The following is a 278,686-nucleotide window of genomic DNA, read 5'->3' as shown; positions in this document are numbered from 1 at the left end:
GCATTAGTGTACAGTTAGGCTTTCTTGAAATATCTGTTTATGTGATTTTTGTCCTCACAGTTTCATAATTCCTGGGGCCATAGTGGGTTATTTTGTTACCCAGACAAGATAATAATTTTGTCCCACACTCCAACTGTCTGCCGTAGAAAAGACTATACTCAGAGGAAGACTGTATAGAGAATTCTATAGGCCAGAACTGGTCCCAACAGAAATAAAAATTAAAGGAAAATTCTGGGGGTTTTCCTTTTTACTGTGCAATAACAGACTGGAGATATAATTGCATCTCTAATATTTCCCTGCTGATGACTGTGGGAAAGTCACTTTATCACTTGGTACTGCAGTTTTGCCACACGTGTAATACAGAAATAATTAGACTAAACTTCTCTGTGATGTGAAGTCTACTTCCTACCGTGCAGGATGACAAAATCATTTAAAGACCGTTGGAAGATCATACTTGGGAACAAAGCTTTTTTATTTCAAGAAGTGCATTTTTTCTAGCTAGACTGAATTGGAGTGGGGCAGTTGTGTCAGTGACTGGTGTCCCAACCCATGCAGCTTTAGAGTACATGTACTGTTGGTGTAAAGGTAATAATCAAAATAAGTAAAAAGTCTTACCCTGTCATTGGAAAGATGAAAAAGCAAAATGTGTCCGTCTTGCAGAGATGTTCAGGAGGTGGGTGCTGAGTGCTGTGGTGTTTGAACTGAAAGCTTCAGACGCTTCCCCATAAAATTCAAATGAATCTTCTCCATTCTCTTAGACTAAGAGCCATGTTCAAGTAAGAAACTCAACCATGGATTAATCATATTTTATTTTACTCTCAAATATGCATTTATGTTATGGTCAGAGCATCCCGGAGGGAGATGCTTTGTCCAAAACTTTTTAGGAACATTTGGAAAAACTGGAAGTGTTGTTGGAGCCCACTAGATGTCAGTGTCACCACAGTTTACTGCAGCTCTTGCTCACTGGGCTAGTAGGGTCGAGAGCCGGAGGTGGATTGCCTTGGATCACGAAGACTGTGTGTGTAAGTTCTGTAATATTTTTACATAATGCCAGGAAACAGTTCCAGAAACAGTAGTGCAACCTGCTTATTCTGATTGTGTGGTGTAGTTCCTAAGAAAGAACTTGGATGCAGCGTCCATAGAAATACTTCAGGGAATGAGAAGACACTTGATAAGCAATCAAAAGGAAAAATGTTTGGAAAATAGACGTTCACTGACCTACAAGCTACTTAAGAGAACTAATATCATTAAATAGTCCTTTTATTTCTGACTCTTTTCTGCAAAGAGATCTGTTCTCTAAAACGTAGCTGCTATTCCTACTTTCATATTACCTGAAATTGAAACATTTGTTATTGCTTGATGAAATTGAATTTCAGATCTGAAAATACATCCAATAATAAGCCTTATTAAGAAACACCACTGTGTAGAAATACAGAAACTCACAAGAAAAAATTGGACCCTAGATAAAGAACAGAACTTGTGTATTAGGTTTTTAAGTTACCTCTTGTTACATAAAAGCTTTTCCTAGCTCCTATTTTATAGCTTTCATTAGCCTCCACTTAAGAACATTTTGTATGTTCTTATTTGCGTATATTCTTGTAAATCATATTCTGAAAGTACTTATACTCTCATTCTGGAAATATTGAGTGCATGAAAAAGAGTGTTGGTTTAAAAAGAGTATGGCCAGCAGGCCAAGGGAGGTGATCCTTCCCCTCTACTCTGCCCCCATGAGGCTTCACCTGGAGTACTGTGTCCACTTCTAGGCTCCCCAGTTCAAAAAAAAACAGGGATCACTTAGAAAGAGTCCAGTGGAGGGCAACAAAGATGATAAAGATCCTGGAGCATCTCCTGTACGAGCAAAGGCTGAGAGACATGGGGGTGTTCAGCCTGGAGAAGAAATGACTGAGAGGAGATCTGATCAATGTTTATAAATAGCTACAGTGTGGGAGGCAACTGGATGAGATCAGACAGTTTTCAGTGTTGCGTAGTGACAGGACAAGGAGCAATGCCCAAAAACTGGAACACAAGAAGTTCCACATAAATATGCAGAAGGACTTCTTTACAGTGGAGCTGACACAGCACTGGAACAGGCTGCCTCCTTCTTTGGAGGTATTCAATACCCCTCCAGACACCTACCATTGCAACCTGCTGTAGGGAACCTGCTTTACCAAGGGGTTGGACTCTGTGATCCCTTCCAACTCCTGCAATTCTGTGATATATTTAACTCTCCAACACACTCGGAAATATATGTTTGAATATACATATATTTAAATATATGTATATTTAAAATAAATAGCCTGTAGGTAAATATTTTTGTGCTTGGCTCATTAAGCCTACCTTGTAAAAGATATGTATGACGCCATATGACACTATCCGAAACACTTTCTGACTTCTTGCAATTTGCCTTACTTGACTACTGTGTGCAAAACAAAAGCAGGGAAAATATTTTCCTCTCTCTTCTTTATTTAACACACAATTAAAGCACACTATATTGGAAAGACTTCGCAAGAGAAGAGTGAAGTACTTATATTGCTTAGAAAAATGAAAGTACATGTTTAGGGCATGCTTTTGAAAATCTATGTTTATAAGACAATCAAAAAGTCAACTACATATCTGCTTAAAACAAGCGCACTTACATTAAATTACTTTCCTCTGCTTTGGAACTTACATACGGCAAAAATTACTCTATATTCCTTTCCTTCATTCTTTTTTTTTTTTTTTTTTTTTTAAAGTGTTTGACCAATATGGTTACATTCTGATTGCAGGATCCCTTCTTTTCTTTTGGTTTTGTAAAATGCATACAGTTGAACTTACAATAATGCAGACAAGTACTACACATCCTGCTACAAATGCCACTATTAGTGTAATGTTAACACCATCACTGGCATTGTCTTCATCTGTAGGCACAGATGCTTTTGGAGGAATGAACCATGTGGCCTTTGCTATATTAGATGTATCTGAAGTCAGGTTTTTATCATTAACAGCACGCATGGCGATGTAGATTATGGTACCATTTTCTATTGTCAGATTTTCTGGTTTGAATCTCAATGTTTCTGCGTTACCAGCCTCCTGAGGTTTGAGATCAAAGGCATCCACAGAAGTAGCATCATCAAATTCATCTCTTAGGCTCAGAAGATTTGCATCGCTTTTTATTATGTAGTGATCAGCTAGGGGGAAAAAAAAAAAAGAGTATGTGTAAAAACAAATTAATATGAATACAGATGTTTTAATATCCATGCTTAAGGTGACAGTATCAGATTTCTAGAACTGTTTTGGAAAGATTCCTGGTTTACAATGACTGCATTGCTTAGCATGGGTAGTGACAGGATTGCTGTTAACCCTCACTTTGAAGCATCAAGAGTCTGTTTCTCCCAGGTCTGGAAACTCAACTTTTAACTGGCCTTAAGAACATTGTTTCATCAATATTCTTACCTTTGCAAGGACTATATTTTGTTATTCAAAGAAAAACAGCAATTTAAAAATATATGTATGTAGCAGATGTATGTCCTGCATTTGGCCACTGTTCTCTCTTAGCATGAGCTTTTGATGCCAAAAACTAAGACAGACATAGAATGGTTCTCCTGTTTGTCTGCAATCAGAGAACCCATAGTTATGTTGCTATATATATATATATATATATATATATGCTCAACTAGTTTTGGGGGATTCTACTGTTTCTGTGTCAAAATTGTAGCTTTTCAAGACTTCCCCCTTCTTCTCTTTTCCTCTTACAAATCTCTCTTTCACTGTTATGTAATAGAGATGTATCTGACATGCCCAGCTCCAAACCAATACTGATTTGCCCTAACCAATACAGCGCTGCCTTAAACTACAGGGCAATGACTGATCATTTTTGCTATAAAACAGCTGCATAAAAGAAGCTGGGATTTAAAAAAAAAAAAAAAAAAGTGTGATTTTTTTTCTTGTGATGTTTCTTATTCCACAGTTTCAGATAAGTTTAAGATGTAAACTTGAAATAATGTACGTAACTACGTTTGAACACAGTCTCTGGTCTACACAAATGTTTGTGCATTAGTTTTCCTTTTCCCCATGTAGCAAAGATTTTGGTAAGAATGTTACTGTATTTCTGTGCATATAGTAATGCTTCAGATTGTGCACGCTGTACGCATCTCATTGATTTTATCTTTTTTCTTTCTTAACTTCTGCACAAACATGGATTGAGACCTTTTAGTAAAGTGTCTTGTGGTTTTATTTTAATTTGCCTTTTCAATAATAATACTCCTTGCTTTACTTCTTTTTCATTTTGTTTGCACGTTATTTTTTTATTGTGAAAAGAAAATAAGAACTAAAACATGTACCATGCAACAAGATAACTTTCTATATAGTTCCATTTTCTGGTGAAAAAGATGCAGCCCTCATATCTGACTGCTGGTCCTTAGGGCATGTCCATTAGGACAGGAGGATCAATCTGATTCCATAAAGTATCCTACTCACCTTTTCCATCGTATAAGACACCTCCTGGAGCTGTCCAAGTCAACACTATTGTTTCATTTTCTATGTAGGCATTGAGGTCTGTAATCTTACAGGGTGGATAATCTTGTGGAATGTTGTCCAGTTTAATAGAACTTGTTGAAATTCTGCTGAAACTTCCCAGATTGGCTTGGATTTCTTCATCAACCAATTCAGGTCTTGGTGCATTCATCTGAATTTTACCTGTTTGAAAATTTTTTCAACTTTCACCATGACAAAATTCTGAACTACATTTCTTTTTATTTTCACTGTATCTTTTTACCTCATCTCATAACCTTTATCTTCTTTATTCAAATTCAGTAGAAAGTTGGTGATTTAAAGACAGCAAATAAGGTGATCTCAGAATGCTGAGCATACTGATCAGGAATTTCAAACAGTGGAAAAATTCTGAAATGTGTAGAAACTGGAAATGATGCTATGATTTTAAACTGAGACAGGGGAGGTTTAGGTTAGATATTAGGAGGAAGTTCTTCCGCTCAGAAGGTGGTGACACACTGGAACAGGTTGCCCAAGGAGGATGTGGATGCCCCATCCCTGGATGTGGGCTGCACGTGGCTCTGGGCAGCACGATCTGATGGTTGGCGACCCTGCCTGTGGCAGGGGGGTTGAAACTAGATGATGACTATGGTCTTTTTCAACCCAGGAAATTCTATGGTTTGTAAAGCAGGTTGTGTATGTTGGCTGTCATTAATTGGTTCTTTCCATCTTTTTCTACCCATCACAGACTTTAGAAGATGTCATGTTTTATAGGCCATACTTGGTGAGATTTTTAGACAGTCTTTTATATTGATTCTTCTAAATCGTACTATGTACGTGTGAATATAAATTTTCAACAACTAAAGCATCTTCAGCATTAAAATGGAAAAGTACTAAAAAAAATAAACCAACAGAATACATAAGTGACATTTTCTACTAGCATTAAATTGTGTACTAACATTGCATGTTGAATACACTTATGCCAAAGGCCCATTGTAAAATCTCAGAAGAACTGTGGAATTTTTTTTTCTGAGCTGCTGACATACAGAATATGAGCAACATTTCTCCTTTCACAGAAGAAAGAGAAAATATTATTTTGGATTAATGATGATACTTTACATTATTCCTGTACATAGGAAACAATAGTTGAAGGGGATTTGTTTTGTTCTGTAATAAAAACATCTTAAACTATCATTTTTACTATCTATTTTAAGTATTATTAAGTATCGTTGTTGTGAATCTAAATGGTCCCACTTGCTATATTTTTTGCTCCCCACACACATGGAAATCACATAAATAACTGCCTATTAAACAAGTATCCTTACCATTTTCTATGTAGCCTGGTACATACAAGGCTCTATTTTGCCTACGGCCAAGTCTGACGGTTTGATTTCTCCCTTGGGCACTCACTTTTAGACTGTATCTTCCACTGCCACTTAAAGAAGTAACGTAACTTGAGTAGATTCCATCATTCTTGGTCATATCAGCACCTTCATATTAAATTATAGAGAATTAATGTCTAGAAGAAGATACCTGCTGGTAAATGAGGTTAGTTTTTACACAAATATAAAACCTGAATATTACAATGCAGAAAACCTGACAATGTTTTTTTAATGCAGACATCTTTAAAAGCAGGTACTGTCCCACAGTATTAACCTGTATTTTAAATGTATTTTGCTTAAAAGAACTACTTTGCATTGACACTTTTAACTAGGTAAACCTCTTGTTACTATCTCTAACCACTAGCTTAATACTCAGTGATCATCTACTAGGTATAACATCTTTAAATTGGAAAAAACCAAACAAACAAAAACAAACAACAGCATAATAACCTCTGGTCAGGATTTCATCAAGAAAAGTTTCTCCATGTGATCTTGCACAGTTGCTGCAACAAAAGGTCTGTCAGTGGCATCCAAGCTAACTACTCTAAATCTTAGCAGCAATTCAAAAAATAATCTCAGTAGTTCAGAATAGATATGGTGTTTAAGAAACACAAGATAGCCCATTGAAATATTATATTTCTAAGTATGGCAGAGTAAAAACGAGGTCAGAATGAGATGATACTACTGACTACTACTGAATTCATAAAGCTACAGGGCTGCACCGCTGATGATAATACTAATGGAAAAAAGGAATGGAAGAGATTAAGGGATGCTGAACTCCAGAATGTCTAGCTATTGCTCTAAGTATTTAATAATTATAATAGTGCCTTTATTTAAACATGCAGAAGAGATATTACTATTTTTTAGTGAGCCAATGTTAAGGCTGTAGTCCATCTTCATAGAATATGAGATGGACTAACAAAACAGCTAGCTTTCTTTCTACCTTCCCACTTGAGGTCAGGGAGTTGCATGAAACAGAAGTGGATATGAACAGTTTACTTTCTACTATTCCTAGTACTCCTGCTTTCACAACAGGAACACAGTAAAGATGTGACAGCTTTTCAGTGTAAGACCCATTTATTCGTTCAGCTCAGCAAACAAAAGCCTTGTAGCCTTGTAAGCCTTCTGTCTTAAAACAGTAGGTTTCTCTCTTTTACTTTTTTATTTTAGCACTGATTTAAGATGTCATCATAGTATGATACAACTCGATAAGTCTGATGGTAACACACAGATTTGGATTCCAAGATGCATAAATGCAAAGATTTTTGCTATGTATGTGGATCCTTACCTGTGCCACTATCATAAAGAGGAAGGCTTACTGCATTAGCACCATCCTTCTCTATGGTGGCTATCACTGTTGCACCAAGAACAGGTAAGAAGTTTTGGCTAATCTCTGCATAAACAATAACTGGATAAGGTGATACATTTGCCTTCTCCATGTAGGCTTTCAAGATCACAGGAGAAACATCAGAAGAGGCTGCTCGAGAGGTAACTGTTACTGATATATTTTGAGATACTGTAGCAACATTTTTAATGTAATAATGCCAATCTCCCACCTGAAAATAAAATACAAAAATATTTAGAACATTATGAAGGAAAAGAAAAGCAGTATGCTTCTTCACAGGAAATATTAATTCAGAAACAAACAAAAAGTCATTGTCTTTACCTCTGCAGTGCCACTTATACTAAGTCTAGCTGATTTTAAATTTGAACTGTCAACTGTGAAGTCTGAGCTTCCATATTCTTTTCCTTTGGGGTCCCTCACGAAGAAAAACGGCTGGCTTTTGCTCCATGAGAAGACAAAGAAAGTGTCATTTCCCACAGTTTTGTCAATGGTCACAGTATTATTTATCCATTCTGAAGCAGTAACTGCTTGGTCTCTGCTTTCAAGCTATGTGAGAGAGAAAATTTGTTATTGCTATTTAGTAAGTACGAGCAATTAAATCTGCAATTAGAAAATAGCCTGTCATTAACTTCATTTTCTTTTATATGGGTGGCGCAGAAGTGTCAATTCAAGGCAATAAATTTATTATAACTGTGGCTGATGACTAAAAATTGTGTTTGATACTATTTTTAATTTGAACCACTATTAGTTTAGGATCATTAGTGCCTAACTTCATTCAATTACTGATCAACTAAATACATAGGAGATAAAAGAAGTGCTGAAATCCAAACCTGAATAGATTGTTCAGAAATATCTCCACTTCCTGTTGTAATTCCACTGAATGCTTCCACTAGTTTACTGGGGACATCTACATCTACAGCATAAAGTTGTAAACCCCCTGAAAGACAAAAGATTCAGTAATACTGATTTATATCTAAAAATGCCAGTTTTCATGTGACTTCTGGTACGAAGTGTTCTAATGAGATAGGCAATTTGGTAACAAACCAGAAAATGCAATGCATCTTTCCCCCCCCCCTCCTACACCCCCCCACTGTGTTAATACTTGTATCACAGGAAATTCATGAAAATATCTGTTCTGGCTTGCGATCACCTCGTTTTTTATCTCTCAGCTTAAAAAATCACTTCTTGCAGCATAAAATGAGGTACAATATTTTGAGACTTTTCCTAGTGTTTTTGGTTCAGGAGCCATGTCTTATTCTCTCAGAGTCAGGGAGAGACTGACTGCTGAGCTCTGGGGACTGCAAGTGGCTACAAGTCTGAATATGCACAGCACGTGCACCTCTCATATTTATTCACTATACTTGTTTGTAGTCAGATTGCTTTCTAGGGCTACACAAGGAGTCTTCTGTCCTCCATGGCACGTTGTACGTACTGTAGCATGAAGCATACCCCCAGTGAATTGTTTTAAATGCTTGTTTTAAAACTGTGAATCTCCAGCTCAGCTGGCTCATGACAAGCGCAGTCATGGCACCTGCAGTTTCCTAGCCAGTGCATTCAGTTGCAAAAGCTGGAGAAAAGGTTTGTTGTGCATATAGTGTAAAAAATTCTTGTAAGTTCAAGAATACAGAGCATTCCAGTCATTGCGTGCTATGCCAGAAATAAAATTTGAGAAATTGCAGAACTCTATGTTTTATGTGCTACGTAAGAATATCACAATTACGTCTCCTCATTAACAGGACACTTTCGTGTTATTCTATTTCTCAAATCAAGACAGCTCTGAAAGCAGAGCTGTGTATCTACAGAGTTCTACTTGCTTGCATTAAAAAAGCCTGTATGAAAACCAGATTTCTTTAAAATTAAATGTTTTAGGTTTATTATAAATCAGATTTATTTATTTTTTCCAGGCCAGTGAATTGCTATGCTTTGATATTTTCATACTTGACTATGAATGCCAGCAAAAGAGTTCTCTTATTTACCTGTCATATTTGAAAATTCTTCTAGTTCTTTTGCTGCCGATGGACCCAGTGCAATGGTATGAATTATTGCCCCGCTTTCTCTCACTCTTTCAGTGCAAGTTGACATAGATGAATCCTCTCCATCTGTCAGTAACACGATTTCTGAGCCATATGTTGTACCGATTGCAGTGGTAATAATCTGTATTAAAGAAAAAGAATGTGAGATACAAACTGATTATCTTTTAAATACTGGTTTATTCCAGAGAGCAGTTAATGTAAACATTTAGAACTGTTATTTCAAATGTAAGACTTGTTAAGCAGTGTTTGAATTTTTGTTTAACAGTAAAGCTGTTTTAATATTTTTGCAATTGATGTTGCAATATATAATCACTTAGATGTAGGAAATGTTAAATTATAGAATCATAGAATGGCTTGGGTTGGAAGGGACTTTTAAGATCACCTAGTTCCAATTCTCCTGCTATAGGCAGGGACACCTCCCACTGGATCAGGTTGCTTAAAGCCCCATCCAGCCTGGCCTTAAATGTCTCCAGGAAAGAGGCATCCACAACCCTTTGGCAACCTGTCCCAGTGTCTCACCACCCTCACAGAAAAGGATTTCTTCCTAATATCTAGTCTGAATCTACTCTTTTCCCTTTAAAGCCATTTTCCCCTTTAGTTACTACAAACCCTTATAAATAGTTCCCCCTCAGTAGGCCCCTCCCCAGGTACTGGCAGGCCGCTGTAAGATGCTCCAGGAGCTTTCTCCAGGCTGAAGAGCCCCAGCTGTCTTGGCCCATTCCTGTAGGAGAGGTGCTCAAGCCCTCTGATCATCTTCATGGCTCTCCTCTGGAGGAGAACACTGTAATTTTACCTGCAGTCCTTTCTCAATGCCTGCGCAGATGTTGGTTCCTCCACTAGCAGTTGTAGGCAAACTCTGTACAAGTTTTTGGCGTGTTGCCATAGTGGTTATTTGTGTCAAAGGACTTTTTTCCTGAGCGCTAGATGAAAATGTGACAATTCCAACCCGGGAGCCAACTTCAATAATCTGGATTAAAAACACCTCTGCAGCAGTACGGAGATTTGTGATGCGGTTACTCTGTTTGTGAATAAAAAACATCTTTAGAATGCAATCTCTTCTGAAAAGCTTTGACTATGGACAAAATACAGGAAAATCTTGATGTTTACTGTTATTAAAAATTGAAAACGATCTGCATAGGGTAAGATAATTATGCTCATGTTCTGATACCATGAAAATGCAGCGTAGTGCAGCTTGCAAGAGAGGTGTCATCAGAAAAGATCCATCTTCTGATATTACAGCTTTATTCCTAATCAAGATTTTTGCCACTTTCGTGGCATGGTGGCAATGTAAATGGCAACTTTTATAATTCCTGAGGAGTAGCTTAGCTCAGAGACTAAACAGTTCGGAAATATAAATTAAGGTAACAGAATGAATATGTTAAATGCAAATATTTGAAGAGATTACTTTAAAAAAAAAAAAATCCAGCTACATTTGGAAACATCTCTCTCTGCAGCTTTAGCTATTCTTACAGCATATTTTTTGTAATGTTTCAGCATTACATTATTTAACAATTGCCGTAGTAAAATGTATTATGATAGACATCCGTATTAAAAAATTCATATGATGTATTATGATTGCAAATCTTTGCTGAAGGTCAGTCTCAAGCTCTGGGCTAGAATTGCATGTCTCAAAATAGATCTGTTGGTGGAGCACTTTAGGAGAATTCTAGTATTATGATATATGATATTTTTGCTATACCTATAGAACTGGAGCACATACTGCTTTATGCTTCTTCACCCATGTTTTCCTGTAAAACACAACTGACAAATATTTAATAATATCTCTCAATGTGATAGAGCCTTTTGAGTTACTTTCTTGTGATGAGCAATCTTATTTTTAGGCTTGAATTCCTGTGACAAATTAAACTCTGAAACTGTAATATTTTCAGAGAAAGAGTAATGGTCGTTGGCTCACTACTATGGAAGAGAAAGTTATGGATGAGGAAATGCAGTATGCCATCAAAAAGAATCTAATTTGTTGATATATTGCAACCTAAATATTTAATTTAAAATTTTAAAATGATTCATAATGAAAATACAATGTAAAATGCCACCTATTAGACATTTTCTTCTTGTAAGAAATATAAAGGCACTGTCATTCTAGGTATAGAATAGAGGTGGGAAACTTATTAAATGGAGATTTTACAAGAAAAAATGACCAAGTTCAGCCTACAACTCTCAGTTTTTTGAAATGATTTCTTATAGGAATTCTTAAAAAAAAAAAAAAACATTGATGAGAATGACAGTATTTTTTTTTTTTTCTAAAATAAAATAATTAATGACTGAATTGACTAAAAATAATTTAACTTCTGTAACTTTTTTTTTTTTTTTGCTTCTTACAATTTTTGCACAAACTTGCTTATGAAATGGTTATTCTTACCGATGACATGCTCCCAGAAACATCCAGTACTAATGAGACTGCTCTGTCTTGAGTCTGCAGTAGCTGGAAGGTGGTCTCAAAGGGGGGTGCAAGGCCATCAACAACAGATGAGTTGTGAAAGTCATCAGATTCCATGATTATTTCCCATGTGCTTTTGTAGTTGCACATCTTATTCTGCATATTTGGAGCCTCATAATTGTGAGTATCTTTATCACAGAATTCAACAACCTAAAATGTCAGATTGAAATTTGTAAGAGTTACTAACCCAGAAGTTTGAGTATAAGAAAGCTTTTCAGAAAATGTGAAGTTGGTGGTGGGAGACAGGACACAAAGACTTCTCCAGTGACCTTTCTGTGTGCCACGGTGCCTGGCCAAATAGGATCTTAACAGACAAGAAATAAGATAAGATTGTTCTGCAAAGAAGTGCAAAAAATAATTCCTTAATAGTTATCTTATGGCCAAGGCATTTGGCAAGAATGCTTCACTCATAAGCCCTTTTGTATGATCAATGAATATAAAGATGTTACAATTATGAAATAAACAAGAGAGTCAGGCAAAGCAGGTTATAATAACAAAAAGAAAAAAGATAGAACGCGTATCTGCATCATGAGCTCACTATAAAACTCCAGAGGAGGGATCTTCAGAAAAGATCCTTTCCCACTTGTAGTCAGCTCTTAAATGGTGGCTCCAGGCTCCACCCCTTCTGGCAGCACAGGTGAATTGCCTTCACCTGTGCTGCTGTGGCTGACTCACTGCTTGCCTCAGGTGATCAATCAGAGGTTCAGGTGATTCACCACCGATCTGATTTTCCAAAAGCGAAGCAAGAAGGGTGCTGAGATTTCAGTGAATCTCACCCTTATTGACATGAAACATCCATCAGATCAGTTCCAATAGCTGCTTTGTATAGCAGTTGTCCTTTGGAACTGAGCCTACTAGGAATGACAGAATCATCCATATTCACTGAAATAGACAGAAATTAATCAAAGACACATAACTGATCATTTATTGACTATTGTTGCTAAATTCTTACTCCAGAAAGATTTAATAATACTTACAGAAGGTAAGTATTGCATGTACATAATAGAATTTTTGCTGTCTTGATTCAGATCCGGTACAAATACACATCCATCTTCATATAGCTGACCGTCATATTGGCATTCTCTTGTTGTACACTGGTTTCCAATGCAGTTTTGGAATACAGGTTTACCCGTGACACCTGCTGAACACCTAGGGGAAGAGAAAGTGGGCAGGGCTGGTAATCTACACATAATCCATAAATGGTTATTTTTCAAAATTTTGCCAGCCTGAAGACAAATTGCTATTGGCACAGCATGGTTCTACACAACACACAAGTACACAGGTAGACAATCTCTATTCCTGGAAGGGTTCTTAAAGTAATCTAGAAGAGTTTATAATCATAAAATACTTGTGGGCTTCTGCTGATGAGTTGATAATTTTTTTGTGATATTTGTAGGCTATGCACAAAAGTTTTTCTGCTAATAGTTGCAGTGCAATAGACTGTGTCAACATTGGTAATGATTAATTCTTTATGTCCACGCAGTTAATGTCTTCCTTTGTAGAAACTGTTTAAAATCACAGAGGTTTGGTTAGGGAATTTCTGTATTGCCAACTGCTATTTAATAAAGTTATCTTATGTATATAATCAGTGCTGACTAAAGTCTGCAGTTGCACATGAAGCAAAAGATTATCCAGCCTGAGCTATAGAAAAGTGCTGTTACAAAACAGTACTGAAGGCAGCTATTGCTTTCTGGGTCACAGAGCAGGCAACAGACCATGCTGAATAAGCATCTTTTAGTGATACAAACAGATCACAGAGACTCTACAAAGCAGTAACTTAGCACACATTACAAGAAGACTAAAAACATTGTTTAAATCTTTGAAAGAGTGCAATGTAAAAGCAGAAAAATGAAATATGATACCTTGTTGCTTCAACACGTGCATTTTTAGAAACATAAAAAGGTGCGTTGCTATTATATTCATCAAACACGCCCCACCGAAGGTGAGCCCACTCATGGACAAAAACTCTACCTGTTGAAAAGCAGTAATATGCACACAATCAAACTAAAACAGTTTAAAACATACCTGGTTTTCTTTTTTTTTTTTTTTAATTTTATGGAGATAAAATAATTCTTATCTCAGGTATTAGTAGAAAATTGTGAAACAGTTAAGCAAGAGGGTTAATCATTTTTCCTCGAGGCAAAAGTTATATAATCATAGAATACAGATCAGAAGAGATTTTAAAGACTATCTGGTTCCACTCCCTGCCATATCAATGACACCATCCACTAGATCAGACAGCAGATGGCGCCATCCAGCCCGGTCTTCAACACTTCTAGGAATGGAGCATCCACAGCTTCTCTGCGCAGCCTATGCCAGTTCCTCACCACCCCTTGAGTAAAGGATTTCTCACTGTATTGAATCTAAGCCTACCCTCTTTCTGTTTAAAGCCATGTGCTATTACTACAGTCCCTGACGAAGAGTCCAACCCCATCTTTCCTGTAAGCCCCTTTAGGTATTGGAAGGAAGTAATGCTTTCTTCCTGGCATCTTCTCAGGCTGAACAACCCCAGCCTTGCTCCATCTGAGACGTGCTCCAGCCCTCTGATCATCTTTGTGGCCTCTTCTGGACTCACCCCAGGAGCTCCACATCTTTCTTGTCCTGGGGGTCTTAAGCCTGGATACAGTACTGCAAGTGGAGGCTCATAAGGGCAGAGTAGAAGGAGAGAATCACTTCCTCAGCTTGCTGGCTACATTTCCTTTGATGCAGCCCAGGATCAGTTGGCTTTCTGAACTGCAAGGGTACACCGCTGGCTCATATTCAGATTTTTGTCCACCAATGCCCCCAAGTCCTTCTTCTCAGGACTGTTCTCAATCCATTCATTGCCCAGTTTGTATGCTCAGATTGGAGGAGCAGAAATTTGCAATTGGTCTTGTTAAACTTCATGAGGTGCAAACTTCAGAAGGCCCACCTTTCAAGCCTGTCAAAGTCCTTTTGGATGGCATCTCTTGCCTCCAGTGTTGAGTCAACCACACCTCTCAGCTTGGTATCATCTGCAAACTTTCTGAGGTTGCACTCAATCCTACTGTCCATATCACTAAAGATGTTAAATGATACCAGACCCAATTAAAACTCTGAAGAACACCAGTCCTCACTGTTCTCCAACTGGAAAGGGAGCCATTGACTACAACACTTGGAATATGGCCAACAGATAAATTCATATTCATTCAGTGATCTGCCTGTCAAATCCACATCTCTTCCTTTTAAAAAATAAGAATGTCACATGGGACAATATCTAATGCTCTGTACAAGTCCAGGTAGATGATGTCAGTCATCTAATAGAAAGGCATCAATTCAGTAGGCAAGATCGAACTGGTTTTCATATCAGTCTTATAGAAATGCAGGCATTATTATAGAGACACTTTTTTTCCAAATATCAGATGAGGAAAATCATTTTTTGGTGAAGTCTCTGTCCCACACGGCAGCAAACCTCTATATTTTTGATACAATAATACAAAATCAGGTATAAAGTCACTGGACATTTTGCTCACTAAGTGCTCATAAAGGATGGCTACTGCTAATTAAATGCAGAAGATGAACCTTTTCTTAAGCTTTTTGAAGAATTTAACAACTTCTGGATCCACTGCTTGAATATTTAGCTTGAGATATCTTACAAGTATTTACTACTTCCAAAAAAGTGTCACTCTTCCAAGTTTTTTCAGTTTGGCAAAACTGAATTTAAAAAATATTGGCCATTTCATATTAATAATGAAGCAGGTAATTAAATTAAATTGTAGCATTACCTTTTTCTCCATAAACTTTAACCAAGCTGCTATCTAACAAGAAGTTGGGTGTGAAATGGATGTATCGTCCTTTCATTGCACATCCTCCATACTGTAAGGTATAGGGATCATCTCCGTACTTCAAATAAGGGTCCGCTATGATAACATCTGCCTGAAACAGTAAGACCAAAGGCATATGTAATGTCAGTGTAGAGAAGGTTTAGGTGATTCTTTTTCAATAAATGAAGTTATTTTCTTCCTGTCAACATTCCCACTAACTCTTCTTCTGAGTAAGAACTTCCAGGATTTGTCATAACTGTGTGGTTCATAATGTAGCCTTATCAGTCTTGATTTTTCTTGTGGTTTTAATCATAAGCAGTTCTCTAAATCATACCTTGTCATATGATTCTGTTTTTAATCTTGAATAGGTGCTGTTTTTCTCCCATGTTTTAGGAAGTATAATTTTTACAGACTTGAAGAAAAATCGATGTTTTGTAGCTTCAAACAAATAATTAGAAGCGTCTTTGATCATTGTCTGAGGAATGAAAGAAAGCACATTAATATCTACATTAATATTTAAAGTTTGACTGTTCATGCGATGAATACTTCAGCCTAATCAGAAAATAGCAGTAGTTAAAGCAGAACTGAGTACATAATAGAAAACTAAGGAAGGACTACAGTCTTTACTAAGAAAAAAAGGAATGAGAAACCACAAAACCTAAGCTGTAGTTCTTGGATTCTCTCAGCAGTTCTCTAATCCTCCTCTTAATCAGAGATTGTGATAAAATTTACACTCTAGCCTTCATGTGAGATAAAAATTACTAAATTCGAGAATTTTACCCTTAAATTAATACTGGCTTGACAGCATTTGCAAATATCCATGTTATATAAACACAAAATTAAGACAAAGGAGATTTCTTGTAGACATTCAGTTTGCCAGGACTGGGGGTAGTGGTCAGTGATAAACCCATGACAAGCTGAGCGCTAATAAGATACTTCAGCTGTCCCCACAGCAACCCTTGTCTGCTCTGCAGACAGAATAGGGTACTTAAATGGTTCAAAGGATCTGAAGGAAGAATATCAGAACAAGTTCTCATAATACTGACAGCACTGCTAATTTATCAGATGGTAGATATCTTACACCAACAGTACTTACTTGCACACTTCTATCTTAAAAAAACATTTGGTGGCCTGTCTGTGAAAATTGAATGATCCAAACTCCATTGCTAAATAAGGGGACAGTCAATGACTGAAAGTAGCGAGTGAGCTATGTGAGTTATCACATCTGCTTTTGCTTCATGTAAACCTGTACTCATTAGGTGAAAGAAGTCTGGAAATTTTATAAACTTTATGCCTAACCAAAGGCTGGCATCCTTCATACCTGATTTTAGGGATGGTGATAATCCTACTTCAGGGTATAGAAGGCATTATTCATATGCAAAATCTGAAGTGTTTGTCATAATATATATCCTATTCAGTAGGTTTTTTTTCCAAAATAATTTGATTTTGTTGAAACAATTTTGTTGCTTTGGAACCTAGCCAGCATATGATTCCTGGGAAATTGATCCACTGAAGTATCTATGTGGACTGCAATGGAAGTTAAAGCTAGAAATACCACCAGATCTAACATTTTTTCTTGTTCTTCCTTTACAATTTTAAATGGAGCATTAGGAATATTGCTAGCTAATAACACATTACAATATAACCAATGACTACTAAAAAAATTCATAGGACATTCTTTCAGACAATTTGGAAAGCTACTTTAATGAATTTCAGCCTGTCTTCAAACAGAAATATCTCTGTATACAGCTCTGTCTTAAGAAATAAGTGCCCTTTGTAAGCAAAATATGGCAAAGCAAATTAGAAATGACTAGTTTGGTAACTCTGGGCTTCATTCATTATTAATTCAAAACCTACTAAGATGAATGGGACTCGTGCTACTTTTGAAGTAGAAAAAGTCAAGGCATTCTGAACTACTGAGAATCAGTTAGTGGACATATGCATGTTCTTACCATTGTATTCAGAATGATGTTGGCATCTTCTGGCACTCTGGGATTAATTGCAACAACCAAATCCTCATAGCCGCTCTTGTTTAGCCACACCAGGGAGCCTTTTGCAGTATGCAGGAGCTGAAAAGACAGCAAAAATATCAAACTCCTAAGCACCCCCATTATTTGTCCCTGTACCCACATCTGTAGTTAGAAAGGAGTGGGTTATCATGCCTATTTATACAACTGTTTTTGGAGCCAAGAGAGGCGTAACAGTTTGTAAGAAGACTTTGATCTCCATTAAGTACAGTGAAAAATGATTGGTTAAGTTGGTTGCATTCTTCAGGAAGAAATGCTTGTATCTCACTGTCATCACAAAAATACAATTTACTTCCTTATGCCTCTGCATGTAATCGATGATCTTTTATTTATTTTACGTCAAATTCAGTCAGGATAATTTTCTGAGTCAGCAGAAATAATCAAACAAACAGCTTTTTTGGATTTCTTACGTAATTCTAGTAGTGTAATAATAATGTAACATGGAATTGGAATAGGAAAAGCAAGATTAGATCATCACAAGAGTAAAAGTGATGATAAACTGTAGTGAACAGTTGGTATGTAATATCCCACCTTTTAGATGTCTTGCATTCTTTGTCTTTAGATGAATAATACAGTAGTATCACAATGTGCTCTTTTCTGGAGTTGGAGCAGATTTCCAGCCATACCAGATAGCTCTGTGTGACCATTCTAACCCTCCTCACGGTTTCCCACTTCATATTCTAAGAAATTTATCCAGAAGTAGCCTTATATTTTATTCATTTTTTTGATAGAATATTCAGTGGCATTGTGCCTGTTGCTGATTTGCAATGATTTGATAAATGTCTGTGAGGTGATGATTCGCTACCAGCTACTTTTAGAGTCTTCAACTGGGTAGTTTCCATACGTAAAGGAAGTGCTCAGTTTATCCAATACACTGCTATATTTAAATCACACAGACATTTCATGCCATAAATATATCTTTAGTTAAATTCATAACTGTATAAAAATAAAGAACAATAGAATAAACATGGTCATGCTTGATAATATTTTCATCTTTTAATTCCTTACTGATTGATTCTTGTATCTGTCTTTCAATTATTTTGGTGGAATAGATGGTTAAATTTTTCAGTAATTTTGCAGGTCTTCTCTTCTCCCTTTCATAAAAGCATCATTTCTTTTCAGCTGTACTTACAGAACTTACAGAACCTTCAGGAGGTATGAGAGTGAACTGCTGCCCAAGTTTTTAAACAAATCTTTAAAAATAATTTGTGAAAGGTATTCAGGCACATAAATCTAAAAAAACCTATGCCTGAATATTTCTAGGTAGAAATATTGAATATTGGATAGAATAACTGGGTTGAATTTGCTAGAATAATTTGCTGGGTTTTTTCTTCTTAAGCCAGCTGTACTTATGCTGTATCTGGCACTTGCCTTATTCTTGCTTAACATTTCTTGCCATTTTTGACACATTTTCTGTTACAACAGTTTTTCCCTGATATTGTAGTTCATTAACTTTCTGCTTTTCCAATTTCTAACTCATATCAGTTGTTATTCACTTAATCAGTGTGTTGTCCTCTCTAATTTTTATTTTTACTTCCTCTCCAGACTAAGGAGGCATATCAACAAAACTGAGTTAGTTTTCTGTTTGTCTTTAGCAGTCACTGAAGTCTTAGGAAGTATTAATGAACAACTCCTTTTTAAGGGTCTTCTACATGCCACTGATTAGCAAAGTTTTCTGACTTAACTCTTAGGGCACTGAGATATTATCTATCACACAGGGAAGTCAGCACTGAATGCGCTGAGAGGTCAAAGTGGGTTAAGTGTATGTGTTTGGCTGTGCCATTCATACAGAGCTGGGAATTGTGCATGACTCAGACCTTGAGAGCTTTTATTTCTTGTGATCTTTGGGTTCAGTTTGACCCTTGGATTTACTGTATCAGGCTGTAACATTTCCTTGCGGAATGTTTTCAATCCAATTGTTTTCTTTATTACTGCTGCAATAGCAGAGGAATTTGCAGGTCTTTTACAGGACACCTGTTCTGTTCTACTACATGCAGCTCCAAAGGTCAACAATCTTATCCAGACTGGAACATGAGAGAGTGTGATGGCACTGCAAAGCCATTCCTATATTGAAGGTGTTTGTATCGTGAGGGGCATCCTGGGATCAGACTCCGCAGTTTTAGCCTCCTCATCCCTTTCTCATGCCTGAGATGGGGATTTTTCCATTTAACAGGTGTTTCAGTTGAAGTGGTGTGAGAAAGTTTAATCATTGTCTCTGGCAAACAATCGAACTGAGAGGAAGATGGGAACTTCCAACAGTCTTCAAAAGAAAAGGCCTGTGAAACAGATGTTGTTGGCTCTGTGGAAATCAGGATGTCCGATTTATTGCAGCAGCCATTAACTGTAAAACGGGTACCAGTAGATAAGGTTAAGTGCTTAAAAGCAACAGTGAAGCAGCAGAAAGCCTGAAAGCAAAAGTGCTGGCTAGATCTAGAAGGCTCAGCATGGCCCAATGTCCCATTTGACCACCAGCAGAGCACCTTCTACCAGGATCAGCCATGCAGGTCTTTGCGTAATCAGCTTAATCATGTAAAGCTTCAATTTCCTGCTTGTGATGTGTGATGTCCCTGTCTAGAGCTATGCTTAATCAAGCTAGAATGTTTTTCATACCTTCAGGAAGAATACACTTGGCTGAATAAATTACCTTCTCAGCTTTCACTATTGGCCTGTGATCAGTTGCCCATTTTATTTAGTCCAGCAGAAAGCATATGGTATTAATTTGATCTTTCCCAAGGGAAGATATTTGTCTATTTTCCACTGGAAAACTTATTTTTCATCAGCTCAAGTGAGATAGAAATTGTAGCACTTTTCTTTAATGTCATACTAATGTATGTAAGAATAGAAATACTAATACTAATTAATGTAAGAATAGAAAGAATAATGTCCAACTAGAGGACAGAAGGGAAAAGAGCCAGCTCTTGGGACAGAATCATCACACATTAATACAAAGTCAAAAGGTGAAACTGCTGTTTAGCTGACACTTCTCCCTTTTAAGGTGAGATAACACAACAATTGTTCTTTCTTTCTCAGTCTTCTTTTTATAGTCTTTACTTTTTATGAGTGCCTTTTACATGTTTACTTACCTGCTGTCTTTATTACAACTTTCTTTCATCAAAACCCTGAATGCACCTATTGACTCAAATGCCCTGGCCATCCCATAAACACCTTTATCTGCAGTCATCCTACAGCCTCTCCCTCCACAGCCTCCACAGCCCTTAACTGTGGAATGCCAAGATCAAGTCTGCTTTGTGCACCCACAAAACATAGGTTTGAGATACTGGAAAACAGTCAAAATGTTCTTCCTGCTCCCAGTATGTCTTCCCATCTCTTCCTAACTTTCTAACTCCTTATTAGCCCTTCCAACTGGCTTCATTTGGGTAATATTTTTTATTTGAACACCAGGTTACTTCAGATCACTTCCTAAGCTTAACAATCTAGTTGAGCTTGTTTAGTTCCTGAAGAAAACTGTTCCTGTTATTTAGTTATAAACATTACAAACTCTTTCCGTAAGTCCAAACCAAGTAATAACATGGGATGATAGACAAGGGAACACATAATTGGACTTGACCTAGTAAGTGTAGTCATGCACCTTTTTATAGTCTTCATAGCAGTAATCACTGCACTCCAGTAACAGTCCGTAAAGGAAGGCAGAACTCTTCAAACACTTCTTCACTTGATCACTTCTTCAAGTTTTGCCAGATGCCACAAAAACCAAAAAAAGCTGACATGACAACAGTCATGCATCATCACCACTGATAGATATCTGTTAAGATATCTTGATAAGACACAATGCACTTTGTTACTGTTCTGTAATTCTTAGGACTCCCTTGGTGCCTTGAACCTGTCACTCCCTCTGCAGCTCTGTTCTGCTGTCATGTACAAAAGAATAAAACCGATATTCAAAACTAAAAAGCATTTCAGTTTCAGATTTTTCTTTCATCATGGAGCAAGCAGTTAACATTTGTGGTAATTTCTCCATTGTTAAAACCATATTGCTGTATAGTAATTGAAATCAGCCATTTTCTGGCTACGTGAAGCCTAAGAAGTATTTATTTCTGTCATTTTGGTGTGCTTATCTCATGCTTTCTGTTCCTGCTTGGGTGTTGTATTCGGTGGTGGTGGTTTTGTTTGTCATCTATTTGTTCCTGTTTACTCATTGGATTTTGATCATTATAAAAATTGTGCTTGTTTTATTCTTGTCTTTTACCTTGATCCAAGGGAAAAGTATGTTTCTTCCTTTTTTTTCAGTGATGATCTTCTCTCCTTTCCTGGTTCAATCAGCAAGAAGGTAAAATGATCTCAAAGGGCAAAACATGAAATCTCAGATCAATCTGTAATATTTGACTCTCTTTCAAGGGCAAGGTTTCACAAAGGAATGTGAACCAATATAATGCAGGGCCATTTTCCGTATCTTGTGCTGGAAACACGGAATAGGTTTCAGCTGACTCAGAAAAGTGATCAGGTTTACCCAGGTCACTTGGTGGCAGCTGAAGGAAGGCGGTGGCCGTGCAGCGGGACGGCCTGCAGAGCCAGACCTGTCCTCCCCGTGCAGCACCATCTTCTATCAGACCAGAGCCCACAGAAACACTGCCCTGTGTCACCCTCACTGCTTCTCTTCCTATTTTTTTATTCTATCTTACCTACTGCCTATCCTACATTCATTGGATAACACAGCCGTTTTGCTCCTTCACCTCCTACATTAGGAAAGGAACTATTTAAATCTCCAAAAACCTGTCCCTGGATTTAGACTCAACTATAAAAGGATTGGGAATGGACAGGAATGCTGTTTAGCTGTGGTGACTTCCTGCTTATACCCTTTGATCTTCGATCGACCCTATGATCCTGTCTCTTTCACAGAGAGATCTGCCCTAAGTTCTTCACTTTGGATAGATTTAACAAGGATCGCTCCCGTGCCAAAATTCCCTTCCTCATCTTTCTCTTTCCATGGGCTTCTGTGCTTTTCTCTTTCCAATGTATATTATCACCAAAGAGCTAAAGTACCAAACAGCAACCTCACTTCTATTTCTCAGCAGGGTATGCTGAGTTATTTCCAACTGCGGCTGCTACAAAACTGGCTCCTCTCTGGGTGCAGCAGCAGCAGTTGTCATCCCACAGAGGTGCAATGAGAAGGTGGTGGCAATGACATGTAAATGTCAAATTTTAGCAATGCAATGCAAGCTCTTTAAGTCTGCACCTGCTCTGAAATGCTCTTTACACTGCACCTATATTGTACTCTTTGAGGAAAAGATCCTCCCTGCATCAGAGAACCTAGCTGACTTTGTTGTATGTATCCAATTCATTTCAAAGAAACAATGCAAATCTAACACAACATATTCTAGAGTTTCTTCAGTTCTTTACTCTCTGAAGTAGTGGAGTACAAAGTGACTCAGTCCATCCATAAGATATTGCCCTGTCTTATCTTTAGACATGGCTTTGAGTCATAACCATTATATTCGCAATCTCATTACGAGAAAAAACAGTAAGCCCCCACAACACATGCACATGTATGTGCACGTACACAAATATTCACATACACACATATGTGCACATACACCAACGTTCACATACATTTACATATACACTGATGTAGACAAAAATAAAAGAATAACTTTAATGTCTGTATAGGAGCAGAAGAAGTTCCTTGAAGGACACAGTAAATTCAAAGCAACCCAATGTGTTGCTAATAATCACTTTTCAGCCTTCTAAACCCTTCTAAACGAGGGGAGCAGTAACAACAGGGAAGAAAAGTTCTAATGAGATTTTTGATAGCAGAGATCCATCTTTAGGGTAGAAAGCCATTCTCTGTGTTTGCTTGTTTAAGGATGCAGGTGATTAGTAGCAGAAACATACTGGAACCATTGCAGACTGTACAGTTTTTCTCTAGACATGACATGTCAGAGAGCTGAAAGCAAAGTGCCCCAACTGGTCTCCTTCCTTCTGCTCTGTCTTTTAGTAAACATTCTTTTGTCTTTAGCTGGGTCAGGACAAAGATTATTTCTGTCTTGTTGCAGAATTTTCTCCTCCACCCTACGATCACAATTTCCTCCTCCCTGGGAATTCCCCATGTAGAAGCTGAATGGCATATGCACTTACAGAAACATAAACACAACTCACACTGCTTAGTTTTGCTTGTCATCTGTTTTTTTAAAAAGGAACAGTATCTTCAGTATCTCTCTCAATTTAAACATTTCCACCACACAGTAAGAATAGGCCATGACACTGCACAGCATTAAGACTGTACACAGATATTGCATATTTGCAGTACAAGCTATCAGCCTATACCTGATTTACTGTCATTCAATCTTCCATGATAAAATTCATAGACAATATGCAGGTGTTAAGTCATTATGTCTTCATAATATCTGGAATCTGATTAATTGTTTACTCTGTTTATTGTAGGATATTTACTTTTACAAGTCTAAGCAGTAAAATGTTTTAAAGTACCCAGAGCTCTGACAAGCTTACACTTTATGTTGAAGCAGCTTAGCTGTATTTTCTGAAAGATTCTTTTTCTTCTTTTTGTTTACTAAACAAAGGCTTGTACTTACTGTTAGACACACTGCTGTTAATAATACAAAGAATAGTAACAATATTGTTGAAACACCAAACTTCAAATTAGAAGGGGTATATGCCATTGGAGGAATAAACATTACTGCTTGTGCAATATTAGATAGCTCAGAGATAAGAAAAACTTCATCCACAGCACGTATTGCAACATAGATTACAGTTATGTTCCCTGTTGTAAAAGCTTCTGGTTTAAACACAAATATTTCTGTGCAGCCAGCACGCTGAGGTGATAGAGTGGTAGTATTCACAAATGTAGTGTTATAGAAGCTGTCTCTTAATTCCAGAGGAGTCTCACTTGTTCTGATTTCATAACTTGAGGCTGAAAATACAAATGTTAAGATACTGTCATCTGTTTGTTAGCTATCATTCCAACCTCATATCTGTTTCAAAATACTCTCCTTTCAAAATACTTCTAAGATACTGCTTACCTAATACCATCCTCACAAGCCAGTTAAGCACTGGAATAATTAACACAGCATTTCACAGAGCATGAATAGAGCTCTGGAGCCACAGTAGCTTTTAATGAAATTTCCATTGACGTAAGTGAGACAAAACTCCACTACAAATATTTCAACTTGGGCAGGAGGCAGGCTAGCAAGCCAACGAACGTACCTTGGCCTTCGTCAAAATCATCTCCTGGTGCAGTCCATGATAGAATGACTTTATCATCTTCCATTCTGGCATCAAGGTCAATAATTTTACATGGTGGAAAAACATCAATATAAGGTGCTATTGGAACTGCAGATACTGTGAAAGAGTCTCCCACAGCTGTTCTAGAAAAACCTCCTCTTCTGACCTGAATATTATTTTTAATAGCTGGGGGTCTTGATGGGTTCATCTTGAGTTTACCTACAAGATTAAAAAATGCTTATTAATTTTAACTGTTTGAGTATTATTGTGTTCCACAAACTACCTGAACTTCACCTATATTGTTTTAAATACAAAAATACCATCCACTTCAGTTAAGACCATTTCAAGGGCATTGTCTATTTCTTTGTAGTTTCGAGAGTGCTACTAAGAAAGGTAATGAAATTGATGTAAGTGTTGCTTTTTATAATATAAACAGGAGAGTTTAATCTCCTAATATTTTAACCATTCTTTATTTAAGATGACTGAATAGAGTCATCTACAGACTAAACCTATGGATAGTTTCTTCAGAGAGAAAAACCAAATCCAATTTATCTATATTACATAGATACTGTCCCTTTATAGTTGTTTGAAGTCTGCTTTCAGTATTTTTCTGGGGTATGTAGACTATTTTCGTTAAACACTTCACAGGTAAATCTCTCTTAGCTGAGCTGTCATCATAATGCCTGCTCTTAGTATCTTCAAAGGGATGGACATCTTCAGGTCCTGGAATGAAGCTTTTTTTTTTTTTCTCTGCACTACTTCATCTTACCATTTTCTACATAACCTGGTATATACATGGCATGACTCCATGGCATTGCAGTCTGTGGCACAGTAGTCCTGTTAGCTTGGACGTGAACTTTTAGGCTGTATCTTCCATTCCCAGAGAAAGAAAACAAGTACTTGGAATAGATGCCATCATTCTTAATAATGTCAGAACCTAGTAGAAGAGTGATATAAATTGACTTCAAATAATAATGGATGTGAGTTTTTGTGCTTTCTAGATTCATACATAGAAAGTAGAGTTTAAGAATAGGTAAACTCTTCTCTGATAGGCAATCTGTGCAGCTCTTCTACCTTTGGTTGCATGTTAAATTGATCTGAAGTTAAGATGCATTCCTTGTATTGAACGTTAGCTGAAGAAAAAGCTAACTTAGGAAAATCACCTTATTTCACCAGTTGCCACAGGTGCCTTCAAGCTGCGTTCTGGGAGAGTGCCCAGGAATTCAGGGGAGACAGAGGACCTGCACTTCTGAAGTTCTCAATGTGCATTCCCAGAAAGTATTCTCATTTAGGGTCTTACCCCCAAGGTGATGCAAACTAGAGAGTATTCATTACTATAATCTTCTGATTGTTTTCAGTTGTGAAATTTAATGCAGAAACAACAAATCTAAGTTGTTCCAAAAGTTTATAACTACCTACTCTGTTCAAAAATCCTTTCCAGCAACATGATGGTCTGTGCAGTTAAGACTGTGTTACCTTGCAGTAAGTTTAACTAACCATAATAATTTATGCAAAGCAAATGTGTGAGTTACTAAACATTACTAAATTCTAACACCTTTGGGAGTTTCACACCTTTTCTTGACGACTATTAAGAGGCAATAGAGCATAGGGCCTGCAACTTCTGCCTGGAAATGTTTAAACTTCACCTTACTAACAGCTTTCTAATTTACTGAGATTTAAAGACCACATCTTCCAATGTGTTGAACATCATCAGTTCAATCAGCAGGAATGACAACTGATAACTAATGAACTTATTGGAACGTGTCTGTGCATTTAATTCATGCATGTAAATCCTGTTCTGAACAAAAGCTTGTCTAGAGATAAATTCAACAAGAACACACACTTGTGTGTGTTACCATAGAACATTAGAAACTCTGCCTCAGAGCATTATATCCTGATGTATTCAGTGAAAACAGTACTTAGAGGAGTAATTTAATTTAATTTTATAGGTACTTCTGAATTTATAGTCCTAGAGTCTTGTTACCTGCTCCATTGTCCAGAAGTTCCAAGGAAACCATATCTCCATTCTCTGAACTGAAAATGGCAGTTACATTTGCCCCAAGAATAGGGGAAAAGCCTTGACTAATCTGTACATAGACAACCATGGCACTGGGATAGTAAGTTGCATCTTTACTCATATAGGTTTTCACAGACACAGTGGGTAGAGTAGAATTTGCTGCTCGAGAAGTTACTGTCATTGTCAGAACTTGAGGAGCCAGGTAAACATTTATCAGTGTGTATGCCCAGTCTCCTGTCTGAAAAAAAAACAACCAAATGTTTTCAAATGAAATAGCAATCTTTTGGATAATTTAATTTGTCCTTATTCAAATTCTGCCAGCCTATTTAGACTAAGTAGAACCCTACAAGTATCTGCATTTTGTCAGTGGAAGCACTCATGATTACAAATCAGAGTAAAGAAGTGCTTTCCAATTATCCTTCAGGCTGGATGTGGCTCTGGGCAGCCTGGTCTAGTGGTTGGTAACCCTGCACATAGCAGGGGAGTTGAAACTCGATCATTGTGGTCCTTTTCAACCCAGGCCATTCTATGATTCTATCCTCTGACTCTTGGCAGCCGTTCCATGTGAGAACACAAACATCAATTTGAATTTACTTCCTTAGCTTCTGTGGAGTATTCAGGAGATTAAGAATAAAATTCTATGGAAAAAACGTTTTCAGAGCTTTTACGATGGAGAGAAGTTTCTATGCACAATACAGCAAATTTAAATGGACTTACTATGTTCAATGTTATCTGTTTCTTAGAACAGAAACGAGAGAAAATTCATTTACTGGCTGCTGATTAGTATTCAGAAATGTTCAGTTAAATTGTAAATCAAGTGTAAATTGTAATAAAGACAATACAGACAAAACCTTCAGGTAGCTCTCTTGAACACAGCAGATACTTCTGCTTGGGACACAGCAGCAGTCACATGGTGTAGATTTCTATCTCAAGCCACAAAATGATTTTAATTAACCTAACATTAATGAAATGGAAGAAATGAAATGGAGTCAGGATGTTCCTCCCATTGCTAAAAGACAAAAAGAGAATGAGTTGTACCTCTGCAGTTCCTGGAATCTGGAGGCGAGCTATGTGGAATACTGAATCTAATTCAAAGTCCTTGATGGTGTAGCTTCTTCCGATCGGGTCAATCAGGATGATTTCTGGTGGTTCAGCAGCTTGCCATGTGGCTACAAAGAAGGTTTCTCGTCCCACAGTGCTATCAATAGTCACTGTCCTCCTGAGTTGTCTGTACCCTGCAACACTTTCAACAGCACTTTCAATCTATCAGAAAGAACAAAATTATTCTATCAGTTCTGGAAATCACATATTCTTACAAAGGACTTGGTCTACCATTTTAGCTATCAGATCTGATAGACTGATAGCAGATCTGACTGATATCAGATCTGATAGAAAAGTTATGAAGATGTACACTAATATTAGCCTCTGATAACTGGGGACTTTATTCTCCCCTTCAATTATATAATAGCACAATTTAGGCGCAGCTCCGTAGAATCATAGGAGTGACAGAAAAATTAGGCCTTCTACTAATGTTATATTTTTACTGGATGGAATTCCAGAAATGCAGAGGTATGTAGGATATTACCACTTTCCCAGCTGAAAATTATGATATTAAAGAGCAAGATCCTGAATAAGTCTGATTTATGGATTTGAAGTTCCATCTATATGCTCCTTCATGAGGAAAAGCAATAAAAAACATTCCTGATGCAGACAGGACTTCATCCTCATCATGTTCTTGGATGATCAAATTTCCAGATGACATTCTGTGCCCTGCTTGAAGTGGTAATTATCTCTGCAAACTGCAGAGAAAAAGCTGGATAATAGAAATCAAGGAAACTTTTACAGTTTTCCAGGTAACACAAAAGAAGTTAGAGTAAACACAACTGTATTTTCTCATCGCTTTGCTCAACCTGCAAGCAGATGATTATACATCAGGCTGGTGAAGTTGTCACAGGGAAAGAGGGAGCAGGACACCTAGATACATGTGATACATTTTGATCTTATCTAAAAAAACAATAAGAATAATCAACTGTACCTATAAAACAAACCTGAACAGATTGATGGAATGTGTCTCCACTTCTGGACGTAATTCCAGAGAAAACATCCAGTAAGTCACTGAAGTCCAGCCTTTCTGGGACAAAAAACTTAAATCCTCCTGAAACAGCATGATTTATTACAGACTTAGGTATTACATAAGACATAAGAGCTACTTCTGATTCACAGAATGTACCAAATGTTACCGCAGAACTGCAGTGATGCCAGGGAGGGAGGACAGCCATCTCACTTCCCTGTGGACAAACACCACCTTCTTCATCGGAGTTTTCTCAGCATCTTCGGATTGGAGTCATGGTTTATTCCTGTACTTACCTGTCTCTTTGGAGAAGTGTTCGATTTCCTTAGCAGCTGAGGACCCAACAGTAATGGTATGGATGACTGATCCACCATTAATCACTTCGGAAAAACACCTGCCTGTACTATTGTCCTGTCCACCTGTCACCAGTATAATTTCAGATCCATACAGATGTCCTTCTTTCTTCCTAATGACCTGGTGGTAGAAGAACAAACTTTAGCAGAAGCAATAAATATCACATAATCTACATTGTAATTAATTTTGACACTGTATTTCAAGACACTCTATCATAATGAGTACCCTCTAAGTTTTATATAGCAGTAAGGCATAGAAATAACAGGGATCAAAATGAGAATGTGACACATGGGTACTTGACAATGAGATGTGCAGTGAAAAACTCCAGTAATTTCCTTTCTCTCAGGTATATTTATGCAGATATTAATCCTCCCAGCAGAAGGCTGAGACCAAAGGCTTCAGCATGCAGGAGTCAATTAAAATCAGACATGAAAAAATATAACTGCTCCCAGATTTCCCAGACAAAATTCAGGGTGGTGGTGACCCACCCTGGTGGCGGGATGAGTACATTTCACATAATTCATTTGCTGAGCTGTTGTAGTACTCAGCAGGCTGAGGTAAACTGAGGCAGGGAAAAGTTGCCCTTAATATACAGTTCTTAAAGATGCAATAATAAAACCATGTTAATGAATTCATATTGCATATCAAGGCCAAAAAGGAATGGGATTTTAGACAAATCTAAGTTGAATTTAGCTATCAAAATCCCACTTAATCAAAGACAGCAGAAATGCTGTGTATGTCAGCTTCAGTTTTAGAAATAATTTACAAAGCAAAATGGAAAAATAGTAAAGATAAAACTTACATAACTCATAACATTTGTAACTACTAAAATTGTGAAGTTAATATATATTATGATGGTTTATAACACAGATATCATTAAACGTATTGCAACAATCACATAAATTCTTATAAAAAGAGTTTGGCTGTTGTATTTTTAATTATTACAAGGTGATAAATAGCAGGTTCACAGGAAAACTAGGAGAGTTCTTCTCAGAAACCATGCAGTAATCAGTAGAAGGCATTTGATGTAGCCTAGACACAAATATCCTCACTACTGAAAAAACAAACCATCTGCACAAGAGGTGCAAACAAAAATGGTGCTTCACCTCACATGCCAGCCTCAGGCCTGCGCAAACATTTGCCCTCTTCCCCCCTGGAGCTGTAGGGAGATATGAAGCAAGCTGTTTCCGTGCTTCGTCGCTGACTATCTGGTGCACGTGAGTTTTGATCTCTCCTTTGTCACTGAATGTGACAATACCAACATAAGTGTTTTCTTCCACAATTTGCAGTAAATACAGTTCTGCTGCTTGATGCAATCTAATGATCCAGTTACCCTATGCATAGAAGGAGTGAAAAGTGAAGAATTTCGTTAAGCATGTGAAATAACGATGAATGCTGCAAATTACAAGCTGATAGATAAAAATTGTTGGCAGAAAATATCACAGAGGGAAGGAACATAAAATACTCACTTCTGCAAGTTCCAATGTTAGTTTAGAATACAAAACCCTGCAATGCTATTCAGTTTGTTTCACTGAAGATCAGCCTTAAAGTTAGCCAATATTTAGCCCACCCACTGTTGAACACTGTTCCTCAGTGAAGAAAGCCTTCAGACCCATCTCTTCTGGAATTTTTTTGTTCCTCACAGCTTCCCCCGTACCCTTCTGGCTCATCGTCAATCTTTCTCACACTTCATGCTACCCAGCACACAAAGTCCTTTATTCCACTCAAAGCCTTGCCACTGATAGCCACCTGGCCAGTATTCTGCATTGCTGTCCTGGCCTCATTCATGGCTTCTCTGCCTCAAAGATTTAAGAAAATCCCAAACACTCTCACTGTCAAGTGGATTCCTTACATCTCTAATCGTGTTTCTCTGTCTCTGCATGGAGACTATTTCTAGATGAATAAAGTTCTGAAAACATAAGAAAAAAAAATACAATATACAATGAAATATTCTGATGAAGAATTTACCCCAGCTATAGTCTTGGAAACATCAAGAACTAAACAGATGACTCTGTCTCTCTTCTGAAGCAGTGAGAAAGAGGGAGGACTAATAAGGCTGCTGCTGGTCAATGGAAGATCATTTTCAAAATCTGTAGAGTTTTTAATTACTTCCCATGTGCTTCTGTAGTCACACATTCGATTCTGCAAATTGGGTGCTTCTCTGTTATGATTATGCTCATTACAGAATTCTGCCACCTAAAATGTTCAAAACAGGTAGATAGAAATCAGAAGTAAGCAATAACAGAGTAATAAATAAATTTAAGATGGAAAACCATAATGGGTGATTTTTGTATACACACATTTGAGACATCACCTCACAATTAACTTCGTACCGCATTCATAGTAATACATTACAGTTGATTTGCTTACATGAAAGTTGAACCAAATGTAGCATAGGAGGATATATCAGATTTTGTAACGGTATGTTTCATTGAAAGAAATTTGTTCTCACATGTTTGTACTCACAGATGATAAACTCTGCATATACATTATTGAAGATACTGCAGTCTGATTCCTCTCAGGAATAAATGCACATCCTTCCTTAAAAAGTCCTGTTAGCTTATTAATGACACAACTACCATCAGTGCAGGAGTTTTTTTCACAGACATAGATTCCAGTAAGATCAGAGGAACATCTAAGGATAAAAAAGAATACATTTCCCCTTAAAAACCTACCCAAATATAGTGCTGACATTAATGATGCTTGCAGTGTACTCTGCAGCCCACCTGCATAAAAGTTGACATTGCAAAAAGATATGAATATCCATTGCAAAGTGACAAAAAGAAGAATCATTAACTTTTTCCTTCTTCAACACTTCAGCCTCTTGACTAAGTAGAAATAATACAAAGTATACAACTGCAAAAGCAATCTTATTCATCCAGAAGTCACATCTTCCAAATACTTCCATACCCTGAAAAACTGCTGTAAATGACCTCCTGGTGTACCATAGGCTTGGTGAGTTCCAGGTTAAATGTGCTGTAATAAAATTTCTTTTCTCAAGGTCCATTTGGTTGTTTAGACAGTGAGGAAAAGCAGGTCATGAGTCAGGCACCACTGCAATGGTGAATGCAGAGGTGAAGATGTGCAGATTTAGCGAAGATGAAAAAACAGATTGAAGAAGAGAAACTCAGCAGAAAAACCCCAGATTTGCAGCATGCTCAGAGAAAGGAGAAATGCTTAAGCAGATCACGAGAGGGAAGATTTCTGAACAAGCACCATTTCCTCTCCAGCAGTAGAGTCCAGAAGTGATGAAGTCTCCAGTGTGAGACCAGAAAAATGTAACACTCATCACCTCTGCCAAGACATCAACCACAGAAAAGTGTAAAAGTGAATGCAAAGAAAATAGTAATTTACTCATAAAGAAAGAAGAATATTTAATGATGGATAAAATAAGGGCTAAAAGAAACTGGGATAGCTCAAGAGCTTACAGAAAAATACCAGGCAGCTTTCTAAAACACACCAGAAAGAGTTTGTAGAAGGGGCAAATGCTGAATTACCTTGTAACTTTAACCTGATTCTGTCCAGTGACATAGAATGGTCTGTCATTGTCATACTCATCAAAGACCCCCCAACGAAGGTGGGCCCACTCATGTACAAAGGTTCTGCCTGCAGAGAGGACAGAAGGGCAAACACAGAGTGACCAGAGTTGGCTGTTACATTACTGCCTGAACAGTTGATCGGTGATATTACACTGGGGACTTTAATCACACCATCATACCACAAGCGGTTTTAGTATCAAGCAATTCACTTCTGTGCCTAAGTTTGACTAACTTTAAATAACATCATTTGGAAATCTTAGCTTTCATGTTAACTAATTGGTTTATTTTATCATCAGCTTTCAATATTCCATCTTTTGTTTCACAGTAAAGGCAAACTGGAGAAGTAAACAATTTAGGGAATTTACCCCGTGAGCCATAGATGTCTGTCACATAATCGTTTGCTAAGAAGTTAGGTGTGAAATGGATGTATTTTCCCATTTTTCCACAAGCTTCATGTTGCAAGGTGTATGGATCATCGCCATGCTTCCAATAAGGAGCTGCCACTATGACATCTGCCTAAAATCATTTCAAAAGTGCAAAAAATTACAAATAGGAACTTGATTAAAGGAAGAAATGCTTTGTTGTTTATTTAAGCAGTCCAATGCAGTACCACCCAGCTCCAACTGAGCTCCTAACTTCTGCCGCAGCAAGATGAATAGAAGATTATGGATAGATTTCCCAGCAGCATAATGAAAACCTGAAGTGACATACTAGTGTACTAATTCCTTTATTAAAGCTCTTTACATATTAGATTCATTTCTTATAAAAAATAATTAGAATCTGTCACTACGGTAATAAAACGGAGAGCCATGAGAAAGGACAGCTTCTATTCTTGTAGATAGCCGCATTTTTCCTTTTTTTCCCATACTTCAAATCCAAGGAACTTTACTCTCATGTTAGGTTTCACTACATATTGAGAACGTTATTTGAAGAATTAGTCAGAAGCATCACTGTCAACATTTTTCTGCAGGTTTTTGGTTTTGTTGTTTTTTTTTCCCAGACTTAGAAAGAAAAATTCTTTCTGGGTGGGATTGCAGAGCTGGCTGCAAGTACTAATAGTTGGGATGAACTTCAGACAGGAGGAAGGTTTAATACAATAGGCTGAAACAGAATTCCAACTATAGAGAATATAAAGAAAAGCAGGCATTCAAAGGAGGGAGGAAGAAGAAGGTGTAAATTGGTATCTGCAAATCAGAGGGTTTGGTAGTAAGCATCTGTCCATACAAGACAGACTGGAAAACAAACACTGGGCATGTCCCTCTTATCTTTACTCTGCCTCTGAGAAACGTTACCGATGAAAGAAGGTGACAAGCAGGAACACAACTAAAACACATGTTAATATTATAATATTATATATTTATTATATATTATACGAGGGCTGCTTGGAAAGTAATGCCTCCTGTTTTATTATGTCAGCCCACAATGTCAGAGGTGGATGTTGGTGGGATGGCAGCAGAGGCTGAGTCCTCCCATCAGTACCTCATTTTGTTGCTGTGTGACAAATGACAGCAGAGGGGCAGTTCTGACAGAATATTGTCTGATATGGAAGTGTGGATGAAGGAAAGGTGTCTTATTGAATTCCTCCACGCAGAAAAAAATTGAATCCACTGACATACATTGACACTTGGTGAATGTTTATGGAGACCAAACAGTAAGTGTGAGCACACTGAAGTGGTGAGTGGTACATTTCAGCAGTGGCAACAGTGACAGTGATCACTTCTACTGGTGTAGATTTTTATGAGCATGGCATACAAACTTTTGTTCATCACTAGTGAAAATGTACAGCTAACGGTGGTGACAGTGTTGAAAAATTGTGTTTTGTAGCTGAGAATTTGTTCTGTCAAACAGCGTTGTTGTGCTTTTAGTAGCTGTTGTAGTTTCCACAGAAATACATAGGAGCCATTGCTTTTGAAGCAACCTACGTATATTTATTTTTTATATATATACATATATTATTTTATTGCATATGTAATATGTTATGTACTATATTACCTACTGAGAGAATATATTGGAATGTCTGCTGCAAATATCTCATACTTGTGAAGCTGGTCACTGAGTACCAGCAGTCATGCAAGTAGCTAAAATGCAGATTCATGTGTGTCCCACTTCCTGGATTGCAGCTACACAAAGTTTTGAATAAAAGGAGTCTATGCTTCTTTTTTTATTTCCGTATCAACAAGGTGACTTTCTGTTCTGGATTTCCTTGGCTTTCTTGCCAGTCCTCTCCTAATGAACCTGAAACTCCACCTAGACAAGTATTACTGCTGTCTTCAGCACAAATGTCAGCCACGGTGCAATTAGACAACTATGACCTAATTTACTAGATGATCTTTAAGACCTCTTCCAACCCAAGCCATTCTGTAATGTGTTTGAAAGATGATGGGTTAAGAATATAAAAGGTGAAAAAGGCAACCAGTCATCACCAGAACTCACAAGCAAACATTCCCAACTTGTCGTAAATGTGGAAATGAGTAGAGAAATGAAATAAGGATGATCAGATCAAAGATATTCAAATCAGGCTTCTAAAATGATTCAAAAGCCTGTAAAGCAATCAGTTTACGGACTCTGATGGTTCTAACATGGAGCTTCTTGCAGTCCAGCACTTTCTTGTTTCTCATTTAAAACCAACAGGCTGCTACAGCTACTGTTACTGTAGGCTGTAACTACTATTTTGTTAATGATGCTCATTATTTATGTACTTACTAGTGGTGGCTCACAGATCATTTTGTCTGATCTTGAGAGCATTCTCATGTGAATGGTGTTCATATCACTGTTTAAAAGTTATCGTACATTTGGGCATACAGATAAATGTTCAAAGTAACTTTTAGTTGCACCCCATTTCCTGCAGCTGGTGTTGAGTCTTACCTTTTCATAGGTCTCGTGTTTTGGTTTCTCATAACCTTTCTCTTTCCACGTCGGAGGTATCAGAATCTTTACGCTTCTGAAATAGACTCTGCCTTTTGTAGCATTGAACAGATAAGAGGAAGCCTCCGTGATCATCTCCTGGCAAACACGCAATGAAAAGGCGGGGTTAGCAGTGTGTTCATTCCGCTATCGATCTCGACTACGGCATCTGTTGCGCAGCTTAGCGGCGGCTTGAAGGACTCGTCGGGCCCGGTTCCCCCTCCGGGGCTGCCCCTTCCTGGGCCAGCCGCTTTACGCCTTACCTGGAGGCGTGCGATGAGCCGGCTGTCCTCCGGCACGCGGGGATGCACGGCGGCGAGCAGCCCATCGTAACCGCCGTCCCGCAGCACCGCCGCCCCCTCCCCTGCTGCCGCCAGCGCCAGGGCCAGCAGCGCAGCCCCCGCCGCCGCTCCGCCGCTCATGCCGCCCGCCTTCCCCGGCACAAGAGCTGCGGGCGTAGGAGGACGAGGCGGGCGTCTGCCGTACTCCCTCCTCCCCTGCCTGCCCTGCAACCCCCCCGGGCGGGTGTCGGTGCCCGGCGCCTTCCCGGCGTTCTGTCCGACGCGGGTCTGGCACTGAAATCGGAGAGCCAAAGCCCGCCAGCAGCCCACACTGAGAATCCGCGGGCTTTTAGGGCTTAAGCAGAAGTTTATTCTTTGCATGAACAGCTTGGGGATGGCATCCCTACTGTTACAGCCCTACAGTTACACCAGGAGAGTGGCTTGACGTTGGTGACGTAACATCCACCAAAGCTCCCACTCATTTTGATGGGCCACAATGCTTCTTCCAGACATCTCCCATTTGTCAGCAGGCACCATTTGTATCCAGCCCCACTGCCCAATCCGCACATGTATGGAGGGGTCTCTGCCTCTGCCTGATGTAAGGCAGAACTTCTAGGGCTGCAGGATTTCCAGGGCTACTTGTGGCCACATTGATAAAAGAGAGAATTTAGCTAGGAGCCCACCCTTCTGCTCCCCTCATGAGAAAGCTGTGGGCTGCCATGAGGCCACACCTCAACCTCCTCTCTTATGGGCTGAACAAACCAAGGCACTTCAGCCACTCCTCACACACCTTAGCCACATGCTCTTCCTTTGCCCTCATTTGGATTCTGACATCTTTATGTCCTTTTTGTGGCACACAGACCTGCACACAGTGCTGGAGGTGAGGCTGTATCGTGCAAGGCAGAAGGAGACAATCCCTCCCCTTGCTTGCTGGCAGTGCTGGGCGTGTGCACTCCAGGGTACGGTTGGCCCTTTTGGCTGCCAGCACACACTGTTGCTCAGATTCAACCTGATGTCAGCCAGAACCCCCAGATCCCTTTCTGCAGGGACTGCTCTCCAGCCTGATGCACTGCGCAGGGAGAATGTCAAAATTGAGAAGTGAATGCACGTATATTCATGGATTGATTAGTAAAGAGAAATGAAAGCTACTATTGCTTCCTTAGAAGGTCTAGAAAGTCTCGTGTAAACAGCTGAAATGTCTGACTGAACTGGAAGTGACTCACATGGAAATGAGCTGTGGCTCATTTACAGTAACAAAGAGGACTAGAAAATCTGGCCCAGGCAGGTCAGTGCATGCAGTAAAGGCAGTCCTGCGATGCTGCAGTGCTATATCCTGCATCTAAGGTGAGATGTTCCCAAACGAATCTCAGTCGAAGCCAAACAAGCTTAGCACTGAAACAGTGGTCTGCAAATGGAGAACACCCAGACCTGCCTCCATGTACAATGTTGTTCAGGGGAAAGCGCTGCCTTTTTACTGCCCTTATTCTATGCATTCAGGTACAGAAGCAGTGTCTGCTTTTTCTGTGAAGTCCTCCACACAGAGATCCTTAGGTGGGAGCTTACAGCATCAGAACTCTTTTGGCTCAGTGCTGATGACCCCAACCGCTGCTGAGGAAAGGGCTCCCCTGTCAGGTCAGGCTGAGAGCTGGAGCTGTTCAGCCTGGAGAAGATACGACTCCAGGGAGACCCGAGAGTGGCCATTATGTGTCTAAAGGGGGACTGTAAGAAAGAAGACTATCAGAGTCTGTTGTGACAAAACAAGGAGAAATGATTTCTAACTAAAAGAGGGGAGATTTAGACTGGACATAAGGAAGAAGCTTTTTGCAATAAGGGTGGCGATGCTCTGACACAGGTTGCCCAGATGTAGTGGGTGCTCCTTCCTGGAAACACTCAAGGTTAGGCTGGAGGAGGCTCTGAGCTCCTCATCAAGCTATGGGTGCTCCTGTTCATTGCAGGGGAGTTGGACTAGCTGACCTTTTAGGGAAAATTCCAACTCAAATAATCCTATGATTGTATAACTTTGGGGCAGACCTGCCTGAGGAGCTGGCATGCCGCAGAAGAAACCACTAGGTCTATTTTGTGGGAAGATATGTTATCAACTCTCCTGGGCATATACTACTGTGTAAGGCAGTAAGTGTCTGAGATTGGCTAAGAGAAAGGAAGATTAAGTCCTTCCTTTCCCAGAAAAGATAGCATTTCACATTATGGCACATAGAGGTGTGGGGAAGGAACAATTTTACAGACAGGGCAGTAGCAAATCAAAAGAGAAAAAAAAAAAAAAAAGAACACAACTGCTGATGGTTCAGTGGAAGGATTACACAGGAGAACTGTTCTGTTTCATATTTCGAAGAGTATTAATGAAGCCTTCAGTTAGAATCTGAGAGCACATGACTAAGCAAATTAATTGACGAGAAAGTTATTTTAGTACCACTTTTTATATGTTTATTGGTCTGTGAGCTGTAGCTTTAGACTTGGGAACTGTTACAGTCCTGTTTACTGATATGAGCACAGAACCTTGGGTTTCAGGACTTCTCCATGCATTTTGTAATGTATCTTTGCAAATAACAAGTTGGCCATGGGCAGGAGTGTAAAAATCAATCCAGGAGGAAGAATGAGGAACTGAAATCACATTTCTTTCTTAATGTAACCCCTTGACCTCCTAGATAAACCTTGTTTTTTGTTTTGTTTTGTTTTGTTTTGTTTTTTGTCTCTTCCTTGTCCTCTCTTCACATTGAATTCTTAGCAGGTAGCTGAATTTATCTTTAAAGCTTGCTAGCTCTTCCTCTGCAAAATGAAAAAATGTAGCAGCTGCCTTCAAGAGCACCAGCACAGCACTGCAAGCATATTATATGCAGTTATAAAGAGGCCAATTCCATGATAAACTGAGTCTTTTTGTAGTAAGTAGCTATTGCCAAAATTAAACAAAGAACAAAGAATGGCTTTGGATTCTCAAGTTTCTGACACAGAAATGAGAAGTTCCATTATACCTTTAAATCAGATAAAGTCATGAGCTGGGACAAACACTCAGCAGTTTCTGCAGTAGTTGAAGAAGTCACTCTCCAGCACCTCTTTTATTAAGTCTTTTGGTTATGTGGTAGTTGAATTGTTCGTTATATTTCCTTTAATTATTTCCCACTTGGGTCATTATACAACAAGGCCATCTTAAAACAGTTTTGTATTTCTCTCTTTGTTCACAAGGTACAGAGTGCAGTGCTGACTATCATGCTAATTAACCCTTACCATCGTTGTTTTGTTTTTTTTTTTTATTATTACATAAGCAATCAGCTTGTTTCTACATAAATGCAATCATGTATTGCTTTTAAAATAAATCTACCTTATAGCAACTTCTGAGAAGTTAAAATTCCAAAATCTGTTCCAGCAGAATATGAGACACCAAGAGCATAGCTAACAAATGCAAAGTTCATTGGCAAATTTTGCCAATGCAAAGTTCTGATGGAGATCATTGATTCACTGCTAAAACTCTTGTTCCTATAAAGAACAAAGCATCAGGCTTCTCCACATGCAAAGACAAAATCTTCCCAGCAATACAGGTATAAACATGCCATTAATCCATAATGAATCATGGAGTGATTTCATCTTTAGTAGTATTATAAGGGTTGGGATATAACCTTTGATTTTTTGTTTGTATATTAATTTTCTTTTCAGAAATCTGTGCCTCATCTTGTTCTGAAGAGCATTTGTGGAGGGAGGGAGGAATGAAGCAATCCATCCCCAGCCATGCTCCTCTTAACACAGCTGTGGATGTGTGCACTGAGTGCCACTCCTGCGTCGGAACACACTAGCTTGTTTTTCTGAATCTGTACCACTAGGTTGCCCAGCGCATGACAAAGAAACGCCATTTAACACTGACGAAGCCTGTGGTGACATGAGTGCCACGGGTATCTGACATCAGCTTGCAGGATTTGGGGTCCCCCGGTGTGCAGCAGTTCTGAGCAGAGCAACGCTCCTGCTGTAACCGGGGTTCCCCGAGGAGCACGGGGCTGTGTGCAGGGCTCTGAAAAGGCGTTTCCGTGGGAGACGACCGAAATGTCACACCTGTAGGAGGCAGTTACCTGCGTGCTCTTCTGGTGCTGCACCTCAGTTTACATCTCTTAATCTTGTACGAACGATACAGATTTACACAAGGAGCAGAAAGGCTAGGAGCATGATTTTCCCCTCAGTGCAACAAAAAAGATTCGGAGAAGTCCGTTTAAATAAATAACGACAACCTCAGAAAAACGTACTTTAATGGAAAGAAGCAGAAAGAAAGAAAGCAGGATCAGCGAGCGCGCTGATCTCCAGGGCTCCCCAGGCGCCGTGTCCGTGCGGTGACAGCCGCCTCCCGGGGGCGCGAGGCGCTGCACGCTCCAAGGTGCGCGAGGAGCAGCGGAGCAGCGGTTGCTGACGCCCGGTTGCCGCGGCAACGGCTGCAGCGATCCGCGGCGGCGGTGAGGGCCGCTCCTGCTGAGGGTCGGCGGGGTCGGCGGAACGGGAGCGGGAGAGAGAGCGGGCCGGGCGTGCGGGGGCCGTGTGGGGTGACGGTGCGGGGAGCGGGGCCCTGCAGCTGTGTGCGGCGTGCGGGAGTGGAACTGCAGCTGCGAGCTTCGCCTTTTCCTCCTGCTGCGTTCCGCTTGCTGCTGCTCGGGGTGATCGTTGTGCGCACTGTGAATTCATCGCCGCTTAAGCGGTTAGTGAGCAACAGCCTTACGAGGCATGAATACCTGCGCAAAAGTTCGCTTGCGTTGTGTTGTATCTCTGATGGGACTGCGTTCTTCTCGGTACACTGTGTTTTGCAGTGGGATCCAGCTGCGTCCTGGGGTAACCCCGCAGGTAGCGACGGGTGCTGAGCCGCACGGAGCGCCCTGCAGCGCTGGCAGAATGCCGTTACCGCCGCCGCCACCGCTGTGCCACCGCACCGCTCCCGCACGCGGCTCTGCTGCTCGGGAAATGTTTTTTCTTGCTGATGTTAACGAGGCAAGTTTATTCACTTCTGTTAAGCTTGAAAAATGGCACACCAGAACGATGTGAAAATCTTATTTCTTCTTTCCTGAACATATAGACGAACCAAGATGAATTAAATTTCACACTGAGCCTTCCAAGGTGTCATTTTCAATGAAAGCAATTAAATTCAACAGCCCAGCTTTGGTTGTAAGTAAGAAAAAGATACAGAGACTTGGATTGTGTTACTCAAACTGGGGCCTGCTACAAAATGTAAACATGTAGTAAAATGGGAAGTGTAAGTACACATTAAAATAAATAAAAACAACAGCAGTTAACTGCACTATTGGAGTGTAGCCTTACAGCAAGAGTTTGAGATAAAACACTCCACATCCAGATTTTGTAGGGGAATGTCCCAGAATTCTGGTACATATTTTCTCAAATACGTGACAAGAGGAATACATATGGAGGAATACAAACTTTCTGCCTGCTGAACCCATTTGGAGAGGATGCATCGCTTGGTGTGGAAGCAGGAGTAGTTGGTTATGGCCGGGTATGGCAGAGGCAAGGCACCTTCCTGGTGCTTGGCAAGGGAGCAGGGCAGTGGGCTGTTTACCAGCGCATACCTCCCGGAGCTGGACTTTGTGCCACGAGCAGCACATATCCCTGTGCAGCTCCAAGGTAAGCAGCTGATCCCAACCAGGAAAAGAGAAAAGCTGCTGCTGCCTCCAAATGGGATGAATTGCTGTGACACGTGGAATCTCCAAATTCACTGCAGGTATTCACCTTTGCCTCACAAATGAGACGTGAGCTGTCAGTCAGAGGGTTCGTTCAGTGGTATCACAGGGTTTTACACTTATTGGAAATCATAAACAAAAGTGAGCTTTCTTTGTTCCCAACACTTCTGAATTGCCTGAAGAGCTGACTTGTTTTACGCTGTTATGCCTTGAACTGGAAAGGTGCATACCCTAACAGTGAATGGTACTAAATGCTGCATAATCATGAATATGTTTCAGGGAAAAAGGTGTGTGGTACCTGTTACATCTCAAGAAGAGGAAAAACACTGTGCACTGATTCTGCCATATAAAAATGACTGTCACAGAACTACAAAATCTGTCCAAGATGGAATATATTTTACTGAGCTAGGCAAAGAATCTGACGATCCAGAACAACAAGTAAGAAAACAAGTAGAACAAAACATAGTACCAATGTGAACATAAACTTATTATGCAAATCTTTAACATTTAGTCTTATAATTTTCTTTATTAGAAATAGTTGAAATATATATATATTCTTTTATGTCCTATGCATGAAAACACGCCTGCAAAGTTGGAAGGAGTTCAGAGGGTCATATAAGTCAAAATAGGAGATAGATCACAATGAATTCATATTTAACAGCAGTTAAATATGAGCAGTAGTGTGATATGGAGACCTTGTGGAGTAAAGAACCAAGATAGCTTTTAAAATTAAATGTAATTTTTCATCTTTGACTTCCTCAGTTCTCTTCTGGAAGTCCTAACCTTTACTTCTTGCAGGCTGACAGACGGGTGTTTATTCTGAACATTCTTTAATTTCAGAGAAACTTCTCTTGATCTTTAGCTTTTCATAGAGCTGACAGTCTTATGGCATGAGGCTTTTTGTTGACAGCTACAGAGGGAGTAGCTTCATAGACTGTGGCAAAGATAATTATGTGAGAACCAGACAAAGGCAAGATTAATTCAGGTCCATTCATTTCTCAATTCTCTGAAGTCTTCTTAACAATTCCCTTTATGCTGATCAATTACCGTGGGGGCAGAAAATCACCGTTCCTGTTTGCAATGTACTTATTTCATGGTAGTGAACCCGTGCCATTGTAAACAAATTAAACTCTAACTGAAAATATTGTTTATAAGCTGGCGGCGACTGTGCAGGAGGAAACTTGGAAGAAGGTGTGGGGGCCACGTCCTGATAAACATGGGATCAAGATTACAGAACTGTCCCCTCTGCTTAAAGAAAGCTCACAAAAAAATCACATACCACAAAACTTGAATGGAAGTGTAGAGAGAAGATGCGCTTCAGACAAAGAGAAAAGGTAAAATTTAACTGTAAAGGAATGTTTTAATAAGCTACCTTTTAATTTATTTCTAAATAAGTATTTGAGAATACTGATGCAGAGAAGCCAAAGTGTAAGATCCATACCCCATTGACTTTACTATGCATCTTCTAAAAAAACAGTTGTAAACTTACGTGTTATTAACTATGCATGAGCCTTGTATATTTGCATACTTATTAGCAAAAGTCAAATTCTTTTTATTATTTCATATGTGGTCAGGGAGAAAGAAAGTGCCTCTCATGAAAATGGTGCTTCACAGGAGATTTTTGAAGTAATGGCAGTTAATTCAGCAAAGAATTTGTTGCCAGCTTTTAAAGACATACTTGGTAGAATGACAAATGTAAGTATATTGTAGTCAAAACTTTGTACACACACTAAATACTGAATTCTAAAATGGTTATTATTGTTTAAATTTATCATCTCTATCAATGCCTGTGGATGTTTTTTAAATTTAGAAAGTCTTAAATTTCGGATCTCTGCAAATGCTTGTCCCACTTCTAAATCCCATTTGCAGAGGATGCACAAAAAAGTTCTTGAAAGAGTAGAGGTGTGAGTTTTCCTATTTTAACCTTTGACAGACATATACATCAACCTTATTTAGATACGTTCCTTAAAGCCTGCTTGCCATTGTTTTTAGCAGAAAAAAAAGATTCACAAGTCACAAGTCAGTGCTGCCTGACTATAATCTGGGGGGAGGTTTTCATGTTTTTAAAATAATTTATCAATTCAAACTGTCATCCTAGAGTTTCATTTGAATTTTTCTCCAAGAACATTTACATGAAAGTTTTCCATATTTGTATTATATGCAGATGGGGAAAAGATGACTTCTTTGCAAGGAGTTCTGGGAAACCTTTTGATTCCGAAGTTTCCACTTTTTTTTGTCTTTTTTTTTTTTTTTTTTATTTATAATATTTATTTATTTATTATGCTAGCATGATGGCTTTAAGGTGAGATTTTGGGGTGCTTGTCAGAAACAAATATTAACGATACTTTATTTCTGTTAGACTGGAAGAGGAACCTCTGTGTTTTGCATACTGTTTAAAGATTACTACAGCACTATCTTTTCTTTTGATATTTCACTTTTAAATGTTGCAATCATTTATTTATTTTTACTATCTGTATTTGAAAACAGTATCTAAATATTAGTAATAAATTTTTGATGGAGCACTGCAGATCATGTATAATTTCTTGGTTACAATGTTTTAACAGGTTTGTAAACTTTCTACATCAGAAATGATAGTTATTGATACACAAGAGGATCTGCTGGTAAAAGAGTTAACAGCACTCAAAACCACCAAAAGACTCTTATGGCTTTTACTTCAAAGACGAGAACAGAAACACGTAAGATGATCCAAAGCAATCACTAGTTCCCTGTGCCAGGGATCATGTGTCTGTAAATTGCAGGACAGGTTCTGAGTACCTGGACAATGGAGGGAAAGAGGATAGCCCCACATGGAACTGCTTTAAAATAATGGGAATGCAGAGAGATTAAGGAGATGGATGCACCTGGAGAGCCAGGTGGGCTGTGACAGGGTGCAGGAGCTAGTTAAGCAGAGGTAGTTCCAGCTGGAAGAGACCTATTTATTTTGAAAGGATTAAAAGCAGCTGTTCTAATTCCTGATATGGAGTGTAATATGCTTGGGAGAGCAAGCACAGCAGCAGTGTGTGCTGGAATGCAGAGCTTAGAACATGACTGAAGGATTTGCTCTGCCCTTGTTCCATGGCTGATAATTTCACTGCTGGTGTGTGTGTGATCTGGGATGTCTTATGGTGCTGACTGTCATTCAGAGTTTAGATTATGTCTAATGGCATAAAATGCTGAGTTATCCTGTCTCCTTGGAGGTGTCAGATTCATTCTCTCAGCAGTGGCAGTAAAATGCTTTGGATGTACAAAGTGGAAGTCCTACTGTTTGTTTTGGTTTATTTATTTAAATGTAGACCACCTCCAAATTTTATATTTTAAAATGTCTTTGGCAATGTTATAACTATATATATTCTCTTAGATTTATGGTAACAGCATAGAATGATTTTTCTGTTCTTTTAGGCTGTTTTATGTTTCATTCTTCAAATTTTTATATCTAATTGAAGTTACTGAAAGCCTTTAACAGTTAATATTAGTCTGTAAAGTATTACAGTTTGTGCTAATGCTTTTACTGTTTTTGAATATGTGTTCAAATAACATTTAAGCACATAAGATTTTCAGACTACTTTTTGGTGGAAGAAATAAATTGGCATAGGGAATGACCCTAGTTTGTTTTCCTTCCCTGAGAAGTTTTATGCACTAAGTAAATTGAATCTTTAAAGTTTAAGCTAAATAGCCCACAAGAATGCAAGTTTTAATATTTATATGTACCAAATTGAAAATAAACTAAGTAGCATGCCAAATTTGAAGCAAAGTACTAAATCAATTGTAAACTGAAGTAATTTGTTAACATTTCCTGCTTTTGTCTTGTAGATAGACAGAGAAAACATTGATGCTTTGATACAGAAGTTAAGTGAAAATGAAACCCACAATACTGTAAGTAAACTGGAATATCTGCTACTTTTTTATTCTGTGTGATACCTTAAGAAGGACTATGCCATGGTATACTATTTCACATCAGAGTAGCATAGGAATACTCTGCTTACTGATACAATTGAACTGTTACTAGCACTTGATTATTGCGTATTTTAAAAGGATGCGTGCTGGACTTTGGCATCACCTCTGTTACAGAGTAGAATGCATCATACATTGTTTTGTGTGTAGAGTAGACTCTACTACTGCAGTTACTGTAAATGAAATAAATATTCCTATAAGAGAGTCCTAGATTTTTTTTTTCATCTAGAACTTGTAATTTGTTTCTATATTAATGGGCAGAAAATGATCATAGCTTCATTAAAATTAGAGAAGACCTCAAAGATTATCTAGCCCAACATCATCAGTTAACAAACAAACAAAAAAACCTAAGTAAGCAATCCCTTGTATTTCAAAGCCATTCTTTATTTCATCAAATGATATCTGGAATGGACTGAATTAATAAATAAAGCTAAAATAGCAGAGCAAAGAGCTGATATAAAGAGCTATGTGATTAAAAAATGTGTTGAGTTTTGTTCATAAATATTTATTAGGGCTATGTTTATGTTGTATTCATGCATTTTAAAATCTCTGAACGGCTGCTGTGTTCTGTTCATCATTTGTTTTCCTATCATTTTTGCTACTACCTGTTATATTTTTTTTAGAAAGCAGTTTTTTTTTCTTTTTTAGAGCAATGTAAGAAGTATTCAGAACAATTGGACATGCATGAAGTTGTGAAATATGCTTCAAATTAAGTCTTAGTGACATGACTCAAGCAAGAGACTGTTATGGTCTATACAGTTCAAGTAAACATTGATTCAGAGACTGTTATGGTCTATACAGTTCAAGTAAACATTGATTCAGAGACTGTTATGGTCTATACAGTTCAAGTAAACATTGATTCATCAGGCCATAGTTTCTGCCATTTTAGAAACGATGGCAGTATTTGTAACATATCATCACAAAATGGAATCTCAGTCATTTTTAACTGAAATATTTGTCAGTCTGTGCTATTAGGCATGAAAATGTTGTTGGTTGTTTTTTTTTTCCTTCCCTTCATGAAGAGTCTCAGGAGAAAGATAGTAGAAAGAGAAGAACTCATTAAAGAACTTTCATCTAGGATTCAGCTTAAAAAAGTGAGTGACCAGCTATTTTGGAATAAATGTTTTTTCCCAGTATACTATATTCTTATTTTCTAGTCTACTGTTTTGATGAAAGCATTTATTTCAAAGATCTAGGCATTAAAAGATGCCTGGAAGACATTTCTATACATAAAACATCTACACTGTATCCACACCTATTTTGGTTACAAGTTTTCCTCAATGCTGATGCCCCACAGTTCTGGGAAGGCCATAAATCCAGACTAAAGGCTTTGGACTTTGAATGCTCTTCTTACTGGTATCTGCAGTAAACACTTGCACTGATACATTAACATTAACTCCAGTCTGTACGAGTAAAATGATTTCCTTCTCTTTTTGTTATTATTTTATTTAAAGCAAGCCAGAAGAGTTAAGTTACAAAAAAATTTCATAGATCAGCTGGCTTTAGTTCTGGTGGGAAGTTGTCTTTCCCCTGCTGTTTATGTAGGCCTTTGAAGTTGAATGATTTAAACGTATCAGTAATTCTTAGATCAGTTGGTGATCTTTGGGGTCTAATGAAGGTTAGCTCACATCTAATTATTTAGTGCAGAGCTCATCAGTTTGGCTCAATTTTAGTGGACCTGTTATTTATGTACCTTTGTTTAGCCTGGATTTCTGTGTTAGTGCATCCAGGCCCACTTGATCTTACAGAATTAAATTAAATAATTTTGTGATTTTTTTTGTTAGCTTTCTACAGAAAAGTTGTATTGATAACACTGATAACATCACTACTAAGCTACTGCTTATGAGTATACTTGTAGACTCTGCTTTATCTTTTTCACCTTTTGAGGGAGTTAAAATCATAGTTGGAAATCTTGCAATAAAGTAGTAAGATAAAGTTTACATCATATAGCATTGTCTCCAGAGACCAGTAAGTCTGTGTTTATTTCTCTTTCTTAGGTACATGTACTGAAAAACTATCTGTCAAGACCGGTAAATGCAATTGAAGCTCATCTGCAGTATCAGATTCAAAGAAAAGAAGTGGAAAACAACCAATTAAAGCTGAAAACACAGGTCAACATATTTTTGTTTTAAATTTAAAGGCAAATTAGCAAAGCCCTTCTGTGGGTTTATTTCAAAATTAAGAGTTAAGTCTTTTTAGGTTTGATAGATTTGATCAAATGGAATAAAATATATTATTTCATATGTCACTTAAAAGAAAACTTTCTAAGAAAAATCTGAAAAAAAAATTTAAAATAGCATTTATGTTTTTCAATCTATCTTCGTTGTCTTAATTGCGGGTAATTTTCTTGTAATTATTTCAACTTATACATACTAGTAGTCCTGCTAATGAAATTTAAGCTGACATAGAAGTCTTTGTATTCACCTAATTTTACTATCTGAAAGCCTGATATCTGTCCTATTGAATGTATGGAAACTGCTTAAGGAAGAGAGAGACAAGTCCCAGAATGAGTTTTCCACTGCAAGTTGTTTGAGACAATTGTGACAGACACCTGTCTGTCTGTCTGAAACACCTGTTTCTTTTTATAAACTGTGGAGGAATCAATAATCCTCTTAGTATTGACTTATACACTTTGAAATCCTTTCTCCCCCCTCCCCCCACTTTTTTTTTTTTTTTTTAAAAAAAAAAAAAAGGTAAACTTGGGCATTTGCAGCAGATGCTGGTTGTAGAACCACATCAAGGACAAGGTCAGATGGCAGATAATGGAGTTGAAAGCGGTCTCAGATTTTAGTATTTGAATCCAGTAATGAATATAGGCATAAATGAGGAAACCTTGGCTGCAAAATAATGCTATTAATTTTCAGTTTTTTCTTAGTAGCACACATACCCCTACAAATTATGCGATTTTGAAGTTGCTGAGGAACCTGTTTCAGCTCAATTGCAAGAGAAAAAACCACTTATGTATGATTGTGTTCCTTGTTTTCCTATGAACAAAAATTGATTTCTTGTAGTAATTCTAACTAATGTGCTACATAGTACATTTTCACTAAGTAGTACCTGGAAAAAGTGATTGATGAATAACTGTATTTTCATTGAATCTTTGTATAAAATTGTTGTTTGTTTCGTTTACAATCAGTTGACAGCTAAAATCCTGTAGATGATTTTGTTACAACTTAGGAAAAAGATTGGTGTAGCTCATAAAATTAATTCACCTTTTAAATTCAGTCTTGGTCACTGAGTAATGCCCAAAGCACTCTTTATTATGCGATTCTGACCCCCTGTGGTTGTAACAGGAGATAACAGTTATTTACTGAAATCGGTAGTTAAGGAAAACTGTGCATAGACTCAAATTTTTCAGTTTCTCTATTCACTGAAGTTGTTTTTCCTGCAAGTCATGTGTTTTATGTCAAAACTATTTCCTGCATATATTTATATGCAGAGAGACAAAGAGCTGTTGGAATGCATCTAGAGAAGGGCTACAGTAATGATCCCAGGGATGGAACACCCCTCCTATGAGGGCAGGCTGAGAGAGCTGTGACTGTTCAGCCTGGAAAAGAGTAGGCACTGAGATGACCTGATAGTGGCCTTTCTTTATCTAGCGGGGAGCTACAGGAAAGAAGGGGGCAGACTCGTTAGCAGGGTGGTAGAATGAGGGGAAATGACTAAGCTCAAGGAGGGTAGCTTCAGGTTGGATATGAAGAAAAAGTCTTTTACAGTTAAGGTGGTGAGGCACTGGAACAGATTACTTAGTGTTATGGTTGGTGTCTCATTACTGGAGACTTCCAAGGCAAGGCTGGGTGAAGCCCTTGGCAACCTGATCTGGCTGTGATGTCCTTGTTCACTGCAGGGCAGTGGGACTAAATCCTAGTAAGCCAAGATCTAAGATTAAATCCTAGTAAACCACTTTTCACATGGCAAGCTGTGTAAATTTTTCATTGATTGTGGATAAGCTTTTGGAGTCATTAGCAGCACCTGTACTGGCAGATAGCATCTAATGCGTAATATGTGCATTTTATAGCAACTGGTAGATAAATCTGGCAGATTAACATGGTTACTAGGTAAATGGTGTGCTGTTTTGGTCTTTCATGTTAGATCCAGAATCAACTATTTGGAAAAAAAAAAAAAAAAAAAAAAACAAACCCACTTCTAATCATTCTTACAGTTAGGATATTTATCAGTGACTTAAGGAAAAAAATTATATTACTGGTGTATATGCACTTCTGTAGCTTGGCAAAAGAATAGCAAGTGAGATGAATGGAACTTGCACTTTTCTTTATGATAAGTTACTGACAACCACTAGCTTGTGCGTGGTTTTGGCAAGATACAGAACCTTTAAAAATAATTGTATCTGAAATTGTATCTGAAATTCTTGAAGAATCCAGTGTGGATTTTATCGTGTATGTATACAGCATATATATACAATATACACAAGGCATAAGAAACTCTTAGAAAAAGTTTGTTTGCTAGACAATTCTATTTCATTTTTAGAATGGTACCATTATATGCATGAGAAAAAGTTAAATCTTGCATGAAAAGGGTAAATTGTCATTTGATAACAGATTATAACACAATGCATATATTAAGAAAAATACCTTGGTCTTTCCTATCTTCTTGACTTAAAATACTCAAAACCTAACTTTCATGTTAAAATTTAATTTACAGTTTTACTTCAGTCTTTGCTGAAGTCTTTGCTGAAGTTTTTACTTCTACTTTGCTTCAGTCCTAGCCATGTGCTTGCTCACTATAGATTCAGAGCGTAGACTACATCAATTTACATCACTAGAAACATAAGGTGATATTCATCAAAATGAATAACTAGGTGCTGGTGTAAGCACTCTTATTTCCCATCTTAAGAATGGGTTTAGTGTCAGTGCTGTGTCATCTGCAGAAATTTTGCATTCATTTCAAAGAACGTGTGGTGTGGTTAGACGGATGTCTTTCCCCCTGCTTCTGCTGCTTTCTGTTTGTACGCCTCCTCAACCTCTTATCTCGCTCATCTTTGTAACAAATTTCCCTGCATGTAATTTCTCTTGCCTCATGTAGCACAAATGTTGACTAACTCCTTGTGCCAACCAGAAGATTTCAGATACAGAGATATTAATGGAAAAAGGTTAAAAATGCAATTACCATTCTTCATTATGATAACTCAGAGACAGAATTATAAGGTTGTTGTTTAAATATGCTGCAGACTCTAGAGAAGAAAATAGCAGGGTGGAAATTTCAAATTGAGGACTACAAGCATCAGATGGTGGCCTTGAGGGAAACAAGCGAGCAAAAGAAGGTTGATCTGAGAAGAGCAATCAGGTTCCAGAAAAAAAAAACTGACTGCTTTGAAGAAGCTGTGGAAAACTTAACCTCCAGAGTAAGAGAACGTGTGAGTGATTACACTGACCAGTGTTGTCCTGCTTTAAATTGATGAATTGGGAAACTTTTGCCTCTGTAAAATAGGAAAATAGGCAAGTTTGTTGTTGGATTGTTTGTGTCTTTTATTTTTTATTCCTCAGTTAAGGAAAAGCTTGCTGTAAGAGACATGCAAACCATTCTTGTATTCACAGTTTTTTGTTTTGTTAAAATTTAGTGAATGTCTTCAGGCAGTTGTACGCTTCATAGTAAATAAGTGGAGTCTGATCAGCTTCTTTTATGCATCTTCTGATTTTTCTTAGACCTTTGTGGAGCTACAGCTAAGCTCAAAAGAATGATATGTTGTCAGATAAGAATTGGGGTTGAAGTCTTGGTTCCCTTTGTTTATTAGCTTATGGTGTCCACTATGGACGCTTAGCTTTCTATTTCTAAGCTGCTCGCTTTGAGCTTTTGAAATATTCAAGCACCTGACTTCAAATTGTTGGGTGGCTTCTGCCTTGCCCTTTACCTGTGTGCAGTGTGTAATTTTTGGAAAAAATGGATCAGGACTGTGCTGAGACCTCTGACAACTTATTTAGATTTCCTAATAAGAGCATTATCACAATTTCTGTGCTTTGCCATTGTTTAGGATTTGCCTCTATTAAGGATATTTCTCCAGTCAGTATATCTGGATGCGATTAATAATTTGTTTTGATCTTTGTAAGAAGTTACATTTAGCAGCACAGAGGAGTAGCATTTGCTTATCTCCTGAACTGGTAGTGTTTTGCAGTTGTACTGTTATTTTCTTTCCATTAAGGACCTCATTTACTTTCAAGATAGTACGTTGGTAACTGCTAGAAACCTTGCATTTCTTACATAGCTGTGTATTTTTTAATTCTTGAAATGCTTTGACAGAATTTTATTTTGGTATTAGCTTATAAGGTTTATATGTAGAAGAGATATTTTGGAGGCAATTTTGTTTTAAGAAGTATTTCATCTTAAATAATGGTACATTCTGAAGTTGCTATATAATACCTGTGTTTAACTGTGTCTATACTTTAAAAGTAAGTTTGTATTTCACTTTAATTTTTTAAAGTGTGGGTAGTTTATTTGTTCTCTATTTGAGATAGTAAGACAAAATTTACATTGCTTTGTGCTATAGATCTCCAATAAATAGCTCTTGTTTAGAAGATTTTGTAGAATTAGATGGTGCTCCTTACGGCATCTTTATGATACGTGATTTGTAATTAATGTATTCTGTAGGAAGTGAAATTGTCTGAGATCCTGTCAGCTTCCGATCTCTGGAAAAAACAGCATGATAGAATGGTAGAAGAAAAGACAGCATTAGCAGTTCAGACAGAAGACCTAAAGAAGTAAGTTAAACTAGTGGAGATCTAATTCATTTTCTGCAGTCACAGAAATTTGGTATTTAGTAGCATGTTAGTATTGACAATGCAAGCAATTGTATGTACTCGTATTAAAATTCTGAGCAAAACTTAGCAGCTAGAAACCAGAACAAGTTTTAGAGTTATAGCTTCATTTCACAAGTTGTTTTGTTGTTTGTTTTTTAAATAACTCCTCTATAGGAGCGAGGAACTTGCTACTTCCCCTGCATAGTTTCTTTCAGCTGGAGCTTGCTAGAGATTATTGTGCTGTTTCACAGAATCATTCATTTAATTATTCAACAGCTTGAGTCTTAACCCTTGCATCTGTTGCAACGTAAAAATGTCTTATTTGGGCTTCCAGGCTGTACTGCAGACTAATGGCAGCAAAATCATTTTGGTCCCGCTAATATCTCACTCCTCCTAGGACAGAGTTCCTCGCAGATGCACATTTGAACAGTTTACTCTTGTCTGAAAAAGCAGGACAAAACTGCCCAATCTTACTCAAGCAGTGAAATGTAGATGAAGAATATGCCATGTTTTTCAGACAATGACAGTTATCTTATAACATATCCTTTAATATGGGCTCTAATTTTAAAAAGCAAAAGAAACCAGTAAGTGCTTTTAAGTAAGGCTTGGACTAACGCAGAATGCTTATTTTTATAAAGATCTTGATTCATACTCAAATACATAAATTAAATTGGCTTGACTACTTGATTTTTGTTTCAGAAAATCTGTTATTTCTAAAAATATTTTCAGCATATTTTAAAATTTCACAGGAGTACAGGTAAATGATGTGAGGCTGAAAATCTGTCTAGGCAGCTATGGTCTACTGTATATGCGTAGGCATCTAGGAAACAAGAGGAAAAAGAAAACATCTATGATACTTTCTTCAGGTGCTCTTATTACTCACTGCTGGTTTTTCTTACCATTTTTATTTGAACTGGAAATACAAGTCTGTATTGAAATGTACAGTTCTATCAAGACCTGTGGTACTAGACACCATGTGACTACCTGAAGAGTGAAATAATTCTCACTGCTTAACTTCATTAACATGAAAAAAAGGTGAGGAACAAATGACAAATTATTGTTTTTAATAATGGAAAGTACTATTCCTAAAGTAACATGAAATGCACTTATTAGGACATTGTCTGATAGACTTCTTTAAATTCAGTATTATTTCTTTTTGGTTTTTTTACAGTAGATACATGCATATTTGCCTTGGAAGTACACTTGTATGTTCTAGGTAATACACTTATTTATAACTGAGCTAGGTCTACTTTGTTGTTGGATCACATCTCTTTTGGAAAAAAATTATATTTCAACGGGTAGTGCTTTCTTCAGATGTTTAAATGTGTTCTCCCACGTATTTATTTATTTTTCTTGTATGAAATAAGAGCAATGAAGTACTTTGTCCTAAGGAACAATTTGATTTGCGTAGCAAGAATTGTGGGAACATTGTATGTTACATGGAATTTTTTGCTATCCAACAAGGCAGATCACAAGCCTTTCTGAAGACCTGGAAAGAAAGGAGGAATTCAGAAGAAAAACTAGTGAGGAAATTCTTGGAAAGCTAAATTCTGTTAACTCTGAAAATGAGAAGATTTATCTTGAAAATGAAAAATTAAAGGTGAGATTACTATAAATCACTCAGGAATGGCTTTGCATTTCTGATGCATTTACAGATTAACCCCTTTAATTTGCTTTTGTTGTTCTGTCTAGAGATCCCAAACTTGCAGAATAAATGTTGTCACCCATTTTTTTTAATAGTAAGTGGAATGAAATGTTAAAAATTCATCAGTGGAAATCTATGGCAAAGCCAGGAACAGGATTTTCTAGTCATTCTATTTAACCAGGATGTCACTTGTTTTACAGTCAGTAGATATAAAATTGCTTTCCTGGAAATTATTCTCTTTAATATAAAATAAATTTTCACAAACACAAGAATTGAATTTATTTTGATTACTGATACAATTTAAAAAAAAAATTTCCAGGTTTTGTATGTATTCATCTTCCAAAGTAAATGTTCTTACACGCTGATAAATGAGCTGTGGACTGTCATTTCTTATAAGACAAGTAATTGTTACTACTACTTTATTTCTTCAGGTCACTTGATATTAATATATTGTAGATTGAGTTGTTTTAATCATATCATAGAATCATAGAATGGCCTGGATTGAAAGGGACTTCAAAGATCACCTAGTTTCAACCCCCCTGCTATGTGCAGGGTTGCCAACCCATAGACCAGGCTGCCCAGAGCCACATCCAGCCTGGCCTTGAATGCCTCCAGAGATGGGGCATCCACAACCTCCTTGGGCAACCTGTTAATGCCTTTCATTGTTTTTTATTTTTCCTTCCCATGTTTTAATCAAGGCTTCCCTTGCTGCTTTGGAAGTCAGTAATATTTCTGTAGAAAATGACCTGCTATGTCTGCAAGAAAAGACCAAGCTACAGGAAAATGTTTTTGAACACTATAAAAATCAGGTGAATAGCATATTGAAATGTTCAAACATAAGTTTTAAATCTATAAAACGTTTTGAATAAATCATAAAGGTTTTATTTGTAATAAAACATATTTTTTTGTCATGATGATTATAATAGTTGTCTAACACTGAGAATGATAGAAGCAATGCTAGTAGTTTTATTTTTCTAGATTTAAAAAAAAAAAAAAAGTAAAAATATGTTGTGTCCTAGGTACAAGAATTACAAGCAGAAGTAGAAGTACTGAAATTCAGGTATAAAACAGTCTTCAGTGAAAACAAAAGTATAAGAGAAAGCAAATGCTTAGAAGGCTATGAGGTAAGCAGTAATATAGCATGTTCCCAAACAGTTCTGTAGGACGTTGATCCTACAGATGTTACTGCAATCCACTTAATAGAAGTAACAAGGTACTGGCTCTTTATTTTTCCACGTTAAATCTGATGTTAGTGCACTGAGTGTTTTACTAACTTTTGAGTGGGTGTTTTTAGGGTACTACACAACTGCAAATAGCTAGGAAGAAAACAATTCAAAGACAAATGACTAAGGGGTTGGGCTGCTATCTTAGAGTTCGTTCCGCCACTGTTTTAAAAAATATAGTTTTGCTGATGATTTTTGAACTACATCTCTTGGCAGAGCATCTATGAAAGTTGTGTAGGGAAAAAAGCCCACTGCAAGACTGTTCAGTGGTGTAAGTTCGATTTATGTAGCAGTCAAGAGCAAGAACCAATACAAGGACAAGTTTTAAGTTTTTTCAGCAGGTGGAGCTGAATACTGGAACATGGTTGTGCTTTCTTAGGCATCAGAAAACATCATAGAAAAGTAGCAGGAAAATGACTTTCCTTGGTTTTGCTGCTGATAACATTGCATATACTTTTAAGCAGGGCTGAAATGGTCAGGATTTCAATTGCCTGCTGTGGTTTTAGAGAACAGAATTAGTTCTCAAAAAAAGTACCTCGTATGTTCATTTTATTTTATACTCATTATTTTCCTTGATTCATCAATGGAGAAAAATATTTTCTGGTCCCACAAATAATATTTGTGCGGATTGCATGCAGCTTTAGGTGGCATCAATTGTTGTCTTTTCAAATACTGCAATACATGTTTAGCTAGAATTTTTTCCATAAGCTGCTGTTGGCATGTAATTTTCTACAGTTTATTATGGTAAAAATCAAAACTTGGGTGTTGCTAACACTTGTTTAATTTTGTGAATGTTCGTTATCAGTGTTACTGAGTCTCCAGCCACATGTCAAAAGAGAAAACTGTGCAATGAACCTGTCACTTTGGGTTTTCTGATGTAACAGATGACACTATGCAACTTACGTAGAATTTTAGATGTACTACTTTTGTGGAAATCTGTTAGGTATCATAACAGTTAGTTTATGGCTTTAGACTTACATTTTTCTACTGTGATGATACTGTGCAGGTGAGGGACAGAACAGAGCCTAAGTTGAAGGTGTTAGAACTTGTTTGTGGTTTACTGAAAGCAGCTGAAGGAAATCTGAGGATTTCAAGAAAATCTTGTGTACTGGGAAAGGATCAACAGAAATGCAAAACCCTCAGGGAGCCACAGGTTTGGGTGCTTTGTATGTCCAAGTTTTTAAAGACAAATGAGGAAATTATGTAGAAGAAATTTTCCAGAATATTTTTTCCTATTAGTGCTTATGATAGTTAGGTTGTTTCCTTTGTTTGCTTCATAAATCAGAAGCTGAGAAAGTATTGCCAAGTGCATTTATGTTCGTGCAGTATGGGAGAAGAAATTCTAGTTACTTATATTCTTTTCTATTTTGTATCCTTAATCTAATATATTCTGTGTTCTTTAGGATAGCCATGTGCTGATAAGACTTTCAGAATTCTTCTCTGGAAATAACATGCAAATCTAATTATTGTTTATATCTTGTGGATTAATTTAGTGCTATGTTTGTTTTGTTTTTTAATGACTAATTCATAAACCAGGCAATATCTGCTCAGAAAAATGGCTATGCATTTTATTTTTATGATTTTAATGAATACATTATAAAGATGAATAAAAAGAAATGAATTATCTGCTTTAAGAAAACATTTTCTATTTTTAGCAGCCTGTTAATGCTGCTGCTTTTATTTTCCTTAAGGCCTGAATCTAAAAGTTTCTTAGCATTCTTTAGCCGTGGCATCCATTTCTCTGGTTTGGGCTTTTTTTCCTCTTTTTGTTTTGTTTTATTGTGCTTTGGGTTGGAAGAGAATAATTTGCTAGCACAAATGACACAGGTGTTTGAATCAGTAGGGTGGGAAAAAAATTTAATCTTCCTGTGTGTGGAAGACATGCTGACTTCAGCTGAAACACAGTGAACCTCTGTGTCTCTACATGCTTCATTCTTTATTCTTTAAAATGTAGATCTTGATTTTCTTTTCCAATTTCCTGTCATTATCATCATTATAGCATCAAAATTTGCTTGTTTCTGTCATTATAAATACTCGTTTCAGAAGCTCATAATTCCATATTTGCCTAGTGAATTACTTAAGCAATAATTAGTTTTGAGGTGCACATACAAAATTGCCTGTCTTTTTGATTTTATTACCTATTTTTATGAATAAATTTAAAAAATCCTCCTGAGTATAGTGAAATAATTGGGGAATACAACAACTAGTCTAGCAAACAGCAGTTAAATTTTGGCACTAAATCTTGGTTATCTCCTTTAGATATTCTAATCATATGATTAGATTTTAGGGAAATTCCTTCTGAAGAAACTGGAACACGTGCAGAAGCCCTTTTCTGGGCTCATCTGGACCAGAACATCTTATTGTTATTCACAGCTTAATAATAACAGCTTATTGTCCCTCTGCTGAAAGTGTATTTTAGTATCAGTCTGTTAATAGAAAGTCTATAATTATAGAAGCAAACTCAGCCATGTTTGCTCAAGTTACTGAATGCAACTGCTTAATGTAGTCCAGTAAATGATGGAGATTGTCCTTAAATCATGGTGCCAGAATGGAAATGTGGCTGTTTACTGCTAATATCATGCTGATGGATGGTAGCAAGAGCAATAATCTCATTGGTATTGTTCCCAAGATATAAATGTAAACATGTAAAAGTTTGTCGGTCTGGATGCTGAGTAGGGGTAGGACAGTTTGGCTTCTTGTTGTTTTCAGTCGCTTCTTATGAACTCAGCTGCCTTTTTTGATAACACATAATACTGTCAGAAATTCTTTGTCAGTACAACCCTGTTTTTCCATAATAATTGTGTGTATATATATATACTGTATCATTTTTATGGCTCCTGTGATTGTAGTGGTGAGGAAACTTCTTGCTGTAGCCTAAAGCCTAAGTTCACAAGGACATAGACATGGCCAACTCTTCATACACAAGGTTACATGAGCAGCATATGTGGTTCATTAGGACTTCACTTTGTTACGCAGCATATCTTCAGTCTTAAGTGTTCACAGAAATTTCTAGTGTTTTATTTTTTTCAAAAACCTGAGTATAAGATGTGAATTCAAAACTAGATTGATTGGATTGTATTAGGCATACTTAATTTACTTTCTGATATCTTTCACATAAGTCCTTCAACAAGAATTGTTATCTGTATAGGAGGAAGATGGTGTAAATTCTGTGGGTAATCGTTCCCTGGAAGAAGAAAACAGTAACATTCAGAAGAAATATGAACATCTTAAAAGGTAATTCTTAAAAAAATAATAAAAAAAAAATTGGACTGACTGATTTGTGCTATTACATTGTACTGAATTTTAACACATTAAACCCTTTTGCACAAAGGATGCTAGAAAAGATGGAATTTCAAAATGAAGAACTTGCATATCTGATCAGAAAAGAAGATGAGAGCCTTCAGTGCAATAAATTGCAGCTTGAGGAGAAAATTGCGGAGTATAATAGTTTAAGCAAGCAACTGGAATCTGCTTGGAAGGAAGGAAGAAAAATGGTACTGATGGTTTAATACAGCTCTTAGCTTTGATTGCAATTTTCTACTTGAAAATGACATTAAAAGAATAAGTATGCTTGGGAAGAAAAATGGGACAAGATTATTTGCTTACAGGGAACGATGCTAGAAGTTGCTTGGAATTCTACTGAAATGAGAATTGCACCGTTCAGTATATTTGTAGAATTAAAAGCCTATTGAAATTAATGACGAAGTTCAGTGGACCAACATTTCTTCATCATTTGTGACAAATCAAAATGCTTTAACCAACATTGAGTTGCTTAGGTTAAATCCCACACAATGGAGTTTTCTTATTTTCTTTGCAATAGCTGGTCCACAAGAACTTAGTGCTGAAATCTTTCTAATCTTAGAGCAAGAATTTGCATGCATTTAATATTAAGCAAAGATTTATTATTAACACAAAGGATGCAGACACTTCTTCAAATGAAGAAGAAAATGAAGTAATTTAGATTTCAGTGCATTGTATTGTTTAATATTAAAATAGGTATGAGGCTGTAATTTCCATCTCAGATTAATCATGCATGGAAAAAGTGTTGTTATTTTTCTCAGTGCTATGTGAGTATAATTTGGTTTAAAAAAAAAAAAAAAGAGTTGGAATACCTGTATACATGTGTTGCAAAATGTGCTCCCTCTTGTAAATATATAATTTTTTCAAAATGAAAATTCATTCAGATTCAGGCAGAAGTTTCCAGGTTTATATAGTTTTTGTGTATGGGAAATAGCTGAAATGTTAAATGATGGAATGGGGAAATATCCCTATTAATGCTAAGGTACAAGAAAATAATTTGATTTAGGGTTTAAATATAAGTGAAGGTATTTCCCTCTCGTGAATTTAGGTGGCTGAAGAATTTGAACAAATGTCGAACTTAGAACAAGCCCTTCAGACAAAAATGCTCGTTCTTGAAAATGAAGTGAGAGAGAGGCAGGAGGAGAAAGAAGAACTTCTCTGTGCGCTTAAGCGTGTGAGTAAAGAATATTGTTTATGACTTAAACTGCCACATCATCATTTTCATACGGTTTCTTTCACTGAAAACCAAACTTTTAACACAATTGATTAATAATTAATACTATTAATACAAAAAGTGTGCTGAGGAACAGTAAATTATTTAAACTTGACAATGTATTTACAATATATTTTGTCTATTGACATTTTTAGCAGGTTTAACAAATGCCCAGTTTATCTTACTAAATAACTGGAATAACATTGAGCTTATATTTCTTATTCAGGCCAGTTTTCCAACAAAATAAAAATCATAAAGTAGGTATGAAACTAATTTCTCTCTCAGATAACTTGTTTTCATTAACCTTAACTGTATCTGAGAAAATGTTTCATAACAACATGATATTTTTTTTTTTTTCCCTTTCTGTCTGTCCATCTTTTTTTTTCCTGCCTTGATTAAAAACCCCTTACCATGCAGGAATATATGCAAAGCTTTCAGTTGTATACTGATGTTGTGGTGGTTGATAACAGAAAAGGAGTGTTTTGTTTTTTCAAAGAGACAAGATGCTAAATATCCAGGCTTTGATATGTAGATGCTTACCTTCTTAACTCGTGGTTCTGCTAAATGGGTAATACTTTCTGAAAGCCAAAAAACAAAGAAGGATGGAGGGGGGTTTGCTACATCCAATCTGTTCTTTCAACTAATCCAGGAAATCTCAACACATTTTCTACTAATAATGACTTTGAAGTTTTGATAGACACTTGTCCAACAATCAGTGACAATAAGCTACAAGCTTTTTACAATAAATAAGAGACAATACATGACATTATCATTCTTAGATCCTCAAAAACATGATTCTGTACTCTGACTTGAAGTGTTCAAAATTGAAATCACAGACCAAAATTAGTGCAAATTCTCTTAAGGGTTCAAATAATGCATCAGAAATACTGTTCTGCATTTGGTATGCTCTTATTTTTATCTCCACTGAGTTTAATTCAACTAATAATTGCATTTACACTATGATAAAAACATTAAAACAAAGTCAGGAATTGGCTAGTAATTTATACAGTTTCAAATATTTTTTTCACAGTAATTTCTTACTATGCTACTCTTAAATAAAAAATTAAGGAAATTTTCTTGTCTTTTGGCTCAGAAAGTCTCAACTGCTGAACAGGAGAATGAAACTTAATAATACTTAGCAAGTAAATAACCATAATATCCTTTTTTTTCTTAAGAAGTAAATTGAGTGTCATTCTATAATGAGGAGCATTAATATTGAACATACAAATAATCTGTTTCTTTGGGGAGGTTAGCCTCTATTATCCCAGGTCTTTTTTGGATTATAAATGTATTCAAGCATGTTCAGTTTGGTTTTGACTGGGCGTAAGCGAGGCTTCCTATACCTTGAGGTCCTTTTGAGTTTCTCAAGTTTGTAAAGCCTCTGAAAACTTTAATGGATAAATAAGGCCTCTAAAATGTAGGTACTAACTCTATTACACTGTTATTTGATTTGCACTTTATCTAAATTGTTGCCTTTCTTTTTATTCTTTAGGATGAAAAGCACCATGAGATACACCTGAAAGAGCTGGAAGACAGCCTACAAAGGTTAGAAAACGAGAACCAGAGCATCCAGAATTACGTGCAGTTTTTGAAAACCTCATACATAACAATTTTTGGCTGAATTCTGTAACTTCATTTATTTTAATAATAAAGAAACAGTACCAGATTTGGCTCTTACTCTTATGGAATTTTGTGGGATTGAGCACTGTAGCTTTAGTTCTATTCTGAGAAAACTTCTGCTATGGATCTAGACACACAGATTATTATTGTATATTCTACTGGCTGATGACATAGAGAATATTTATGTGGCATTACTGATGGAAATGATTGTAATATTCACAGAAGTGAATAAAGTGAAAAGGCAGACTGCACGATAGTAGTGAAAGGTGTGTAAGTGTAGGATATGCATGCAAAATTGGTCTGTATATGACCACATTTCAGGTCAAATGCTATAAATTTTTGTCTCTCTCCTTTCAGTCCATGGTAAATGCAGATACATGCTACCTGCCCAAGATGATGGCATCCATTATATTAAGACAAGGAATTTGGAAAGCATTAGGTTTTCTTCCTTTCTTCCCCCTGGTGCTTACTGCACTGCATGAAATGGTTGCAGCCAGTTATCTCATCCAGATTTTGTCTTACATCTCATTCTGAAGAGGAGCATATATATCTTACAATAATTAGGTAATATGCAATAATTAGGAAAGTATTTCAAATACAGATACAAATATAGCTCTGAATGTGTTGATAGTGTCAGAGTGGCACAGCATTGGAACAGGCTGCCCAGAGAAGTGGTGGAGTCATCGTATTCAGTTGATATGGGGCTAATATAAAGAAAAAAAACAGCAAAACACTATTCTGATTCATGAAGTCTCTGTTTATATAAATATAGAGAGAAATATACGCTTATAGAACTGTTAATGCTTCATTTCAGAAGCAGTACCTTTAGGTAAGTATATGTGATTTAGAATTCGTATTTTAGAACTATTTATTTTTGACTGGAAACATAATTTGGTGTACGCATGCTATGTTTGCTACGCATAGTATTTTGTTATTTATGTGTAGAATGTTGATGCTCTTTCTTCATTATTTTGCAAATGTTTGTTTATCCTAACAAATACTGCTATCTGATAGTAATTTTCTTGTATTCAAGTCTTTTTATAAAACTACAACTTATATGTGAGATCTGCTGATAGCAAATCTTCCTGTAAAGGTTTTGGTTTTTGCATTTTACTCTTCAATCATGCCAGTTTGTCTGGAAGGGGATCACTGCTTTTTTACAATTCTGGAGTGTATTTCATTATACCATGTCATAGCTCTATTGTTGAGCTATTTGGAATAGCCTAAAGAGAGAATAACACATCAGGTCAAAATACTCAGTGCGGTTCTAGTTCACTTAGAAAATTCAATTTATAATAAAAAATAATTAAAAACTGTATGGTATAGCTTGTCAGCACTTTGTGTACTGTTCTGTGTTTCCCCACACGAGGATTTCAGGGTTATCAAGAACAAGGTGCTTTGAGGTTGATTAAATTCACTTTCTAGCTAGTGAATTTCAATATTCAGTTGGAGCTTGGGAGCTTCACTTAGAATTAAGTGCAAGCACTATCCTGAAGCTAATAGACCTTTAAGAGCTGAGCTGAACTCACAGCTCCTGCAATTCTTTATTGGTGATAAAATGTAGGGTAACATATCAGTGCCTCAGTGCTGTTTTCGAGAAAGAAAGTATTTGGGGAAGAAGATTATTGTTTTACTGTATGCTTTAGATGTATTAATGTATGGGAACGCACAAATTAAAACAGAAGCATAGATCTTTGGGCTTCTTGGGGCCCTATTCTCTTAAATCCTGTATGTCCATTAGCTTATTACTAGAGGATTAAGGTTGATTTAAGAACTTTATCTTTTTCCCAACTACGGCACAAAAACTGCTGTAAGTTCTGTTATAAGGTGGGCACTTTGCAGTAAGACAAGAGAATCTCAGACTTTTCTCTGGATACTTGTATCCTTAAGGAATGTCTGTGTAGAAGATAACAATTATTGGATATCAGTGGCTCTACGTGGTGCATTTGATCTGAGTAGTGAATAGTGAATGAATTCTACACTTGGATTTTTGTTAACAAGAAAATTAAGTAGGAACTGTTAACATGCAGCTTCAAACATCATCTACTAGAACTGAGTCCATCATTTTGCTTTGGAAATGAGCAAGAGTAGAATTGTTCTGATAAAATCACTTCAGTGTCTTCTTACAGGAAAAGTGACCTGTGACCCAGCCTCCTTCACTGACAGACTGTTCAGTGGTGTAAGAACTGTGTACAGCCCTCACTGTGCTGGAGCCTTAGAGCTAGCCAGCACAAACAGAGATCAAAGCAGGGCATCCAAGGAGGGGATTGCGCGAGAGCACAAAGAAGACATAATGATTTCAGGCAGGTTTCTTTTTGTTTTTGGTGAAAATCTTCCTGCAGATTGTTTTAAGGCTGATATAGGCTGTGCACGTTCTATAAGACCAGAGAGGGGTGAAAGTATGATGTTGATGTCCACTGATGAGGAATTTAAGCAGTCAAAAATGTGACTTCACTGTAATCACACAGGTCACCCTGCTACACGCTTGGATTCAGTGTATTTTCTTCTGAACTTGCGGCTTCACTTAGTAGTAAGGCTTCCAAACACTTGAAGATAGGGCCTATTTTATATTACCATCCATATCTATCTACATATTTCACTCAGGATTCTTAATGTAAAGCCATTGACTTGCAATCTTTTGCAACTAAAAACAGTCCAAGCAAGTGGTTCCCATGCAGGTAATTCTGTTTGTACTAATAACAATAGTATTTTTTCTCTCCAGAAAGCAAATGATGTATAAACAGATCCTTTTTTGTTTAGATGTTTGACAGAATTGATCAAATATGTGATTAGTGTATCATTTTATGACTGATTAATTCATTGAAAAGGGATAGTAAAAAGGATGTTTTAAGTGTAAGACTGCCACTTATGGCAGAGTAGACATGGCATTTGTTGTGTACAGAGCCACACCTTCACAATTATTGAAAACATAAATATTTAATATGCCACTATTTCCTTTGAAAATTGAAACTAAGCCATAATGGTTAAGTTTGACATGCTTCTCAACCAATTCACTCTTTAAAAGATCTTTAACATCTAATTTCCAGAGCAGCTGTTATACATACAGAAACAACCTCCGGATCTCCCATCACCATTTTAGGCATGCTGAGCCCTTTTTCATTATCATGGTGACCACGTTCCTATTCTTAGTAAAGCTGCTTTGCAGAGAAGCAGCACGCTCTGCTGGGGCAGCAATCCACTTACTAATTTACAACTCCACCCACTAAATGCTACTTTGAATTATAAACTACCAAAGCGAGGCATATTTTTAACAGCCTCAATTTTTACGATCATGACTTATAAAAGTCAATGATGTTTTTGAAGTGCACAAATGCTAAGTTGTCATTCCAGGTTATTTGCAGAACATTGGCTGTTCTTTCACAGTAAGGTTTTCTTCCCTCTCTCCACTTGAGAAAGTCAGTGCACCAGTGTACTGCAAAATGCGTACCGATAATTTATTATTTTTTAGAGAATATAAATCCTAGGATATCTGAAGAAGGACCTCAGCCTAGAAGCTTTCAATTCTTGTGAAAATTCTTTGCCGGAGTACAGGCAAGCTTTCCTGACTCTGTCCTGAGCTTTATTTCCAATTTGTTTCTGAATTTCTAATCACAGAGTAGGGTATCTGTTTTCTGATTCATTAGCATGATGAGGCACTGGAACATGCTGCTCAGAGAAGCTGTGGATACCCCCATTCCTGGAGGCATTCAAGGCCAGGTTGGATGGGGCCATGGGAAGCCTGCATGTGGCAACTGGGTTGGAATTAAATGAACTTCAAGATCCTTTTCAACCCAAGCCATTCTATGATTCTACAAATCGCATAAAACATAGTAATGACATTAAAAGATGTTTATATATTGCAGTTTAGTGTTGGATTTTTTTATGCTTAAATTGTATTGTGTAGTAGCAGATAATTTGGGTGCAGTTTGCTAGAGAAAATTTCTCCAGCAGCTCCTGGCTTCCATTTTTTTATGAAATCCCAAAGCTTGACTACAGAAAAGCATTCTTGCTCTGGAAGGCAAGGATGGTGGCTCTATATAAGGTTTAGGAGGGTCAGAATTAGCGCTCTGTAGGTGGCAGCCTGACCACCAATATGTTGATAAGAACAATCTAAAAAGAGGAAACTGGCTTTGCAATTAATTGAAAGCTGAATGATCAGGTTTGTCTTGCAAGAATTTTTAATCCTAGTTTTTAAAAAATTGGGTTGTTTTTCAAATTTAAATAATGTTCCTACTTTAGTTGTTGTTCGGTTTTGCTAGGGTTTTGGTTTAGGAGGAACTTTACAAAGGTATTTCTGAATAGACAGAATCTTCTGGTTGCTGTACCAAGAAAAAAATTGAGTTCAAGTTCTAAAACTGGAGAGTTCACATAATTGTTCTGATGTCTGCTGAGGATGTTCCAAACCTTAATAATTTGACACATTTATATTCCAGCACTGACACATTCTATCAAATTTATGTGACTTGGAAATTGGTATTTAAATTCTTCTTTGCATACTTATATTTCATGAGAGTTTTCCTGACAAAACATTCAGAGATTATATTCTTGCTGATAACTTCTCTTTCTTTATGCTCATATAATAATGGAGAAGAAATGTGGTTGCCTCCTAATGACGTGCTTCAAGTTATTAGTCTTAAAGAGGGCGAAGGTTTATTTTTATTGTAACTATTACCAATTTGGGTTAATATCGCTTTATGATAGTGAACCTTGCAGAACCTTCATCCTGCTAATCAGCATAAGTTCCCAAAGTGTGAAGAGATAGATCTAAGTGCTGTACAAGTGAATGAAGTATTAAAAAGTTGGCACAAAATTGCCACATTTGATTCCAGATTTTAACGATTTAACATCTACTTTTGTCTGGGATTATGTAAATGAGATACTTCCAGCATAATTGTGAAGTCTCATACTTGTAGAGTTCTGTGAAAGAGCAGATGGATTAGAGAAATCCTCCCAAGGTGAATGTCCAAGTTTTATTTACATATTTCTTATTTTGTATGAATGTATAAATAGGTGATGGGTGGTTATAATATCTTACTGTATCAAGTTGCACTTATAATGAGGTTATTTCTTTTATGATAGATGAGGCTTCTGATGGCACATAAAATATTTGATCATACTTCCTGAATTATCTTACTGTAGTACGTATTTGATTATCCATTCAGAAACTTAAGTCCTTGAATCTAAGAATATGGAATTAATTATCCTTGCTTAACATTTATCACACTGGAACAGATAAATCATCCTTTGAACTAGATTGTTTCCATACCAAGACATTATTCAGGATTAACAGAGTTATCAAAATGTTATTAACTAAAAATCCATTGGCCACTAAAAAAGGCTTTCTGAGTCAGTACCTGTCCCACAGATTTCCTTAAAATAAATGAGCTGCTCAGTTCATTCTGCTTCCACAACAGCTTTTGATGGTCTGTTTGTTACATGAAGGCATTCCTTAGCACTGCAGAGAGCGTGGCTCCAGGTGAGGAGTGACAAAGGTGCATTGGAGAGTTACAGTCCCATATTTGTATGAAAAATGGGCAAATGTGCAACACTTTTCAGGTACACACACAAACATAAAAAATATTTGGGAGCAAAGTGAATGTCTGTGATTGTAACTGTTGTGCTCTAATTTCAAAACAATTTCAAAACACATTCCTTTTGTCTGGTATAGCCTATATTCATAGTTGAAATGGAACAATATTCTGATACAGAAATATCCTAGAATTGCTTGGTTTTGTTGCTTTTCTGTTACTTCCTTTTTCCTTTAAAAGTCTTCCTGGGGAAAGAAACTCACAAATTTGTGAATGTTACTTGGAAGTTTGGCTTGGCTTCAGCTAGGACAGAGGGATGCTTTTTTGTTTGTTTGTTTTCCATCATAGTACCTGGTATGATGGTATATTCTGGTTTTAGGGGAAATACAATGTTGGCAACACACCAGTGTGTTAGCTGTTGCTGAGTAGTGCTGTACAGAGCCAAGACATTTCAACTTTTCATACTATTCTGTGTACAGTTGTGGGGGGCTGAGAGGCACAAAGTGTTGGGATGGGCAGTACCAGGATAACTGACCTCAACTGGCCAAAGGGGTATTCCGTTACATTTGACACTCAGAAAAAAAACTAAAAACTGTGGAGCTGCTTGGGAACTGGATGGGCATTAGTTGGTGGGTGGTGAGTAATTCCTTTGTGCATCATTTGTTTTGTGATTTTATATTATCATTACTATTATTATTCTCCTTTCCCTTTTCTGTCTCAGTACGTGGGTTTTTTTTTTATCCCAACCCAGGTTTGTTTCCAATGTTGTTTCTCTCCCCCTCCCACTGGGAGGAGTGGAAGGAGCAAACAACCATGGTGCTGAGCTGCTGCCAGGTTAAACCACAACAAAGTTGGGCACTGCTCATTCTATACGTGCTTGGACATTCTATTTTTCTTAGTTGAGAAAGGAAAAAAGGCAAAAAATAAAAACAAGTTTTAATTCAGACAATGTTTCACATTAAATTGAGCAGTTTTTGCTCATCTGCTTAGCACTTATACTTTTTTTTTAATATGCCAATTCCATCAGTAGTGGCCATGGCTTTGTTAAAAATCCGTAGTTTTGCCAGTGATATCAACAAAGCCAGGACCATGTCATAACTTTCCCTACTCAGTTTACCTGAGTAGAGATGTCCATAGCTAGATTCTGAGGGCTGGATTTTCGATTTATTCAGAACAATAGAGAATTGTGGACTATTTCAACTATTTCAACCCAGTCATAAACAGCCTGTTACTTTTGTAGGCAGTGATTCTGTTCCAGACCCTTAACTTGCCCACTTGAATATATCTCTATTATGTGCTTAAAGAGTCTAGCCTGCATTTCTGTGTGTCAGGCCACTTAAATCTGTCAAGTGTGAGAAATGATTTTACCCAGTATATTTCACCCTTTGAATTTGGCAAATTCATTGACATCTTACACCACAAATCATGTTTCTCAAATATGTCCCTAATGATGTAAAATTCATAGAATAAGGCACCTGGTAACCATCTGACAGTGTCAAAGTATTTGATTTTAATTTTAGACCTCTTATTCCACTGTGTAAAACTTAGAATTGCCTTCTTATTTACTGTGTGTATGTGCTGGCAAATACAGAATTCATGTTTGATCTGCACACCTGTTTGTGGGTGACTATTGACTGTGACTGTATTTTTGGGATTAGAAACAACAGACTTAGTGTACATGTGAATGTCTCTCAGAAGAACATGTTGCTGACAGCTGCTTTATTCACTGGGAACTAAAACATAAAAAGAAGTTATATTTAGATTCCATTAACTAAATATTCCAGGGTTTTTCTGTTCCTAGTGTAGACTTAACTTCAGCCAAAACAAAAGATAAATTGCTCTTGACTCTTTGGAGCATCTGCTTAAGAAACATGTTGGATAGCCTTTCAGTTGCATTAATCTCATTAATGAAAACTCTTCTTTTTAGTGAGTACATTGATTATATATCATATAAAATAAAGGATGCAATGACTGAGCTTGGCAAAATTACATGTAAATTTGATGTACTCATTGTACAGTAACACCTCATGTAAAACACACAGGGAAGGCCAGTCTCATGGCTAAAGCCCTGGTAAAAATTACTTCTTTATTCTTCCTGAATACTCACTGTATACAAGACTTTGCTCGCATATCTCCATTGGCTTTGGAAAGATCACTTTCTCCAGTGACACTTACGGTGCTTCAAGAACTAGAAGGTTTATGGAATCACCTATGCAATGTTGTACATTGTTGCAGAATCAGTCTGGAGTTAGATGATTTCCTGTTCTTGTAAACTCCAGGTCAACTCACTACAGTAATGGATCCTTTCAGATGGACAATCTCCTTATCATCTTTACAGCAGAGCTTGTGAGCTGTTGCAGCTAACTATTTGGGCACTTAGCCTCCTGCACATATATGTGTAGCCAGTGGGTTTTTACTTAATCTTCGCATTATTATCTTTAAACAATATTCACATTGAAATTCTGTCCTGCGTTAAAGACTTGCTGTGTTCAATTCACGTGCCTCCAGACTTAATAGAAATATTAAGTTTGAAAAATGCCTCTAAGGTCATCTAGTTCAATCCTCCATCTACCACAGCTCTACTGGTCTTGAATTATTCAATATTTTGGTTTGAATTAGTCAATATTTTGGGAGACAGGTGTTGTGTGGGAATAATGTTTTACTGTTACTGATTTTATTGTCCATAAATAGAGATCTTGCTCGGTGACACTGCCCCAACCTTGGGAAAGTGCAGTAAGCACAGACACTACACTGGCTTTCAACTGAAGCAGAAGAGAGAGAGAACGGCCGGATCCATTCCACTGTGTACATTTTCCATGGTTCAAATAACAGAAATTGTAGGGAAAAACAAATTAAGATTGCCAAATCTATTGCTGGCCTGTGTAAGACTTGCAGCTCTCCTTAAAGTGAACCATTGGTCATGCAAAACTAGAAATTCAGAAGGAAAGTGCAGTAGAAAGGTTAGGAATGAAACTTGAAATCTGCCTCTTTGAGGGCTGTGGGGACCCTGCTATGCTGGGTGTGACTGGCAATGCACAGAAGCAGAATTTCAGGCATCTGTGAAGATGCAGTGCCAATAAGCTAGGGGCATGGAGACTGTCAGCATCTGCAGGGCTGGGTGGCAGCTGGGCAGAGGCTGTCAGCTCCAAATCTAGTCCAGGCTCCTGAAGTTGGTCTCAGCTGCTGGCTCCGGCACCAGAGGGTCTGAGTGGGAGGAGAAGCCTGTGCATGACAGTGTCATTCCAAAAAGTTATGGTAATGTACACAAAGCAGAGTTTGCTCTGTGGTGGGCTATAAAAATAGTGGCTCCTTTGAAAGATGTTTGTGTTCATGCATTTTAATACCATATTTTTAACATATTGGCATGTGCTATGCAATTTCACATATAGATTTTTTTTATATTCCAGTATTTTTATTTTAAATACAGTCAAACTCATCTTGCTAGTATCGCATGGGGAAAGCATTTTTGTCTGTTCTTCCTCTGATAGCTTTTGCTCTGGAGAATGATTTGAGACATCAGTTATGGTACAGAAGTCAAAGGAAGCAAGAGAGTCTTCTCAGCACTGGGTGACTGAGCACTATGCTTTGGCAAAATGAGCCTGAATCCAGCGTGCTGTCCCATGGATGCATTTCCCTTTGAAAGCTCCAGGAGTGTTCCTCAGAAACATAAGGGTTGAATCTGCTTTCCTTGTCTCTTTTTATTGGGTAACACCAAAAGAAAACATAAACGTGTTCAATCTGTGTCAAATGGGAACAATTAAATACTCTCAGTTTATTCATCAAAGAGAGAGATTTCAACAAGAAGGCCATCTTGGTGTTGCTTTTTCTTCTTTGTAGAGATAAAGTGAAATGGATCCAGAATCAGCAGGAAGAAAGAGGCTGGAGAGGAGCCTGAAGCACTAGGGCAGTTTTCTGCATCTGAGTTGCACTACAAGCAAGCAGATACCTGCAATTGTGACTGTTCAGCTTTTGGGAGAAGTTCTCAGAACACATGGCAGGAGTTAATTAGAGGAGAAAGATGAGTATTAGAGACTTAAAGCATGAATCAGACCTAGAGAAAGTCCAACCAGCTGAGCAGCATGTCCTGGGCCATGAACGCTGCTCACCTCTGGCTCCGTCCTGGAGCTCTGCAATGTGTGTCCGGCCCCGGCTCCTGTCTGATTTTCCAGAGGTATTTGGCTGGAAATGGATCCCCCAGTGCTTGCACAGTGCTTGCACAATGGGTGCAGGTCCTCAAGCTTAAATGGAACATTGCCTGCTCCTGGCAGCGGGAGGTGAGGCCAATGCTGATCCATTCAGGTGGGAGCTTCCCCGTGTTACAGCCTACAAGGATCCTCCTGCAGATTCCCACAGATTGAAAGTCAGTACTAAGACTTCTTAAAACTAGCAAAATGGAAATAGAGTCCCAGAAATATGTTTTCTTCAGAGCTATGCTGTTTCAGGTTGCATGTCCTGTAACAAGTGCTAGATTTCCAAAGGTGGTAATGCCAAGGTTACAACAAACCTGATACATGAGAGAAATAAGCATAAAGTGAACACCCAGGGGTAATTGCCCTTGTATATGTTCTTTTACTGCCAAACAAGGAAAAGGGACAATTCAAAGCACTTTCTCAATCTTTTTCCTGTTTTTGTCTTTTGGTTTGCACTTTGTGTTGACCTAAGCCCATCAATGTGTTTCGTTTTTGATTAGCTATCAAATATTGCTCTCAAGAACAAAAAGAGGAAAAAAATCTATTTCTTTTACAACAAAGCAAAGCCTTTCACTGTCTGGAGAAGTGAAAGCCCTGGACAATGTTCACCCACACATTTTCCCATTTTGATACAGAGGAAGCAGGCTCTGCATTAAAAAAATAACGTATGAAGAGCAATGGTAAGTTCAGTAGCAACGTAAGCAGGGAAATCAAACCAAACATTGTAAGAACAGCAATTACAAATATCAGTTCTTTATTTACTGAATGAAAAACCATTGCTGGGTACAGTGGCAGGAATGGGGAAGATTTGGTATTTTCATGCATGCAATACTGTTAGAGAAATGGACTGCAGCAGAGCCATCCCTGAAACTGTGAAGGTAGAAGAGGCAGTAATTTGGTGGTTCTAGGTGCACCGAGCAGCAGGACTTGGCTTTGAACAACAGCAATCATTAGGTGGGATGAACACAAACAAGGAGGGATGGATGCAAAATATCTTCAGAGCAATTAGGGGAAAAAGTGCTGGAGAAAAGCTTGTGCCAAAAGAGAAATGGCAACTTTATAGTCTTCAGGCAGAAGAGAGCACAACTGCTTCCCTCTGCCATGTCCCTCAGAGGACACAGCTGTCACCTGAACATGTGGAACTTCTCTGCTGTAATGGGACCGATTCTTCCAGTAGAGCAAGGATTTTCCCAAATGGTCAGGCCAACAGACCAGAAAAGTTACCAATAAATCTGCCCTGGGACCAGCTGCATCCCATTTTTCAAAGACAATGTGCAGAAAAAAATGTGAAGGGCAGCAGCAGTGTGCACGACCCCCACGTGTGTGTAATGAAATGTGGTGCGCACACGGCCGCTGCTCAGCAGAGGCGCTGGAAACTTGGAACGGCTGCCAAGGGATGAGGCTGAAGCTGCACAGAAACATCCAATCAACACATACTAAGCAGGCAGCCTGAAGGACTGCTTGAGATAGAAGCCAGAGTTCCCTTCAGAGCAGACAGGAGGACCGCACAAACATTTCTGCAGAGGTTGGCAATTTGTCCCCTTCTCTTCAGACAGTTTATGACAATTTGTGGTCATTAATTTACTACTACTGCAATGACCTCAGTGTGATTAATAACACAGGACTTGCATCTTTCTATTAAAAGACTCACCCCAGAACATCCTGGGCTCCCAACAGCTGGAAGCAGCCTGCTAAGGAAGTTTTTTTTCAGAATTGGATGCAAAAGGTCATCAGAAAACCAAATTAGTGTTCTGTACTGTATAGGCACTCAGTTCCCTCAGATGAGGTTGCAGCAAATCAGGCTCATCACGTGCAACTTCTCCCTGCTGCCAGAGACCAGTTAAAATATAGAAGGCACATGTTATTCAATGACTTGCCATAGAAAGAAAATGAAGGGCTGTGTAATGGGGGAAGGCTCAGAGTTACTGTTGTATGGAAAGTTCCTCATGCTCCACAACTAATAGAAAATGGTTTGCTTGGAAAACTGTAAATAAGAGAACATATGGCATAAATTACACCATGAGGGCTAAGCGAATCTTAAATTCTAAACATCCTCTTGGGTTAGACCTTCTTCTTAGCAGTCTTCTGCTGTCTCTAGCATAAGCTGATGCTTCAGTAAATATTATTATACTGGAAGAGTTTGTTTTGTTTGGAGGTTTGATGTCAGAGAAGCAATTCCATTGCAGCAAGAGGCTGCTCAGCAGTGGCACACCTGAACACCCTGCACATGGGGAGAAAACAGCAAGTCTGAGTCCTGGCCTGGGGGCTTCCAGCAACCATCAGCTGTGCAACAGGGGTGCTCGGCTCTGGCTCTGTTTGGAAGACAGAAGGACATTTGCACAAGATGGAGTTGCGGTTATGAGTTGAATACAGCTTCCTAGGGGCATGCATTGCATTAGAGGAACCTTTCTTAAATCTTTTAAGCTATTGCCAATTAACTTACACATCATTTTACACGATATATCTTGAATTCCCAGTGGAACTCAGTCAAATAAAGGAGCTCTGATCATGTTTCTGGAATACTTTTGATTTACTAAGTGCGTCCTACAGTGAGCAGAATCATTACCTGCACTGTGCTTTACATCTAAACACACTAGATTGTCAGTAAAATCATCACTAAAATTACAAAGCTCATGGAATTTCTTTCCTTAGTTTTTGCAGATCATTCAGACTTAGCAACGTCTGCCTAATAAACAGCAAAAACAGTTTCTGTTGATGCTCTTCCTGTTTTGAATAATTTAATCTTATCTTTAGATAATTATTTGTTTTATTAGCTATTTTATTGTGAATAACAATTATGTTCATAGCATTTTTGTGCTCCCATTACCGATGTGCACCTGAAACAGAGGAATACATTCTCCAGAGGTGAGGCCATCTCCATTAGCTCCTCCCCAGGGAAAAGTGACTGCTTGTTCCCTGTGCGTGCGCCTCAAGAGCAGCTCAGAGTGCCCAGGCAGCTTCTGATGCTACTTCTCTCTGCCTGATAGAGGTTTATCCATCCTTGTGCACATCTGGTCTGTATTTATGCACTGCAGAACATGGAAAAGTAAAAGCTAAACACATGGATTTAACCTATTTCACCTAAAGAGGTGAAAAGTGGGTGTTTAGATATTACTGGTCTGTAGCTGGCAGTTGCTTACATACTGTGTAAATCTCCAGGCATCACAGCGACCAAGTGTGGACCCACAGTGGTGGTGGGGCCAGCAAACAGATACCAGTAGGCTCTTAGTGCCTGAATGGCCCAGGAGAACATCTTGGGCACAGCTTCTCTGGTGCAGCACTGGTTCCAGGCTGTTCTGAACACGGTGCAGTGGTCTGGCACAGAAGGATCACCTTGGTATATTATGTTTTGGTTATGCACCACTTGTTGTATTGTAGGCTTGCACTCAGGTTAGTGAAGCAAACCCAGAGCTGGAGGGCAGGTGGCAGAAGCTTTTTGCCATCAGCCAGAGCAGGGTAGTGCCCATGGGGCCAGGCAGGGAGCAGAGAAGAGATGTTCACAGCCATGAAACATAGAATTATAGAATTGTTTGAGTTGGAAGAGACCTTTAAGTTCATCTAATCCAATTCCCCTGCACTGAGCAGGGATACCTACAGCTCATTCAGGTGCTCAGAGCCCCACTAAGCCTGACCTTGAGTTTTTTCAGGGATAGGGCATCCACCTCCTCTCTGGGCAACTTGTGCCTGTCCATCACCACCCTTATTGTAAAAACTTCGTCTTTATGTCTAGTCAATCCTCTACTGGGGTCTGCAGATGGCATCTGGGGGCACACCTTCCCTGTCTCTCCCACACACATCAACTTTTTGATTTCTGCAGGTCCCAGCTAACCATTAGCGCCATAACTCACATCGTACTGGGAGATGCTGTGGTGACAACCAGTATTATAAGCAATTCAGAACTGACTTTGAAGTGTACCATTTATGCTGTGAAGCAAACCAGACCTGCACCTGCTTACACCACTGTATTTATCCCTTTTTCTAAGTAGCTGTTTCATTAGCAATTGTTCATTCTACTTTAAAAGGTGTAAACAGACAGATGGCTTCACCACATAAATCATTTTCACATGAAGTTAGATGTGCTTTCTGCAGAAGTGAAATTTATGCCTTCTTTTGCTTACTCCTAATAACAGGAATGTGTATGCAAATGTCCTATCTCCCAATAGCTACAATAAATTACTCTGGGGCAGTTGAACCCCTTCCAGCTTGATACAGAAATTCAAAGGGAAGGCAAATATATCTTTTTTTTTCCCTGCAAAAGGTGAAGCAGGTGCTCTCAACAGCTTGAGTAAAGGTTTTAACCCCATGTTAACAGATTTGATGATACTGTGATTTTGATTCTATAACACCTCCTTGCACATAGATTGCTATTCAATAAGCAGGCATGTAAAATTTACATAAACATATAAATGACACAGGTACAAATAAGCCCCCAAATCTAGACTGGTTATTAAAGATGTTATTGCCCTCTATATCAGAAACAACCCCATCAGCAGCCCTTGGTAAAACTTCAGCTGAGATTTGTTGCCTCTGATTGTTATGGTCAGTCCCAGTCAATCCCTTTCCCTATATAAACCCCAGGCCTGAATGGGTCCTGTTGCTGCTGGGATGAGGTGGTTGAGGTGTTCTTCTAAAAAAGCTAGCTCTTGTCACCTGGGTGAATGTGGACCTTGTGCAGCTGTTTTGAGTGTCTTCTGGGAGAAGCAATGTTCAAGTAAGGCTGTTATATGTTGTGACTAGAGTACTGTGCCTACGGGGGTTGGTATGCTTGAACTAAATTGATTCTTTGTAGAATGATGGTGCTTTGCTTTTTTTTGGGGGGGGTCTTTCTTTCGGGGGATAGATGGATTGTACTTTTTCCTGTGTTATGTGATGATTTGTTGAACCAGTGCAAGTCCTGTAAAGGGAGTAGGCTCTGAGCTGTTGTTTGGTTCTTTTCTACTTCTTGCTTAATTCACTAAGTTTTATGTGGGTGTTTGGAGATTTGTTCTGGGCCAGCCATGATGTTAAAAGGGTGTTTTGCTATCTCAGTGCCTTGCTGCTGTATGTAACTCTTTCTGTTATCATATGTGTAAATATCAAGAAGTAGTAACGCGTGAGCCTGTAATTTCAGGGCTGTGCCATTTTGTTTCCTTCTTCTGTTTGTTTTTCATAATAGTGCTTCTCCTGTAGTCCTGATGTAAAATAAAGGAGTAAAACACATTGATTTGCTGCAAAACTTTAAAAAGCAGCTGAATATTATGATTCCTCCACCTATATGGTATCAGTGTCTGTAAAATGCACTGTTTGTTCAACTCTGTTAATTGCAGAATGCTTGTGAAAGGAACTCCAGATAGAAACTTCAAATTTTGCAGTTAGTGAGAAGAAAAAAAAAATGGCCCAATAGATAAAATATGCCATGAACAACATGCTTCTAAGTATTTCCTATTAGTTCTCTTGGCACATACTGAATGTCCGCCAGATGCAAGGGAAGACCTGCTGCCTGCTTTGGTGGTGTATGTGCAGCTGCACCCCCTGAGCTTTCACCGCTACTTCTAGTAGTGTCACACTGTGCGCACGACCTTCAGCTCTGAGTGATTTACCTCTGCTAATTTGGACTTCTGCCTGTTGAAATAGGCCCTCATTTGTCATATCCTGCATATCTTTGCCTCAACCTGCATGGCAGGAAGAATTAGCTTTGGTAATATAAAGCTCTCTGCAGGTATGTCTAGCTATCTCAGCTACCTTTACTTTCTTGTGTGCCATTGCTAGAGAATAGGCAACGTTTTGTGGCAGGATGATCAGATTTGACCTTCTGTATCTGTGGCAAGCAAGCTGAGACGCTGGCATTCAGGCACGCTACAACACCCTCAGCATTGCTCACTGAATAACACCAACTTTCACCCCTGCTCAGTGCTGGCAGCATTTGCATCCACAGTGATGGCAAGAAGGATATCTCCTGACAGAGAAGGGGAACTGGTCAGCAAAACTGATCTGCTGAATCTGAAGTAGCAATCTTTTTCCCCTCACCACAGGAAATTAGACAGTGGCGAATTTACCTCTTTTTTAGCCTTGAATTCATTGCTCAGCAAGAAACTATTGTAGCAAAGCACTCCTACTGTTTTGGCATAGCAGCTGCATTCTTCCTTGACCTGAGAGTATCATCTTGGATACAGTACAGGAGATATGATCTTTGGAGACAGAAGAGCACTAAGGGGAGGGGAACAATCTTAAGTGTTTTGCTGAGGAGAAAGGATGCTTTGTCCTGAAAAGCAACTTGAATCATAGCATGTTTACATCCAGATGGTCTGTTTGGCCAGCAGTGCAGGCTGGTGACTTGCTTCATGCAAAGCAGCTGAGGCCTGCTGTCATCTCTTCCCATGGTTGCTGGGTGGTGCAGCACTGCCCTGAGCCACCTGTTGTGGCAGAAGAGGAGGTGAATTCAGTGCTGGGTGCCAATGCCGTGTCCAGCCAGTGCATCTACTCCTGGAGTGGAAGCAGAAGTAGGATTCACAACAAGTGATTAATTTGCACAGAGGTCCTCTGTAAAACTGATTTTTAAGTAAAAGAAAATGATGGAAGCTCTCAGCTCTGCTTTCTACTGGCCCTGTCAGCCTATATTGTTTTCTGTGTAAAGGATTGTACGGTAACTGTTGAGTTACAGCCTGCACCACTGATTGAGCACCTGTGGAAAGGATCTGGTCAGTCCTGGGAGCACAGGTGAAGGCAATTCTCCAGTGTGATGGAAGGGGTAGAGCCTGGTTGTACCTTTCTTAGACCTCGTTTAAGGGCTGAACTGCCACTAGGGAAGTATCTCTGGTCAGAGATCCCTCTCTTGTGGAGTTTCTATTGTGAGCCTAGGTCTTTGGAGACTGGTGAGCCCTTCTTTTTCTTTTGTAATATCCTCCTATTGTGCTGGTCCCTTTGCTGTTACAAGGAATAAAATGGCAAGTATCTAGAACTTTCTCTTTCTCAGAGACTTTCTAGGTCTGTAGTTGACAGAAGTAGGGCTGGCACATGCTTTTTGCAGCTGCATGTGGGGACTGCCAGGTGATGGATTTGCATTAAAAAGAAGAGATGTGCTGGATGCCTTTGGGGCTCAGCAGGAAGATCAGCACTGAGTAAGGACCATGCTGAAGGTCACAGCCCTGCTGCACCCAAGAAACTGGTCACTGCTTAAAAATCCTTTGCTTGGAGAACTTCTGTGACAAAACACAAGGCAATTTGAATTAGATGTATCACAGCAAAAGTGTATATGACAGTAATCTCCTTTTTCTCCTCCAACCACTGCATGAACTCAAATAAGTCTTACAGTTGAATCTAGTCTCTGCTAGTAATCTCTCTGGTGTCTATAATAAAACTGTGGATGTGATGTTACAGGAGTACTCATTAGCTCTGATGGTCCTATGTCAAAGCAAGAGCCACTTCTTCATGTCTTTCAACACTTGCCAAGGGCACCTGGGTGAAGGCAGGCTTGTGAGAGGGAGAGAATGTGGGGATTCTATGCTGAGGCCCATTGCAAGTCTAAGACTGTGGCTTGATCTGTGGGCAGGCGTGCAGTGTTTCCTCCTTCTTCCTATAAATATTTTTTCTTGATTAATGGTCTGTATCTCCACTTTGATTTTAATGGCTTAACTTAGAGCAGTGCTATATATTTGTGTCTGTACAGCCAGCAAAATGTCCTTAATTATATGTGTCCCTATATGTCTGAGGAAAATTTCAGGTTTGAAAACGAAGAGAAGGTTCCTATATTTGTAGGGCTATGCCTGTTGGAGTTCAGCTGTTTGAGTCTGATGGCCTTGTTCTGATGTGTGGTCCATAGACCTGTCACCACCTTCCCTGTATGGGAGTGCTCAGATGTGATTCCTGCAGGGATGTTTGTAATAGTTAAGGATATCTTGGTTATCCTGATTTCATGAAGTGGGGACCCCACAGCCCCTCAAACACAAACCAGTAGAAAACTCCCTGCTGTGAAAAGCACTATCACTACAGTGTTCATTACAAGTTTTCAGTTGTATTTGAACGTTTGAGCAGTGCTTGACCATGCAAACTAGATCACATTAAGATGTGGCTTGGTCTTGACTATTGTCTGTCAAATGTCTTCTCTTTGTACTCTTCTCAAACATGCCATATTTTCTGACCTTTTTGTAGTACCTGCTCAGACACTTTCTCCCTTTTATTTTTTCCATAAATAATCTGCACAAAGGCTGCATGTTGTCATTTCCAGAGCCCATTCCAATCAGCTTCCCACAAGAAAGTCAGAGTTCACTCTCCTCTAGAGTAAAGAGGGAACTTGCCAAAACTACATGGATTTCTCTTTGTTTTTAGTGTATGAGCCACAGCCTTTTCCATTTTCCTGTCTAAAACTGCTCTGGAAAACTCATCAAGAAGATGCATTTGTTCATTTTAAAATGCTGTTGAATCAGGAAATGAAATGAAAAAGTAATTCGTGCTCTATGTTTTCTGGTGCTTTTTATTTAATGTTCTAGGAGATAGTTGTTTGCTTTGTCACCAACTCAGTTCTGTGGAAATCCCAAACAAGATATATTTAATGTGCTTCACAGATATCAACTGATTGTGTTGGATCATTTAATGCCTTTCTATTATGGACATGGTATCTGAGAATATGATGAAAAGTACCTGCTAGCTAAGCTGAAATGCCAGATATGAAGAAATCTTGTTCATGTACAAATTTACTGTAAAGAAGACACCACTTCCTTCAGTTTTTCTTTCTAATGTCATTTGTTGGCTGAAGTGTTTCTTAAGATGTGGACCAGACTCATTGTTATTAGGTGAGCTGAAAAAGATGAATAGATGACAATCATCAGGAACTCAGTAGCCCTGTTTCTATGTTTCTCCTTAATGCAAATCTAAAAAATACAGTAATGAAAATTGGTGCAGTTAAGGAGGGGGAAAAAAAAAATTGAAGACAGAATTGACTGAATGTGTGATGCTCAGCTGGATTGAGTAGCATGTGGTACTTCTAATGAAATATGTTCCTATGGTCTTAGTTGTGAACCCAGAGCTCAGGCCAGAAGCTGCTAGCAGGGAAGACCTGTCTCTGGAGCTTCACAAAAGGAAGCAGTGAAGCAGCCCTGTCTGCAAGGTCTTAAAAGCAAACTGCCATACTTCATTCTCCTTGAGAAAGCAAACAGTGTCAAGTTCAGAGTGAGAAACTCTTTTTCTTAATAAAGAGATTAATGCTTTTCTAAATAAACATGGCATTGCTAACATCCAAGTTGGGCATATATCATCTTCCAGATTTAAAGGTGTTAGAAACTGTTTGTGTGAAACTATGGAGTCTATAAACTAACCTTTCAGAGGTTTGGGGGCAAATTCGCTATTATAATTTTTCAATTGCATGACAGGTCTGCAAAAAAAAAAAAAATCTTAAAAGCTATCCTAGTGTAAGGTGATACCTCACAGTGAAGTTAATGCCTCTTTAGTGTCTTTTTTTCTGGTAAATACTAGATGTAGCTCTAAGAATTGCTGTGGATTAAACGAGGTTCTGATATGCAATGTTGTTTGGCTCCAGTAATTACTTCTGCTTTCTCCCCCTTACTGAAGGACACACAGCTGTCATTGAAAGTAGAAGACCAAGCAATATGCTGACTATTCTGGTTTCATGGTTTCATATAGCAGAAAGAGAGGGGGGAGAACGGATGGGTGTAGTGTGGAGTCTGAGCTCAGTGCATTAGAAATTAAATGCAAGAGTGAGGCTCCTTTTGATTCTTGGAACAGGAGGTAAAGTCCAGTTAAATGGGAATGCTAAGTGATTCCTTGTTAGTAGACTCTGTTTTTTTAAAATTGAGAATGAAGATCATCAGTGGGCAAAATATTGCTGGTTGCAATGTTGTTTTTTTTTGTCCAGATACATGAGCTCAAGTGTATGATGTAGATAATAGTGTGGTGCTCAATCCAAACAATCAAGCACTGAAGAAGCTATCATAACACGGCTGGTATTGTTTGGGACGATCAGCTCTTAAGTCTTACAGACTACAATACATTAAGAAAGGTAACATAATTCCAAGTGCCAACATCTATCAAGTTTTTGCACTTCCAATACTTAGAGCTACACAAACGCAAACTGGAAAGGAAGCAGTTGTGACAAGAAACTGTATTGCAGTGCTATGATAATAAAAAAATAAAGACACCTGCAAGGTTTCAAAGTTCCAGGCTGCTGCAGTACAATTGTCCGATGCTGTCACTGTGTAGAGCAGCTCTGGAGGAGATGAAGACACATTGAATGAGATTAAGCAAGACCATGTGTGTGTTTTGTGTTCTGTGGAAACCCACAGTGTTAGTTGACAGTGCTTCACTAATGTGTTTTGTCCAGAGCTGAGACTGTCGGCACAGCCAGCACCTACCTCTACTTACCCTATTCCTCTCCAGCTCTGGAAGGGTCACTGGGGGAAGTGCTCTGGCACACCCCTGCACAGTGTGTTTACCTGCTGCCAGGTCCCCTGGTCTGAGGTCAGGGAAAGCTGCAGACTTGTAGCCCTCTGTGCATACAGACCCTTAGAAAAACAAAAAAGTTTGAATGTAATTGTGTTGGGTATTTTGTGATTTCTTTTTCTACATTATATTTTCCTGAGAGATATGAGGTTGGAGAACTGGTTAATATTCTAGACTAGGAGAAGAAAATCAATGAATGTGTGTGTATATAATGAGTTCAGAGCTGCTGTTTTTCAGTTCACTGTAGTCCCATATCTTAGTGCATGTGCGTTTAACTGTCTTCCAAACTGAAAATTTAATCATTAAGGGTTCCCTTGCTACACATTATTTCTCTAAACAAGAGACAGAAGTATAATACGGTATTACCCAAGTCAGTGATTGCTTCTGATATGCTACTTAAAACATGCCAAGGACATTAGCTACCTCCCAGCCAAAAACTCTGTCAGAAATAAACATTGATCAGACAGAGTTCTGCATTAATTTTTAAAAAACATAACAGAAGGAGGCAAGGAGGTCCAGAGTTTTCCCCTGCTAGCCAACAGCTTCCACAGTGGGGAAGAAGTACATTTTCAGTGCTTACTCTTCTTTATCTAAATAAAAGTAATATTTGTAGTGGTGGATAAATTCTGAAGAATTCTATGATTCAAGACTCTTCTTTCAGTAAAGAGCTTGGATGTTGTACCTAAGATGGCAGAAATGCCTTCCTAGGGTTATGAGCTAAATTAATCTGTCTTGATTGGTGTTTTGGCTGTACTACGCACTAGGTCTGAATGCAGCCCATGGCTTTGTGCTCTTGCATTATGAAGTGGCATTTGCTGTGTGCTTATACAGTACGCAACATCTAAATTAACCCCGTGTTTTCAGTCATCTAACATACCTGTAGGTTCTCCACATTTTTATTATTTGGCTTACAGCTAATTACTCTGGATACATCCGACTATCAATGCTCTTTGTAAACATTCCCTCTTCCAAATACTCTGTATCATCTTCTTCATGGAAGACTGTCAAATGACTGAAACAGCTGAATAGGAGAGCTATAGAAAAGAATGGAAAATCACATCTTGTCAACAAGGAAGTGACTAGCTTTGTTAGCAAATATTTCTCTTATTATGCATTAGTTATTTACACATTTGAAGTGATGTGTTACCTGCTGCAATGCAGAATGAAGATCTGAGCTTTTTTTCCTGTCTGCCTGCCATACAAACTGGCTTCAGTACACAAGTTCCCATAGCACAGAAGTAGCTCTGGTGCCTTTAGGATTTTTCCCACTACCTGATGTTCTGCCAGCAGTCAGTTTCCAGTGCCAGGACTTCCTCAAAAGTATCATCAAAATACTAAATGAATCTTTTTTCTAACAGATGCATGCCTTCATCTGTGTTGATTGACAGCTGTGCCCTACACACAGTACTAGAGAAGGACATGCTTGCCTCACCATTATTAGGACATGCCACTTCCAGATAATACGAATGAAGATTGGGAGGATGTTTCCTATCACTAAGTTTGCTAAACCAAAGGCCTCTGAAATCCATTCCATTCTCTCAAGCATGGGAAATGGAGCTTGAGTGAAGGTCGTAGCTGGCTGTCAGAAGCACATATTAAGTACTTATCCTCCCCAACCAAGTTTCTGGAATCTGGACTTCTTGCATGAAACCCATGTCTGCATTTGACAGTTACTGAGATTTTCATAAAATTAACTGGACCTGATAGAAGAGATGCTGCCAAAAATGAAGGATCTGTTCATGTCACTGAAATATCTGGTTGGATTTGGAGAGAAGATTTCATTTCTTCTAAAATTTAGCCCTTTTCTTTTTGCCCTCAGGAATTTGCTCCAGAGGAGTGGTGTTCTAGGACTGGGAAATGCTCCAGAGGACCTGCCTAGACTTTCACAGGAAGTCTGCTTGTAAGCAACCTCATACTGCCTCAGTGAACTGGGAACCCCTTCTTCCCACCACCACCAAAAAAAAAAAAAGCAGACACTAATATATAGAAAGTATTAAGCTAAGGGAAATAATTTTCCAAATGTTACTTAAAGAATAATGCAAATCATCTGAAAAAAAAAAAAAAAAAAAGAGGATATTTGCTAACTTTTTAATGTGCATTTCAACTATAAAAATATCTTCTAAGATAAGAGTTGCAATTTGTTGTGAAGGAATAAAATATTTTTTTTTAAATGTATTAAGACAAATTTTGTTCTGATTCTCTAGCAGGCAAGTAAGAGTGCTGTTGTATTAGATATGTAACTTTGAAATCACTGCAAGTTAACTATTAAGGCAGAATACTTTGATTTGGGAAGGAGCAGTTAGTTTACATGTGTTGGAAAAGTGAAGTTAAACATCTGATAATCATAAATGTCCTTTTTATTTTTTTGTAACCACATTCTATTGCCATAAATACTTAGGGAAAAAAAACTGCTCCCCAAACCATAAAATATAACAAGAACAAGCTACAGAATATTTATGCATTTTTTTTCCTCTTATTGGCTTTAGGGAGGTCTACATTTTGGTCTGTGAATGTCTGTCTCAGCTGGATGGCTTCAGAAAGTTTTGTATTGCCCTGTCAGTTTCCAAAGGGAGATGAAAACCATATTGTCATGCCTATGTTTGAAAATGGAGACCAAGTTAAGGTTTGGCATCACCTGCTTCTGAAAAAACATCTGAAGTCTGTCTGTGAAGCAGATTGTGCAGTCTGTGTCTTGCCTTTCCCCTAAAATTCTGGTAGGTTGTGAGGCTTTGAAAACATAGCAGCTCCTAGTGAGACCTTGCAGCTTTCTGCAGAGCATTCCCTGGAAGATGCTGACTTGTCTTAAGGGGAACCTGAGCACCAGGAGAAGCTGGAGCCCCATGAACCCATGATCCTGCAAGGACTTCAGTGCACACCTTGCAATGCTGTAGACAAAAATTAGTGCTGGTGCTTTGACTTATGAGGTTTGGACTTTTCAACTATAAAGATGTTCATTAAAACCTTTGTGTATGTTTGGGTCAACAGTGTACAGTTACTTGCCTCATCTGTTGTTCAACTTTGATGATTTCTAAGCCAACGCTGCATAATTCAAGAATCATGAGGTTTTTATTGCTCTCCAGTAAGAATAATCCAGGCACATCTGGCCTAAGAAGTTTGTTTGATCCAAGTAGAAAGTCTCATTTTTCATATTTATCCATCCCTTCTCTCTACTCTTCTTGATGCTTTTATCAGGGCTTATCGTTTTGGTCAGTTCAACTCAGAAAAGTCTCCATTGTGATGTGGCTGAAGATGGACAAGTGGGGATGAGTTGCTCCAAAATTACTCTGTGCCTGCAAAGACCTACTCCTTTGCTTTCCTGTAACAGAAGTTCTTGCTCACATATCTGATCAACTGTAAACAACTGAAGAAAAGGGTTAAAACCTTCATCTTTAAAAATAATGTAATGAAAATACCCTATTAAAAATACCATGCTATATTGGTGGTACAGCTGTAAAGGATTTACAAAAATTAATTGTGCTACTATTATAAAAATATCAGCATTGAAGTTGGTGCCAGTGTATTTTGGTCTGGGATACCACATATTCAGCTGTCTGGTATTTTCAGAAAAAGCAATCTACTTACTCTCTTTCTATAGAGAAACTTTTTCCTGTCACTATATATGTCTCATTTAGAATGTTTAATTTGGAAATTGAGTGTCCATGATGCAAAAGTATTAAGTCCTACTTGAAAATAGTTTTGGCTTTCTTCTTTGATCCAGAGGTATCAAGAAAAATAAGTCACAGATTCTTCCTTCTCTGGGAGTTAAAGTGCACTGGAAAATTTTGATTATATCCAGGGAGAAATACAGTGGGAAATAATGCAATTTCTATCAATGATGTTAATATCTCCTGAGTCTAGAATCCTTTTTTAAAATGAAAATCACCAACAAATATTGTCAAGTTTGAATTGCTCCATTGTCCTTCCTGATTTAGGTATGCTATTTGGTTAGAGACTCGGGATACTTAAACACAGAAGGCGATGCACACAAAGTTGGAGGAAACTTTGAAACACTAGAGCAATGGGAGAAAATTTTGATAAGATTTTTAATGTGAGAAGAAATCTCCTTACTCCAAGGTGGAGATTTAATGTGGATTCAGCTACTGACCATCGGTAGCTTACCTGTTAGCTGGTAAGAAAGCAGAGAACAGGCTGCCCTGGAAGGTGGTGGAGTTGCCATCCCTGGAGGTTTTCAAGCTAAGGGTAGAAGTCACACGAGCGACATGGTCCACAGCAGTCACAGGTATGGACTGATGGTTGGACTGGATGATCTTATTGGTCTTTCCAACCTTAACAGTTCCATGATTCTGCTACCTCCCCCTGCTGTGGTCAGAAGCTAATTTTGTCAAAACTGAAAAAAACATTAAGTACTGAAGAAGGAATATCTGGAAATACATTTTTCTGTTTGCAGAATGCTGCTGTGAAGTCTTGCCTGAAAGGCTGGAAGCAAAAATGGACAAGTGAGACCTTCCTAGGGCTAACAAACTAAGGAATGAAGCATCTGCCCCAGTTGCTGAGAGAAGTGTGGGAATGGAATTGAAAAAAGACTGGCCTCGTGTGCAGATCTTTGTGGCTCAGGAGCAAAATACTTCTTAGATGATTGTGCTAGTTCTTCCAGATGTGGGAGTAGTTTTTAGCGCTGGTGAGGCTTTGCAAGCTGGCTGCTAGCATCCTATCAGTGTGGGCACTCTCCAAAATGAACTCTGTTTTTATTCTCTTACAGGCAGGTGTTTTAAGGGAATTTTGTCCCACTGAAAAGTGTCCTACAAGATTCTTGGTTTTGGCCCCTTCTTCCTATGCAGAGGGGTGACAGAGAGCACTATGAAGAAGGTCCCTAGGTGGCACAAAGGAATGTTGTTTTACATAGGATAATCAGACCTTTCCATGTTTTACAGAAATAGTCTTTTATCTCCCTTTATAGACAGAGTCAGAGCAGGTTTTGTACAGTGATGGTGGTCTGGAGCCCTTTGGAAAAGGCTTCTCCATCAGAAGGAGGCTTCTGGAGACCTACTAAAGATCCTGTGCTGCAGAGGACCATGCTGTGACAGAAGATTGCAGCCCCATGGTTAAACACAACTGCTGAGGTTTGTTTTTTTTTCTCTGTCCCCCTCTGAGCACACACCTATATAGGTTGTGATATGGTCCTGGGCATGCAGACTTCTAGTCATATTTATGAACTTCATCTACAAAGGGGATTTTCAGTTCAATGAGTATCCCAGAAAATACCTCATGTCAAATGCATCTTTCTGCCTGTAGGTGTGGGTGTCTCTGCTTCCTGCCCAGATTACAAAACGCTCCATCAACGATGGGATAAAGATTAACTAAAAATGAAAATAAATGGATTTTCTCTATCTCTGTTTTTTCTTTCACCAGCTTCTTTTGAGATGGAAATTTACTGTGCTTCCCTTGGCAGTTTGGCCTATTTGGTAACTGTAGTCTTCTCATCTGGTGGGCCATTCCCGTGGTTCCCATGTTGTACTCATTCTTCCTATCGTATTTTCCATTCACATATTACTTTCCTAGTAACTGCTTCTCTCTTCATTTAATATTTCCCTGTGTGTTTGGCCAGGTTCCTCTGCATTCCTGGTGTGGTGTATGCCATGCCATTAATGGAACAAGGTAGTACAACTTTACATGCTGGGTATGGGGGTGCTGCTTCAGAGCAGTGCACTTTGGTTGCACGTTTCAGATTTCTCCAGCTCTATTTTGTGGTGGATCTCTTCTGTAGTTGTGACTTATTGAAACGGATACTATCAGTTCTCATAAGCACTTGCAATCATCCTGACTTTGGTGAGGCACCTTTCCCAGCCAGAGTTGCTGGAGCCCTGTGGTCTGGAGAGCTTATTCTGCCTTGTGGTTCACTGAGGCTCTCTTCTGTTCCCTGCTCCTGTCTGGACACATTCCTTTGTTTGCTTTAACTAAGTATCCTACAGAATCTCACTGGTCTATATGGTCATTTGTGGCTTGGCAGTTTCATCACTCTGAACTGTGCTTTTTTTCCTTTTTTTTTCCCCCTAAAGTATTTTTCCCCCTGAAGTATTGGTCCTCTGAACTCAGAGCATCTCTTTTCCTCTCTCAACCCCTCAGAGGATTTTGTGTGTTGGTCTTGAAAGGTAGAATCCTTCACTGTGACTTCCTTCAAGTGTACATTTATATTACTTCTCCAGTTTACAAGTACAAAACTGAAAGGGATAGAACTCACCTAAAAATCGAGAGTCATACTTCAGTCACTTGAAAACGTTATTTCTTCCTAACTACTTCTTGAGGAAATAATGGGCCCAGCTAGAGATTGAAGGCAGACAATGGTCATTACAATTTCTTTCACATCCAGCAAAAACTGACGGTTTTAGTGTTGGAGGCCCTCTGATTTTAGCCAATTGTTCTTGAAGACATGCTGTAATCCTTTCCATTTCTTGTATTTCTTAATCACATCTGATAGCTTGGTAACTTTCTTTAACCAGAGCAATGTGTTAAACATTTTTTTGGCTGCCACAGAGAGAAATCTAAATAAATATTTTGCTGAACTAGGTTCCAACAGTTTTGGTACATAGCCTAACACCATATATTGTGGTGTGCAGGGAAAGCAGTTTGGCAAAGTGAACTCAATAGCAACAAGGATCTTCTGCCAGAATATCTTGATTCTGGGACTGGACCAGGAAACTCACATGGGTCCTATTCTGCTTGGGCTGAAGGTAAAGTTCCTACTGCCTGCAGTGGGATAAGGCTCAGACTCCAACACAGAGCATTTATGTTCCCATTTCACACATTTTCCTTCAAATTCTTACTTTTTTTTTTTTTTTTTTCCCTCTGTATCTTTAGGCTCTGGAGATATATATATATATATATATATATATATATATATATATATATATATATATATATATATAAAACATTTCTCTCTCCTGTACTCATTCTGGAAGGAGAATCTTTTCTGGGAATCACTTTCCTCACCTCTTACACCACCTTAGAACAGCTCCTGCTTTGTGTCTTGCAGCAAGGCTGGAACTCAGCAGCTTTCATCTGGAGCAACAGATGAGCAAGTTAGTTCATGAAGGGAGGAGAAAACTTCTGAAAAACGAAAAAATAAAAATAAGAGCTTGCAATCATGTCAGAAGGGCCAGAAGTGGTGTCTTGAAATAACTAATTTTGTATTTCACCTGTATCCGGATGTGCCTGGGGAGAGAAATCAGGGATAGGCTATAGTCAAGCATGAGAGAGCAAACATGGGCTCTGGGGACATTTACAATAAGAAATGAAACTTCAGCATCACTGTTGCAATGAGAGCTAGCACATTTGGAGCTTGAATGTGTCTTTCATTGTCTGTAAGTATACAGATGACTATATTTAGCTCTGGAAATGAACACAAGTAATCTGATACCTTTAAACATGTCAGGTTTAGCTGATCAGACAGTAAGAACCCTTGGATGAAGCAAGTGTAACATTAAGACTGATGCTGACTTTTGGTGTGAAGCTTAGAAGAAACCTGGCAAGACTAACACACAAGGTGATGGGCTACCAGGCAGGAACTGCTGGGTTATTTCCAGCAATGCTCACATTTGTGGTCTGACCTCAGACAAGCCATTCGATTTCCCTGTGCATATTGATTTGTTTTCTCTGTCTGCATTAACTGTTGCTCTTGGCAGCTTCAGAGGCTCTAAAGAGTGACCTTGGCATGAGATGTCCCCACCCCACCTCACCACATGCTCCCAGACAGCTCTTCAGTGTGCAGTGAAACAAGGGAGATTCAACTGGGGTCACTCTTGCTGCTGCATTCTCTCCATAACAGCCCTACTGCAGATGCTGGAGCATTAAGAAGCCACCTTATGTACCTACTGAGTATGTGATGTGTCATTTAAATAACTGATAGATGTCATGAAATGGCATCAACCTGTTCCAAAACCTATCTGTAATGTATACATTTTAGTCATTTTAATGCTAATAAGAAGTAAATAAAATGCTACACTAAAGTTGTTGGAAAGCATTCAGGTGTGGTCTAAAGCAGAAACACTGACAAAGACTTCATTGCAGTAGTGTCTAATACCTCCCTGAGCAGGTATGAGGTTCTCTTCAGTGAGCAAATATGTTTTTGTGTTCAGCTTGCATTAATTTTTATGCAAGGTATGAAGACAGGAAGACAAAATATCACCAGTTTTTTTCCTTCAGCTCTCAAAAAGTAAAAGGAAATCACACAACAGCCACTGAAACTACATAGATTCTGAATGATTCAGGATGTAGAAAATAAACTTGAGTGTGAAATGAAACAGTACAACATTTGAGTGGGTTCTCTAAGAGTCACTTTTCACATGTATTGTTATACTCAAAAACATTTGTAGTCTGAATTAGCCCTTGCTTTTGCATCTTTATGCCTATTTGCACTCACCTGGATGACACAATGGGGGCCCTTTCAGCTGAATGGAGCATCCTTAGTGACAACAGTATGAAATCCTTGTCTTGTGCAGCTTTCCTCTGCACTTTGGCAATTCTCCTGCTTCCTGAATGCTTAGACATTTCCTGCCATCCTCTCCATGACACCTATGACTTGAAGGCCTTTGCTGAGGTCTGATGAGAGATCTTTGTGAAATACCACCCAGCAAGAGCCAAATACCACACTCCTAACTGGCATAAAATTTCTGCTTATGTCAATGGAAGCTTTGCTAAGTGAGGCTGCCAGATTTGACCATGGGTTTGCAGCACAGCACACTCAGAATGTTCGACACTACTTCGTGTGATCTTCGTGCACTGGAACGTCTTACGGGAGAAAGTTATACCAGCCCGTTACTGGGACAGGGGAGGAGAACCGCTGATTGAGATTAAAAAAAAAAAAAAAAAAAGACCTCTGTCCCTTCAGGAAGAGACAGCAAAGTGTGTCATGCAGTGCTACCGAACTACATCTGCTCTTCAAATGTTTTCCAGAGGGAGTCTTGCTGGACACCATCACTTACACTCGAGACGCAAAACCCTCCAGCACGCTCAGCCCCGTTTCATCGCTCCGTGACCCGCGGTATTGCGCAGCCCGGAGCCGGGGCTCCCAGCCGCCCCGCGTACCACCTGTCCGCGCCTCTCCCGCTCCGCACCTGGGGCCGCAGCGCCGCTCCCCGCGCCCTCCCGCTTCTGCGGGGCAGCTCCGCTCCCGGAGCCGCGCGTGGCCGAGCCGGGATCTGGGCCGTCCCGCCCCGGGGCCGCGTTTGCTGATGTAATCGCAACAGAGAGCGCTGAAACCCAACACCGCGCGGTGCGGAGCAGCGCGGTTCCGCCGCCGGGGGCTCCGCGGGGCGCGCCCCCCGCACCGCCCCCGGCCTTCGCCGCACCGCCCCCGGCCCCGCCGCGCCCCCCCGCCGCACCGCCCCCGCGGGCCGTGCGCGGGCCGCCCTCGGGCTGTCGTGGAGCTCGGCGGAGAGCTCGGGGCCGGCGGCGGTTCATGGACAGTACCTGAGGCTCCGGCGGCGCTGCGTTTGGCTCCGGCTTTCCCTCGGACCTCCGCTGCCCGGGCAAATGCATACAAATGCATTTGGGAGCCGAGAGGACAAGGCGAGGACGCATCTCTCCCACGGCACCAACGTAAGCTGGGTTGGGGAGACACGAAGGCGTGCGGTACGGCCCCGCGGGGACGCCAGCCCAGGATGGGGTCCTCGTGTCTGAGCAGCCACTCTAACTGGGCAGGTCTCGCTGTGTGCCGGGGGGTTGGCTGCTGGGTGGCATTTCCCAGCACCGAGCCCGCCGGGGCTCTCCCTCCGCTCCACGCCGCGAGCCGTGTCGGGCGCCCCGCAGTTCTTCGGGTCCCGGTGCCAGGGGTCCCGTGCCGCAGCCGGAACGCAGTACCCGGTTTCTGAAAGCACGGCGGTCTGGGAGCTGGGGCTGCTCTCAGCGCAGTGAGCGCCGGGTGAGGTGAGGTGAGCTCCGCATTCGTGTGCGTTCTGCAGTAGGCTTAGCCTTCTCTGGTGTATCCTCGAAATGGCATAGCTCTTTTCATTGCAGTCCGCCTAAAAGAAGGTTAAGGAAGGTGATTACGGACTTCTGATGGTTATAGTGACATTACACAGGTTACCGTTGTGTGTCTTTGTAAAGTTCTTGCTGTATTTGGGCAGAAGCTAGAATGACATTTGCAGAGAGCTCCTGGTGGGAAGCTGAAGGATAGCGATGCAGCGAATTCTGTGCTGTCTGGGTCCTCTGAGCGGCAGTGAGTGGCTCCGTGTGCCTGCAGGAGGCTTCTTGTGAGCTGCGGGGTCTGAGATCCTGCGGGACTCCTCCAGGAGTTGTGTTGGTGCAAGTTCACAGAATGTTTTGCTGATGGAGAAATATAAAGTTAATTATGGAAAAGGATCACACATGCTATTTATCTGAGAGCAGTGTGTGTCACTGAGATAGAATTATATAATGTAATATAACTCTGAAGCTATATGGACAGTATTTATCTTGTTTACTTAATTCACCCGAGAGAAAGCAACCCGGTTGCTTGCCTGTGCTAAGAAACCAGACTATTTGCTCAGGGATCAGGTTTCCTCAGCATGTCTCAGACCAGTCTGTCCCTTGCAACCCAAACCACCCCTCTGAAGAAGTGCTGTTAGGTCAGACTGCCGCCTGCTTTGGTTCAGGGAGAAACTGAGTGCTCCCTGTTCAGACAAAAGATAGAGAAAAGAATGGGGATGTAATCGTAATCAGCCCTAAAATAGTTTTCTGTGGGCTTTTTTTTTTTTTTTTTTTTTTTTTTTTTTTTTTAATGCAAGCAAGTTTGACTGCTGTGAATGTGCAGTTTATCAACTTGTGCCATGTGCTGTCCCAAGGACAGCAGGGCCCACCTCTAAACCATGCTTTTGTGGGATTCCTCTTGGGCCACTGCTCTTCAGGAGGAACTAGCAATGCACTATTCCTCTCACTTTCTCTTGTGTCTCTTCCTTTCTTTATGCTGTGAGCCTGCTGCAAGGTTCTCGGGGTTTCTCCCTCATTTGGGTGTGCAGCTGTCAGCAGAGGCTGTGCAGGCTGCATGTCCCCTCAGCCATGCCAGCCACAGGCTTCTCTGAACCAGAGGCAGGGCTGGCCTGCTGCCTGGTCCCCTCATGGCAACATAGACATGTCTGTCCTCTTACATCTTGAACAATCAGATTCTTAACTGCTTTGGAGACTTAGGTGCAGGTCACGTTATCACCTTTCCCTCTTTACTGCTCTGAGTGCATTTCTCTTGAGTGTTTTGAGAGACCAGAGGGGCTAAGGTGAGAGTGAGCTCTGCCATTTGTCCTTTTTCCTTTATGTAGAGACTTGTTAGTAGCTCTGAGGAAGCCTGTGTGGGAGGTATTGTGATGTTAGAGCTGCCCAGCTGGAAGGAGTGCTGTGAAAAGCAGATACAATATCTTCAGTCTGGGAGGTGAAGAAAAACAAAGCAAGAAAACAAACAATAACAACAAGAACAACAGAAGAAAAGGGAGCAATTATGCTAATGCTTCTCAGTCAGGAGCTACTCCTGCCCTTGCTCTAGGACCTGACAAGTGAAGAAGCTGGGTATCCAGACGCTCCTGGATATTCAAGTTGCAGTGCATGGCTTTGCCTGTGCTGAGCCCTGTGAGGAGCTCATACAGAGATGGGGGAGAGCTCCACCTCACACTGAGCATCACCAGAGGCAAGTGATCATGCTGCCTTGAGCTATAGGCTGCCCCAAGCAGGCTAGGGAGAGATTAATGAAGGTTTTGGTTTACTACAGTGTAGTGTCTCTTCCTAAAGTTTAATCACTTGTATGAGATTTACAAGAGGGCTCTTGGTTGGAGTGGTAGGAGAAGGCTTGCTGCATTTGCTCAGATAATTTGGAAGCTCAGTGCTATGGAAACAAGCACTGTGAGGAAATGTGCCTTAGAAGACATTGTGCTTTAGAAGATGTGTACGTGATGCTCTTATGTCCTCTGTGATGGATACAAGCTGGGCTTTTGTGCTCAGAACATATCTAATGCAGCACAGCATGTGGGGAAGGTGCTGGTATTTCAACCATCATCACTGACGGATGCAGAGTTGTATGCAGCACTCAAGTTTAGCATCTTCTGTGTCTCTGGGGTCAGGTTTTCTGGCCTTCTCCACAGCCAGCCAGTGGTATTCCTTCCTTCTAAGCTGAGGTTGAGAAAGCTGCCAGTGAATAGAGAATGTTGTTACATGACACCGCTAAGTGCTGACCAAACACAAGCTTTATATGTTGCTGAATAGTCTTCAAATGGTGGAGTTTTGCCTTGTTGTTTGTCAAGACTTGCTTTGAAGCTTATCAGCTTCCAAAGATGTATGTCATCCTGAATGGGGAAAAATAACACACTACCATAAAAACTCAGTCACCTTCCACTCATAGGAAGAAGAAAGCAGTAGCAAGATGTTAAGAATTATCAGAAAGATAAGCTCAATTTTAAGTGGTAGAATAGCTCAACTACATTTGGTAGTTTCTACTTCCAAACAGTTATGTAGTTGTCATCAGCTTGTGCATGTATTTGAACCAGAAGAGAGAATACCACACTAGGGGAAGCTTAAGAGGTTGCTGGACTGTAGGACAGGACATTGCCAAAGACTTCTGGGACAGCTTCAGGCTCATTGTGTGATGTTAAAAGGGGAAAACTAGCCAACAATGTAGTCAGTCATTTCTGAATTTTTCTGTTATTGTGCCCCAGTTGGGCAAGTCTCCCCAAGCGTGTTGCTTGATGCGTTCTTGTAGTTGCAGCAGATATGGATCAAGCCATGTATGTGTTATACAGTGAGCAGCCTGGTGGCCTAGTGTCACTAACCATGTGAGCATAGTGTGCAAGAGCTGGCTGCTTTGTTTCTTTTCATGTTAATAATAGTGGTCTTGACCAAGAAGGGAGTGTTTGAATGAATACATCATCTCTAGAAGACAGAATTTTATTTTTTCCTTTTCCATCTTTGGCCACAAGAGCTATATGGTACAGCTTCACTTCAGGTTTGCACGTGGTGTCATTTACAAAAAGTTTCTGCTTGTTGTGGGAAAAGTTAGAAGGAAAAAAAACTTTTCCCGTGTATTAGGGGACCTCCAGCTCTATGGTTGTCTCTGATCCCTGTTTTTTCTCTTAGTTGCTTGCTCGTCTGTTCTTGACATTAGCTGGAAAGCACTGTGTAAGCCAGATATTTGTCTTTATGTCTCTTTATATCCAGTTACATCTGTGTAACTTACATCCCTGGGAGCATTTCAGAAATTCTTGCCTTTCTACAACATTTTCTGGGAGGTGACAGAGGCAAACGTCTGACACACAGCTTGTCCCTCTGTGATTTTGAGGAAGAGTCTGCTGTTGTGTTAAGGGATTGTCTTTGCTGTTTGAGCTATAGGGTTCTCTAGGTGTCCTGAATTTGGAGTTCAGTTATTTAAAATGTTTTGTTTTATTCTTAATTGAGAATCCATTTTGTGTCCATGAAAATAGGAAAAAAAAAAAAAAAAAAGTTTTTTCATTTTGGCTGATGCAGTGCAGTGTGTGGACTTCTTGCTACCATGACTACTTGCCCACCCTTAAGACTTTCTTTTACTGAGCTTCTAATTAGATTAAAAGATCACAGTGTACATTCACAAGAGAATACTCTGAACTTGAATTCTGGTGTCCAAAGCTGAAGAAAAAAAATGTAGTGTGAGCCCTTGGGCTGTGATTGCAAACACTTGGAAGAAATATTAAGATCTCCTCTTAATTCTTCTTTATATTGTATATATTTGTAAACCATAGCATAATGTAACGTCACTGAAGCATTACTAATATCTGCCTTTTGTATATGTTATCCTTTGTGCTGAAGGTAAAGGCCAAGAGGGTAAAGGAAGAAACTTGTCTGCCTTTACCATTTGTATCTTATGCTCCTGTACAAATTTGTGGGCCTTTCTTCCTGCACTTTCTTGATTATTTGGTTGTTCTGTGTTTTGTTTTTTTTTTTTCAGTTGGTGACGCTGGGATTCCCTTTAATATTCTATTAGAGTGTAAAGTTTCAAGTCACAATGTGATGGGATTTTACTTATTCTCTTCGAAGTAAAAATAAATAAATATCTGTAGCATGACAAACAAACAAACAAACAAACAAACATTAGTATACAGGAAGAAAAGTGGCGCAACATTTTCATTTAAGGTAAATGATGTGGTACGGCAACAAGGCTGAAGGTACACTGGCACAAAGGTATCTCATGGGCATTAACTTGTCGTTTGTTTTTTAGTTCCTTTGCAGTACCTTTTTTCCCTCCCGGAAGAAATCTACTACACAGCAGCTCTTGTACTTGAAGGCTGACGCGAGAAAATATAAAACAGATGCAGTTACTTTATTAATAAAAGCCATTGCAAAATACATGTACTATACATGAGGGCATACTTCTCTCTGTAAAACACCTTCTCAGCGTTGGTGGAAAGCTGTATGACGGAAGGCTTCGAAGCAGGACTTGCTGAAGTCAGTGGTATCCTGCCATTGACTTTGGGTGTTGAAAGAAGTTTCTAATTCTTTGGAGTCCTGAAACTGTGTTTTCTCACACGCTCTTTTCTTTCTTCCCTTTTTAGGAAGATCCTTCTTCTTTGTATCTCAATATGTACCGCCGCGGGTGCTGCGAAAGCACCCAAACGAGGTGAGAATACTTTCTTACAAAAGGATGTTATTTTGTTACCACATGGAAAGTGTAAATGGCTGTTGTTACTAGTTCAGTTCCTTATGGAGACTTAAATATCAGCTACAATACAACAAGAGCAAAAGTTTAAAGTAACAAGTGTGGAAAAGATGACCTTTCAAAAATTAGTCAGATTTTCAGTCCGTGAAATTACTTACATATTTAAGCAGACTCTTCATAAAAGAGAAGTCTTGTAAGGAGAAAAGGCTTTGATTGTGTCTTCAGTGCAAGTGGGTGTCATTGGGGGTGGCAAGCTATGACTGAGTTACCTTTGCACTTCTGAGGACAAACAAGCAAACCAGTGCATATAATAAAGGCTTAGACTAGGCTGGCATCATTAAAGAAAGAAAGTGAAATTGTGTATTCTTTTGGTTTTGTATTCAGATGCAGATGTTAGAAAGGAAATAAGGTTGTCTTGTGTTTTGTCTTTTTTAATCTGCCAGCTGTTACAGCTGAACCAGATGTTTATTATGAGACCATTGGGGGAATATTAGCATCCCAAAGTGGTGGAAGCTAACATGCCATTTACTCTTTAGTAGCAAGGAGAGTGGCAGTATCAGTTCTCTTCCATATTCCTTCATTGTGCAGATGAAGCAAGAAATAGCTTGTCCTTGGCTGATATGGTCAATGGTAATCTTCATGTAATGTTCAGCTGAATGCAAACAGCTGGGTTTCATGGTTAAGTCAGGATGCGTTCCTGACAATGTTTTGCTAGAGCCCCGTAGATACATCTCCAGTATCCCATTGCTTTTTTTCCTTCTTGTTATTCCTGTGCTTGGCAAAGTTGTTTTTTTGTTGTTGTTGTTGTTTTTTGTGATGGTGAGATTGAGTGCATTTTCTCTTCCTTCCATTAGCTGCTCACAGTTTGCCTGTTAAGATGTTTGCTCACTTTTCCCATTCAGCTAGATGGGGATGTGCTTTTGTGACGATGGGAGTTTCCCAGTTTGTCTAATTGCTGAGCCAAGTTTTGCATGGGGAGGGTGGGCTAAGGGAAGAAAAAGCTCACCTGACAAGGCAGCACCTGCAGATGTGTATGGTCTCCCCACTCTGGGCCTGCGGGATGGGGAGATGTTGAGTTAGGGAGGCAGTTCATACTTTCCTAATGGAGCAGGTGAAGAATGCCAGGCACAGGTCTGCTGTGATAGCTAGAGTTGTCTTCATCTCTCCACCCGTCTTTTTTCCCTTTGTAAAGAAGTAATTTATTTTGATTCTCATATTCTATAGCCTGTGGAACTACTTTTCCAATAGCACATTAGGACACAGCTGTGAAAGCCTCAGAGCCAGCTGGGTCACCAGTGTTGGGGTCCTCCAAATCTACAGGGCTTGCTTCCTTACTGGTGGAGATGGGGTGAGGTAGTGGGATGAAACTGGTCTCTTCAGGGTCTGGGAAGGTTTGGGAAGCCTAAGGGGATTTGCTATAGCAGGCAGTAGTTAGCATTAAGGAAGATAATTTTGAAAGAACTATCACCATAAAGCACATCTGGTACTGTTGGTTGTGGAGATAATCTGTGCAGTTGTTGTTACTGTATCATTTTTAAAGTGGTTGTTAGAGTTGTGGAGGGTTTAAGAAGAGAAGTTGGCACTGGCAGAAGAAATAAGCAGTCACTGTGGAGAGGTGTGGAACCACGTGTGTTTCTGTGTGTTGCTCACCTGTGCCCCTGAATCTCACCAGTTTCAGGAGATGGAAAACTGTGACTCCTGAAAAGCAACTGAATAAGTGCACATGCCAGGAATCTCTCTTAGGAAAGCTTGTAGTTGAATCATAAAACTCATAATTGTTAGAGAAGAAAGCATAAGTAAATGAAGCCATATTCTCAAAAATTAAAATAATAATAATAATAATAATCTCAAGAAAAACAAGTTCTTGGGGAAGGAAGGAAAGAAGTCAGAAAGGCTCAAGAATATCCTTCAGTTTATACAGTATGCACTGAGGTAGCACTCCATTCACAGTGCTTTAGGGTTTGTCTACAAACAGGGTGGATTGCTCATTTATAACTATGTTAACACTTAAGCTGGTATCAAAACTTTCTTGGTACTTTGCATTTCGAAAGGAGCATTCTGTCAAATACGAAGACTCTAGCAAGAGTAACCAATGTTCTTTCTTTCCTGAGCTGATCAGGCAGCTAGTGTGTGCTTTACTTGACAAGCTACGCTCAGTGCATTGCGGTAGGGTGCTATAAATTGTGTTCACTGAAATATATGTAAATACACAGCATTGGCTTTTAGGAATATTTCTTTCAGTTTGGCTTGAGGATACACAAAATGTTTGTTTCTGGCTAGCTTTGCTGTGCCAGTTGCCCAGCCCTGCTATCCAGGAAAGTATAGGTTGCAACCTTGTGTTGTAACTTACCCAACTGCAAATGCACCACCACCCAGGAAATGGGCAACCTGCTGAGTAATTATCATGAGGTCTGGTGAAGCTAACATATGAGCGATCTTTACTTTTCTGTACTCATATCAGTAAAGGGAAAACAAACCATGCATGTTTGCTGAAGTGCAGAGAGTGCCCCCAAATATTCTGCCCTCAGACAATGAGAGTGGGGGAGTATGGAAAATGAACAGCAGACACTGAACAGAAGAGTGACACAGAACACTACCATCACCTCACCGTTCTTTCTGGGGTTGTTTTCTTATATATATTACATATATTATATGTTATATATATGTTATATATTATATAATATTATATATATCATATATATCATATAATATACATTATATATTATATATATGTATATATTTGTTTGTCCAAATCTTAACTTTTATTAAGTTTTCCCTCTCTTCACAATCCAATTATGCTGTGAATTTTACAAGTAATCCTAGAAGATGAAAAGAGGGCAACTGAGACCAAAATACCCAAACAGCTACTCTTTGAAAGAATAGGAGCTGTTATAGTTTGGGGGACTAATGGATTGGGTGAACAGTAAGTGAAGACAGATGTTGCACAGACATGGATAAACAAAGAAAACTGGCTACTGATAGGTAAAGAAAGTTGTGGTTGTCATGCTGGGAGAAAGAGCTAAGAAGGTTGCCTGCTCCCAAAACCCTGTGTACTGCCAAGAGCTTCTGAAACCTTCTTCTTTTTTTTTAAAAAAAAAAAAAAAAAAAATTGGACCAGAAATAAAATGACTGGCCAAAAAAGTTTGGAACAGCCTTTTGGCTTGGTGGTGGGTTAATAGGCAGTAAGTCAGCAAGAAATAATTAGCTGGTACTTACTCTTTTGCTGTTATTTTTCACACAGCGTTTCTCCATGCTGAGTCTTCTCGAGACCTGTCATAGTTTGCAGGATGTAAAGAAAGTGTTTTGTATCTCTTCACGCTCAAGAGTGCTTTTCCTTTTTTAAAATAATTTTTTAAACAATGCAGTGTTTACAAATTAGAACTGCCAAAATCTGTCATTTGAGATTTAGGAAGAGTGCTCCTTAACATCACTTTAAAATTGGTTGTTCTGTGTCAGTATGGTAGACTTGTTTTGTTCTTCAGTTGCAATACTTTGAGCAAAGATCACTTGACACTGTTATTTTTAAGTGTATCTATTTAATAATAAATATTTACAAATATCTGCCTGATACTTGAGATTAAAATTGTGACAATGAAAGCACAAAGTTAAGCTGGAATGGCTTCCCTGGTGTAGTGTATCAGTTGGCTCAGCATGTGCACAGAAGTGCTGTAGCTGTCTCTGAAGCCATTGGTGCATTGCTTGCCCCATGAGATTTCTGTGTTGCCCAGAAGACTATGCATGCACAGCTTTCTCCTCCGTAAGTACACCCAGCCATGTAGGACCAGGGTCCTGGGAAAGTCCGGGTGTTCATTAGCAGAGCTGCAAAGTAGAATGCTTCTACTATAACCTGACCTCTCTTATCAGTTTGACAGATTAAAATACTCCTAGTAAGTTAATTGCTCTGAGGCAGAACATCTTGGGAAATTGGCGTACGTGTGACTTTCTGCAAAGACGTGCTTTCCCCGCAGTTCTGGCTGGGCTGGCTGCCAGGCCAATCTTGGCACTCCTGCAGATCTCTAACATGGCTAAAAACACTACAAGGTGTGTAATTAATTTTCAAGATGCACAGTGCATTCAGGTTGATGCTTTTGGTTCCAACTTATAAACTACTCTCAAGGAAGTCTCAGACTCTCTTCATAATTTACTACTGAAACTAAGCCAACATCTGTGTGTTCTTAAAATGTGCTGTGAATACATTCAGTAAACAGAGAAAAGGAAGACTGGGAAAGAAAACCTTTTTTCCACTAAAATAGTGAACATCCGTTTGTTGCTCCCGTCTCTTAAAATAGCAATGAATCTTTAGCCTCTCTTTGTTACTCCCATTTTTGTTATGTCATTTAGTAGCTTTATTTGCTTAAAAAGAACACTTAGTTGCGTGATTGAAAAAAAAAACTGTAAAAAAATAAAAATTAAAAAGTAATACCCTTGGCTAAATGCTGTAAGAAGTGCAGCCTGTTCTGTTAGGCTTATTACATCACTATTATGGTTAAATAATATTAAATAATGTTAGTCATTAATATTAAATAATATTAGTCATTTTTAATATAGGCAGTTTGCTACAGTTCAGATCCAGCCAGCTGTTACAGAAAAAAGTGCTTCTGTGCAATAGTGCCTATGAAAACTGTGTGATGTTCAGCTTTCCCTTGCACAAAAAAATTGAGAAGTTTAGGTTGGAAAGGATGTCGAGCTCGTCTGGTCCTACCTGGTGCTTAGATCAGGGCCAATGCTGATGTTAGTCTGGCCTGCTGGCTGCTGTCCAGTTCTGCTCTGAGAATCAGCGAGAAAGGATCTTGCACGATGCGCCTGAGCACTGCTTACTGTGTTAGTAAATAGCTTGTCCCTTCATGGGAACAAAACAACCCTTCCTCAAATGTTAATATTTTTCAGATAAAGAGGGAAAACATGCATTTTGTGGGTTGTTTGTTTTTTTTTTTTTTTTCTTCTTTCTTTAAAGGGTAGGTGGGCAGGAATTGCAAAATGGACACTGTATGTTCATTAACTCTAGTAAAAAGTTTAATGACAGCAAATGGGGACTTTTCAGTTCTATGAATGAATTAACCTCCAATGGGCATTACAAGTGCTTTTTTTTTTAACTATGAAATATTTTTTTCAGCTTTAATGAAATTTGTTGGATTTATGTGAAAGACTGATACATACGTTGTGCCTCACACTTGCTTACTTGGATCTGAATTTGAGCTCGTAAGTGAAATGAACAATGTACCTTCATTTCTTTTTACAGCAGTAGATGTTCTTCATCAGCTCGGCCTTGTGAGCGATGTCCAGCAGCCGTCAGTGACGCCAGTGCCCTCAGCAGTGCCACCCTTGCCCCAGGGAGTTCACCTGGTTGTGTCCGGAGTTGTGCTGACTGCTGACGCTCGTGTTGAGGCCTCCGTTGCTCAAGTTATACCAGCAAGTCTAGGGCATCACTTCACCATATTGGTTGGGTTGTACTCTTACACTGTAAATAATGCTTTTCTTTTCAGTATTAGGAACAAAACTAGACTGCAGTTTGGTGTCCAGTTACTACCGAGAAAGGTAGCAGTGCACACTGGAGGGAAGCAGCCTGCATACTTCGATTATAGTGTTCATAATGAACAGTGGCATTGGTTTGCCATTGAAATTAGAGATAAGACTGTCTCAATATTTGCTGAATGTGGACAGAAGTATTATAGCAGGGAAATGCTTTATGAAGTGGAGGCATTTGATTTGGATGGTTTATTTACCCTGGGAAGGATGAACTCTCACTCTGTCAGCTTTGAAGGAGTTATATGCCAGCTAGATATCATTCCCTCTGCAGAAGCCTCTGCAAACTATTGTAAATACATGAAACAGCAGTGTCGCCAGGCCGAAACGTATCGATCTCTGCTAGGAACACCATATGCATCAGGTGTGCTAGATGTTTCTTTGAAGAAAAAGATTGGTGAGAAAAAACAGTGGGAAGATGTATCTTACAGAAGGAAGGAAGCATCAAATGATCCTGTTACCAACATTGCTCAGATTCACTCCATACTGGAGTACCTTGAGTCAATAAATGTCTCAACATCAGAATTTGCAGAGTCTAAACCCCTGCTGTTAGAAGTGTGGCCGGAAACAGAACTCCAGGAGGAGGTCAGTCTGCTCCTTCACCAGCAGGACCCAAGCAAAGAAAGAGGCAGCACTGAAAAAAACAAGGCTTCATATCCAAATACTTCACATACTATCACAGAAGATGCAGACAGACAAAGTGAGCTTTCTCTGATCTTCCCTTTAAAACAGAATAAAATGAAAAACAAGGGAGTGAACAAAGAAAAACAGCATTTAGGTGAATCAACCAAAAAGCAGCAAATCTTCAACACAACTCTGTACAGTTTGACTGCTGACCTCTCCGTGGATAATCAGCTTGGTTTGGAGGAAGAAGGTCCATTTGATGCTAATAACACTTATCGCACAGAAAACACTTATTATATTGATGTTGATAACTACAACTATGAAGATCAAGGCAAAATGTTTGAAATAGGAAGTAGCAGAGGTTTAAAGGGGGAGACTGGACCTCCTGTAAGTTACCTTTATTACACTCTTTATTATAATGAAGCAACATATATTTAAAAGAGGCTTTGAAATAAATTTGGCAAAACTTGCTGGGCTGCAATTACCACTTCTTTCATTTGTACTGTGCAAAAGTTTGTCTCCCATAAGCGTGTCTCTGGCATATAATTTTGGCCTAAGTGGTGTGTATTTTTATTTACTAGCAGAATATGTAAGCATTCAATTCTGGTGAAGTGGTGGGCAACCCAAGCTTTTTTTAAGCTCTGAAATGCAGCCAGATGTTTGTAACTCCTAATTATGGAGGCTGCTCACTTAATAAAATTACAGGGTAATTTCATACTCTCTACAAATGTAGACACTGTTCCATGAAAAGAAAAACAAGGCTGTTTGGAAGAATGATAAGGTTTTCTCGCTTGAGTGATGCTATCAAAATTTGTAATTGTTGAAGCAGACCACTTGTAGAATCTAATCCTTTCAAACCATTCCTAACTCACAGTTGCAGGATCACACAAACCTGCATGCAAAGGAATGTTTAGAACTCATTTTTGTGGCATCACTTCATTTAGCAGGGTAAGAGATCTCGGAAATGACTGCAAATGCACAGCAGTGCTTTTAATAGCACTAATTTGTCCTTTCTTATTGTGTGTGTTTGAGGGTCATAAACATTTTCATACATAAAACTGGGGTCAATGCACATGAAACTACATGCAAGAAGTAACAGCAGTTCCTGTTTAGTCTTGGAGATATGATATTAATTCCTGTTTGAGTCTCTAGTTAAAACTTGTTAAACTATGGCATGGAAAAGGTTGTTCTACATGTTTTTCTCTTGTATTTGTGTGGTTATTACTGGAAAATAATTTGGTAGGAGGGGGCAAGCAGCTTCTAATATATGTTTGAATATGCATGTATAATTTCAGGACTGAAAAAATATTTTCTTCAGATAGTCAGACACTGAAAATTTGTGTAGAAGTTTAATTTTTACTCTAAACAGAATCTTGATGATAAGAGGTTGTTACTGAGTCTAAAAATGGGTTAAGTAATTCATATTTGTCAGGGGCTGCTCTTGTTTGGAGGGTTTTTTTTGTTTTGTTTTGTTTTGGGTTTTTTGTGAGTGTGAAGCCAGTCTTTTTTTCTTTTCTTAAAGAAAAGAATTTTCTTTATTCAAGCCCTTTATTTGTGGGGACATAAATGTACAGCTACGTATGTAGTTGTTATAAATGTGAGCTGAGGTTAATTTTCATTTCTGCAGCACATGATATTTAACAACTGCTTAACAGAAAGTTTTGATTCATAGCACATAACTTAAAAATTGTACATTTAAATTTACTGACTGTAACTGACTGAAATCACCATTTCTTATGTGGCATAGAAATAGCTGCTGATGTTGGAGATGTTGGTGTTGGTTTTTTTTGTTTTTATTTTTTGTTGTTGTTGTTGTTGTGTATTAAGCAGCTGCAAGCTAATGCTCTCGTTTTGCAAGATGCAGCCACTGTGCGTACAGTAATTCATACCACCTTATCTGGAGAGTTCAAAATATATATGAAAGATGTGTATGCTATCATTTTGTATGTTTGTCTTACGGATGGTATGCAGAAGCTTGTTTCCTCTGCAGGTCAGCTACAGCATATGATGCATTGCTGGGTTAGACTTTCAATAACATGCCCGAGGTCTTAGAAGTGATGTGTTGCAGAGCTAGGAGGCTGATCCAGACCTTTGTGGGCACAAGTTCAGCTGGAAGGACCAACAGCACCCACTGAGCATATGGGCAAGCTTAAGAATTGTGTTGCCACAGAGATTTTTGCTGAAGCAAGAAAAGGGTCTCTGTATGGCTCTTCCACAGAAGATTTCTGTAAAGAATTGTGTTTGGTGGAGGTTGTGTGGCATTGTGCCTGCCGCTATTATTGAACTCAGACTTATAGAGGTACTCCTTGTTTTTCTGTCTATTACATCCTTGGAGAGAAGACTGTGATAGTCCAGGTTTTATCTTCAAGGCTCTAACATTTTAATAAATAAGTATCCACAGAGTCTTATCAGTGAGGAGCCTAAAAAAGCAGCAGTGAGGGACTTGCAAAGTTCCCCTGCAGCAAAACGAAATCCTGATGAGGCATGAAGCCCCTTCTCTTTTTTTCTTCTCTCATTATGTTGTGGTTGGTTTGAACCTTCTTTCAAGATTTCAGCACAGAAATAATGTTTGTTCTATTGGAGTTGACAGGCAAGAACTAGCTTTTGTGGTTCTTAGACTCCTCAGCTACATTTTAGCTTTTAATCATCTACCAGAACTGATTCTTGCCTTGTATAATTGGGCCCCTTGAATTCCATGATCCCACAGCTGTGGAATTCACCCATTGCTACAAAGGAGGGCTCCAGAATTCAGGCCTTCATTTATGGATAGCATATCTAATTCTTCCACTTAATTCTTCCAAATCACTATGACTGAGTAAAATCCTAGCAATTGCAATGACCAGAATCCTCTATAGGAATACGAAGCAAGTTTAAAGTGGAACAATGTTGTCTCCTGACCACATTTCCCTCTGATTCACCTGAACCACTCCTTTTGTATTGCAGGGGGTGTTGGCACTATGAAAAGTTTTTAAAAATTAATCTATTTTTAACTCTTTTAGCTTTCCAACCGATACTCATTGTCACACAAGTCCTAAGGCTGTTTGCAGTAGCATGATATGTGATCCTGCTTGTCTAAATGGAGGTGTTAGTCTGGATTGAAGAACAGAGTTAGGTTACTTGCTGCCAAGTCAACCTGCTTAACTGCATGAGCTTTGATGACCCTGAGAAAAGAGCCAGGAGTTAGTTTTCTCTTTTGGAAAACTTTTTTGTGTTAAGAATACAGTCGTCCAGCAGTGAAAGAAGACAAAATGTATCTTTCTGTAGGCTGTCCGGTTGCTGACATCAGTCTAGAGATACTGTCAGGAGGAAATAGAAGTGCAGTGCCTGGATAAGGAAGAATTGGATGGGTTGCTTACAGCCAGGAGATGTGAGAGTGAGAACTCTGAATAAGAGCAGGAGCTTAAAGGGTAGTTAAGGGTACCATCATCTGAGATTTTTGCTCTTAGCCAATTTATCAGTTGAAGAAAATTGCTTGCTGTGTCTGTCCCTAGTCAAAAGGTATACACTGGGTAGTTAATCACCTTCACGTATCTTTACTCTGTGAGTAACCCTCACATTATTCTGCCCAGGCTGAGAAATCTCTATCTCACTATCTGATAATTTAGATGAAGTCTTAAGATTTTTCTTACTAGAAAAAGCAAACAAAACTCTATCAAATAACATTTGTTCTAAATATTTGAACGTTTGTTTTAATTCACCTGAAACAGTTTCCCTGTTTTTCTTCGTAACAGTCTTGAGAAGCTGTAATCCATCACCCAAAGCTACATATATTCCTCTGATGTTGATGACAGTGCTTTGACTGTTGTAGCTCTTGACAGAGAGAGCAAGACTTCAACAGGTCTCAGGAAAGTAGGCTAATCCTACAAGTGACTGCTTGTTATGGGGTATTTGGGAAGATAAGTGTGCTTCTTTTCTCACATCAAATAAAATGCAAATGAAGCAAGAGAAAAAGGTAGGTGGACATTCATGCTTGGTAGAATCCTGGCTGCTTTATAATCAGTATGGTTTAAAAAGAGAAACAAACTTGCTAATAAGTAGAATTTTGAGTAACAAAATATGAATTCCAGATGGTCCCAGACTGACAGCATTATATTTTGTGCAACATTACAAAAATCAGAATTAGAAATAGAGGAAGGAGGAGGGATTGGTAAGGTAGTCAGATGAGAGTGATACATATTATACATATGTTATAGCACATACATAGCATATTGGAGAAAGCATTAAGCATTACAAAACTGCGTTCGTTGTTAGGAGTCTCAAATACTGGAGACTGGTAATTTTTTCTACTGGTTTGACTTCTGAGGCAGCAGTTTGAAGAAAAGTCCTCAATTTTGGGTGCTGAGCCTTTTTCTTAAAAAAACAAACAAACAAACAAACAAAAAAAAAACAACAAAAAAAAAACACCCCAGAATAAAAACAACAACAACAAAAACAATTTGGCAGATAGAAAGGTTGCAGAAGAATGCATTAGCAGTGTCTGCTGTTGAAAATACAATTCTGAGCAGAAGTTAAAATAACACAACAGGTTTAATAATTTAAATGAAGACAAATATTGCAGTTCATGAAAGGAAGACTTACTAAAGGCAGTTCACAGATTTGCAGAAAGAATGGGAAGAAATAGGGGGAAATTTTACGTGTGACATAAAGGACAGGATCAGAATCTACCTGTGTGGAAATTTTCTTCTGCAGTGCTTCGTATCATGATTCTATGATTGTATTGTCTCTGGCATGGGGCAAATTTAAAATGCTTGTTGTTGCATAAAAAAAAAAAAAAAGCCCAACATCCAAAATTGAGAAGTGATTAACTACAGTTCTTCAGCTGTTATTCTCTAGAATGGTTGAAAATCTAGACACAAGGCAATTGGGACACCCTTTGTGTAGGATAGAGTAAGGTCACTGAAGTGTTTCCCACTGTTTATTTTCTAAGTTATTTTAGGTGACTTCTATAACCTCAATCAGTGATCTGGCTTACTAGTCCATGTGCGGAGGTGGAGAGCCAAACGGGCTTTCTGTAGAGAAAGTAATCTTTCTACAGAGGAAAATATTTAAAATGAAATCTTGAAGATGAAGGAGGGATCACAGGAAGAATCCAAGTCTTGAGAGACTGTTGGATTAACTTGATCTAACCATTAATTGTTGTTAAGAGACTTAAATTACAACAGCTGACTTGGTTTTAGAAATCCTTGGGAATGCATTATTCATCCCTGGCCACACAGTTCAAAATTTTTACTGCTTTTTCTTGGGTTCTCTGAGGACTTAATTGTGAGAATGGACGTAGTTTTCATACCTTGTAGAAGAAAGTTTCTCCTCCATTAGATTTGCTTCCTTTTTGAGGTTCTGATGGAGAGAGATAATGAATAACTCATGAATTAGGTAATCATGAAGTAATTTTTTTGCAAAAAGAGCAGATGTTCTTTTTTTTAAAAAAAAAAAGGGGGGGGTGAAGGGGACAAAACAAGAAAGGAGCCACGTAGGAAAGAATATTCTTGCTGCTGTCATTCAGTAATTTATCAGCAAATGTGAGGGATGCCAATTAATATACATTCATTTTCCCGCCATGAAGATGGTGGGCTTTGATTGCTAATTTTTGTTAAGGAAGTGTAGAAAGGATCTGAAAAAGAGTTAGAGAACATTTTCCCACAAAAGAACATGCACTGGTTAAAACTATTTTTATGGAAAATGTAACATCTCCCTTGGTAGCCCCATTATAATTTTCTACACCAAGTCCATCTCTTCACTTAGTATTCCAGCTGGGTGGAAGCTCAAGTTTTTGGATCTCTCCTGACAAGAACACTTGGCCAAGAGCTTTCCATGTCTGTCTGCTTGACTGACACAATGAGAGTCATTTTCTGCACCGTACTTGCATACCCATGGTTCTCCTTAAACAGCTATCATGTCCATGATACTAACTTTGGGGAAACAGCTTGTAAAATGTCTTCTAGGTTGTATAAGACATTGTTTTCACTCTGATTGCCAACTGAACTTTCTGGCAGATGGCACCCAGGGACAACTGCCAGTGCACAGCACTTCAGAGAATCCAGATGTCTGCTTTTTCTGCCCAAGCCCGGTTTCACTGTCTCTGTGTAAATACCAGCCCAGGAAAAAAAAAGAAAAAAAGAAAAAAAAAAAAAGGGCAAAAGAAGGCTATAATTTATTTTCAGGATAATCTGTGTTGCAGAGCCTTGCTCCTAAACCTGATGTTTCCTGATTCTATAGGTTTTGAAACTGGGAGGTTCCAGAATTCAGCTAGACTTATATGAACGAAGACTTCTATCTTGCAGTTTAAAATTCCCACTGTGTTCCTGGTTCGTTTAACTAGTAGAGCTGTAACTATTCAGGGACACCAGTGTGTTTTGTGACTGAGTAGGGTGGCATCTTCGTGAGTCCATAATACTGAAACTCTGTCTTTGACTGTGCAAGATTGTATCACTTCAATTTTGTCCAGTTATAATATTGGTCTTTGAAGATTACTATGACTGATTGGAGAGGAAAGGATTTTTTTTTGTTGTTTTTGTTTTTCCTCAGAATAACAGCTGTTTCTTTTCCAGAATTGTGTGAAGTAGTCTGTATTTTAGCCAAATAAAGGTAACTGGCTTGGCCACTGAAAATTTGCGATCAGCACTGTCTTCTCTGCCAATATGTCTTTTCTAAACAAAAAGAAATATCACTTCCCTAAAAAAAAATTGTTAAGGTTTTTTAAAAATATAGCTTTTGTCCTAATAAAGTCTTTTATTTGTTGCTAACAGAACCCCAAAAGGTGCTAGAGATTCTCTTTTCCTGTTTTGTTTTTTTTTCTACCCTTTTTACTCCCTTTCCCTCCCTCCTCTCCATCACTGTTGCCCTTCTGCTTTTCCCTTGTATGCCAGCCAGCTTTTAGTAATGTTCTTTGGTGATGAGAAGTATAATATTCAAAAGGCTCTGTCTATCCTCTCAGCTGGTGGTATGCAACACCTGCAGACACAAGAGTGTGATGATGTGGGGGAAAAAGAACAAGTTGAATCCTTCCTGCTATCATGAGTTGCCCTCCTTCTGTCTTGATGCCTGCTTTCCCTTGCAGTAGGAGTGTTTGTTTGCTGGGACTCAGACTGGCATGCAGCTGGGAGATGAATTCATTTTTAATTATAGCCCATGCCTCTTCAGCACTTAAATGTGGTAGATAGAATCTAATATAAATTGGTGAAAAACTTGTTCTGCGTCTCACTCATATTCATATTAGTTTACGATGAAGTAGATCCTGGGGTTTTGGAAGTGAGCACAGAGAAAAGGAAAGATTTCTATGATCAAAACCGCTGTCCAAATGGTGACACGTTATCTCATATTCTTAGAGTTGCTGTTAATCTGACCTATTTGCAAAAGATACATCTGGTTATAAACTATCTGTTTAGGAATGCATTCACAAAAATAGAAGAACCTGTGTTTTTGTTTCTTTTTAAGTGAATGATATGGTTTATTCGCAAGTGAAACAGAGAATGGGCACACTGCCAGTTATTCTTATCCTGAGCTCGCAACTGGTGAAACTGAACTATCATTTATGCATTCTTACTGTCTCCTCTATTCATGTCTGTTTTTTCTGTGCAGTGCTATCTCATTTGTCATAATAAGTTGTCTGACTTTCATAAAATGTTAGGCATGTCTCCATATTTATTAAAAATACTTTATTCTGCTCTTTGTTTTGAAATACACTGAACTGGTTTCTAATTCTTGAGATGAGCTGCTCTTCCATTGTAAATTTTTAAGTGTATTTGTGTTAATCTAGATTGTTAGCTCCAATTCCTCACACCAAAAATGATTTATAAACACCTGATATTGAGCAAAATTAAAATACATGTGCTTGTAGCTTAAGAGTCATTTTTCAAGCAGCAAAGGCTTCCACAAGCAGGAAACCATCAGGTAGAAGTATCAGTGTTATTCAAACTTGTGATGCTGTCCTTGTGTTGGTTTTTTAGCCTCAATTGTTTCGATTTTTCTATCACCAGGGTCCTCCAGGTCCTCCAGGTCTACCTGGCCCATCAGGAAAAAGAGGTCCTCGGGTGAGTAAAACAGCTATGTTCTTGTGTAGCTCCGCACAGGTCACTATAATTAAGCTGGAGTTGGCATTTGTTTTTTTCAACTTCATTTGTGTGCCTATTAATTATGAGAATGTATGATTTGGACATATGGCAAAGTAACTTTTTCTTCTGCTGTGAGCTTCCAGTGCAGTCAATTCTGTGTAGGGGCGCATACACACAGGGCACTGACATTCATGCCTATCTTTTATTGCTTGCAATATTAACTCTTTGGTATTTTCCATGCTGTCCCCATCTGCAACTAGGGTCAAGTTATTTGGTTTTGGAATGAGGAGTGAGTGATGCGTGTCACTGTGCAGACAAGCAGGCAATGGATACAAAGTCAGCCATTACAAGACAAAAATTTTTCCCAATAATCTATTTTAGACTCTTGTGTTACAGCAGCTTGACAAAAGATGTGATAGGTAATGTAAGGATTTGCTGGGCTGTGGTATTTGGGGGTGTAAGTGGTTGCGGCTGGAACGCACTCAGCTAGCCAAATGGCAAGCGGGAAGCAAGGGAGCAGATTATACAAAAATCCCAGCAGATGTGTGGGAGTAGTGTTGAGTCAGCCTTTGAGGCACATTTAAACAAGCTGTCACTCCACGTTGCATTCAACATTTTGTTCTTTGCTGGCTATCAAAACCTGGTGTGGCTGGCTAGGAAAGTGCAGCCCTCCAAGGGACAGGAACTGATCTGGTACTTCAGGGTGGCTGGTGAAGAGGGACTGGATGAAATACATTTAAAAGTATAAAATGAAAACAATTTTTTCAAATCCATGTCTTCTTCACTTAATTTTCTTGTTTTGTTTTGTTTCCATATTGTCCTGCTAAAGAAAAGCTGGTGGTTTGTACAGCGTAGATCTTTATATCGAAAACTACAAGCTATGTCAGAAAACATGTCTTATAGTGTTGTATAAGGTGCCTGGAGGGGTAAGGAAATGACGAAGGTGAATATTTATCAGCAATTATGACACAAACAGAGTTTAAAATGCATTCAAGAGCTGAGAAAGTATTTTAAGCAATTAATATATTTTTTAAATGCCAGAGATCTGCTCAATACTGCAAGTAGAGTTAATGCAGAGACAAAACACATGTAAAATCCTGGTGATGCGAAGTTCATTTCCTCATTTACCAATCTGATCTGTGACTTCTGTCTACCACTGTGTGAGCTGCCCTTTGTGGTCTGAAAGTGTGACTGGAGGTGTCACAGGGGAGCAGTGAAGTGCAGAGTGGCAGTGTCTGGGCCGCCTCCAAGCTCCAAGCCCAGTCCTGATAGAGGTAAATGTGGGTTGGACGCTTCCAGTGCCTGATTAATGATTATAGATTTCCATTAAAATCTCTCTTTCTGTGATAGAGCTAAGTCTGCATCTGACACATGGTTTTGAGTTTCATGTTTGTTTCTTGCCTTGTTCCAAGTTTCTCCAGAATAAACTTTCAGGAAATTCAGAATTAACCAGCAAGGAGGCCAAATTCCCTCAGAGCCTCCCATTTCACCAGGATGCCTTCGCAGCTCCGTGTTGCCACAGTGAAGGAAAGAGTAATGCTGAGTTTATCTTTTGTAAGAGCACTGAGTTTATGAGAGAGCTGAAACAGAATCTTTTCAGTTTGTGTGAAATTTTGGCCGTAGTGGATCCAGGAAGAGCTTTGCTGCTTACTTACCAGGGTTAGCTTTTCACCAGTTTGGTCCCTCAGTATTTGGAAGAAGAATAGCTGCTGACAGCCACTGCAGAAATATTTTCCCTAATGTACACTTTATCATGATTGAGGATTACTTAGCGTATTGCAAGAATGGACATTTATCCTGGGTAGTGTTTCAGCTATCAGGTAGACACAGTTCTGGTTAGCCATTCTATTCCTGGAATGGTTTCAGTTAAACTGTTCTGGCAACAAGTCCATTTTTTACACTGGCTATGAGAGAATCTGAAGGGTTTCTATCTGTAATGATTTGTTTTGAGAAGGTGGAATACTTTGCTTTACTTCAGTCAGTGAACACTATTCCAGTTTCTTATTTTGTAAATGATAGTTGAGTGCCTCCATGTGATTTCTCTGTGTTAATCCAGTGCCTCCAAATTGTGCAGCTGCAGAGCTACATGCTGAATAACTGCTAAGGTTTGGGAATGCTTCACTTTAGTCTGTTAGGAGGCTGTGCTCATTTCTTGAGAATCTCTTGAAAGTCTCAACCACTACTTCTACAAGCAACAGTAAAATGATTTGCTGAACAAATGAAAAGTTTAGTGAATTGCTGAATAATCCCCCTCTCTTTGTTTCTATAGGGTATTCCAGGACCACATGGTAATCCAGGTTTGCCAGGACTGCCGGGTCCAAAGGTGAGTTAATTTATCCATGCTTCCATGTAAATAAGTGAACTTCTTAGTGGCTTTTTGGAAGCTATAGAATCACTTCCTGTAATAGAAGCAATAGGTTGTCTTCAGTGTAGATGGAGACTGTTAACATAAGCAATTTTTAATTAAATATAATCAATCAAACAGAACTTAAAATCAAAACGAAATAGCAGTTTATCCAGGAATAAGGAAACTGTGCAGGATGGTGACTTGGAAACAAGTAGTCTGTGCTTCCCAAAGGACTTCATGTAAATCAGCCTAGCCTCTTAGGTAAACTGGAATTTAAGGGAGAATAAACATTTAATTGATGCAACCTTTTGCCTTGATTAAGAATAACAACAGAAAAAGGAAATTGAATCATTCTTTATTAATTCCTTTTTCTGTTGGTGCCCAGTCTTTCATATTCAAATACTCTGATATTTCAGACGTTCACTCTTGATATGATACTTCAATCTGCAGCAAAAAATACTAGACCTGGAAGCTCAGAAAACCCTTCAAATCTGTGTCACGTAATGCCCTTTAAACAGACTTGACAGATTTGTGTAATTGCAGAATGCCTTCGACTCATATTTAGTTTGAACAATTTGATAGATAAGTTAGGAAAAAACAGCAGCAACCTTGATTTGTTTTAGTGCAATTCCTTGTGGCAGAAATCTGACTTGTCATGGCAGGTGTTAAAAAGTGCTTGAGGACATAAAAAGAAATTTAATAAAGCTTTCAGTGTTAAACACTGTGTAAAACTGAGTAACTCTATCTGATATGTGCTCTTTAGTTAGTATCTGCTTTTATAGGAACAGTTGAACTCAGAGATTCACAGTTAATTGTTACATCATCTGTGCTGGCTCTATAATAATGCACATTATTAGGACAACTATTATAACCAGTGATTCCTAGGATTTGTTTAATAATGTATTTTCCCACTCCATTGGGTCATAACCCTTGTAGCCATATCCATGAATTTAAGAATAGAAACGTATGTGCATATGCATGTGTATTTATACATATATGTATGTGTATATTTGTGTGTACACACATATATAAATATAAACCTATGTATAATATATGTAAATATAAACCTATGTATAATATATGTAAATATAAACCTATGTATAATATATGTAAATATATACCTATGCATAATATACATAAATATATACCTATGTATAGATACACATGCACACATTTCAGTAGGTGGGTAACACTCTTCTTAATTTCTTAGGTTATAAATTATCCTTTCAGTACAAGTGCCTTCTGAAACTTTAAGTAGAAGCTACCTAGGTGCTCAGCATGGATTGACTATGAGCATCCATCTGACCTACACAGACTATATAAGCTAAAATTAAACACACTTTGGATCTCAAAACATGTAGATAAGTTGCAACAATATTCTGTCACTGACTTAATGCAGCTTTGAAATTCATGCATTTTTCCCTTTTGTGTTGAAGCATCCTTATGCACTGGTTTGAGGCATGGAACGATGTTAGTTCATATCCTTCTCAGTGTTTCAGTTGATTTTCTCAGAGTACCAGATTCCATCCCTGAACACGTGCAAACAGTTCCCACCAATAGCTGAGCAACCTCAGCATTTAATTCCTGGTAAATGATTGGTAGGGATGTTAAAGTAATTAAAAAGTATTCATAAAGCTTGGCTGCATTTCTGGCTCTCTGGAAAAAGGATTAGTTCAGGAAAATCTGTCTTGTAGATTTCGGCACCATTCTAACTACACTGTAATGTTACATATATTAAATAACAATGTGCTTTATTTTTATCTTTGCATCTTGGTCCGTGGCTAAGTGTTCATCAACAACTGGTGCATAAGAATGGGCAGGTTTTCAGTTTATTTTTTCATTATTATTTTAACTAGTCAAGAGCTGATCACAATTTTATTTCCACTCTTAGTTTAATGTGCCAGCTTTCCATTGGAAAATGGAAGCAGAAGACGAACTGGATTTGTTCAAGGAATGTAATAATTTGCCTTCCAAAATGCAAACAAATTGCTGAAAAATACTCAGATATCTCTTACCATGCTGAAGAACTGTGTTCTTTGTGGCCTGACACTCCAGTTTAACTCTACGTGTTCTGCTTAGAGGGAGTGCTTCAGAAGAACCCTTTCCAAGTGTTGGTTTAAGAATGTATTAATCTCGTAGATAGTCTCCTGGGGATGCCTATGAGAATAAAAGTGGTTGCTGAAAGCGGCTCGTTGGGAGAGCTAGAGATTTGGGATAGAGATAAAAACTTAGCAATCACTATAATGGATATATAGATAAATGTATAAATGATATAATTACATAGCTTTGTTGGGATGTGCCAGTCTGTGATAAGGAAAGCTAAGCTTTTGGTACAAGTGAACAGTAATAAACAGGCCTACTATGCAAAGGAATTGAAAATATAGTTGCATTGGAAATTGGGATAGCAGCATTCTCTGCTGATATTCATTTTGTGTTAGTTTGATATACGGAAATTTTATTGGTAAAGTACGAAACAGCATTTATATTCAGTTATAATTGTGAATATATGCACACTGACATATCTGTATCCCTAGACAATTTGTAAATGAAAACTTGTAATCGAACGTTGTGACATAGAATTTAGAAAACAGATCTCCTTTTAGTGTGATTTATTGCATTTTGCCATGATTCACTGCAGTTTTTTGTCTGGTAACTTTTTTGCTGATACAGATAGTATATATATATTTCCTTTTCTCTTGCTACAACAGTAAAAACATATGCTTCCACATATATAATTTAAAAAGTCTCTTCCCTGTTGATATTAATAAGCTTAATTTCTCTGCAATAGGGCCCTAAAGGGGACCCAGGGTTCTCCCCAGGACAGGCAAAACGTGGAGAAAAGGTAACACTTAATTATTGAAAAATGTTGAAGCCTTGTTATAACTCGTGTGACCATTAAACAAGGCAATGCTTTGTGTGCATTGCACTTCTGATGTGTTTTGACTCTTCTGAGAGACTGATCAGTGGAGATATAGGTGATGTAATGAACCACAGGTAAACAGGAAATACTACCCAAAGATGAAACATAATTATGTATTTTATTTTATTTGGGAGAATGACAAAGTACTGATTCCTGTTTTCTTTAGTATTGTGCATTAGTACAGACAGACAAAATCTGACAAATGCACTCATCGTTCTTTACAATGTTGCAGTTAGTCAGTTTTCATTGTAGTTAGTCAGACTCTTGATGCTAAGATTTGCCCTCACATTTGATACTTTTTCACCTAGATCCTTGTAAACTTCTGTAGCCAAGTAAGCAGTTGTTCACTGTCTGCAAAATAGTTTTATATATATATATATATATATATATATATATACATATATGAAATACATAGATACTTCATTTGATTCTTCATAGAAATTGTGGGCTTTTAGCTTGTGACTATTTTTATATAACAAATCTACTGATGCTTACATATGAAAATTTTAAATGAAAGTGATACTGCTAAACATTTACTGGCATTCTAATGTGTTTCCATTCTTAGAATCACTTGTATTTATGCAAAATTTTATTAGGAATATTTGTTGGTAGCTCAATTATGGAATGTTTATGCTGAGTAAAAAGAGTTAGAAGTCCAGAACTTGGTCTATCCACAATGAGTCAATCATTAGCTAATAACTTGTTTACTAACTGCTGTTGCATATGTAAAATATGCAATTAATTAATTAACATTTGTTTTTATCAAACCCTAACATTCTTAAATATGTATTTTCAGTGTTAAAGAACTACTGAGCAGAATTCAGAAATATTTCAATTGATGCACCAATAAGAAACTTAATGCTGCTTTTGCAGAAATTGCAACATTATTTTAAGCTAGTCAGCTTGTACTTCTGGCAGCTTAACCAGTGTCATGGGCTATACCTGTCCCCTTGAAACTCAAGACATATTCATTGGCAGGAACCCAAACTGCCATGATATAGTATTGAACAGTCTAAATCTCACCCACATATAAGTATGAGCTATGCCTAAATATATATAGCATGCATCTGTAATCAACAAATATCAGATTAGGCATTTTTTTAGTTCTCACTGTTTTGAGTTCTTAAATTAAGCCCTGTTACCAGTTGGCAGCACTTGAGGAAATATAACCTTCTCAAGTTTTTTTAATTTAAGAAAAAATAACCTGTGCCCAATTTAAAAATAATAATAATCATCATCTTTTTTGTACCAAATGTTGGAGAGAAGATATGGCTTGCTACATGTTGGTAGCCCAGTGCTGTGGTCCAATGCAACATTGATTCTAACTGTTGTTGTACAGGGTGATCCAGGCCCAATAGGCTTTTCAGGACCACCAGGGATGAAAGGCCAGAAGGTAAGTTCCTGTTTCCTATTTCACATAGCCCCTTCTGGCTCAATGCTACAGCCAGAAAGAAGAAAGAATAGAAAGTATATGAGCTTTGCTTACTACTGGTACTGTCAAATATATAAGGTCAGAAGTCCATCAGTGCAAAACTTTCTCTCAAATACTAAGCAAACAAATTGTGGCAGGCATGGCATGCACCTTCTGGTTGTATAGGTTTGCCTGCAAGTTACAGCCATTTTAAGATTGATTGTATTCAATTTTCAGTCTTTTGCTTATTCTTCCTACGTTGTGTACTTTGCAGTATACAAAAAACTCTGTGAGATCATGTGTTCTTTTGCTGGTAGTACCTCTGCATTGTTTTACTACTTTTCCAAATGCTTGCCTAAATTGCTAAATAGAAGCCTAGTGAAATAAGTTCCAATTTTGGGTGCTATTGTTTTTTTTTTTTGGTGTGAAAAAGTCAGATACAATATTCTGCATTAATAAAAGCGTAAAAATTACAGCAGTCCTATGCATACAGGAAGGCAGAAGGCAAACAGTTTTGGAAAAGAAAACGGAATGATGTCACTAGAGAAAATGAGACGATCTTAAAAAATAAAAAAATAAAAAAAAGAGGGAGTAAATGCAGTTTATGAGGAAGGAGAGAATATCTGGCATGTCTAGTAGGCTGCTCTAGTTAGGCTGTATTATAGACAAACTGGCAAAAATGAGCAACAAAGCTGGAGAAAAAGTGTTCTTATATACTGTACTTTAGTAAGACATTTCTGCTTTGCAAGTGTATGGAAAGTGAAATGGAAAACAGATAAAATAGTGGAATTTATAGTATGTAACATTAAAGGCAGTTGTAAAGTGTCCATCAAAAGGATGGAATAAATTGTTAGGAAGATGGGCTCTGCTATTCACAGTCTTACCTTGACATATAAAGGAGAAGTATTACTTAGAGGCTTGCTTGTTCATGAATTAAAGATGAAATGGTTTTGCAACAAAACTCGTGTTCAGTGTTATAAGACATCTTCATTTGACATTGTCTTGAGAATAAAAAATATATGTATATACCATCTACTAATTCATTTCTAGAATTGACAGAAACAATGAATGTGTGACCAGAAAAGGAAGCTGTCACTGAAGTAATGCCAGGAGGAGTGTGGAAACTTACTTGGCCAAACACATGTGGTCTCAGTTCTTGAACTGGGCAAACATGTAGCTGCAACAAGAATTTGCATCCCCCCTTCTGAGACCTAACCAATAAGTCTGGACATTGATAGATTTTGTTACTCACTTGAACTTGAGCAGCCTTGAGATTCCCTAAGTATTATGCTTTCTTCTTTCCTCAGGTTTATGGTTAGAAAACAAAGTAGTTTTTGTTTTAAAGCTCTTTATATAGGAAGCAGTCACTTGTTTTGGATTACAAGACTGATACTTAGGGGCAAGGAAATGAAAATCTCATGGCCATCACGCTCTCTTCCTGCCACAAGAATTCATTCCTTATCTGAGGGTAGAGACTCAGTGAAGAACTGGGATCACTTGATCACTGGAAACTTTACGCTCTGTTTGCATGTTGTAAACGTCAGACACTAATCAGAACCATGTTTAACTTCTGCCTGACCCGCATTGCAAGAGCACCAGGTTTTGGACAGCACTGAACCTGTAAACAATAAAAGTACTTCATGCTTAATATTTTAATGACAAATTCAGAATTAGTTGCATCACTTTTCAATATGTATAAATCGGTAAACGTGCTGTCATACTGGTAATTTTCTGTCAGTTCATTGTGATCTTGGAAATTATTTTCAAGGGAATGTAAGTAGAAATAGCTGTGAAGTCATCTAGATACAAGAATAAACTGCAGGATAAAAAACAAGTACTTCCGTTTTTGTTCTGTAGCTCGGTGTTAATGGTAATTGACGTAGTGTTGAGCAAATAACTTATTTCTGATATATTTTCTCTTCCACTTAAAAAAGGAATATAAGAAAATCTTAATGAGAATTAATAGTGTCAAAAATTGATTTTTTCAAAGATGGCTCATGTTGACATAAGCAGTTTCTTAAAAGTAATTGATAGCAAATGAGTCTACTATACTTTCAGACTTTCTTTTAATGATGTAATACAAGTTTGTGTTATTTTCATGAAAATTACTTTTTTCATACTGATTTTTGTTAGCGTCTTCCAGAAACAATGAAGTCCAGGGTTTGCTTTTTGTTCTGCAAACGCGGTATCCACTCCTAACTAAGTGCGGTAATGGTGGCCATGGAGCTGCTCTGGGTGTACGGCAATGCCTGCTGCCCTCCGCTGGACAGGACTGCCTCGGCTGTGCCTGTGGATTATGTTCTGTTTAACAAATTTTCTACTCAAAATTTTTCTGCTTCTGGACTTCGCCCAATGTTTTTTGGAGCTTATACAAAAATATGTTGTGGAAATTTGAGGCAATGTTGTATATTCTTTTCACTTCTTTGACCTGAGTAATTTTTGAGAAGCTGTATGCTTCCGGTTCTTTTCTGAATAAGTTCAGTAGATCATGTTAGAAGTGTTTCTTAAAAAGATTCATTTTAAAAAAAATAAAAAAAAAGTTTTTGAAGTGCTCAGTGCATTACAAAAATGTAGATAAACTGCTGCTTTGGATTATAACTAGAAATTGGTGTATTTCTTTCTGTGAAGCTGAGACTATAGTTTTTTGTTTGTTTTTGTTGTGAGATAGTAAAACAAAAGTATGTTAACAATCAGGACTTTGTGAACAGATAATTTTGATAGACCTTTTTCATTACACAGCATATGTCAGAGTACGTATCTTTGTGTCTGCATGTAAACATGACATTTCTCTTTTCTGTAACACAAGCTGCAAAACCAAGCTTTGCTCTGTTCAGGATAAGGATTTTGTTGCTGTGTTCTGAATTTGTTCTAGAATAAGCACAGAGAATTGCATGCTCATGAGTGTTTTGAGAGCTTGATTTTCAGGCATCTTCGAAGCAGAGAAATGGTGGCTGGAACTTCAGAGTTAGTTTGCAGAGAATTCTGTTTCCAAAGCACAAATCTTATCTTAAGCCATCTCTGACAGTGTAATCTTAAAATCAGCCCTTGAAAAACTTTCCTTATAGTAGTCTGGAGACTTTGCAAGGATGGAAATCCCCTCATTCTCTTCCCTCGAGAAGAAGGGCCTGCTTTACCTCTGCAGACAGGCAGGTAGTTGCCTCTGACAGCTGGGTAAATGGGGTGGAGATCTATCAGCGTAAGGATGTTCTCCTATGTGCAGACATCACTTACTCTGGGCCCTTAGCTTCATTTTCAAACACTTAAATGACTTTAAGTGAATTAAGACTGTGCTAACTCTGAATAAGAATGTGTACTCTTATTTTAAAGAGTTCACTGCAATTTTCCTCAGGCAGAAGATGCTTTGGCATAGACAGATGCACACAGGTCAGCCCTTCTTCATCCCATAGTTCCTTGTCTTCCTTCTTTTGAATTTCTCCATGCAGCAGTCTTTTCTGCTAAACCCACCCACTTTAAAACTGGATTGTGACAGACTTTTCTGTGAGTGACTGCATGTATAGCATCACTTCCCTTGTGAAATGGAAAAACTGAAATTATTGATTTTTGAGATATTTCTTCCAGCAACACCTATTTCATTTGGTCATTTAATCAGAAGAAGAGGACGAAATTCTGAAATTGGCAACGTTCATGAAATACATAATGGGGATTTAACAAAATTTATGGCCTTCTGAGACACAATTAGATGTGTGTTACTGACTTACACTGGCATCTTTAGTTCTGTTTATTAGTTTGATAAGAATTTCTGCTCTCAGATTACAAAATCAGAATATTTTGTAGCAATTTGTTAATCCACAATCAGATTAGCAGGTTTATCCAGGTTATCAATTACAGATTTAACATTTTTTTTTTTTTCAACAGCAGTGCTGAGCTGCTTTCTCAGATGTGAGATAACATCAAAATTACTTGAGTCAAGTTACAGGACAGGATTGAAACCACAATGCCTTATAACTTTGCAAAGCGGCAATATCCCATGTGTGATTAGCAAAATGAAAGGACACCTGCTTTGAGTTTAGAAAAAAGGAGGCCTTTGGGTTTCTTAAGGAATATCTTTCTTTTGGAACAAAATTACTTAAACAATCCTATAACAGAAAAATTGCCTAACTTGTAATTTTCTTCTATTACCTAAAATTATCACTGAGTGAAGTTATCCTGTTCTTTAATCTTGTATATAATGACTAATTCAATACAGCAGCACACTTTTGGTTCAACAGAAGCTTATCCAAAATGTGAGGATGCCTGGCTCTCTGAAATGAGTTGCAGAATTCCTTATTGTGGGTCTGTTGCATCACTTTAGAGCTGTACTGGCTAAGAACGTCATAGCCCAATGCAGCCAGATCTTCCGTGTCACCCAAGACACTCCTACTATTCAATCACCATCTTAAAAACCAGTTTTGTGATAGATTTTTATGCAGAATAAGGAGTATTCTGTGGGGTTTTTTGTTGTTGTTGTTTTGTTTTTTTTTAAGCTGCAGTTTTTGGGAACATGTTTATTTCCAGTACCTCTGAAAGAAATGTGCAGAACAAATACTTGGCCTATGCATGATCATGCACATACAGGTCAGCTTGCTTAGGTGAGTGTAAAGACCAAGAAGGTTTCTATTTCAGGTGTAGTGACGTGGATAGAATGTTCTAGGTGTATTTTTAATTTTTTATTTTCCTTTAAGAGCTAAATAATGGTTGAAATGATTAAAGTTTGACAGTTTCATGATTCCAGCACCACAAGAAAGATTTCTGGGATGAGAAGCAGGCTATTCTCTCCACTGGTAGGAATTCTGTAAGGGCTAGAATTTATTCTAAGTTATTTTTTTATAAAAGAAATACTGTGTCTTGCAAGGTGCTCCTTCCTTGAGGATGTCTGGGATGAAACACATTTGGATAACGTGTTTTTTTTCTTGATAATGGGAAACTGGAGTGGGAAGAAGAAGTCTGTTTGTTTTTTTTTTTTAACTATATTTATATAGTCTGTTTCTCTACCTGCAGGGTCATAAAGGTTTTATGGGACTTCAAGGGCCACGGGGTGAGCAGGTAAGTAAAGAAAACACAGTTGACCGTACTCTTTAGATGAGCATTTCATGATGGAAGAATGCATAATTCAATATGAATACTCAGTACAGGCAATCAGTGTAAATTGCCAACTGCTTAAGGGTTCAGATTGCATAATGATCAGTGTGGTGAAGAATGGCCTAGATGAAACAGAAAAGACCAACTTATTTATCTTCAACTACCATGCTAGCTTGGCAGAAATTGTGAAATTTTAGAGCTACTGTTTAGATTCTCCCAAGCAGTCTACTAATTTATTGCACTTTTAGTCTTCTAGTATGTTGCAAATGAAGTGTTTATTCAGTGCCTTTTCTCACCTCCATGTAGTTCAACCTTTTTGCAGCAAATAATTGCTGAATATGTAGTGTTATCAAGAGCAAGGCACCTAGCAGCAGAATAAGTGGAACCATGATTTCCCTTCTGGGCAACAATCAGAAGGAAATGACAACAATAACAGAAGACAGACACTGGAAAAGAGATTTAAAAAAAAACAAACAACCATAAGTATCATGCATAACAGTAATATGCTCTTTCCATAAATTTTTTCGCAGTGAGTGGTGATTTTTGTTACAGACCCAAAGACATTTTACTGTGATGGCTGTAGTAGATGGTTGCAGTGAGAGAAAAATTCACTGTTAACTGTAGGACAATAGTGTCTCAAACTTTAAGGAGTTAGTGGGGAAGTTTCCATGCTAGTTTCCATGGAGGGAAAAAGGTGCAACCTGCATTGAAAAATAATTCTGCTTGCTATTTGCGCAGTCAAGCATGAGTTCTTTTTGAAGTTCAGTTCAATTCAAGAATGTGAAAATTGGCAATGTGCAGCTGTGTGATACCTCAGTGTTTTCATACTACTGCTGTGAAGGTCTTCCTTTGTTATTGCTTAGAAAACTCTCTGACTTTTCCTTTAACAAAGCATTTCTGGGGGAAGCATGTAGATTTGCAAGTAGTTCTTAGTGCTGCCATTTTCAGACTTGGCTGGAGAAGATGTTAAGTTAGACAAGTAGTCATTTGTAGCACTTAACCATGCCTATAGTTTTTAGAAGCTTTTAAAGAAAAGGTAGATATTCCTCTGAATTTGTGAATTGTTGAGCTCCTTGAATAGCTGGCAGCAGAATTTTAAAAGGAGGCTGAAAATGCAAAAATTCCACCACATTTTGAGATTTTTCATACATGTTTTTGTAAGTTCCCTCTGAGCCAAAATAGAAGACAGTGGATACTAGCTCCACAGCAGAACATCTGTAAGAAGATTAATTGCTTCCAGTTGAAAACAGGTGGCAGAACACTGAAACAAAAAATACAGCAACCTGTTTTTAATAGAATCATAGAATCCTTGGAGTTGGAAGGGATCTATGAAGGCCATCTAGTCCAGCTCGCCTGCAATGAACAGGGACACCACAGCTAGACCAGGATACCAGGCCCTTACCCAGAATTGCCTTTCCTCCAGGGAAAGTCTCTGCATTTTTGAGTTCTGGTTCCTGTTGCTGTTGTTTCCCATAAATCAGCTGTGAAGAGCTCAGAGAGGGTGTCCTGAGCCATTGCTATAGTAACACTGGCATATGACAGTGGGTGGAAAGTTGAGACTAGGATATTGTCCAGATTACGGACTGGGCTTTCGTAAAAGCAAGCTAAGTGAGCAGACCTAGGTGGAGCTTCTCATGTCCTTGTGATGGAACCACAGTATGTGGTATCATTGCAGGAAAGCATCTTTTTCAAAAAACAGTAAGCTGTGCAGATGCTGAGTAGTAAAACAACAACAATTGACATTTGGGTTCAACTCGGAGGAAGAAGGTGGAAAGGTGACTTCATAAGGGCTTTCATTCTTCTTTAATGAAAGTTTTAACACATATTTGTTGATATATAGCTATGACCAGTGCAGTTACTTGCAACTGTAAGAACCTGTCTCCTACAGTCCTCCTCAATTACTTCCATAAGTTGCATATATATTTTTGTTATGAAAGTAAGTGGTATACTGTCTTTTTTTCCCACAAAGACTAGCACTACTCTTGTAATGCTTTTTTAGGGATGTATAACTGATGTTGATGGAGTTACTTACATATAATGAAATGTACAACTCTAAACCTGACATTAAGCTTGTTTTCTGTTTGTTTTTTTTGTTTGTTTGTTTGGTTTGGTTTTGGTTTTTTGTTCGTTTGCTTGTTTTTGTCTTTGTTTTATTTTGCTTTTTTTTTTTTTTTTTCCTTCTTCTCTGTTTAGGGAGTTCCAGGAATGGCTGGCAATGTTGGGGCAGTTGGTTACCCTGGCAGGCAGGTGCAGTAACTATGCTAATGTCTTGGTAGTTTGGTTCTTTTTATTTGTTCTTTTCAAAAGTACCACATCTAGCTCTTCTGAGACCACTAAGAATATTACATATTGGCTCACATCCTATGCTATAGTCATAATGCTATACCTTTCCAGTGCACACACATCACTATATCTAATGTCTTAATGTTGTAGCTCACAGAACCACAAGGGGTTCTGTGTTTTGACTTCACATTTTAAATTCAGGCGGAATAGGAGACTGCTTATTGCTGTATAGTTCCTCCTGATTTGCCCTAGTGTATTTACTTCATTGCTGAAACTATTTCTTCAGCCTTTTAGGGAAACAGAATATTTTACAAGATGGGAAAAAATATGTTAATTGACAAGAAGAACCAGCAAACCATAAAAGAGATTTTTATAAACACAGGCGCATACATAAATACTGAATTATTTTTTAATGTAAGGTAACGCATACCTCAGTCCAGTAATACAAATAAGACAAAGTAGGAAATATTCACTGTTTTCCCTATAAAAAGGTATGTGAGTCAAATTCAGTTACTAACTTTGTGTTTTTATGCTGTCTTAAAGAGTGAAATTGACAAATACTGGTTTATTGGGTTAGGTTTGTGATGACTGTGTATTTAAATATTCCATTACAATAGTTCACATAGTAATGGATGATAACATTTTTGTATTGAATTACATAAAATACTTAGAACATTTTGACTACATGCACTATTATGACATTAGCTTGAAAATAAATTGAATTGTGTCCAAATGTAAAAGCTTATGAAAACCCCTGTGAAATTTTGTCAACATAAAGCCAGATCAGTCTGGAAAAAGTTTATTCCAAGCAGAAATAATTGTAACATAAAGGAAACTTCAAGCACTAAGATTCAGCTATGAATTAATGAGACCTTTCTGAACATGGTCCCAGCACACCGGTTGATAATATCCTCATCAGTCCTGATCATTTTGACATAGTTGACAAATACATATATATATTTTTCAAACAAAGCATATCTGTTTACTTAAACAAATCACAACTCACGTATCTGTTTTTTTTTATTAGGGCTCAGCTGGACCAGAAGGTAACCCAGGCCCTAAAGGTGCAAGGGTAAGTAAGAATATCAAGCATTTTGGTATGTGTGTCTTTTTTCACACACAGTGTATGCAATAAAGGTTGAGGAGTTGTACTCATTCCTGACAGTTATATGCCCAATTCACAAGTGAGAAAAAAGTGAGTGTTTATTTCAAAATAATAATATTACATTGTTTGCTATGGTGAGTAATCTCCTGTTATTGCTCTTCCTCTCATTTGGAATGCATATGGGCAAGAAAAGTAAAGCAATAATGAATGTGGGGATGTGAGGGCTGAGAATGAGAAGTGGACATTTTCTGCCTGAAGCATTACTTCCATGATGGAAGCTACCAAAAAGGTGGATGTATCTGGCAATTACAATCTGCAATAGCTTCAGGAGTTGATGAAGGGAAATACTCTTGCCACATAAACACTGTATAAGACCTTGTGTTGTACAGGTTGCTGAGTAGTTTGCTGTGTTCTCATGCATCTATTAAAGCTTACTGTAGATTTGTTCTTACCTGTTTTTTTAAATGAGATTACTAAAAGCATTTACCTACAATAGCTTTTTAGATACTAATCTGGTTTGTTGGTTTGTTGGTTTTTTGTTGTTTTTTTTTTTTGTTTTTTTGTTGTTTTTTTTTTTTAATTTTGATGTCAGTTTTCATTACAGTGACGGAAAAAATGAGTTTGTCAGGATCAAGTGCCAACAGATATCGCACCCTCAGGGATTGTATCTCTTTGTTTCTTCACTTTATTTTTGCTCAAATTCTAATTGCCTTTTGTCTCATTCTCCTCTCGGCATTAAGGCATTAAGTGATTGCAGTTGCTTCCGGAAAAATTACTGATTGTCTGCTGACACAAGGCAAAAATGACCAGTGTTTAGCATTATAAGTAATTTGAGGGAAGAACACCTCAAGACTCAAGGTCTCAAGACTAAGCTCTTTATACAAACTCTACAGACAGCTTGCAACAAAAATGGCGTAGTTTGCTGAGATATATGAGTGTGCCATGGAGGTGGCACAAAAGAAAAGAAATTTTTAAATTACATTATACTCAGACAGCTAGAGAGATGGATGAAAACAAGGGGTTTTTGTTTTCTTAACTATTAACTGTTTCAATCTTGGTTTGAATCTTTTAATGCATTTTCACTTGTACTTTTTTTATAAATCACCATTCCAAAAGCATGTTTCTATCTCCACATAATTGTACAAGAGTATCTGCTTCTGACATCCTAAGAGAAAACTGGGAGAGAAATACGCTGTGACAGCCCTTTAAGGAGGACATTCTGCTTGTGACAAGATAAACTTTCTAGTATGCTTGCATATTGGAAAAGTCAGACAAAGTTGTTGAAAATAAGGAACATCTCTGCTGCATTTCAGAGAGAAATCTAATTTCATAGGCTTTTTCATGTTTTATGTATTATAATTAAGTCTCTACAAGCCTAAATTACTGGAACACTATGTCCATACTTCTTTGTTAAGTTATTCAGTACCTATATAATAGGGAATTATTCTTGCTGTTAGCTGGAGAGTAAATCCTGGTCATGTTGATGTCAGTTGAGTTTCAGTGGTAATTTCAAACAAGCCTGGGTTTAATCCATAGATCTTTAATCCAGTTTGCCAACACTGATGGATAAGCAGTTCTGGTGGAAAGCAATCCCGTAATCATTAATTGTTCTTATTTATTTAGGGTTTCATTGGACCTCCAGGGGTGGCAGGACAAAGAGGATCTGAAGGAGAAAGGGTAGGTATGATGGAACATCAAGGAAGCATTAATGTTTAGATGATCACATATGTCAAAATGGTGAAAAATGCACAAGGTCAAACTACTTGAGTTTGCCTAAAAGCAAAATGGAGGTTTAGGAAATCATATGAATAATTATTTATTATTATTTGAATTGTTCTTAGGACTGCTGAGGCCCATGATTATTTTTCATTGAAGAAATTGTCAGTTGCCTCACAATGCCCACAATAAAACTATGTTTTGGCTGATTGTTTTTTAATTGTGCCTCTTCTCAGGCTGTCTTTTCCAATCAAAAGTCAGCCTTAAATACTTGAATTTAAACTGACGAAGAAGAAGAAGAAGAAGAAGAAGAAACAAACAAGCAAACAAACAAAAACCTGGTTATGATGGATAATTTCTTTCTCAGGGCATTCCAGGCTTCCATGGAAAAAGAGGACCTAAAGGGAGACAGGTAAAGCTTCTAATACTTATTATGGTTTCTACTGCCAATGTAAATATACCTGTGATTCACTCCATAGCTTTACTCAGTTGAAAAATACTAATTTTTTTTTCCCACTGTTTCCAATTATTGCTTTGAGATGCTGCAAAATCCAAGCAGTAACTCTATTTGGAAATGAAGGATGCTTAACCTGATGAGGCTCATTGCTGGGTACTGATAGCAGCTCTCTCAGGGTTAAAAAAGGGCAGGAACACATAAAGGTATTTGATAAAATTGGTGTTAGCTTGACATACAGATATGATGTAGGTTTTGTGAGGTCTGATTTTTTTGTTGTTGTTGTTTTGAAGGGAAATCAACTGCTTCTAATCCATGATATTTTTGGACAATGGTAAATTAAAGCTGTCCTCTAGTTAACATATGTTTCTACAGCTGAGAGTAAACACCAATCTGCCAAATACACATTATCAAAGTTCACATATTTCCTGTGGTATATTTGCAATGCCAAGTCCTTTGTTTTCTGCTGCAACCTTATTATTTTGCTGTCCAGGAGTTTCCAATTTTAAATTGCTTATGGTCTTCTACTGGAAACTGTGATTCCATTCTCCAGTCCTGCACTCAGCTGTGCTCAGCTGTTCAGATGACCTCCATCTACCATGTTGAACAAGCATGCTCAGCAGGAGTGGTGTGATTACCACCATATGGCCCTAGGTGTATGTGATGAAAATTGCTGAAGATTCTGTTTATTATGTTTTGTTTTATATGTTATTTTATACCAGCCAAAAAACTCACTACCATTCAGCAGAGTTCCTTTTAGTGTAAAGAAAGGCATGCAGAGAGAAGTCCCATTAAGTTGATACTGTTCTTTCTGAAGTTGATATCAAACTGATAGAGTATAAAAACAAAGTAAGATTCTGTTTTTTAATTATTCAGTTAGCAGAACTGGGTGCTTCTGTCCTTATGACAACATTGAATTTGCTTCTTTGATTCAATTGCTGTTTTATGGTGTATATGACTGCTGAGTGAGAGCTGTCAGTGCTATCAATATGTCATGATTGACATGGACTGGGTAGCTGTACCACTGAGTCCCATGCTGCATTTAAGAAGAAAGTGAGCATGGATGGAAAGCACAGCTTGTGCTCAGTATGGAAAAGGAAGAGGAGGTGATGACAGGGCACTCCAAAAGCATTGTGAATTTCATTCTCAGCAACAAGCTTCACAGGGGCTTCTGATCTCCACTAAATAGTTTTTTCCATCTTTGAAAGCTGGTGATGTGTATGCTGTAGGAAGTAGTTGCATTTTTCATCTGCAGAAGCAGAGCTTCTATCAGTGCCAAACTGTTCTCTGGTGAGGACTTGAAATTATATAAACCAACTCAAAGTGGTTTGACAGAGTGACAGCACCCAATGCACCTCTGTGCAGTGTTCCTAACTATGTTCATCTGGTATTGATTCCTCTGTAATGTTCTCTTTTTCCTCAATCCTGAGGTTCATTCTACATCCTTCCTATAAACTACTTACTTGATCAAAGACTACTCATATCAGGACCAAGCCTTGCTTGCAGTACTTTGCTGGATTGGAAACTTAGAAAATCTGTCAGTTATTTCAGCTCCAGTGACAGCTGTGATGAGAGTTTTTTTTGCCACAGTATCCCTCAGTTAACTCATGCAGTGCTTTGGGATAGGGTGTTGTCATGAAAGGAAATTTGGCATGGAAATTGCATAGTGCCTTAAGTCAGGCTCCTCACCTTGTGTTGTAGAATGCAACTTATTTGGACAACGTTTCAATAATAATGCTGGTGAAGAAATATTCTCACTGGTAGTAAAGTACGATTACACGATGTATGATACATCCTGAGTATGATTATCACTTGTAGAAAGTGATATGAAGCATAAGAAAAGAAGAGGCTGTGATCTTTCACTGATTAAAAAAAAAACAAAAACTGTTATGAAAAAGCTTAAACAGTTGCATCTGTTCCCTTTTAGTTTATCACCTTGAGAGCCTGACAGCTGTCATGTTTGATATCTGACGAAGGATCCTACTTGTAAAATTCAAAATATTACCAGTTGGCAGGTTTAGTGACTGGTCATTCGAATTTGTAATATCTTTGGCATATTTGAAGTAGAACAACATATTCAGTAAGCAATGACAGTACAGGGAGAACTTATTTTTATATTGTGTATACAGTATGCTTTAAAGAAAATACTTCATAATGAAAGCATATGTATCACATTTCTTTTCATTACATGCTTGCAATATGAAGCTTGGCTGGGTCTCCTGTAGTTTTAATGCATTGTCTGTACTGTAAGTACGATACACAGTGCTTTTACGTACATAGTTCGACCACATTCAAGAATGTTTTTACGTAGTTTTCCACTGTATGGGATTAGTTACAGGCAACAGCCAATAAGACAGAACAGACTTTGTAAATTATAGCAATTTAAATGTCTAGTCCATTATTGCTGTAGAAAACCCGTCCCGTTTGTTTTATATTAACATGGATAGTCATCCTTCATATGCTTTATAGTACTGTTAGAAGGTAATACTTGATGTAATCAAATGCTACCAACATTTCCTGGTAGTAGCAGTAGTATATTTCCATGTTAGACTTTTCTGACTGTTTCCCTGTGTTGGATATTCTTTTCTTTTTCAGTAGCTAGTGTAGTTTTATGAGCATTCATTAGAAGAAGTGGTTGAGAATGGAATTATGATGACTGTAGGTAATCAGGCCCCTTCCTAACTTTTGTTATATTGTTGTGTTCCATCAGAAAGAAGTAAAATAGTCTGCAAAACCTGAGGAGGCAGCAAGTAGGATTAGAGCAAGATGGTGGTGTATTTCCATATCATTTTGCTTCTCAAGCAAGAAATGGAAATATTTTTTTAAACTTCAACAATTAATTATGCTACTCAGAATTCTTCTGCATTCTTATGTTTGATAACCCTTGTCTTAATAATTGAGTCTCTGGAATCAAAACTGATAGAATGAGATGCTAATATATCTGGTTTGACTTATAGTTTCAGTCTCTAGGTGCAGACTATGACAAGTGTACAAATTGGTTAAGGATAGTGCTGTGCTACAAGGGTGAAAAACCTGATTTCTAACAAAGGTATACCTCACCGAGTCTGCAGCCATTAATGTTGATGGAAGAATAAGGGAGGAAGGAAAGACAAATATTTTAATGAATGTGGTAGAGTACAGGAGAAAAAATAATCTTGAATTTGAAGTACTAAATAGGAAAAGAGATTTCAAACAACTGAAATAATCGTATTTAATGTTGCTCTCAAGACATTCAGTCATCTAATTTTTCTCTACATCTTTTAGTTGTATCTCTTTCAGTTATGATTTTAGAAGACAACAAAGTACCATTTGATTTGTGTAGCTGAAACTTTCAGCTTTTCCAGTTCCTTCTCCTCTCTCTGTAAACCCTCTTGCTGATATCTTGATTTTTAATACATATAAGAATTTTGTATTTAGACTTCCTTTGTCTAGGATACTAAAGAACAATTCTCTATTCTGTATTAGGGTTTTCCTGGTGACTTTGGAGACAGAGGTCCCCCAGGGCCAGATGGGAATCCTGTAAGTATCGTGTTATCATGGTAAAATGCATAATGCTCAGTATTAATTCCCCACCCAAACAGAAAGATTTATGCTTGAAAAGAAAGATACTGAAGTTTTCACAGAGAAATACTGGACTGTTAATTTTATGTGGAAGGTGCAAGATACTTTTGTAATAAGTAGTTCTTTTAAAAGAGAGAGAAAAGAACCTGATAGCTACTGAGAGCATGCACCTCCCAGAGAATCAAATGTCTTACTGACCTCATTGCATTACTAATGAATGTTTTCTGTCTTCCGAAATTCTTGCATTAAATAAGATTTTGTACTGCTAATTAAATGATTATTCTAGGGTCACCTTAGCAATTGGGTTTTTGCCTGTGTTTGCCTGTGTGCCAAAGCCGCAGCTTTCACGTGTTTCTGGATTTGATGGTTGATTTTGTTCTTTGAATTGCTACTGAATACAATTATGTCATTTTGGATACAAGTATGTCATTTACTGTGTTATAATCAGTATGATAACAGCTTTGTCCTTGGCAGTGTGTGCAGGCTTAAAGTGGTATTCAAACTGAAGCACAGTCAAGTTATTTTACTGGCCACTCTCAAAGGAGCTTGCTGTCACACTGCATTTGTAGGGGAACCCTGGCAGCAGACTCAAAACTCAAATTTCATTTGATATGAGAAATCAGTGAAAAAACTCTGGGCCAGACAAACAGCCAGCCAGTGCTGGGCAAAAGAGCAGCTGATTTAAATCAACTCTTATTGCTGGGTGCTGCTTTGGAAACTCCAATCAGTTTGTCTTTAAAGGCTGTTCTTATGTGGACCAGCCTTTGGGCTATGCTGATCAGTAAATGGGCAAGAGTTCTTGCTGATGGCCTGCCTTTTCCTATTAGAACTTATTTTAGAAATTTTGCTGCTGCAGTATTCCAGCGTTTTGGAACAGTGGAAAAAAAGTATTTTATGTTTCTGTTCACTGAGGCAAAATTCCCTTTATGAGAATGTCAGGCAATAGCAACACAGAGAGCACTCTGAGGGGCTCTGTGACCTGCAGCTTGCCAATGTTGTGAAGAGGTGAGTTATTCCCTCCCTCCTCATGCTCCTAAGTCGCCCTCTTTTCCTGACAGGGCAGGACATCTGTCTTTTCACAAGATCTGAGGAGGAGTAGTACTTCAACAGAAACAAACTCAGAAAAACTGGATCCAAGAGTAAACGTACCTATTTCCAAGAAGCCTGTTGGAACAAAAATATTTGCTGACAAGTTCCTTCTAATTTGTCAAGACAACTGATTTTGCTGCTATCTTAAACAGGCAGCAACACTTCTCCCACTTCTCCCCTCAGACTCTCCCTGCAGGGCTTGTTCAGTCAAGAGGACAGAGTTGCAGCTGCAGGGGCTGCCGTGCTGATGGACTTGGCTGCTCTATTTTCTGCAGTGTTGAGAATTTTGGCCTCAGTTGAGATAAACTTGAGCTCAACACATATGGTAGCAGAGCACTACTAAATTTCTTATTAAAGAAAACTCAAGTATATAGTTTATATCAAGAAATATTTTTGCCATCAAGAGAGTATTTTCCAAAGGTCTTTCAACACACTGAGCTGTTGTTCCATTTATGTTTTAAAGGAATCTATGCAAATTCTCCTGGTGTTTGCTTTTTTTCCACCCCAAAACTTTTTCTTCTTTCCAGTTGAAATAATCAGGGTAAAAAAATTGTATATTCCTTGGTAATGCAGGAATAATTTCATGATACAAATACCATGTGATCAATTTTGCAGTCAGACATTTTATACAATGAAAATGTGTCATTGGTAGGACCCCTCTATATAAATTCCAAATTACTTTCTTTTCAGATCACTAAGAGGGAATAAACATATATTAAAATCTAAAATTTGTTGCCACTGTAGGGAATTGTTGGTGGTGTTGGTCCTCCTGGATTTCCAGGACTGAGAGTGAGTACATGCTTATTATAATCTTGATGTGGCTTCATTAGAACTTTTGTCTTTTGTATTCGTAAAATAATACAAATAAATACAACAATCCATGTATTCTGACAGTTGTTTAAACAGATTGGATTAGATAGTGATGATTGAAATTGCAGTATAAAATTACTATAGTAGTGTTGGCTATGAAGCACTTCTATATTTGGTTCGATTTGTGTGTCCTTATTTCTAATCTGATGTGTATAGATATTTTGTTTGAAATAACCACATTTTTCAAGTTTCTATTCCTAAATGCAATATTACTTTTTGAAAGAGTACAATGCTTTCAGGCATCCTTTTTTAAGGATGTCCACAGCCTTCATTCATTCTCATATGTGGCTTCCAAACTTCATGCAAAATAACTTTTTGAATGCAGTTTCAGTTTAGGTTTCTGGTACATTTTTTAAAGAATGTTGTGCTGCCCACTGTGAATTTTCAAACTGCATTTATATAAATTCAGTTGCACAAGAGAAGATCTGCGACATGAACAGTTGCAGAGGAAGTGGGACTGACTGTGATACTCCTGTACCATGTAGAATTACTTCATTATTCAAGTACTTCCAGTGTTTACTGTTAAAGAACCTGGGTTTGATTTTCAGTGTTGGCTCAATCAAGGCCAGCTACCCTGCAGCGTTCACAGTTTGTAACACAAGAGCTAATAGCATGTTTATACACAAGTTAAGAAAGCCATGGTTGTGTCCAATGTAGATTATTGTTTTCCTTTGGTCAGCTTTATTTTATAACTTGAGAAACGTTCTTGATAAGTTTGCTAGTTTACACTGATGATCATCTAACTTCACCTTTGAAGTATGACAGCTCAGCTCAGCGACACAATTAAAACAAAAAAATATTGCTATTAAGAAGTCTCTTCCTACATGATTGGGATTGTTATGGTATTGCTATGGTGGAGGTGCACAAGCTTGGTGAAGGAACCACTGTGGCTTCCAGTCTTTATCATGCAGATGTGATTTGTTGCAATCTTGCCAGCTGACATACTTGGGCCAGTTGGCCCATTCATGAGATTATAAATTGCACTATTGAGATTTTGGTTTGAATTATAGTTTGCTTTTCTTTCTTACACAGCGTTCTTTGAAATTTTATCTGAAGGATTTTGATAATTACATAAATGTACTTGAGATTTTTTTTTTTGAAACCTATCACATACTGCTTCTGTAAATATGCTGTTACAGATTATTTTGTCTTAAATTTATCAGTTTATCCCTTTCTAAAATTCATGAGCATAAATGTATACAAGGTCAAGGCTCTACTTACCATATTGCTGAGTTGCAGTCATTTATACTGCAATTGAGTGTCAATACTTTTCTGCAAAATAAATTCTGGTCAATCACCAGCTGAAGTCTTAACCATTTATAAACTTCAAAAAAATAAAACCATAATGACAAAAAAAAAAAAAAAGTGATGGCATATTTAGGTTTTGACCAACGTGAGGTCAGTACACATTCTGCCATGTGAATGGTCTGCCAGCTCCCATTTATATGAACTCCCCTTTGCTCTGTTCTGCCAATGTAAAAGCATTGATTATGTGCCCTCCTGCTTTACGAAACTTGTACTCAGAGGACAAAAGGTAAAGAACAGGAACAGACATATTTTTCCTTATCACATGCAATTACTAAGCTAGTTCTTCTTGTTTGTAGTTTTTGAGTTTTTCAGTGTGACAATTTGGAAAAGCACTTTGCAGGGCATGTGCTCATGTTCACATCTTTTGTCTGAATTAGTTTGACACACCCCATCCCGTGAAGCGCTGGGAACTTCACATCATCTGATGCTGCTCCATTTGTCCGCAAGGAATTAAGGGTCTTTGATGGAGAAGAGAGCACCTTTGATTCTTACACCTGTGCTTGTAGCTGAGCTGTACATATCTGTGCTGAAAAACAGACAGTTTAAGAGGCAGAAATGATTTTGCAAATGAACTATTTTCAACATTTATTGCTTGAGATGAAAAATGTATGAATAAAAATATGTACAGACACGTATTTACGAGGTGCAAATACAGCTCAGTAAGATAGGGTTATCATGTATTCTTCTGACAGTTTAATAGATCTTATAGATATCTTGGAGTGTTTTTAAAGGTATTCTCTTCCATTGAGCCAAGGCATGTTAGAAATGCTGCTCAGCAGGAGTTAACTCTGTGTTTGCTTACTGATACGGTAAGATTTTGCAGCTGAGGAAAATAGTGCAGCAATATTTGTTACAGATTTCTAAACAGCTTTGGAAGTTTTCAAGGCATCAGAAAGTCTGACTGGGATTTTGAAATAAGATTAGAACACAGCTAAGCAGAATTTCAGTATTAATGGCATGATACCTGTGTGGATACTACAAGTGTACAGACATGATTGGGAAAATATGCTATTATGCACCATCTGTTGGAGATTCTGTACTACATCATATAACAGCTCTGATGCCCAGTGTCCCTGTCAGGAAGATGATTGGAAGAGCTTTACTTTGTTCCAGAGCTTCTTTACAGGGGACCTGTAAAGGGAACTGTAGCAGAATTTCACCAACACTCATGAGATTTGCATCACCACAGATGGTTTGTGTGGTGCAGTCCTGTTCTCATATTGTGCTTACTCTCCAAATGGATTTGTGCACCCTGGCCTCCGTTTTCTTATGTCCCTTGTTCAGCAGTATGCCAGTTCTTGGTCTCTCAAGATTTGCCCAGCCGTGAGTATTGGTATGATGACAATTTTGAGAGAATTTGCAAGCGCAGTTATCAGTGGTAGCCTTTCTTTTAAAATGACTTCTTTCCTTCTTAAAAAAAATCCTAATACTAGGAAGCATTGATTTTTCTATTTTTTTTTTTTTTCTTTCCGAGTATTCTGTCTTTTTTGAGAGGCTAAAAAAAAAACTTGTTTTTGTTTCATTTGTCACGTGGAAGTGGTGGACAAAGCATGCTGATGTGGCTGAAGCAATTTGTTTCCTGACTGCTAGCCAGTTTCAATGAAACTGAACGATGTGCGCTACCAAACAGCAAAGCTGCTGTAGGCAGAAGGCAGTTTCAAATACTTATTCAACTCTTTCCTTATCAGTGATCTAAACTCTGTATCACATCTTTACGTTCGGGTGAAGATATTTGTATTTGTATTGATATTTACTTCTACATTCCTGTCTTGCCACAAAGGTATAAGACTTTTTTTTTCCCTCTTTCTTTTTCAGAGGCAGAATATGCATAAAGTAGGCTTCCCTATCTGTAATACAGTTTTAGCTATTGCTGGATCAATTTTTGTGTTTCATTCACAATCTTTCATTAATATTACTTGCGAAGTTGTGTTGATCATTTAAGATTCTTAATTTTTAAAATTCTGGTTCATTTTTTTTTTTGTCATGAAACTGAATATTTAAATCTCAGAAAGGAAGTATGCAGAAAAGGCTAGAAGGTACATAAGAACAGAAGTTGCACGCTCATCAGATTTTATGTTAACATTGTTTATATGTTAGGAGAATCAAATCTCTGTTTTAACTTATAGAACTAACTGAGAGATGAAGAACCTCAGAAGTTGTCACAACTGAAAGCAGAATCATAACTTTAAGCCAAATTCAATGTTTATTCAGTATTGTTGCCATGTAACCCTAAAAGTGATAGCCACTTACTGAATGCATGGATGCAGTACAAGGAAGGCTTCCTAATCCTGCATCGCACAGTGCGCCACTGTCTGTTTTCTGACACGTATCCTACAGGAAAAGAGGGACCTTTGGTTGCTGGTATTTCTGCTGAAGTGGATGGGAACCATAGAGGGCTTATAATATGAATACTTTTCAACCAAACTTTTAGCCTGAAAAAGGTTCAGTTTTCTCTTTGTGATACAGAAAACAGTACTGTTATCATTCTCTAAGTTGCTCCACTTGGTCAAATGTTCAATATAGCCACTCTTTTTTTGCTGTCCCATAGGGAGACGTGGGGCCAGCAGGACTGAGTGGACCATCAGGAATTCCAGGGCCCATGGTATGGCACTGAACATTCCTGCAGCCAGGTCTCTATGCTGCCTTCCAAATGACAGGCATACACTGGATTTTTTTTTTTCTTCATTTTAATAGGGTCTTCCAGGAAATATGGGGCAGCCTGGAATGAAAGGTGATAAGGTGATTTAAATATTTCTATTATCTCAGAGATGTAGTTCTTTCAAACTTCTTTCATCATGTCTTGAGTAAAATAACTTGCTTCACAATTTTTTCTGGTTCTGCTTTTGGTTTATTATCTCTTTCAACTTTAATTTTTTAAGTAATTAACTAAAATTAACTTTAAGTACTTCAGCTCCAGACCTGATACTTTGACAAACTTTTGGACAAAGCGTTTACTATGGAACATAAAAGACTATCCTGTGCTATTGCCCATTTCATTGTCTTTCAAAGATCTCTGTTACTTTTCAGTGCTAAATGTTGAATTAATCTTTCTCCGTATGTAATTCTAAACCATAAATGTGTCTGCATACAATGTGTTGTTTAGGGTGAGCATGGCCTTGCAGGAGATCCAGGAGATCAGGGGTACCCGGGAGACAAGGTAACCCATGGTTGTGTTGGTTTTTTTTTTGTTTGTTTTTTACAGAATTGTGCATTATCAGCCTTTTTTTTTTGTTTCGTTGGTTTTTTTCTGAGTCTTAAAATGCTATGTCAGCTTCATAGAAAAAAATGCATAATAGTAGTTACTGGATGCCACTGAATTAACATTTATTTAAGAAACTCTAATTAAAACTTAATTAAGGAAAGCAGTGAAAAAGAAAAAGTAAAGGGCATGGGCAAAGTTTTGGCTTTTTTCTGTTATAAGAGATGCATCAAATTAGAAAATAACTTTGGTGTAACCTGAGACCTGCTAAGAGTTGCAAGGGGGGCTTTCCCTTGGACCTTGAGTTTCCTCTGCACCTCACCTGGGTCAGCTGTGGCTAGCAGCACATGTGGAGGGGCCTTCCTAGGCCATCCCCTGAGAACTCTTGTTAAGAGCTGAATGTTAGAAGTCATTTCTGATCCCACAGTTTTTTGTTGGTTTTTTTTTTGAACTGTTTTGGGTGGCGAAATGTAGCAATCTGTTGTTTTCAGTGTAGCACAACATGGGTTTTTTTTGCATTTAATGTCTCGCTTTTTTTTTTTTTTTTTTTTTTCAGGGTGCTCCTGGTTCACCGGGACCTCCAGGAATCAGGGGAAAACCTGGACCCCAAGTAAGTTTAAACATAAATTTTTGCTCTCAATGTATTACTACGTGTTACTGTATTGGATACTACTTTGTATTTTATGTTCTTGCTGCATACAATCTTCTAGAAGCTACCTACATCAAGAAGTACAAAGAAGAAGGTCTAAGCTGCTTTTGTGTGTCAGACAGTATTACAGAGTCCAGTAGATGTGTCTGATTTTAACATGAAAATGCTTATTATGTTAGTCATTCTGTCACTCATTTTGCTGGGAGAATACGTATCAGTAATGTTAGAAACAAATCCAATAACAGCTTTGGGAACTTCCAAGATGACTGTTTGGGCTAGGTGAATTTGGAGAGAGCATGGGAAATCTTAATAATGGCCAGTAGTTTCTCAAAGGGATGGGAGTAGTCATGAATTCAAGTATTTACTGATTGGCAACAGCTTTAAAAGCTCCTGTGTAGTGCTAGTGCTTCTGCTGGGATTGTAAATGTTGGGGCAGCAAAGGGTTACTTGGCTTTTTTCTCACTTGTTCTTAGCACTGTTAACAGCCTCCTTTCTGTGGAGAATTGAAAGTTATTAGCTAATATTTTTAAAGAATAAATCACACCAGTCTCAGTTTTTGTCATAGACTCTTAGACCTTATATACATACGTACATATACACATATATATAAGAATTTGTGTATTTATTTTATTAAATCAATATTTATTATTAAATTAAAGAATTATATAGATATATGTATATATATGAGAATTTGAAATATTAACCCTGATCCTGCAAAATACTTATGGAAGTTTGTTTAACTTTCTATGGGGAAACTGGCCTGTTTGCAGTTAAAAATGAATATGTGCATTAAGTGTTTTCCTGAGTAGTTGTGATCAGCATCTTCTGTTAAACAGAAAGACCTCACTCTTGCGATTAACATCATGTTGAAATGTATAGAATGCATTTACATTAAAGTTACTTCCATTAAAAACATCAAAAAAAAATTTCAAGTCAAGCTTGAGTAACACCCAGCTATGGACGCAGCAACAAATGTTTAAAAATGTTTGAGAGAAGATATACCTTAAAGTCACAAATACATTTGGGATGGGTCCAATTTTCCTGTAGAGCAAATTACAATGTTTATTATTTACAGTAATATTTGCAATGTTAATTTGTTAACATTAATTTAATGTTAATCACAAAACAGCCTTTAACATTCTTGGCCATAAATGACTGTTAAGCTATAGAGATACGTTCATAAGCCATTCTCTCTAACACTTATTTCCATCTTCTGAAAAATGTATGGTTCTTTTATTATGGAAACAGCTACATGTTTCAAGTTTTGCTTCATACAACTACATAGACCAGCCCAAAGCTCCCACTTTTATTTTTCTAAAACTAATTGGCATTTTTCTTGTGACTTCAACAAGAACTACTACTCTTAGATGCAAAGAGAGAAAGTTATAGATATTTCTATTTAGTTGAAAACTCATCTCACCACTCCCATGGCTTTTCCTAGATAAATGTTTTAAAAATCTTAATACCAACTTTCTGATGTTGGGTTTTTTGTTTTGTTTTATTTAGATTTTTGTTGTTGTTGTTGCTTGGTTTATTGTTTTTAAATAATCAAAAATTGTTTCCCCTTTCTTAAGGGAAAAATTGGAGAACCTGGATCCCAAGGACCAATGGGTCCCCCAGGTCCTGAGGTAAGAAATTACTTGATAAACTGTATGTTCTAAATTACTGAGATCTATGAAGCAAATGCATTTACCTCTAGGACTGTTGACTTAGTTGAATCAGAAAATACTTTTTACTCAATTGTTTCCAATGAATGTGATGTTCTCCATACAGAAACAAAAAATCTAGCTCTTATTCTTTTATACAAAATATTTATGCAATCCTTGATTAAAACAAGTAGCTCATTCATTGATATGATTAGGATTAGTACTTATCTGAATCAGTTTTAAGAGCTCACACCTTGAATGGGTCTCATGTGTTTTCTCAAACGCTTGAGTTCTACAGCTTCTTTACAAATGAGATTCTCCAAGCCTCACTGCTTATTTATCTCATACAAAAAAGCTTAAATTGGAAGGAATGCAAAGAACAAGCACCAGTGACGTAGTAAGAATTGCCAAGCACTTGAATTTGGCTCAGCAGTTGCCTGAGAACTGGGTATAATACTGCAGTATTACTGAATTATACAGATTCTGCTTCTGTCACAGAATTGTTCATTTGGGTGCTTTTGGGCATTTATACCAAGATATATAAGGAAAAATGCTATGAACTGTACAGGAGACAGCATTTTCTTTTGCTCAGGTGTGTGAAATTACTCCAGCCATTTTATGGTGAATTAAATGCTACATGTTAAGTAATTAAAATGCAACTCAATATTTTCCTCTGGATGCCCATCTGCAAAGTGGCTAAAGGTTTAAGACTACAAAGTGGTGTCTCTCCTTGCTTTGGTAGCACAATATTGATCTGTGTAAGTGAAAGTTCTGCCTGTCTCATGTGCAGACATAAAAACAGTCACCATTTCTGAAAAAGAAAAAACAGCAGGGAGTTAGGACAGCAGTATATCAGGATCTTGAAAAACTCAATTTCCAGAAGTTCTGTAAGTTGGTATTTTTCTTTTAGAACTCTAGGTAGTATCTTACTTTCTCTACTTGCCCTTATAAAAATAAGCCAGCTTTTGTTGCCAGCGGCACAATAAGAGTAATTAAGTACAGGTTTTCCTACAAGACAGTCCTGGTGTCATATTTCTAATCATGCTGCTGCTTCCAAAAAACAGGCAACTAACAGGTCAAACCCAACAGGCTTTGCTCCTTCTCCCAGGGACTTGACTTTTTATATGCTATATACAGTGAAGTGTGCAGTGGTCATTCCTGATGAAAATGAAATTAGTCAAATTTTTAACAGGCTTCTGTGTGTATTCAGAATACTTCATTTATTGGTAAATTTTGTTCTACAAATCACAATGAATTATCCTTCAAGAATGGTGATAGTTTCCTTCAGATGTGCTCTGAGTATTATAAATGGGTTTCATCTGGAGCAGAGAGGGATTAGTCATTGTCTTCAATAGATCTTTGTTCATTTGTGCATTATTTTCATCTGAAGTTGTTAACTTATTCTTTCAAGAAAATTCTCATATGGGATTCAGCTGCTTTGCTTCATGCAGAATGCAGTAGCTTGTGAAGGAAAAAAATACATCTGAGTGTTTTCTAAATGAATCACTGGTTACTTTGAGTTGTTCATTTCAAAAGAGAAAACAAGTTTATTTTTAGTGTATGTTTTATCTTATCACACGATGTTCTGAGTTGTACAGACAATGTCATGAAAGCAGTAGTAACAGTCTCCTGTTTCACAGAGTTATGCATTTGTCTTGGAGACTTTCCTTTTTCAGGCAGGCTTGTCTTGGGATAATTTCACCCTAGAAATGAAGGGGTGTACAAATAAATCTTGCAAGAAATGAATTTGAAAATTCTTCCTTTTGGTACATGGCCTAGGTCTAGATGTGGTGGGATGTGTATGCACATGCAGATAATAGCATGGACATTTGCTACAGTCTGCAGCATCACCTTCCCTAATGTCTCTGCCGATGCTTTAATGTTGGCAGATAGCAGAACTGCACTGAAGTTCTTGCCTAAGCTCTTCCCATTTTGCATTGTAGATTTCCAGAACACAGCAAGACACCATCCTTAGTATGTTGACTGGTGGCCAGTGCTGCTATGAATCACCAGCCACTTTCTTGGTCATAAAGCAGCCAACCAGGTCTGTGGAGGAGGTATTTGGGAGGGCCAGGATAGGGTCTTGCACACTCTATGAAATAGACTCCACTAGAAGCAGTAACTTTGTCTCTCAGAAGAAAATAATTTTCTAGTGTCTCAGTGAGCATGGCTGAACATATCTGTGCTGTTCAACTAGGCAAATACTCAAACCAACAGCATCACCATGCTGATGTCTTAGCAATAATGCCTTGTGAAGCTTTACTGTAATATCTACTGTAATACAGGATTGCTAGTTTTTTCTGTTCTTTGACAAATTGTAATTGTGTGTTTGTGATTTGTATGTTAGATTCCTTTCTTCATCCTTTCCAAAATCAGAATTGAAGGTTTGCTGGGGAAAAAAAGGTCTCTGCCCTTCAAAAATGCTGACATCAAGCTTTTTTAAGAAAAAAAAAAAAAAAAAGATTTATTGAATTGTCTTTCTGGATAGCATGTCTTTTCAGAAGAAAAAAAAGAAGCATTTACTTGAGAATGTAAAATTGCAGCTCTCACTTTCTCAGTTCAGAGAAATTGTGGTTTAAGCAGAAATCTATCTTTGGTAATTTGATAATAAGTATTACTAAAGCTCTGTTGAAGCTTCTTGTTGAAGATCAGTAGCAACACCCATCCAATCTGCTTCTGAAAATTTATTCTAAATATTCATTCAAATGAAACACAGCATGCTGTTGGATAAAATCTTTTCCAAGCAGGAACATTTGTCAGCTGAAAAGAGATTTTTGCTCTCTGTTGCTCTTGCACCACAGCTCACATCCCCAACCCACTGAGAGATGCTGGGGAGCTGGAGGGTGCGATGCTGACAAATGGCATGTGGAAACTGCTTGGAATGAGCGGGTTTCTGCAAATGCAAGAGAATTCCTAGTGGTAAGGGGGTGTGACTTCCAAATGTTTGATATTCTGTTTCTATTTAGCAGCAGAACAGGAAAACAAACAAAAGAAAAGCAACAGTCTTTGCAATTTCTTCATATCTGTGAGAAGTGACTTCACTACAGAAACACAAACCCTAAAATAGTAGCAGCCTTCACATTTGGCTTGTTTTTAATTAAGTATTTTGTAGATAAATGAGAACAAGACATATTAATTTCATTTATTTCCAGAATTTATTTTATATTTAAATTGTTCGGCACAAAACGGAACTTCCACGTTGAGATTAAACTACCTTTGCTTTTAGGCAGGTGATCACTGTAGTTATTTTTTGGCACTCTCTAGTATGATTAAGCTGAGTGAACTCTTAAGTGCTTTGCTGGCAAAAGGCCACCTCTGCAGCAAGATTTTGAGATAATTTGTAGCCTGCCAGCTGTCAGGTTTCTGGCTGATGGCAAGACCAGAATCTACTCTGTAACCTCCCTTAGATGCCGTAATATCAAGTGAGGTTTTGTTCTTAGTAACCTGTACAGAATGCCTATTACAGCTGGAAAATATACATTGATCTCTCAGCTCCTGTATAGCTATGTAGTGTTCTAAATCAGCAAACTTAAGTTACGGAAAGGTGTATTTCATGGTGTATTTCAGATAAGCATGACCTACCTCTTCAGTGTTTTTCAGTAGATATGGCTCCCCATTTTATTTACCTAAAAAAAAAAAAAAAAAAAAAAAAAAAAAAAAAAAAAAAAGAAACCACAACAAAAAACTTACCAAAAAAAAACAAAAAAAAAAAAAAAACAAAAAAACCACTTCTTACAAACTGCATAGAAATGTTGATTGATTCAAAGATGAAAATTAGTTATGTGAGTGCCTTTGTCACGTCAAAGTGCCACCTAGAGGCACGTAGCAATTGTTGCGCAGGTCTATCAGTTGCTTCATGGCAGAAAAGATATGACCAACACGATGCTTTGTGAAATGCTGTGTCTTAGGTTTGTTCCAGTTCCTCTGAATGCTCAGCTTGGTTCTTTTTTTCAGTGTTTAGTGTGTTTTCTTTATGACTCATTAATATTCAACAGCTAATAGTAAGGGGCTTGTTTTTTTAAGAAATTGCAATTGTATTCTAGTTTTATATGTTTGTGTTTGATTGAACGTATGAAGCACCTAAAATATTTTTATCCTGTCAACATCTTTTCTTAAAACTCTTACTCTATACTGCTAAGAACAAGTCATAAAAAGAAAACGGAAGAGATATCTGCAAATAGAAATATTGATGCACTAAATATTATTTATGATGATGTGGCAGCTCTACTGTTCTAGTTGAGGGTGAAGGGATATATTTAATAATTAATTAATTTTAATTAATTAATTAATAATTAATAATTAATAAAGTATGGCTAACTGTTATCCACTATAGAGACAATTTTTAGACCTTTTTCATAGTTAGCCTAAAAAGTGGCTCTTGAATCTTTAAAGATATCCTCTTATTTGATTAATTTCACTTACATATATAGGCTTTCTTTACCAACAGCTGAATCTGCACCAAGCAGTGTTTCACAAAAGCTTATTCCAAATAACACTGCATGCCAGGGACCTTCATTTACTGCCAGCCAGACCTGGATCAGCTCCTACTGATTTGGAGGCAAAAGGCTTTTTACCATATTCTTAATCTTGCAGTGATCTTGTTCTTAAAGTGAGGCCAAGGATTAAAGGACTCCAGCTTCTGTTTAAGCTTATTTTAAAAAGTTTTTTAAAGTTGAATTTGTGAATACAAGACCTGGTATTGGCTATTTTGTGAGTATTTTGTGTATCAAGACCAGTCCTACGGTTTAATAATAAACACTGTTCAGCGGTTAAAAAGTCCCATGTTAAGAGAATTGAAATCCATACTGACATCTGCTAAAATGAGTTTAATGAAAGCTGTCTGAAATCTGTCAGTTATCCAAGCCCTTAGAGGGTGCTTAATGAATTCTGACGTATTGGGAATGGTAAAACAAATTTAGTTCTTTTTTCTACAATTCAGATTTGTTAAATGAATGGGCAGAAACAAAATATGCATGTTGGAAACATTCCTAGGCTATAAATCATTGGTCTGTCTGATTTATTTAGGGTTTTCCAGGAGATATTGGAGTACCTGGATTAAATGGCCCCGAAGGTCCCAAGGTAAGACCATGAAAAATTATTCATGCTTACAGTTAATCAGTATAAATTGGAGAGGAAAAGGTCTGAGAGATGGAAATTTGCGTTACAAGAAGAAAATTTGTCAAAATGCAAATACTTTGCCTCAGGTGTTTGTATGAAGTTAATCGGATGTTTACTGGTGTCTGCATGGTTAGGAGAGGTAGTAACTGCGTTACAGAGACTTTGAGTGGCAAGATGAGTGCAAGAAAATTTGGAAAAAGCACTGTGTATTTCGAAGTGCTGTGTATTTCACCAGTACTGAAAATGGTGCTTGTCAAAGGCACACAGACCTTTATCATCTCACTTGTCTAATACAGATTTTTTAAACAAATTTTGGAATTAATACTAGCTAAAGATACACAGAAAGAAGATGGAAGTAATGTACCAGTTTAAAAAGTTAGTTATACAGACTAATATTTTAGACTAAATTTAGCAATGATTCTTAGAGAGGTTTAAGTGAAGGTTTGGATAAAAACACAAATGGGAAGTTCTTGGTTATAATGAGTAGGATAGAGATGAATACAGCTAATAGAAATGCAGGTGCATCAGCAATTAACCCAAAGGGAAATATTTGTTTAGTTTGTTTATTGTTGAAAGAACCAGTGGAGATTCTCACTCAGTATCTTTGGACTATCCCTAGGTAATATTTTCATCAATAAATTGCACAAGTATGCTGGAATTAAATTTGAACAAAGTTGAACACTTTCAGATAATCTTAAGTACTGCACTTTGTGCCAGTTCACCCCACTCATGTTTCTTCAGACTGATGTGTGCTGGGATTAAAACAATAAATCCTACTGTAAACATAGAGCTTTGCAGCTGGCAGTGATAGAAAAGATCCTTGAAAGGAAAGCATGATAAGGTTGTTAAAACCGAAGTGAAATTCTAGAATACGTGAGGAAGGGTGTCATGTTAATGCCACTGTACAAAGCACAAGAAGACTTTTAGAAGTACACAGAGTTCTGGGTATTTGTACTCCAGGAGGACACAATCAAATGAGAATAGATGCAGAAAAGATTACTTGAATGACTATTCTGAAAGACAGTTTATTTATCCTACCAAAATGAAGGGCCTTTTCTAGTTCTGTAAGCATAGCAAAGGGCAGAAATTGTGTGGAGACCAAAGAACTATGCAGGACCAAGGATATGAACTGTTTGCTTCAAGGACAAAATTGTAAAGTTATTTGTGAATAAACAGAGATGGAAATGAGAAGATTTCAGCAGAGCTGTGAAATTCTGTGGCAGATTGCTTAAGACAACATGGTACAGGAAACTGCAAATGGTTTAAGTATTTAAGTTTAAGTATAGTTTTATTTTACCTGGAAATTGCTTCATGACAAAATTCATCATGCCTTGAGAACAAACATCACAAATAATGCCCTTACCAAAGCCATAACCAATCTTTTCTGCACTTCATGTCTTTCATCTGTGTCAGAAACCCTGTCCCAAAATAACCCAGAAAGAATTTAGAGGGAAGTCTGAAAAAACATTATTTGATGCAGCGAAAGGGAAAAGTTAAAATACATTTCCAGAGGCAGGAATGAACTTTTTTTCATTCTGATTTATTCGTTTGCTAATCTGTTTGCGTAATGTTAATGGCCTTCCTTATATGAATGATTATCAGACAACTGGGTGGTAATTGCTCCAATGTTTCTGACAGTGGTGAATTATCAAGCTACTTTATAGTGACAAAAGTTTGTATACAGGATTTAGGGGCAACAGGAGAAGAGCAATACCACAGCTCTTGACATACAGATCAAATTTGATCCTCCAAGCAGACGCGTGAATTCTGAGATCCTATCCCTCTGGCCAGTTTCTCCATTAACTGAGATTGCATGATTCCAAGTGTTACACTGGATATTTTTGATTGAATTGGTTTGATATTTAACATATACATTACCACTCTATTCCTTTCCCTCCCAAATATCAATTTAAAAAAATTCTAAAAGGTAGCCAATAACATTTATTTCAGAGTATGCATTCCAGTAATGGAGAAATTACATGGCTGAACAGGATTCAGTGGTCTCCAACACATTTGCTCTTAAAGACAAGAAGTTTAGACAGCCTGCTCTAATCAGGAAGATCTGATGGCTTACATTTGAGATGGAAGATTACCAAACTGGAAAATTTCCTAAATGACTCCTAGTGCTATGGGAGAAAGGCTGCACACTGGAAATGTTCAGCTGTCATGATTTCCAGCTGTCTTGTGCTGATTGTTGTTTTGTTTGGTTTTGTTTTTAAATCTTCCTTTTATTTTTGGAACTGTTTTTACTGTGTTGTGCTTTTCTACATGTTTTTGTTTCTATTTCCTCAGAAGCAATACTCATTTTAAAAGCCAAGAGGCAAGATAAACTTTCTATCTTAGTAGCTGGCAAGGCAGATCTTTGGTCCCTTGTTGGAAAGTTTAAGCTCTATGAGCATGATCAGCCATTTCTAAATACCAGTACAACTGGATTACGAATTTTCCCTGAATTATTGCAGTAATCAGCAAATCTGACCTACCGAAAATAATGTTCAAAGGCTTTATTAAGTAATTTGCTCTATAGTACATTACTCAGCTTGGAAACAATATTTTGGAAGGCGTTTGATCTTGATCCATTGCTTATTTAAAAAAAAAAAAAAAAAAAAAAAAAAAGGTTTAAAGAAGTTCTGAATTAGTTTGCTTCGTATGTTATTCTTGTAAGTATTTATGCTCTGTAACTGAGAGAAGTGAGAGGAAAAGTCAGAGTATGGTGACTACAGCTGTAGTTTTTTCCAGTAATTCGTGTTGTACTGTGGAAGCGGTTGAGAACTTCTGACTTCTGCTCATTTATGTTTGCTTGGATAACATTTAATAAAAACAGCTGTTAGGAGTTCCACCAGTTTTTTAGGAGGTGGACATCTAAGAAGTTGTCCGTGTGTGTACATTATACACAGATAGATGTGCACACAGGTATGATATACAGGATACCCCGTTCGCAGACTACCTGAATTTTTTCCAGGCATTTTGGCATGTGTCTAATGACTGCCTTTAATTTCTGTTTGTTGTCTGAAACATGAAAGGGGAGATGGAAATTTCCTTTAGTCCTAATACCATCTTTATAGTCTAGGACTTTTTTTCCCCACATGCACAGTTAAGTGCAGTGTGAAGTCTCATACAGTGGCAGTGCTGCTGACATTTTCATGGTATAATTGCAGTGCACTGAAAATAATTTCTCTTAATGCGTTTTGTTATTATACAATTTCTTGTCTTACTACACAAGAATACTGCTTATGCAGTGCTCCTAAAAGCCATCCTGTCACTTCTTATGTGGTATGTCAAACAACATACATTCTCCATCTCAGACTTCCCTAAACTGGCCCGTGACCTATGGATCTTGAAGTAGCCTATTCCACTTTCTTTTCTGTTTTAGCTGGCATGCAAGCTAACTGTTCTGGAGGAATGCCTACACCTTCAGTCTAGACTTCAGCTTCATTAGTAAGCAATTAATAAGGCTTACGCTTGGAACTTTCCCACCATCACTTTCTTGAAGGGCAGATTTTTTTTCTTTTCTGTGCTTTATCTTATATTGTTAATCTTTGGTTCCCAGAAGACTAATAATATGATTACACAGAGATAAAATACATTGTCTTCTGCCAAGTTGAGTGCTCTATCAAGTTATTACCTATGCAATTTGGATGACCAAGATTTTTGACACGCTGCTGGCAATTAGTTCATTTAATAAAGTTTTGAAAATGTTGTTGTAGCAGTCATAAAAACTCAAGAGTTGGCAAGCCAAGGTTCTTCATCTTTGGAAAGCTGATTATAAACATGAACAAAAAGTAAAGGCTGAAAATCACAAGTACTTTTGGACAGGCAAGCTAGTAGTTAGAATTCACTTCCTAGTTTGTTTTCATTGCAATGTTTTCATCAAGTGCTAAATACTATCTAATCAAATGTCTATGAGAGTTATTTCAGTTCTGCTTTAATCAGTAATCTTAGTGATGGTATGCTTTGTTCTCAGAAGAAGAGAGATGGTTCTTCTGCAAACTCCAGTACTTTATTTCCATTTCAAAAACTTAAAAATAATTTTTAAAAAATCTACATAGTCAAAGTATGTAAGATAATCAGTATTCCAGTAGATATTAGATTTCTGCTCCATAATCTCTTCCTTATGAACAAGAGTGCTTAATGAGATATGCCTATCCATCTTTGTGTTTGTGTCCAGACTTTTAAGATGAAATTAAATAAAATTATACCATAGTTGTTGTTAGCTGATGTAAGATCTCGCTGTTTTTGTTTGGTTGTTTAGGGACTTCTGGGTGACCGGGGATCTTTAGGGCCACAGGGACCAAAAGGAGTTGAGGTAAGATGGAAAAACTATTCAGTCAGCACATTGTTTAAAAGGAAATGTTGTGAAGAGGAGGAAGATTAGAAAAGAGTGGTTAGGTATTTATGGTGTTACTGTGCAAGATTTCTTTTTGCTTTTTTTCCCTTTTTGACTGGGATTGCAATGAGGTGTTACATGGTTGTATATCCTTTAAATTTATACAGTGAAGTTTATTCGGTGGTTTCAGTAAAATCTCAAGACCCAGGTCCTGAATCTGACATGGTTCTCTTTGTTAAGCTGGGGAGACAGGGCAGAGTTGTGCATGGAGATAAAAACAAACCTAAATTTAATGAAAATGTCCTGGATATACTTAAATAAACTATAAGGCTTCGATCAATTGAAGTGAAGATAGACAGCTTTTCTTCTTAAAGATTTATTAGGCATTCTAAATTCATCACAATACAAATAAAAACTTACGTATCTTAGGCCAGAAGTAATTGTTATAAATCATTGAATCAATGAATGTGAGAATAGACCTTTAGCTTTCTAAATAGTCGGCTTAAATTATAAAGCTTGCTTAAATTATTATCTCAGTTCATTGCAGGGGAGTTGGGCTAGATGACCTTTAAAGTTCCCTTTCAACTCTGAGGATTCTATGATTCTAAATTATGAGCTTTCATGGCAGATACTAGGTGACTAAAATCTAGCCATGACAAAATGTTCCATTTAATTACAAGCCAGGAAGCTGTAGATAGCATTTCTTAATTCCTTTGGTTAGTTCTATTTGGAACTGTAAAGCTTGTATACTACTTATTCCAGAAGCTGGATAAAATCTTACACTTTGAGAGAATCAGAAAACTAAATGATAACAGCATGAGCTCCTGGCACAGCATTGGTACAAATCTGTTCTTTGTAACTGTATAATGAATGAATGAACCTTGAAGATTAACACTGCAATTCTCTATTATGTATAGTTCTATCAGCACACTTTATAGCACAGACACTGTCATTTCTTCATCTTCATACCCAAAAAGCCTGATCCCCTGATCTTCCTCTACTCCCAAGAAATAAAGGATAAGCCCTGCCAAAATGGTTTGGCTAACTTTGCTGACTGCACCATTACCTACATGGAAGAAAAAAGTAGGAATGTTCCTGGTGTTCTCATGGTTATGAAGTGTCAAATGTTACAGGAAGAGAGTAACCATAGGGCAGACAGAGAGGTTGACCCTTCATTGCTGTGTCTCAGAACCATGAAAATATTGCCGTAATGGAGGAATAATGAAGAGTACAGAAGTCTTTTTCTGACTGTCTGTGATGTAGTGCTTGGCCCTCTGGCTAATTAACTGAAATCATTTCAGTCTCTCAGTGTTTCTGTCTGATTTGAGTGCATGCATATGCACATATGAAGCAAACGTATGATGATATACTAAGCAAAAAGAGTTGTCTGCAGATTCCATTTTTTCTTGGCATCAAGATTATTGAAATCCTGATTATTTTCTTTTTTACTTTGTTTTTCTTTTTAGGGAGAAGTAGGACCAGCTGGACCTATTGGCACAGTTGGCCCAAGAGTAAGTAATTTTGTTGTTGCAGAATATTATTCAGCAGAAGTGCTGGTTTAAGAGATACATTTACTGTGGAAAAAAGACTGTTTTAAAATAATAAATGAATAAATGTTTTAGGCAGAGATGGGAAGAGGAATGCCTTTCCAAATCCGGGTTTTGAAAGGAAACCACAACCATGGTGCACAAAGTAAAACCCATGAAAAGGAAAAGGAGACAATTAAAACTGCCTATGGTGCTGCTTTGGCACAGATAAAACCACTGTGCAATTCTGAGGTCCTGAATGAAATACATTGCACTGTTGTGCAGTGGCAATGGGAAAAGATGCTGCTGCAGCACAAGACTCATCAGTCACCTGTTGTCACGTTGCCTGAATCAATGTGCATGCACCAGCCACTGTCAGCTGGTGGCAGAGAGACCCAAGAAGGAAATCAGCAAGCAGAAATATTTTCATATGGATCAGTTTGACTGAAGTTGACTTAGAAATGAATACACCACTGGTGTGCCTTATGTCTCCTTGGTTTCTCTCTCACAACATGCTGCTGAGAGAAGTTGTGGATCTGTGGTGGCCCCATGGTTGCTGTCTCCGGGCATCTCTGGGTAGCTTGTTGGCTAATGTTCCTCTTGGAATGAGAGGTAGGGGAAATGAGAATTTTTCTTGGTGTGGAGCCCTGCCTGTTCTTCCTCTCATCCCAGGGCCCAACTGTTCTCACCTGTGTTCCACAGGTCCTGTTGGCTGGAGCAGCCTCACAGCCCCAGGCCACCTTGTTCTCAGTGTGCCTTAGCACTGCTCCCACTGCTCAGCCTGTGTCTGCCTTCCTGCTAGGAGCACATGCTGCTCATGCTGGACGTGGAGTTGTTGGATCTCATATAGTGCTCTTGGACACATCCGTCTTTTTCAGTTATGCTTGCTTGACTGCAATTGCACATTCATTTTGATTTACATAGGCTTTATTTCCAGCATCCTTGAAAGGAGTTTCAAAAACATTTGAAAGTAAATGCTGCTGAAGCTGTGTTATTGTATTTGTCTTCAGTATACTAAATAAGTATCCAAGAGCAGGAGAGGTCTCTGAGGGGGACCCTGACAGAGTAAGAATCGATGGAGCCTTACTCAGGGCCCCAAGGTACCACCAGCTGTCAGCTCTGCCTTTCTGGGCAAATATCCCTAATTTGTTTTTGCAGCCTCCACGTGCTGGGGATTCTTCTTTCTCTGGCAAACTACCTCTGTGCTCTGTTTCTCTTTCTGTTTTACAGACAGTTTTCCTAACGTCTCACCTTTCTGTCTGAAAGTCTTGCCTGTCTTTCTTACTACAGCCTCTTGCCTTCCTGTCCTACAAAACTGTTGTCATGGTCAGTAGTTTATTCCTCTCTTCCCCACCAATAATGCTCACCAAACTGTGTCTGTTATCTGTTATATCCACCCTTTCCTTATTCTTACAGAAACTACTCTAGACTACTCTAGCTTTCTATTGTACAATAACAGAGGCAATTTCTGGTTCTTCTAGAATCCATCTCCTCTACTTTAAGGGTTTCAGGTAAAAACATTCTACCCCAAAATCAAATTTAGGTGTGCACTAAGCAAACAGCAATAAGTTCTCCTCCCTTTTGCTCTCCCTTCCCCACCTGCTCATTCCTAGTGTTCACTTTTGGAAAAAGCAATAATAAATAAAAATGTGCATGACGCCAAAAAACCTCGGGGACCCACCTAACAAATGCTGCCAGCAAGACAGATCATTCTCTGTTGAAACAAGTGGTGAACAGGAACCTGTGCTCCAAGTCTCAGGTTGGAAAAGAATTTTCATGTCTAAAACAGATGGATTTTGAGCTGAATTTGGTCACGGGATTTGATTTTTATTCATGTCTTTCCATACCTTCTCACCAATTCTACTCCACTGTCAAATTATTACATAATCTTAATTGAGTTCTTATTAAAAAAAATAATAAAGGTATGTTTTCTTTAGTAATTATTTGTCCAGTGAAAATATGGTACATACAACATTAAATAAGTGACCATGTTTATTAAATTCCATCTGTTGACTCTTTCTCAAAGGCTATCTGAAAATGAACACTGTAACTATCTGTTGTAGCTCAGCTCAGTGCAAGCATGTGTTCATAATTTTTTTGTATCCTCACTGCTGGAGCAGAAAATGCCTTTGAAGTCCATCGGAATACTAAAAAGGTATCATGAGAGGTTTGTTGGGTTTTTTTTTTCTGAAATACATGCTTAAAACAGAAGCTGGTATTTATATATTGTCATGAGATGAGCAGTTCTCCTAAAGACTAAGGAAAGTGCTCTCAAGGGCACAGTATTTTCTATAAGTGGCTCATTGCTTCCTGTAGGCTGAGGGCATGTGAGAAGGTTGTAGAGGAATGGGACTGGAGTGATAATAATATACACGTATTAAAATATCCAAGCATGTATCAACATACTGTGAGGTGAAAAGAGGCACAGGTGGTTGCTGTTTCCTGAAAGGGACGGACAGAACAGATAATAATTTAGGAAATGCATGTTTGCTTTGGGATTACATTGCCCTGGAAGAATGATTTTGCTGGGGGTTAGCAAGTAGAAAAGCAACCATTTCCTCCATATGTAATTTACAGTCTGCATTTCTGCAGAAAGCCAAACCTGTGCATTTCACTTTGCTTTACTATTTTGCAATCCTCTTGTTCTGTTTTCTGATCAGCTTGCATCTGCCATTTGTCCTTCATTGCTCACAAGTAACTGGGATGGTATGGCCAGGAAAGCTTTACAAGCTGTAACTGCAATTCAGCTCTGACAGGATCAAAGCCATCCAGGTCATTAATGGTGGTCACTAGTTTTCTTTCTATGAATTCTATTTAAAATATTCCTTTCATTACAGCTAAAAAAAACATTACATTCTGCTCACCATAAAGACCTTATTGTTCTTCAGAACAAATGAGTAAAATACAATGTAGTAACCTGCAGAAGTTTGTTCTATGCTTGATCTAACCATTGTGGAAAGACATGACTTGCCTTCTCTGGGTCTCTCAGAACTTGTCTTCTCAGTCTCTTCTCCCACCACTCCTGACTGTGCCCTGTTCTAATCCATTTATCAAAACAAAAGGCTATTCCTAACTCAGTGAGATTTGTTGTAACTTGCAGAACAAAATGAAATCACTCAGGCAGAGAGAGAGGAAAAAAACACGAGAAAGAAGATTAATGAGAAGTCTAGGATTATATAGTTTTGATAATATAATTAAAATAATAAAGAATTTCTTGAATGCCCAGAAACGAACTCACATTCTGATCTTCAGGCAGAGAAAAGCCAGAGCAAAAGAGCCAGTTAGAAATGTCATGTCCTTTTCTGAAGGATCTTTTTTGAGATCTCTTACTTTGATCACTCCTGTTTCAGGACAACCATATGGAAATGAAAGCTATCATTACAGAGAGTCTGATTGCAGTTATCGGCCTGCTGAAAGAGCACTGTGGTTTAACATCTGTTAGCTTCCTTCTAGCAGAAATTCACATTTTCTTAATACAGGTTCATTAAAATGTTGAATTCATTTTCCTTCTCCTATTGTCAGACCTGCATGATCTCATTACTGACTATCTCAAGATCCAGCCCCAGCTCACTTGACATTTACTTTTGGACCAAGACCCTTCCCTTGGAGCAGATGGGCGAAGTTTGCCTAGGCAGGGTTGTGCTGTTCAAATAACCAAATCTGTAGGTCATAGCTTAAATTGTATAGGAAGTCAAGAATACCTGACTTTGATTTATAAATGCATTAGATTCAAATGCAGGTAGTAAATATTACTAAACTGTTCCTTTTGTATATTCTTAGTTTGATAACCACAGAAACTAAGATAAAATTGAAATACTAATTCATTCTGTTTATTTTAGGGAAAACCAGGACAGAAAGGTTATCTGGGTGACCCTGGACCAGAAGGTTTAAAGGTAAATGCTGCTTTTATGTATGAAATAAGTGTGTGTTTGGATTATCAGCTGTGTACATGTATCCAGTGCAATATTGAATGATGTGTAGTTGAAAGGATGAGAGTTATGTCCACCTGAGCCAATAGTTCCCAAACCTCTGTTCATCAGGATGCTTGAGGTTGTCATAGCGCATATACATTGAGCTTCCACTTCCAAAACATGTAGGAAAATGCTACATAATGTGCAGCATTATGAAGGAGAACAAAATTCTTCTAGTTTAAAATATGGGATTTCTGGAAGGAGAAAAAGTATGTGTTAAAATAGAACTCAAATGGGAGTTTTCCTAATAAAATATTTTGTAACAAAGTTACTGATAGAGCGTGCAGGTAACGTTTTACTTCTGAATCAATTCTGAAATAATCAAAGCAATCATATTTGTTAACAGGAAGATTTAAAAGAAAATTACATCAATTCAGAGTATTTGCTGACTTACGGTTCAGTGAGCCCTTAATATGCAGCTTTCATTTTTGTGGAGAATACATGAATATTCTAGGATAAAGCTACCATATTTTTTACAAAAATAAAATCAACTGATGGCATTCATTTTTATTTTTCACCAGTTGCATAATTTTAGTTTCTAAGGTTATAATTGGCTGCTGTAGATTAGAAAATAAAGTCTGTTAGGAAAACAGAGAGCCTGAATATACACATATGAAAGAAATTACTTTTCTAATGAACCTCATCTACCTCATCTGTTTTCCCCATTTAACAGGGAGAACAAGGAGACCAAGGAAACATTGGAAAAACTGGTGAAGCAGTAAGCTTGTGTTTTCCTGCTGCTTTTATTTTCCATTTCTGTATTTATTTGAGAGTGAATGATTAATTTATCATAGTAAATTTAATGATGAATTTTGGTTTTCCTTCAATCTGTAGTATATCAGGTTTAGCTTTGTGGTCTTTCAGAATCTTACTACTTAAAGAAATTCCTCAGTTAAAATATTTGCCAGAGTTGATTCTGGTGTTTTGTTTTGTTTCTGGTTGTTTTTTGTATTTTTTCATAATGGGTGAATGCTGTAGGTAGTCACAGGGATCTTCCAAAGCATGTTCAAGTTGGTGAATGAGCAATTCTTTTCCAGTTGAATGATTTGAAAGGCTGCATTCAGCCTGAGAAGTATTTTACGGATTTGTTCTGTCTGTTCCTCCATAAAATCCCAGAGCTCAGGGTGACCTTGAGGTGACATGTAGCTATGTGCCTAGGCAGAATACGTTATCTCCATGTCACTCCTAACAATTACTAGGCTAACTAGTTATTAAAAATCTCCAAGGACGAGGGCTCCATGACCTGCATGCAGTCCAGGGCTTCTCTCTTTTTATTTTGAAGTTCCTCCAGTTCAGTAATCTGATCCGCTTCCTCTTGATACAGCATTCTACAAATGATAGATGTTACTGTGTCCTTTCTTCATTCTCTCCTTTTCAGGCTAACCTGTCCCAACTCATTTAGCCTTTCATTTTTTTTCTAGTTAATTTAGGTCACCTTCTTACTATCCTGTAGTCCATTTCCAATTTGTGTAGGCATCTTTGTCTCCAGCTTACTGCCCAAACTGCTCTAACTGCTGAGTAGAAAGGAAATTCTTCTGAGTCATAAGTTTTATCTTTCCCAGTTCTTAATTTTAGATGCTGTTGTAGTTAATAACCACTTTAATGTGCTGCCTTGCAGTTCTCCCTGCTGAATTCCATTTCCTATCTTTCTGTAAAACTTTTGCCTAGGAAGTATGAGTATCAACTTTCCATGGCTACTGACAGATCAACCATGTTTTTTTTTTTTTTCTACTACAGATGATTTGAAGCCCAAATACCAGATAGCATAAGCACTTTATTGTGCTTTCATCCTAATTTTTTTTTCCAGAACTAATCTCTGTAACATCTGGCACAAGAGTACATGTACAGATCCAGAAGTAGCACCTATGGTGCCATAGTCAAGGTGGATTTGTTTTTAAAAATACTTGTAAGTACCATAAAGGTTGGCTGGCAAAATTGAGCTTAGGTTGTTATTTCTTTCTTCAAACCTCACTTTTAAATTTTTATTACAATTGAGATGTAGAAGTATTCTATGTATCAGCTGGCTATGAAATAACAGAACCTGACTGTTGGAGCATCCACTCTTCTTCCCTCTCTTTTCCTTTGTTCTTGGTCTTCTTTATAACAGAGATGGTTGAAAGATTCTTCAAGGATCATCAAATAAATCAAATCTATAGCCTTAATATTTGCTCACTTAGTGTTTCTTTTTTTGTTTGTTTATTTTTAAATATGTGTCAAACCATATGAAGTCCGTTGCAGAATAGTAGGGTTGGAAGGGACCTGTGGAGGTCATTGAGTCCAGCCGTCGTCTTCATGAAGTATGAAGCTGATGGGCCTATAAGAAGCGTCAAAAAAGAGCAGGCATAGACGGTGACTGTGATCTGGAGGAAAGTAGAATGCACAGATTAAGTACAAATTTTCATGAAACTTAACTGAAAATGCCCCAAAAATTTCAAAGGAGAAAGTTAATGTGGCAAGAAGTGTGATGCCATTGAAAGAATGGTGAATGGAGATATTTGAAAATGCTGAATTGTTAATGAAATAAAGTTGGAAAGATTTTCACTTAACACAGGAATATGTTAGGATACAACCTGACAGGCAACTACTTCCACAGGCACTTTTGGAACCAGCCAAGTTCATTCCTCACAACCACGTTTTTCAATTGATTACTCTGAACTTGGGTTTGCATTAAGAACACAGCGTGTTTTCAATTATTCCACTACAGACCAGTTTCTAACATGGAGCATATGTGCTGGCAAGATGTTTTGTCTGTCTTAGGCATGTATTACTTGTGAGATCTGGTCTTTGATTCATTTCCCACAAAAATACTCCTGTCAAGAAGATTTCTAAAATGCTTTTATTGTCACTGTCGAGTTTTACATAAATCCTTGCAAATGAAAGTTTATGACTTTAATAATAAGGTTTAAAACTATGATGAGTTTTTTTTTTTTTAATATTTCAAAGCTTTTTTATGCTTTTCTTTTCTACTGCCTAATACTCTCGGCTTGATTTTTGTAATCCACCACTGGTGCCCAAAGGATTGAAGGGGTACTGAATAGCAATGACTTGACAAATGGACTTTAGAGTGTATTGATTTTCTTACATAAGAGGGAGAGAAACCTCAATCAAGTCTCAGTGGCTGATCTCTATGGCAAACCAATCCAAAACTGAAATTTAAGGAGTCACATGGTCTTTAAGAACATCTATTGGGAAAAATCTTGTGCCTAAGGTATTAATGGGACAAGATGTTTGCTTTCTGATTGTACTTTCCCTTCACTGTATGTTACTAATTGTTTTAAAAAGTAAAATAATATTTCTAAAACTTTTCTTTTTCTTTCGCCCTGCTGGTACCTGTTCCTAACATTATCTGTTACTTTTTCAAAGGAGAGGTGAATCTGTTACAAACTATCTCCTTAGCTCCTCTTGAAGTCCATGTTGCTTTTGCCATTACTTTGGTTTCAATTCTTGTCTCAAGTATTGTTCTGCTTTCCAGACATAGATGCTTCCACTCTTACACAGTTTCTTTTCCTCTTTTTGTACCGCCAGGAATCCACTTTCTTCTGGTGTTTCTACCGTACATTTTTTTTATTACTTTATTTTGAGGAACAGCAGCTAGGAAGCCAACATTAGCCCTCTCACTCAAAGGTTTTTTAGGGCAAGCCTGATGTGCTGGGTAACACAACACATTCTCCACTGCTGTTTCCCTGTCATTCCGTTTCACTTCAGAGCAACTTACTCAGAAAGTCAGAAATACTTCTGACCTGAAGAGGGGACTTGGTCAGTTATTGCATCACCATTGGTACAGGGCACAACTTTCTGTCACTGTCTTCAGCTCTCTGCACAGTGTGGCATTGACCAGGATGTCTGGAGTCTCTGTGGAGGGAGAATAGATCTCAGCTCCGTCTTGGCTGTGATTAGGTCTTCTCTTTCTGAAATGAGAAAATGAAAGTGATTAGTCTTTTAGCCTTTTGAAATCATACCTCCACGGTCCTCATCTTGATGAACAAGAGTACAGGGTAATTCTTTGTCTCACCGATTTCTGCCTGGCATGGAGGCCTGCAGTTGGCCACAAGTCACACTGACAGCAGTGGTATCTCTGATTTTCAGAGTTCATCACAAAGTCCCTTGATCATGACACTGACCTCTAAGGATTGCCTCACTGCCAGTGTGACTAGGATAGATCTCTGACAGATGCCAAGAGACACCTTAGGCTGAAACATAATGCACAACTTCAGACACACAGTACATTGCTCTAGCAACCATTGAGGAACCTGTTTGTCTCTCTAGCCTGTTCAGAAATTCATTTGTGCCAGTGCTGTGAGCCTGCAAGGTCATTGTCTCAAGGGCTCATTGCAGTATATATAAGCTATGAGATTTCCAGACTAGCTAGCAGTTCAAGGGAAAAAAGAAAATAAAAAGCAATCAAAAGGTCTTCCTTTGCACCTGTTATACTAAAGTATTTGGGCCTTAACTCTACTGAAATTACATAAGTAAAAATCTTTTTAAAAGTTTTGTTTTGTTTTTTAATGACAGAAATTTCAGGGTGGAATATTGTCTTTCTGATATGAAATGATTTCTATGGAACAAACTGCTACTAGGTTTATGAAAAGAATACAACTGCCTATCGAATGCAGGAAAAATGTTTTTCTTTCTTTTTTTTAATACTTCCTTAAATGCCAGGCTAGTGCTAGTTAAGCTAGCACAGCTTATGTAGACATATGTAGAGACTCTAATGTCAGTGTGCCTGTTGCCATTTTATTTACATAGTGCTTTTTGAAGCATTGCATTGCAGTGCATTCACACTTTATTCTGTTTCTGAAAGCTTTCATGTTTCTGCCATCTTCCATGTGCAGTTATATGCAGTGTACTCTGGGCACCTCTTTTTCTTCAAGCTTAGTGTTTCATATTTTTTCTGAGCTGATTTTCTGTTTTATAGTTTGATGTTTTGCAGGCATAGGGAATAAGATTTGAAAAACAAACAAACAACAAAAAAAAACTTAGTATCTTGCTTTCCATTTCATATGGTGGTACTTGTCCTGCACAGGGGAAACTTGTGGGAGAGCCTCAGGAGAGAGCTACTTCATTTTTAAAAAGGACTAGAAGACTTTGATCCTCCTGATTTTCAGTTTGTTTGGGCTACAACACCTGTTCTACTGAATTTCCCCTTGAAATCTGTGGTCGGGCTGTATTGCTAGCAAGCTGTATGTTTGCAAAGCTTCCAGCACTGCAATGTTAGGATCACAGGTAGGCTCTGTGTGATAGCACATTACTATGATTGAATTAATGCAATTTGTAGGAATAGATATTTACTAGTGGATTGTCTAACTGCAGCTGTCCCCTTGCGTGGACTTTAAGCTCAGTTAGCTTGTGCAGTCCTCACTGCCCACAGGACCACTTATACAAATAGAGCAGAGGCTCTCAGGAATTGAGAGTTGTGCTATACTGCTGCTGGGCACTGTGGAGCTGCCAGCTATGAACTGGTATGGACACTGCACTAATAATTCCTCGTGCTTCTTATCCAGGGATCAGCTGGCTTACCTGGAGAAACTGGGCCATCTGGAAGCCTTGGTGAAAAGGTATAAATAACGTATCTAACATTCAGAAGCAAAAATCAACTTTAAAAGCTGTTGGGGAGACAAAATATTAGTGACAGGTGTTTTGCTTGGATAAAGCTTACGTTTTGTAGTATTTCAGTGTATGGGGATGCAATAAACAGAAACCCAAAAGCTTTTATTAGGGGTACTTGTCTGGTGTTCTTGATTTGAATTGGTAATGAATTTGCCAATCTACCAGCAATTTGTTGCTTACAAGTGTGATATGTCACGTTAGGACACCTTACTATCTACTGCTATTGATTCACAAAACTGTCATAAATGATGGTTGTTTCATGCAACAGTCATTGGTTAAGCGTTGCTACATCATTAACAGATGAAGTAGAATGATAAATATGACAGTATGCATTAACTGAGTAAAAAAGGCAACATTGTTCGTTTTCTCTACTGTATAATAACACTTGTGTATGAAAGTGAAGTTTGGCAGACGATGTGACTAGAACTGCATAAATAGCTTAAGTATATTTGACATGGTTTTATTTAGGCGAAATATTTTAAAACTGAAAAACAGGAAACTATTACGGCACTGCATGTCAGCTTCAATTATAATAAAAGCATAATTGTTTGTCTGAATGATCCAGCACCATTTGTGTTTCTGCCCTGCAGGGCTGAATTATTTCATCCAAACTGGTGGCTGCTATTTACAGGAATCTTATTAGAAAAGTCTTAGCAATTTATTAGAATTTCTGTGAACACGTGAACAGCAATTTATCAATGGAAAGCACTGCTTGTTAAAACTAAAATAATATTTTTTCTCATGTTGTTTTAATCATAATATTTAAGAATTCAGTATCAAAGGATGCTTTTTGTTCATAACTATACTCCACTTCAACAAAGATTACCTTGGGATACTGCTGTTAGTTTAAGTAGGAGGGAGGGGAAGAGACAGTAAAAGAATAATTGATCTATCAGCAATTGGAAGCAGTCTTCTTCACAATACAATAATTATTTTCATTACTGTGTTACTGCTGTTTCTGTAGAACTTGTCTTCCTCTTTTCTGGATTGAATACTACAGTGTAAACATGCTGTGTGGATTTAAATGACAAATAAACTTTGAGCACATTTATTATAAAGAAATGTGTCTTCAAAGTATGTAACAAAATATTGTATTATCTCTATGTCATGTGTACTGCCCACGATAGATGTGCAATCTGTGCAGTTAAGATTATCTACAGCCAAGCTGATGGTTGGGCTGGATGTTATAAGAATAAAAGTTGGGAAAGTATGTAGGACAAGAATGAGATCTTCTCTATGCTGCGCATTCCTGCAGCTGATGCAGGGCTGCCTTCCTTTTAGATCTGTTCTTTTCCCAAAACATGCTGAAGAAATGAGGGAGAGAGGAAAAAAATTGTTTACTGAGGTGAGGATTATAGATTAAAAACATAACTATAAATGTGGTGCATGGAACAGAGAGATCTGCTAGTAGCAGTTAGCAGTTCAGAAAAACTGGTGAAGTACAAAATCTCTTCTATAGACTTCTAAGAAAAGGAAAGATCCTAAACCAGAGGTGTTATGCACACCTCTTTTAGCAGTAAATCCCTTATAAATTGTGAATGACACCTCTAATAAAAGTCTTCTTGCATCACTGTTGTATTGTTAGAGCAGGTCTAGGAATAATAGAGAAGGAATGTTTCAGGGAAAGAACCCTCACTTTTATTTTCTTTTTAATTTTTCATTAAAGGGAGAGAGAGGCAGTCAAGGACCAGTAGGTCCTCCTGGAGAGAAAGGTGTGATGGTAAGTTGTAAGTAAGGTCGAATCCATATTTCTGTTAATTACAAAGGCACTTTCCCTTCCAAAACAGTAATGAATTGCAAGCCTTCTGACTGTGCAGACTTTATGGAAAATAGTAGTATTTATAATAAGGTGTTCCTAGGAAGCTTCATTAGCAACATTTTGACTGCTACTGAGCTGATGTTGCAAACTGATCTTGTGAATGAAGCAGCAAAATAACAGAAGTTTTATCAAAATGCTCTCAGGAGACTTGCATAAAAAAATAAAACACACTGAATTGAAAGAAGAGAGAAATAAAGGAAGGGAAGTAGATCAAACGATTTGTTGTGTAAACTGTTGTAACCAAGTTGTACTACTAGTCAGACTGGTAACCAGTGTGAGCTCTTCAATCTACTGCACAGCAGTTGCTGGCAGCCCCTGGGTTCGTCCTAGTGGGAAGACTGGCTTCCTGACAGCAGTGCTTGTTCTAAGTCAAGATGCAACAACGAATGCATCAGTTGGCATTTTATTAATTTACCTCCAATTTTTCAAGCAACTGACTGGATTTATTATAGTTCTTCTAATAACAATTTTGATGAAATTGTCTTTTTTCTATACTTACTTCAATTCTAGGGTTACCTAGGACCTCCAGGAGGCCCTGGGCCAGTGGGGCCAGAAGGTTTACCTGTAGGTATAAAATAGTGCTTTGATTTGACATAAAATATACCATTTTTTAAATTGCCTTTTTGCTCTGCTGGAGTTACGAATGTTTTCTAGCTGGTACTGGAGTCTGTAAAACTGTCATGAAAATTTGTCCAGTCAGACGCAGTGTTCACTTGCTCTGTATCAGGATAATCCATGAATTAAGAGTATCCTTTGAGGAATTTTTGAACATTGGACAGAATTAATGTAATCCAACAGATCACGCTTTCTTATTCGGAATAAGATTACTTAAATACTGCTATTCAGATTTTACTAAATAAATCATACTAACACAATTAATTTACTTATTATGATGGAAATTACTAATTTGTTTTGGTTGCACTGGTTGTTACTCACTGTGTATGAACCTTATAATTTTTATAAATCTATATGTCAAAGACAATAATTAGTTTATTTGACATGTAGGGACCTTCTGGGACAAGGGGACCACCAGGGCCACAGGGGCCTAAGGGCAGAAGGGTAAGTAATTCTGCTTTTTCATGGTACTTAGAGCAAGGTGTTGCCCAATATAAATTTGATGTGGAACCCACGTACAGTTGCTTCCTCTGAATTCTGGATTCCAGCTATTTGTAGTGAAATCAAGCAGAAGATAATGGTATTTCTATCCAGGAAAAAGTAGGAATCTTCTTTTCCCCTCACATTTCAGTTAAATGAGGATTTGCTTTTGATTTCAGCTGAGAGCAGGACCAGAGCAAATATAACTATTAGCCTTATCTTCTATAGACAAATATGAAAGTGTTACATTCATGACCACTATTGATCTGTTTGGGTGTTTTAGGAACAGTTTTCTTCATCAACACATTGTTTATGTTTTTGAACATAAAATAAAAATACCCAGTGGCTCAGTGAGGAAATAGCAAAGTCAGAAGAGAATGTATTAGCTTGGTAATCTTACCTGCACAAAAAGAAAATTAAGTTCAGAAAATTAGCATGTGAACTTGTGAGATGTAGGGAGCAAGTGTCATACTAGTCAATGCCTATAAAAAAATGAGTTAATTGAGGCCAGTTTTTCAGAATGCAGATGTATTTGTTTATGCAAGATATCTGACAAAATTCAAAGAGAACCCTTAATGAGCTGCAGAGGCTGAGAACCCACCCTGCCTTTCAGAAACATGGAGCCTGATGAATTATCAGAAGTTATCTTAGCAGCAGAGTCCAACCCCAGCCATTGGCTTCTAGAAAAGTAGCTTCTGAAGCGGTCAGAAGGTGTTCCTACAAATAGGCTTGATACATGGAGGCCCTAGGGTCTCCAGGAACCTGTGTTGGTAGCCTTCTGAAGGAGTGAGGTTCTCTGTTTTAGCTTGGATGAGAAATAAGACAAATATCCCATTTACTTCACAGACAGATTTGAAAATCTGTATCAAAACGCAATCAGAAATGCAAGGCAATTGCGAGACTGAAAATAAGCAGAAGTTTGGCACCACTTTCAGTGGTCTGGTTCAGTGAACCAGATGAGTGCACTTACCTCTCTATGATTTCAGTGGAAGCATGACTCAAAGTGAAATGCATCCTGAAGTGTTTTGCTGAATTATTACTTGCAAGCCAGAGGCATGCAGAAGAGTTGTATTATGCAAACCCAGTTTTGACTGTACGAAGCTGATGTTTGAGAATTCTTTGGGCCACATGTCTACTGGAGTTTGCTCAACTGGTCACCTATGGGATACAGTGAGTTCAAAGGCCAGCTAAAAAGTAATCAGTCTCTGAAAGTGGGACTAAACTTCTTTCAGGTAGTATGTTTTAATTCCAGTGGACACAGCATTCTCTTTGAAACTTCCCTTCTGACCCTTCCCTCTTGATAGTCCATCTGCCAGCATCACCAGTGCTGGAACTGGGACCAAGAAGCTGCTTGAATGTGAGTGCTCCAGGCTCTCCTCCTTACTGGCAGCAGATTTAATTTAGATTCTGTTTTGAAGGTAGGAGGTATTTTATTTAAGGAATGTCACATCTTCTGCCAACTGAGACAAGATTTTTTGAGGGTGTCTCTTAATGATTTTGGCAGCACACCATTGAGTACATTGCTTATAATTAAAGATCACTCAAAATAAATTCCAAACATCCCAAGTTCTGTGGAAGTCATGGTACAGAGTTGTGGTTTGTGCCTTTGCCTACATCCAACGTGACTAGGAATGCTTCATGGAAAAGTGTCTTGGAGCAGACCCAAATCTTTATGCTCTGTGAACAAACTCCCAGTGAAGCTGTTGAGAATACTTTCTACTCTCAAAATCAAAATATCAAACCCAGAACGCATAAGGAAAATATTTGGAGGCCCCTGAAATCTGGGGTTTGTCATCACTGGATTCAGAATGACAAGTATAAGAACCCAAAGCTCTGTGTGGCAGAACTTGGAAAAATTCATACCGTGGTCACATACAGAAGTTAAATAGAAGCATATGGAAAATTCCTTTTATTGTATACTGAAACAAGAAATTGTCCCATCTTCACAGCTGGAATCTGCAGAAACCCTTGGGAGCACTGACCTCTACTTCTGCACTGTCACAGAGTGGAATTCCTTCATCCCATAAATTATGGATCTTTCAGCAACGAGTTCACATCCGAAGTTTCCCAGCAGAATACTTTTGGCTGAGAGCATCCAGCTGCTCAGTCTCCAACACACTGGGGAATTCTGGCCAGCTGAAGGAAGGCTGTCTGGCAGCCTGTGGAGCACGCTGGGGGTTTGGGGGAGATATGCCACTGAGCACAGAGCTTTCTCTGTTGGGTCCTTTTGTGACTCACTTTTCTTTTTCTTATAAGCTATTTGATCTTTTGAAAGTACAGAAGGAGAACGCCATTTGGTAGATACTTTATTGTCAGAATTGGTACTCTGGAGAATGGAAATAGCTGTGTCAAGGAGAAGGAATCTCTTTCATGGCCAAGAGGAAGAGTAGTCTTGAAGGACATACTGGTAACGATATTGTGGCAGTGGTTCTATGGCTGCCAACTTTTTAGTTCTTGTGTGTTAATGTATGGAGAAGAAAACTAGAATGTCAGAGACTGATATTGCTTTTTGTGTGTACCATAATCTCCATTGAACTCAACTGTTACCTTTAATTTGAGAGAAAATTTTCCTTTATCATAAAATTGACTTCATGAACAAGACCAAAGTAAAGTTTTTAACACCTTCTAAGATTCTGAGCAGCTAGTATTCTTCAGGCTGACGCTTACTATTTTAAAGCTTAAAAGCAGTTATTTTTATGCTCTTATTTTCCTGGAATTCTTATTGAGAGAGATGTATCTGATGGCGTACTTAGCATACATAGTGTTATTTTCACTCTTATATCTAGGAGACTGAATGAGGAAAATAAAAAGAATTGGTTGGTTCCTCTTTCCTTCTTAGATGAACTTCTTCTTGCTTCATTTATTATCTTTAAGTTTTCAATGCAGTATGTTTCATTTTAATAAGAAAACTGGACCCATGCCAAAGAAAAATTAGCAGCAATTATTTGGCAGACTTACTCCTCAGCTTAGCTGCAACCCAAATTAAATAGCAGCAAGCATATTATATGTATCTCTCATTCTGTACAAGTTACAGTAGGAAAAGATACAGATCCAACTGATCTGTGCCAATAATGCATAGCTGTATACTACTCATAGGAATGTTATGGTGTGTTTTTGATAGAACATTCAATTGTCTTTCCCTTGGATTCCTACACTCTGCTCTGTGACTGGCTAAAGGCAGGCAAAATCCTGAGCCAAAAGCTGAACATTGTGTTGGTTTCTGTTAACTTATTTTCAATTCAAAGTTATTTAGTGAAAGGTTAGTGTTTTGAATGATAGGCCTTTTCGCTTGATTGTTAGTGATTATTAGTGATCATTCTTCCTAGTGAATGGGCTGTCAATGTAGCAGTATCTCCGTGACTAGCAGGAAGATTTTGGTGTACTATGCACAGAGTACAAACTGACAATCCTATCATTTTCCTTACAGGCCAATCTCCCAAACTGTGGGTTGTGAACCCCCAGTGTGATTAAAAGGAAGTCACAAGTGTTTTAAACAATTGATCTGTTAATATTATTAATGATAAAAGATAAAACCTAGGATTAAAATTATTTATTACTCAGAAGCGTACAGTTAAAATGTCCATTTTTCTCCTTGAGTTTCTCTTTCCTTAAAAGCACAGTGGAGAATGCAGAAAAGCAAATAACAGATCATGTACTTAAGAAGCCTGGGAAAGAATAAAACTTCTTCGCAATTTCTCTACTTAGTACTCTGAATCTTCCCTTCAGTATGTTGCTCAGGATATTAATTTGCTCTTCTTTGAGCTTCTATCTCCCTGTGCCCTCCATTTTTTGATCCACCCTCACTTCATCTCAACATTTCCAACCTTCCCTCCCCCTTCCATGGAGAATTTTCACCCAACATCAATATCAAATCACAGGACTCTAAACCTGCTTAGTCCTCCTTAAGTTTTCATCACAACCCATTTTGTGTACATTTTAGTCATCTATTACACAAAAAGTGCAGAGCAGTAGCCTGACAATAATTTGATCAAGATGTTCAGCTTTCTTTTAGATTATGCTATACAGTAATTCAATAGTTACACAGTTACATAATCTAAACTTTAGGTGCAGTTCTGTTTTTCTCATCAAGGTCTCCATCACCCTTGAAGGCACTGTTAGTCTTTTGATTCTGATCTGTGTGTGCTGAAGTCACCAGGATTTCCACAGACATCAGCTGTCTTTGGATTGGGACTGCACTCAGCAAGAGCCTTATGGAGACCAGGAGTGTTGTGTTTTGTGGCTTCTTTTTTTTCTCCTCTGGCTTAAAAAAATGTCTGTAAATACTCAGTCAGTAATTGACCAAAGCAAGAAAGGGGGCCAGGAAAGCAGAGAGACTGCCTCACAAAAGCTGGTTCCAAGCCTATTGAGGTATCAGAAGGATTCTAACAACTCCCATCCTGTTTCCTTTCCTTGCCCTATGGCTCCTGTGCACTGCTCATGCTGGCCAGAAGCAGCAGTGCTGAAAAGCTGATGGATAAGCTTCTCGTGGGATAGTTTGGCTTGGCCAGAGGATGTAATTATGTATCAGCCCACAGGAAAGGACTTTTCCTGAGACATTTCCATTTCAAGAGCAAAGCCTAACAGAACCTGAATGCATGTTGTTTCCGAGGTACCCATCAGCTTTTGGTTTTACTGTAGCTCCAGAGAAGAGCGAGTGGCTGCTCATCTGTTCTGACAGGGGCTTTGATGTGCATCAATATAGCCAAGCTAACAGACAGGATTTTGTTATCTTTTGTCTCAAAAAGCTCACTAGGGGCAGAGATATCACAAATTTATTTTTTTTTTTAGAAGGAAGTGAATAACATCAGATATGCTTCCAACAAAGCCTTTTTGCATCCCTACTTTATTACTTATTAAAACACTTTGTAATCCGATGTGATTGAATAGCGTGCATTAAAAACCATGACCCAACAAAGAAGATTCTCTGTAACTCAGAAATGCGCTCTGAAAATGCACATCATTTTCATCGAGGTAATGCCTTAGCAATATACATATTCTCTCTACTCAATAGCAGCACAGCACAGCCAGGAAGCCACCAGAAAAGCTGTCATCTCATCCTCCCATTACATATTGTTGTAAACAACCCAGCTCTGTTATTTTCGTCTAGCTCTTGCTTTAAAGCAGTTGCTGGTTTTAGATTGTATTTGACTAGTTTTGATTTCGTTTCTGCACCCAAAGAGTGTTTAGAATTATGGAAATACCCTCCAATGTCAGGATGAATAAACAGGTTTTTTTCCACTTTGCTCATTACCTATTTTAAGGATTTTTTGTATGTTTGTTTGCTTGTATTGGATTAAGATTGCTAGTCTTAAATAATTGTGTCTGACCATTTTGGCAATAAATATTTACTATGTTGGAATAGCGTAACAAGCATAACAAAATAGGCTATCGTTGTTCATGTGTTGGTTGTAAAATGTCAGTTTAAAGTAGATAATTTAGTTTGATAATACAGCAGTTCATGATGCAAGGTAACAAATTGGTTTCGATCTTGCCTCGGGCTGTTTATTAATGGAAGAAACTTATCTGCCTGTTTTAAAGTCTTTCAAGCAAGCAGGATTTTTTGTGTGTATAACTGAAGTCCAAAAGCAAGTGCCTTATATGACCAGTAGTCATCTAGGTACTTCTAAATATGCCTTGCACGCATGCCAAGTGGATGAAAAAGAGCAGAAAATATCTGACTGCAAACCTGATCCAGTGAAGCCCTTAGGCATCCTGTTTATATAGTTATAAACATATATCTTTATTCTAAAATTTACATTACGACAAACCAGAAACTTTTATTTTATTCTTTGAAGCTTCATTTTATACTTAACATGAAGGAAAATTGCTTTTCATCCTGTGAATTTTCAGTGTTACAGTCAACAAAATAGATTTCCATCTTCTAGAGCATATGTTGTGTATATTGATACAAAATAATGCACAATTAATGTTCCTAATCACTTGTTCAATATTCAGGGGCCTAGAGGTGTAGATGGTCCTCTTGGAGAGCCGGGTACACAAGGTATTAAGGTGAGTGCTTCCATTGCTCAGCATAGTACAAAATGTGGATAGACTGTGATAGGCAATACACCATGCCATCCCTAGAAAGTCAACATCCTGGAAGCTTTTTCATTTAGTCCAGGAGGAGACTTGCAAATTTCTGCTTTCTCCAGGTACTCCTTAACTGTAGTAGAAGCCCATCTAAGCCTAAATCTGCAATTTCTGCACTTAACCAGCATTTGAATATATATTGCCTGTATGCAGATTATGTAGCAAATGCCAATAGAACTCATGTGTTGTTATTTATCAGGGAGAAAAAGGAGATCCAGGAAAGAAAGGCACTCCTGGGCTCATTGTAAGTATTGGAGCCAGTCTTTGTATTAAGCCTTAATGTATTTACTACCAGTTTCTGACCTGTTCTTCAAAATGATCAGAGGGCAACCTCTTTAAAAATCTCTCTTTGACCAGGGTAAAGCTGGAAATCCAGGTCAAAGAGGAGATCAAGGAGCACGTGTGAGTATTAAATACTCCAGTACTACTTCCAAAACACAAAATATCATCGTTTATATATATCATACTTTTTTATTATTTTAGAGCAGCTAACTAACAGAAAACTAACAGAAAACTAACGTAGGAGTTTGCATTTTTTTGTACAGAGTATCAAAGGCGGAAGTGAGAGTAAGTGTGAACATGGCAGTTGCTACCAGACCAGTGTTTTCACAGATGGTGGTGCACAGAGTATAGAATGATTGCAAAGTGCAGCAGAGCAACAGCAGCTGTATGTAGCGTGGAGGGGATAGAGGGTGCTTTGCAAGTGATTTTATTGTAGTTTTAAGGGAAGAAGTCACTGCAACATAGAAAATTACTTGATAGATTTTAAACTAGATGGGTACTATCAGTGTTGAGATAAACATAGAAAAATATATAATAAATGCACCACTTGTATAGGAGAAAATTCCTCATCTAGAGCTTTTTTTCAATGGATATCTAAGATAGGTTGTGGTTGGACTTGATAGTCTTTCAGGTCTTTTCCAACCTGCACAATTCTATGATTCTATTTTCTGTCTTCTACAAATAAGGTTATTAATGAATAAAAATGGTAGGGGATATTCAAGAAGGCAGGAAGCCAAAAAACAGAAGCAAAGCAGTAATGGTTGTGATTCTGGGCTGAAGCTAAGACTCACAATGCTGTTTGCCACTGCACTTTTTTTGCCTCTTCTGGTCAGATTTGTAAGCCTGTTGCCTCTCAGCTTTGACAGTGGGTTTTCCTTCTCTCTTCCTTCACTGAGATTTGTGTGTATACAGAATGAGGAATGGAGTAAAATCTCACTGGGTTGAAATGATGGGAATTAGTACATTTGCTGCAAAGTAAAAGATAGTGCACTAGTACTCCTACAGATGAAGTTTCTAGAAGGGAATATGATAAATGCTATGAGCCAGGTTAAACAGAAAAGAAGTTGGGGTGTGAACCTTACTGATAATCTCAAGTACCATTTGTAGGATAGGACACTCATACGGTTGTGGGTAGGCCCAGTTTGCACACACCAGCACCACCTGAGGCAAAGGGGAGCAATGCAGGTCTGGTAATGGTGGGTCAGTCAAGGCTCATCCCTATGTAAAAGAAATAGTGGAGGGGTTTGTTTGAGACTTCCTTACCTGCCAAAAGTGCTAGTGATGTGGTGATGCGTATCATTCAGAAAATGAGGCTTCTGAAGTATTTCCAGCAAGTAATTGAGTGAGCAGAAATGAGAGAGGGAAGTGGTTTTGCATAGAATGTAAAACAGCCTGCTTCCAACTGATTTTTTTATTTTCCTTCATTTTATTTTAATCTTTGAGGGTTTGCCTGGGCCTCCTGGAACCACAGGAGACAGAGGACCAATGGGAGAGACAGTAAGTTGATTCTTATGCCTGCTTAAAATTTTTTCCACGTACTGTACTGAATTCCCTAGCAACTCAAACTCTGTTTTACCAAGATTTGGGGTAAGTGGAAACGAACATTCTCAGAGTTCAGACTGGATAGATCTAGGTGGTTGATTTGTCATGACATATATTCATAATGGCTATGGAATCAGCTGTAAGCTCTTACAGGCAAGCTCTGCTCCCCAAGCACACAGATCCCATTCAGTGAGCAGCTATAAACAATCTTAGGTGCATAGAGATTGAGAATGTTGCCTTAGGAAGCAATCCGTAGGTGTGTAATTGCAATCAATTTGTTAATTATAAGCATGCCTTGTAAGAAAGTGCTTATAGCATAGTTAGTGATGTTATCAAAAAAGGCCTCAGCATTTACTCCGTTACACCTCAGTGACTGTTCTGTCTAAACTTTGCTAAATCCACAGTAGTTGCTTCCAGTTAATTCTGTACCAGACTGTAGGCTTTTCCACAAACCAAACCAGACAGTCTAACAATCCTTAATTAAACAAAGTCTCAGTTAATCAAGAGGAGAGCTTAGTTCAGATAATGGTTTACTTTTAGTCTATAAGAAGAGACATCTGTGTTATTCTAGGAAATCTGTTATTCTAGCATGTCAAGACTGGCAATAAGGGCTTCGGTACTGTGTGCAATCATGGTACTTACATACTCTGAGGATTCAAGAGGAAACAGTGAAATACATTTCTTTACACCAGTTGATAGTTTTGAAGGGTCAAAGTCAAGGCTCTAAAATATAATTTAATGTTAATTGAATAATGCATCCAACATTCTATTTAATGCCAGGGTCCAAGAGGACAACCAGGAGATGCAGGTGCAATTGGAGATATGGGTTTTGAGGTGAGTTTTTAATTATTTGTATTCTAACTAGAAACACTCAAGCAACAGAATATGCCTGGACAATGTGTTCACAAATTATTTTATTGCCTGTAGTTGATTTAAATACCATGAGCTGTTGAGAGTCTCTCTTATTGATAGGCTTTCCAAAATAAATACCTCTTTCTGTTGTGAAGTGTTGTCAGGCATGTGGTCATGACATCTATAGCAATCAGCATTCAAGAGAAACGAGAAACATCCTCCTTGCAGTTAGACAGCTTATCCAAGAGTGGGAGTTTGCAACTGGAATGATATTAATCATAAGTTTTTGCAAATAGTAGATGAAGAAAAGCAGCTGCAGCCAGTCTTCTTGCTAATTTTTGCTTCTATTTTTTACTTTGTTTTTAATAACTCTTTGAAAGAAATATGACAGAATGCATTAGCTATATTTGCCATAAAGTAGCTGAAGGGTGAGGTCACTTGAGACTTGAAGGATTTGGCTTATTCAGAGAAGTGCGCTTTCCCAATCACCCAGAACCCAGTCTTCTGACTGCCTGTTGAAAATATTTTTTTTAAAAGGTTTAAATATAAATTCTAGAAGAAGTAATCTGAAAACCTCTGTATTTGTTTTCCAAAGACTGTATCTACTTGGATCCAGGCCAAAACAGTGACAGACTTGTCAGTAAGATTTGCAAAAGGTAGATTACTCAGCTTGCTGGTAATTTATGGTGAAAGTTGCAAGCTTAGTGATGCTGCTGTGTCTTCACAATCTATTTGTCTATGGTACAGTTCTAAAATCCCCAGTACTTTCCTTCTGTCAGTCTCCAGGAAGACCCAACAAATGTGTTTTCTTATTTAAATTATTCAGACATGCAGTTTTCCATGTGTCTCATTTCATATTTATGCTTGTATTTTGGCTGTATTATTTGGTAGTTGCAAAATTACTAATGACCATGTGTAATAGTAGCTCCTGTACCATGCAGGGACCTCCTGGCCCTGAAGGAGAACCTGGACTGCAGGGAGAACCAGGCACAAAGGTAAATGCTGAAAATATCCTGTTGGGCTATTTAAATTTTTTCAGTTTCCATATAAGCAAATCGGAGCAATTTGGCTCATTAGCCAAGCAGAGAGTGATACAGGATGTGAGCCATTAAGAAGTATTGTCATAATGACTGCATTGTCTTCATGTAAACTTCATCACTGTTAGAAATGTTGTCCCTTGCCATCCATTGATTAATTCTCTTGTGACATTTCAGGGAGACACTGGGCCTGCTGGGAAGGCTGGAGAAGCTGGTGACCAAGGCTTAAGGGTGAGCTAACGGCATGAGTGTTCCTCCAAAAAGGAAAATACATTACAAACATGTCAGAAAATTTTCATTTATGAAAATAATTTAATAAGTACTTTAATATATCATTTAAGAGAACATTTGCAATGCTGTGGCAAGTTAAAAAGAGCATGGATTATAATGCTGAAATATTTCTAGGCACCACTGAGATGTGACAGGTTTCAGCAGGAAGCTAAATCCAAAGATGTCCATCCCAGATGTTAAGATGACAGTAATTCTCTGTAGCAGTTAGGCAAAATAATGGAACTTTGTTGCCGAAACAGAGAAGGGTACTTCTGTGTACTTCTCATGCAGGTGATTTGCTTCTGGTACTGTGCTGAATGAGTTCAATCAGCACTTGATTTCAGCAAACACTTGCATACCTTCTTATTCCTTCCGTATGTCTTTCTCGCCTTTTTCATGTGACCCAAATAGTTGCCTACCTTTGAAGGATGAAAAAGTCTTTTCAAGTGCTACAGACAGATTTTTATCCAGGTCACTTGTAAAAGAATGTAAATTGTATCCTTTTAAGCTTAAGCCTTCCCACTGAGCTGCTCTAATGTCCCATTAGCTCCTTGCTGTCATCTATTCCTCCTGGCCAAAATCTCCAGCATATTGCATTCTACAATTACATCTGTTGCTGTTGAAGAGTAATTTCTTATACTAGACCACATGGAAGTTCCATACCTTACCATACTTCTATGACTGAAATACCATGTTATCAGTAGAGGGCAGGTCACATTTGCTTTTCTACTATCTGCATCAAAAGTTGTAAGGTGCCGCTGTCTTTCAAGATCAGGCCCCAAGAAAGGCAAACATTCTAAAATGTCATGGTGTGGTTACTGATGGTAAATGAGGTTTTCCATGGCCCTACACTGAATCACTGAACATACCAACACAGTAGTTATCCACAGAAGCATAGAAATCTAGGACAGGATAGGTGTATTTTTGAAGTTACTGTAATTACCTGTTCTGTACTCCAAAACTGAGCAATCTCAGTGCCAGTGGCCAAATGTTCATTGTTATATCAGCCTTGTCTTGTTTTTCTATTGCTGGTTGTTTTTTCTGGTTATTGGTGCTCCGGGTTCACAAGGCTGTAACTGTCACAGTAAATAACTGAAAAATGAAGGCAAAATAAACTGTCACAGCGCCATAAAAGTTGTCCATCACCCAGAAAGTTCAAAATGATAATAAATGTTTGTAAAACCAAGGCAGAAAGAAGTGTGGAAAAGTTCAGTCAGTGGCAATAATTTTCTTTTTAACTGTTCCTTTTTGTAAGGGTGAACCAGGACCTCCAGGAGAAGATGGTGTACAGGGAAGAGATGGCCCAAAGGTAGGTTCTTTTTTTTTTAGCAGATGTAAAGCAGTCATTAATTTAAAGGCCCAGATATCCTTCCCCCTCCCCCCCCCCCCGCACTCTCTATTACACAAATTCAGCAGAGCCCATTTGAGTGCACGTAATTTTACCATGGAAAGCCCTAAATGGCACAGACCTGCTCTGAAAAACTGAATGGCTAGGCAGAAGAACTCAAAGTGAAGAACTCAGTGCAACTTATTTCACTTGTGAACATCGTGCCACACAGAGCAAGCCCAATGCTTCACTCTCTGCATCAGATCAATACTGTGACAGGGACTATGAGAGGTGCAAGGACAGGGGATGTTACACCTTCACAGTAGTAGGAGATGGATGAGGCAAGACCTGGCTGTTGAATGAGTTTGTGAATTAGCTGTAGAAAAGGCTTTACCTTAGCTTGGAGCCTTGACTGAAAGATTCCCACTAGTTCTTGTATGGTAGTTTTTTGTTTTGTTTTGCTTTGTGGACTTTTTTTGTTGTGGTGGTGGTTTTCTATTTTTCATTTTTGTTTGTTTTCTTTGGTTGAACTTGAAGATTTAGAATTCTCTTTTCTCAAGAATAAGTTTTGGAGCTGTAACTTGAAAGATTTTTTGTGTTGCTTTAGGGAGATCCTGGAGAACAGGGACTTCATGGAGAAGCTGGTGAAAAAGGAGAGATGGGAACACCAGGAAATGTTGGACCCCCTGGTGAACCTGGCATAATGGGTATTCCAGTACGTGTTTTCAATATTAAGTGGGCTTTTTTTTTCATTTGCTTTTTAATAATTTTTTAAAATTTTGCTTACTTATTTTTGTTTTGTTTTCCTTTTCACTGAGAGATTACCATCTTTAAATTAGCTTGTCTACCCTTCCTATGTAGTTTGGGATTTTAGAGAGACAAATGTTTTCCCCATTTTAAAATGGGACTTCTCAGCATACACTAATTCCTCACTCTTGTTACCTCAACACATACGACACACAGCCTGGATTTTCTCACTTGAGGTCTCTGCAGACAGCCTTCTGTTGTCAGATCCTATCCTCACCTTAATTTGGAGACTGTGGGTAATTTCACAGAATTCAATCACTCTCTAAATTTAAAAAAAAATGCCCAAAGAGTCTGCCTGGATGCATATACAATCACAAATAGTTCTGTCATTTCTTTGTATCTTTCCCTACTAATGGGTTTGCTTACTGTCACAGGGCCGTTTACTTTTTAGTTTAGATTAGAAATTCTTTAGGGAAAATAATTGCCATTTTGAGCACTGTAAATAATGAAGCTCCAGAACTTTGAGCACAAAGGTGGGCTCCAATTGAATATTCTATGCTAGTATTCTCACCAAATATATGCTTAACTTTATATATCTTAACAACAACAGCAGCGACTAAGACTAACTTATCTAGAAGAAGTGATGTATTTAACATCAAGGTGTCTTTATTTACAACATTACTGCAGCACAGACATCAACAGCACAGGATTTCTTGAAGTGTATGTGTGGATTATAGGGCCTTCTTTGTTAAGATTCAAGGAGCAGTTCAAAAGTTACTTAAAAGAAGTATCACATCGTAGTAGGTACCACAAAATCTAAGCACCACCTACTGCTGATCTGTGATCAGTTGCCACGGGAGGATAGTCTGCCTTTCCTAGCAGTGGGCTTTCTAAGCTGCTATCAAAGTGATATAAAGACATTATTATGAATGCTGCCCAACTCATACTGAAGCTGACTTCCAGAAGAGAGGGACTATCATGCCAGGCAGCCCTTCTTCAGCTGATGCTTCAGTGCTTGCTGAGCCTTCTTTTCTTACCTTGTTAGTGGGCCTGCAATAAGGTATATACAATAAATTAAAGAAAAAAAAAAAGGAGGAAGAATGGGATAATGAAATTCTTTTTTTCTTAAAAAGCACTTATTCCTTAATTAACTAGATTTTGGTCCTCCTGTGAAAAGAATTAAATAGACATATCACAATATCACCAATTGCTAGAGATGACAGATGGAAAGAAATGGCAGCATGCACACATAAGTGAAATAGCAAATGAACAAGGGGATCCACAGTTAAAACTGTTAGATCAGTTTGCTGTTTGTTCTGGCATCATGCCTAGCAGCTACAATCCATTCGTCTAATCTATTTTGCTGAAGTTTTATGCAACTGCTTAGTGTAAACGAATCTTTTGGAGCACAGCTTCTAAAGCGACTATGTAGCCTCAAGTTGGACATCAGATCCCCTCTCCCAAAATTCATTCACAATCCCCTGACTGTCTTCACTGTAGCTCTTATGTGATGATAGAGTATGAGTAAACAGCAGTTTGGAGGGCCAGCTGTCACCAGCTGTGAGCACTGTCCTTTCTATCCTCAGCCTCAGAACTACAATCTGCTTTCTTTATTCCTAGGCTCTTCATAGCAAGCAACTCTTCTAGTGAAGGAAGAAAATGCGCTTTTCAACTGTCACAGCTTAGGATGCACTGCAGAAAAATTGATGTTTCTGGCACAATAATATCACCATGACTTTTTTTCTTTTCTTTTCTTTTTTTTTTTTTGGATTGACAATTCAGCAGAAGCAAGAATGTTCTGTACATTAAAATAATCATAAAATATCTCAGCCCTGACAGATCTGCTTTGAATGTAATTATACTTGTATAGAGTAAACAACATCAAACAACACTGCTGCGCCTCAGTGAGACAGGCAGCTCTGATGATTCAGAGTTTGGGAGGATGTGGTTAGCAGTGTAATTTTCACGTTTCTGTTCCAAATGTAGTTGCAGAGCTGCCTCTCTCCCCATTCATCTTCCCCAGCGTGTTTGTATCACAGTATTGACTCGACCTTATTCTAGACATGTGGACAGATCACAACATCCTGGTCTAAAAAAGGAAATCAATTTCCTTTTTGGGAGTTTTACTGGGGTTCAGAGTAACATTACATTTTCCTTAACCAGAAGCTAATGAAGCAACAAATGAGCTTCACTATTCTGTTTGAACTCTACTTACTCTGGCTCATCACCACCATATTTTTAAAAATGTTGTATGTGTATCTCACCTCTCCCAAAACTAAAGCTAAATTACCTCCTCACCTTCACAGAGCTATGAATAAATTGAGACCAATTTTCACTGGACACTTCCAGCCCTTTCCAGGGGTCATTGAAGTGACCCAGAGGGCAGTGAGGTTGTAGCTCTGTGGCAGCCCTTGTCTACACACAGCACACCCACTTACACAACCACCACGGGGCTGGCAGTGGAAGTGCCTCACCATGCACTGAGCTAGGTCTCTCCTCTGCAGCAGATTTTGTCAGGGCCCTGCTCTTGGCACTTGACAACCCCAAGGTTTTCTTAAGTAGTAACTGTGCATTGCATTTCTCTAAATCCAGAAGCGACTCTATTCCTGAAATAATACTTTCTGTCTGGGCAAGATTTATTGTGTTTTAGTGTTTGTCTTTTTTGTTGTTGTTGTTGTCCAGTTCATTTTCACTGATTTGATAAGTGAACCCTAATGTTTCCCCATTTATTTCTGCTGTAACTTGAAACAGCCATGCTAACTTCCTCATAGCAACAGTTAATGAGATTTTTCCTCTCACCTCTCTGTATAACAAAAGCCTGCTTAGTTATCCAGTTTGGAGCACAGTTTAAACATGTTTCCAGGGCCTTTCTCAATCATTTATTTTTGCCTCCCTCATAAATCTACAGGGTCCTGAAGGAAGACCAGGAAACCCAGGTCAGAGAGGCCGTTTGGGAAAGAAGGTACTAATTTTCATCTTCCCAAATTCTGTTCCTTTTGTCTGAAACTTGAATTTACACTACAAAATAATTCCACTTAGTTCCTTGACACGGATGAATGCCAATCAGCACTCTGAAAGACATCAGTAGGTTTTATATGTTGATAATTTCTTACTGCAACCTGATGGTAAAATATGCAACCTAAGTCCGTGCCTGTTTCCTTTCACTTCTCAAGTGACTTTTTTTTATTGTTAGACATAGAAATTGTAATCATTATTTTGTGATTGATAGCATATGGGACCTTGGGAATATTAAATTTGAATCAGGATGTGCAAATCAGAACAACTTCTGATGCTATAAAAACAGTACAGCTCTGGCTAAACAAAAAAGACAGGGTTTAGTAGACTTCTTTTCCTACAGAGTTCTGGATTCAGGCTTTCTAAGAACTACAGTAAACAACATATAAATGTAATATTCCTCTTAAATAGTGCTGTTATTCACTTTGATTAGGCAGAAGCTGCATTTGAAATGTAGTATCAGTCTCTAATTATTTTTAATAAAATAACACCAACAGGGGGAAAAAGGGCAGCTTGGCCCTCCTGGAGAAATTGGTCCTCCTGGTGATTCTGGTCAACCTGGAAAAACTGGTCCTAAAGGTGCAAGAGGAACTCGAGGCCCCTTGGTATGTATGTATGTTTATTTAAGAGCTCATGCATTTGTGGTTTAGCAGTCCTGTCTCTCCACCAATGAAGGGAAATCACAGATGTACCATGTATAAATAGCAAAAGCTGTAGCTGGAGATGTAGGTGCTGTTTATGCTACTTAGAAGTCCTTCCCAACCCCTGGCTGCCAATGTGTTCCCTGGGCTTCTGGTGTTAGAATGAGACCTATGCACCTGTCCAGACAGAAACTCATGGATCAGCAGAAAGTCATCTTCCGCTCTCATTGGGTTTTTGATCTGGCAATCAGAGAGCAGGATGGCAGGGTGTGCCACAGAGTACACATATCCACAGTTAAGATGCATCTTCACTTATGTTACTGTTTCTTAAAACTTTCTGACACCAAGAACTGAAATCATGGGCTTTGCTATTACATAAATAAAGCCTTAGTTATGGCCTAAACACAGCATTTTGGATGAAGTCTGCTATATCCCTATTGATTGGGTGTCTAATCTACAGTTAACTGATTTAAGGATATTTCTACTAACATTATGAACTCATCACAAGCTCTCCATGCATACTTCACATTGTGTGATGGCAAATGCAAAACCAAATGCATCCAATATGTATCTAAATGACAGCTCTAGGGTCCAGTGAGTCCATGGAGTGCAGCACTGTGTTTCTTGAACACATGAAGTTCTTCCACAGTTCTGAAAGCCTCAGATCCTTTTGATCTTAGTTATTATGAACAAATTAAGTTAAAAGTAACAAGGAAATAATCCATGGTTCTCAAGTATCCATGTCTGAAGATGAATTTATAATGTTTATATTGCTGCAATATTCTAAAAGGAAGCTCATTTTTCTATCACTGATTATTGCATTTGTCAGGGACATCCTGGAGGAATGGGACCAGGAGGAGAGCTAGGCATTCCAGGTTATGGGGTGAGTTTTTAACTGAATTCATGTGCACTCACACCTCTGTGCAGCTCTGGTGCTCTGAATAGTTTCACATATCATGTGGAGTCTTTCTGTAAAATATACAAATGTCTGTGTCAGATGCATATATTTGCATCACACCTGATTTTCTACTACTGCAAGCATTAAGCAATGTCAGCAAGTTCACTAGCAGTCATTTTTTTGTATCAGATTTGAAACCTTCCTTTGTTTTTCCAGTGCTTTCCGCTCTATTTGTTAATAAAGTTCCTATAAAATTACTATGGCTATTCATTACAAAGAGAATTAAGCAAGCCACTACCTCTGTTTACCATCTGGTCAGGCAGTTTCCCTTTCATTAACAGAACCATTGATTGAATGAGGTTAGCTGAAGGATATAAAGATATTGTGGCATTCACTGAATAAAAATTGCTGTTTTCTGATGGCCTTCATATATGCATTGTATCTTCCTCTTACAGACCAGACTGCTGTGTCTACTCTAAACAGACTCTAACTCTAAACTCTAAACTCTAAACATCTTTGGCCCTAGCCCTGAAGATCAGGCCCAGCTCCCTTGACATGCATCGAGCCCTTGTTTGACATCAGCCCTTGGCTTCCCATTGTGTGCACAGATTTTCCTGCTCACAATAAGTTTCCTGCCAGCGCCCCTTAATTTTGTCCCACATCATTATGCAGCATTATTAGCAAGCAGCCAAAAATAATGGCAACAAGTAGCTAAACAAAAGTTTGGAATTAATTATTTCTTTAATTATTTGCATTGGAACTAATTTTTGTTTTCTTTCATTCTTTAGGGTCACCAAGGTCCTGCAGGGCCTCCAGGGCCCCCAGGACCCAAAGGAGAAAAGGTATGAAGATGGATTATTCTTTCTTATGGTTTAGATAACCACAAAAGAGGAAATATTACTGCATATTCACTGCTTTCCACAGCATGCAGCAAAAGCCACCATTTATTCAGTGTTGTGAGAGAATATGCAAAGAATTACGAAGTGGAGAAACAGATCTTGCAGAGGCAGAGTTCTGCTTTGTTGTTGAAATGTTTCAGGTTTCAAAAAACAAGCTATCCATTGTTTAAAAAAACACATTCTGTCGTATCAGATAGCACTGTTGCCCTCAGTAAGTACTGCTGATAGGAATAATCAGTGTGGGAACTGAGTAGCATTCACTCAACCTTAAGCTTGTGAGTACTCTCATGGATTTTGCTGAAGGTCCAATTATGATGCTTAATATAAGAGGTTAGGGACAGGAAATTGCCCCAGTTTGGTTTTTTAGTGTTAAATTCGCTGTTCTTTTAAGCCCTTGAACCCTGAAATCAAGTTTGCATGCCAAGTGAAGACCCTGTGGCCCCAGGAAGGTATAGAGATTCCCTTCATAAAGATTTGTTTACAGTTGCACCAGGCAGACAAATGTGTCCTACTTAGGGCCAGTTTTGCAATGAATACTGCTAATAGACAATTACTGAGGATTTTATAATTGGCTTCCAAGATGTTCAGAAACAGTATCTAAAAATAAAATTGTTGAGAGCTAGTTTAGCTTGCTTTGATGCTTTTGATGCTTCTGAAAATCCAGTTCAGTGCACTTTCCGACACCTGTAATAATATTGAAAATATGTGTCTCTTTGTATTAAATATGTTGGAATACGTAACGGATTTTCCTATTGCTTTAGATGATGATCACTTCATATTTAAAATAAAAAATAGCATGAGCCTGTTCAGGCTGATTGCTGGAGTTTTCTGGGCACTCATTTGTGTATGTTAAGTACATTTCTTAAGACATTAGAAGAAATTTGTATTTTTTACTCTGGTTCATATATTCTATTCCTCCATTCTTAAGAACATGGACAATGTTCAAATACTCCTTTAACAGATGCTTTTGAGAACAGAGCAAATACTTAGGTTTTTAGTCCTATATTTGCTTCTTAAAAAGATGATGCATGTTATAACAGTGTTACCACTTCTACTGTTTAAAACCAAAAGCATCATACTCACTAGTAGCATCTATACAGTATGCTTTCTGATGTATTACTGCATTTGAATATGTATGAATTACAGAAAATCTTGAACTTACAAGTATTTAATGTTTACCTTTATTTTAGGGTTACCCAGGAGAAGACAGTACAGTACTTGGACCACCTGGGCCCATAGGTGAACCAGTAGGTCTTTATTTCTCAAAAAAATTATATTAGTGCTTCAAAACAAGAGACAGTGAGAGCTTTCTGAGACTTCTTATCACTTTCTAAGGAGTCAGTACCTTCTTTGTGCAAAGTTGTAGAGTAATGGTTTTTTCCATTGATAAACGCACTCTGAAAAATGCCACCATGTGCTCTTTCCTGCTTGAGATTGTACCTTGTGTTTAATTATGTGAGTGCCTTCAGCCTGTGTTTAGATCAGTGCATTTTGAATCATTATTTTAATCCCCTGTATTTATACTGAATTATACCTAATTGTTTTACTAGCCAGAATGTTTTGACTGACTTCATTATCACTGCAAAGCTATTTTGACAGACTCAGAGAAATAGCTGCATTTTGTAACCTTATGTTTAGTAAGTTTGTATGTGAGGTGTCTCTTTGCAGTAACTAGGAGCACATCCAAAAATTAAATGCAGTCTCAAAGTCTTATTATGGCTCTGTGCTAGAAGCAATGCTTACAGCCTACATCTTTTCAGATTAACCTTTATATTTGTACCTCAATTCCCAAAAAGCAGGGACTATAAGACCCAGGTGTGACTAAAGACAGCCTGGGCCAGGTTTTTGTTTTAATTTTGGAAATGCATAAGAGGAGGCTTTAGTTGATTCTCTTGCAGCTGAGCTGATTCCTCAAACATTGCAAGCAAGGTCTTTTCACTTTGTGAATTCCCCTAAGGAGAAACATGCCATGAACATGCCAATACCTTGGAGGGTATAGAAGCAGTTGCATATAGTACATATTGATGGGCCTGGCCAATTTGTTCATTTCCGATTGATACACTCCAGTTATCTATGCCTCACCAAGTTTTTTTTATGTGCTTTTACTTCAGACACAAAAAAGGCTGACCTTATTTCATCTGAAAAGTGCTAGTTGTCAAAGTCTTGGCCAGTCTTACTTTCCGCAGGCATAATTCCTTATTCCACTACTTTTTCCTCTGAATGACGTTTGGTAAATTTGTTGCCATGAGAATTAAATTTGGGGGGGAAATCCTATTTCTTCTGTGGGTTTAGAGCAAGGGGCTTTCCCTAAAGCAGGGATACTAAGGTGGCAGAATGCAGCAGTAAGAACTGTCAGTCAAGAAATAATGCCATTAATAATGCCAATAATACTCCTGCTCAGTTATAATTTCTGAGAAGTAGCTTGAGGGATTGACGTTGCCTCCTTATTAGGATGAACTTCAGAATTGAAGCAAATTCTGAGTGTAGCAAGCCATTGTGAAAGACAACCTCATTTACCATGTGCTGTCTTATGGAAATTGCACAAGAGTTTTCCTTGTATTCCTTGAAAACAAAGTGTGATCATTCATGAGATTCGTAATTCCGATACCATGGAATATACATATGTATCAGAATTTCTGATGAGCTCAGTGTTCCTATTTTATTTTTGCCTGTACAAGAGCTACTGTAACTTCTTCAGTTAGAAAATATTGTAGATAATGCTTTCTGTCTGACTGCAGTGAATTTTTTTAGGAAAAAAATATTTATTCCTTTAGACAAGCTAAACATAATGTTTTGAGTCTTCCATTCAGTCTGCTTGGTCAGATTCTTCTTTATTTTGCTGCATATCAGTTCAGCTGCTGCACTGTGCTCTTTTTTCTTTTTTACAGGGGCCCACTGGGGAACGTGGAGATAGAGGAGAACCTGGTGATGAGGGCTACAAGGTAATACCTCTTGCTTTTTAATACTTTCCATTTGAACATTGCTGGTGTTCATACATGCAGACTCATGCAGCAAAAATATCATCATCTCCCACACATGCACAAAGATGCATGTGTTGATGCCTCACTGCAGTGATGTGTTCTTAGTACACATTGGAGCATCTTTCCTGTGAGGAGAAGCTGGCAGAGCAAGGGCACTTCCACCTGGAGGAAAGAAAACTTGGGCAGGGAACCTTGGTGTGTATAAATACCTAATGGGAAGGAATGAAGATGAAGATGACAAACTCATCTTGGTAGTGTGCAGTGACAGTCAATGGACACAAATTGAGACAAGTGAAATGTTCCATCTGAACACAAGAAAACACTTTTTAAAAAAAGTGACTCCTAGGAGGTGCTTTAAACCCAGCTAGGCAATGGTCCTAGACAGCCTGATGGTCTTTCTTAAGCTTAGTTGCTCTGGATAAGATCCTTTCCAACCTAAATTATTCTCTAATTCTAACAATTATTCATTAGTTGTACACAGTCTTTCAGCAAACAGAAAAGGATAGTAACTCTTTCTACTTGTCTGGTGAAATATAAAACAGTACTTGGAATATCCTGCTTAAGTTGCACAGACAGTGAAGATAGGCATCGTAATAAATCAAAGAACCAAATACAGACTATGCTCATGAAAATGCAGAAATGTTTAAAATACAGACATATATATTCCTCTTGAGTGAGTTTGAAATAACGAGTTTAATAAAGAAAAGCTCCCTAAGGTCTCATCTCAGGAGAGCTAAGCACACTTTATGCAAGTGAAATCAGTCAAGCTGGGGCCACTCAACACCTCCCAGGATGTGCTTTACAGGCAGATCTATAGCTTATTGAGCGTGTTACCCTGACTTATGTATATTACAATATATTATATTTTCTGCTTCCCAGGGTCATATAGGTCTTCCAGGGCTTAGAGGACCAATTGGACAACAGGGGCCTCCAGTAAGTGTTTTGAGAAGTGAGGTTTATTTATTGGTTGTTGGAATTAGACTTTCATTTGTGTTCAAATGATGTTATTTGCTTATTTAATGTGTTCTTTCCAAAGGGAGAGCCAGGTGAACTGGGAGAGCAAGGACTGAAAGGAGAAAGAGGTTCAGAAGTAAGTGGAAAATCAGTTAAAAAAAAAAAAAAAAAAAAAAAGCATTTAAATGGAATTTGCTTTTCTTGTTTATTCTCCATTGCTGAGGGGAAAAAAAAAAGTGTAGGTGTTTGATACATACAAGAACTTTTCAGAGTAAAACATGATTTCTGATGGATACTCTTAAAGATTACATAATATTTGCCTTTATATTCTAGTGTCATGAGAAGCCTAGGGCTCTCCATCACCTGTTCTCATTTTGCACGTCCTATTAAGTCTTCAGCAGCTTTAACCAGCACTCTGAAGTTGAACCCCGCTTAATTTTGCATCATTATCTACCACTATGGTTTGATTGATGCCCTAGACAGATTTGTTGCAGTCTGTTGTTAGAAATTTGTATGCATGCTGTTCTGCAGATTTAGGCCAAAGATGTTGCTAAATGTTAACTAAATGTTTTTTCACACTGATCCAAGTCCATAAGAGCCTGTTCATCAGGGGCTCAGCAGTATGTGTGAGACACCCAGTCTGAAGTGGTGGCAGTGCTGTGCCTGGTGCTCACTGAAGCTCCAGCAGGTCTTGTGGCTGCATCTACATCTGGCTGTAGCCACCTGCACAGAGATCACACTGTGTTCTCTCCCTTGCAGGCATATTTTGGTTCTTTTAAGATGCTTATGTTGTGTCCTGGCGTTGATATGACAGCATCCATTAGTGGCATCTTGCCCTTCCCTGAAAAGAATCAATTTTTATTTTTGCATTCTCTTTTGAAACTACTGGGATTTTTTTTTGCAAATAGTAAGCTTGTAAGAAACTTTTGTAACTGACTGACAGCAGCATGGAAACTGCTCGTATTTTTTCTTGTTCTGTAAGGCTTCTTTGTAAGGAAATTCTGTAAGGAGATTTCTGTAAGGAAATTCAGTATTTGGCTTGCTTTTTCATATGTGCAGGGGCAATAAAAGTATATATGGGAAAACTGTATAATAATCTTATTAGATATGTTTTATTTGATAAATAAGTAGTTTTGCTTTGGGTTGTGTAAAGCATTTGAGAGGCTCTTTTGGAAATACTTCAGTGATAATCAATTATACCCTGAAGTGGAGTTTTTGTGACAAGGTTTGGACAACAACAGGATTTTGCCAGTCTGATTTATAAATGAAGCCTCTTGCACTGAATTGTCACTCGGAAATAAGGAATTTGCTGAAGAGTAGCAGAGGCAGAGCAAGTCCAGATAAAAATAAAACACAAAGTCTTTTTCCTTTAGAAATAATAGTTAACTGTGATGGTTCATTGAAAGTTGCCAAAAGTATTTTATGTATAATGCAATACAATTATAATACAAATTCATTTTGGAAATTAAATGAGATGTTTTGCCTGAAAAGTTTCATAGACAGTTTTTAATGTTTCAAAAAGTCCTAGGTGAATATCAGAATCTACACCAAGTGGGGAATGGGGAGCAATAAAAAGGAAGTGTGATGTAAAAGCACTATCAGCATGTGCCCTAACCATGTACCAGGATATATTGCCTTTAAGAAACTACACACATCACAGGATAAAATTGGTCACTCCTCTGCCTTTCCCTTAGGGAACATATTCTTTGTGTTGGAAATACCTTTCAAATTAAAACTGCCATTTACAAGTAGGCAACCTGGAGTAAACCAAAAGTCTAAAAAAGACAATCCCATACAATGCAATTCTGAATCATCTGGATTTACTTTATATGCATTCCACTATTTAAAACAATATAAGAATTTTTGAATATGAGTTCCTGTTCTGATTGGTGCATGTTATGTATGCCTTCATTAACTTACAGATGTTAAGGAATAGGACATAATTTTGCTGACTAAATCATATTTTTATTAATCATTTTAAAAATATATAATTATAATGTTATTTTTTTTCACTTTACTGCATGTTATGTAATATTGCAGCATAGTAACTTAATATAGCTTTTGCTTTAAGAGCACTGTTAAAAGTAATATCAAAAAAATCTTGGGAGCTCTTTTCTACTCAATTGATGTATTCTCATTTGTGTTGTCTGAGTGGTTATATCTTTGAGAGTTAGGATAAAATTCATGTATATGTTGTAATTAATGAGTACTTTCTAAATTTTGTGACAAGTTTTAGATATTTACATTCAATGAAGAATGTGATGTAAACAGAATTCTCAGATCCTTTTGACCCAATCTGAGCATTTCTGCATTGGTATTTGCCTGCTGGATCTCCTGTCAGTATCACTCAGTTGTCTCAAACTGAAGATTACTAGATCAAGCCAAAATAGAGTGATTTTATGTAGTTTTTGTCTTCTGTCTACATTTTAGATAGAAATAATGTTCCTATTTGTGATGCTACTCTTTTCTAGTACTCCTTTCCTTACTCAGTGCATTGCCAGTTTTTAATGATTTCCATTTTTGAAAGATATTGAAAGTACTTCAAGAGCATGTTTTTCTGTGCTGGTGTAGTTTTCTGGTGGGAAATGTGTGAAGTTATTGAAAAACTTTCTGCTACCTCCACCTCAAAGTGAGGCAATATGGACATTTGTACCAGCGAGGAAAATCAATTTTCAGATCTTCTTGGAGGACAGTGTTTTGTAACCCAAGTATCTGCAACTTTTAGGGGCCCACAGGGAAGAAAGGAGCAACGGGTCAGGCGGGCAAACCTGGCATTCCTGTAAGTAACACAGCTCTGGCCTTTTGATCTTCTGGTTAGAAATGAAGGACAGCAAAATTGACTCATGGCAGTGGTACTAGATAGCCTTCTGTTCTCATTTTCCAGGAAGTGTAAAGGAGCCCCTGTGAAAGTAAAAATAATTTTTGAGACTGTATTTAATCATATTAATTTACACTCAATTACTCAGCATGTGGCAGACAAGTGCAGCTACTATAGCAACAAGGTGCATCCCACTTGAACAGTTACTTAACTAGATGTTCGTGTGGCCCATAGCCCATGTGCAAGTTATCACATTACATTACGCAGAGCTGTACTACTGTGCACTCCTGGCTTCCATCAGCTCCTTCAACAGCTGTGGCCTACAGAAGGCTGTATCCATATGTCCATGATGGATCTCTGGAGGTTTTATTCTTTCACTTGTCCTGAGCTGAAATTTTTAATTCTCTTTCTTGAGTAACCATAAAGAAGCTAACTCGTATCCCTTTCTTCCCGAGGGAAAAGAAAGCAGGATGCAGTAGGTGTTCTGTAAACATAAATGAGAACAAAATGCATCAAGACTATTTTGGTCCCCTAATAAATAATACCACACAAGACTATTTTGTAAATATATTTTACTACCTCACATCAAAACATTGTCGGTAACCAGAGAAATGCAGCTGCTTCACAGAACTTCTACCTTCTGGGAAGAGTGGAAGAATAGCCCTTTGAAGGCAAGCAGACTGTGTGTCCTTTGTAAATACTTGGCTTTTCCCCCTGGAGGTCTGCAGAGAGCATCACTGCAGATGTCGGAGAAATGGGAAATGCAAGAAAAATGGAGATGCAAAGAGAAGACAGTAAAGCAGAAGTCTTGCACATTCCAAGTGTGAGGGTCCTCATCAGTTAGAAATGATATTAAGATGGAACACTTACATTCTTTAAGACAGCCAAACATACTTTTTATAATGAGCCGTGGCCTAGATAGCATGCTTTACGTTTCTGAGAAATATACTCATAGAGAGATGTTGTAGAACTCCAAGTTCCGTATGATCATATGTGTCAGTCTAAAAGGAAATGACTGTAAAGAGAAAATTTTTGTTCTTCTGGTGAATGTAATATGAGGTTTTTCAGTGCAAGTACAGTAAGTTAGCACAAACTTGTCCAATTAGAATTTTTTGTTTTTTTTTTAAGGTGTGCAGATTTGAGCAGCATAAATTTGCAAACACATGATATTAATTTTCTAGCAAAATAAAGAGGTGTGGTTAGTTTTATTTACAGAGATACCTAGGTGACTTTACCAGGTTTCTTTGCTTCGGCTTAAGAACCAACACACTCAGCGGTCTTCCAGGCTTGGCATGCAGAAGGGTCAACCCCAGGGTTTTGTCTGAATTTCCTCAGATCCCACAACCTAGCAAGCCTAAGGTTAAGCCAATAGCATTTTAAACCATACATGCAAACTCTCCATCTCTGTGAATATTCACATGCATCACTGTAGGATTTAGGAAATACTGTGACTGAAATCTGGCTTTTTTAAGGTGAGGAGTGCCAACTATGTTATATTTGGTTTGAATTTATTTCAAGGGAAAACTGGGACCAGTAGGGCAGAAAGGAGCAGTGGGCTACCCTGGTCCAGAGGGCATTCCTGGGAACCCTGGCAAGCCTGGACTGTCAGGAAAATCTGGCCCTAAGGTAAGTTGCTTTCCACATTGCCCCTCTTTTTGTCATTCTGCATTAAAGATTTTCAGAGATTACGGTGTTTAAACAGAAGGAATCAGTCTCAGTTCTGTTGACATTTTGGAAATCAGACCTTTTTTTTTTTTTTTTTTTTTTAAGCTTTTATTTTCTCTCAGAAGCAGACTAAGAGATGTTGGTCTCCCATCCCCTGAGCTGTGTTTTGCCTGGCGGTGGATTTTGCTAGCCTAACGGCACTGCTGTAGCCAACTCTTGTGGGGTGGGGGTGAATCTGGGGGGCTGCTGTGGGTCTTCCTCTTCAGGGGGTGCCAGAGCTCCCTGGTGAGCAGCCTCTGCCCTGGGTGGAGAGTCCCACTATCTCTGCCTGCTCCATCTCCTCCTGTGAGGGCACAGTGGCAATGGTGGGATACCTGTGATCCCCATGAAGATCACCAGGGAGCTCATCAGTGCTGGAGCCTGCAGGGCTGAAAGAGTGGCCTGGGCTAGAGGCAGGAGGATTCTGATGGCAGGCAGTGGGACTGAGGGTGGCTGTGAGGCTGTCCTATTGCCCTCCTGCAGCACAGGCATCCCGGCTTGTCCTGCTGCCAGTGGAGCTCTGGTAATTGACAGCAGTGATGAACCTCCTCACAAAGGGCACCATGTGGTCCTTGAGAAATGACCACAGCCTCTGTTCCATGCATGCAAAGGAAGTCTATGACAGTGCACTGTCCTTCAAACACCTTCTACCACCCATTGCCACAGATCTCTTCTTGGAAGCACTGGAGCAGGGGTTTGAGGTCTGCTGGATATTCTTCAAAACAGGCAGCCCAGCCCTCAGGTGGGAAGCTGTGCTCAGGATTCAGGAGTACGGGCTCTGCAGACTCCTGCTCACCTTGCAGGCTATAACCTGAGCAAGCTGTGAACTGCAGAACAGAATGCTAGAAGTAATCATCATCTGACTGCACTGAATATCGGATGGTCCTGATCTTGTGTCTGCATACAGCACATTTCGGCTTCTTCTTGGCCCACGAGAACCCACAGCTGTAGCAAAGTTGGTGGAGATAGTGGGTCACGTAGATGACATCATCCCAGTTTTGCCAACAGACAGGGCAGGTCTATTCTGATAGTATCGCCATGGCCCCACAGTGGGTGAGGGAGAGTAAGACTGGGAAGCTACTCTCCTCGCTGGCACTGCAGTGGATAGAAGGTGTCATAAACTGCAAAAGAAAGAGAAAAAGAGGCTGCAGTCACTCTTTGTCCCCAGGACAGGCAGCAGCAATGCTCTGGTCCCTCAGCAGCAAGACCTTCTGGCCCTTGCTCCACACTGGCTGCCCAAAGCTGTGTACCTACACCGCTCACCTCTGCTGCTGCTAGTGCACCCTGTGGGGCCCCAGCTGCCTGAGTCAGGCAGGGCAGGGTAAACATTGACAGTGTTTTGGGATAGGCATCAAGAACTGCCCTCAGCTCCACTGCACAACCCAAGGAAGTCCTCGTTCAGTGCTCCAAGTCTTGCAGCTGTACTCAACTAGAGTCCAAGCACAAGCCCACACTGACCTCTGCCAATACCCGAATTCATACATGAGGGTCAGTAAGGTCACAGTCATCTCTCACTGATATCACAGCCCTTTGGTAGATGACATCACATGCCCATGGCTGCATGTATTTGGGCATCAGCCTGAGCCTCCATCATTCAGTGATTTTCCTTTGTAGTGGTGATATATTTGGGAAAATAAAAATTGCCCATTTACTATCTCCACAATAATCCACCTTCTGTGAACTTCTTGCACTTTCTGAAACTTGGACAAATTTGCCTGTTCTAGTTAGGATGCAGTACAAATTGGTGGCAAACTCAGGATTGCTTTTCATACCACGTGCTCATATTACAGCAGGCTGTTTGCTCATGCCTTCCTGTTCAACCTACTCTACAAGACCTGCTTTAGAAGTGGACTGGACAAGGTGATTGTCAGAGATCCCTTCCAATCCCCATGATTCTGTGATATTCTGACTAGAAAGTAAAGTTAGCCCATTGCAATGGGCTAAGATGTGCTTGACATTTGTTTTGCTTAACAGTCAGTGACTTATCTTGCAATTACTTGACTTCTCAGAAACTTCTGTCTATACCACAGTGACAGTACATGAAGCTATGTTGCTAAGTATGACAGACTTTTTTTTTTTTTTTTTTTTTTTTTAAGAATTAATAGAAATCCAGATGATACTGCTGATCATTCTTTCTGTATGTTTTGGAGTACCATCAGTGTATCTATGTATACAGAAAGCTTTAAGTAGCTTTAGCTGATTGTATGTTCCATGCCTGTTTTAGCATATAGTGAAAACATGTTTGACTTTTCTGCTAATAATAATTATTTTCAATTTATTAAGGGTAATAAAGGAAGCCCAGGCTTAGCAGGTCTGGCAGGTTATCCTGGAGCTCGAGGTCCAAAGGGATTGCCAGGCATGCCCGGGCCCATGGGAGCACCCGGGCTAAAGGTATGCGCATCAGATCATGTTGTTTAAGTGCAGTACTACTAATACTGCTCAGCATGCAGTGAGTAGGGAAATACCATGCTGCTGTCAATCATACAAACAATTGATAGCAGGATTTATATGAAAGGTGTGAGTATAGATTGTGCTGGCCTCCTCTGCTTCTACTGATAATATTAATCAGACTCATTTTGATGGTTTAAAAGCGAAGAAAGGAAACATTGCAAATAATCTTCACCATTTAAAGATGAACTTTTCATTTAAAATGGTGATTTGCCACTTTCTGTGTGATTCCGACAGTAAGCACTTTTTAATGCTTTAATTGAAAACTGGGCAGGGAAATACTGTCTGTTATCCTTTCATAAAGATATTTTGTAAAAGCCGTGTTCACTGTTATTAGTGTCTACTGCTGATACTTCAGTCCAGTTTATACTGCTTGGTCTGGATGATTAACTGAAAAGAGCCAGTTCCTGCTCAGAAAACCTTGCAATCTGAAAAAGTGGAAATAAAGGGGAAAAGGGTTACCAGATTTTGCAAAGTATTAGGAGGAGACATACTGAGTCAGGCCAAAAGTCTTTGCTAGAGCTGAAAGGAATTACCAAAGAAAGAGCGTAAGCACAAAGAAATCTTGAAAGTGGTATGTTCCCAATCCAAATAATTTGCAGATTGGTGATCTCCTGAGCTAGACGTGATTTCTATGCATTTAATTGTCCTCAAAGAATTCCTCTAGCGTGAACTTGCCCGGTTTCTGTGTGAACTAATGTGAAATTTTAGTCTAACAACAAGGAGTTCCACAGCTATATTATGCCATGCTCAAGTGATTGTTTTTTAAAATTTACTCCTTTTCTTCCTGTTCTGTAATTCACTTTGTGCACTTGAGCACTTTCACAGGGAGGTACCATACTGGAAATAGCTTAAAGCATGTATATTAAGATGCATTTTCTTCCTACTCACAGGGTGCAGAAGGACTTCAGGGTCATCCAGGAAAACGGGGTAAAAGAGGCCATCCAGGATCACAAGGTGACCAGGGGCCAGTGGGAGAGGTTGGAGCCAAAGGACAAACTGTACGTAATCACAGCTCTTGAGGCAAAACAACTATTCCAAGAGTTACCAGCATGGAATAAGTGAGGATGCCTGCTTCTATTACAGGGAGAAGATGGAGATCAAGGTTTGATGGGGTTTCAAGGATTCCCAGGTCCAAAAGTATGTGTTTGTTCTTTTTTGTTAGATCTTATGCCATTTACAGAGTGAAAATACTAGGGAAGAACAGATTTAATCAGCTTTAACAATAATTTGTTCAGAGTGTGTCTGAACTTGTTGGAACACTGTAGTCAGAGCTGTGTACTTCATGTCCAAATATGAATGTTCTGGGTCAGCGAGCTTGGTATTTTCACTGTTACAGCTCTTAGAAATTATCTTCCACTGCTTACAAGAGTTTAAAACAAGCTGATAGCTGATGTTTATGTTTGACTAAACTTTTCCTTTGTATTTTCAGGGTCCTGCAGGAGATGTTGGCTTAGTTGGAATTCTGGGCCCGAAAGGCCCAACAGGGCAAATTGTAAGTGTTTCACTCCATAAAGGACATTGTCAGGAAGGCTTACAGGTTTCACACATTTCCAGCTGAAGGAATCCTCCTTTTTTGTATTAAAAGACCAGAACCCTCTACTCAAAACTTTCTCTCTCAGACTGTTTCTGCTAGAAGCCCTTTGCTTGGTCAGCCACAGTGGTGTGATTACAACGTGGGTGCAGGCACATAAGCAGAGCTGGGATCCCAGCTTTAAGGAAAAAAGCAGGTTCTGCTGATAATGACACTCTCCTTGTACAACTTTATCTACACAAGTTTCTTTATCACTGTCATTTATTTATTTCTCTTCTTACTGACCATAATGCTGATTGCATAACTGTCTAACGGGGAAGCAAAACAGAGTCAAACTTTGCCTACAGTGAAAGAGACCAGTACTTAGGCATTGAGAATTTCTAAGTAGTCTTTTTAAAATGTATTTCCTTTCTTTTTTTCATAAGGTTACTAGTCTGCATTAGTTCATTCTGCATGACACCTTCATGATATTGTACTTTCTTACAAAAAATGTGAAAGCATTGTATAATATCTGGGAACGTGCATCCATCTTACTGCATCAAATGGGGGAAGTTTGCAGCGCAAGAAGACTTACTGGAAAGTTCTCTCACTGCTACCACTGACAGTTTAGTTAACCAGATGCAGCGCAAAGACTTTAGTGACCTTGTTCTAATAGCTGTTGGTTTGTTGTTTCTTTTTTAAAACATTCCTATACAACATAAACACTGGAAATGAGCTGTTTCACTCTAAATGAAACAGAATAGTAAAATCACATTGTAGCAGTATTTGCCGGTAGTCTTACAAGAGTACTTGCAGTCGGTAACATGGCTCAAGATATTAGTGATTGTAGCTCAGTAAATAATTGGTCTTTGGTGGTCAGAATATTTAAGTTTCCACTTGTTGATTATATAGCAAAGAGCGTTCACTGTTCAGAGCAAGATCGTTGCCAAGATCTTTTGGATATTTACCAGTGCTGAGCAACTTGAAGCAGGGATGTGTCATGAGGATTTTCTCCATTTTGAAAGCTCACTCATCTAATTTTTTGTTTGTTTGTTTACAGGGATATATTGGGCCTGTTGGTCAAGAAGGCATTGCAGGCCCAACTGGCAGGCCTGTGAGTTTCCCTTTTCTTTTGCATACTCTCATTATTCCACTTACCTTCATTTCTAATAATCTGTTTTATGGCTGTTCACTATCTTATTTTGCCATCTGCAAAGAGTAACTAGCAGCACCATCTTTGTAGTGTTACTATGCTGGCAAGTTAAAGTATATGTAATAGAAGCATCCGATACAAACAAGATGATGAAAAAATCATTGTAGTGGTATTGTGCTGAAGCATAGCATACAGAGGACATGGCTACAGTGGCAGCGAGCAGATCAAGGTGTACAACAACACATAAACTGTCACCTGATTGTCCTTACTCAGTCTTAAGTCTGCAGGAGTTCTAGAAAAATCTTCCTCTTGGCCTTTCTGATGGCCCTCAGTGCTCTCTAGGTTCCCTAAAGCAGGGGAGTTCTGCCCCCATCCCTGTTTTTAATTCTGTCTCTCTCTCCCTGTGCGTGGGACAGAGCAGCATTCTACAAGACCACCTGCAGATCCACAGGTTCTGTCTACCATGTCCAAGACACCCATCCCATCCATGGAAGATACATAATGTTTTTTTTTATACCTCCAAATTCCTGATCCATAGAACTTGGAGGCAATTTCAGGAGAATGTCTAAAAGTTGAAATAGTAATCCTCAAAATAACAGGTATATATAATATTCCTATTGGAAAGGAGCTCTGCGGAGAAGGACTTGAGTGTCTTGGTGGAGAACGCGTTGGCCATGAACCAGCAGTGTGCCTTATGGCCAAGGAAGCCTCAGGTATCCTGGGGTGCATTAAGAAAGAGTGTGGCCAACAGTTTGAGAGAGGTGATCCTCCCCCTCTACTTTGCCCTGGTGAAGCTGCATCTGGAGGACTGTGTCAGTTTCTGGACTCCTCAGTTCAAGAAAGACAGGGAACTTTTGAAGTGTCCAGCAGAGGGCCACAAAGATGATGAGGAGTTTGGAGCATCTTCTTTACAGGGAAAGGCTGAGAGGGCTGGGGCTGTTCAACCCTGGACAAGAAGGGCTCTTATCAATGTTTAGAAGAATCTAAAGGTTGAGTGCCAAGTGGATGTGGCCAGGCTCTTTTCAGTGGTGCCCAATGGCAAAGCAAAGGGCAATGGGCACAAACTGGGACATAAGAAGTTCCATACATGAAGAAATGCTTCTTTATTTTGAGGGTGGTAGAGTGCTGGAACAGACTGCCTGGAGAGGTTTTGGAGCTTCCTTTTCTGGAAATATTCAAAACCAACCTGGATGCTTTCCTGTGCAACCTGCTGAAAGGATTCTGCTTTAGTTGGACTAGATGATCTCTTGAGGTCCCTTCCAACCATTACTATTCTGCAGTTCCACTATAAAATTAATATATATGACTACTTAAAAGTAAAAATAAAAGGAGAAGGAATAATTCCTCTGATAACTAGACTTCTCTTTCCACCTGTTGGGAAAAAGGCAACACTTTAAGTCTTCCTGTATTCATTTCACCGTCACATGGTAGAAAACAGTTCTATATAAATGTTCAAAGGTTTTAATAGACTTCATATTGAATGTAACACAGCATAAATGAAAAACTAGCTAAAAATGCCACAGAGACAGAAAACCAGTGTGTAATCTAGCTGTGAGAAAAGAGCTAACAAAAGTGGATGCGTAACCAATGGATTTCTTCGGTGGCAGAGGGGACCATGTTTGGCTCCCAGTTCATCAGATGGTGAAACACTTACCTCCCACTAAGATGGATCAGATTGGAGAGTACAGCCTCCCGAGAGGGAGAACACTGGCTGTTAAAATTACTGAGAAAAGAATGTGTCTGCAATCTGAAGAAAACAATCCGTTTTTCAAATATAGGAATTACAAGCTGTTTTCAAACAATTTATCCTTCTAGTAATGCAGAAAAATTAAAGCCCCAGAGCTGTAAATACTTCCACAGGTGGACTTTTCATGGGAGCTGTATGACTCTCTCTCACATTGATTTGCTGAAGTCCTAGAAGCTAAAAAGCATGCTGGCTTAACAACTTCTCTTTCTTACAGGGACCGAGAGGTGAGAAGGGCACAAGGGGTGAAATGGTAAGCTGAAACCACTTCTGTGCTTTCATTCACTTGGCTGTGTGAAAAGTATTCGTGTGTGATGCTGAGTGCTCTCCTGCCTGCTCTGCCAGCCGGAGGGCTCTGCTGTGCTGAGCAAAGCTCTGTCCTGAAGGCTGGGACCACAAGTCAAAAGCTCAACTTCTCCTTGTGCAGGCAGGCTCCTGTTTCAAACAATATGGCTCGCAGTCATATAGCAGGCACATACCCCACATCTGTTATGGTTCAGATCTAAAAGCAAAATCTTCTGTTTGTTGTCAGCACTCCAGTGCCTCACAGCAGGGTGTCATTCAGCACCGCATTTGTGCCTGCATGCTCTTGTCTGGAGAGGGAGAAGCCAGAAGCAGGAGGCTGGTGTCCATGTACTCCATGCCAGCTGTGGATACAGCAGGCAGAGCTGATAGCTAATCAAGCTGTGCTTTCATTCTTCAATAAGAAGAGTACATTTTTTTTTGTCCAATATTAAATGTTTGGTTTTATTTAAAAATTGTGTTAGAGGTAGTAAAGCATCCAGCTAATGATGGCTACCTGAAAAGCCAGTGTAAATTTATCTTATTTACAGCAAATGTGAATGCAGTTTCAGTTGATACATATGGCATTAGTTTGTAACAATCGCTTCCTGTTCCTGTAACTGCCAATGCAATATTTTTCCTTTCATCCCACCTCGCAAAGGTCATTTAGTTTCACATTTTAATGGATCTTGATTTTTATTATCCACCTACGTACGGTTCCAACCTAACTGCTTTATAAAGTTTTTGAAAAATAAATCATAAAAACTCAAATAATTAAGGTTTAGAATGAAGCTTTTCTGTATTTATCTCAAGAATCTTTCCTCACTGATCCTAATGTGACAATTCCTATCTCATAGTAAGAAGAAACTAGGCTCTCAATTCTTTCTATTAACCATCTTAAATGTTTCTCATCTTTTATTTAAAGAATGCCTGTAACAGCATAGAGCTAGAAATGTGGGCACACACATGCATGCAAACATACGCACAAAAAGCAGTGAAAAAATATCTTTTCTATTAGTGGTGCTGCTCCTTAAGAAATTATTACCTAAATTATGAATTCCTCTTTTAAGACTTTTTTTCTGAACAAGGATGCTTAATTTTGAACTACATAAAGTGCAGCAGTTTTCAGTGTAAGGGCAGATTTCCAACTGTTTTCATATGTGAAGGAGATAAAGTGATTTGCATCCAACTGCATGTTCTGAGCTTGCATTTATACCTTCAGAATTGATATTGGCATTCGTGCTAGAATCGTGGAAATTTCAACTTCTCTGTAGGATTTTAAATTTTAGTTAAAAATTTTTAGTCTGTCATGAATAGTGTTCAATACTAGAAGGAAATGTTCTCTCATCTTCTGAAAAACATGGAACATAAAACCATATCTCCCTGTTTAGTTAAAACTTCAGGTCCTGTAGGCTATTTCTGAGAAAATTTGGTAGTCAGAAACAGAGGGTTCTTGGAATAAAATGAAAAGTATTTTCCAATTCCAAATAATCATATTGCTGTCATTATAACATTGAGAAAGTCATGGAAAGCTTTATAGAATATTGTTTCAGAATTCTGACATTTCTTATTAACTTACCTAGTTTAAGATTACTGTTGGTTTTTGTTTTTGTTTTTAATTTCAGGGCATGTCATTAGTAATATAAAATAATAAAAAATTAGTAGATTATAATATAGAGTCATAGGATAATCCAGGTTGTTTGGACCATGAGATATTTCACGTCCAAAGCTTTGTTTAAAGAAGAATCAGCTTTGTGATCAGACTGCATCACTCAGACCTGTGTTCAGATGAGTCTTGATAACTTCCAGGAATGGAGATTGGATAATCTTTTGGGGCAAGTGTTCCAGCACTTGACTATCCTATGGTTAAAAGTAAAGTAAAATACGATAAAGCAGAGTCTGTAATTTTCTATTACAATCTTTCATCGTAGATTTACAGTCATTAACAACAGCTAATACGCTGTCTGGTATATCAGAGTACTATGTTTTTGTTATGATTTACCCATTCTGAGATGCAATGGAATAATACCAAAATAGCAAAAGTAGTCATGGAAAGGTTACCATTTTGGGATACCAGTTTTAATTTTTTAAATCATTTCAATTGATTTTAAATAAATATTTTACTTTGTTTCTTCAAAAGTTTCTGAAGGCATATAAAATATGGACATCCCTGGGGCTGGTCATGTTTTCAAAGTTAAACTTATCTATCAATGCATGTGAAATCAGAGTTAGAAGAAGGCTGGAGTTTTGCCCTTTGAACTTCTGTACTAGCATAGAGGGTGGTTAAAGAATTAAAGAGCACACTAAAACTAACAGCTCTGTTATCTGCTTTTGTTATCAACTGCAATTATACTCAGTACACTGGAATTATACTAGAATCTTCTCACTTAAATTCTATTATGATCAAAAGGTAAATGAAGTGGATTTGTAAAGGTAATCCCCTACATTCCAATGAAACATTCTGCAATTAGCTTAATCCATAAAAAGTGTAGTTCAATCTTACTCTGCTGCTATGTAACGGAAAGAAATAATATAACATCTTTACAGGATTGTCAACACACTCTATACAGTTTGGCTACATTCTAAAGACTTTTAAAAGTAATTGATATAGATCTTCTAAGTTTTAATATATTTGGGAAATGTAATATCCCCTCCAAAGATATTTACTGCAGTTGACAAATTGCATTCAATTTTTATCTTTTTTCCCAGATTGGTTTTGTTGGCAAGGTGACAGTGAATCAATACAAGCCCCATTCCTCTTTTGCAAGATCCCTAACAGGCATTGGAACAGTGCAGTTGGGGATTTTTAAATATTCAGTTCTGTATCAGAAGCACCACAATTTTCATCTGTCCTAATCCCAGAAGTTTAGAAGTTTTAAAATTGTGACATATGTCAAGAATATAGAATATTAACTGAAGTATTCGGTCATCTGGAAAATTTCCTGAAATTTGTAAATCTCAACACCCAGAGAACAAAGCCATCTATTCATCAGAGAGCAGTGGTTACTTAGGGATGAACTGTTGGAGACTTTGTGCCTTGCTTGACCTGGTGTTTGCATAATCCAGTCCTGAACCAAGATAAACAAGTACATCCTCACACCGTCAAATTTGTCTGTCCAAGGTTCTCTTTTGCACTTTCATTTCATACTAAAGATACTTCACCAAGCACAATCATAGAGACCAGCTGTGCATCCACATGCCACTGAATCCCACAGCAGTCCAACAGCACCTGAGCTGCTGATCTGATTGACTAAATGTGGAGGTCAGCTCTGTGATATTCCGTTCGTTTGTATCAGTCAAGGTCTACCACAAAATAGTGAAGTAGATATCACCTCTGCAAACTCCTCTCCCATCTGTTTTGTAATAAAAACAGAAATAAAAAATCTGTTTTGTAACAAAAATAATATGTCTCTTTCATAGTAATAGGATTTCAAAGGTAATTTCAAGCTGTGCAGTAATCAAAATCAGAGTAAAAAGGTGAGGTACTTGCCATAGGACCTGCAAGTGTTTTCTGTACTACTGCATATGCTAAAGTGACTCATCCTTTGAAATACATTTTCCAAAATTAATCATTAATGCCTTTATAAAATAACAGCAAACACTTACCTACAAAATGACTTAAGAGTCCCTTCTGTGGTTATAAGTGGATGAAACATAAATAGGATTGGGGTGCATCAGTTAAAAAAATGACTTTTAGTCATTAAATTATGCTATTAAGTTTGTCTTTCTTAAGTGTCGGAAGATCATGCCTCTAAATTCTCAGGAACAGCTTATTTCAGTTCTCATACAGAACATGCATAAAGCATAAGTTTCAGCCCCTGGCTGATATAGTTCTAGTGCTGGGAATGACATGACAGCAGCAGTGCAGCACCTGAACCCCTCTGGCATGAGAAAAGCAGGTGACGTGCAGGCACTCGTCACCTTGAGCAGCTGCAGAAGTCATCATAATCCCATCAGATACACTTCCAGGTGGCTGCTGTGTGCTCTATCTTATGAGCATGTGTAGAAATAGTAAGAAATGCAGCTTCTATTGTCTCAATAAAGATGAATTTGGAGCCTAAATAAACTACTGCTATTTGTTTTGAGGTCCTCTTTACTTAAATATGCATAAATCACAGAATTCTGTTATTCTGTAAAATCAGTGTAAGACTGAATTGATTATCTGAGCCTTTTCCAGCTGGACCAGCTGCAGCCCATGGTCAGCAGTTGTAGCTTGCAGTGACTCTCACACGGATCTTGTGAACTCTCACAGCAGGAATACTTCTTATTGCTATGTTAAGTGTTGATACCTCCTTGGCTAGACTGACCACACAATATTTACTGCATTACCATGTCAGATAAGATTATTTCTCTTTTGGCAGAAACAATTCTGGCACGACTATGGTGGCATATGAATGCTTTTGTTGGAACAGCTCATTGTGCTTGAATAATTGGTATACACAGCAGTAGCTAAGGAGCGCTTTGCTTAAATAAACTCAGATAGGTTTTATGATTTTATTCATGCATAATGCAGATCTGCTCTGTGCCTCTTATTTCTCTCTTTTGCTTGTGTTGTATCACTGTCACCTACTCTTTTCCTTGTCACTGTTCTTGGTATTATGTTACAGCAGCTCCTAGAGGCTCTCTGTATATAGGGAATGGAAAAGGGAATTTAACAGAGATACAGGTATCATTCTGTCTCAGTGTGAATAGAAAGGCTCATTCATATGAGGAAGACTGTGTTTGGGAGGGTATGTATACAACCCTAAGTCAAAACTGAAGCTCAGGAACTATGAGCTAGGGCCAGGCAGCTGTCCTCCTTTCCTGCCCACCATATTATCCTACATACTAAAATGATGGCCCTTAAGGTTGGGAGTATAGACATAATATCATTAATATAAAGGAAGCCTGCAATATTTCTGTTAAGCAATTAACCTAATGCATTCTACCTGAAAAGTATCACTGCTGGTAAAAGGAGCTGACAAACGCCCTGAAGATATTTGTGGAGACAAGAAAATCAGTCACTTCTTTTTGACAGCCTATAACATTTTCACAACACTTTTATGCTAATTTGTCCACTATAGCATTTGTATCATCAATATGCACATAATGCTGGCACGTTGTATGATATGTTATGTAGTCATACTTTGAGTAAGAATGACTTTTATAGCAAATACAGTCGGATAAACAAGTTTTGGTAACTAGCCAACCAGCAATACTCAAAAGAGTATTTCACATTCACAGAGTGTGGTACTTTAAGAATATGAACAATTACAGTTTTACTAAGGCCCATACCACAAACCTGTTGATGTCACTGTATGTATTGTGGCATTTGTGATTTAAAAAATACATAATTATAGGAGCAGAGATATTCAACTGTAACTGTTGCATTTTATCTCCATTTCTTCCAGGGACCCCAGGGACCTCAGGGCCAGACAGGGGCACCTGTAAGTGCATTGAAAAAAATGCCTGTGTTTTTGCATTGTGATTGCTTTCTATAAATGTGTGAAGAATCTAATACATAGTATCTCTTATTTTCTAGGGGTCACCTGGGCCACCAGGACCAAGAGTAAGTACAGTAAATAACATGACTCCAATCCAGTCCTGAGACTCAGTATTTGAAGCATCCTAAATCTGCGATGGTGTACATAATCTGAGAACAGGAGCCAACCACAAGGCACAGTTGTTTGCATGGCTTCCTTAATTTGTTAAAAATAAATAAACCTGGTGTCTGCTCTGCACATCTCACGAGGTGTAGAGAATGAAGATACCCAAGGGAATGACTTTCTGCTCTAAAGTCTGCATTTAGGTCAGACTAGGTATTTCATTTTTCTTTTATGCATCATGAAAACATCTTCAATTCTTAGCAGCACAGACCCTGCAGTTTCAGATCACCAGACATTTTCAGAGCTCAGTTATGCTCCAGTCAATCTTTTTCACCTCAGTTCTTTTCCTTCCTTGGCCAACAACCTGCAACTGTGGCAGTTCTGCAAGACAAAGTCTCCTCAGCAGGAGTGATGTTTTCAGTTGATAGAAGTCCTGCGATCTTTCCGCCACAAAAGTCGGAAGAGAGAATATGGCATGAACTGCACCTATTTAACTGGATCAAACATTCTTTATATGCTAATCTTGAAAGACGTAGTACCTTTTCATACTTGTGCAGATGGGTTTTCTCAACCGTACAAATTAAATGGCTTGGAGAGATTAAGTTGAGGCACTGATCTGTAACTATTCCAGCTTCCAGGAATTTGATCATTAAAATGGGGATGGGGATGTGAATAAATATCAAATAATGCTTTATCATGATGTAAGCTTGTTTTGTTTGGGGATGAAAGGGCAAATTTGGTTTGAAAAGTAAGCATTGTCTGCGATTTATTTTCTAAAATGGCAACATTATGATCAACTTTATGTTCCTACAACAATGCTCAGAATTTTTTCTCCTGCAATTTAGGATATTTCTGTTCACTTTTTATGTTCTAAAATATGTTTTCTGTTTTCAGAAACTTGTGGACATCAATGCTGCTGTTCAGGCTTTGATTGCATCAAATGCTGCATTGCAGATGGAGGTAATGTATTAAACTGTATTCACCTTGTCATACAGGATATGCAGTTATGCATAGGATGCTTGAAAAGTAATGCCTCCTATTCATTTCCTTGGAAATTCCAAACACATACAGAGAGCGTAGTGATTCTATTTGACAGACCAAATTCTCGGTTACTTAGTATTACTTTTTAACATCATCACAACCATTAGTTGATTTGCGTGGATGAGCTGATTTCACTCTTCATTTATGGTGTGACAGCTGTGTGTAACTGTCTGGAACATGGCTTGTCTTTCACATTGCTGTTACCATTTCTGAAAACACACCACTGCCTCATGGTGCTGACATTCATTGTTTGATCCCTTTAAATGTTCAGCAAGTGGTGATGAATGTCAGTGGGTGCCATCTTTTCCTGAGGGAGGAATTCAGTGACACCTCTTTTCTTTATCCGCACTTCCACATCAGAATCCAAGTTGTCAGACTGCCCCTTTGCTGCCATTTGTCACACAGCAACAACACGTAATGGGATATTGGTGGGAAGGTTCAACCTCTACTGCCATACCACCAACATCTGCCTCTGGTGTCATGGGCCAACATAATAAAATAGGAGGAATTACTTTTGGAGCAGCACTAGTACAAACAGTATTTGAGGACAGAACAGGGCTTCTCTGAAGGAACTTAAATTTAAAACAAATCACAGACTGCAAGTAATTACTGAAAAATACAGTTAAATAAGCAAAGATACGTAAGATACCATTTAAATGAAATTGAGGAAAACAGCAGCATTTCTACCTTTTAATCACAATTAACAGAGACTAAAATGTATCAGCTACCACAGATAGGGGACCATAATTGTTCAGCTACAGATAATAGTGACATTTTGCCTGAATCCAAAAAGTACTGACACACATACTTAACTGTATGCAGGAGTGTGGTCTCACTGATAGCAAGAAAACTCCTCACATGTGTGAAGTCAAAAGCATTTTCATGTATTCTCTAAATTAAGTCTAAGAATAGATTTCACTGTAAACACTACGTTTACTGTAAAAATGACTAACTTTTTTCCTTTTTTCTTTTTCTCCCATATCCAATATTTCTGTCAACATGTCATACTGATATATTTGCATGATCTTAAACTGTAACTGTACTTAACTGTTCTTAAACTGTTACTGTCTGTAACTTCACTGGCTCTGATAATTTCAATGAAATGCACTAATTTTCTTTATTGGGATGTGTTATTCCCAATCTGTTTCATATGGCTGATCGCATGTATTATAAATGTTTCTGTCTGGCTCTTCAATGGCCACTGGATATTTACTGCATGTACTGCTGTCGTCTTTCTTCTCCATGGTAACACATTTGCTAATGGCCCCTGGCAGAGATACCAGAATACTGAAGTAACTTTACTGGATCACAGTACAGAGATATACAAAACACTGCACTACCTTAGCAATTTACTGCACAGCATCAAGAACCCCCTTGGCACACGGGATAACCCAGCACGCATCTGCAGGGACTTGCTCAGCTGTGAGCGCAAAGTGTCCGACGGTGAGTGTCTGCTTTCCTCAGAGCTTCAACATGGCACAGCTCTGAGCTGGTTGCTTCCAAGTGACACTTCCTATGTCCTTATTCTAGTGTACAGATTTGTCTTTATTAGATTCTGTTGCAGTTTGTCACAGCTATCTTTTATTTTATCTTTTATGTATGATAAAATTTCTGGATTTTAACATATGTAGCTAGCTAGTATTAAAAAGATATCGGAGATGATATATAGAAGTAAAGATGTGGCCAGAAATTTTCAAACTGAATTCCATTTTGTGATAAAAAGTTTCCCAAATATTTATAGTCAGTTAGAAATGATATTTGTGTGGATCAGATTCTAGATTGCTAATAAGAAAATTGTGTACCACAGCCCACCACAACCAGATAAACTGGCAGCAGCTGATATTTTAGCAGGTGTCAAATTAATAGTTCAAACTAAAATAGTTATTTGAATGTGTAATGTCAATACCGTGACATGACTTTCTGAGCAGCTAATAGACTTGCTCAGCATCCATTGTTAATATAATTATGGAAGTGGAAAGACTTCCATGTTGCCTTTCATCCATTTCCCAGTGAAGCTGTGGTAATAACAAATTTAATACTTGCCAAGAATTGTGAATATTTTAGTAAACTGCTTAGTAATGATTATATTTTGATTTCATTTTCGCTCTGGGATTCTACACTAATAGGAAAGTACTGGATTGACCCCAACATTGGCTGTCCCTCTGATGCCATTGAAGTTTTCTGCAACTTCACAGCGGGTGGTCAGACATGTTTAACACCACCATCTGTGACAAAGGTATGCATGGTGTCCTGAGGGAGTCATTCTGCAGCAGAGCTTTGAACAAGTAGCTGCTTATTTACTGACCTCAAGAGAGTTGTGAGATTTCAGGGGAATAGGGGAGCGAGGGTGTTGTGTCAGCTTTGGGAAGGACACTTCATATGTTCTGATCAGGAAGTTACAGAACATCTAGAGACAGTATGTTACTGTGACTGTCACTTTCTCCATTTACTAATCTTCCACGCACACGACATCCTTTCATTTGGCTTTATACCTTTCTAAACAAGCCATAGAAATAAGCCTGAAATGCTGCTACGTTACTCATTAGTAACTCATCTCTGAGGGCAGCCAAGGGTGTATTTGTCACTACTTTTCAACACCTGGCTACTGCTGAATGCCTTGTTAGGTAGAGGTTGCTTTCTTTTATGTCATTAGTCTGTGCTCCTCAGTACACATAGTCATTAAACCACTGTGAGTAGTGAAGATGTCATATATATGGTGGTCTGCATATACAGTTTAGCCACCAAAGAACATCAGAAATAACTCACATATGCATTCCTGCATTAGTAAGGACCCTGAACATGGTCTACTCTTGGAGAAATTCTTGTTGAGTCACGAGCAGCTGAATTTTCTGTCTAAAATCAAATCATGCTTATGATTTTCAGTCTATTAATAGAAGGTAGATATTGACAGGCAGAATCTATGCTCTAAGACTAATTAGCAGAATGGTGCAACTGCAACTAAAACACTGCTGCTGCTGTTAGCTTTGTTTGAATCACAGGATCCTTTGCTTCACTTTCCTGATTTTAAAAATAATGTTTTCTGCCCAGCTATGTTCCAACAGCACTCGTGGGCATTAGTAAATGTTTCTTTTAAGCTTTGAAAATGACCTAGAAAGTTTCTGTTTGAAGTAATCACTATAATAGAACCGAATTGCTCTCCTAAAGAATACAAATCATGCTTTTCAGCACCGATCCCAATGCGTAAACATTCATGCATGCTCCCATGTATAAACAGTGCACCCACCTGTGCATGCCGTTTGGTGTTGCTGTGACCATTCAGTGTGTTAAGTATAACAGCAAATTTCTTTTGGAACTTAGCTGGAGTTTGGCATTGGAAAAGTGCAGATGAACTTTCTTCATTTACTGAGCTCAGAAGCAACACACAGTATCACAGTTCACTGTCTGAACACACCGATGTGGGGATTAAGTGAGGCAGGAGGCCAGAAGACATCTCTTAGCTTCAAAGGTTGGAATGGACAAGTGTTTAAAGCCAATTCACTACTTGAACCGAAGGTGCTTGTGGATGAATGCATGGTAAGTGCTTTTTAGCATTGTGATACTGCATGGAAGAAATGGCATTTGTTGAGTTACTCAGTTTCTTTACAAGCTGCTGGAAGAAGAAATGCTTACTTACACTTCTCTCACCCTTTAAGCACAGCCTCCATTTGGGTTTTGAATCTCATTTTTTATGTGAATTTAATATTCCACCTCTGTGTGTTGCAGATTCAGGATGGCAGCTGGCACAAGACACAGTTCTTTTTTCACACTCAGGACACCAATCAGCTTCCGGTTGTTCAAGTTCATACTCTTCCTCATCTCAAACCAGGACAGCAGCACTTCATAGAAAGTGGCTTGGTGTGCTTCCTTTGAGTTTTGTGTCCTGGTTCCTTTGCATCAGTGCAGGACTGCTGCGGAGTGAGTGTGAAAGTAATGAATGAGGCAAAATTGCTTTCAAACTGAAGAATCGCTTTAAACACTGCTGGTTAAAGAACCTCAGGAAGAAGGAGAAATGGCATTTAAAAACAAAGAAAAAAAAAAGAAAAGACTACAATTTTCCTAAAGTATTTAAATCTCTTTTTAATACTGGTTGGTGCTTTCTTGCATAATTTCCTGGAACTGAATATCTGAGCATGGAATTTTTCAGGACCTCTGGTGTTCTTGACAATCTGTATGACAGCACTGCAAAAGAACACTATGAGGAAAGCTGGAGACATACAATACCATGGAGCAATACTGGCTAATGCTCCTAAATGTGCAATAGCTATATCTGAAAAGTGAACTATGCCACAATACAATAAGTCGTCTTTTTCTCGGTTCTATAGCAGTCCTTTGTGGACACACACATCTTAACAGATGACACACTACCTCTTACATGTACCCTGTCTGTGTTGCCTTGGTGCTCTTTGTAACACAAGGTGCTGGTGGCCTTAACAGAGACTATGTGAGTCCATTTTTATCTTTCAGACTGTATGTGCCGGTTACATCAGGATCTGTCTCTGTTATCAAGGTACTTATTTTAAATCATTGGTCACATATTTTACTACAACTAAACCATTATTTATGTGGATTTCTTGTTTAAAATATTTTTGCGTACTGTTGTGGAAATGGCATATAAGACAGCACGTTGTATATAATGCATATAGTCAAAACAGTTAGCTTTACAGCCATTGAAGACAACAGCCCGTTGTAGAAGAGCTACCTACAGTAGTTTTCAGTTTTTTCAGTTAACTTTTTTTGAATGACAAAGGCATCTTAAGATGATATACTGTGTATATATTTGTAACTCATTAAATCTCCTACAGCATGTCTTTTGAAAGCGGGCTGTTAAGTTATAATCAGCATTTCATCCACTTAGTCGTCATTTTTTTGTAATATTATTAGATCATTTCAGTTTCCTTAAATTAAACCTAAAATGCTCAACCATCTTCTTTTGTTTAAAACACACAAAACAATTTTACTATTAAGAAAAACACTCTTTATAAAGATATCCCTCAACATATTACCAATCAAAAACCTGCTGAATAATTCATGAAGATGGTGCCAAACCACACTGGGGACTGAGAAGCATTCAAACAACTTGCTTAACTGACTTGACCCATAGGAAATCATACTGAAAATATAATAAAATAAGATTCCACCCTACCACTTTGTCTTTATTATTCTGTCTCATGCTGTGTAGTTCATTCTCAGCAATGAGGAAAGGTGGCCGTGCTTCATTTACCAAGGGCAGACAAGCAGTTGTTGTGCCATGGAGTATTGCAAGAGTGACAGTATTCAGTTCTACACAGAAAGGTAGATAGATGCCCTGTGTTTTCTGTTAGACCATCTGGTTTTTCCCCCATTGAAGAATCTGACCAAAGACAAATGAAGATCATAGAATGGTATAAGCTCAGAGAACGTTTCTTTCTCTGTTGTTTTTCACTTTCTCATGGTTGTTACTCTCTGATAGCACCACTGATGTTTGCTCTTAGTTTGGCTCTGGAGCTGACATTGTGATAAATGGGTTTATTGATTTATTTATTTCTAAGAATGTCATCTCTTAGAAAGTGCTCTGCTTCACGGGTGTTTTTCAGTCCCGTGGCCTTTCTTTTGGAAACCTTTCTTTTGGAAATTCTTTATAGCCCATGTTTATAGTTGTTTGTTAGACAGCTTTTAAGAGAAAAGAAAACAAAACAAAACAATTTTAAAAACAAGCAGCTTAAAGTATTATTGCAGTTATGATAAAAACGCAGACGCAGACAGCATGATTAGTTGGGGCTGGGACACACACAGGCAGCACTGTGCCTCGGCGCCAGAAGCAGCAGAACCCTTTCATCTCTTTCCTTCACGGTTGTTCTTTGTAGTTAAAAACCAGCAACCAAAGCAGGGGGAAGCGGGGCTGGAAGTAGGAAGGGGAAGGAGGTACGGCCCGGCTCCGCAGGGCGGGAGGGAGAGCGGTGTGCCGCCAGGGGGCGCCGCCGCCCAGGAAACGCCGCGGTCGGGCCCGCCCCGAGCCAGCAGCGTCGGGCGGCACGTGGGGGCGGTGCGGCGCAGCCATGGCGGGGCAGGGCGGCGGCGAGAGCTCGCTGTGCGCGGCTGGCGGGCGGAAGATGGCCCTGCAGAGGTGCGGGTGCGGGCGGGGTGTGGAAACGCGGCCCGCAGGGCGCTCCGCGGGTTGCGGCCCGGCTCGGGGGACGCCTCCGCCGGGATCTGGGAAAACGGGGCCGCCGAAGCGAGAGGCTGCGGCCCGCGCTTCTCGGCGTGGGTCGAGCGTGCCACGTGCGGCGGCTCGTTTCGTCTGTGTGCGGGATGGGTCTGGAAACGGGGGGTGGCGTGCGGGAGCGGCGTCGGCTTTCCTTGCGCGGCGCGGGTGTGTAGCAAAGGGGCGAACCCGTTTCTGGTTTGATTTCGCGGTGTACGGATAACCGTCTCGCGGCGCTCGGGCCGCGCGGTGCAGCGTTCCGCCCCGCCAGTAGGGGGCGCCGCCGCCGCCCAACACCGCCGGGCGGGGCGGAGAGCTGACGGCCGTCGGCTGTGCTTGGTGCCCGCGGGGTCCCGACCCGTGCGGTTCGTCGCTGGCCAAGCCCTCGCGTGGTACTTCTGACCCGAAGTGGGCATGGGATGCGGCGTTCAGGGGGCGGTGCAAATATCAGGTCTTGAGAGAAATAACGATGCACTGTATGAAAATACAGGTGCAGAGAAGTTCTGGTGAGCTGGCTGTGGAGCAGGCACGGACGCAGCCGTGCTGTGTGTCCAGCTCCACGCTGTGCATGCCGGCCGGGCTGCCACCAGCAGTGGGGCTTTCCCTCTGAGCTGCCACCAGCAGTGGGGCTTTCCCTCTGAGCTGCCACCAGCAGTGGGGCTTTCCCTCTGAAGGCCGCTGTCATGTGCAGCTGCTCCCCTGCCCGGCCCTGCTCCGAGAGCTGCTTTCTGCTTCTTTCAGATGTGAGACATGTGGCGAAGAGGAGGCCAAGTACCGGTGTCCGCGATGCATGAAGTATTCGTGCAGGTATCTGTTATGTGAATTGAGCTGATTTTGTCTGCTCTTCTGTTGAGTGTGACACTAACGTGTGTTTTTGTCGTTTCAGCCTGTTGTGCGTGAAGAAGCACAAGCTTGCCCTGAGCTGTAACGGAGTCAGGGACAAAACTGCATTTGTCTCCGTGACTGAATTTACTGACTTGAACCTTCTGAGCGGTAAGAACATTCCAGGTGCTTCTCAAAATCCATCATTTCTAATAGTTCAGCACTACATTATTTTTTTCTATTCTGTGTTGTGTTTTTTTTTCACCTCCAGATTATCGGTTCCTGGAAGACGTGGGAAGAGCGGCTGATGCTGCTGCTCGAGATCCGTCTGTGCATCGGCCAACAACAAACAAATTCGTAAGTTCCACGTGAGCAGTGTGACTGCTGGGCGTGGATTTGCTGCCCTAGAGTTCCTACTGAGGCACTGCCAGGCTGGGTTTCAGGACTGAGGTCTTCACTGTGTAGGTGTGAACAGCCCCAAGTTTTGGAGAAGTCTCAGGGCTTATTTAATACTAGTATTGATGGCATCTTGCATATTCTTAAAATATTCCATGCATAGCTGTTCTTTGTATAATTTTCTTATAATTCAAATAACATCATTCAGATTAAAAAATATATGGATCTTTTTTACTTTTGATAGATCAATTACTTGAGAAACAGAGCTCGGAGGCATAATATCAATCTGAAGACACTGCCCATTGGATTCACAAAAAGAAGAGAAAATTCAACTATCTTCAATAAGAAGTGAGTCTCCATTTGGCTACCAGGCAATGATATTTTGCTTTTACTGAACACATAATGATGTGAATGTAAATTCATACTGACATTCTCACTTTCAAAATGTATTAGATGCACAGCTTTTCTACAAAAACTGTTTAGATTTAGTATTTGCTACTGCAGTTATTGTCCTTTAGGCTGTTTGAGTTTAATAACTTATGCAGTTCATGCTTTATTTTGAAAGCTGCCAACATGAGGAGGAGGATGAATCAGTGCTGCTGCATATTTCATTTGTTAAATGACATTGTGAAGGTTTTTTGGGGCTTTGTTGTTAGAAGAGACCTTATATTTAAAGGTTTGTGACAGAGAAGTGATAGAAAATGATTGTGAAAGATTCCTGACCCTGAAGAAAGCTGCCTTGAAGTCAGAGATGAGTCATTCCTCATCCATTTACTTCCGTTGCAGCCTTTGTAGGCCTGGCATATGCTGGAGTTTGTGTAGGAGAAAAGCTAAGAAAAGGCTTTAGATATTCTTTCCTTTATCCACTCTTGTGGATTTTCTCTGATACTCAGACTTTTTACTGTGAAAATACTTCAAAATACAAGGAGGGGGAAAAAAAAAAAAAAAAAAAAACACCACCTTATTTGCTTTTTGTAGTAATCAAATGTACCAAATCCAGATTCTGTTGGTTTTTTTTTGCATTCTTAGTTTTGGTGGCAATTTCTGCTTTCCATAGGCATTTTTCCCTCTATTCTGTTACTTTAAAACAGTGACCTGTAGATTGGGGAGGTGCCCCAGTGGGGACCAGCCACCAGGTGTCCCTCTCGGACAGACAACAACCTGAGCTTCTTGGCACCCCCTGGTCATTTGCTCCTATCACCTATTCTGTTCTGAGACAGAGGAGCACTATATTGTCCTCTGCTCTTAATAGGGTAGGAAGGAAATGTCTGCAAATGCTATCCTGAGGTACAGGATATGCTCTGGGATTACTGCAAGGATGATGTTTTTTCTACTACTTCTGTTTTTCGTGTAGCAGTGGGCATGAATGGTTTGAATTCAGTGATGTAGGTTAAGAACTATTTTATTTTTTGTAGTAGGCATGTTGTGCCTAATCTGTATGTGGGGGACTGAGAAATCAAACCAAAGGTGTGATTGAAACAAGCATCCATCAGCCATTTAACACCTGTGCCATATGACTTCAAGATATGACTCATAACTTTGTTGAATACTACAGTCTAATGGGAAAAGCTGTGCTAATAGTTGCTCTCTGTGAGATTAGCATCTGGTGGTTGCCAGGGTCTGGTGTCTGTGTTCAGTAGATCTGAGCCCCCACTTATGCTTTGTGTCTGCCAGGATTTGGGGAAAGGTTGCTACATAGCATGGAGATTGGAGGCAGCTCCACATAGGTACGTGGGAGGCTGTGTGCCTGTTCAGATGTCTCCTACATATTCTCTACTTGAGCCAAGCTGCTCGGCTGTTTGAGGCAGGGAGGAGAGCCATCCAGAATGAGGAGGTGCAAGGTGTGTTCTGGTGTTATCCCTTGCCCCTGCCAGTTCTGCAGGGCAAGTCTGTGGTTGTTAAGATGTGTTAACCATTTCTCGTTTCCTAGCTTCCAGTAGTTGGTTTGCGAAATTCAGTGTTATGAAAGCATATGTGCCAGTGCTAGGTAACATGGGTTAGACTAACTTGTAATCTCAAACAATGCAGATAATAGAGGATCTTCAGCAAATGGAGTTTGAGTCCAGTTTGTGAAGTCTTATCTGGCTTGCAGATGGCTTAGGACATCTTACTAGTATGAGTACAGTGTAGTATGGGCCTTGAGATTAGCAGCAGTTAAGTGATCATCAGTGCTGTAAAAGCTACTCTGAGGTGCATGTGAAAAGCCTAAAATGTCAGTCTTTAGTCTTGAACTAGGTAAAGATAAATAGAATGAATTTTTTCAAGTTTTGCTGATGTTAAGAATTTACCAAGGAGTTATATGGGCTGGTTTGGGGGATCGTATTGCTCTGCTAGAGCTGTTAACCTTGAATTCAGCCGTCATTTAGTGCATAGTTCTGCTTGCTTTCCAAAGTGACCTCACAAGCAAAGAAATGCTGATCTGAAATGAGCAGAAAGCATGACCTTGGTACGTTTCAGTCTGTTGGTAGTTTTTCAGACCATCCCCATGTGTAAACAAGTAATTACTGAGTTCTGTAGCTGAGATTTTTATTAGTTGTTTTCTTTCCGTAGTGGATCTGATGGTCATTTTGTTTATTTATAGAAGTGGAGAGGACAGTGGTTTTATTTGTTAAAGATGATTAGAGTTTGGCTTCTTAGGAGTCTCCTGATTCACACCAGACTCTCGGCTCAAGTTGGTGTGGTGTTTGCCTGTTCCACACATGTGGTCAGTAACAACATCTCTTGCTGCTGGGAGGCCTTTGATAGAAGACCATGTGCTGCAGTGGAATTGTTCTTCATCTTCTTCATTGACTGTCTTGTTGTTTACCGTAACTAGGAAACACTTGAACTTTCAGTAGAAGTGTTGCAGTAGAAATATTTATTGTTTATACATCAAGTCCAGGAATTCATTTAACGAAGCTCCAACAAAATGGAGATGTCCCTTTTAGTGTGCTGTTGTCCAGAGTAGAGCAGACCTAATTTTGGCAAGGAATACGAAGTTGATGGGGGAAGAAGGAAACCGTCATGCTTCTGTGTGATATCTTCTGTTAATGTTTGTTTGGATTCCATAAGAGAATCTAGTCACTTACTTGGACTAAATTTCATTGCTTAAGTAAGTTGTGAAAGGTGACATTATCCAAAGGAGTAGATACTGAGTACCACATGTTTCAATTAAACCTCAATGCACATGGTGAGAGTACTGAGTATTGTGAAATTTAAGGATAGTTTAAGGATAAGGTCACTATTTCCTTTTTATCTCTTCTATCAGTTCAAAAACACTTTTAAAAATCCACTAAGGCATGTTGGTCCCAATATCTTCTGTAGAATCCTAGACAGATCCTAGATCTGTTCTTTAATTGCCAGCACCTATACTGCATACACCCACTTGTACTTGAAGTGTCTAGCAGGGTACTGCATTAACTGTAAAACCAGTGAAGAAAATCTTTATAGCTGTGCCAAGATCTAGCTGGAGGTAACAGTCACATTTATCAGTGCTGTCTTGTAGTATCAGCAGTAAAAACCTGTTTCAGCTGTCATGAATTTAAAAATCACTTTACTGTGTTGTTCTTTGAAAGAAAACTAGAGAAGAAAAATTGTATTGATTACAGAAAGTAATTATTTGGAAGTTTTAGGAAAAAATGAAAGGGAAACAGTTACTCTAGCGTAGAACAGTAATGGCAGAACAGCCTGTGCAGTTCTAAGTACCATTTGCAGCTACATCTAGTGCAGGGGGAGAGGTTCCTTAGCTTCTCATTTTTTCTCTGATCAGTTTCTGTGCTTCTGAATTAGCCAGAATTGGATATGAAGCCAAGCAATGTGGGGATGGGCAGTGATGCTGTTTTTACTGACATCAAGGATGTGCTGTGCCTCATCCAGATCTGTGCTGTTTGATAACTTTATAGTCAGGACCTTGGTATTCAAGCAAACCTTGGATTGACGCTCCATGGCAGCCGAGCAGCGTTGAGCACTTCAAGCAGTGTGAGCTGTTACTCAACTCAGGATGACTTAGTCAATTAAGCATTTTTCATTTAGACAATGAACATAATACATGTCAGTTACACTTGAAGGAAATACTACCCCAGTGAGCCATAATGGAAAATGAAGTCAGTGAGATTTGGAGCCAGGGTATCTAACTTAAATCTGAACTTGTTGTGAAGCAGCTTTGATAGCATCTAGAGTTGACATCAAGTTTTTGTATTGGGCAGGAATCAATGATGTTGAAGGATGCTTCCCTTTAATAATGGACATCCAGGAGATTGTTACCAATCTACTTATGGAAATTTGTGCAAAGTATTACTGCTTTTCTATACTTCGCTTGTCAGCAAAGTGTGTAAGGCTATTCCAGTTCTAAGCTTCTTCCTTCCTTGCCTTCTTCTTACCCAGCTTTTACCTCTTTCTGCTTGTCATTTGCTTTTAGGCAAGTGTATTTTGAAGAGAGATTAATTCACCTTGGTTTACCTTTTAGCATGCTGAAAAATATCAACGTTCCTGTTTTTCTAAAGTGGAACTTTCTGATAAAAGTGGAACTTCCTGATGTTTTTAAATTTAATGTTCAGTCTTCCTGATTCGTAGCTCTTACTGTTCACTAATCCAAAGACTAGATTATGCCTGGAAGGGGGAGGGAGGGTGAAAGTCTGAAAAGATCCCTCTTAAGCTGATCATACAGCTGCATGATGAACTGAGTCTGCCTCAATGAGCCCACAGCAAGCTGGTCTTACATGTGAAATCAGAATGTGGTGTGTGACCACAATTTCTGTGGACACAGAGTGTTCCTAACAGGTAGCAGATAGCTAGAAGTATTTCTGGAACATTTCTCACTGAAGTGTCTGTGTTAGAAACAGTCCTGTAGACCGCGTACATGCTTCTGTCATCATCATCACACCTTGCTGTTTCTGCTTTTGGGGGGAAGTATCTGGCAGTATCTTACTTCGAAGGTCTCGATTCAAAGGTTTGGCAGAAAGAGAGTCCACATCACAGTAAGTGTCGGTCACTTGGAGTAGATGTGTATGGTCTGATAGAACATATTAGTGGTGAATTAAATGGAAAAAAATGCTAGAAAGGTTAGTTGTTAGTGTGTTTATAAAGGCCTCATCTGATGCTTCTTTCAGTAGTTAAGATGAGAAACTGGAAAACTTTGTTTCAATCACCTTGCAAAAAAACTTTCAAATTCCAGTATACTCACTGATTTTGACTTGTTTCTTTTTCAGTTCAGTAATTTAAGACTGTGTCATAGCAATATGCAAAATAGCATGAAAATCCACAAGGCAAGATGTCAGCTATGCATTGTGTATGCAGTGTAATTAATAATGTTTTATCTCTTACTGTCCAGCTCTGGTCATACCATTTTCTTACCTGTTTCAGACCTAATCCCTCTTCATCTAAAGAGGGATCCTTCATTCTCAGTTTTTACAAGCATGAGCAGATACAGGGCAAAAATCACGAGGCGCATACAGCTCTACTGAGTCACATGTTGCTTTGTGGATCTTAGCCACTTGTAGTTCAGTTTATTCTAATCTATAAATTATTAGCTCCTTGGAGGGTTCTTGCATCTTTTTTGTGGGAGGTGAAGATAAAAGATAATACCTTGTATTATCTTTTGATTATATTTGATTATATTGATTGTACTTGGACTATGAGAACTGTAGCTCAGCTGTGAAGTTTAGCTTTCCCCTAGGCGTATCTTAAGTCAATAATTATGTATTTGGTAAGTGTGCTTTATAAAGTGCCTGCATCTAAAAGTTGATATGATAGTTAATTGAGCTTAGCAACTAACTTGTTTACTAGTTTTTTACTTGATTGCACGTGTGCTTGTCTCTGCAGGCAGCTAGATCCTGCTGGATAGTTCCATCTGCCTGATAAGCAAATTAAACAGCATGTTCGAGCAACAGTGTGTTTATTTTTAATTGTAGCAGTAACAGAATCTTTGCATAACTGTTGCTGATTATCTTAGATATAAGGATTCATGGGTCTTAAGTAGTAAAAATAAAATAAAATTTAAAAGTACCATTTCAAGTTCCTGTGCTTCAGATAGATACCTGGCATCTGTTTTCTAAATCTTTACTGTTTGTATCAAGTGTGAAATTCTAAACCAGAGGAGAGGGCCATAAACCTATCTTTCAGTCTGTGCTTTTTCTTATGAGAGTTCACTTAGAAAAAGATTGTTACACTCATTGTACGGGATGGGAGAATTTGAAGCAATAAAAGGAAAAATGGTTTGCCTGAAGTCACTGTTGCCTTCAGCAGATTCTTGATCTAGAGCACTGCCCTCTAGGCAGTTCTGCCTTTCCTGATGCCATACTGCACTGAAACCATGCTCGAGCAGTTTCTGTTCTCAGATACTAATTATGCTAGCTTTGGAGGCAGGATGGTTTGCCAACAAATGAGCAGGAGAACAGAATGCAGCATCAACTTTTGTCTCTTACAGAAGCTTCCTGTTAGTTTTGTACTACATTTATTCTTTCCAACGTGTGTTTTCACTGTTATACTGAAAGGCAGCTTCCCTCCCTGCTGCTGACACATCTTCTGTTTAGGTTGTGCTTTGGAAAGACAAGTAACAGCTACCAGCTAACTAGCGAGGCGTTAAGAATCTGCATTTCTTCTTTTCAGGGAGCAGAAGTTCTACTGGCATTTGAAGCTTGTATTTCTTCACTGTAATGCTGAATACGCTTTAAAAAGGTACAGAGTTTGAAAAATGGATTTTTGGAAATTACTCTATTGGAATTCAAATGGGAAATATTTTGATCCATTCTTAACGGTTTCTGCTATATGAGGTAAACTCCAATATTATTTTATGTCTTAACTAAAAGGGCGTTCAAATTTAAAATGTATTTAAAGTTGTGCAGTACTTTCTTCTTTGAAGGCTAGAGAGATTGTCAAATCAAAAGAAATATTTGATTGCTACTCCTTCTTGGCAGTGAACAAGAAGCTTGTATGTTTACAGTGGCAATATCCTCTCAGCTAATGTGTTCTGCTCTCATGGGGCAGAAGTGCTGCAAGATTTCCATTCCCTCTTTGCCTGCGTGCTGGAGCTGACCTGCACACACAGTGAAATTTTGTCATTGTTTACTTTGTAGGAAAGCCTGCAAGTGCATTTTGTAAAAGCCAAAAATTCAGCTTTTATGGACAAATGTTTCTCTCCTTTTTTCGTTGTCTAAAGGTGGATATGAAATTTGCCAGTATCTACTTTTAGGTCTGTACAGACAGCATGTTATGCTGCAGGGTTTGGAACTGGAGATACTCATCTGTTTACTCCCTGCAGATGCCAATGAAGTCTTAGTGTTGAAATTTATATGGAATTGTCAATTACCTGGGCTGTATTGATCCACATTTATAATTCACCCATGAAGTATTCAGATGTACCACAGTAGCGTGCAAACGTCCAGCTTTCTCTAAATGACTCAGATAATAGAGTTCTGTGTGCATGATGAACCATGTCTTACGTATTTGATTTTTATCTTTGGGGAAGAGTGCCAGAGGATAAAACGCTCACTGATATCCTGAAGCCCTACATTGATCCAGTGGAGTCAGATCCAGTAGTTTGTCAAAGGTGCGTATTGAATTCCTTTCTGCCTTGTCCATATGCTTTGCTAATAAAAGGCAGGAGTGGTTCTGAACAGATTGCTTAACCTTGCTGCACTTCAAACATGGAGGACTGAGGTCCCTGTCAGCTCTACAGCTTTAGTTGCTGTGATGAAAACCATCCCAACTTTCACCAACCAAGTAACCCTGGAGGTTACTGTGGATCCCTGTGGAGGAATATAGCCTCCACATTTAAACCAGGAATGAAGATTTATAACATAAAAATCAAATAAAGCAACTCTAATTCTAAGAAATGTAGCATAATTCAGCCCAGTGGAGATAACAGTAATCCTTTTGTTTGGAGGAGTTAGAAAAACATACCAATAATTACAGCCCTAATTTTTAGAAGGTATTTAAGATGTGGAAAATGAGCTTTTTTAATAAAAAAATGCTTTCACTTGTTGATACGTAAAACATTCTCATCTTTTACAGATGATAGGAGGAAGAGTCTGAAGCACATCATTTCTTCATTTCTGTTGCATATTGTTTTTTTTTCAGATTAAAGATATATACAATGTCTCCTCAGTCAGATGTACAAATTTTAATGAAAATAGAGAACAGGGGGCAAAACTCCACCAGGTAAGGTGGCTCTTTGCTTTGTTTGTGTGCATATTAATTAAAGACAGCAAAAAGAAAGAATGTATTTCTTAAACTTTAATATATCAAGAATAAATAGCCCAAGCCCATGGATTAACTTCTGTGTGTAATTATCAGCCACTTTAAGAATGATGCAGCAAAAATCTTATTTCATTGTCTGTTCCTATGCTTCCTATGCCAACATTGAAGTATCTGTTCAAGTGCTGTGATTAGTAAATTCAGCTCAGTTTTACTTGGACAATTTAAGAAGCTATGGCGTTCACAGCTGTATTGGTGGATTGGCAAGAGTGCCTCTTCTTGAGCTTCAGCAGCCATCCATGCAAGTGACTCAGCTCACTGCTAGATGAGTATTAAGCAGCAAAGTACTCTATTGACCAGCAGAAGTGTTGATGTCTGTTCCCTTCTTCGAGCACTTCCATGGTTATGTTAACCCTCCAGGAGAGTGAATGGGATAGCTGTCTTTTTAAAGCATTGCAGGAAAAATGACTTGCTCATCAGCATCCAGTGGCAGCATCTGAAGTAATGAATTTTTGTCAGTTTCTGGCTCATCATTCTTCATGCTATGATATTGCTGGGTGTGGCTTCCAGAATTCTGACTTGTAAAGGATTGCTTTCTTTGTTTCCTGAGCAGACAGTAATCTTGAATTTCAAAAATAAATGTTAAGTAAATCATTTCTGATGGTATAAATGCCATTTTGAACATTCCACTGTTGTCACTGTTCTGGAAAGGATGTGTACCAGCTTTAATGTAGCTTAGTGTGGTTGACCAGTGATTCCTAGTTAGGGTTTTTAATGTACATTCTTTTCTTCAAATGTAACAAGTGGAAATAGCATGCTTCCCTAAAGCATTATATATTATTTCTAAGGGGAAAAAAAGATACAGAAAAGACATTTCAGTTGTAATTGAACTTCCTATTTGTGCTGCATTTATTTTCCCAGAAAGTATTATTCAGATGTGAGTAACATACTTGATCACTCAAGCCCCAGAATATAAACTCCTTGTGGTTTTAAATTTTTTTCCCTCTTTGAAATCACTATTAGAAATAGTTTCTAAAATTTGTCATTAGAGTTCTCACCCATAAACCTGTTGCTTTTGAGTGAAATGTGTCAACTGATTTTCATTTTCTTCAAGAATTGCAAATTCTGTATTCTTAGAAGGGAAATAAAAAATGCTGGTATTGTGAGCTTCACTGGTAAGATCAGTGTGGAAGGACCTGGATGGGTGCAGATTTCTGGTTTTTTTCCTCTTTACTCTATTTTCCATGAATTAAACACAGGCACTTCACCCATTCAGGTTGTATATAGTGGTGCAACAAAGCAAAGAAGCCTTTCTAGAACTTAGTGCTGGGAGACTAGAACTATTTATAATTTTAAAATGTTTTTGGCAGGCTTGGGTTCATCTGTTAGCAGTACTGCTCAGGACAGTTTCCTGGAGCATGAACTTCTGTCCCCTTCTTTGTACTCAAATTAATGCATCAAAAACTGAAAATGTATTCAGATTGTTACTGTTGTATGTCACTTTTTACTGGAAAGGTAGTGTTCAGAAGATATTGCTTGAATATTCATTTGTATCTTTAAAATATAAGAAGATACACATGTTCTTTAGTTTTTCCCTCAGTATCTTTTAACAGTTTGGGATATTTTTCAGTTATTGAACTGTTTAAGTTGCTACTTAGCTTCACCTTTCAGATAGGTGCTTGCTTCTTTTGCGTTTCAGTTTTTTAGAAAGGAAGAAAAACTTGCTTCTGCAACAGCAGGTAAAATTTACCTCCTGATCTCTTGAAATATGGCATGTGAATTGCATAGAAGCCTTGGGAAATAAACTAGTATCAAAGTGGACAATCTCTGTTGCTCATCAGTTTCTTTTTTTACTTAACCTTGGTGTTCATAATTGGGTGTAACGACTCCTTAGCTCATGAAGAGAGCTGAGAGAGCATTCTTTTTTATGAAGCTTTTTAGAAGAATCTCATGAAATACCCTGATGTTTGAGTCTCATCTGTATTCCAAGAATCAGCTCTATAGGTTGATATTAGAGTCACATAGATTATAGATTCTAGAACTGTAGGAAGAAAATGAGAAGGTTTTAGGATTAGAAATGCACCTCCTGGTCAGTGGAGCAGGCCCAGCTGTGGCCGTGCGTACCAGTCAAGGAAACAGTGTGCTGAAAGGAACTGCTTCTGAAGGAAAGAACAAAGTTTGTTTGAAGTGATGGGGCTGCCATGTCAGCAGGAAAACATCTTTTGTCTGTGTAAGCTTTGTCTCTGCCATCAAGTTCTGGATGTGCTTGTGCTAGCTTAGCTGCTGTGACTAAGGCTCTCTAGTTGCATTATAGTTGAGAATTTACTTTGGTTTTGTCTATTTTATGATTCTCCCCAGTTAAATTAATTAGGGTGTATGTTGTCTCAGTAAAAATCAGTACCTGGAGTTGCAGTGGGAATGCTTGAACTGGGTCTGTTCAATTCCTAGCAGTGGCTGCTGACTGCTGCTTTGTGTCATCTTGAGTGCCTCTGTCAGCTCACCCTGTGCCACCCCATTCCATACACTTCTGGCCTCTGTTCCAGCACGACAAAATGCTCTTCTTCACTCCGTGGGCAGGCTAGAGGAGTAGGATCAGTATAGTCTACTAATGATCTAATAAAGCAAATCTGCATAAACAGCCTGTTACCTGAAGTTCCCCTGGACCCAGCAGAAACTGCTTCTCCACAAGTTCTAGGTAATGGGAAAGCTGTTTTTAAAGAAAAGAAAAAAAAAAGGTGCTGTTTGGTTGGCTGTTGTTTTTTGGCTTAGCAGATCCATTTGAGAAAAGTATTTTTCATAGTTGGGATTATGGATTACTGAGGCAGTGCAGTGGTGTTTCAGAAAACATCTAAGTGGGATTATTATGGGTTATAAAATGTTTGTCTGCTAGTTTTAAGATAAGTATGTTACAGAAGGATTTTAGTATTTCCTGCAAGTGTTTATGAAACAGAAGTTTGCGGTTCAGTTTTGGCTGTTTTCTGCATTTCATCGCAAACGGTTCTTTCATTTTGAAGGTCCTTTATAGAATGCTTTATGTCTCGGGGGTTTTCTTTTTTTTTCTTTCTCCAAAGATATAAATTAACCATGCAACACGGATTTCCGCTTCCTCACAGGAGTTCTGCAGAACTTCTAAAAGCAACTGGATAAAGCCAGTGCCATATGGGTATTATGAATAGCAGCTAAACAACGTGGTGCTTGCTTTCTTGCTCCTAGGTGCCTTTCATAGTCAGTAGTGGCAATACAGCTTTCCCATCTGTGATAAGCTCTTATTTTGGCTTTCTTGTTCCCCGTCCTGATCTCTGCCTCCTATGTAATCTAAACCCAACTTGTAAGAATTGTTTTCAGTATGAGTTGTAGCACTCCATGATTGTTTGGATTAACCTACAGTATAATCACTCATTGTATTCTCTCCTCTGTACCTGTCAGCTAATAGCTGATAACACTAGAACCGTTACATCACTTGATTGTCTTCACATTTAGTTGCACTTTATAAAGAACCTTATGAAGGACGATTCAAAGTCACGAGTGTTACACAATTCTTCTTTCTTTAAAACCTTGGTTTGGAAAGCATCTGCAGTTGAGTGGTTTGTTAGTTTTCCATTTGTGGTGCTTGCCTCTATCACCTCTTATGCAATATTTAGTTGGTGTCCATTCTCTCCTTGGTTGAAACTATTCCAAGAAAGGTTTAGCCACTGCCTCTTGGATGGTTTTTACAGTCTACATTCTTTTATAAAGTAGTCTTTTCTTTCTTCAGGATAAATTAATGTCCTGACTGCCTTCAGTCCTTTATTTGGGATGCCTTCAAAGTGACTTCATACGGTAAGAGTATTGTTTTTTCCACTAAGGGAAGAAAAAATGCAACTGCCAAATTACACAGTCTGATTTGGGAAATGCACTTTCTTCTTTTCCCGAGAATTGCCTTATTAGGCTTTGTGTAACAAAAAAAAAAACCAAAAAACAAAACCAAAAATCCTAAATTCAGCGAATCCTTGATATTTGTTGTAGGTTAAGTGACCCTTACTTACTTACTTACTCTTCCTTATCATGTAAGATCGTCCTATTTTTAAGGGAGAATGAACTACAACAGACTTAATTTACCATGGATATTTTTATCTAGGAGTCACTGTTCAGTGATCTCTCTTTCTGGATTCAGTAACATCTTGCATGAAGTCAGTGGAGATAGTTGTCTGTCTTTAAACACGTTTGTTTAATTTAATGGAATTAAAAAGCAATGGTTTCTTAAACATCATTATTAGATCTTTTGTGTAAGATTTTTCTTTTTTGCCTGTTAATATATTCAAAATAGCACATAAACATCGCTTCAGAGTGTGTCACTGTAGAATATTTTGAGAGTCTTTTTAGGTAGGCTAATGGAATATTTAGGTGCTTGGAAAACAGCCTGCCTGGCCTTAGAAGCCTTACAAAGCCCACTGCTTTCAGTGGACTGTTTCCTTCCAGGAACTGAATGCAGAACAGCTTTCCTGTTGTAAAACAGCCATGCTACCTAGGGATGCTGGCATATCAGATTGGTTGTAGCACTGGTGTTTGTAGCAGTAGTACTGGTGCAGATCATGCTTCTTCAGTTGCTCAGAAAGCCAAAATTATCCAAAGCATTTTTGTGCCAGTTGCAACATCAAGGGGCTTCTTGCTCTCTGTGGTGACACTGGCTGGTGCAACATGAGAATGTTGGCATGTTTGCCTCTTAATTTTTGTGGACCACAGGAAAGAAAATGCTAAACAAGTATTGGAGGTTCTTCTCTACTAAATGTCATTGCCTTATGGTGGTGAATGCTTATTTTGCTTCAACTGATCCAGTGCAGTTGCTTCCCAGAAGCCTGGATGATGTTAGTAATGTTGGAGCACTTCCCTGTCTCAAGATCAGCTGGCAGAAATGAGAGTTCTTTCCTTGGATGACTGAGTTCTGTGCTCAAAGAGAATTTTCTTTTGTAGTCTATTGTTTTTCAGTATCTGTGGGTTAGATCACATTAGTAGGTTGCAGTAGTCAGAGTAATAGATTCAGGAAGATGAAGTAAGTTCTTTTTGCTTTAGCCTCTGTACTCCAATGGAATTCTGTTGTCTGGGAATTCAAGGAGTAATATGAATTAAAGGAAACAAATATTTTTAAATGTAATATTTATATTGAACTATTTATTTTCCTGTCATTAAAAATATATATCTGATTCTTTGTCAGTGATTGTAAGAGTATAAAATACTGTTACATTTACCCACAGCACAGCCTCACGTATTTGTGGTGTTAGTGTTTTCCTTAGATTGTGTTAATTTTTTGTATAATCTTCCTAGGGCACTTCCTTCTGCACTGTAGTGCCTGAATAACTTCATGTAAAACCAGTGGAGCTTATAGATTTTGCTTTCTGCTTTTCATACGTGATTTGGTTGTTTAAAAAAAACCACAGTGCTATCAGTGTGGTGCATGGATCAACTTTTTATCATAAATAGAAATCATTTCAAAAATGCTACTTGATTTATCTATCAGAACAAACATACTGAGGTTGGGGCTTCTCAAGCATTATTTTTCTCTGCATTTCCTGGAGGCGTTGAAAAATATATGGTGATTTGATAGTCTTTTGTCTTTCTTAGGAAGCAGTTTCTCTTCCCATTTATTTAGTACATGGTATACATGAGACAGGAATTAGGGATACAAATCCCTGGCTGAGCTGCTGGCCTTGGCATGATTTGGAACAGACCCCAAGCTGGCTTTAGCCTGCACCAGCTGAAGATTGACAGTAGAATTCATTACTCTGGCTCACAGCAGCTGGTACAAAAGCAGTTCTGCCAGCCTTACAAAGGCAGGGAGCTTACAATAGTCATTCTTCACTGCACAACTGTAGTTAGGCTCTGGCTACTTTGTACTGTTCAAGGGAAATAGCGTTAGGTCTCTAGTCTGTTTCTTAAACACAGTGCTGCTGTGTATTGCTTGCTGCTGTTTTTTTCCCAGAGTGCTGGCTTTTGTTTTGGTTTATTTTTTATTAAAACTGGTGCTTTCCTTACTGAATACTTTTGTTCCATTTTCTTGTAGATCATTTCTAGCCTTCCTGGGTTTGTTACTGCAGCATCACTTCTCATTTGCTCCTTCTTCATCAGTTTCTCTTCTGACCAAAGCAATGAGGAGCAAGAGATTCCAGGATATGCAGCTTTTACTGTAAAAAGTAGTCAGTTTTCTTTCCTATCTACTTACGTTCTTAACCCAAATCCTGTCTTACACAACATGAAAGGAAAGCAGAAAACTAGTCATTGCTGATTATAAAAAGTATGTATGATCTGAATCTGTAGCTTGCATAGCTAAATGTTTATGATGTCTGACTACAATTACTTGACCTTTGAGAAGATTTTTGGGATGATTCCAAAATCAGAATTTGTCCATCTTACTATCTTGAGCAATCATTCTTTTTTTTTTTTTTTTTTCCTGAAAGGAATTCCTTTATGAACCAGTATGTGCCTGTTTTTTAAAGCAACAATCCAGCGTTTTGTAACACAGGCTGAATTATTTTGGATGAACTGTTTTATAATTAATGGTATTGCATTAGGATTTTTGGAGTGTCCCAGCTAGAGAATCTCAGGCTGAGACATCTGTTGCACAAAGATTTATTTGAAGTCACAGTCTCAGCTCCAAAATTCTGTAGTCTGTGTAGCAGCAAGTTAGATCCAGACCACTTACAGAGGAAGAATGTGTAAGTAAAGAGTAGAGGATGAGATACCAATAAAAGTGGTAGTGTTGGCTTCACCCAGCAGTTTGCCCTATCTAGTCATCCGATAGTGTTCTGCAAGCACCACAGGCAGATTCAAAGATGTGCAGAGCCTTCGTGCTTGCAAATCAGGTAGGCAGACCCCAAACTCTAAAATATAAGGAAAACTGTGCATAGCAGCCTCTTCTGCATCATAACTGGGTTTATAGAATAAGAGTGGCATACCCAGTGAATATGTAGGCAGATTTTCTCTCCTCTCTCCAAGTAAGTGTGTGTCTAGGAACGGCTGATTCCAGAGCAGTTCTTGAAGTTTGCTCCAGCCCTCCATCCCTTCTGGGGGGCAGACATGAGCTTAAGTGCATGGTCGTAATATGTAACATGAGGATAGTATGAAAAAGGCTTTCATCACAGTCTGTGTGCTGTTTAGCATGCACATGTGAGGCAGACTCAAAGGCAAGGAGATTGCAGTTTGGAAACATCCCTGCTGCCCCTTGGCCTGGGGAGTTGCTGAAATTGAATTGTAGAAGGGAGGAAACGTAGGTTGTACTGAAGGGTTTAATTCAGTGATACGTATCTGGGTTGCTGTTTGGTATTTTCCAGAAGTATACAGAGGGTACACCTCAGAGATTCTGTTTAATTGCTATTCATAGAAGGAAAAGGCAGGTGATACTCCGACTTGCAGCTAGCTGAGTTTCTCAGTTTGGTCACCAGGCAGCATGGGGAGATTGGAATAAAACACTTCTAGAAGGAAATACACAAATTCATTTGGGTTTGAGAGTAGCCGAAGTGATAGACTGAACTTGGAAGCTGCAGCACTGTGAAAAATGGCACATTAGCCATCAGTGTTTTCACAGAGGCGTAGTAAAGGGGAACCTCTTTGTGCTCCAGTGGGAAAGGAGAGATCTTGTTATTTCCTTATGATGCTGCCAAAGGGGAATCCCTCTGTTTTTTCTTCTTCCTGACGGAAATGAGCTAGGACTGATTGTTTCGACCCCGCCAAGGAGGGAATTGACCTTCCTGCTTGTTTGCCAAGAAAATAATTTGTTTTCTTTATTTCAGAGCTTTTCCTTTTCTTTGTAAAGCATCAGTAACCCCTTAATGGAAGGCTTATCACACTTTGATTTCCATGCTAATAAGAATCAATTTCTGGATATATATCCACCATTTAGCCCAGAGCATTAAAGATATTCAGACTATCTTCATATGAGCTGAATTTGAAAACTTTGAATTTGCTATCTGGTTCCTAAATTCCAAAACAATTTTGTTCCTAAATTCCAAAAGTAACAACTTCTGTTTCTGAAGTAGAGGTTCATTAGATTCACCCAAGTGTAAGAAAATTATTGCCAGTTTATGAGGGCTCACTTCTAACCACCCTGTATTTCTATTAATCTTGTCAATGCACTGCTGACTTGCATTAAGCTTTCAAGTGGGACTTGACCTATTTGTTTTCTGAACTTGGTATATTAAGAATTTTTCATTGCATCCTTTGTTATCCCTTGGTAAACTCCCCACCTCTAAAATTGTTTCAATATTGTCTCATGAGGTTGTGTAACAAGTACTGTAATTATAGTAGGCCTGTGACAATCACTTTTCCCCCATGATTATGCCAGTTTTTTATTAATGGTACAAGTCACTTAACTTGATTTCCCTGCATTTTTAGGGAACCACCCACAGCTTTTGCTTATATTAGAGATGCCACTAAAATCTTTGCGCTTCTCGAAACTAGAGGAATTCATGGTTGGTATTCAACTCATTCTCTTTCTAATAAATTCTCCCTCGTGAAATTTCATTTTCCCTTTAGGCCTTCTGGCTGTCATTGGCTCATTAGGCTGGTTTGTTTCTTTATTTCAGTCGTGTGTAGTCGTAAGCAGTCATGGTATACCCCTTTACAGTGTATCTGCATAAACAACTTAGATTTATAAGCCATAAGCTTTTGAGCAGTTTGTGCAGCTTCTTGGCAAACTTCTGTTTCTGTAAAGGACAGTTGCTGTGATGCACTTAAATGATAGTATGGTTACTTGCTGCTGGATTTTATTTTTTCTTGTCATTGTGTCTTACGAGATGGGGAAAATATTTGCTTTCTTGAAATTTCAGTATCACAGTTTCTCTGTTCTTTGAACCAAATTCTACTGAATCCAAGAAAATGACATTAGTTAGCTTCACATTTTCCTCCTGTTTGTTTTATTATACTTTCTCCCTTAACTAAAAAATTCAAGAAGGTTTATTCTTCAGTTAATCTTTAGATTATTTTGTATCCTGAGTCCTTTTACCACATCTCTCTTAATGCTCTGTCCACTAAATTGTTGTAACAGATGCCTTATCTACTTTACGGTTTTTGCCATCAATTGATACATTTTTCCATGGTTGTCACTGAAGAACTTTTACTGTGTTTTTTCCTTCATGCAATTGCCTCATTCTCGAGAGATTTAAACAAGGATAGCCTTTGTGCTTCTACAATAACATACTTTTATGTTGCTTATCTCTTCTTTCCATTAACTCTTTTGTATATTTTATAGGGTAAAAATGAACAGACCAATGAGTCTTTCTGGACAGCTATTATTGTCCCCAGTAATTGAGGTGACAATTAGTGTCCCTTTAATCTTTTCTAAATTGTAACTCCCTGAAATATGTTTATAAGAAGAGTATTTTATAATATTTTGATATTTTGCTCCGAGTTTACACTTCAATTTTCAGAAGTACTTCCATTTGCCTAATATAAGGGCCTCTTATGACCCAGAAAAGAGAGAAGACTGGTTTGTTACAGCATGTCTTACTAAGATTTTTGTGTGTACAGACGGCCTATGGTTAAAATATAGGAATGAAAAGGAACAATGTCATATTTTCTGTTATGTGCCTTTTTGCATTCTCTGTATATAGGTGTAGTTAGGAGTTGATGGTGAAGTCTGAGATGCTTTTCGTGGTGTGATGCTTTTCTTGGTGTACTGGCAGCTTTTCTTCCTATGCTTTTTCAGCTGCTTCCCAACAGGACAGGTGGGCTGGTAATGCTGGTAAGAAGAGGTTGCTTCTTGTCCTAATATTTCCTTTTTTTCTGAAAAGAAGAAAAAATTACTGTGCTGTGATAGAGGTGTTGCTGAAAATGGTGATCTGGTTTGAAAAAGGATTGTTCAGGCATCTTATCTGTATTGGTATGGATTAAACTGTGCATGGGTAAGGCTGACTGTGGAGATTCTCCACTAGGAGGGAAACCATAGAGAAGAGTGAAAGGAGGAGCTTAGAGGTTTTAAAATATCAATGTAAACACTATTACAATTTTTGTATAAAAATATTAAGTTGAATTTGATTGTTCCCCATCTCTTAAGAGTGTTCAGGCAAAGTAGAGACTTCTGCATTGTTCTGCTGTTGTTAAGAATTATGTTACAAAGGAAGTATTACTGCAAGTAATTTTCTTTATTGTTTCTCTTTTTTTTTTTTTTTTAAGACTGCCCTTTTTCTTACTGAATTTTCTAATCCTTTTCCATGCATATGGACTAAAAAAAAAAATATACTGTTCTAGATTTTTAGAATGTCAGAGTTGTGACAAAGTTAAATATTAAAAGTCTGCTTTATTTCAGTACGTCATGTTTACTTTCTGCCATATAACTTTCCTTTCATATCTAATTCAAGAGTACATTTCACTACTTCCATGTTCACCAAATCATAACCACACGAAGAGGTTATTCACCACTTAGGAATGAAAGTCCATCTGGTAGCTATTATCTTTGCTATGCTACAGCACTTCACAATGAGTGCTTGGGAGAGCCTTTAAAAGCTGTACTCGGTCTTTGCTCTCTTCTAGGCAAATGCAGATAGAAAATGCTGCCCTCCTTTGCCTGGGGACATTGAAGGGGGGGAGGAATGCTCGTTCTTCTCATAAATTAGCAGAATATTGTGGATTTTTAGGATTTGGCCTGAAGTAGATAAACATGATTTGTTGTATCTGAATTATGCAAAGGAAATATTTTGATGTTTCTACTCAATTCTAGGAAGAAAAATCATCTTTGTTTAAAATGTGAATAAAAGTTTTAGCTGATATCTCTCTCAGGAAAGTTAGGAACATAGTTATGCAAACATCTATTTTACTGATGTTTGTAATTATTTAGGCTGGTAAAAAAAAAAAACTTCTTTATTCTCCTTCCAGTAGCTAGAAGACTAAATTAAAGAAATAACATGGTTACAATTTATCTTTAATTCCAGATTGCAGATTTTTCTCTATTATTAAAATCAAAGTTCCTGTAGATGACATTCAGGAAAACCTGATCAGCAGGGAATTTCCTGCTGTCTGAATTCGTGGAGACAAGTTGCACCAGTGAATGATAGCCCAGAGCTCCCTTTGAGAGAGTTTGTTGTGACGCTGTGACCTAATATAGCATTCCTGTGTGTGGGAGACAGATCAGGAGGCTGAATTTTTGAATTCCTGGAAGGTAGTAGAATAGCTATAGATAGTGAAATTACCCTTTACAGAAGTTTGCAGGTGCTAGCAAAAGTGCAGAGCCACAATTCACTTCAGCAATGTGTTAAAAGTAGCAAAGCAATGCATAGAAGAAACGCAAAAGATTCTAAGGGAACAGATGTAGGATTGCTGAATCTTGTTAAATTTTCTCAGTTGTCTCAATTTTTGTAGGCTTTTAAACTGCCTGCTGGCAGGCAATTTTTGTTTAATTTTTGTCTTTTAAAAAGCCGTTATTGTTACTTCATTCCAGCTAAAACCAAAAGCTGTTGTCTGCCAAGATTGTCTCTTTGTGGTCCTTATAAATGGAATCTTCTGAAGAAAAAATTCAGGCCATTTTCCTACTTTGTGACAAGGGCATAAAGCCTTGCTTAGGGCAGGAAAATATTCGGGAAAGTACATTGGATAAGTTGGAAACAGAAACTGAGGGAGTGAATGGAAGGGGCAGAGGAAACGTGTAGCAGGTAAATACCAGGGACAAAGATCCAGGGAGGATGTAAAGAGAGGTCTCTCTGAGTGCAGGAACTGGGAAGCTGAGTGAGGCAGAGGGGGCCAGCAGTCTGTGTTCAGTGCCAGAATGGGAAAGATGCTCTGCAGCAGCATGTGTAACCACAAGTTAAGCAAAAAACTGTGTGTATTACTTGGTTCTTTCCAAATTTACTCTTCAGGCTTGTGATGCATCACACGTAGGTTTGAACTTGAAGGGCCTGAAACAAGTTGCAGCCTGGTGTAGGTTCTTACTGGCAAGCTAGGCAGTCCTAGTGGTACAGGACAAGCAGGTAAACATGGTGAGAACAAGAATGCCAGGCGCAAGTTTTCATCACACTGTGCCAGCCTTGCCCACCCTGTCTGTGGTGAGGCCTTGGCCCTGTTCTGACACCAGGGTCTGCGTGTTCGGCTCCTGACCACATTGTGGTATGTGACTTGTAAGAGGCTGTTCTGTTTCTGTTTTAGGATTCGTGCTTTTTGGTTTTTCTCCAAGCAGGTCTAACCTTTTCACAATAAAAAATTGAAGTGGTGAGGTCAAGTTTCTGGAAAAGCTGTATTACAGGCGGTCTCATGGCTAGAGGCTTGTGCTGCTCACCCACTCTGGTATGACTGTTACACTTCTTTGATAAATTGGGGAGGTTTTCATTGTGATAAAGTCTGTCAGAGAACCTGAAAAGTCAGTCTTGCTCAGCAGAACCATCCTGTGCTTGACTGGAATTGAGTGACAGGTATTTTTCTTTCAAGATCATAAATGTGCTCAGTGAAGGAAGTGGCTGACAGGTGGATTAGCATAAAACCTCAACGTGTGTTTGTGTGTAAAGGAAGGAGGGACTGGGGTCTCTGGATAGAATAGACACAAACTAGTAAATCTGAGAACAAGAAGCTCTAGGCTCTTTGTTATATTCTCCCTGAAGTTTGCAGCACAGATTATGAACTAAACATGTGGATTTTTTCTCTGCCATTGCCAACCAATAAAATATACTTTAAGAACAAAAAAGATAAAGCTCTGACTTAGTGATCTAACACTTTAATAATTTACTATCATAAAATAGTTCTAAGGACAAATGTTTTATCTTATGCCAAGCTGGACGCTAAAGATGTTTTGTCTAAAACATGAGATAATGGAAAGTGTATTGTGGCATGTGAATTAGTTTAGCCTCTTAGTGGTAAATGTTTGCTTAATCAGAAAAGAATGTGTTGAAGTTCTTGCCAAAGGAAAGGTATTGCCATACTTTGCATTTAGAGTACTGTAAATAAAGCAGTAAATATATTTCTCCTCATGTGTATTAATCCATAAGTTATGGATATATTCATTCAGTAAGAAATGCAGTATACTCTTATCCCTGTTAAAGGGTTTCTCTAAGAACAGGTCTTAATCTCTTTGGGTTGAGAGAAACATGAAACCAAATATTTTCATGATGATTTGAAGTTGAATATGAGAGAAAAATAGTTTTTGTTCAAACTATGTTTCTCTGAAATCCAGAGAACTAAAATCCTGTTTTGCCTTCAGTAATCTTGTCTACTGATTCCTCTGATGTACAGGTCTTTATCACGCATTACTGAAAATCAGGAAGGATACATTCCCTTCACCTATCCAGTGGTTTTTGGTTTTTTATGTTTTTTGTGAGATTTTTTTATTGACTTCATTGTTTATTTGTTTTTGCTTTGGGAGTAGAATGACAAAAGAAAGCCCAACTGCATAATATATAAATGATCAGAGAAGGCAGAGCAGCTATGTGAAGTTTATTGCCCACAGTGTGTTTTGGTTCAGAACTACCTTTGGCTTTAAGTGATACAGTAGCTTAATAGTAATTGAATAATCCTGATTACGGAAAGAATTGCATAACTCAGATTGTAGTGTAATATCAGAGCACTTGTTGGATGCTGCGGTTGCATCAAGTGAAAGAAACAGGGTTTCTGTTGTAAAGAGGGTTTTGAAATAGTGCTTGCTTTCCCCAAGATTCCAGGTTTCCTCTTATAGAGATGAGAGAGAATATTACATTTCTAGGATGTAATTGTCGAGAAGATGTTCAGTGTAGTTTTTACTATGTTTACTAATATGGCTATTTAAAACTAGCTTCACCCTTCACGGTGAAGAGGAGCTCTTCTGTGGGTCAGGGCTGAGCAACTGAGTCATGTGCCTCTTGTAGCACACATAGATGCACAGCTCTTTGCTGGGGTTTCCTGCAGTTGGTGCTGCAAGCAGAGGTTTTGTACCGTCTGTGGAAATGAGTGCTCCAGTGGCAGTCATTGCTGTCTTACCTGGGTAAACAAGCCTTACTTCTACTAAAACAGAGCTCTTCTGGTGTTCCTTTGCTTTAATGGTAGACCGTGTATGCTTTTTATTCTGTCTTTCCAAAACTTAAATGATAATTCATAAGCAAACGTCATAGGATATATTATTAACCATATAAATTAAAACTGTAGTGTTAAAAAGCCAGTAAGCATGAAAAAAGAGAAGCACACACGTGTATTAAACATATTCTGAGAGTAACTGAGAGGGAAAACAAGAACAGTAAGTCTTAGTTTCAGTTTAGAACCTGATTTTGGTCAAGATATTCATTAAGAACTCTGGAAATATCTTAGCCTGTAAAGCAATTTGATTTCAGTTTTCCTCTTGCTCTTAGGTGTTAGAAGGGTTTAAAAATAAAATGAATGTGGTTGGATAATAAGCCCAAATATGCGATTTGAGTCATAAGATAGTTCTTCTGAGCATGATATCATCTGAAAATCCTATGAACTGCCAGAAAACTTTTTTTTTGTTCTTTTTTTTTTTAGAAAGTGTACATTATGTTCTTGGTAGTATTAAAATCCAAAATAAACTTTCCTGTTATTTTTAAGGTACAATGAACTGGATGCCAGTAGAAGCCTCCTAGAAAATTTGAAAAACAAAGTAATAATTGAGTACCCAACGTTATTTGTGGTCTTGAAAAAATTGAAGAATGACATGGTGGTTCTTGGCCAAGGTAAGCATATATTTATTTCCTGTTATGCTATACTTAGATATTTTAGTTGAATAAACAATAATCAAGGATACACCCATTATTAATGCCAGGAATGTACTGTACGTCTTGTATTTATTTCCCTCGGAATCTAAAAGATTGCTATAAAAAAGCTGCTATAAATGTTCTGTCGTAAATGTTAAAGTTGATGGCTTGCATCAGTAAGCAGTATTGTATGTGTTTGTCCTAAGTTTGTTTACTGGTGCTTCATCCCTTTTTGTATAATTTTAGCCACTAAGGTAATGCAGGCTAAATTCTGTGCATAGCATTTCAGCAGAGTTGTTTGTTTCTAAAATGTTGATCTGTCAGGGGAAGATTAGTTGTAAGTCAGCCTACTCCAGAAAAGGGAATCATCGTGATTTCCCAGTGTAACTCCTAAAATTGGACAAATAATCCTCAGTTACAGTACAGTTATTGAAATGGTAATGGCAAAGCAGCTTTCTTGGGTAGGATAAAGCACTGTTATTTTGTGTTTAGTTGAGGAAAAGCTTTGATGTTGAAATTAGCTTAGTGGGCAATCCAGGTCTAGCAGAAATTTGTATTTTAGTTTTGAAGTTCATTTTCATATTTATCCCTGAGTCTGTGTCTCAGCTTTGAGCCCCCAGTTAGTTGTCAACTTAGCCATCCAATCGCACTTTTCAGTGATGGGTCACCCTATCAGAAAAGCTTCAAAATAGATTGGCTGTTACTGTTTCCCTGCAGCAACCGAATCACAGATCTGTAGGTGTATAATGAGACTGAATACATCTGAGACTAATGATATTGTACCGTGGTATCAAATGTCCATGGATCTTCACAGTTCTGGCTGGATTTCACTGAGTGATCTGTTGCAAGAAACTGCACGTGGACATTTCTTGTGCTATGAACTGCAGGAGAGAGTGAGACAGCGTGCCAAGGAATGAGACAGGAGTCTTGTCTAAGCAGCTTGATTTGCTGATGTCCACCCTAGCATTGCATATTTACTGCTATACACAGAAACTAGGTACCTTGGTTTATCCATTGTTTCTAGGTCTAGGTCCCTTGCTACCAAAAGGTAGTCAGCCCTATGCCTGCGATTTAGATATCGGGAGGGAATTAGAACTGATTGACTCATAAACTCAATGTGACCTGTGTGGCTGTCATTATCACCTCTGGAGCTGGTGGAGGGGTTGTGTGTGTAAGGGCACAGACACCAAGAAGTGGTGAATGAGTGACTGAGTGGTTCTGTATGAATGCGGAGCAGAAGGGTGAGGGGAGTGAGCTGATAGCTGGGAAGATGCAGATAGCTCTTCGACCCAGTGCAGTGCAAGGATGCATCTTCCAGACAGTGACCCTGTTCTGCTGCAGGGATCCTTCACTTAGCCCTCATCCCCAAAACTGGTATTCAGGGAATATTGGCAACTACTGCAGGTTTTGGGAAGCATTAATTTTCTTATTTTGCTTTAGTAACCGTTCTGTAAATTTCTTCACAGTCGAGCGCATGTTGAGGTGTTCAGGTTGTGGCAGGAAGACATGATAGCTAATAGCAAAAATAACCAGATTTTTCACAACTGTTGTCATATCACACTCATTTCAACCCATATCGAATATTTGCTGTAAGATAATTTGCTTTCCAAAAGTACCATCTCTGGATGTTAAAAATGCAAGTATCTCAACAGGATTATATAATCTTAAAAAAAAAAAAAAAAAACCTCTGTCTTTCCAATCTTTTTTTCTTTTTTTTTTTCTTTTTCTTTTTTTCCATTTTTGTCTTTTTCATAAAGCCTTAGAGTTTGACTTGTGGAGGATGTTACTTTTCTATCCGGCCAGCCGAAATGTTACATTTGAAAGTTGCCTTGGCAAAACAATTATATTCCTGATACTTCTGGCCAAGTAGTAACAATGAATCAGAATAGAAGTGAATAGTGACCTGCAGAGCATTGCAAATTGTAAGTTCTAGTGAGGTTTTTAGCTTAGGAATATTGAAGATATTTTGTATGTGTTTGTAAGCTTTCCCTCTTCCCTTTAGTGCTTCTTAGGATCCTATACATGGAAGCTAAGCATTTTACACTGTAGTTGCTCTGGCTTGGCTGTGTATTTAGGCATATGGCACAGACAGGGTATTGCAAGCAAGCGCTTTCTTTTCTGGTATTGAATTCTCCCAAGTTTCCAGTCCTCCATATTCTTTCAGGAAAAGCATGTTCAGAACATCAGAGTGGGAAGGGTCTTTATGTCACTGTTATTTTTAGACAAGAAAATCTCTTCTGTAGCAGTGTGTCATCATCATCAAGCTCCTGTTTCGTGTTAAGACCCTTTACAGAGTAAAGGAGAACGTGGCAACACTCGGTTGTTTTACCTTTTGTTTTTGCAAGTAATTTAAACCTAGAGTTCAAATTTTACATTTAGTAAACTGCCAAGAGTTTTATGATGGCAGAGACTGGGCAATCTTAGGCAATGCTATCAAGATTTAAAAAAAAACATGTTCTTTTTGAGTGCAGGCAATCTATATATGTGTTAAATAAAACTTATAACAGGCTAAATCAAAGTGAAGATTTGTGTGTTGAGGTTCTTTGCGAGGCAGGAGATTGCCACATTCTTTCATGCAGTGCTTTGATGCCTGACTTGCTCATTGCAAAAAATACAGGTGCTCTGATTTCAGCATACAAGGTCAGTCATGGCTGAAGATAGTAGGGGATTATAGAAGTTTTCACAGGGCTTAGGGGCAAAAATAATCCTTACTTTGTGCATTACTCCGTACATATCTGGCATATAAATGTTAATTGATTATACACTAGATTTAATGTAGACAAAATGTGACCTCTGATGTTTCTGGGTGAAATGCTTCTATTTTCTTGTACAAATTCCATTGAAACTGTACAGGTGCATGCTGTGTCCTGTGTATTATCCATGTTTGCCAGATGTAGAACCAATCCAGACAAGACAGTAACTGTGTTTCATCAGTTCCCTTTGAGTAATGTTTCCTAATGAAGCCTCTGACATTAAATGCTCAAAAATGTCTTTGAATTCCTATTTGGATCAAATGCTGAAAATATCAATGAGAGCAGCATGTGAATCGCGTGCCTACTTGGCTGTAGTTTATTTTTGTGCTACTTGAGTGCCACCAACCAGTGGCATTTGGTGACCTCACCGCGAGGTGACAGGAGTCAGTGCTCATTAAGGAAGGGTTCTCGGGATGCATGGCTTAAGACCAGTTTGGGAAATGATTGCTTCATGATGTGGGCTCAACAGAACGCAGCAGCCTGTCCTAAAGCACAAGTTACTGTGCAGCTTTAACCTCATCAGCCTTAGCTCATGGATTCATGCAGCTTGACACCATCTTTGGGATGCTGGAATATGAGGAAGGAGCACATATGTGCCTCATCTTAATTGTCCATTTAGAATTTCTCAATAGTTTCCCATCTTAACTGAAAGCCTAACAAAACTGCTAATGATTTATAATTCATTACAGTTGTAATACGTTTATGTAGCAACCCCAAAAACAACATTTAAAACAAATCAAGAGAACAATTTGAACTCAGTAGATGAAAAATTTTGTATGGGATGAATATTCTACTTAGCTGCTTGACTGAGAGACTGAGATTTAAAACCTAAAAGAATCCCTAACATTACCTTGCTTCCTCCTTCAGCATCAAGGCCCTTTGCAGGGCGGTATCCTCTATTGAGATGGTTCCACGTTATGAAATACTTATCCTTGAGGAAACTGTGATTAGAAGGAAAAGAATAATGAGAACACTGCTTCTGTGTGAGCAAACTGGAAAAAGAAATTGCTGAAACTAATGGCTTAATGGTTTGTTTGTTTGTTTGTTTTGTGTCCTACACCCTCAGAGGCCAGTGAATCTGCGGAGGACTCGGACAGTGGAAGTTCGTCCCTTTCTTCTGAGGAAGAAGGAGAAATTCGGGAGAGTTCATGACAGTTCTATGAGAGAAGAGGGTGGGATGAGCCTTTTATATTTCCTTATTTAATTAAATCTTTTTTGCACAACTGATTTTCTCTCAGGTTCAGTTTGGTTTGCTTCACTTAAGGCAGCACTTCCAAACTGCCTCCCTGACTTTGGATTTAGTATGCATATTTAGGTATGTAAATAAAGAGATTGGGAGTGGCTGGTTCCAGAAAAATCTGCTGATTTTACTGCATAGCACCCCTTTGTCCATGTATCTCTATTGAGTCAATAGCCCAAATGTAAAGTTTCCAAGTTGACTTCAACAATGTGTATTTTTTCTTTTTATCATAGCACCTCAATGTCAGATTTCTAAAAGTGTAAATACTGCATATTTGTGTTTATCTGTGGATTTGAGTCAGTGTACTTCAACTTACTGATAAAATCTAGTGTTTCATTGGATCAACTTTCTTTTAGAGTATTTCTTCATCATGTAAAGCTGCTGCATGTGATCTTTCTTTAATTTGGACTTCAGTCTTCTGCGGCAACGTTTTGGGTGCCTGATGCAGTAGGTTATTTTTTTTATGCTTGGTTGCATCCTGCCTCATGTTAAGGAGAGAGCAAGTTACACTTTTTTGGGGGGTGGCATGCTTCATCTTCTAAATTTGCCTCAGTTTAAAAAATAAAATAGAAGTGAGTCCACGGAGTGCCATTAGTGCTGATGCACTGGACTTCTTATAAGTGCTGATGTTTTGCATCTGGAAATTACCTACTGAAGCCTGATAGTGTAAATACTGAAATATCAACTAAACTTTTGAAGCATTTGCAAAGTCATCAGCCCATGATTACATGGCAAACAGCTCCATGAGGTGGTTGCTGCCATCATTGCCACTTCATTTTGCCCCCTGCTTGAGGCTGTCACCTTTGTGACAAAAGGTGGTGCAAGGGATGCCCACTGGGCAGCCACCTGAGTGCAAGGCTGGATGCTCTGACCAGCAGCTCCCATGGAGGTGGTTTGTCAGTCACAAGCCAGTGACTGACATTGCAGATAGAAAGCTGGAACTGACATTACAGATAAAAATCCAGCACCTAGCAGTGAAGTCATGCTGAGGTCTCGGGGGGCTATGACAGCAATATGGAGAAGGGCTCAGGCTCCCAGAGGCTCCACCCATACCTCAGCACCAGCTTGTCTGGTCCTTGCCAGCCATACCTAGAAGAGATTTTTGAGATGTTCAAGAGCTGTGTAGAAGTTTATTCACGCCTTTGCAGACAAATTGTTATTAAATTATTGTTCACAGCTACATTCAGCTAATGAGGCTTGGAAAGAACATTAGACCTTGGTAGGCACGTACTGCTGCTCCTCACAGGGACACTGTGTGCTTTTTCCTCTGTTTGTTTTGCAAGCTCTGATAAAACAGGGAAGCTTTTCTCCTCTCCTGGCAGTAGCCACCTGTGCGCTGTTTTCTTTTTTAATCATTGTTGGGCTTCTGCCCACATCTTGTTTCAGTGTTTGTTTTCTTAACCCTATTTAAAGGACTGCAATTCCTAGCTATAGGTGTTGCTTTCATATTTTTTCAGTTCAGTGGAAGTGAATAAGCTTTTCCTAATCAGTGATTATTGCATGCTCATTTGGTAGCCACAAATTACTTTAAACCGCTCTTGAAGCCATTCATATTAACACCTATAGAAGAGCAGAACAGCAAAACTGCCACGGTTCATTTGCCAGGAAATGTTTCGTCTGGAGTAGCACTGTGGTGGTTCTGTGCAGTTGGAGCATGCAGGGGAATGGGAGTGCTGCAGATATTCATGTTGGTCTGCGGATGATTGTGATTAGTCTTTGGCTGAGGAACACAGATCTGTGATAGATGTGATTTGCATTATTTCCTGCTCATGGAGGTCTTCGTTGATAGAATGAGAGGGTTTCCCCACATTGTGTTTTCTCATATATATCTAGTTTAAGCTCCCATGGGAGTCAGAACACAACCCTAATTTGTTTTTAAATGAAAATGCTGTTAAATCTATCTTACAGATGTGAATCTTTTCTTACCTTAGAGAAAATCCTAAGCATTTTGAAGTGCTGTTCATAGAATGGTTGCTGGAAATGACATTTGACAGACAAAACTATGAGCCATCTTCCAGATCTGAACTGAGAGTAAAAGTCCACGTTAATACAGTGCATTTGCCATTCGTTATTGTATCACTGTTTTTTTTTGTTTTGCTTTTTGTAACAGTTACACTTTGTTGAGTATAGGCATTCATCAAATGCAAGCCAAAATGGAATCAGAATATTCTGGCTCAGTTTAGCTAGTTCTTTTTTTTTTTTTTTTTTTTTTTTTTAATTAATATAAAAATGATTCAAAAGAATGATTTTTGCTCCAGCTTTAGTGATGACAGTTGACTGGTGCAGGTCCTGCAAGCATTCATCATAATGATACATTTAGTGATTTAATCAAGTGATCAAGTGATTTTATCCACTCTTACATACCTTTGTAGGCAATTGGAAGTTTTTAATCCCTCCCCAAGAGACATAACCATCTTAAACATACTTTTGAATTTCTGGTTAAGCAGTTGAAATTTAAGACACAGCTGAGGCTGTTTGGAAGACTTCAATCCATTTGGAAAGCATGGGATCACAATCATGCTATCATGGGATTCCAGTACAGGACTCCTATTTGATTTAGTGCAGATGATGTCTGCAAATGGAAACCCTGTGTTGATATTTTAATCTTCGTCATTCAGCTCAAGCTTGTGTTGAGTGCTTGATTTTATGCCTACTATGCTCACTCATTTGTTTTCCTCTATAAACTGCTTGTCCCAGAAAAGAACAAGCTATTTGCATGTGGTGTTATGGCACTGTTAATGTTTAGATTGTTCGGGTTTGAAGCCCTGAGCACTCACAGCATGCTGAACTGAAGGGCCATTGGCTTACAAAGCAGAGTAAAGCCTCTTGTACTCAATGAACATGCTGCTAAAAAAAAAAGAAGAATGTTTAATGAAGTCATCCCTTTCACAAACCAAGGAACAAAAATAGCACATAGCTAAGGGCATAGCAATATCTGAGAAGTGGGGTTGAGTCAGTCATATGGGAGAACTTGGTTCTTTTCCTTTTTTGTATAACTTCCTGCGGTATGAGGCATAAGTCATGGAACTGTCATGGGCAAACAGCATCATGCTCCTGTCAGTGCAGAAGCTGAGTTTTAAGTGAACACACCCAAATTCTAGGTTTTACCGTATTTATGTCCCTTGGGAATTGTTCCATAGAGGGAAAAAGGATTGTGCTGCAGAAACTGCTGCCTGAGAGGCAGCTGGGAGCGAAGAGCTGAGCAGGCCTTGCTACCTGACAACACAGCACGGCTTCACCTTGTGTTGGGAGTAGAGCTGTTCACAGGGCAGGAGACCTCATCTAGTCTAAAAAAGTGCATGAATGCTTGGGTTCACCTTCACACTGATGGGAAGTCTCACGTGTGTGTTGTGTGGGGACAGCTGTGGCTTAGACATGGCCTGCCAGGTGGGGTGTGTTCTGTTGTTGCCTATAGGAGCTGAGAATGTGTTACATCTTACCAGAGCAGGCTTCAAAGAGCAGTGCACAGCTGTGATGATGTAACTTCATCCCTATTTGGTCACAAACATTTCATCCTGCTTCCTTAAATCCCACACACTTTTCTTGAAAACATTTATTCTTCCTCCCTCTGAAGAAAGAATATCTTGAATCTGTGTTTATGTTGTTGCCATGACATTGATGTATGCAGTTGCAGATTCTGTTAATAAGAGAGAAAAAAAAACAACTGTGTACTTCATGAACAAAGATTACTCTGTGTTTGTATTACAGTGTTGCTATGGCAGTGCATATGGTTTTATTTGGTAGAAATTTGTGGTGAGATGGAAGGAAATCACATGTATGGAAGACAAACAAGAAATACAGCAAAACCAACTCAAAATAAATACTGAAACTGAAAGGAGAGTTGCAGATGACATATAAAACCAGGAGAATATATGGACAGTTGTTTTGCTGCCTGTCTCTGTGGTCTGATAGCAGAAGCATGTCCTTGCTGTGCCCTGCCTGGTCTCTCTGGCCCATAGAGCAGTGGCTTTGCTCCAGTGATGCTTTTACTGAGTGCTTCTTGCCCTCGTTGGCTCTGTGTATCGTAACATATTTTGTTGTTGTTGTTTTGAAAGCAGAATTCCACTGCCTTGGCCTGATTACCCAACTGCTAACTTTTCCTGCCTATTTTAATACAGTAGACTGAGCAGGAAAATTAATACAGTGGTAATATGTGGAAATAAGCTAGCACTTTACCTACCTTTGGGGCAAAGGCAAGTCTTTTTGCCCTTGCTGACTCCTGCTTGTGCTAGAAATGATGGACTTTTCTTTAATTGGCGCAGTAGTCCTCATGTTTGTCTAGTCCTTCTGCATGAGGCTACTTTTTGCATCAGTTGCATCAGGACAGCTGTTGGTGGTGTGACAAATTAGAACAAGTTAAAAATAATCTGCCACAGAAGCAGGATAGAAGTGAGGAGGGAGAGCGAGTCTCAGTTTAGAGAATAAACTGCTACTGCACTGAGAGCTTGCTGGTTGCTGTGTGATCCCAGCTTATGAAGAAAGCAAAAGTATTTCTCAAATCACATTGTGCTTTCTTTCTGTCATTCCACTTCTGTCACAAGCAGAAAGAAACAAGCGTGAAAGCTGCCCATTGCCTTTCCACTCTTTGCTTCCTGGTTCTCTGCTGAATCATGTCCTAAACCCCAGAAGTTGTCTGTTTTTCCAGGAGTGCCTGTAGGGGACTTTCCAGGTGCTGTAGAGGCACAAGTGAGGAAAAGGTGTCTGAGGCACAGACATTCTGGAAAAAGAGCTAAGTGATGGCAAAGAAGGCTTATCTGGGAAATCCCCATCACTTTTATATGTGAGCTCTGTGATCTCCCTTTATTAATCTTTTTTCACAGCTTCAACTTTCAGCTGTGCTTGGGCATCCTTATTGGTTTTAATGGGGTTGCTCCACTGCAGTGCAAGTATCTACTTCTATAGAGGAAAATGTGTCTTCCTGTTTTAAGTTCTCATTAACAACTTGCTGGATTTATGGCTACGCTGTGTTAGTGTCTGATCTTGTTAGATTTCATGAGGTTTTTAGGATCTAATCTGTTTGGTTTGAGTTGCTAAAGGACCTCGGTGGTTTCAGAGAATCAGCTGCTTTGAATCTGCTGACCCACTGGTCTCCATTTGATCAGATGTGGAAACAGTGTTCTCAAAATGTTGGTGAACCACACTCTTGACTGTTTGACTGACATTTATAACAGTCTCTTCATTCCTGTTACTAAAACTATGGCTGCTTTCACCATGATGGTAAGTTGTCAGTGTCTCTATCCTAACTCAGTTCCCATTTGCACAAATCTGTGCACCCTACTTACAAAGGTATTCCATCCAGTGAGTGAAAGCCTTACAAGAGCTTGTGTGATGTTTCCGTTCTGGATGGTTGCTGTGTTCCATCTGGTAAGTGGTTGTACTTCAGGACAGATGAGGTTGCTTCTGTGAATGGTGCCTTGGGGTCTTCCAGGACATTCTCCAACATAAATTGCGTATGTAGAATTCATAGCTCTGTAGTTTTTCTAGGGAAAAAAAGAGTCATTGCATACTGGATACTGTCTATTTGGTCTCTTGGTTTTTGGTCTTCATGGGACAGTACACATTGGTGTTCATTGTGTAAATTTGTTGGCTGGATTTCTATTTTCCATATACCGAATCTCACCACGCTGCAGTGTAGCACAGTTGTTCCTTAGCTGAAATGCATTTATAGGTATCTCCAGAATGAACTGTGTTGATGCTTTCTCAATGGCCTCCCCCGTATTTCTGTGTGCTGTTTTCTACGAGGATATGTAACACTGAGGAAAGAATGGTGAAGGTGAAAACAGGGACACGTCTGTGTGAAACACAATCCGGAGGCAGATTGCGGGACAAGTGCACAGCTGTCCCTCGCTGTGGGCACCCATGTAAGCAGTGCCACCAGCTCACCGAGGCTCCCCCCAGCAGCAAGAGGTGGGTCTGCTGCCTGGAGCATCCTGGTAGATGTGGCTTTGCTGCAGCTCCATGATAGCTTATATGGAGCTTATAGCAGTCCTTGTGGCAGGCTCAGAACGGGTTAACTAGTGGCTGGCTGGCTGGCTGTGCCAGAGAGATGTTGGCTTTTCCTCCCATCTGCTCCTCTTCAGCCTCCTTGCTCATTCATGAGAGTGCTAGCAGAGTCCTGCTGGAAAGGGCGTAACGTAGTGAGGGAGCGCTGCTTTCTGCTGGCTTCTGCCTTTCGTGTGCTTCCCGTGATGCAGCACTTCGGGAAGCATGAAGTTTGTCTTCACTGTGTTGCCTTCTTCAGTAGGGAGCGTATGTATATATTACACGTAACCCTGATAGTACAGCAGGAACCACCATCGGGCCCTTGTAAGTGACTGCGTTGGATAGAACAGACCTCCGACAGTCCTAACGGTGCAGTTCGACAGGAGTTCCTTGTGGCGGCAGCAGCAGCCTCGGCAAAGCGCCGTGCCACGCTCCATCCTCGGGTGACCCCGTCCTCCCTCCGCGGGGCTGCTGGCCGGGGGCTGCTGGCCGGAGCAGCAGTGATAAGCAGCGTTTACTGAATGCTTACAGCTGCTGTTCGTTGGTCATGTTCCTCGTGCCTTCTTTGCAGTTCTGTTAGTATTCATCATGAAGGAAGGATTTGGATGTCTTAGATTTTGACCAAGATGTAAAATCATATCTGTGCTCGTTTATCCTACCTGCAATCCCTCCTGCTTACACCTGAAGGAACTCCTCTTTTTATCATGGATATTTTCACGGCAATATCTAGTGTTGGAACAGCAGGGACGTTTCAAAGCACATGCAGAGGTGTTGACTCTGCTGACTCCTTACACCATACTGGGAGTTGTGGGCTTGTCATTTTGCTGTGTAACTGAAATACAACAAATGAAAAGAGAATGTTGTTGATGAGCAGCTGGTGAGGAACAACTCTGGAAGATTTCTAGTTCATTTTCCTCTCTTTATAACAGTGTAATTTTATTTAGTACACGTTACTTCAAAATCTGCATGTCCTGCTCGTGCAGCCCTTACTCTCCCACCAGAACTCTTCTTTGAGCAGAGATGACAGACGCACCTCTCTGCCTGATGGGACATGGAAAGCCCAGCACATGGGCTGCAAAACCTCAGGCCTGCACCTGTAACCGCATACCAGATGGGAGTAGGAGGGGCCATGGGTGCTTGTGTACATGCGTGTTTAGGCAAACAGCCTGTGCGTGTAGCACAGTGTAGTTACAGCTATGTGTGATTTGTAGGAGAGCTGCATTAGGTCATTTTGAAGGTAGGTGTTACACAGGTGTACCTGTAGGTGGAGGTGGCCCAGGCTGGGCAGGCAGCGCTGTGTCTGCACACAGCACACTCTTCTATCCATGCAGTAGCCCCGTGAGTAAATGTGATTTCTCAGCGAAAGGTGATGTAAGGAAGTGTTCAGTGCCAGATGTTACCAAAAAAAAACAAAAGCACTTCACTGTGTTTTATGCTCTTGCTGTCAACAAGTATTGTACAGACAGGTTTAGGTGCAGCTAAGACTGGTGGCCAGGTGGTAAATTCCAAAACAGCTGAAGCTGTGAATGCCTCCGGGGAGAAAACTTGACTGAGCAGAAGAGAGACAGCTGTAATTTTTTCAGGCAAAGCATTAACTGCCAGCGACATATTTGGCCGTTTATTTTATTGAAGTATTTATGCCTAATCAAATGAGAAGTGAACTCTTAACCACTTACACATCTAACTGCACAGCAGTGGATGGCAGTGCTTCACAATTCCAAAACAACACCATCAGTTGCTGCTTTATAGAAGTGCTTTCCTTAGTAAAGGCCACAGGAAGGGCTTATGCCAGAAGAGTGATGATGAGGAGGAAAAAATGGTGCTGCAGGTTTCCTTTCAGTCTTATCTGTAGTACAGCTTTATGCTAACCAGCATAGCACAAACGGTTCACACAGCTTTCTCAGTTCCTGCTGTAGATTATTTTTAAATGTCACTTTCTTAATGCACGCCAGCTAGCTATCTTAGGACTCCCTTGGTTCACTAAATGTCATCCCCATCCCTGAAGTGTAGTTACATATTTAATAAGTGGGAAGGGAAGGCGGAGAAGGGAGAAGATTGGCTGCTTTGCCTTTTACTCTATTGGAAAAGTACTTGAAATTCCTCACATTCTTCTCCTGTTAACAGTATGTTTACTTTTCATCACTGGGTTATTAGGATTAACAAAAGTCATTGCTTCAAGCTCATTTAATTTGAATTTAGTGAAAGCCAACTACCTCCTGCAGACTGTAGGAAACATTCTTCTTCCACTGAACTCCATTAATTTGCAGAAAGCAGCCACCAAAAATGTGAGACCTGCCCACCGCTCCCACCCCAGTGCTCAACATCACTGTGCACACACTGCATTCTAATGAAGTGCCTTATGTTGCAAATTCCAGGACAGTTTGAATAATCTGACAGACTAATTAACATTTCAGTCTCTCTTCCAAACGTTGGCTTTCAGTGCCAGGAAGCTTTCTCTGTATACACTTTCTAGTGCACAGGGTGACAGATTGCATATACCACTTCAAAATACCATTTACCCAAAGACTCAGCTCACTCATTCATTGCTGTACCTGGGGTGGAGCCTGTTTTGGTTTCCAGACGATTCAAAGTGGTCCTGGAAAGGAGCTGAAGTCTGTTGCCTTTCAAGATGCTCTCTACTAAGAATAGTTAGGTAAATATTTCTTTATTAAATGATTAATTCCATAAATAAATTCTTTTAATTCATTGAATATAAAATTAAAATCATTTACAACTTATTCCAGTATTACAGGGGTTCGAAGGGGTTAAAAAAAAAAAAAAAGAAAACAAGAGCTACAGTTTGATAAATAAAATACTCAGCTTTAAAACAACTGATTTCTGTTTGCCATTAAACTACAGTTGGTACATAATAGCTGCCACTGTGAACACCCCACAAGTGCCCACCTCAGGAAGGAATGTAACTTCCAACTTGGTTGGGAAAGTAGGGGAGAAGATGGAGGGGAGGGGAAAAGCATAGTGTTAAACTGAACAGGAAAGGAAAAGTTTTCATAACCGGAATAAAACATCAGATCACTTACAAACAGAAAACAGTATAAGATAAAGGTGCTCCAAAAAGAAGCAGTAAAGTTGCTCCAGTACTATGAAGCTTTAACTATGCTTAAATCTCTGTTGCATTAGTGTCCATTTGCACAGTGCACTCTTGTAATATCTCATATTGCCCTCGAATGGGCAAGGCACCACTTCCATCAGAGGTCCTTTCTCCATGGCTGGTTACTTCAGAATTCTGTTTAACATCCCACCCCAAATACTACTTAGTCCCTAAATTTGTGGATGTCATTGACCAGTCTGTAGAAGGGATAAGCTTCGTTTGCATGCGGACAGTTGTAGTTGCAGCGGCAGGACTGGATCATCATGACACTCTTGGTGAAGGTTTCTCCATCATCGCAGCGGAACCGGATCTTGACAGTCCTGGTCTGCTGGGGAGTACAGCACCTGCCATCCACACAAGACCCACAGTACTTGGGGCGGTACTTCTTCACACTGGAGCATCCAGCGTAAGTAAACCTTACGGGGGATGGGGACTTCTTAGTCTTGGTACATTTTTTTCCTTTCTGTAAAGAAGAGACAATGACATCATTAGTGGGAGATCCTTGTCCTGCCTTTACCCTCTACTTGAACCAGTTTGGAAAGAAAAGGAGCACCAGAGGTGTTTGTATTTACCTTTAGGGAGGCGTAGCTGGGCTGGCCACATGGCCTCACTTCACATATCCTGGTCTCCTTGATGAGCTTGCAGTCGGGATTGTCGTTGGTGACTCTGGTGGAGATGCCGGTCCCACACGTCTTTGAGCACTGGGACCAGGAAGTTGTTTGCACAATGCATTTGGGGTTCTCAAAAGCTCGGCTTTGTGGCTCAGATCCAAAAACTGGAAAAGAAAAGGGGGGCTTAGACTACCTCTGCCTTCTCCCTGAGTTTCTTTCCGTCAATCTAAAGAGTCACACAGCTTCCCTCCCACCTCAGCTTCTGCCGTCACACAGATCAGCACACACTCACCAGGTAGCATCTTCAGGCCTCCCTTCACAATGGCAATCAGCTCGTTGTTCCTGGTCAGTTCGCCCTCAGAAGCGTCCAGACCAAACTCCTTGCTGAAGAAACCCTCCAACTCCTCCAGCGCATCCTTGCTCTCATCGCAGACCCACTCCTCGCAGCACTGCCCAGGCACTTTGACCAGCCTGGGGCTGGGACAGCCCAGGTTGGGGAGGGAGAGCTCCTGCGGGCAGAGCGGGATGCAGCCCACAGCTCCATCTATGCACGTACACTGGTGCTTGCAGTTGGGCTGGAAGCTTTCGCCGTTCTGGTAGATTTTGGAGTTGTATTCGCACGGTCTCCCCTCAGACTGTGCTGCAGAGAGCAAAAGAGAGAGAAGAGGGTGTCAGCACCGGGAATCGGTCGTTTAAAGACACATATTTTGCTGCTCTGTTAAATTCGGTTTATGGTAAAGTTCCCTACAGTCCCCCGGAGACGCGGGGCTAGAACAATAAGTTAGTCAGGAATCACTTTTCCTTATGTGCTTTTAGCGGAGCCCAGACATACTGAATCGCATTCCAGACTGCTGAAGTCATGTGCCTTTCTGCCAAGCTACCAACAACAAAGCATAACCATACATGGACTCAAAGTTACTAAACTCCGGCACTCCGCACCGTGCTGCGGGCAGCTCTTACCTCTGCAGATGCCCTTGGTGGCTGCGGGGCTGGCGCCGAAGTTGCACTCCAGCCCCTTAGTGTGGTCGCAGGGCTGCGTCCGGCTGCAGTCCTCGTTCAGCTGCTTGGCGCAGACCTTGCAGCAGCCGCAGCCGTCCGGCACCAGACCCACGCCCGGGGCGCACTGCGGCGCGGCGGCCGGGCACTGGCAGACGGTGGGGCACAGAGAGCCGAGAGCCTGCGGGGCGAGCAGAGGGGAGCGGTGAGCGCCGGCACTGCCGATCCGTTATCCCCAGCCCTCCCGTAAAGCCTCGAGGGCGGCACTTACCAGGCGGGCCAGGCAGAGCAGGGCGGCCGCCAGCGCGGGGCGTGCTCCTACGGAGCCCATGTCTTAGCGGCGCGGAGCGAGAGCGCAGCTCGAGATGCAATCGCGAAGCGGGGCCGGCGCGGTCTGAGGCAGCGGCGGGCGCGACCGCCTTTTATGGGTCGCGGGGCCGCCGCGTGCGCCTCGGCGCTGACGTCGCGCGTTCCGGGCCGCGGCCGCGTCCAGCGCTCGCGGCATCCCAGGAATGCGGCTGGCGCGCGGCGCGGCCGCTCCGCCCCGCCCCGTCTCCCGGCACCGCGGCCGCTGGCGGCTGCTCTGCCGCGGGGGGTCACCGCGCCCGCCCGGTCCGGGCACCGCGCCGCTTTGCGGGGCTGGGGGCTGCCCGGGGGGCCTTTCCGCGTCCCTCCGGCACCGCCGCGGACGCGATCCCGTTACTCGGGCGTCCGTGGGGGCGAGCGCTGCGCGGGGGCGCCGCTGGATCGGGCCCCGGGACCGGAGCTGCGGGCGCCGAGCGGGACGGGCCCCGCCGAGACGGCCGCTGGCTGCGGTGCCCCCGTGCTGCCCCGCTCGGGAGGACGCGCTCCCGGTACCGGTTTCCCGGTGGAGGTTCGGGGCTGGGGCCGGGAAGGAGCGTTTGGGCTTCTGTTGTGGCGCCCTTTCTCTGCGTGGCCGTAAGTGCTTCCAGATGGGGATTCAGCCACCAGACGTAACAATATTTCCATATTTGGTATAGCAGTAGCCCGCATTTTTCACATTTTTCTGCTCTGTTATCCAACCGCAAAGCATTCTTGACAGCTTCAGATGCTGTTAAATATAGCCCTCGCTGCCGTTCCCAGGGCAGGAAATTCTCTGGAATTCCTGCTTTTCACGCAATCTGTCCATCATGATTTAGGAGCGCAGCGCCGGAGCAGCCAACTGGCGTTACCCCGCCGCGGGTACTGCGAAAAGCGGAGCTCCGTCCGCGCTCCAGCGGCGTGACCGCGAGTCCCCATCGCAGGGATTCCTTACAAGGGAGACCCGTTCCTTACACCGGTTTGGGGTGGGCTACGGGGGGTTTTTTTTCTTCCTTTTCGGTTGCTTTCGAGGATGGAGGTGGAGGCGCGCAGAAGAGCCCCGCGCAGCGGAGGGGTGGGGAGGGCGGGCTGCGGGCATTGCCTGTCCCCTGGCGGCGCGGCCCCGCGGGCTGGCACGGCTGCGGGCACACGGGCGGCCGGCTGCTGTCCGCTGGGGGACTGCGTCACGGCGACGAACGGGACGCGCACTGCTTGGTAAGTCGGGGTCGGGGAGGTGCGCGCTGTTTGTTCGCTTTTGTGTTTTAGCACCGACGGCCTCGTTGGACCCCGCCGCAGAGAAGAGGCTGTTGTTGCCCTGCAGTTCTGCGCCGGGCTCGGCGTTGGTGGGCGACGCGGGCTGCCGGCGCGGCGCGGGGACGAGAGAAGGGGCACGATGCGGTGGGGGCCCTGCGACTGGCGGAGCCCCGACGGCGGCCCCCTGCGGGCACGCAGCGCTCCGTTCGGCCCCGACGTGCGGCCGCATCCCCGGAGCGGAGCGGCCCCTCCGCCCGTACGGCCGCACACACGTGGGGGAGAAGCCTGAGGCCCGAAGTGGTGGCGGTTCCGCAGTGGGCGCGAGTCTCCAGACCCGGCTGGAGAGGGAAATCCCGTCTTTAGTTACGCTCTCCTGAGGGTGCCGTGCGGTGCCACTGCAGGCGGCAGGAGTCATTGGTCGCGTTCGTTAAGTTAGACGGAGCCCATCGGCAGCTGAGGCGGCTACCAGTGATGTTGGTACCCGCTGCCATTCCCAGCCCTCAGCTCCAGTTGCGAGGAGGAGGAGCGACGCTCGGTCCCTGTCTTGGAGCCTGCGCTTCCCTGGCTCCTGCGGCTGCTTTCTGGGCACGGCTCTTTTCTAACAGCCTAACGTTGCCTTTCAGGTGGAACACCCTGCAGGTGCTTTTTGTTCAAAGTGACTCTACAGGGCAGCTTTGTGATCAGATGGAACAACATTGTCATTCAGTGCGTTTTTGTTACTGAAAACTTTGAAAACATTGAAGTGAGAAGAGCTGCTGCACCAGCGTGTGGTTAAATTGGACCGTTTTGCTTTTCAGGGATTTGTGCAAACACTCATCTATTTAATTACATCTAATTTAAGGACGTGCATCAAGCATTCTGCTTTGATCTGTGGCTTTCACAACATTCAGCAACTGCCACAGGAAAGCCAATGAATGGCGCTTTTCTCAGTTTGTTTCATGTCTTACCACACATCCACACGACTCTGATGGGAAACTGTAAATGAGCTTGCATTTGCTCAAAAAAAAAGAGGTCACTTGGAAAGCTTTGAAGTGCCTTTTGACAAATCTGTCCTGAATTTCAAGCAGCTGACAACATTTGAGGTTGGACCATGAACCTTTCATACACTTCCATTGCACACAGTTCCCTGTCACAAACTGTGACCTGGTGTTTACATCTCAGGCTGCGACTGTGCCTGCAGGTGTACATCGGGAGACAGGAAAAGGCTGGGATCATCTTTCATAGGCTTTGTTAAGCGTAACATCAAGTTTCAGACTTCTGCTGTCCTAAGGAAACTGGGAAATATTCCCAGCTCTGTGTAATGAAGAGCATCTTTCTGTCTCCCAACTTGTGTGCCATAGGCAGCAATAGCTGTTGGTAAGGTGAGGTGGGCTGAGAGCATGGTTAAGCAGGAGTTTGGAACAATTGGTTAATGCACCAGGTATTGCAAGTTTACCAGGTACATACCGTCATTTCCACAGGCCTTTATTTCCCCAGAGAAAGAAGTTTCTGGAGAAACAAACCAAGAAGAAACCCTGATGAAAAACACAGTTTCTCTTCCTCCACCCATCGTTCCATGGCCGTGTGCAGGGACTCTGGAGAGGTGCAGGCACTGTATGGGACAGCAGCCCTCCACACAGCAGTGTGCCCAGTGGCAGCAGGCATCTGGTCTGAGGTAGAGAACATCAGAACTTTACAGTCACATGATTTCTGGGAAAGTTCTTACCAAAACCAACATCCAACCCTTGCTTTTGTACTGTCTGTAATTTCCTCTTTCCCATTCTCTCTTTCCTTTGCCCATCCTTTACTAGGCATTTCTTCCATCTCTCCTCCTCTTTCTTCTCCTTTTCCCTGTTCCAGGCTTTTTCCTGACGACCTTTCTTCTCCTAATGTTTACCTACCTTTGCTTGGGCCTCTCCTACTGCTCCTGCCAGGCCGCTGGTTCCTGCTGCACTAAATCAGTTCTTCCAGAGTCAATGGCTCCTCTCAGTGACTCACAGGAGGTGCAAATCCAGCGGGGCAAATTAAGCATAGCAACATAGCAGCAGAATAGCCAGAAGGCTTCAGCAGTTCAAATCCAAGTGGGTTCAGACTTTTTTTTTTCTCACTTTGATTTTCCCAGTTCATGCTGAATTTTTGGAGTATGGTATTTCCTATTTATTTTCTTCCTTTTCCCCACTGCCCTCCCTTTAGCTGTGCTCATGCCTGTCAGTTTTTGTCCAGTATGTGCTTTGCCTGTGGTTTCTAATATTTGTGGGTTTGTGCTTCACAGCTTCTATGTACTGAGAGACACTTTGCTCTATAGGCACTCTGATTTTACCTCTGGCTGCTGTCAAGGAGTTGCAAAGGTTCCTCTTCTGTGAATGTGAAAAGGGAACTTGTGAGCCTGCTGACCCTGCAGGAACCCAGACAAGTACAATTTGCAATATTATTCAGTTGCTCTCATTGCTTCTTCAAGAACCATCCCTGCAGATGGTCACTGGCAGTATGTGCTTCATGGCTTCTCACCCAGAACTGGATGCAGAAAGGAAAGTAGCTGACATCTGCTTAGCTCCTTCAGCTTGTTCATAGAGCCCAAAGCTCTTTTTTTGCTGCTGCTCAAGGAGATGGCATTCAGTTTACTTTAATGCTACAGTAGCAGCTGCTGCAGCACTGGAAAAGCATTCAGTTTCCTCAGCAAGGCAGGTGGATTACTAAGGTACCTTAACCTGCTCTCACATGCGTGTGCTTTGACACCAGGATATGCTCAGAAGACAGTATTTGCAACAGGCACTTCCCTGTATGTGAAGTTTTCAATGAAAAGACTGTTAAAGGCTTTGGCCTAAGCTCTTCTTGCTGTGTAAATAAGTAATGAAAGTCACGTGGTCCTGGCCAGTATCTGGATGCATGTGGACTTCAAAATCATGTCTGTCTTCTTTATGCAGCGATTCTACTTGAAAATATAAGTTGAAATCTCTCTTTATGTATCTTACAAAAATTCTTTTTGCAGCTGTGTGTTGTGAGTTTTGCAGAAGGAAGCTGAGGCATCAGGTCTGCACACAGCTGCTTTCCCAGCACCAGCTAAAGAGAAAGTCTTGGACATGGATCCCATATGACCTCAGGAAAAACTTTTTCATAGCTTCCAGCTTTGGCTCTCAGCGTGCAGGATTCCCCTGTGGAGCAGTATTGCATGTAAACTGACATCTTTATTAAAATGAAATGAGCAAGCTCAAAGGAAAATTGGTCATGATCACGAAGAGTTACTGGAGCAGGGTTAACCTGATTGCAATCAATAGAGCAGTGCCTGAGCAATTCTTAATCAAAGAACACTTGTGGGCTGTAGTCCATAATAGTTTTCAGCTGTTGCCTGCCTCAGTTCACCTTACTACACCTTAGAGTCATTTGCCTTCTGTCTCTCTCTGTGCTGTGGAGCTCTGCAGCCCAGAATGTCTGCTCTGCAGTACATTCAGGTTTGTTTTTACATTTCTACATGTAAAATATGTGCCAAATTATTCTTTCCCAAAGGGTATTGTGTTTCATTATAGTCATCATCAAAGTTCTATTCCCTTAAGGTCAGGTGATATCAGTACTACCAGAACCTTCTGTCTTTGTTCTGGTGCTTTGACTTCCTCTCTTCTACTAATGACCCAGGGATACGTTTTCTTGTCACTGATAGGTGGGTGTTCAGAGGATTTGCCTGGGTTTTGGTTTTAAGAACATAGTTTTGTAGGCGTGCTTTTTCATATGTTTGTTTAAAAAGCAGTTCTTTTTCTTTGAGTACAAATAGAAGAAAGGTCCTGAGCTTTCAAGACACTGAAGATGTTTTGCCACACAGTGAATTCTGTTGATTTTCAGGTTACCTGCTGAAAATGTCATGGCATCAGTCTCAGAAGAGTGTAGAGTCCCCTGAGGTGCCTGTTGGCTTTGTCCGCTGTCGTTACTTATCCTCTCTACACGCACAGGCATATTAAAACACAGTGAGACTGTGATTGTGTTTGCTGTCTTCCTGTTTATTTCCATTCTGTTCAATCTGCACTCTTACCTTTCACCTATCAGCTTTCAGTGGCAGCTAGTTGTGTTCTTTTCCTCTGTTGTGCATGTTTATTTTATGACACGCGTAAGCTAACTGATAGAAGGAAGCCAGACTAGGGCTGCCCTGCTGGAGATCAGCTTTTTGCACAGTTCTCTGGCGCGTGCCCCTCACTTCTGGTCAGTGATAGCATAGTGAAAAAGTCGATAGCAGACAAATAAGTAGACACGATGTCATCCTTGCAGATAGGGAGGACTTAAAGGCAGCCAGCAGTATGTGTTTTGAGAATGTTTCTGGAGACAGAGTTATGATCCAAGAATGTGCAAATAGCTGCCCATCCCAGTCTTACGTGTCTGCAATTAAGAAGTGCTAAACCATCTCCAGCCTTGAATAGCATACCAAATCTTAAAGGTGCGTCTTGCTCTATTGAACTGGTTGGGAGAATTTTTCTTGAGGAGCAAAGAACAAACTGTTTGAATGGAATCTTTTCTTCAGTTTATCTCTGCCGGAGACTAAAATAGAGCTGGTGGGTGAGACCTGGTAGGCTGCCCGGTGAAAGGTTGCATGCGTTGCTCCAAGCCCTTGTGGAGATTCGGGACAGAGGAGCCCACCAGTGAATGCGGACTCACTGGGATGGAAGATCTCTTTGAATCAGCCAGGAAGCACACTGATGTCTGCTGCTCACTGTTTTCCCACAGACCTGTGTCCTCAGGAAGTACAAGGTTAGCAGGGCTATCAGCAGACTACTTTTGTGTGGAGACTTTTTTACGATTGTGTTAACGTTTCTTTTCCTGTTGTTGTACAGAAGTTACAATTCTGAGTGTCGATGTTGAGATGAAAGCAGAAGCCCTTTTGCATAGAGCAAACACTAAAAGCTAGCTGTTACGTTATTCATTTAAAAATATATTTTAAAAAAAAAAATCATGCTGACAGGCAGCTATTTACTTTTGGGGGTGTTTGTTCATTATTGATTTTCATGGAATCATAGAATTGTTTGAGTTGGAAGGGACCCCTAAATGTCATCTTGTCCAGCTCCCCTGCTCTCTGCAGGGACCCCTACAGATCAGTCAGGTGCTCAGGGCCCCACCCAGCTTGACCTTGCATGTCTCTAGGGATAGGACATCCACCTTCTCTCTGGGCAACCTATGCCAGTGCCTCACCACCCTTACTGGAAAAAGAATACTTCAGCCAGTCTAAATCTCCCCTCTCTTCATTTGAAACTATTTCTCCTTGTTCTGTCACAACAGATCGTGACAAAGAATCTGTGCCCTTCTTTCTTACAGCCCTCCTTTTAGATATTGAAAAGTCTGCTTCAGGTCTCTCTTCTTGGACCTCCTTTCAGCCTCTCTTCTTGGGGCTAAAGAGCCCCCGCTCTCTGCCTGTCCTTTCAGGGAAGGATTGGATTGTTTCTAGGGCCCTCCTCTGTTCCCACTCAAACTGGTCCATGTGCCTCTTGTACTCTTCTGCATCATTTTGTACTCAGCAACTTGCATACTTAACTTACATACTTATCACTGTCTTATCTTGCTGTGTAACTGAGGTCTGATTCTGAAAAGGCCCGCAGTCCCAATTTTTAACAAGATTATTTGTGGAAAAATGGCACACAACATAGGTATTTCATGTGAGGAGCGTGTAATAACCAAGTGATGTTTGTCGACAGCTGTGAGAGGAGAGCCTCTGGTTGGAAGGAGTGGGCTTTCAGGATGTACCCATAGAATTTTTTCTTCACAGTGCCATGTCAAAATAAAAATCGGTGATTAAAATTGTGCCTTACTTGTACTGTTAAAAACACTTTTAGATTGTACACGCTGTAAACAGTAAATATATAATGTACGCATTTACTTTTCCTGGTTCATGCCGAGCTCAAGGGGCCTGAGAGAGAAACTAGACAGATCTGTTTATAGTGAGCTCCCTGGACTGGCACAATGCTGCAGTGTTTGGCTGAGAGCACCACAGGGAGATGTTTAAAAAAAAATAAAAGCGTTCCATTTACACGGGGGGAAAAAATCCTGAGAATGTTTCTATTAATATTAGCTGGTGTAAAACCCCAAATTCTACATTTCAGGCCTTAAATATTTCAAAAATAGAGGATGAGATTGTGGTCAGTGTGGGGTAAGAAGGTTTCCCTCGCTTACCTAGCTGGTGAGGGAGACGGTCAGGATGGAGTTCTGGCTGAAGGAGAACAGAGTTGGCATTGAAATGTTCCTGATGGAGGGTCACTGAGGGATGAGGAAGAAGTGCTCCAGAGCTGTGTCCCTGTGCTTCTGGAGGCAGGTGTGCATGCACACGAGGTGCCTTTGGTTTGCCACAGGAGCTGCGTCGCAGAACCAAACCCAAGAGTCAGAATGTTGCCAAAAGTTCTCAAAGGAGAAAAGAATGGATGCTGCAGGGAAAGCAAAATGCTTCCATTTGGTGGGATGTGAATTCCTAACACAAGCGTGAGTTTCTGGCCAGGACAGTAAGGAGAACAATCCCAGTCCAAAAAGGTTTTGTAAAGCTTTTGTCTTGACTGGGATCTTACCTGAGCTTCTGGTCTCAGTTATATTGATATTAAATCTGGTTTATCTGATCACAGTTAATGACATTAATTAATTAGCACATATTAATTAAGCAGCTGATATGCAAGTTTCTGGAGAACTCTGAAGAAATGGATGGCTGTGTTTTTCTGAAGTTACTTTGGCTATAAAGCCAGTTTATTTTGATAGCCTGGTTAAACAGTTGGCCGGTTTTTAACTCTTGCCAAAGAAGATTAAGGTGACTTTTAAAAGGGGTTGGGTGCCTGGCTGGGGGCAGCTTGGTGCTTTTCCTGGCACCAGCTCTAACAAGGAGGTGAGGCTGAGGAAACCCTTGTAAGGAGAATAGGCAGCTACCTGGTGGGCAGCAAGGGCAGGGAATAGCCCAAGGCTGAGCAGAGCAAACCTGGAGATTTGCTGCCACATTTGAGCATCAGTGCAGGAGAAGCAGCAACAGCAGGAGAGAGCAGGTGATGCATGGAGGGTCATACAGGGTGGGGACACCTGAGTGTGATAGCCTGGAGGACATACAGCCAAAAAAGAAGCTGCTAGACGCTTTTACAATCCAGAACAGGAAAGATCGGGGGCAGGAAAGCCCAGTGAATGGATACTTGAAATGGATTGTGCCCATCTGTGTCTGACTGACCATACCCTGCACCTGGAGCAGCCACTGACCGTGATGGTGCACAGTGAGCAGCACAAAGCTGGGTGCCAAGAGCAAGAATCCTCTGCAGAGCCCTGGTGTTATGGCTACAGCCCTGTGGACTGCTTCACGTCCAGGAGAAGTGGTAGAATAATGCAGCTCTTTCTTTGCAGACTGAGTCTGAGGCCACATTTCAGTATGGCCCGCTTGCACCTCTTTATTGTGCATTAGTTGTGAGCTCCAATTTAATAAAAACAGCAGTCCTAGACCCATACTGTGATCCATTGATTCCAGAGCAGCCCTGGCCTGAGGCACCCTGCTCTGCTGTGGCTGTTCCCCAGTGCCCCATTCCATTTTACAACCTCACTTTTTGCTATTAGCGTGGCCAGTGGGTCTACAGGAAAACAAAGACTCTATCCCGGATCTGCAAGGGATGGAGAACAGCACATTAACCCCCTGTGCAACCTGGCAAGAACCCATGACTCTGGATTTTATGTCAGGGTACCTGTGCCCAAGTACTACAAGAGTAGGAGCCTACACAGCAGATACACAGTCAGCTCCTGGCATAACAGTAGACAATAAATGAATGGTCAGCTTCAGTGTGAACCATCGTCACCATCGTTTTCATGCTAATGTGCTTTTTCCTCAGCTAGCCTCCTCTGTGAATGCGGAGCACAGAAACATCCAGGTATTTGTGGGATTTTAACTAGATTAGTTACAAATCTATAAAGCAAAGAAAGAGACAGTTCATCCAGTATTGGGGAGGGGAGTGTTAAAAATGCCACCTCAGATAAAATATTACGGGAGTTGAGTAACTGTAAATAAGAACCTTGCCTATGAAATAGCTTCTTATGTGAACTTGGGATGAGGGCCAAGAGAATGTCTAAGGCTTGGGCAAATTTATTAGCCCAGATCAACAGGATTTCTGGGACTCAGGAGATGGGGTGGCAAAGAATTTGCCTGCTGGAGCCTGTGCTTCCTTCATTCATGCCTGCAGCAGGAGTTTCACTTATAAAACTTTCAAGATGGCTCATTTGCATTTTTGGAATTTTCTTGGTTCTCAATAGCAGTTGCAGTTCTGGCCACAGACTTGGGAGAGGCGAGTTCAGGCTCTAGGTTTGCACAGCCTGCCACTGTGGTCCTGGGCAGTCATTCTTCTCTGTTGAATGCCCCATCTGTAGAGAGAGGAGATAAATATTATTTCCTAATTCACAGGGATGTCATCTGGGTATGCTAAAGACTAGGGCACACTTGGATACTTGGGCTGTGAGCACAAGCAGTGTGGATGCTTATTCACATATGTGGAGCAGACACAACATGCAGGGTAAAGACCCACTGGGGGAGGAGTGGCATGCTGGGGGTGGTGGGTCTCCAGCCTTGTCTAACTGATTGCAGCAGTTCTCCCTGCTCACAGGCTGCTCTGCTTTAAATCCTCTGCCAGTGCAAGCTGCCTGTCCCAACAGTGCTACTGGTGCCCTGATGGTATCAGGGTCATCTTGGCTAAGCATTTGCTTTAAAAATAGGACACATGCACATCATCAGCACAACTGGCTGAGTCTTCAAACATGGTTGCTGGTTTGAACTGGCACCTCTAATATCCCTAGTCTTCCTCCCCTTCTTCCCACCATCCTGATGACTCAGACCAGGTTCCTCGTGTCCCCAGCTTTCTGTCTGGGTTCATCAAGCTCATGTCTCCTCTTTTGCGTGTGCTTCAGTATTTGTTTCCACCTTTTTCTCACTCTCACAGTTTGTTCCTGTTTTATTTTTCTTGTCTTGTTTTTTGGAATTCGTCCTTAGCCTCTCCTATGTATTTCCCTTTTCCTCTCTCTAGTTCCAAGAGCTTTTTAGTAAACAGTATCTGTGTCCTATTCTGACTCACTCTCCACTGGTAGTGGAAAGATTTGATCATGAGAGCAGTGCACAGATCTTCCATTTGGGTGTGTGAAGTAAGTTAGGACAACCTCACTTCTGTTGTCAATTGAAGAGCCATGGGGTCTAATTCCTCAGTCTAAGTTTGCCAATATGTTTGCTAATCTCACAGCCATTTAAGACCGTTCAGTTCTTTTCTAGCACGTGCTGATATATGCACATACATCCTTAGCTGTGGAGCCTGTGTGTGTTGAGGTGGGCTGCATCATGCCATGTGTCATCACGCTCCTGTGGAATCGCAGCAAGTGGTACAGCGGTGGCTGTTGGTAATATACTTAGCTGAAGTGTGGGAAAACTCTCAGACTTGAACTTAGCTTTGTATTTCCATGCCATATGAAACTCTTTGAATGTCTGTCCTTCCCTTCACGTGGCTGCTGCCTGCTCTTGTATTGCATTGACAGATGTTAAACCTATTTTGTCCTCTTTTTTATTATGCTGCTTGCGGTATAAATGCAAAAACAGGCAGTGCTTCTGAAGGGAAATAAATGTAGTTGTGGTGGTTGTTGTTATAAATAGTGCAAAAGATTTAGAAGCTATGTAGACTTTCAGGCAGGAATCACAAGTGTGCTGTGTAATACGATCTTAAAGCTCTCATATTTAGCTATTGAACTCTTCCTACTTGTGATGGGCCAAGTTTACTTATTACAGTTTGGCTTTGGTGCAGGATGAGGATGCTCTTCTCTTTGCAGGAATGAGGCTTAACCTCCAAAAAATGTGGAACGCTAGATTGTGTGCCCAGCCTTTGCATGCATATAGAGCAGTTATTTGTGCAAATCTGGCATTTGCAAGGGCAGCTGTCCCCTTCGCATAAAGAACGGTGGTATTTCAACACATGAATTTTTGAGGTTGGTTCCTAAAATCCGTGCTGCATTTTTCCTCTGCTGGAATGAAACACAAATATTTATTTATTGACAGAGCTGGAGCTGATCGTTTTCCCTGTCCAGGTCTGAGTTGTCTGTTCCATTGGATGAAAACAAGGAGTATTCTGACTCCTTTTTAAAATGCATTAGTTCGTAACTGGCTTAAAAACAATTAGTGCCTGCTCTCTGCCAGCCCTGGTAAAGTGCTAAATATATATATGTGTGTGTGTGTATGTATGCATATGTATATCCAAAGGGGCTGAATGCCCAGAAATTCTCTTGGCAGCCCTGCTGTCTGGTTAGAAAAGGAAGTGAGCTACAAAATTTGAACATTCAGTTCTGAGACTTGAAAGCTTTCTGGATTTTATTACTGACTCAACAGGGTTTTCATTATGTATGTGGCCAAGAGGAGAGGTTTACGCAAGAGGAACATATTGTAGTTGAATATGTTTGTAATTTTACACATTGTTAAATAATTGAGATAAGTAGATGTCTCCTAAATGAACAAAATAAATTGTTAGCAGCACTGTCACTGTGGTACAGACAAGGATATATGGCAGAATGGCCTCTCCCATCTAAAAGCTAACTTCCAGTGCAGAGGTGTCCTGGTCCAGATGCTGAGTGACATTATGCTGTCGATGGAAATGGCAGCCAACTTTCTCTGAGCATATCTGGAAGACTCTTGCTGCCTGTCAGTCTCATCTACTCCAGAAACATTCATCTACAGCATGACTTTTTAATATTTTTTTCCTTTTCTATGCTTTTTAGTAACTCAGCGCTATTTAAACAGCAATTTGAAGCTATGCTTCTCCTGTTCTCATTTTCATGTTAGTTTTAGGAAGGCAAATGTTTTGAGAAGCAGATTATCACGCAAGGAGAGAAGGTGCTGCATGCATGGAGGAAGCTGTGAATGTGGATAGGGCTCCTCGTGCAGCAGGGGGTGTGCTCCATCAGGTCTCACCTGGTGCCATACAGCTCGGCGCCAAACCAGCAACCATGTTTGAAGTCTCAGCCGAGTGAATTCCTGTCCCGCAGACAGCAGCCTCCTAGCTGATTTTGCACTTGTTCATGTGACGGGAATCTATTCTTACTGTCTTAAGCAGGTAGTTATATTTAAACCTCTCCAGTCACTGGTGCTGTGCAGTCTCAGTGCACACATTCTCTTGAAACTGTTGTGAGCAGGAAATGCTATCTATATATTCCTTTGCATGTTACACTTGAGAAATCAAGGCACAGGGATAATAATTGATCAGTGTATAACTCCAGTTGGAAAGGAGCTCAGGAGGCTGGGCAGCCTCTCATTTTTACTAGTGATGTGTTCTATGTGTTCTGCCCTGTATCCGTGTGGAAAACTAACAGAAGATGTGCATGAAGTTTATGACAGGATCCACATACTTAGGCAGGGATCCAGGTCAGCAAAGTTCTTGTGTGTTTGCCAGTACTACATAATAGATCTCATTAAGGATAAATACTTATGCAAAATATACCTGCTTTTAATGTTTTCTCATTAAATAGTGTTTTTAAAGTCACTTTGGCCTGCTAGTTCTCCCTATAGCTTTTGAGTCCATCAGATCCATTTCAGCAAGCTGTCTGAGCACAGCTTGTCCTGGCTGCTGGAGAACCCAACGGGGAAAGGCAGTGAGGCCCTCCCTTGGACGTGCTTCTTGCAGCTCCTGTGCTCTTAAAGCATCAGAAAGCCCCACCGCAAAACATGAGTCCATAGGAAACTGGGTTTCATGAGTGTTACTGCTGACAGAAGTTGCTCACTGTTCTGTCAGGGCTTCCAAGCATTTGCTTTGGTCTAACAGAAACCGGGCAGTTGTCTCCCAAGAGCCACCCCTGACCAGGAATGCCACAGGCCTGGCAGTAGGAAGACGCCCTCTGTGTGCCACCCAGCTCCCATGCTGCCCATTCCATCCTGATCTTTTTGTTTTGTTTTGTTTTGTTTTGCAAGAGGCTGTACTGACTGGGAAAATGTGGCTTTACAGCAGGGCCATTCCAGCTATTCTGGCTTGCTGTTCACATCCTCCTCAGGGAGAACAAGGCAGAGAGGATCTTTTAAACATAGTGCCTGGGCAGGATGGTGTGGGGAGTTCTAGAAGCTGGAGATGGTCAGGCAGCAAAATAATTTCTCCTTTTAAAGCCACTGAATAGCCCTTGTTTCTCCACACTGCATTGGGTTAGCTGGGCCCTGCAACCTGGCTATGAGGATGTGACCCAATCCTGGCAGCCCATGGTGAGTGTGGCTGCAGCCACGCATTGGCTCCCATAGGAGTCTGTGCCCCAGGCAGTGCACCAGCACCATGACACTGAGCTTTTCAAATACACTGCTCTAAATGATGTTCAAGTGATCTTAAAAGGAAACTGAGCTACTCCTTGGTGATGCCAGCTGCATCCACACATGCAGGATCCCCAGGAACAAGGGTGTCCGTGGGCACAGGTGCTGAGTGTGAGCAGGGCAGCAGGCGGGTGTCAGACAGCGACTGGAGTGAGTCGGCAGAGCTGAGAGAGACAGGATAAAATGCCAGCTCAGTCCTGCCGTTCTCCCTCCCCAGCTGCCCTCCTCCTTCCCTGTAAGTAGGCTCCTTCTTGCACAGGAAGGAAGGCAGCACTTCTCTGTGAAGTCTGGTCCATTAAAAATAAAACAATTAGGGAGGAATTAACCTCACTGGAGCCCACCTGTGAGTGCTGGTTGTTTTACTATCACATTTTCCAGCATCTTCCCTGTGTTTTTCTCTCCTCTGTTGCTGTACACAGAGGCAGAGGAAACTTGCCTGTGCAGAGGAAAAAGTGAAGCAGCCTTTCTCAGATGTTCATAAACAGCCTGGAAAAGCCTTATGTGTTGTTCTGTCTCCATTTTAGTCATCAGAGGTCTTATTTACAACTGTATCTTACTTGAAAAACCAAACAAGCCAGAAAGGCTGTAGATCTCATACATTGTGTAAACAATGATCAATGATCTACCTGAAGAAAAGTTTCTAAAGAAACTTAAGTTCAAAATAATTGATATTTGTTTAATTTTTTTAAATGTGCATCTTGTCTTTTAGAGAAGAAAGTAACACCTGAAAACGTCAAATGAGTGTCGCAGCCCTATCACCCTCTGCATGTTGCTTGTCCTCCTTCCACAATGCTCATTTATACTTGAACCCTTTGGTATGTTAAGCCAGTACTCCTCCATAGCAAAGCTATTAGCCTAGACACATCTGAACCCCTGCGTGGTAGGTTGTATGGTTCATGTAAGGATTTTAGGGTTTGATTTTTTTTTTTTTTTTTTACATTTATTTTTGGCAAGTGGGGACGAGTGGAGGTGAAGGAAGCGGTCCTGCAGCAGCAGTGCAGTGTTAGGTAACCGCCTCTCCTTGGCAGGGGCTCACAGCGCTCCGCTCTCGGCTGTTGCAAACCGCACTTGGAATTTCTTGTTTACTTCTGCCGTTGGAAGGTAGAAATTGAAGCGGTTTCACTGGAGAGAGCTGAACTGGGGGAAGGTGAGAGCCCTGGATGAGGCTCAGCGGAGGAGGCTGTCAGTAGCCACAACAACAGTGCAGCAGTGAGAGTTAAGCAGTCCCAGTATGATTTAGAGCAGTGCTAAGATTATTCAAGCCATTAACAACTCCCAGGAGGTCCCATTCTGGCATACACCAAGGTCCAGCCAAAGACACCTCCTGTTCAACATGCCACTTGGCACACCCCCTGCCTAGCCCCAGGATGGGGCCCTGCAGCACAGCATCGGACCACAGCCACCGTGGATCAGCCGCCTTGTCCCTGGAATTCCCTGTTGGGCAGGAGGGCACGTGTGTCCTCTGGAGCAGATTTGTTCCAGTTGGGAGAAGCAAAGAAGGTCAGAAGCCAAAGGGAAATGGATATGGAGCATCTCTCTCAGAAGGGGGGGAAAAAGAACGATGAGGTGATTGGTGATCACAACCTGGTTGTAATCACTCGTCACACTGAAGTTTGTTGTAGTCTGAGGCTCTGAGTTCATCAAGAGTACAGAAGAGCAGAACTGTATGCAAGTGTTTTAATTCATTAGGAAAATCAGTATCTAATCTCTGTGGGAAATCGTAAGCTTTGTTTCTGCAGAAGTTCTGGTTTATTTATTTGTTTGTTTGCCATCGTATTCATCTTGTCAAATGAAAGCATTTCAGTCAAGGAAAATAGGAGGCAGAAGATTCAGGGTGCCGTTTTATAAACAATGGGCTGTGAGCTGTCAAAAAAAGCCTCCAAAAAAACGCAAGTCTGGCACATGCTGAATCCATTCCTTTCTGTGGAGGAAGAAAAATATTAATTTTTTTTCCCATACAGCCAAACTCTTTCACAATCTGCATTGCTTAAGGCTGCAGTAATTGCCACCAGCAACAGGGATGTTGATTTGAAATCTCCATCCACCATCACCTCACTGTGAGCAGTACCCACGTGCCCAGGGAGCACCTCCAATGAGGCCAAGTTAGAGCATCCTGCAAGGCACATACTGTCACACAAAGGTCCTGGTGACCTGCAGCAATGCTGTGGATTAGAAGCAATGTTGTCTGACTCCTGATATTGAGTTCATTGATTTTCCCTGCCAAATAGTAGTGGGCAGCATCCTAAACACACAGAACACTTTTCCACTTGGGAGAGAAAGCCTGCTTGTGATGCTGTTCTGGCTGAAGATTGCTTACATCTCTCAGATGCCTAAAATCAGTTGTTCTACAGCATTACCAATTACTGACTCAAGATGGTGATACAAACAGTACAAAGTTTGGTTCTCATCTGTTTGGTTCGTATTGGCTGACAAGTTCATCTTAAAATAGCAATTATCTAATGGGGAAAATCCCACAGATCTAGGCAAGTGGACTGTAAAAATAGCCACTGTTGCTTGTAAGATTCCCAAAGTCATTTTTGGAGCACGCTCTGGCCAAGTGTCAGGGATGTATACCTGTTATCAAAAGGAGGGAGAGGCTGGCAAGAATGTCCCTTTAATCTGCCTGGCATCATATCTGTAAATATCTGTGGGTCAGCAGAAGATGTATTTTTAGTTGTAACCACATGAAGCAAGACAGTCTACTCTTGCCCTGTATTTTTCCATGAAAGAGGTGAAGTAATTCAGGATTTGTGAATAGATCACTGTTCTTGGACCTTCTTTTTTGACCCTGATTTCCTTTATATAACAGTCTTCTGTTCTTCCTGTGGATATGGTGTTGTGTTGTTGTTTTTTCTTGCCGGGAAACTTATTTTTGGAATGATGGTTTATAATTGATGTAAAAGCGTGGAATAAGGCTTTTATACATATTTTGTGTGAAAACACTTATTTTATGTGATTGCCATGAAGACTCAGCCCATTTGCTTTCAATTCCCTCTCCATGTGCATATCTGTTTCTGTTTCTTAGTATTAAGCTTTCCAGACATGTTGTTGGAAAGCAATGATTCACTGTTCAATTCACATTCTATTCTGTTAGTGCAAAAGTGTTCATGTCGTAACAAGTTAACTGTCAAATTATGTCATCTACATAGTTGTGTTTTTTCTTTTTTTCTCTTCTTTTTTTTTTTTTTTTTTAATTGAAGGAGGCTATTCCAATGGGCTATTCTGGCATATTTACATATACTCAAAAGGACAAGGTAATGAATGTATATTTAGAACTATAAGTGTTTCCCATTAAACCCAAGAGGGGAGGGTTAAATGAGAGGAAGAGAATTGTGTATCTTTTAAGTCTGTAGCAATCTAAATCTGGTCTTCCTACAAATACAGACCAGCAATCCCAGTCTTAAAATACATTGTCCTTGGAGAGCTAAAGCTTTGCGAGATAGCAACGTCATAGCATGATGCCATACTGTTTTTACTTAAGAATACTCTATCAACTCCAAGACTTTTGCGTCATTTGCTTACTTCTTCAAAAAATGGAATGAAGCTCATTTTGCTCAGGGAGCACACGTATAGGGTCTTCTTCCAAAGGTTCTTTTTTGCTGTGAATTGTATGCACGTGGGAGCAGTTACTGGTTTAACACGTGCACCTAAAGCCTTGCTTAGCACACAGTCAGGTTTGTCTGCATTTTGGAGGGACTGAGCATGTTGGTTTTTTAAACATAGACTCTTTTGAGTAAAGTCAGTTTCAACAATCCTTGTGTGGAAAAGCCCTCGAAGCTTCTGGTGTAGCATCAGGTGGTAAAGCTATGATGTATGACTCAGCCTTGGGATGGTTTGTGCTGGTTTTCCTTAAACAGTATTTTTATCTTTATTTTGTTTCGCAATTCATGAGCTTTTTTGTGAGTGAGATAATCTGTTATTTTTGAAGCTTCAACTAGGTTTGGACTGCTAATTTTATGCCATTTTTGATACCAATTATGTCTTTCCTGCAACTTGTTCCAAGATCTGAGCAGATACTCTCGAACATGTGGTAAAGTCATCTTCTCTCTGAAGTGCATATAGATCATCGCAGACTGCATCTCAGAGCAGGTGTCCATGGATAAGGATGACCATTTTCCATCTGTTTGTTTTATTCTCTGGCTTATTTGTCACTATTAAATGATTACTTCAGTGACAGAGCTCCCAAAGTATGAGTTACTGAATTTCTATTTCAGCCGGAAAGGAAGATGATAGCTCTTTGGCGTGCGTGCAGCTAAGGGAAGAAAAATATGAGCAAAGTGTAGCTTTCAGTTTTGGGACCTTTGCAAGATGATTTTTTAAATAATAATCTCATAAAGCCCAGCAGTGAGCCTGTGTGAATGCGGGGTCAGCTGCGAGCCACAGGGCACAAAGCAAAGCTGTGGGAAGGGGCAGTGGCGCAAGGCAGTCCCTGATCCCCTGTCCCTCATGGCATCTGGTTCTCCCAGGGTGTAGGTGAGAGAGGAGAAAATAACCAAAACACATGTATATCAAGTTTAAAGAGCGAGCTCTGGATTAAGTTTGACACATCCCTTGAAATGATGGGGCTAAGACAAGCCCAGGCAGGCCGCTGGGATGGCTGCTCAGCGCGTTAGAGCTGGAGATCAAACGGCAGGTTTGGAGTGGGGCCACTGTATTTTTAGGGTCCTGACTCAGCCCAGCCTCGAGCAGTGATGAAGATGATGCTCACTGGGGTCACAGCTACAGCTGGCTTTGAAGCAGGAGCAGTGCAGCTGAGAGCAGCATGAGCTTGCCCTTCATCTCTGCACATCTCAGCCTACGGCACTTGCCCCCAACTTCTTGCCATCCTCCTATTACAGAGGTGCATTTTTTATAAATCTTAGCGTTTAGAAAATACAATGTGAAGGTCAGCCTCTGTACAGCCACCTTCTTCATGACCCTCTCATGTGCTCTGATGCAGTGTTGGAACCAATGGTTGTCCCTGAGATGGATGCTGGGGTGGGAAGGAGTGACCCAGAATGGAGCAGCCTCAGTGCTTCTGCCGCACGACTGGGAAGTAAGGCAGCCATCTGCCCTGCAAGCCACGGCACTGAGAGAAAGCTCACCCAGAAAGGTGCTTGTCCAAAACACCTCTGAGCTTTCCTGGCATTTTTGAGGTGGGGACAGGAAGGTACTGGGGGAAAAACTGTGGGTTGGAAATGTATTTCCAACTATTTTGAAAGTAAACAAATTCTTTTTGAAATAGTGGGCTTGTTGCATAAATTGTGCATTTGACAGAGTAAGTGGTGGGATGTTATGGTAATTACTGATGTCCCCTGAATATTTGGTTAACCACTGCATGTAATCCCACGTGTAGCAGCCTTTCCAGGGAGAATTTAGATCTACCCTTTGGGCAGGATTAACTGTTAGCCTCTTGTTTCTGCAGTTTTTCAATTATTTTATTCCAGCACAAGGAGTCTTCAATTTTGGAGAAAAAAAGGTGTCCTTTTGACATCTGACTTTAGAAAGTGTAAAAATCCTCTCCTACCTGTGCATTATGAGCAGTGGAATGGCCATCAGAAGGTCTGCCCAAACACTGAAGACCCCAGCTCAATTGCAAAAATGGATTTTACTTCTCCCTAAATGCAGTTGAACACACAGAACATGTATTAGTGTAAGGCTGAACTCTGCCTTTCAGGTCAGATTCTTGCAGAGATATTAACATTTAAGAAGGTACACATCCCTAATCCTCTTCTCTAACTGGCATCTGAAACACCCACCCCACCCCACCCTGTCCCATATTTTCTCTTCAACCTGTTATTTTATCCTCCCCTTCCTTGTAAGTTCTTCCTGGTGAAGTCTCCCTTGATTTACACCCTGGGGTGTGCCCACACATGGCGGCATGGCATCGTGGCAGGAAAGTGACCCACACTCCCTAAGCTCAGTTTTCCTCTGTGAGGAATGACACATCCTTGGGCTACTGTGCTTGCTTTGCACGTTAGAAGAATTGCCAAGCAGTATAAGATTTCTGTTCCATCCTGTCACTTGCTTTCATTCATCAGATACTTCTGAGAAAGGTGAATCCTTCCAACCCAAACAGTGTTTAGACAGATAGACAGATTTCCTTGCTGGGGCAGGAAATCCTTCGAGTGTATTCTTAAAGCCATATTGTCTTTCATGGGATTTCAGCATGAGCTTGAAGATAAATGCACGTGCAACTAGTTGATTTCTCAAATCAGAGTTTTTCTTACTGGGATTAAAGTACAGAGGTACACCTGCTCCTTCATAGGAATCCTGGTCAGGGTCAGATTACCTTTACAGTGTCTATTGGTACCTGTACAGCATGCTTTTATAAATGTTATACATATCCAGGTGTTGCTACCTGCCTTCAGCTCATCTTTGCCTGTTTGGAATGCTCCTTCCTCATTAGCAGGCAGTGCAAGTCTTTCACTCTACCCAGAGCTGCCCATGGTGCGATTGGGGTGAGTCTGGAGCAGTCCCTCCTCTCTGTCTCGCGCCCTTCCCTACAGCTCTTTCCTACAGCTCTGATACCTGAGTGGAAAGCAGACTCTGGCATTTCTACCTCTGATACCTTCTGTTTTTAAAGACACTAATCACAGATAAAATATTATATTACTGCCACTTACCAGCAGAAATCCTCATAAGTGAGCTAAAGTAAGATCTTAGCTCGTTGTAGTACAATTTGAACTGTAGGAATATGTCAGCTGTAAGCCTTTGCACTCTTCTGTATAAAATAAACTAGTTTCCAAAGTGATATTAATTACAAATTAAATACATATTTCACTAGGGATGAAATTTTTTATAGCTTATAGAAGTTAGAAAAGCAAACTTTAGCCAGCTATCAAATGCAGAAGCCACAGAAATAGCCGAGGTGCATTTTGGGATGTAGAAATTGGCACAAGGCATTTCAGTATTTAGATCTATGTAATGGAAATCCAGTGGCACAAATATCTTAAAATGCACGACATTTCTTGTTTGTTATTCTGTCTATAGACATTCATGTGAAGCATTTTAGCTTTGACTTTTTAAGTTACTCATTACTAACTGCAGTGTAGAATAAACTGGGCATAAGAATGGTGCAGTTCATAACCCAAACATTTGGATTTGTCAACATTTATCAACTAGTAGAAACAAATACTGCAAATTTTGTTCTGTTTCATGCTGTTTAGAAATAGAAATGGATTTCTCCTTGGTGCCCAGAAATTTGCTGGGTGCTTCCAGGGGAATTCTCTCACTGCTGACAGCCTGGCCAGAGGTGTTAACAAACCAAATTCAAGGGAGTTCCAACAGAACTGGCAACACAGGGGGACAGCCAAATGGAGGTCTGGGTTCTGCTCTGGATGTGGCTCATCATGCACCAGGCTAGCAGAGCAGCTGGGGGCAGTGCCCTTCTCCTCCTCAGGTCCCTCACCAGCCCAGTTCTGGCTGCAGGCACATGAGAGAGACTGCAACATGACATAACTTCTTGAGAAGCTGTTGCAAATAACTGGGCATTACTTTGTTTGCATTGTGAGCTGTCTGGTGAGAGAGAGCTTGATGAGGGATTTAAAAGAAAAGATGCAGTAAGCTGAGTGTGGTTAACAAAACATTTCCTTATGGAGAGATGGCAGAAGAAAGAGAAAACATTGCCCTGGGAAAGCCTGAGAGGAGGAGCAGGAGTGTGTATGTAAGTGCAGTATTAGAGATTGATGAAACCAGGGCTGGACTGACAAAGAAGGAGCAAGAGGCAGGTTTGCAGGTGGCAAAACATGGATGCTGAAGCCAGACAGCCTTACATTCAGTTTTGGGATCACTCTGAGAAATCCAAACTTGACGATGGAGCATGAGGAGCTCGGGTTTTGCGGGATCCCTGAGTTGAATTACACCAGAGGTAAAATTTTAGGGCTGTCAGAGGAGTCAAGGTCAGCTGAGCCTGAACATCTCGGTAAGGTTGTAGAGAAAGAATTACCAGGGACTGGATGTGTTTGGGGAGGACAGAAGAGGTAAGGAGATGAAAGAGACGGAGGTAATGCATCACTGTATGTTCACATGGAAAGAGGGCAGTAGCACTGCTGGTGGGGATGAGGAGATGGGAAGGGGCTTGGGCTGAAGGTGAGGATAGAGCTTGTCCTCTGGGGGCAGACCACACCACCCAGCATCAGACCAAGCGCTTCTCCTGCTCCTGCCATGTTGGCAGTAAGCCCAGCAGGACACAGATCCCTGTGGTAGTCTGTGCTGCACTATGGGGCAGTAGGGAGGGAGGAGGCTGCATCCAAGCTGATGCACACAAAACCCAGCTGCAAAGGTGCTACTTTTTTTGGAACAGACACCCATTGGTTTAATATGAGGCAATCATGTACATATGCAAGCACTGTGCTACACAGGCTCCTTTTCAGACAGCACACTGAGCACCTGGATGCTCAAAAGTTATGAAGACTCAACAGAAAATAATGTGATGATTTCTAAGCAATTTTTGAATCTGGGGTGGAGGAAGTAAGCTCATTTGCATTTAAATACCATAAGCCCCTGCAGGAGTTTGAACGTCTCATTATGCTTGGCAGACAGCTATTTCTTTTTTTCTATGTCACCTGTTACTATCTTATTAACAGCTGGCTCCTATCATTTCAGTGTCAGGCTTCCCGTTTCTGAGCTGATCCTGTGCATGAGGTGCACTAGATATTGCTTCTTTCCTAAGCCTCTTGTTTCAAAGGTCTATGCATTTTCATCAGACTTTTCAGTAAGCTTCTGCTCTGAGCAGCAGTTGTGAAAAATAGCCCAGGTTTTCCTATAGGCCTTTTCAAGACCTTTTGTCTCTGTCACTTTTTCCTGTTTTGGTGTGGTTTGTTGTAGACCAGGGTAGTGTTCTCTGGGTGGAGTGTATATCAAGGTAGGTCATTTGTGATATGTTAATTCAAGTTGATGTTTGGATTTGCCGGGATGATTTTGTGTAACAGGTTTTTGTGGTAAAAAGCATAGCTGACCTTTAAAGTCCAAAGGCCATATTTATGAATGACTCATCCTGCTCTCAGTGAGCCTGAAGATTACAGTACGCAAACAAAAGATGAAACATACTTCTCCCATGTAACTTTTTGAGAAAGCAGTATCTGCCCATGGCATTCGCCAAGGGAGCTTTCCCTTTGTGTGCAAGATGAAAATGGGGCGGGCTACAATAAAAGGCATTGTTGGTCCCAGCATGCAAAGAATGATGATCCAAGAACTAAAATAATAGAAAAGTGTTGGGAGGGAATTTCGTTCGCAAACATGTCAGGATAGCTTCAGGCTTACTCAAGTTTTGATTCAAGTTTTTCATTCTTCTTAAATTCTTTCCAGGCCAAAATGAATTAAATAGTTGCTAATCCTCAATCCTCCAGTGTTTCATTGGGATCAGTGTGTAAGGGTGGCTTCGCAGGGCAGCGTTTCAGGCTGCGATTCCTTAATGACAGTCTGCCCCAGGGAGCCACACAGCATGCAGTTCTGTGCTGTGAGTATAGACCGTTCCTTTGGACTCCAGTGCTATGTTCTCGGCAGGAGGGTCCTTCCTGCTGTTTATCCTGGAGAGCATCTGTCATGACAGTCAGCGAGTATGACCGTGTATTGCTCCCAGCGTCAGTAGTGGGCTATAAGGAATTGGGTTTGTGGAGCTGTTTCCAAACTAGAATATTGCCTTACGGATGTGCTTACAAAGCACTGAAATTAGAACTGGTCCTGCTGTGCCACACCTAGACAAATAGTGAAGGCCTGCACCTAATAAATAAGTAGTTCTTTCTTTTTCTCTTGCTAGTCCTGTCAGGATGTCTCCAAGTTGAAAAGATAACACTATTAACAGCAAAACAATAAGAAGAATATTAATAAAAGCTTTCTACATATATTATTTTTAAAAGGAGTTTTAGGGTGAAAAAATCTCTATGGAAGTTCAGATGTCTTTTTCTCCTTTTCCTCCTTATCCCCAGCAAAAGCCTGCAGGATCTAATGCCAGCCAAGAATTTGCGGCAGCAACCCAGTGTAACAACTATGTAATTTATGTCCTGCGGCCCTACCAAATATAATTACAAACCGTGTTCATAGTGCTGCAAATTACACAGCATTCACCAGTGTGGGAGACGGCATGCTGCCTGTTGTGATAGATGATCCCACACCTAGCAGTGACTGGCAGCTTCTGGGAAATAGTCAGGCATCCCTTTGTGCCTGGATGATGAAGGACAGATGGTTTTCTTCTCCTTCAAGGGCAATTCCATTCAGGCTTTATTTGCAACAGTTTATATGTATATTAATTATTTGTATTAAAGGAGGCTGAATATAGTATTTATTTTCAAGCTAAAATACATCTATATAAAGTGAGATTTTAAACTTTTTTTTTTCATCAAGACCAGTTCTGACAGTTCAGTATTTATTCTCTCTGACAATTGAGACAATTTTCATGAGCTCAAAGGAAGCCTTGTGCTTGTCTGGTAGTGCAGATTCCTTTGTACCTGCCTCGGAGGCCTTCCTGCCCTTCCAGAATAGTGCAGCAGAGGCTGAGGATAAATGAGAACAGAAGAGCTATTAAAAGAACCAAAAAAAGGCATAACCCCAAGTTAATACTCTTTAATGTTCGTAATACTGCTCTTAACCATCCTCCTCAGACCTTCTTACATCATTTGGAATGGCTCAAGGGGAATGACTGCTTCCCACTCTTTATTTTCTCCCCAGCTTATTTTTTCTTTGGTAACATAGTTGAACCCTGCTCAGCTAATTCTGTGAATTAATAACAATAACCAAATCACTCTGTATAAGCACAGAGAGATTTGTACAGCACGATGTCTTAGACATGGTAGTCTTGAGTTGCTGGGCTAAGTGAGGTGCTCTTGGCTTTTATAGCCCTTGCTCTTGTCTCTGTGGGTCTTTAATGGGTGTTCCCACTTAATTCACAATAAAGTGATAATCATCACGATAAAATGAGAGTCCTGAGCTTTTAGTGGCTTTTCAGTGAGCATTGCACAGCTTCACTAATTGCATTAGTTTCAGAGCTGAATTATTGAAAGCTTCTGGGGAAAAAAGAAGAACAACAACGCATTTTGGTCAAGGGCAATTAGGAGATGTTCCTGGAACCTCTTTGCGCTACTCACGTTCAGCTATCCATTAGTTGCTCTTACTCATCAAAAATTACATCATCAAAAATATGCCAGGATAATTACAGATATTATAAACAAATTTCTGTTGTATTGGTCCTTACAAGTAGAATATGCTCTTTCCTATTAGAATCTAAACCTGCTTCAGCAAATAAAGGCCCAATGAACAGTGCAGTGACAAAACACATAAAAGGACAGACCTCATTTCCAAGAAGATCAGGCAGGTCCTTGATGTCAGAATGAAGCACCTCCTGGCGTTTTTGGATGCTCTCAGCAGTGCAAGAACTAATGACCTGCTTCCTGCATGGCTGGCTACTGGTCCACCATTTTTCTTCACCACAGCCTGTGCTGCTCCTCGCTCTGTCTATACGTGCTGCTGTGCTGCAGCTCACAGTGCAAAGCCCGAGGAGGGATTGATGGCCAGGGCTGATCCTGAGAAGCCTGGTGCAATAAAAGAAACAAGTAGCTGAGGAATGAGCAGTAAGAGAGCAGATCTGTATGGAGACTGACCTGGCCAGGGCAGTGGGTGGGCTGCAAAATTCAGTGGGAGGTGAAAAACAGTGAGAATGGAGTGGAAGAGAGAAGAGGATAATCCAAGGGCCTGTAAGAATTCTGCGTGGTGAGTGGGCCACGCATGGAGCCAGGTATGAACAAGGGTTTATTTGAGTTTTCAAAAAAATACATCAGCGCTAGCGACAGCAGCAGGCCTGACTGTAACGAAATTAATGAATGTGGTGCAAGGGATGCTTCAGGTAGAAGGAGAAATGTGAGATTTCTTGTGTGTTTAATTAGGACACTTGGCAGTTGGGTAAGCTTTAATTGCCATCCCGAGCTCTGCAGCTTGCCAGAGAATGAGGAGAGGTATTGATTTCCATCTGGGCACACAATTTACTTCTTAGTGCTCATCAGCCTGATACGTATCTTCATTCTCTGTCACTGCTGTGTATAAGCTAGCGCTGCTTTCACCTGCAGATTTCAGGGGGGGCTTCAACTGAATAAGTGCCCAGAATTGCAAGAAGTTAGCTAAAAAAACGGCCTCATTTATCAGAATGTCATGCACAATGTGCTGTTCGTTTGGGAGCATCTTCACATCTTCACTTATATAGAGCATCTCATTGCTGCAGTGTCCAGTTGCTTCTCAAAAATGAAATGGGCACAGAAAGATCCTTCTCTCTCTTGTAGGCAGCAGCAAAACAATGCTTATTTTATACAATGCATGTTTGTTTGTTTATAAATGTGGTGTTTCAGGGAAGAGGATTAGATCAAAGTGGATTTTGTATTTCCCATTGAAGACCCAGATGTCCATAGTCAATATGATCTTTTCTGTGGGTGACTCCCAAATTTCATGGGCTAAACACCACATTTTTGCCCTGTAGTTGACAGTTTCTAGGGGAGCACAGCTGGTGCAGTTCATGATCTTGAAAGAGAGACATGAGAAATGAAAACTCATATGCAAGGCAAAGAATGAAACAATTTGATTTGGAAAAAAAATAGGGAAATGTTGTGGGAAAAGATGGAGAAGATGGAGAACAAAGAGTAAGAGGCTGAATTACCTTTGCAAAGCTATCAAAAAAAAGCTGTCATTTACTATTCACTATGCAAATAGCATCGTTATATGCAAACAGCTTTAGTCAACTAATCCAACATGTAATGGAGATCGGTGCAGAGTAGGTGTGTGTATGGCTTTCTGAAATTAAAAAATAAAGGTTAAAATAATGAATTTCCTTCTCTTCAGGAACTGATAATGAGTACAATTGTACACACTCAGCAGATACAATTTATAGGGAGATCCATCATATAGTTCCCCAGGTGAATTGTGCACTGTACAGTAAGAACTGTATGAAATCATGGTCAATAGTAAAAGTTGTTGGATGTATCCAATTCTAGCAAAATCATTTGTACACCAAATGGGAAGAAACATGAACACATCTGGCACTGGTTTTCCTTTTGCCCACATTTTCATCTGGAGTGACTTTTCTGGAACAACTCTGCAGCAACGATAAGGCGAAATTGGCCTCCACATGTGAAGGCATTGAGGAAGGGTGCCAAAGTTAAATGATGACAAATTAAAACGAAAGTAGTGTACGAGTAATGCCTAAAAAGTAGTCATCTAAAATAATCTTGTCTAATGTTTGATACTTTAAAGCTCTTTTCTGACTTAGTAGGAAAGAAATGCCTAACTTGAGTTAGTACAGGCATTGGCTATTACCATCTCACCTTTTTGTTTGTCATTTAAAGCATTTAGGAATGCTTTAATTCAACACAGTAGGGAAAGAAACTAACTTCCAAATTGAAACGGCCCTTTTGGACACAGAGATTTATATCTGTTTGTCTCTAAGAACTAATCCCATTAAAATAGTCTGTACTGAAATGCAAATTTTAATGTGGACAAGATAATGGAGATTAAAAACAACAAAAAAGTAGGCAAGTTTTAGATCTATACTTGCCTATTTTAAAATGAGAAAATGGTGCATTTTCATTTGGTTGGTTAGATCTTGAATTTCATCTTGTTCAATTATTTTTAAATCATGATGTCACTGCTGCTTTACTTTCATGTATATATATCTCCCTTTCTAATCAGGAGATGACAACATGCACAGCAGCAGTAATCTGGTACCTCAGACAGCTGTTAAAATACAACAGCTATTGATATCTCCTTTGTTATTTGGTATTGTATTATAGTCTCATTTCGTATACAAAATAGTTCTACTGTTTGTAACAAAATACTTCCCACATGACACTGTCTTGTCATCTTGGCTGTTCCTAGTGAGGCGCAGGGAAATGACTCGCAGTTTGGTGTGTCCTACTTCAGGTACTTCAGGCACTGGGGTGCTTCCCCAGGCCTTTGACAGTCAGGTCTTGAAAGAAGAGAACCCAGAAATGTAAATGCCCGAAATCATTGGTTAACTTTTAAAAATATGCCTTTGTCTTGTAAAAAAAAAAAATGAAAGATTGCTTTTTCCTCTGCTATTCAAAGTTATTTAAAATTGCTTGAAACAGTTCCATTCCTCCATTAATTTATCTGCTAAGGTGAGCAGATAATTATACTTTAAGTCTGTATATCCTGTGAACCTGTGACAGTAATCATTACCTAATTTTATTTTATTTAGATGCACAGTAGAATTTCTTCCATTCCCATTTACTGAGTTTGTTACATATGGTATTTCTTCTCTGATCTTGAACACGAGTATTTTGCAGTACCAGTCTGTATGTATTTATAGCAGTCAGGAGCAGAACTGGCAAAATAGATGAAGTAGGCTTTTTTGTCACTGCTTTCAGAGAAATCAATACGAGAGCTATCTGCTTTCAGTGCTGATTTTGCTTTTGCGATTGTGTTACGAAAAGCATAACTGGTCCTCTCCATTTCACAAACTTTTCAAACAGAGCTGAACATATTGGGCCAGCATACTCAGTATATGAACTGATTTCTTGCAGCAGTTTATTAAGCCAACATTCCTCCTTTTTAAATAATGTGGCTGGCAACGTTTATATGCCTGCAATATGGAAGCATCAGTACAGAATATTTGCAGTACACAGCAAATAGTCATTTACATGTCATCAGAAGTTCTCAGGAAAGAAAGTAATCATCAGTGAAAAAGTGGTAATCATTAGTTTCATGACATAGCTAAGAAAAGTTGAATGAGCCCTTTTACTGGTGTCACTGGGCATAGGACCATGGGCTTGAGTACATGTGTGACTTCCATAGGACTAAACCAAAGTAGCTGCTCTTTTGGTAGAATTCCCACTAACAAGTGAAAGGATAGGAAGATTTGCATTATCAACAGAAGGTTGCTGGTTGATTTGTTTTTGTCTTTTAACAATAGTAATTGGCTTTGTTCTACCTTCTTGTTCTTTGTGTTTGGAATGAGATGCAAAGTTTCAGTTTGAGTTGAGCTGATCTGCAGGATCATTTAGACCCTGCAGAACCATCTCCATGAAGATCAGTAAAAGGCACAGAGATTTTCAAATATGCATGCCTCTGTACAAGATAGCAGGCAAATCAACCAAGAGCATTGCTGCAAGGCTGTGCTGGTGCCTGTGGGCTCCAGGCTCACACTGCAAATTTGCAACCAGCATATAGGGCTGCTCTGGGAGGTTTGTGGCCTGCAAGGAGGAACTAATAGCAATCTTTTCTCAGGAGACATGAAGGCTGACATACTTCTCAGGAATCTCTACTGGGTTTTGTGCTGTCCAACATATTTGTAAGTAATCTGAAGAAGGAGGTGAAGAGCAATGAGTGATGCGAAAGTCACTGATACTACTAAGTTTACTCAGCAGTGTTCAGGTTGTAGAACTTCAACACAAGCTCTGCTTGCAGGACAAGTGAGCAGATTGTGTCTATTCAAGTGATGTCTATAGGGAGAAATGTTCCTACTGCTAAATTCACTGAGATGAGTTCCAGTACAGTTACTGACATTTGGAAAGCAGATCTTGAAGTTTAGTTTATGCTTCAGCTCAGCATTTCCTCCAAATCAAATGTTAGGTGCTGTCGAGGCTGCCTCATCTTCTGCTGTTCTGTCAGTTTGTCTGCTGAAGTGATTCCTGTGCTGCCTCCAGACCCAGCTGTGTGTAGTGGCACTGCTTGTCAGGAAAGATTATGGGAAGTAGTTATGTTCCTTCTGAACTGCACCTTACTTGTTCCATTTCTCCATTCTTTTTCAGCTGGTGAGATAGAAATATTCACAAACCTGCCCACTGAGGCAGGAACTGCATAATTTAAAATGGAACAAGCTGATCACCTGGTATCTCATTAAGCCTTCCTACCAGTGTTGGTCCCTCATTTACTACCTGCTTCCTATGGAAGCACTACACATTACTTTTGTATGGAGGGGCAAAGAGCTATCGAATATTTCCCTTTGAAGAAGAAAAGATTCTTTTATGTCTATTCTGTGATGGATTACAGCAGTATTGCCCTGAGCCTGGACACATCAATATTGAAGCTAATCATTGCATCTTTTCATGTTTTATAGTTTAACTCTGACACGTAGGAAAGCATATTAATAAATTCTTAAAAAAAAAAAAAAAAGTACATTGGTAATCTTTTACTTTCTTAGTTCAAACTGTGATGTATTAACCTGTCTCTAACACTGATCTTAGTGCCAAAGTAGCTGGCAAAAGACCTGCTTGCCCTTTGTAAGCATGTAAGAGAAACCACAAAGTTGTTGACTTGTGTGAGTACATACCAGCTATATATAACCTATATGTGTACGTGTGTATATTTATATCTCCATATTTTCTTTCCGAGAATAAAGAAGCTGATTCCAGTTTACTGTTTTCATGTGAATATGCAGTTTCTTAGTTTCATTTGCAGGTTATTGACTAAATTAACACCAAAAATGTACCCAGCATTTGCAAGCCAAGGTAAAAAAAACTGTTTGAGTGATAAGAATGGCTGAAAATTTGTTCTCAGGGAGCTGGTCACTGGAAAGAATTGAAATACAGACTAAGAAATGCAAGAAATGCTACAGCCAAATGTCACTGCATCTCACTGCTGAGGTCACAAGGGCTTTTCAGGCAGTGAAAGGAAAGGACAGTTTGCCACACCTGCAGGGTGCTGCCAACTGGTCAGCTGGCCCCCTAGAAAAGGAAAATGGAGGCTTAGTACAAACATTAAAAAGCAACTCAAGCCACTTTGCAAAGGGCTTGGGCTCTTTAGAAAATATTAACCTGGATCAGTCAGCATTTTTAGACTCTTGTTTTTTTAGAGATTAAAGGTGTATTTTTGATGGAGGACTGGAAGAAAGAAAACACAGCATATCCATCATCCTTGCCACATCAGTGCC

The 278,686-nt window shown here is 39.3% G+C and overlaps 6 protein-coding genes and 1 long non-coding RNA gene across 14 annotated transcripts; 4 read left to right on the top strand and 3 right to left on the bottom strand.

Annotated features, from left to right (window-relative positions):
- Positions 1-2,443: 2,443 nt before the first annotated feature.
- Positions 2,444-17,639, bottom strand: LOC128072460 (calcium-activated chloride channel regulator 1-like). The gene is made up of 14 exons (XM_052666295.1): positions 17,420-17,639; positions 15,802-15,942; positions 15,429-15,579; positions 13,548-13,656; positions 12,663-12,834; positions 11,608-11,835; positions 10,021-10,245; positions 9,171-9,348; positions 8,025-8,131; positions 7,516-7,740; positions 7,138-7,405; positions 5,793-5,957; positions 4,456-4,674; positions 2,444-3,167 (listed from the first exon to the last, which is right to left on the bottom strand). The coding sequence occupies exons 1-14, from the start codon at positions 17,597-17,599 to the stop codon at positions 2,749-2,751; spliced, it is 2,787 nt and encodes a 928-aa protein (XP_052522255.1). The 5' UTR covers positions 17,600-17,639; the 3' UTR covers positions 2,444-2,748.
- A 6,231-nt stretch (positions 17,640-23,870) lies between these two features.
- Positions 23,871-37,558, bottom strand: CLCA2 (chloride channel accessory 2). Its single transcript, XM_052666709.1, is given in 17 exon segments — positions 23,871-24,380; positions 24,674-24,910; positions 25,461-25,628; positions 26,676-26,946; positions 27,747-27,971; positions 28,757-28,863; positions 29,076-29,253; positions 30,240-30,467; positions 31,102-31,329; positions 31,600-31,768; positions 32,631-32,739; positions 33,038-33,188; positions 35,538-35,675; positions 35,840-36,006; positions 36,009-36,095; positions 36,098-36,188; positions 37,421-37,558. Coding segments are annotated over 17 exon segments (3,117 nt in total). The 3' UTR covers positions 23,871-23,955.
- Positions 37,559-42,790: 5,232 nt separating this feature from the next.
- On the top strand, positions 42,791-61,282 carry ODF2L (outer dense fiber of sperm tails 2 like). 6 transcript variants are annotated; one of them, XM_052665914.1, is made up of 16 exons: positions 42,791-42,866; positions 43,107-43,227; positions 44,097-44,228; positions 45,343-45,405; positions 46,506-46,577; positions 47,481-47,594; positions 50,672-50,857; positions 52,087-52,196; positions 53,700-53,835; positions 54,579-54,689; positions 54,900-55,004; positions 56,110-56,256; positions 58,252-58,337; positions 58,435-58,597; positions 59,452-59,577; positions 61,109-61,282. In XM_052665914.1, exons 2-16 carry the CDS (start codon positions 43,162-43,164, stop codon positions 61,235-61,237), a joined length of 1,746 nt encoding a protein of 581 aa, XP_052521874.1. In that variant the 5' UTR covers positions 42,791-42,866; positions 43,107-43,161; the 3' UTR covers positions 61,238-61,282. The 6 variants fall into 6 exon arrangements, with proteins under 6 accessions (XP_052521874.1, XP_052521875.1, XP_052521879.1 ...); XM_052665915.1 differs by lacking the exon at positions 42,791-42,866 and having other exon boundaries at positions 43,100-43,227; positions 50,672-50,845; XM_052665916.1 differs by lacking the exons at positions 42,791-42,866; positions 56,110-56,256 and having other exon boundaries at positions 43,108-43,227.
- A 619-nt stretch (positions 61,283-61,901) lies between these two features.
- COL24A1 (collagen type XXIV alpha 1 chain) lies at positions 61,902-208,244 on the top strand. Of its 3 annotated transcripts, none has more exons than XM_052665912.1 (60): positions 61,902-62,065; positions 95,881-95,945; positions 101,224-102,518; positions 110,108-110,161; positions 112,452-112,505; positions 115,318-115,371; positions 116,789-116,842; positions 121,859-121,903; positions 124,133-124,186; positions 125,250-125,294; positions 126,951-127,004; positions 127,411-127,455; positions 130,963-131,016; positions 132,892-132,936; positions 136,874-136,927; positions 137,020-137,064; positions 137,429-137,482; positions 138,081-138,134; positions 139,748-139,801; positions 144,845-144,898; positions 149,187-149,240; positions 150,728-150,772; positions 154,627-154,680; positions 155,432-155,476; positions 160,260-160,313; positions 162,032-162,085; positions 162,695-162,748; positions 163,190-163,243; positions 169,235-169,288; positions 169,569-169,613; positions 169,727-169,771; positions 171,095-171,148; positions 171,974-172,027; positions 172,987-173,040; positions 173,260-173,313; positions 174,608-174,661; positions 175,287-175,394; positions 178,335-178,388; positions 178,939-179,046; positions 179,912-179,965; positions 180,769-180,822; positions 182,070-182,126; positions 183,768-183,821; positions 184,740-184,793; positions 184,897-184,950; positions 187,540-187,593; positions 189,151-189,258; positions 191,620-191,727; positions 192,678-192,785; positions 192,871-192,924; positions 193,217-193,279; positions 194,358-194,411; positions 196,412-196,447; positions 201,867-201,902; positions 201,998-202,024; positions 202,956-203,021; positions 204,377-204,545; positions 205,229-205,338; positions 206,421-206,636; positions 206,826-208,244. In XM_052665912.1, exons 1-60 carry the CDS (start codon positions 62,037-62,039, stop codon positions 206,970-206,972), a joined length of 5,043 nt encoding a protein of 1,680 aa, XP_052521872.1. In that variant the 5' UTR covers positions 61,902-62,036; the 3' UTR covers positions 206,973-208,244. The 3 variants fall into 3 exon arrangements, with proteins under 3 accessions (XP_052521872.1, XP_052521871.1, XP_052521873.1); XM_052665911.1 differs by lacking the exon at positions 61,902-62,065 and adding an exon at positions 90,738-90,940; XM_052665913.1 differs by lacking the exons at positions 61,902-62,065; positions 169,235-169,288; positions 169,569-169,613; positions 169,727-169,771 and adding an exon at positions 90,738-90,940.
- LOC128072287 (uncharacterized) lies at positions 73,792-84,362 on the top strand. The gene is made up of 2 exons (XR_008202196.1): positions 73,792-75,665; positions 82,744-84,362. It is a non-coding gene; the product is annotated as an uncharacterized LOC128072287 (long non-coding RNA).
- Positions 208,245-209,091: 847 nt separating the features above from the next.
- Positions 209,092-246,065, top strand: ZNHIT6 (zinc finger HIT-type containing 6). Its single transcript, XM_052666341.1, has 10 exons — positions 209,092-209,205; positions 210,025-210,090; positions 210,170-210,276; positions 210,377-210,462; positions 210,746-210,849; positions 217,087-217,155; positions 217,946-218,026; positions 218,557-218,637; positions 233,155-233,279; positions 237,120-246,065. The coding sequence occupies exons 1-10, from the start codon at positions 209,138-209,140 to the stop codon at positions 237,203-237,205; spliced, it is 873 nt and encodes a 290-aa protein (XP_052522301.1). The 5' UTR covers positions 209,092-209,137; the 3' UTR covers positions 237,206-246,065.
- Positions 245,925-248,402, bottom strand: CCN1 (cellular communication network factor 1). The gene is made up of 5 exons (XM_052666340.1): positions 248,263-248,402; positions 247,956-248,172; positions 247,288-247,635; positions 246,957-247,159; positions 245,925-246,847 (listed from the first exon to the last, which is right to left on the bottom strand). Exons 1-5 carry the CDS (start codon positions 248,320-248,322, stop codon positions 246,548-246,550), a joined length of 1,128 nt encoding a protein of 375 aa, XP_052522300.1. The 5' UTR covers positions 248,323-248,402; the 3' UTR covers positions 245,925-246,547.
- Between the last annotated feature and the right edge of the window lie 30,284 nt (positions 248,403-278,686).

Source organism: Tympanuchus pallidicinctus, unplaced genomic scaffold (assembly GCF_026119805.1).
Source record: "Tympanuchus pallidicinctus isolate F22 unplaced genomic scaffold, pur_lepc_1.0 scaffold7, whole genome shotgun sequence".
In the NCBI taxonomy this organism is placed as follows: Eukaryota; Metazoa; Chordata; class Aves; order Galliformes; family Phasianidae; genus Tympanuchus; species Tympanuchus pallidicinctus.
The sequence above is the reverse complement of the archived record's forward strand: the minus strand, read 5'-3'. Positions and strand labels throughout refer to the sequence as shown.

Coding starts and splice junctions, on each gene's coding strand:
- COL24A1 (XM_052665911.1), top strand. CDS start 90,885: ATGCATTTGGGAGCCGAGAGGACAAGGCGAGGACGCATCTCTCCCACG. Junction 125,295..126,950: donor CAGGCCCTAAAGGTGCAAGG/GTAAGTAAGAAT, acceptor TTATTTATTTAG/GGTTTCATTGGACCTCCAGG. Junction 179,966..180,768: donor TAGGCATTCCAGGTTATGGG/GTGAGTTTTTAA, acceptor TTCATTCTTTAG/GGTCACCAAGGTCCTGCAGG.
- ODF2L (XM_052665914.1), top strand. CDS start 43,162: ATGGCAGTTAATTCAGCAAAGAATTTGTTGCCAGCTTTTAAAGACATA. Junction 47,595..50,671: donor AATTAAAGCTGAAAACACAG/GTCAACATATTT, acceptor AATATGCTGCAG/ACTCTAGAGAAGAAAATAGC. Junction 54,690..54,899: donor TTGAACACTATAAAAATCAG/GTGAATAGCATA, acceptor GTTGTGTCCTAG/GTACAAGAATTACAAGCAGA.
- CCN1 (XM_052666340.1), bottom strand. CDS start 248,322: ATGGGCTCCGTAGGAGCACGCCCCGCGCTGGCGGCCGCCCTGCTCTGC. Junction 248,173..248,262: donor TGCTCTGCCTGGCCCGCCTG/GTAAGTGCCGCC, acceptor CTCGCCCCGCAG/GCTCTCGGCTCTCTGTGCCC. Junction 247,160..247,287: donor AGGCCTGAAGATGCTACCTG/GTGAGTGTGTGC, acceptor TTTCTTTTCCAG/TTTTTGGATCTGAGCCACAA.
- LOC128072460 (XM_052666295.1), bottom strand. CDS start 17,599: ATGTGGGTACAGGGACAAATAATGGGGGTGCTTAGGAGTTTGATATTT. Junction 15,943..17,419: donor ACATCATTCTGAATACAATG/GTAAGAACATGC, acceptor TTCATTCCTCAG/ACAATGATCAAAGACGCTTC. Junction 11,836..12,662: donor ACATGCAATACTTACCTTCT/GTAAGTATTATT, acceptor CTGACATTTTAG/GTTGTTGAATTCTGTGATAA.
- ZNHIT6 (XM_052666341.1), top strand. CDS start 209,138: ATGGCGGGGCAGGGCGGCGGCGAGAGCTCGCTGTGCGCGGCTGGCGGG. Junction 210,850..217,086: donor TCAACTATCTTCAATAAGAA/GTGAGTCTCCAT, acceptor TCTTCTTTTCAG/GGAGCAGAAGTTCTACTGGC. Junction 217,156..217,945: donor GCTGAATACGCTTTAAAAAG/GTACAGAGTTTG, acceptor TCTTTGGGGAAG/AGTGCCAGAGGATAAAACGC.